At 47.9% G+C, this 278,285-nt stretch overlaps 3 protein-coding genes and 1 pseudogene across 7 annotated transcripts in view; 2 read left to right on the forward strand and 2 right to left on the reverse strand.

Annotated features, from left to right (window-relative positions):
* The first annotated feature begins 15,077 nt into the window (after positions 1-15,077).
* CUX2 (cut like homeobox 2) lies at positions 15,078-240,632 on the forward strand. Its single transcript, XM_039879446.1, has 22 exons — positions 15,078-15,282; positions 151,475-151,585; positions 155,066-155,113; positions 187,646-187,724; positions 204,311-204,445; positions 207,466-207,589; positions 209,410-209,486; positions 210,584-210,650; positions 211,856-211,904; positions 215,552-215,656; positions 218,743-218,934; positions 219,033-219,091; positions 219,573-219,621; positions 219,714-219,813; positions 220,953-221,627; positions 222,328-222,429; positions 226,731-227,509; positions 228,250-228,409; positions 233,063-233,332; positions 234,275-234,463; positions 235,848-236,121; positions 239,545-240,632. The coding sequence occupies exons 1-22, from the start codon at positions 15,220-15,222 to the stop codon at positions 240,344-240,346; spliced, it is 4,509 nt and encodes a 1,502-aa protein (XP_039735380.1). The 5' UTR covers positions 15,078-15,219; the 3' UTR covers positions 240,347-240,632.
* An 8,105-nt stretch (positions 240,633-248,737) lies between these two features.
* PHETA1 (PH domain containing endocytic trafficking adaptor 1) lies at positions 248,738-255,670 on the reverse strand. 4 transcript variants are annotated; one of them, XM_039879443.1, is made up of 3 exons: positions 255,589-255,670; positions 253,221-253,343; positions 248,738-251,388 (listed from the first exon to the last, which is right to left on the reverse strand). In XM_039879443.1, the coding sequence occupies exon 3, from the start codon at positions 251,352-251,354 to the stop codon at positions 250,686-250,688; it is 669 nt and encodes a 222-aa protein (XP_039735377.1). In that variant the 5' UTR covers positions 251,355-251,388; positions 253,221-253,343; positions 255,589-255,670; the 3' UTR covers positions 248,738-250,685. The 4 variants fall into 4 exon arrangements, with proteins under 4 accessions (XP_039735377.1, XP_039735375.1, XP_039735379.1 ...); XM_039879441.1 differs by having other exon boundaries at positions 253,202-253,343; XM_039879445.1 differs by lacking the exon at positions 255,589-255,670 and adding an exon at positions 253,581-255,548.
* A 6,026-nt stretch (positions 255,671-261,696) lies between these two features.
* On the reverse strand, positions 261,697-261,815 carry LOC120616186 (uncharacterized; annotated as a pseudogene).
* A 7,532-nt stretch (positions 261,816-269,347) lies between these two features.
* The window catches only part of SH2B3 (SH2B adaptor protein 3), a 42,298-nt gene continuing 33,360 nt past the window's right edge, over positions 269,348-278,285 (forward strand). The window contains exon 1 of one of the 2 annotated variants that reach the window (XM_039879466.1): positions 269,348-269,738. The gene's annotated coding sequence lies outside the window, so the exon portion shown is untranslated. The remainder of the gene's footprint in view (positions 269,739-278,285) is intronic. The other variant, XM_039879465.1, reaches the window with a different exon arrangement.

The following is a 278,285-nucleotide window of genomic DNA, read 5'->3' on the forward strand; positions in this document are numbered from 1 at the left end:
GTGGCTTTCTCTGCTATATCGTCAGGATAATTTTGGTTGCAGTGACAGAAACCTAATAACAGTTTAGAACATAAAAAGGAATTTATAGATTCAGGTAAATTCAGAGTATGGGAGTAGACGAATGTCCTTAAACTGGTGAACGGATAAACTGAGGTACCTTCAGTACAATATATTATTATTAGTCAGTAATAAAAAGGAAAAAATTACTAATAAACCATTAATGTGGATGAACCTCAAATGCAATATGCTAAGTGAAATAACTCGGACTTAAAAGGCCACATAACTGTGTGATTTCATTTATGACATCTGGAAAAGACAAAATTTTACAGAAAACAGATCAGTGATTGCCAGGGCTTGGCGGGCGATGTTGGGAGCAAGGGAGCAGACTACAAAGAAAAATGAGGGATTTGGGGGCTGGGGATAGAACTATTGTGAATCTTGGTTGTGATGCCGGTTATACGACTATATATATTTGTCAGAACTTAGAGAAGCACATAGCAAAAAGTGTGAATTTTACTGTATGTATATTATACTTAAAATTAAGAGTTCTGAGATTAAAAAAAAAAAAGTCCTGTGATATGATGGGGAGTAACTGCTTAATGGGTACAGAGTTCCCGTTTAGGGCGATGAAAATTTTTGGAAATGGTTAGTGATCATGGTTGCGCGACATTGTGAATGTAACTAATGCCACTGAATTGTACGTTTAGAAATGGTTAAAATGATATTTCATGTTAAGTATATTTTACCACAGTTTTTTAAGTGAAAAAAGAAATGAGTCTGGCGTAGATTTCAGGCATGGCTGGATCCAGGATTCTTTCTATTTCTCAGGAATCCTTTTTCCCACCTTGGCTTTATTCCCAGCAGGCTCTCCCCAGGTGGTGACAAAGATGGCCTTGGGCAGTTCCAGGTATACCCCTCCCAACTTAGCAACTTGAGCAGGAGAGAAGTGCTGCTTTCCCAATACTTCCTGAAAGTCCCATGGTTGAATCTCATTGGCTTGTTTTGAGAATGAGCTTGCCCTTCAGTCAGTCTCTGGAGTCAAGGGGTTGGAGTGATCAGATTAGGCAGCCCTGGGTCATATACCCAATCCCAGAGCTGTGGGGAGTAGCCCTACCCAAACTCCTTGGAGGCAACTGGGGAGGGATTGATCTCAAAGAAAACCAAGGATCTTTGTCAGCAGCCCCTACACCCAAGTTAAATGTTGAATGGCCCAGCCCCAATTCTCTGCCCGACATTTATGCAGGCTGTGCCATTCTGTCCTTACATTTTCTCCAGCAAAGCCCACGTAGGTACAACATACACTCATCATTCCATCCCTGGGTTTGCATAAAAACCCACGTCCACGAAGTAGCAACTGCAATGTTTTTCAATCACACAGCAAAGATATTTAAAAATATCACCCATATGTGTTTTAAATACAGGCAAATAGCTGGCAAAGCAGCCGGCTTCACACCCGCGTGCCATTCTGAGTTATAATCTTCTCGCTTCCAATTCTCAAAATCACACGTTGAAGGCCAGACAAGCCCAGAACACTGCTAAGACTGTGTGTCTACCCAAAATCTTCACAACCCTCACAGCCCAGCTTTCTTTTCTGGTAGAGGAAACATCTATGATCCTGGGAAGGAATTTAAGGGCTCCTGGGCTTGAGCTGAATCATTTGCCCTCAGCTGAGAATACAGAATTGAAACCATGAAGTTTTAGTGAAGTTTAAGGAAGTTTTTCAGCCTCCTTCATGATATTATCCTTACCAGTTCAGACATGCCAGCTCTCTCACTGCCCCATGCCTGCCTACTCATAGTGTCATTCTATCTGGTAGTAAAGTCTTTAAAATCCAAAATCCAACCTTGCTTATATGTGATCTTGTAACTTGAGACTCCCCGTTTTCTCACCTTCTAGATTTATGCTTTCCTTTAATATCCAAAATAGTACCCTTTTGCTATGAGTAACAAATAATTCCAACTCAAGTGGCTAAAATTATAACAGACTTTATTTTATACAAGAAGTACAGAGGTAGGTGAGTCTGAGTTTGGTGAGATCAGTGGCTATGTGACATTAGCTCTGTACTCTGTCATCTTCTGTGTGGCTTTTACCCTCAGCCAGCTTCCTCTAATGACCCCAAATGGCTGTCCCTGCACCAGGTATCACATCTAGGCACAGAAAAGTCCATAGAAGTACTTCAGCAGATCTTCCTTCACATCTCATCGGCTAGAACTTAGTCACATGTCCACCCCAAGGCCAGTTACCAGCAAGGGCAATGGGAGGAGGAGTACCAAGAAGAGAAGGAAGAAAAAGGAAGAGGAGAAGGAATAAGAAGAGGGGGTGAAAGGGTGGGGGCAGAGTCACAGGGGAGAAGATTTCTGAGAAATCTTGAGGAGCTTTTATAATATCCTTGTTATAATTTCTCTTGGGATTGATACACGTTTCATTCTTGCTGTCTCTAAACCCTTCCTCTCTGGCTCTGACTGCTCTCTGCTCCCTTTGTCCTGGTGATATATGGGCTTGACTAAGACACCTTGAGTCTCACTAGTCTTGTTCCAAAAACTCTGGAATACGGAAGTTTTTATTTTCAAGTTTATGGCAAACTCCTTTGGCTGCAAAATCTACCCAGGACTGGTGCAATGTATAGACTTAGAAAACAAAACAAAACAAACAATATGAACGGTAACACATTTTGCTGTAGAAATATCAACATGCTGGGCCACATGATGTTCCCCGACCTTGCACATAATATAAGGTATATGATATTTTAAAAACCTGAGAAATTCTAAATTCCAAAATACATCTGGCCCCACAGGGTTTGAATAAAATGGGTTATGAAATGTGATGGTTATTATAATCATCTCCATTTGACGGATGAGGAAAATGAGACCCAGGTAAATTCAGTACCTTGCCCAAGATAACAAAGAGAGTGTGGCCTAGATTTAAACTTGAGATATCTGTATCAAATCCAAGGCCATCATCCAACATATCCCTTTAATCCTTCCCATCTACAATGCACAATTTTTGCCATAGCTATGTAGCATATATTATTATTTACTTAATATTTTTCTATAACCTGGCTTACTTTTTACTTAAGTATATTTGTAAAAGGGAACTTCCTATCACCACTTTAAATGGAAAACTGGTACTACTTACATTGCCCACCAATAGTGCATGAGGGTTCCACTTGCTCCACATTCTTGCCAGCACTTGATATTATCAGGCTTTAAAATTTTGACCAATCTGATGAGTGTGAAATGTTATCACATTTTGGTTTTTATCTGAATTTTTTTTAACTACTAGTGAGATTGATTAGCTTTTCAGGTATTTATTGGTCATTTGACTGTCCTCTTCTGTGAAATGCCTGTCTGGGGCTGTCACATGGAGCTCTAATAGGGATCTTCTTAGTCAAGGCCTCTCTTGGGATATTTAAGTCTTTGTTTCTTTTGAAGTACCAGCTTGTCAAAGAAGCTGACATGCAAGGCCTTAACAAGGAGGAGAAACATGATAAGGGTTAGGGAGGCCAAGACAAAGGAAGTGGGAGTCTTCTCTTTTTCCCAGTGATACCCCTTAAAAGCAAGCATTGAATGATGGACCTCATGACAGCTCCTATTCTGGAGAACTCATAATTTTCAGAGTGTGGATCTTCATGCCACCAAATGTGGGTGAAAAAGGGAGCAGCACTCCTTTTATAGATGTAAAAAACAAGGCCTTGAGAGTGCTGTGTGACTTATTCAATGCCACATGGCACCATGACTCTGGTTGCTGGGGTATAAGACCTGCTGAGACCCTAGAACGAATGGTGGAGGCTACCAAGAAGACTGATTGGTGGTCCGAGGTAGGTCCCATCAGGGCAATTGGAGAGCCTAAGGGTGTCTCAGTGAAGACCAAGGTCTGATTTCAGGGAACTCACAGTCTAGGGTCAAGGGATCACATAGGTTGAGAGCAAAAAGCCCCTTGGAGTCCAGATTGGGTGACTGGGGATGGAAATCGAGGATGATGAAATCACAGGATGGACTCAGGAAGGGGTGCAGGATCCAGCCTGCCAGTGGGACAGCACTAGATCCATTTGCTGCAGTAACAAATAGGCCCTTAGTGCATAGTGGCTCTGTGTGAGAGATGTGTGTTTCATAGCCACAGGACAATCCTTCGTAGGTGTTCTGTGTGATGGAGGCTGTCCTCCAGGTGTGATCTAGGAAGCCAGGCTCCTCTCTATCCTCACATCTTACATTCTTCTCCTGGAACCAGTGGGGCTAGACCAGGCAAGTTTTCTTCATGGCAAAGGCAATAATGCAAGAAGACAAGTGGAAACACATGCCATATCTTGAGATGTAGGCTCAGAATTGGCACACCAACACTTTCACTTCATTCTTTTGGCCAAAGCAACCAAACTCAATGTCCAGTGTCCCACGCCCACAATGGGAATGTCACTACAAAATTACTGGCACTGGGCATGAATAGAAGGAAGGATGAAGAATTAGGGCCAATAACACCACTGACCACGGGCAGATATTATTCTTCCCATTTTCTAGAGGAGGAAGCTAATGTCCAGAGAGAATAAGCACCTGCATCTAAGCCACACAGCCAGGCAGCCGCAAATTCAAACCCAATAGCTATTGAAGCCCCAGGCTCTTGCACCACACTACATCAAAACCTGGCTCCCCTGTCACTGGCATCATTGGGCAGCCATTTATCAGTGACTGACTTTTAAGTAAAATGTGGCACACACAATTTCCTGTGCCTAATCTTCCTTTAACGTTTGTCTCTTGTGTGGGCCACCATCTGTCCCTCAGCTCTGCAGTGACACTTCAGCAGTGGGGTGAAGCCTCGCCAGCTAGGTTCCTTATACCTTTATGCCACTTAGCAGCCTCCAGCAGATGCAAGTTTTCTGACACAGGCTCCTATGATGAGCAGATACTCTTTGATTAGCCTTATTTTCATTATGTTTGTTGCCTCTCTGAGATCATCGTAATTCTGTAGCCCTCCGGGATACACATGACGCTTATGTGCCGTTTGCCTCTCTGGGGATTAGAAGGAAGAGTGGGACTATGGACTCCTGTGGTGGAGGGCTTGTCCTCTAAAATCCGACTTCACGCTGTAGGGAAGTTTCGAGACTTAGGAGAGACTGGGAGGTCAGAGCTGATAGGGCAGCTCAGTAGGAGTAGGGAGTGGGAGAAATCCAGAAGACTTTGGAATCAGTCTGTCTGGAATTTATTCCACTCTTTGGCTCTGTGACTCTGGGCAAGTTGCATCATCTCTGTGCCTCAATGCCCTCATCTGTAAAATGGGAATACTAATAGTGCCTACTTTGTGGGGTTGTTGTGGTGTTAAATGAGATAATTCTTGGTGTTTAGAGTAGTACCTGGCACATAGTGATTAAATTATAATTAATCATAATTATATAAGTATTATGTTGAGTTCCTGAGGGTCATCTATCACCCATCCCTCCAAGTATTGCTTGTTCCTCCCAAACAACAACATCGATAATGGCACTCTGCATTTATGGCGTGCTTACTGATGCCAGGCTCTTTGTGTGCATTATCTCATTTAATTCTCGCCCCAACACTAAGAGGTCCCCATTGTGCAGATGAGGAAACTTAGGTTCAGAGAGGTGGAGTAACTTGCCCAAGACCATATCTAAAAAGTGAAAAGAGCTACAATTTGAATCTGAATTTAAACTGAGGTCCTCTGACTCCAGCCCTGATTCTTGTTGCCCTCTAAACTATTCCTATATTTAGTTTGAGAGAAATGGAGATAGAGAGTAACTGAATTTGCTTCCATGATGTCGTTTGCTTCTTCCAACCACCCCATTGGGAGCCTTACTGCATTTTACAGTTGATGAAACAGGTTCAGGGTGGTGGAGTGACTTACCCAAGGACACACCGAGGAAAAGAGAGAGCCAAGATCTGCATCCTCATTTGAACCTGGCTCTGACTTCAGACTCGTTCTAGGCTGTCTGTTCCTGAGATACATAGCAGTTGATTTTGTGCTTCTTCCAAATACCTGTTTGGGAATTTTACCCCCATTTTACAGCTGAGCATTCTGAGGCATGAGAGAGAAGCCAGCAAGTGGCAGAGCCAGTGATTCAAACCCCTGCCTTTAGACTCAGTGCTCTTTTTCTTGTCTTTGGCCAAGGAAATTGTTACCCAGGGAGGGATAACAATTGTTACCCAGCGAGAGAATGGAGCTCTAATGGGGCAGGGGCTGCCCCAGAATCTAGCTTTAGGTTTGCTCACTACCGCCAGCCAGCCTGGGGGCTGTCCAGAGCCCACACTCTAGTCCAGGGGTGCTCAGGCTTGGAGGTAGGGCTAGCGTATACACCTTGTGTCCACCAGGTGGGGCTTTCGCCAAAGGCCGGGCTCTTGGAGATCCCAGGAGAGGCCTCGCTGCCCCACCCTAGGAAGGTAAAACCTAGCACACACACCGCGTGTATCTGCACAGTATGCTCACCCATGTGTATATATGAGCTGTGCAAACCTGTGTGTGAGCACAAAGGTGTGTCCTAGAGAATCTCTTCTTGACTTGTGTGCAAATGTGCATGAATAGATATCTGCACTGACATGAAGGAGTATGTGTGCATGTGCAAATGTGCAGAGGAGTATAGGCAAACAGTGTCTGAGTGCTGATGTGTATGCATGTGTGTGCATATATATGCAAGTGTGTGTGTGCGCGTGCAAAGAGTATGTGGCACAGGTAGTAGTAGGTTAGACCCTGGCCTGAGGTCCTGAGGATCATTTTAGTCTCTTTCCTAGGCTGTTTGGAAGCAGGGGCTGGTAGAGTTGACCTCTCAGAGTCTCTGATGCTTGGCACATTTGCCAAAGACCCTGATGGATGCCCAGGATTTGGAGCAAGAAGGGTCATGGTAGAAAGGCTCGATTTCCTTCCTGGGTCAGGGAGTGCTTGAACAGGGGTGGGGGGACTTTCCTCCCCAGACACTGAGTTCTTTAGAGATTTCTGTGCTTTGAGGAATGGGAACCCAACCTTTAAAGACCAGGATCTAGAACCTTCATCTAGACTCTCAGAGCTCTGGAAAGTGTTGCTGGAGGCTGTGGGCATAGGGAGTGCTGGCTCTGGATTCCACTCTGACCAAGCCCCTCACCAGCTGAGAAGTGAATTTAAAGCCCTACAGAGGAGTTAGAGGCAGTTGAGAAAGGGAAGGGGGTGGCATTCAGAGTTAAGAGCTTGAGCCCTGGCATCAAACAGAACAGGACATGAACAGCTATCTCTGTTGCTCACAGACTGGGTAACCTTGGGCAAGTCACTCATCCTCTCCGAGCCCCTATTTCCTCAGCTATTAAAGGGAGGAAATGGCATGCTTACCTCCTACTGCTGTTATGAGGAGGAAATTAGATAATGGGCAGAGCAAGCTCAGCTTGTGGAAAGCAGGCCATAAATGGCAGCATCATCATTATTTTCCTGCCCTGTGGGCCCAACTGGATCATCTTTTGGTTCTTGGAAACCAAGAGCTGAGGAATCAGAAGCTCCAGGAAGGCTGAGAGAGTGGAACTCAGGGACTGGCTGCCCGGGTGGAAGACACAGCTCCCATGGCTCTGATTTTTCCGAAATGCCTCTTTTAGAAGCACCTTCATTCCCTTCCATACTGCCCTGAGCATAGGCAGCAGGAAAAGCTAAAGCTGGGGTCAAGGGTTTTGTAGCAGGGCTACCAAATGGTACACATTTTTTCACATGCTCAGCCATTGTCCTGTTGAGTGAACTTGGGTGAGCTATTCTGTCTCTCTGAGCCTGAGTTTGCTTGTTGTAAAATGGACGCAGCCCTGATAGATGTGAGATTTGAGGAGAATGTTGATGAGGCCCCTGGTGCATTGTAGGCACCATTATGATGATGAGGATGACAATGACAACATCATGATTGGTCAAGGCCAAAAAGAAAAGTGTAAGCAGTCGCATCCCCGTCTTACTGAAGGAAGAAAATAATTCTTTTTTGTTTGTTTGGCCAGTGAGTAGTATTTTGCTGACTAGATGAAATGTGAGAACCTTAGATTTGAAGAAGTAGAAGAAATGGGAGGGGACGTGCAGAAATGGAGAAAGGGAGAAAATGCTGGGAAAAGGCAGAGAAACTGAGAATGAGCTATGAACGAGAAGATGGATGAGCAGTTTGAGAGGAGAGAGATTAAAAATAGAGACTGGAGTGGCTGCTTTAATGAAGGGAACTTTGGGGAAAGAAAGAAGCAAAAAGAGTTTTAAGGTATTAAGCTCTTCAAGCCCTGCCCCATAAGATAACCTGCAGTAAGAGTCTGCACTCTTTGTTGAGGCTTTAAGGGGTTCAGTTTGTGGAGTTTCATTTGGGTGGAGGGTGGGGCGGCGGGTGGTTGGGAGGCATGGAGGCCTCGGTTGTTCTTAGAGCACAGGAAAGATCTATAGCTGTCCTTGGGCTCCTAGTCCTGGGAGCTGATGGAGGGGTGCCCTACACATGAAGCCAGATGGGGCTGCTCGTGCCAGATATGTGGGATCTGGGAGAGATGGAGATCCAAATGGGTGCTCTGAATTCCTTGGTGATTGTTTTTGAGGACCTAGGTCACTGTCTGGTTTGCGCACTTAGCTGTGAAAATAAGGATGCAGAACTGAAAGGCAGGTTCTTGTCCTGGGGCTGATTTCTCAGGGGCTCAGCCAAGCTGTGTGCCTGATGAAGAAGCCTGTGCCAGTGTTGAAGAAGAGTCCTAGAAACTCTAATTAGCTAATATTTCTAAATCTCCTGGAAGCTATCAAGTGCCAAGTGGTGTTTCATACTGGGGATACTCAAAGAAAATTCAGTCCTGGTTCTGCCTATTAATCTAGTTCTGAAAGGGACCTGGGCTATGCATGACCAGAGCTATTAGGATGCTTTTTAAATAAACAGACATGTAAAGTCAGCTTAATAAGGATATAATTTCCAGTTCACATGTTCTGTGCTGTTAGAATAGAAAGGAACGTGTTGAGTTTCTTTCTTTAAATCTATGGTGTGCAGGCACCTCCACCTGGAGTTGATCATTACATATGGTGTGAGGGAAGGGATCTATTGTATTTTTCCCCATATAGGGAACTATTTGGCCCAGCACCAGATTGAAAATAAAGTCTATCCTTTCCCCCCTAGTTCATAATGCCAGCTGTGCCATCTATTTGTGTGAATCTGATTCTAGGCTTTTAATTTTGTTCCCTGGTTCTATCTGTCTTTCAGCCTCACTGTCTTTATTATTATAACTTTATATAATTTTATAATCTTCAAACTTGCCCTGGCTATTCTTAGCCCTTGCATCACCATGAAATTTTAAGATGCGCTTGTTAAGTTCTGTGAAAAACCTTATTGAGATTTTGATTGGAATGGTCTTACATTTATGGATTAATTTGGAGAAAAAGGACATCTTCACCATACTATATCTTCTAGCTCATGAACATAGACTCTTTCTATTTAGTTAGATCTTTTATAGAAATCTTAGATGGGTATGCTGTTCTATTGTATGTGATCAGTTTGGGGCCCAGAAGAAAACAGGTCCCCCACCCCAGCTGAATGAAAATTCCTGATGATAAAAGTAATTTGTGCTCATAAAAGAAATTAAGGTGATGATATGGAAATTAGAGGCCTCTAAGCCCATTAACCATTAGATATCTAGTTTTCCTTAACTTTTTCCTAAGTACCACATTTTAAGCAATGATGGGATTATTTCATAATATTGTTCTATAATCTGCTTATGTTTACTGTATCATATATTTTAGACATCTCTTCACCTCAACACATAGACATACCCCTCATCTTTCTTAATAATTGAATAGTATTCTGTGGTAGGTATATTGATTAGAGTCCCAAGAGGTACACTCAGCTGGGATTTTTAAATGGCACTATTTACAGAGGCATGGTCAGGAGAATGTTGAGGCACCCAGATGCTAGCAAGAGGAGGAAGCTCTTTCCACCCCAGATCGTAAGAGGTCAGGGAACAGAGCAGTTACTGGGGCCCAATGAGAGCAAGAGAAGGACAGCTTGACAGGGGCTATGGGTGTAGAAGGACCCAACCATGGCCAGAACAGCAGTGAAGTAGAGAGGTGGCTGGGGAATTAATATTCCAGCCTTTCCCTCCTCCCACCTTCTTATCTCCTACCAGGGCCTCCCATTGGCCAAACCCAACTGCAAGCCAGAGAGCCTGGGAGATGTATTACTGGGTGCACCGCGTTTGGGGCAGAGGGAGTAAATAGGGAAGGGGAACAAAAAGAGAACAATCAGTACAGTATGAATACATTGTTGTTTGTTTAACCAGTCTCTGACATTGGAAGGGAATCAGGCGAAGAGAACTTGTCCCTCTTGAGGCGAAGAGAACCTGTCCCTCTTGCGTTGTTCCTCTCATGTGGGATTGGTCCTTCAGTGTTGGCACGTGGTTAAAGCTGCAGCCCTCACTTTCTGGGCATCTGCTTTTCCACCCGTTCCTCCTCCCCATTAGAGGCAGGGCAGGCTCATGCTCAAGGAGCCCCATGCTTCTTGATGTGAATGAACCCAGGTATTAGTCTTGATGTGAATGAACCCAGGTATTAGTCTTGATTCTACTTTACAACCATGAGACCATGAGCCAGCCATTTCCTCTCTTAGGGCCTCAGTCTTTCCTTCTGTGATGTGGGAGTGCAGATCACTGTCCTATCCATTGTGAGCCCAGTAATAATGATAGCTACTAGATACAGCACATTTGCATATTGCTTTACATAGATTAACATTTAATCCTTGTTACTTTGTGCGGTTATTATCACCATTGTACATATGAGGAAAATAAGGCATAGAGAGGTAAAAATAACTTGTGCAAGGTCACAGAGCTTATAAGCGGCAGAGCTAGCATCTACATCTAAACAGTCTGGCTCCAGAGTCACACTCCTAACCACTATGTCAAGCTAACGATTTATTTATAAAGTATCCAACAGCCAGTAGGTGCTTAACAATGGTAATGGTTGACCGCATTGTGTCAGGTGTTTTGCAGATAAAGAACTGCTGGCTTGGTTCTTGTAGCCAGTCACTCCAGCCTGTGGATCTGGGACCTAACCGTGGGCCAGCCTCCAGGAGCACACCCCTGCAGGTGTCAGCCAGACATTCCCATATCCCTTACTCCTCTCCTAGGGCTGTTTAATACTTCCTGATGAATTTGGAGTCTCTAGTTGTCTTTCTCCCTGTCTGACAGCTGCAATGGGCAATGCAGAGCTACCGAAGGACATTTTCTTTTGTTTCAGCTTTGATGCTGGGAATTTCGCATATCATTATGTTCATGGCTAAGGACCTGCCATTATCTTCTCTGAGATTCTTGCAGTTTATGAATTTCCTAAAGGTTCCAGCTCTCTGTCTACTTCTGCTTTCAGGATAAGCTACCCCAAGCTGCCCTCTGCTTCCTCCTGGGGCAGTGGGGCGGATGTATTCTTTTTCATTGTAATTTTTTTAATACTCATGCTGATACATGAGTCTTTTAAGGATCCAGTATCAACCAGGAACCTGGTTAAGTTTTTGCATATCTACATATGTGCATGTATTTGTGGCAGGGTGAGCATGCTAAGAACATGGAAAATTGCTTTTCACAAAAATATTTAATATTTTAGTACTTTAGTTCCCAAATACAAGGCTGATTGTCTACTGGAAAAGTCTGAATTTCCTGGCTTACCATCTTTCATTAAGGACCACCCATAATAATATAATTTCTCCAGCTAACTCTGGTTAGGGGGTAAACATTTAACTGCTTAATTCATTATTGCTGAGCCTGAGATGGTAACAGATGCCTTTGGAATATAAGCCCCCACATCTAATAAGGCACCAGCTCATGTTGCTCTTGGAATATGGTGGGGAGAGACAGCTGAAATTTATTTTGTGAATAAAGCAATAAGCCACTAAGCAAAGCTAATATGTTTCAGCCCAGACAGAAAGACACGATCATTCAGTATTTATGTAGCAACCCGTTCCTCAGTGGGACTGCAAGTTCTACCATTAAAATTGTCAGAATTCTTCAGAGACTCACTGCATTAAGTCATTTAAAAATATCACAGACTTAAAACAATCTGAATTATTGGATTTTCTCGCTGCTCCTCGGTAAGCATGTTTGCTGTGGCAATTTCCTGCTCGGTCAAAGGTGCAGCCTATGTCAGTCAGGAAAGCAGAAAAGTTCCATGCAGAATTTTTATTCAGAAGCCCAATAGTCCCTAACAGCTGAAATGAAGTTGGACATAAATTTAATAAATTTTTTTCTTTTAACTTTTTTTTGACATAATTTGATATTACCAGAACTGTTGCAAGGAAAGTACAAAGAATTTCTGTGTACAGTTCATCTAGAGTCCTCAAATATTAACATCTTGCAACATTTGCTATATTATTCTCCCTATATAGATAGAAAGTTAGTTGTAGACATGATGAGTCAGTTGTAGACATGATGAGTTAGTTGTAGACATGATGCCTATCCCTTTACCTTTAGTACTTTAGTATGTTCTCTAAAAACAAGGATATTTTGTTACCTAACCACAGTACAGTGATCAAAACCAGGAAATTAACATTGATACAATACCATTATTTAATCTATTGACTTTATTCTAAGTGTGCTGTTGGCCGCAATTAATACATGTTATAGTGAAAGAAAACCATACATTTTAATCACTTGTCAAGTCTCTTTTGCTTCTTTTAATCTGGAATAGTTCTTTAGTCTTTTTCTTTGTTCCATGTAACATTGATGTTTTTAAAGAGAATACACTGTTTATTTTATAGAATTTCCCCTCCATTTGGGTTTGTCCAGTATTTCCTCACAATTCAAGTTATACACTTTTGGCAGGAATACCACAGAAGTGATGTTGTGTCCTTCTTGGTACATCATATCAGGAGGTACACGATGTCAGTTTGTTCCATGACTTCAAAGTTAGACATAAATTTAAAATAATCTTTCATCTGAACCTTGGTTTGTTAAAAATTGCTCACTCCAGATTTCCTGATACAGGTCTTTAAAAAACTCAAAGACAAGGAAGCTGCAAGCCTTACAGATGCTCAAGAGAAAATGTAGCCATTAAAAAAATTGCCATGCGAGAGTTATGAAATTTCCCTAAATTCATTTTGCAGAATGAGAGCTGTAATTTAAACGTGAAGTTATCGAGAGCTGAGATAAACCACACATCACGTGCAATTTAATCTGGCAAGGAAACAGGCCACTCGGAATTGCTAACTAGGCCTAATTCATTACATCTTGGAAAACGCTGTACTTTCGGTCTTACGAGTCTTTCAACTTGTGCATTAATATATTTACCCATGCCTCATGGAAAATGTATGGGGATGGATACAGAAATACTGTATCCTTGTTTAAATCACATTACATTTTTTAAACAGCTCCAGTGATTGCTCAGAAAGATCACACCTTCTTCTGAAGTATTTATGAAACAATTATTTACATTACATTAAAAACTTTAATTGCCTCGAAGCACGTGCTCCAAGATACAATATTGGAAAATCATCAGAAATATCCATCACGAGCCTCTCTCCTTTACAACTCTTCTAAACTTTATCTTTTTTATAACCCTCTGTATTGATCTATTGTCCCAGACCAAGAGTGATGTCAGAAGTCCAAGCTGGGTCATAAAAAGAGAATATAATTTCCATTTGCTGTTTACAAAAGCAAATCTTTTGACTAAAGAAAAAGAAGGAAAAATGCCCCCCACCTTTTTTTTGGTGGGGAGGTTAGAGGGGTGGGATTGGCAGGGGAACATGCCAGAGAGGGAGAGTTACCCCAGGGTGTGTGTGGGGAGGGGTAAGTGGGTTGGTGAAGGAGTAGGTTGGGAGTCTTAGTTCCTTCTGGAGCGGGGGATATTAGGAGGGGTCTTGGGGATCTGGCTTGCACAGGGGCAAAAAGGAGAAAGATGTAAAAGAAGAAATCTGCTCACCACTATTATCCAGCAGTCTGAAACTGCAAAAGATAAGAACCTCCCTCCAGCTGGGCTAAATAAAGCCCTCTCCCAAAAGACAATCATTATAAGGATCCCCATACTCAAAGGACTTGGGGTCCCCAGCTAGGCTAAGGAGCCCTGGAATAATAATAATAACAATAGCAGAAACCTCAGTAGTTTTGAAGGATCCAGAGCCCCCACGGCAGGGGTAGGGCCCCCTTCATAACAGTAAAAACCAATCCATCATACAAAAATAACAATAAAAGCCAACCCACTTGGGGGGAAAGCACTCCAGAGGTTTAAGAACCCCCTCCATTAATTATTTTAACAGTAAAAGGGCCTCGCATTCTAAAGTTGTGAGGAGCTCTCACAATTGGGCTGAAGACTCCCCCAAATAATAATAAGAATCCCTGTTGCAAAGGACTTGAGCTTTTCCCTTCCCCGACCCCGCCTCGCAAAGAGCCCTGCGCTCTGGCTAAAGCGTCGCCTCCCAATAATAATCATAATATAATGGCGTGGAAACTGCGTGCGGCAGTGGTGACATTTCCCACGACTCAGTGGCGCCCCCGGGCGGCTCCCACCCGCCCGCTGGTCTGGTCCCACAAGCCCGTCGGCCCGCGGGTCTACGGAGTCCGAGCTTAAGCTGCTACCCTCGGATCCGTAGCTTAGCTGGCGGAGGAACGGCAGCAGCCCGAGGCACGTGTTGTGTGTGCTCCGATTGCAAAAGAAAAAAAATGCATTTCAAACTATTAACTTTTTTTTTTTTTTGAGTATGCAATACAGGGCGTGGGGGCAGACAGGTGCGGGGAGGAGGGTAGGCGCCCTGCACGCTGGCCTCCCGCAGCCCCCCCTCCCAAACTTCCCTTTGCATTGATCAGCACGTTACGTCAGTATTGATAAGTTTGCAAAAAGCCAAAGTCAAGTGCAATCGCGCGGCACACCGACCCCGGACTTGGGGGGGAGATGCGGCGAGCGCTCCGCGGGCCCGGGAGCCGGCTGCAAGCAGGGCAGCTGCGGCGCCGGCGCCTCTCGGAGAGGCTGCCACCCCCCACCCCTCCCCTCCCACCCCATCCCCGTCCGCCTCCCCCGGGCGGGCGCCGAGCTCCCCGCCCGGCGCACTCCGCCCGCGCCCCCGGGGGTCGGGGGGGCGCACGGCTCCCGGACCCGGAGGCGTCGGCGGCGCGGCGGCGCCGAGGGGCAGCGGGTGGCAGGAGGCCGGGGGGCGCCCGAGGAGCTCCGGGCGGTGACGCGCAGAGCCCGGGCGGCCGGCGACGGCCCCGGGGCTGGGGGGAGTCCAGCCCGGATATTGAGTGCAGCCATTGAGAAAAGCCAAACTCTTGTGTGTGTGCGTCTCGAATAGCCCCCAAGATGGCCGCCAATGTGGGATCGATGTTTCAATATTGGAAGCGATTTGATCTACGGCGACTCCAGGTTAGTGCGGGCAGCGCCGGCCGCGCGGCCGTGGGGAGCCCTCGGGCGCGCCCTGGGCGCATTGGGGAGGTCCCCGGGAGGGAGGGCGGGCGCCCCAGGGCGGCGGGCGGCGGCTGCTGGGGCTCGCCTGGGCTCGGCTGCCCGCTGCCCATCGATAGGTATTAGGAATTGATCTCGCCGCTGCTCTTTGTTCGGTTCAATCATCGATTAGCCGCCGCGACCATGGAGAAGCGCTAGTGAGCTCTCGGCCCGGGAAGCGAACCGGCTGGCGAGCGGCCGAGCGAGGCGCGGGGAAGGCAGAGGCTGCGGTCCCGGGCAGGGGGCTGCGGGCGGGACCCTCGGAGGCCCCCTCACGACGCACTTTGCGCGCCTCCCAACTTCGCGGCGCTAGGGGAGGCCGCGGAGCGCGCCGCATGCCTGTCCGTGCCCGGCTGGGGCTGAGGCTGGGGCTGGGGAGGGAGGGAGGGAACTGGCGGGCAGGGAGGAGGAGGAGAGAGGAGGAGGCAGCTGGGGTTGGGGAGGAGGCGGCTTCGCGCCCTGCCGCCCGCGAGCACCTCCGCCGCCGCCGCCGCCCGCCAGGCTACGCAGCCCGGACGCGCCGCCACCCAGGGGCTGCTGCCCCAGTCGCCGCAGCCACCGTCGCCAGACTGGCCGCCTGCGCTGGCAGACCTCACCTCGGGCCGGGTTCTCGGGGTTCGTCTTTGCTTCTTGCCTTTTAACCCCTTTCTAAGTCTAGATGGGGTCGGGGGTGGAGCTGGGCCCGGGGCGCGCTTAAGTTTGCGCTCCTGCCTTGGGGGCCGTGGAGAGCAGGGAGCGCTGCAGAGCAGGTGACTCCCGGCTCTCGGGCCTTCGGGAACTTTTAAATGGGAGATTCCCTCGCTGTCTTCTGCCTACTGTTTTTCCTCCCCGTCGCTCCCCGCGTTTCTTCTCTCTCCAGTCTCTCCTTTTCTTCTTTTTCCTTTTCCCTTATCCTTCCCTAGGGTGACTCCCAAAGCCCAGCATTTTATCCCTATTCCGCTTTTCTCTGGGAATCTGCCCCTGATTTTGGGGTGTTGTCTTTTGACCCCCTAAGGAGGCAGGGCTGGGGTGAAATCTCAGAACTGCCAGCTGTAAACACAGCTCTAACCTCTGTTCTTTCCCGCGTGCCCAGGAGGTTCCTGACAAGCCCTCCCCCGCTCCCCCCTGGAGTCTGCAAAGTCTCCTCTGGCACAGTGAGAACAAGGGGCAGGGAAGTGGTGCAGATAACCGGGCTATTAGAGCATCCTGCCTTGGCCTTGACATTCTCTGAAGAAGGGAGAGCATCAGACTGGAGATAAAAAAAGGGACTCACTTAAAAAAAAATCCCCCTGCAAATCTCTTAACTTTCTTCTGATAAGTGGATCCAGTACTCCCCTCCTCCAGGCCCCTTCCCAGCTCCCCTCCTTCCTAACCCCTTTCTCCCCACTGGCCCCCCTCCCCCAAAGCCATTGAGCTGGAGAGAAAATCGGGGCACTCAGGCATGCAGTTAATAACTGCGAATGCCTTGCAATTCCAGGTCTTCACTTGAGTTGGGGCTACAGTTTGGTGGCCAGCTTAGCAGAGCAGGGCGGTGAGCTGTGCTTTCTGGTTTAAATGATGCTAAAGTGGCCTTTCTGGAAGGGCGGGGCAGGGGGGAGAGGGAGAGAAAGAGAGGAAAAGAGAGTGAGTGTGTGTGTGTGTGTATGTAGGTTTGTGGCGGGGAGAGAGAGAGAGTTTGGGCAGCCAAACTGAGCTTGGCACGAAGGCCAATGGTAATCGTATTCCCTGCTAATGTTTGTAAATGAGACCCGGGCATGGCTGGGGGACAGCGTCTTTATTTATGATTGATGTTCTGTAACATAAGGAATGACAAGAACGTGGCAGACAAGAGGAGAGGAACCAGAAGGGCTGGTGAAAGCCCTTTGCAAGGTCCTATTGTTATTCTGGGCTGGAGAAAATTTCTGCGGCGAGATTTACAGCGCTGGTATTTGCTCCCGGTTGGCCGGAATGTCAGTTAACACAATTTTCATTAGATAACTCGTTTTCAATCCCGGGAGCTTGGCCTGCAGTGGGGAGGGGAGGGGATGAGGTGGGTCGAGTGGGTTGGGTGGGCTGGGGCTGGGTGCTGAGGGGCGAGAGCAGCTCCCAGGGGCTGATTTCTGAGCTTCGGTGGTGGTGGGGAGGGGGGCAGTGGTGCGGTTTGAACCTCACTCTTCCCTCCAGCTCAGGGATATTTTGTGGAGCAGTTGAGGTCATCCAAATCTTGATCCCAGTTGGGCTCCCATTGATCTGGGAACCTTTGTTAGGGTTTTAGAAGATTCTGAGGTGGAAAAGCACATTCGAACTGGAAGGATGAAGGTGGCAGGGTAGATCTTATACAGGTGATGGGAAACCAGGGCCAAAACCTTTCCCCCAACAGAGTGTATACGTGAGGGCGGGGGTGTTTATTAAGACAATGGCTGGTGTGTCAGGCACAAAAGGAGAAGGCTCTAGGGAAGGGGGGTAAGCTCATTTACATGGATAATAAGTGGGGAGGGGTCCCTGTGGGAGTTTGAATGGCTGTACACTTTTAGAGAGCAGAGAAATAATTGTGGCAGCCCTGGCCGTGTGCAAACATTTAGGCCCTCACATCTGCCATGGTCCCCACCCTCATCCTGAAATATTCAGTTGTTCCCTTGCCCAACAGGCCTGCAGCTTCCCCTCCTATTCTCACTGATGGCATTTTTGTTGGAAACGGATTATGAGCCTAAGCACTTTCGCTCAGGATCATCTCTTGTGTGTAATGCTAATGACTCCTACGCCACACTTTTATTTTCATTTTTTTTCCTTCTCGCTTTCCTCTTATAGAGGAAATAACCAGGAAAGAATACTTCCACTGGCTTATTCTGAGATCTGGGTGGGAGAGATGGGCCCCCACCCCAGGCCCTGCACAAGCCAAAAGCTTTGGCCCCCTGGTCACGTGGCCCAGCCGCCTGTGAGTGTGAGGAGGTGTGTGGCTTCAATTCTTGGTTGTTCAGGTTGATTGGTTTCGCGCAGCCTGGTTGCTGAGTGTTAAAGTAGCCGAGGCAGCAAAGGCAACCCGTGTCCCCAGGCCAGACCGTGCTGCTGACGCCACGCCGATCCTGGCAAGAAAGGTGACCTTCTACCAACCTAGCGTACAGCCCTCTGGAAGTATATATTTTTCAAATATGGAAGCAGTCCAGTTATTCCTTCCAGTGCTGTCTCTGAACACAACAGGGCTGTTTTCCTAGGATGGAAGTCAGTCAGCAGTCTTAATGACTTGTGGGCTGATGATAAAGATGCTCTGACATGAGGTACCTTATTCCAGGACCCCTGGAACTGCTTTCCTCCTTTCTTTTCTTTTTTCTCTGCTGCTAGCAGTATAGGAAACGAGGAGAAATAAAATTCCATCCCAAAGATAATGCCGGACATATTTCATTTGGTTATAAGATTGCTTTATGGTGAACATTACTAATGCAGTATTTTTTTATGGCTTTTCTGTATATAATCGTCGTAACAGGATTCATACCTTTATGATTTTCTTTTTGTGCTCTACTTTGCCACTTTTTTTATGATGCTCTGGGTCCAGCCTTTTTTCCCTCGAAGAGATTTAATTAAGCTAACAAGAGTTGAGGGTGTCCAGTCTAAATGAGGGCGCCTAGTTCAAATGCATATCTGTGTTTCTTAGGAGGAAGGATGTTGGCTGGAGGGACCACATGGTGTGAGTTTTGGAGAAAGAGGCAAATTCTGCTTGAGGTGTGACCATTTAGGGAGGAAGAGTGACAGGATGAGCAAGAGAGGCTAGACTTTTGTAAGGGGTTTGGAGAAACTTCTGGGAAGGCTCAATTTTTCAGTGCACAGGAGATGGGGTTTGATGGAATGTTTTTACCTGCTCAAAGTTTAGAAAAGAGCATGGATGTGATTAAAATATTATAACCTTATGATATTCTGAAGTGCATAAATTTTACATATCAGCCACAGAGAGTTTAGACATCCATTAGAGCCTCTGACAGCTTGACTTATCTAAATGTGCTATCATTTAACAATGTGTCAAAATTCCTCTTTCTATAGATGACAGCAGTAAATAAGCTATCAGCCCTGTTGGCAGAATCCTAACTTTGGAAACTTTGCCATAATAGAATCACTGCTGGGTGGAGAGCATGAATAGACCAGGCTTAGCATAACCCAGGCCCATGGGATGGGTTGGCGTTAGGCGAGGGCTGTAGGAGGATCAGAGGGGGAGGACAAGGAGAAGTGGGGGACACGGGGTGAGAGGGGATTTCTAGGAGCAGCTTTGTGAATTAAAAAAAAACCAAACAATTGTCCAGTTCCCTTACAAGTCCAACCAGTAGGTGACCTCATTCTATCTGCCTCTCCAATACATCAGAGCCCACGCCCTGTGGGCCTTTTCTGCAGAAGGAGCTAGAAACAGGTGTTGAGAATTTATTTAAAGAACCCGGCAGTCTTTTCTGGGCATCCCAAAATTCTGGTTTCTCAACTTGGCAGAAATTCCTTCCCAAAGATGGGTTCTTTCTTTGAATGCTAGAAGAAAAATGAGCAGCGTCTCACCCCCGGCCACCTTTGCTGTTGGAGGTCTCAAAGTTTCTTTTATTAATACCTGAATTCACTGTAGAAAATTGAGAAACAACGGACTAGACTAAAGAAGCAGATAAGCGTTTTGGTGGGTTATTTCAGATGCTATTCTGACTAGAGGGAATAGTTTTTCTGACGGTGGTGGTGGTGGTTTTTCTTTTTTATTTCTTCCTTTTTCTTTCTTCCTTCCCCTCCTCCCCTCCTGCTGCTGCTGCTGCTTCTTTTCTAAATTCTCCTGTTAAGAAGATTCCATCTCTGAACTTGCCATTCTATTGTGGTAACCTTTCTTCTAGCAGATGGGATTTCAAATGTGAGCACCTTGGCTGGTGCTAAATTTGGTCCTGGATGATGGTAGATGCGGCCATCCAGAAAGTGTGGTTTTCTCTGCTGCTTCTGAAAGAGTTGAATTTCTGGCAGCTTTCCGGTTACCTGATTCAGAGCCCAAGCCTGGCAGAGGTTGGGAAGGGGACTGAGGTTGTTGCCTGCTTTTGTCTCTGGCTTTGGAATTCAGGGTTCAATCATCCTTTTGATTTTTCCCTCCGGGTGGTGCTCTTTATTTATGATATAGTGGCTTATAACGCAGGTATCACAGAAGGTGGAGGTAGTTGGCAGAGGGCAAGGGCCCCAAGACATCTAGTTTGTGTGCCTCTAGCACTCCTGGGTGAGTTACCCAACATCCCAAATCTCCTGTTTCTTAATTCATCACACAGGTCAACTGTGCCCATCTGGTGGTTGTAAAGGTACTGGCATACTTTGTGTTGGTTAAACTGTAGTGTCTTCTGATGACCTTGGGGCCTGTTGTGGTGGTGGTGGGCGCTGTTGACCTTTTAAGCAGATTTTTGAGATAAGAAATTGTGTCCAGGATGAAGTTATTTGATTTCTAAACCTTGATGAACCTTTTCACAAAAATGGGTTGTAGTGTTTTACAGGCAGTATATTCATATCATACTTAGATTAAAATCCAAAGTCCTTTCCCCTGATTGCAAGGCTCCACATGATCTGCCCCCCTTTATATCTCTCTGGCTCCATTGCCAGCCTCTGTCCCCCTACACTCTTCTCCAATCACAATGGCCTTCTTTTTGTCTCTCAAACATATTGAGCACATTCCTACCTAGGGCCTTTGCACTTGCAGTTCCCTCTCTCTCTGAGACTCTTTTCCTCCAGATCTTGCCAGGCTGGCTTCCTCATTTCAGTCTCAGTTTCAATATCTGGACTACTCAGCCTGAAGGAGGCTAAAGAAGCTTGCACAACGCAACAGCAAATGTGCTTCTACATCATTAAGGACAGTATTTCCCTGATGGTTTTGACCTTATAACCTTCTCAGGGTGTGGCATCTCTCTAGACACTCTAGGAAACCTTCCAGGTCTACCATTAGGGGTGGCAAACTTTTTCTGTAAAGAGTCATAATAATATACTTTAGGCTTTCTGAGCTATATGGTCTCTTTTGCAAGTGCTCCATTCTGCTACTATAGCATGAAAATAGCCATAGACAGGAAGAATGAATGGGCATGGCTGTATTCCAGTAAAACTTTTATTTAAAAAACAAGCAGAGGGCCCGATTTGGCCTGAGGGTCAAATTTTGCTGCCAGTGGTCTGTATGATGGCTGTCGTATAGGCTGTGGCATGGCTGAAGTTATTCGCTTTTCAGTTAAGAATATTAAGGTAGATCACACTTGGTTCCCGAAACTTGTTTTTTATAATCTTTCCATCACGAGGGAAGTACCAGGAGCCAGGATGGTGCGGAGCGGCTTCCTGGCTTCCATTGCTGGCTCTATCACCTATTAGCTGTGTGAATTTGGATTAGTCACTTTACTTCTCTGAGCCTTGTTCTCTTTGTCTTTAAATGGGACTAGTAATAGTCTCTACCTTTTAGGTTCTTGGAGATTAAAGCACTTTAAACATAAAAGTGCTTAGCACGGTGCCGGACATAGTTGCTGCTCTGTAAGCTCCTTGCTTCTTATTGTTGTGGTTGGTATTTTTAGAGTGAGAGAAGGCTGAAAAAAACAAACAAACATCAGCTCCTGGAACTTGCTGGCCTTCCAGGCTGTTCTAGAACTTTCTGGGCAAGTTTTCTCTTCTCTCTTACTCCATTGGGAGCTTTATTATTTATTACTAATATTATATGTAATGTCTTGTATTTTAGGATCTCTGACCACATAGGTTATAGACTGGGAGCTATATGTCTGGCCCATGGATGTATCTGTCCACATTAGTGCAATATTTTAGAACACTTATGTGTAAGTTGTCAGCATTTAAAACACAGGAGATGTTACCTATGACATCCAGATGTCCAGTGTCCTTTGCAAATTCAGAGCTGTGGCCACACTGGGCAGGGAGTGGAGACCTGGGAAGAGCTACTAAGCGGAGGGAACGGCCAGTACAAGGCCCTGGGTTGAAGGTACGCAGTGGGTCAGGCCAGCTGTAGAGGGTCATGAGGCAGATCTTGGGGAGGGTAGCTATCAAGGCCACTGGCTGCCTTCTTCCAAGTGCCTAATGTCAGATGGGGCTGCATTTCCAGAAAAAAAGGCCCTTGACCAGCTCCGTGAAGACATGAGTCGGAGGTCACAGAGCCTGCTGTCTCTGCTGCTCAGTGGCTTAGTCACCCTCAAAATGAGCCTGTGACTGTCCCTCTTTTTTTCCCAGTCTCTTCACTACCCCCTCCACCCCCAGCCTCTGCCGTCTTTTAGTTCAACCAAATGAAACAGCAATTCCAGGATACACATTTGTCATTAAAAAGAAAGAAAGAAAGATAAAAAAATCAATCCTTCAGCCTCTTTGGCCCAAGCTGGTCGTCTGCCTGAGACGCCCGGAGCCGAGCAGTGCTTAAGACTCTCCTAGCCGCCGTCGCTCAAACTGGACGGGGTAAATGGCTCCGCGGGAACCATTACGGTCGATTGACTTGTCCAGCCGGCTGTTGGAGCGTGGGTGCTATAGATGGGGAGACCACAGGGGTCACCAGGGCAGCTGGTTGGGCGCAGCTTCCTCCGAGCGGAAGTCAGAGGTTACTCTGCTAGGGCCACCTATTTGGGGTGCCTATTGTCCGTTATGCATGCTGGTGAGTACAGGTATTGGGGCCGGGCGGAATGTGATATGGGTTGTAGAATCAAGCTCTGTACCCTCCCACTCCCAAAGATATTAAGAGTGGACTCTGGAGCGAGGTGGTCTGTGTTCAAGTCCCAGCTCCGCCACTTACCAGCTGTGTGACTTTAGGCAAGTCACTTAACCTCTCTGAGCCTTGGTTTTCTCATATGTAAACTGGGGATAATAGTATCATTTCCTTAAGGATTGTTGGGAAGGTTAAGTGAGTTAATGCATGAGAAATGCTGAATGAAGTCTTTGCCTAGTGCATAAAATGCTGGGTAATGTTAATAATTGCTATTGTCCTTCCCTCTGGAAATGTATATTTGCCACTCACAGTATAATTGTTTATAACTGATAATTTTATGTTATTTAAAAATGTAACTAATGGTTATAAATAATAATAGCATAAATATTATAACTAATGATTATATACTATAGATATGGTGAATGAGGAAGGCAAAGTGCCAGTTTCCGCAGAGCCCACAGACAATGGGGGAGGTGGATGCATGGGACAGGTGTGTAGTGACATGCTGGGATTAGATTCTGAGATTCTTCCTGGAAGAAGTGACCCTTCAGCCGAGATCTCAAGGACAAGGTCAGGGTAAAGCATCCCATCAGAGGAAATAGCATGTGCTAAGACCCTGAGGTGGGTGGAAGAATAGTACATGCAAGGAACTGAGGGAAGGTTCTGAGTGGCTTCACTCTTACCATCTGTCAATCTGGAGTAAGGATGGAGCATGAAATAAGGTTGTTTAGCTGGTGCATGGCTTGGAGTGAATGCTCACTCAGTGGACACTTTGTAAACTGTCAAACACAGTAAAAGCCTTAGATATTACTTTTATTTTTCGACAAGATATTCAGCCCAATTCTTGATCTGTTGCAGAGTACCTTTGCCCCTTTTTCTGTTTCTATCTCATGATCATGTGCAAGGCAGCCAGGGTTCAAATCCCAGTTCTGCTCCTTCCTGGCTGCATATCCTTGGGCAAGTTATTTCCCCTTTCTGAGACTTGGTTTTCTTGTCTATAAGATGAGTATAGTAATGGTACCGCTAGCGGTGGCCATGGGAATATGCCTTCCAAATCTCTGGCTATAGGGAGTATGACTGGGCAGTGGCTCCAGATGCTGCTCTGGGAGATCCAGTCGCGACCAGAGACTGAGTGTAGGTCTAAAGCAGACCTGTTCCTGGAATATACGGGACTCCTCTGCTGGCTCTGGACTCCTCAGCAATCTGGGATGCTTCTGCCAATCTACCTACCTACTTACCTTCCATTCTTCCTTCCCTCTCTTCTTTATTCTGGCTCCCTTCCGTAGGCATAGGTATAAACTCCAATGTCTCTTTGCCTTTTAATCCTGCTTTTGTGTCTGCTTCTCATATGACGACAATCTCTTACAGAAGAGATGAATTGAGATTTGGATGTCTACCTAAGGCACCCAGTTCATAGGAAGCACTCAGTTTAAGTACCTGCTATGTCTTATTGGGAGCATGGGGAGCTGTCACTCCCAGCATTGCCTCTTCCTGGTTGCCTGTTCTTCCTTGGCTCATAGGCCCTGCACGCTGAGGTCCGTCCTTCCCTTTATCATCTCCCCATTATCTCTTGCTCTCATCTCCTGTCACTTTATTCAAGCCATTCTGGCCTCTTCACTGTTTCTTGAACATGCTAAGCATGTTTAAACCTCAGGGCCTTTGCATTTGCTCTTCCCTCTACCTGGGAAGCTCTTTCCCCGACATCTCTGTAGTTCTTTCTCTCTCATTCAGTCCTCTTCTTAAATATCACATCTGCAGAGAGGTCCTCTCTAACCTCTCTTTCCAAAACAGCCTGCCCCCATCTCTTTACCATACTTTCCCTGATATATAATGTATATTTATTTGTTCATTTGTTTACTATCTGCCTCCCTCCCTGAGAAGGGGAAGGACATAATAAGTTCTCAATAAACATTTGAATGGTGGAATGGATGAATGCCAGCGGAAGGGTGAGGTGGAAACGGCTGCCTTTGCTTCACTGTTGGGGAATAGGCCTGGGGAACTCAATTCCTCCCAGACCGCCAGCTGCTTCACTCATCTCTGGCTCTTCAAAGTCCCTCACTCCATACTCGGGAATTGGGCTCCAGCCTCAGGCCCGTGGCGGACGAGGATTTATCTTTAGCTCTATTAGTCCCGCTTTAGAAACTGGTGACCCCAATTCCAGCCTGGGAGGTGGCTCCCATCCTAATTAATAAATTCATTAATTAATTGCCGGCAGGCTTTGGGCCATTAGTGATGGCTTGGTGGCCTCAGTTATAGGCAGCTCAAATCAGGTCCCTGCAGCCTGTGAGATGACTGTCATGGGAGACACAAGATAGCCCGTTACGGTTTTTGGACCCAGATAACATTCTTCTCCTGAAGCCTGGTTCATGGGCCCACTTGATCAGCCCTGCAGGCATCAGAAAGGGACAAAGATCTCTGGACAGTTACCCCAGAGTTGAGGAGTTTTCCTTCTCAGCATCTCTTGGGAACAATAGTTTATAATAGGGTGAAACACCTGGATTGAAGTATCCCCTTTCATTTGTGACTGAGGGCCCCTGTCCAGGCCTCAGTTTTTCTGTCTCAAATGGAGTTTCCCTGGGTTGTGCTGACAGGTCATTCATTTGTTCATTTAATGACCATTATTTAGCACCTGCCATGTTCCAGGTGCTGCAATGAGGTGTTGAGGTGCAGCAGTGAGCAAAAACAAAGTCCACACCCTTATAAAGCTTCTGTTTTACAATCATTCAGAGACAGAAGGACTTTTCTTCAAGAGTGTGAGAAGTAAAGAATGACACCCCGATGTAGACACTTATCCTAGGGCTAGCACATTGTAAGCCTTCCTTAAATGGTGACTGTTATTATCAATAATAATCATCATGCCTTTATATCTTAATGATCTTAATAATAATAATAATAATAACAATAATAATAATTATTATTTATTATTAAAATGTGAGAGTATTTTCTGTTGAATTTCGGTTGCCCTGGGAGCAGCACCTGAAATGATTTTGAGCATGGACTTGGAGCAGTCAGACCTTACTGTGGAACCTGGTCTTGCTGTTTCTTAACTGGGAGGCTTTGGAGAGTGAGAAGGAAACTCTCTGCACAGGAAGACCTGGCAGTTCTTTAACAAATAGCTATTGAACCTTTATTGCACGCCAGACAGTGTTCAGAGCCCATAACAAATATTATCTCATTTAATTTTCATAATAACCCTAGACGGGGAAACCCACTAATATCCCATTTTGTTGCAGAGCAGACTGAGGCACAGAAGGTTGAGTCCAAGGCCACATTGCCAGCAGGCAGCAGAGCCCAGACTCAGACCCAGGACCCAGGTCTGTTGACCATCCATGTCCTTGCTCTTGACCTACTAGTGGCTAGAGGTGCCTCTCTCAGAGGTGCATATCCCCTCCCTCCTTACCCCGCCCAGGGGTTCCCCTATAGATAGTGACTATGCTTATATTTTTCCCTTTAATACATTTTTTAAACCTCTTAAAACACTTTGCCACTGTCAACTCATAGAAATGAATCCAGGCCCACAAGCCTGAGAGGCACGGGTGGTGGGGGGGTGGATTAATTAATATCACAAGAAAGATTCCTCTCTTCTGGTCTGGAAAATGAGTGCCACCCAGCCATCCATCCATCCCAGCCCATCCGCTGGAGTCTGGAGCCACGTGGCGCGCCCTGTCGTCAGGCCTTCGTTCCGCAAGATGGAATTCTCGGTCTGGGCTGATAATAAGCAGGTATTGATTGCTGCCTTGGTCATTATCAAGATTTATTTAGTCAATATGGCCTCCCTGGTCAATGAATCGTGTCGTTGATAAAGAAGGAAGGGGATAGACTTGTAGGGTTTATTAAAAAAGTTTTTCAGATTTTTTTTTAAATGGCTAAGTCCAGTCCCCCTTTCCCTGGCCTTATCAGCCCCACTCTACATTTCATATTTGGCTCCATAAGCTCTTTCCTTTCATGGAGGAACTTTCTTTTATTGTTCTGGCTTCTGGAAGCAAAAACTTGGAGTCAGAGCTGGGTCTGGAATGACTCCTGGGACTTGGCTGTCTCCTCACTTTTCTGGGCCTGGGGGTCTATTCCTTGGCTTATCCAGCCCAGTCTGGCCAGAGTCCTTGCTCTGAACCTGACCTGTATTCAGCAAATAGCAGATATTTACTGAACATGTGCTGTGGGTCCAGCACAGTGCCAGGTGCTGGGTAGAAAGGGGCATTCTAAACAAATAAATGTGTCATTACAGAAGTAGAAGGAATGGAAGAAAGAAATGACCAGATGCTAAAATTGAGATGAAGTGGATACCTGTTTATTCAGGAGGCCACACTGAGTAGGTGACATTTAGGCTGACACCTGAACAATAAGGAGCTAGTCAGGCAAAGTTTGGGCGATATAAACTTAACAGCCCTGTGCAAATGCCCTGAGTGGGGAATCAGTTTGGTATGTCTAGGAACTGAAGTAATGCCTGTGTGGCTAGGACAGGGTGGGCAAGGAGGGGAGGGGCGGGAAGGGGATGAGGGCAGAGTGGCGGTAGGGCAGTTCACACAGGTCCTTGTGGACCACAGTAGGGAGTTGTGCTGGAAGTCTAGCAGGTTCTAGGTGATTGCCCATCTCCCAGCCACCCAACATTCTTTCACCTATTCATTTTAAGTTTGCTTAGTCATCCAGCTGTCTACTTTCCCATTCCTACCGACTTCCTTCCATCCATCCATCCATCCATCCATCCATCCATCCATCCATCCATCCATTCATCCATTCACCCACTCACCCACTCATACACCCACCCATGCACATATCTTCATCCAACATCTATTCAGCCAACATCAGGAATGCAAAGATGAGGATGGAGCTGTTTCTGTTTTTAGAGATTTTATAGACTGGTGGAAAAGTCAGCTATATACAAATAATCCCAAAGCAGCGTGGCCAAAACGGTCATTAAAGGCTGTGTACAGCTGTGGGGGCTGAGAGGAGAGTCAGCCACTGGCCGCACAGGCCTGTGAGGTTGGCACAAGGCTGCTGGAGAGAGCTATCTGCCTGGGACATGTAGTCCACCCCACAGGCCTGTGGTTTTAGAGCTGTTCTCTAGCTTAGGCACTGGAACGGGAGGGGCGGTACGCTGCCAATGAGGAGACATCACAGGAATCATTGTCACCAAACCCTCTGACAGGCCAAGGAAGGATCAAGCTCTGTCCTGTAGCAGACCGAAGCTCAGCAAGGTCCTTGAGAGAGACTTTTTGGGTCGGGGGGTTTGTCTGACTGAGAGGGTAGGCAGGGCTGGTTGCCATGCCTACTACTGGGCCAGGGCTTCCTGGTGGTGCGGTTCAGTGCAGACGGATAGCTTGGTGCTCAGAGCCTGTCAGAGGTGATCTCGCCTGTGCTATTAGACTGCTCCTGTTCTGCAGAGGAGGAAACTGAGGCATAGGGTGCATGACGTAGACGAGATCTGCATTCCCTTTCTTATGAAGGCCAGGCAGAGGAACCTACACCCTCCACCTTCTTCCCCTTCACTGCCACATTTCTAGAGTGTCTGCCTCACACTCTATCTCTCTTTTTATATATCCTGTCCATACTCTAGCCAACTTCGTCCCCAATCCCAAAGGAACTTCGCCTGTTGGCTTCCCCTATTGGCTTCCCCTTTGTCCCTCTGATGCTACATTCTCCTTCATTGTCCTCCTACCTCTTGGCATTATTTCTCTGCTTCTTTCCAGGCCCATGCTCCTCTGCTGGCCTCTAAATATGTCAGTCCCTCTAAAGTTTGTGTCTTCTTTGTACCCTCACCCTGTGTGACCTCATCAGTGTTCACAGCACCACTGCCTCCCAGCTCTCCACTCTCCACCTCAGGGTTCCAGACCTATCAACTCAACAGTCTTCTTGCCATTTCTTGAAGGCCTGCCTTTAAGATGTGTCCTACTCATGATGTCCAAAGCCTTACTCTCCTAACACTTGGTCTTTATCTCAAGGATGGCTCCACCCAGGTCTATAGGTTAAAAACCTGGGAACTGCTCTGACCATCTCCTTCTCCCCTGTGCTGATGGGGATTTTACCTCCTAGATACTTCACACATCTCTTCCCCCACCTTCATCTTCACCATTGGCTTTTGGGCCCATGTCCCCCATCACTTCTCTCCTGGACTTTAGTTTCCCAGTGTGCTTCCCTGTACTGACTCTGGCCTCCCCCACTCTTTTTGATACATGGAAGGTAGTGAGATTATTAAAAACCTGTTAAGAACTGGTTTCGATGCTCCCTTTTGCCTCTGGGACACAGGCTCCAGTGTGGCCTTCTTGTCCTTCATTCTAGGTTTCTAGTGTTGCAAATCTTCTGTTTTCTTGTTAGCTTTCTGTCTAGTTGTTTTACTCACTATTAAAAGTAGGATACTGAAGTCTCCAACCATTGTTTTTGAATTATCTATTTTTCCCTTAATTTTTCTCAGTTTTGATTCATGTGTTTTGGTGCTCTGTTATTAGGTGCATATATGTTTTTAGTTATATCTTCCTGATGGGTTGACCCTTTTATCATTATAAAATATTCCTCTTTATTTTTAGTAACATTTTTTCCTTTTAAAGTTTATTTTGTCTGATATCTTTGTGGCCACTCCCGCTTTCTTATAGTGGCTGTTTGTATGATATACCTTTTTTCATTCTTTTATTTTCAATCTGTGTTTTTGAATTTAAAGCATGTCTCCTATAGGCAGTATATAATTGGATCTTGTTTTTTTTAATCCAGTCTGGAAGTTTCTGCCTTTTGATTGGATTGTTTAACCTATTCACATTTAATATTATTATTGATATAGTTGGATTTACATTTGCCATTTTGCTTTCTATATAGTTCATGTATTTTTTTGTTCCTGTTTTTCTTTATTGCTTTCTTTTGCATTGAGTAAATATTTTCTAATGTAGCCCTTTAATTTTATTGATTTTAAACTATATTTTTGAGGGTTTTTTTAGTAGTTACTCTAGGGTTTACCATATACATCTTAGCAGAGTCAGCTTCAGAGTTATACTAGCTTAATTCTAATATGTGCTCTGTTCTTGACCTTGATCTTGAGCCACTTTCCCTATGCTCTTCATGTTCCAGACATATGTCTTCCTTCATTTTCCTCTGCAACACACTGTCCTGTTGACCTACTCCTCCATGAGATGGTGAACCCATCTCTATTGCACTTACTGTAGTGGGTATCAGACATAGTTCTGTGGATTATTGATTAATGCATGCTTTCTTCTGTGAACTCTGAGCTCAGTGAGAGCACAGAGCAACTTGTCCCCAGAACCTAGCAGCAGAGGGCTGAGTACATAGTAGGCCCACAAAACGCCTCAGTCAAATGAACAAACAGGGGTTGATGTGAATGTCATGTGGCTGTATTTATGTGTGTATAACTGCATCTTTGTGTTTGCATATCTATGAGTATGTTTGTGGGTCTTTGCACATTTATGTGTGTGTCTGTCTTTATGTTTGTATCTTAGCGTGTTTCTGTACGTGTGATTATCTGAGTGTGTCTTTGTGTCCTTCTGAGTGCCTTTGAATGTGTGCCTGTGTGTCCGCATTCTCATATATGTGTCTGAATGTGCCGTGCATGTGTCAGTATGTGCCCTTGTCCATACATGCACCTTAGTGTGTATATCTATGTGATTGTGTGCTCACACTCCCAGGCAGCAGCTCTTTGTAACATCTCCTTATTTTTTGACTGGTTTGGTGTAGCATTTAAGCTAAGCATGGCCACCCAAATATTGATCACATGCAGTGGAGGTGACATGGGACCTCCTGTAGGGACAGCTGGCAGGCATTGCCTCCTCAGAATTGGCCACTGTACCTGCCCAATTCTCCCAGCCTCAACTTGATCCCTTAGAGGGAAAACTCCAGGTTGGTAGCTTGGCTCAGGGGCAGAATGGGGCTCCTGGCTCTCCTCTCACCTCTGTGTGATATAGCCAGGGGACTGCCCCTTTGGGTGCCTCAGTTTCTTTACCTGTGAAAGCGGGGTACCGATTATAGTTAGCTCATAGGGTCATACATAGTATGGAGAAAATGAAATAACCCATGCAAAGGGCCCAACATGGAGCCTAGTGCACACCAGGCACTCGATAAATGTTACTCTGTGACCCGCCCTCATGCTTGTCCTCTGTTACCTCTTGCTTTGGCAGTGGGAGAGATGATTTCAGGCCATGGCATGGAAGCAAATGATTAAGGAACCCTCTTTCTTCAAGGGGCTCTCTCCAAATGGTATCTCTGGGGCCATCCAAGGGATGCACAACTGTTCTAGGGTAAGCGACATGCTAACTCACAGATGCCCAGAGAAGTTCAAAGGTTTCCCATAGACACCCAGTGCTTTCCCAGCAGAGTTGGGATTTGCCCCAGAAGTTTGTGGCTTGTAGCAATCTACCAGCTGCTTCCATAGTTTCCAGCCTCAGCTCTGTGTCTTATTACCCAAACCTCTGTTTTACTCACCAAACCCCTACACATCCTCCTTATCTTCAAACTGTCACACTTCTCATACTTTCCAGCCTTTGCATTTGCTGGTTCCTCTGCCTGCAACACTGTTCCCCTTGTTCTTTGTTGGCCCCAGCCCACATTCCCTGACTCTGTGATGGGTTGGGTGCTATCCTCGATCTTCCGCTTGCACATCCCTGGCCTGGGCTGCTTTCCAGGCCACTGGGTGATTCCCTGGTTCGTTGATCTCCCCCATCACACAATGATCTCATTACTCTACATCACAGCTGCAGTAACTGGTATGGCACTTGGTGAATGCTGAAGGCCTGGTGACTTGATCAGAGGTCACATTTCAAAAGCTCAGATTCCTTGCTTCTCTTCACCTGGCATCCCTGGGCCAGTGTTTCAAGTAGGGCAGTAGTCAGCTGAGCTGGGTAATGGGGGTTGGGAGTGGAAGGTAGGTTTCCCATTTCATACAACCCCCCACTGAGCACACTTGTCCCATCGATGCCCCCTTTGTGGCTTCCACAGGCATGTGAGCAACCTCGCTCTAGGGACCAGCTGTGTCAAGTTTGACTGATATGGAGGTGATTCTACCTTCTCTGGCCTTAGTGTAGCCATTCCAGAAAATGGGCAGAATTTATATGACCTTTCAGGGATGAGAGGTGCTTTAAAGTTATGTTTTTTAATTTTAATTTTATTCATTTTTTATTTAACAAAACACTTATGAAAGGTGGCTGTATGCCAGGCACAACTCTGAAGAGCTTCCTAAATACCATCATTTAAATGATCTAATTACCATAACAATGCTGTGATGTAGACACTATTAATATCCCCCCCCCCCCCCCCCCCCGCCGCCCCGACTTTGCAGAAGAGGAAGCTGAAGTACAGAGAAGTTAAGTGACTTGCTCGAGGTCACTCAGCAGAGCCAGGCAGTCTGACTCCAGAGCCTGGTTCATAGGCTCTCCTGCCTCTTGTTATTTCTGTGACTATCCCAAGCACAGGCTGTGTATAGTTGGGAAGGGGTTACTGTATGTGCAGGTTTTCCTTGCAAAAGTCTTATGTGATAGTGTTTCGCCCTCAGTGGTCAGTGCTGGCTGGCAGGAGCGGGGACCTGGGCCGATTCCCTGAGTGGGCACTGACAAGCAGCTGGAATCTCAGGGTCCTGGGGCCAGGGTTGGAACTGGTGACCAGACTCTCGGAGGAGCCAGGCCTTTTCCTGCCCTTCACCTTCTGGTGTAGCTGGACCCTAGGCCCCTTGGGCCAGCATCCTGGAAGTCTTTCTGAACCAGCGCCATCCCTTGGAGGGCATTCTCCTCAGCCTCTGCAAACAAGGTGGTTGTCCCATGGCTCATGGCCTACTTTGTGAAATTCATCTCTGGAAAAAAAATTACTCTTTGAGCAGAGCATCTTGGCATCTTGTGGTAGGCGAGGCCTTCTGAGACTTTATTCCTCCCTGGAGCAAGGAGGAGAGAAACCCAGGCCTAGCTCCTGCTCCCACATGGCTGCCAAGGTTAGGGCATTCCAGGGAAGTCGGCTTCCCCAGCCCATCTCCCTGGCCTCCAGAGCTGGTCCAGTTGCCTCAGCTGCCTCATCAGTGCCTGCTCCCTGGCACCCTGCCCGGGATGCTCCTTTAGTGGGTTGGGGCTGGCCTGGCCACCAGCAGGTGGGTGGGCTTGGGTCATTGCGTCTGGGGTGCATCGATGGGCTGCCTTCATTAAGCACCTTGCTAATGAGAATCAAACCACTTCACTAGGAGTCGGGTGGATCTGAGCCTAGCTCTGCCGTGAACCAGCCGTGGGTTCTGAGTAGACCACTTAGCTATATGGGGGTCTCAGTTTTGTCTTCCATACTCTGGGGTGTCCTGTACTCTCTCCCCTCCATTGTAGACCCCACAGTGGTGGTTTGCTGTGCCCCTCCTGCCCCTGCACACAGCAGACATTTGGAGCACTCAGGGCTGTTGAGAGCTGACTAAAGAGGCATAAGGTGGAAACTGATTATGGCTTTCTTTGGGAGTTCTTGTCACTGGTGGTCAGATCCATCGACTGGTTTCTCATGCTGGGCCTCTTTGATGGATGGGTCTGTGAGGAATGGGGGGGATTGGGGATAGGACATTTCTTGAAATATGTGATTGTATATGTCTGCCAATGTAGCAGTAATTTATTGCTATGTAATAAAGCACCCCAAAACTTAGGTAAAGCAACTGTTTGTACTCACAGAATCTGTGAGGCAGGAATTAGGACAGAACCCAGCTGAATAAGTTTGTCTCTAGTCCATGATATCTGGGGCTTCAGCTGGGAAGATTCAAAGTTTGAGGGTAACTTGGCAACTCACACTTCTAGCTGTTGGTGTTGGCTGTTGCCTGGGACCTCAGCTACCAGCCAGAACACCAACATGTGGCCTCTCCATGTGGTCTTTCTGTTATGAGAGCCATTTTGGGCTTACTCATAGCATGGTGTCTGGGTCCCAGGGGCGAGAGTCCCAAGAGAGCAAGGTGGAAGGGAAGGCGTTTTCATGATCTAGTCTTGGAGGTTGCAGAGAGTCACTTCTATCTACTCTGCTGGTCAAGGCAGTTACAAAAGACCACCCATGTTCAAAAGGAGGGGCCAATAGGAGGGACTACTACTCCATGGGTCGAGTGTCAGGATCACATTGCAAGGAGGGCATGTATAATGAGAGATAGTGTGGTGGCCATTTTTGGAAAAAACTATTTGCTACAGTAAGAGTGGTGGTGGTGATTCAAGACCAAGTGTGACAAGCTGTTAAATAAGTGGGTGTGACACAAAGTAATTGAATAGGAGCAGGTATGACAGGGAGTAGCTGAGGAGGGGAATAGGTGTGCCAGGAGGTTGTACGAGAAGAGTAGGTGTGGCAGAAACCCCTGTGCGAGGGCAGTGGGTGTGACAGGAAGTGGCCAGACAGAGAGATCTGGGTTCGCCCAAGTCCGCCATGTTGGAAGTGGGCCTGGCAGTAACAGTGCTGAAGATGCTGGCACTCATCTCACTTTCCAAGCTGCTGCCTTGAAGGCCTCGGGGTGACTGGGCTGATTCCAGCATGGGGACCCAGACCCGGCCAACTCCCTCCTTTACTAGCTCTGTCCTGCTCTCTGTCCCAGCTTCTGCCATGTTTTACTCTTCCAGGAAGCCTGTATGCTCCTCACTCCCTCCATTGGCTTTCCCTTTTTCCAGAAAGAGCGACTCCCACCACAACAACCTGGAAGAGCTCCAACTACCATACTTTTCTTCAAATAAAAGCAGCTAATTAACATTATTCTTTAATTATTGCCTTTATCAACAAGGGGTCTGATTTGTACCAGCAGGATAGTTGCTTTCCCTTAAACTACCCAAGTGAATGCTTCAGTTCCTGGTGCTTTTGAAATGAATTTGATGTCATCTGCCCAGAGTCACTTAATGGGAACGCCTGGGTAATGACTGAACGCGCTAACTCCGTTAGCAGCCCTGGAAGCATGTAATTTGGCCCCTCAGGCAACAGCACTTTTGAAATCTCTGGATAGTTTTGAACTCTCTGTTCTTAATTAAATATGCAATTTTTCACGGTAACCAGGTTAATTCTTTTGTGTTGTGTTGTAATACTGTTAGGAATTTTCATAGTTCTTATTAAACATTATTCAGGCATTGTGAATTCCATAATTAAAAAAAATGAAAAGAACAAAGCTTGATTCACTCCTTTCTTTTCCCTGGCTAATTTATCAAATGAATTTTGCAAATTTTTCTTTCTGTCCCCAGACAGTGTGGCAAGTGTTTTAAAGGGGAAGGATTTAATTGCCCTGTAGGGATTGGCTGGTTATGAAGGATTTGGCTGTTTGATTAGTAAACCCATTTGGGAATGGTCTAATGCTCCATGATCTTAAAAATTGTCTGATTGTACCCTCTCCAAGGAGGGCTCTCTTTTCGTTATGTAGAGCATCAACTTCACACAAGTGTAGTTATTAGGTAGTGAAGAAGGAGAGAGAAAAGATCTGACTTTATTTTAAATTGGGGATCTTGGGAGATTCCCGCCCCACCTTGCATTTCCTTGGCTGGGGAGGAAGGAAGCACACAGGAGAGAAACTGAGAGACAGAGACAAAGCAATTCTCAAATCTCTGGTACAAGAGAAGGTGGGGGACCTCTGAGAGGATGGGGCTCAAGGGAATGGTTTACTGCATCCTTGCAGATAATGGCACTCACCACACTGGCCAGCTAAAGAGGTGGCTCATAAGCTGAGGAGGCCCATCCTTGCAGGGTTTCTGGGGCAGGAGGGTTTCTTTTCCATTTCTGGAATTGAGCCTGGTCTCTGAAAAAATGTGCAGACCCTACTGAGTGTGGTAGGTGGAGAGGACCATGTCCCCCACATGTCCTTATAAGACCAGGGCTGCCCTGTCAAGGCCTGCTAGGCTGAGATAGTCGAGCCCTTCTAGTGGGGGGAGTAGGATCACTGGCTAGTTCCTGGACCTTTTTATTTCCAGTGAGGACCTCATTAATGCCTCAATTTTCCCCATCTGCAGAATGGAGAGGATTACTTCTAGCCTCCTCTTGCTTTCCTGGGTTCTCCCAGCCTGTTTCCCAGAAATAGGGAGGTGGGAGTTAAGAGAGGAGGGCAGGGGCCAGATCTTGCAGGGCCTTGAAGGCTACAGCATGGAACTGGGATTTGTTTTTAAGGCCAAAGCTCCTTAGAGATCGGAGGAAGGGAGGGGTGACTTGGAAGTGATGCTACCAAGCAGAAGGCAGTTGGTGGTGGGGACTCAGGCCCGGCTGGGGACAAGCAGGAGGGGGTCTTTGTGCCAGAGCGTGGGCTCTACCACAGCCCCTCCCACCCCCACTTCCTTCTTCCCCATATTTAGCATCTTCAGCCCCGAGCCCTGGGAAACCCCCCACCTTGGGGTCACCCTCAGCTGGTCTGGGAAACCCCCCACCTTGGGGTCACCCTCAGCTGGTCTGACAGTTGGAGCTAGGGGTAGGAGATGTTGCTCACTTCTTCAGGGGTGCCTGAGGGGCAGCACCACAGTGGGTTTAAACAGGTGCTGCAGGTTTTCAAGCCAGAAACCAGGTTTTATGAACATTCTTTCAAGATGAAAATGTACGGAAGAAACTGAATAGAAGTAAATGCTGAGCACACAGATCAAACCTATGCATAAATGCCAAATTGAACCTGTGGCCCCTGGGTCTCCATGTCTATCCCAGTGCTTATGGGGTCTCTAAACTGGTCAAAAGAATCATCATCTCAATAGCGATTATTTGCTGAGTGCTTTCCCAGTTCTAAGAGCTGTGCTGAGCCCTTGACAGGTACGAACTCATTTAATACTCACAACTTTAGGAGGTAGGTGGAGTCTTATTCCATTTCTCAGATGGGCAGGACTGAAGGTCGAGAGATGACACCTGGATATGAATCCCTGGTCTTGATCCTGACTCACGTGGTCTTTTTGGCTGGTCACAGGACTCCATTGTGAAAGACATCCCTGGGAAATCATGGTAGGGAGGTGACAGTGACTTACATTAGGTCACATGGCAATGCCCTTGCTTGATTTTGAGGTTAAAACCAAGAGTCGAGGACCCTGAGCTCTGCCTTGAGTGATCTTTATTTAAAAAATGAAATCAGGTCATCACACCCTCTCCTCTACTCAGAAACATTCAGTTACTCCTTATCGCTCATGGGATAAAGTTCATACTTTAACCTTGGCTTTACAAGGTCTGTAGTGATCACCTCTTCCCACCCTCATCTGCCTCCACCATCTTATCTCTTACTAGACTTCCTTACCCCCAACTACCCCAGCCAGACTTAAACTATTATCTGGTCCCCAAGTGGCTTATGTTTTCTTACCTCCAGACCTTTGCACATGCTGTTTCCCCTGCCTGGAACTCCTTTGGCATCACCCTTCCTGACAAACTTCTCTTGTCCTTCATATTTCTAATCTGGGAGGTGTTTCTTAACCTTTGCACTGCATTAGTCCCCTCCCCTTAATTACATTACAGTTCATTGAAATTGCTTGCCTTGTCTTTTTTATTTTAAGATCTACAAGGGCAGCGTTTGTATTTGTCTTGTTGACTCTTGTCCCAAGTACAGAGCTTGGCACATATTGGATGCTCAGTAAATATCTTTTCGATGGTACCACACTTCTGCTGCTCCCAGGAAGTACAAAATCAGGGGTCTCATTCCTAAACTTTCTGGACCTCAGCAGGAAGCAGGGGTTCAGTTTGGTTTGAAGATGCTAAGAGGATTAAATTATACTTCCCTGAGGCTCAGCCTAGCCTGCAACTCTGGAAGGCTTTGTTGGAGCCGACGGCCTCCATGAAGTGTGGACAAGACAAGGGCACTTCTCTGAGGGCCAGGAAAAGAGGCTGCCATGCTGCCTTCAGAAGCAGAGAGAAGGAAGACTTGACACCTCCCCCGCCCTTCTCCCTATTATCAGCTTAATCCTCTGGATGGCCAGGTGCCAGTGATAAAGATGAAGGGAAATGACAGTTATCTTTCCTCCAAGAAGAGCTTGAGGTCTTAGAAAGAAAGCGAGCTGTGACACCTGCCACTTCTGAGCCTCGGGCCTCTGGCCTGCCACACTGCCCTCCTTTGCAGGGCAGTTTCAGGAAGTCCCCAGCCATGTGGAAGCCAGACTCTGTTTGGTGGACTGCAGGCCTATGGCATCGTCAGCTGTACACTCGCACATGCACACTCACACGCACAGAGGAAGGGGGAGTGCATCTTCCCAGTCCTGCATCCCTGCACACAATGGCCCATAGCTTTCTTTGCTCTGCCTTCTTCCTGTCTGTTTTCATTTCTGTTTGAGTTATTAGGGGACCTAGAGTTACCAAGGAAAGCTTGGGTTATGGGTGGGTGGGGAGGTGCAGGCCACGGAAGGATTATTGGAGAATCCCATAACTGAAAGGAAAAGAAGGGATTTAAAAATTAATTTTGTCGTATAAAAGCCATGTTACCATGTTACTAGAAGGTTTTGAAAAGAGAGGAAAGAGGTGGGTGGAGAGAATGATGCCAATAATACAACCCCTGTTAGTGCTCCAGTGTGCTTCCATGTACTTTTCTTCCTGGTTTGCTATCAGAAGAACATCCAGTTCTGTTTCATGGTGTTTTTACTTAATATCAGCATTAGCCTTTCCATATTCTGCTATCTTTAGAACAAGTGTGCATATTTATGTTGGGGACTCTTGTGTGGAAATACAGATGTGTATACACACACATACACACACACTCAGCTAAACCAAGTGAGAGCACAGGGCCATTTTAGTTGAGGGTCCTTAAGTATTTTATTGTGATTAAATATTAATCTGGTGCTTATGATGTGAATGTGGCACTTTGCAGTAGGTAAAACTGGACTATGTAGCAAAGGCTTGAAAAGCTACAGGGCCCAACTCAGCAAGGAAGCAACTGGCTGAGGAATTAGAGTGGGGCTGGGGTGAGGGGATTCATTCATTCATTCAGTCAGTCAGTCAGTCACACATCTGTTCAAGGAGTATTTATCCAGCACCTAGTCTGTACCAGGTCCCGGATCATGTGCTAGATATACCTCATTGATCAACACGGACATGCTGTCTGCCTTCATGGCACTTTTAGTCTTCATGGTATTTAGAAGGAAAATTCCTTAAGAGACTAACATTAATCAAATAATTATACATATTTGAAATTACAAACCCTGCTAAGGGCTGCGGAGGACATGAGCTAGGAATGATGAGATTGTGTAACATTTAACCCGGAAGTCAGGGAAGGACTCCTGAGTTAGTGAGGTGAAGAGGATCCATTATAGTCCAGGCAGAGGAAGGGAGCAGCACGTGCAAAAGTCCTGGGATGGGAGGTCACATCTCTGGTTCTAGAAAGTGAAAAACAGCCAGTGTTGCTGGAGCACAGGGTGAGAGGCAGAGAAGTGGGTGTGACTGGGCAGACAGAGCTGGCTCAAAAGGGGCTTATAAGGCCTGCTGGGGTCTTTATCCTGAACAGAAGGGAACTGGGGGGAGGGGCTTTGGATGAAAGAGGAGAACTGGAGAGGGTTGAGGGCCTGGAGCCTGGGGTGGGAGAAGTAGCTAGGCAAGGAGGCTCAGCTACTCCCACCATCATCCCTTGCCTCGAGACTGCATGCCCAGCCTCATCTAGTATTTTTACCAGTCTACAGGATGGAGCAGGCCAAGGTAGGGACAGGAATAAAGCAATTTCCCTCGGGGGTGAGGGGGCTTCATCACATTCAAATATATGCTTCCTTTCTTCCGTTTATTATTTACCTAGGGGCTATGAAAAGAGAAAGATCCAAAAAAAAAAAAAGGGAAAAAACCCCTCACCAAATCCATCATTGCTCCAGGCGTGCAGCCTGAGGGAACAAGTATTTTTTTCTCCAATATTTGTGTGTGTTTGAGTGTGTGAAATGTCATGTTAAAACTCTAAGCCCTGCCAGCATAGAGGGCTCTGGGGTCTTCGGAGCTGTCAGGTGTAGGGGCCACCATTGCCCTCCACATCCCGATGAGGGCTGGCAAAGCGGACCTGTCCTCTGCAGGATGGTGGGTTCCGTTTCTCATCTGCTTTGTGTTTCAACAACTCAAGCTTGGCCTGCCTTGAGGGCTGGTGGTTCTCAGGCAGGCTGTTTTCTGGAAGGGTGGAATTCCCAAATGAGAGGTTGGGAGGTGCAGGGAGTCCAGGGTGCTTGGCAGCTGCCCCTGTATAGTAATATTCTGTGCCTCACACATTCTTATTAGCATTGTAATCGCTCCAAAATACTGATTCATTATCGCACCCCGAGCTGCAGACTGAGGCAGTGGGGTTTAATAGTTCCATATGAGCCATTCTGGGCTGTTGAGTAAATATTGCTCATTCTGAAAAATTGAGTAAATGTGTGTTTATGCTGGCAATGAGAAGGCACCAGCCAAATAGGTTGTTGGTGTCTGGGCCAGCCACAGGTGAGTTGGTTGTGGACAGGGAAATGCTCACACTCCCGAGAAATATCCGAGTCATTCCTGGCTGGCCTTGGGAATAGTCTTCTGGACGTGGAGGTTGGAATTAGGAAAAAGGTTTTGCCCTGAAGTGAGGGCAAAAGGACCCTCATATTCCTCGTGCATGTGGAAATGGCTACAGGGTGGACAGGAAAGACCTAGGCCCTCCAAGCCTGTGTAGACAAAGGATAGGATTCAGAACTGGATGGCTGGAGTTAAGTGTGCAGGTGAGTGGGTTCCACTCTGGGGTCCCAGTTCTGCCACCTGATAATTGTGGGACCCCAGGCAAGTTACTTGACCTCTCTGTGGCCTCCAGTTTTCTCATCTGTAAAATGGGTGATAAAAGTACTTTCTCAGAGTTGTTGTGGGATTTCAACAAGCATGTACTTATAAGTTCAAAGGCGCCTGGTATCATGCATGAGAAATGTTAGTTATTAACATGATTCTGGTGTGGCATGGAGAGAAAGTTTCCATTTGGATCTATCTCAGTTTTGGCCCTTGCGAATTTCTCTTAATTTTTTTTTTTTTTTTAATCAGACTAACCTATAAGTTTAAAGGGATGTCAGTATATTTTATATAGCATCCTGGGTGTTTTGTAGTGGGAACATTTTCCAGTTATCTTGTCTCTCATGTTACTAGACTCAGAAGTTCTTTCAATGTAATGAAAAGTTGAGTTTCTCCTGTAGAATTCTTTAGAATGTCTGGCATCCCCCTGCTTTTCAGGTGACCTGACACTTGTCACTTGCCCTGGGGTTCAGGCCCACTTTGTCACTAGTAGGGACCAGAGGCCAAACATCTCATGGGGGTCTCTCCACCTTACCTTTGCCCAGGGCTCGAATCCAATTCAGCCAACATTTGTTGAGCACCCACTGGTACCAGGCCCCTGGGCAAGGGATGAAGGGGTTCAGCACTGTACTAATGACAAGTATCTGTGCTAGCAGATACCACCCCATGGTCATTATATCTGGGGACCTTCCTCTATCCCAGCATGTCAGTCCCCTTGTGCCATTCTAAGGGAAATTGACTCATTTAAGTGTTTTTCTCTAGGGTCAGAATGGGGTCAAGATTAAGAGCACTGGCTTTGAAGTCCACCTCTTACAAGCTGTGTGATGTTGAGTAAGCCCTTGCACTTCTTTGACCATCAGCTTCTCTGACTGTAAGATGAATGACAGAAGGTTGCTATAAGGATCCTATGAGATCATTTATGGAAGGCACTTGGCACCTGGTGAGTGCTCAATGGATATTCCTATTTGTGACCCAAATGACCATTGTGAGTCTGCCTCTCATGAAAACAGACTTAGAGAAGTCAGGCTGAAGAGGTGGCAAGGCCCTCTCGTGCTCATAGAATGGCAAAGTCAGGCAGCAGGGCAGACACCATTGCTTACAGCGTGTAGCAGATATACCTTGGAGTATCCGCCCTGCTCTCTGCCATTCCTGTAGTGGCCTTTTTCTTGCTTCCTACCTCCTCCCCTGAATCATGTGACTCAACCCAGGGAGAAGGGAGAGCTGCCAATCACAGTACTCTTATCTTCTTGGCTACAATGATTGGTCCAAGGGGAAGTTACATGTCTCCAGCTGGGCCAGTCAGAGAGCTTCCCTGGGATTTTCAACTGGGGCAGAGAGAGCAGTCTGTCTTCTCTCTGGCTGAGATGCCGGAAGGAAGGAACCTTGGAGAAGGGCTGGGCAGTGACTCGGTCACAGTCATGTCAGTAAACCACCATAGAAATAAGGTCTCACATGGAGCGTTAGTAGATGTGGAATGTTCCCATCCTCTGGATCTCAGATTCTCTTAAGAGAAGGCTATTGGTACCTCCTAACAGGAGTTACCTACCCTTTTCCCCAGTCACACTCAAGCCCAGCAGGTCTGACTCATTGGGAATAGATTTTGCCTACTTTGTAAACATAGCCCATAGACACCTGCAAAGTCCTACAGGTCTCCCGGAGCCCGGAGACCGGAGCCCACTGCACCTGCTGACATCCAGCACGGTTCTTCTCCCTTATCTTTCATCTCAAAGAAAGACCATCTTGAAAGATTGTTTGTGTGCAGTTTACCCAAACGCCACTTTTTCTCATTTTGCCAGTTGCTCTTTTTCCCTCCTTCCTTTGCTTTCTTTCTTGGATTCACTCTGGGGTTGGCTTCCTTGAACCAAAATAACTCACAATGCACGCAGAAAGCGTTTCCTGTGGGTGAATGACATTTGTATGAAAAGAAGGCAAAGCCGCCGATTTCTGTCCTTTGAAGACGCTTGTCAGCCAGTGCTGCGGTGGAGTGTCAGACGTCACCCGGGGTGACTGTTGAGATGCAGGCAACAGTAAGCTTTTTTGCAGAAAGCCTTCAGTCCAAACTTTGCGCTCTCCAGGGACCCAGGAGCAGCATCCATTTTCTGAAGAGATTAAAGACGATGCTGGTTGGAGCATCTGGTACTTTCTACCATGCTCCCACAGGGCCCTGCAGCAGTGCTTTGTAGCTCACCTGCTCTGCCTTCCCCGGTTCAACTCTCTTCCCTTCTTTGCTGACTTGAGCGCCTCCTGGGGGGTCTGGTAGCTCCAGGCAGACCCCCTGAGAGGAGAGGAGAAGAGGGGTTGGCAGCGCCACCATAGCTCTCCTGTGGGAGGGGAGAAAGAAATCTCATGGTTAAGAATGTGACTCTGGAGTCAAGCTCGGTCTGGGTTCAAATCCCAGCTCCACCATCCTCACTGAGCCAATCCTGTCACTTCTCTGAGCCTCAGTTTTCCCGTCTGAGCAATGGTGTCATTGGTTTTAGTAGAGCACTTCCTTGGCATGATACCTGGCACAAAGTAAGTGCTCAGTAAATTTTAGCTGCTGCTCCCCTCTCCAGAAGCACCCTGGCTAACCCTCCCTCATGGCCCGTATACCAGCCATATTGAAGTTAGTGCAGGTTCCAGAGGGCAGCAGCATTCCCATCTGCATGTTGTTATTCCATCCACAGTAGTTTTCTATACCTGGTCTATCCATTGGACTCTTATTCATCTGTCAGCATCTGGCTGTCATCACTTCTCTTTAAGTATTCATGGGTAGCAATCCCTCCACTCTAAGGTCAACGTCAAATAAAGCCCTGCTTCATTTATATAGTGGCATTTTGTCCATATGTGTTTGTGTTGCTATGAAGAGCAGTCTATAGTGCCTGGGCCTCCTCATCCCCATACAGTTTTGCTTCCTTTCTTTCTGTAATCCTTAGTCCATCTCTGTATCAGACTACAGTACTGATTGCAATATTTATTTCAGGGAATGGCAACTCCCATGAGCACAGGGGCAGGCAGGGAACATTAATGATGGATTCAGCCCTAGGTAAGCAGGAGGAAGTTTAGTGGGGGAGTGAGGGTGCTGGACAGGTGGGGAGACCTGGCCCTGCCCCAGAAGTCAAATTAAAACACTGGGCTGGACAGATAAAATACCTGACTGCTGGCTGGCCGTGTCCCAGACCCAGATTGTAGTTACATCCTCCCCACAACTCCCACCAACACTGTGAGCTCCTTGAGGGCAGGGGCCCTCACCCACTGCCCCCTCCCCCCACAGTGCCCAACACTGGACGTGATGCATCACGAGGGTCAGCAAATTTTTGATGAATGAATATAAATGCATTTGCTGTTGGCCTACTCATTCATTAAAGTAAGACATGTTCAGCATAGCAATTGTAGAAAGAACAAATAGGCAAAAGGAAGAAAATAAAAATCTGCTTCTGAGATAAATCTTTGTCAAAGTATAACGAACATACAGAAAAGGACAGAGATCATATGGCACAGATCGACAAATTGTCACAGCTGAACATGCCCATGGAACCATCACTCAGGTTAAGAAATAGAGCATCCCTTCCTCCCACCCCAGAAGCTCCATCATGCCCCCTCCAGACACTGCCACCCCACAAGTGTGACCCATCCTGACTTCTAACAACATGCATTAGTTTTGCTTGTTTGTGAACTTTATGCAAAGAGAATGTCCCAGCATGTGCTCTTGTTTGTCTGGCTTCTTTCGCCAGCATGTTCATGAGATTCATCCATGTTGTCGTGTGCAGTTGCAGTTCATTCATTGGAGTTGCCATTTTAGCATTCTGATGTGTGAGTAGATCGCAGTTTATTCGTCCAGTCTCCTGTTGGGTGTTTGGGGCTCCTGCAAATAGCACTGTTAGGAACATTGGTGCATGTCATTTGGTATATAGGTGCACATTTTTCTTGGGTATAAATCAGGATTTCTCAATCTTGGCATTGTTGACATTTGGGTGATTCTTTGTGGTGGGTGCTGTCCTGTGCATTGTAGTACGTTTAGCAGCATCCCTGGCCTCTGCCCACTAGATACCAGTAGCATCTCTCAAGTTGTGACAATCAGAAGAGTCTCCAGGAATTGCCCAGGGTCCCCTAGAGGATGGGCAAGACTGCCTCTGGTTGAGACCCATAGGTATAGATAGATTCCACAGGGTGGCTTGTGTATAGCTTTAGTATCGTGCATGCCAAGTGGTTTTTCCAAAGTGGTTGTACCAGTTTACACTTCTGCCAGCTGTGTGTGACCTTCTAATCATTTCTAATGCCTTCATATTTAATTCATATATACATTTTATGAAATGAAATCATGCTGTATTATTCCACCTCATGCTAGATTACATGGTCTAGTCTTTTATGTTTATTATTATTTATTCTTCCATTAGAGAGTGGTAAAGTGATTAAGTCTGTACTGAACTCTGGGATCTGATTTCCTTTAGTTTAATACCTGACTCTGCCACTTTCTAGCTGTGTAGCTTTGGCCAAGTGACTTTGCCTCTCTCTGCCTCAGTTTCTTCTTCTGTCAAACAGGGACAGTAATGCCTGCTTCTGTTATTTGGAGGATCATATGAGTTCATTAATATATGTGAAGCATGTGAAATGGGGCACATGACAAGTGCTGTGTTGACTGTTACTACCCATTTTAGTGGCTGTTTGTATTCTTTCATGTGGACAGGCTGCAGTTTATGACAGTAGTCCTTTGGTGTGGGATGGTAAATGGTTTTCAGTTTGGGCTGCTAGAATTTGCAAAACATAATATACGATGCCTAGTTAAATTTGAATATCAGATAAACAACAAATGACTTAATATAAGTATATCCCATGTAGTATTTGGGACATATGTATCCTAAAAAATATACATTGTTTATCTGAATTCAAATAAACTAGATGTCATAGATTTTATTTGGTTAGCCTCTTAATTCCAATTCTGTTCTCTTCTGAGCACCACAGTGATTAGCATCGTGGAAGCTGCATCTTTGCACACAAACTGTGTTTCCCAAATGTGACTTCTCATTTTGATCACCTACGGGGCTTGTTATAGTGCAGAATCCTGGCCCCACCCCAGATCTCTTGAAACCAAATCCCTAAGGCTGAGTTGAGAGTCTGGATTTTTAAACAAGGCCCCAGGTAATTTAGAGCCAAGACTTGAGGGTAAACTCCTACCTGCCCACCAGTTTGTGATGTGCTAAACGGGAGGTGGGGCAGAGAAGATGCTCCCTTTCTACTCCCTGCCTGGTCAGCTCCTTCCCCTGTGGGTGAGAATAAAAGGGCCGGGTCCTGCCTAGCTTTTCCTGGGATTTCTCTGCCCCAGGCCTCCAGCCTGAGGAGGGGGTGTCCTCACCCTGGCTGCCCCTCCACTCAGGGTCCGCTCCAGTTTCATAGGAAGCAGTGCTGAACTTTGGCAGTAGGAGGGAAAGGTGGAGGGTGTGGGCACCAGGACCAGCTGCATTGATTTCTGTCTGCAGTTCTTGGAAGGCCTGTCAAGAGGAAAACAGGCAGTGGGTAAACATTAGATGGCGGCCCCAGCAGCACAAAGGGCTTGGCTGGCCTGAGAGTCTGTCTCAGCCGAAGGTGGCCACCAGGTTCTGGCCATCGCTGTGGGAGATACAGTGCCCCTTGAGTCCAGGCGTGAGGCCTCCTGAGACTCCACCGTCTGGCCAGGTCATGTTGGGCCTGGCCATGGGGTGGGGCCTAGTCTTCCAGAACTGCTCCCTTCACCCCACCCCTGCCTTGCCAGAGGCTCAGAGACTCATGGTCCATTTATTTATTCCCTAAAGGCCTTCTCTGGTCTGGGTCAGGCCCAGCTGGGCCTGAGGGCAGTGGTGGATAGAGAAGATGTCCACTATCAGCTCTTGTCCCTACCCTAAGCCCTGCCCATAGGAGCAGCTGTTCTCCACAACTCGGAGAACAGATCTGATTTCTTTATTGTCCCAGCCACTGCCAGGTACCCCTGGAAGCACCAGGCTGCAGCCAGCTGAGCAGACCGACTCCGTCTGCTCAACTCAAAACCACGAAATTACAGCTTAGACGGATCAATGTGATCAGGTCCAGGGGCCTTCAGAGGATGACTTTGCTTTGAGGAGAGGTCAGAGGGTCCTCAGACTTATAAATAAATTATTATTTAAGAGAGGATTCCTGGTGGTCTGTAAGAATTTGTTGTTAGTTTCTCTCTGGCCTCCTGGATGCCATCTGTCCAGGTGGTTTAGGCCGGGATGGGCCAGGCACTTCCCCCAGCAAGGAGGTGGTCCTCAGGGTTTGGGTCTGCGGAGGGAGATGCCCACCTTCTTCCTGTGTCCATGTGCTGCTGACAGTTTGTACTGGGCACAGACATTTTCTGGGGAAGAACTCGTCAAATATGTTTAATTGTAGTGCTTTCTTTCTTTTCTTAAATGCTTATTACAGACCGCACATTGTTCTAGACTGAGGGGATAGTGTTGTGACTAAACCAGATGTGGGGGGCCTTGCCCTTCGGGGTTTATAGTTCTTACTCTCTACCCTTACTGGAAAGGAATCCAGGACTCAGAGAGGAGTGACTTGCCCAGGGTCGCTCAGCAAGAGCTGCCTCTGCCAGATTCAATTCTCACTAGTAAATGAGCAAAATAATTTTTACTTGATCAAGTGGGAAACCGAGTCTGAATAATAATGGTGATAATAATCACCAGCATTAACTGAGGGCTTACTATGTGTCAGGCACTGTGCTAAGTGAGTTCCCTGAGATTTATCCCTGTATTTTTTTAAAGTCGTGAAAACCGAGGCTCAGAGAAGTGAATTTGCTTTCCAAACCGAGTCATACAGTTAGCAAGTGGTAGAGCTGAGATTTGAACCTAGGACTTTGGCTTTGAAGCTCAAATGCATATGGTGTTGGTACTTTCTGGGGTTCTCACTATAAGCCTTGTGTTCTAGAAAGGAAGGTTGGAATCATCCTTTTTATGAAGGTCAAGCATTTGGGTTGAGAGTGTGCACTTGAGGATGCTAATTTGTGGCTGACTATGGAACACTCCTCTAAGGAGTGTAAAACACCTGAAGTAATAATAGCAATAATATTAACAACAGTGACAACAATTAAACATATTTGACGAGTTCTTCCCCAGGTGGCATTTGTTTAGCATTTGAGTAATTCCCATGTGCCTCCTACATAGAGATTTCCTTAAAATACATAGCTACTTTATCATTCCCATTTGATGGATGAGAAGACCAAGGCTAAGAGAGGTTGAGTCACTTGCCCAAGCTCACACAGCCAGAAAGTGGCAAAGCTGAGACTGGAACTCTATTTGCCTGCATATAGCTTACAGAGCCTTTTCCCAGCAGCTGCTCCGAGGAGCCCATGGTGGCATCTCCACTCCTCTGGGGTCTCCCAGAAGCTCAGAACAAGGAAGTGGCTCACCTCAGTCCCTTTCATCACTAAGCAGACAGTCCAGCTTCCTTCTTCCAGTTTCCTGTCTCCTTTCAACTGCCTGAGACTCTTAATTTTCCCCTCCTAAATCCTTCTTTCTAATCAGGTCAGCCATGGAATATGGGCCCCAAAATAATAATGCCAGTGCAGGCTTTGCTGCTGCTGGATTTCCTGCTTGCTTAGCAGGATGGAAAACTTTGGTGTGGGTATATGTGTGTCCTTTTAAAAAATGATTTGCTCTTGTTTTTATAAGATATGACTCTTAACGAGGCTTTAATTCAAGGGCAAAGGGTCTAGAATTTGGTGAGAAAGCCCATTGTCCCTCTGTACCCTCCCAGACACGTAAACAGCCAATGGCTGGCTTTTTTCATTTTCTCTTTTAAACAGTCCCATTTCAACAGAGCTGTTTCTTGCATGAGGGGGTAAAATATTTGAACTATATTTGACTATATTGCCTATCTCTGTTTGCTAAATGTAGCTGGGCCAGCGCTCTCATCTTTGTTTATTTTTTCCTTTTCTGCAGTTCAAGGAAAATAATTTATTAACTAGAGAATTAGGGATAATTTGGTTCCCCAGCCCCACAGCCCTCTGAGGCCCTGGGCCATACCGCCTGCCCTGCTCAGGGACTTGGGAGAGGCTATTCCGTCAAAGGCACAGCCCTGGCAAGGCCCAGGAGGACGGGGCTAATGTATTCACAGTCATGATATGAAGACCCCAAGTGTCTAGAACCCCAGCCTCCAGGGACCAGTGGGGCCATGCCATCGACCTGAAACCCCTGGACTGCGCCCCTGTCTAAATCCATCAGGCTTGCCAGCCCCAGTCTTGGACCACTGAATAATTTACGGTCCCGCGGAGCGGCGAGCAGCAGGTCACTGGAGTTCATGGGTTAATAACAGGTTTGGTTTTCGATGTCAGCAGCTCTCTTGATAACGTATGAAAGAATCCTATTCTGTTGATTAGATTTTGAAATGGATCAATTTTTAATCAGCCAAACACCTGACTCACTCAATAAGAGTTGCATTGTGGAGACAGTATGGAGGCCGGCTTTATTTACAAGAGTGTTTGTTTTTTGGAGGCCATACGCAAATTCCCACTCAGATCCCTCCTCCTGGAAGGAATTGACCGGATTATCTCCCACCTCAAATGGCAGCATTTGATTCACCTTCTGATTAGTTGGGAAATCCATGGGTCTGTTTAAGAGATAAGAACAGCAGCTAAAGGTTTGATTTAGTCATCTGTAGTTATTGATGGAAAAAGCATTTATTTGCCAATGGAGAAATTTTGCTTAATGTAACAGCAAGGAAGAAGGGAGGAGACAAAGGGAGTGTGGGCTGTAGCTGCTGGTGGCAAAGGCATTTAGCTCCAGGGGTAGCTGGGGTTTTCAGCCCTGTCCTCCGAGATTTTCAAAACAATGGTATGGAAGTGGGCCAACAAGCAAAGTGAATGCGTAGAAGGTTCACTGTGGAAGGGTGTTGCTTCTGGTCATTTTATGTATCCGTTCAACAAACAGTCGAGCCCACTCTGTGTGCCAGGCACAGTGTTGGGCTCCAGGGATGAAGCCATTATTGTGAGAGACAAGGTTCTTGCCTTCATAGAGCGTACAGTCTGGTGGGGAAGGCAGGGCAGACAGTACAGAAAAAACAAGGTGCATGATTACAAAACATGAGAAGTGTTGTTCAGGAAGATCTGAGAGAAAATAACAGCACCTGCTTCCAGTTGTGTCAAGGAAGTTCTCTGAGTGAAGAGACATGGAAAGAGAGCAGCAGGTAAGAGAGACAGCAGGGTGAAGGCCTGGAGGCCGGCATGCTAGAGGAGCCAGGTAAGGCCAGGTGGCAGGTGAGTGGGTGACCAGGGGGAGATGGAAGGGAATGCTGGAAGATAAACAGGGGCCGACTTGGGTAGAGGAAGGACTTGGAGTTACCTGCAGTGCCATGGGAAGCCATGGAAAGATTTTGAGCAACGGCCTGGCTTGTTCTAGTTTGCTTTAGAAAAGGTAACTCTCATGAGAGTGCATTGTAGGGCTAGGTGACTGCTGAGGGGTCTCTTACAGTCATCTCGGTAAGTGGTGATGGGGGCATGGACCAGGGACCCAGCATAGAGTGAGGACAAGGGGACAGAGTCAGCAGTTCTGGTTGGTTTCCAGGTGCTTGCGCCAGCTGGGGGCTCATCTTGGCCTGATGAGGCTGTAGCCCCAAGCTTGCAGTGGCCGTTCCCATGGGAGTGGAGGGATTCTTTGTGGGAGAACATGTCTGTGGACTAGGCCTCCGGACTTCTCTTCAAACTGGAAAAGCTGAGAACACAGTGGCACAGAGGTTGGAGACTTTGGCTATGAAGGCAGGTAGATATGGGGGCTTAGCACTTTTTACAAGCTGATGACCTCAGACAAATTGCTCTTTGCATGCACAAACAAACGAGAGTATAGAACTTTCCGGAAAGACTCTTAAGAAACTGCCAACAGGGGTTGCCCCTGGCAAGGGGGACATGGGGTGGGTGGGAGATTGACCTCCTGTCTGATAGCCTCTGATTTTATGCCACAGGCATGTGTTATCTAGTCAAAATTGGCCATACCATTTGTGACATGCTGTGACTTTCACCTGGGTATACCTGCAGTGGTGGTCAGAGCAAGGACTGGTTACCACCCCTGTTTTACAGATAAAGCTCAGAGAGGGGCAGTCGTTTTACCTGATAGGCTCCAGCCCCTCCTCGGGCCACGGCCTTTCTCTCTTCCTGGCTCAGCTTGTCTTCCTCATTGCTGTTGGTTGAGGTCATGAATTTGGTGGGACTTGGAGGAACTGGATTTTCCCAGCACAAGTAGAGATTTCTTGTTCCCTAGTGTTCTGCTCCAAGAAGCATTGATTGGGCGGCTTTATTTATTAGCTTAATCTTTGCACATCCCTCAGCGATGCTGTTCTGGCACCTGCTTTGTCAGGGGGCAGAAGGGCCTGCACGCTCACCTGTGTACATGTCCACAAGCCTGGGAGAGTCCATGTGGCTTTGGAACTGTGTTGGAGGATGCCTTCACAGCTCTCCTTGGTGACAAAAAGGCTTACTCAAGCATCTTAATTCAGATGTATGGCACACAGTAATTGCTCACTGAGAGATATCAGTGGAACCATTTGATTCCAATCTCTAGTCCTGGAACATCCACTTGTTTGCTGGGTGACCTAGAGCAAGTCACTTCTGTTCTCTGGTCCTCAGTTCCTCCTCTGTAAAATGATTCAGGGAACCTGCTCATTCAAAGTTGTTGTGGTGCAGGCTGGGTGACAAGCCATCCCTTGGCAGTGAGAGCAGACCAGACAACTGGGTGATTTTCTCAAGTACTGGGGTGGAAGGTAATCAGAGAAGGCTTCTTTGAGGAGGGGACATTTGAGCTGAGAATGAAAGACTGAATAGAAGTTTGCAGGGGGAAGTGTGAGAGAACAGTATATACAAAGTCGTGATGGCTGTGCTTGACAGAGACCAGGGTTAATGGGGCAGATAGAGTCTTGACTCATTTTAAAAATAAATCTGATTTCCCTCCTGGCCTCCAACAGTGAGGACCTATTTGGTGTGGTGGGGTGGTTGGTGGCATCTGGGGTGGTGGACATTCTCAGAACTTTGAGATGTAAAGGTTTTCTCCCCTTCCCATTCCAGCCCAGTCTCTGTTTCCAGGGAAGCAGATAGAGGGGCCCACAGTTGCCCCATGCCTGCCTCCCAGCTCCAACACCTTAGCAGTTGGCAACCTGTGGATATTTTCACAGTGTGATTTTTAGTTCCTTCAGTGTACCGCTGGAGAGAGCAAACTTAACTTTTTACTTTTTTTTCCTTAAGACCAATTTAAAAAAAAAATTTTTTTCTCCCACAGAACAGGCCATTGGCTATTACGGAAATAGTAAACAGGAGTCAGCGCCAGGGCATAAGTGGTTGGTTTTAATTAGAACATTAAAGTATTTTAACGCTTACACTTTATATTTTTGTGAACTTGATTATATAGCATTTTAAATACCCGTGAATGTTTTAAGGACTCTCGGCAATGAATTATTTGCAGTTTCACAGGAAACTTCTATTTTAAAAGCAAAATGGTATGAGAGTGGCTGTGAAGGCTTGGCAGAGTGACTACACTGTATAATGAGGAACCATGTGGTGGGTGGGTTGGCAGACGGCCCACTGGGCACGCCGGCACCTAGGCTCCCCTGCGACCCCCTTCTGAAGAGGTTCCTGCTGGGTGCAAGGGATTTGGGGAGGCCTCTGTGGTCCAGTGGGGGGTCTGTATGCTCTACCCCACCCCAAGGCCTGAGGATTCTTACCCTGGAATTCGTCTCAGGGGTGACCTTCCAGTCTCTTCCTCTCTCTACCACTTGGAACGATGGTAGAAGCATCTTTAGGGGGCTCCTCACTTCAGCTTTTGCTTCCTTAGGCTTCTCCTCACCCAGCATCCAGAGGGAACATCTTAAAACACAAATCAGCCTTGTAGTTCAGTTGCTTAGAAGCTTTCCAGGGGAAAGTCAAGCCCACATCACAGTCTGCAGGCCATGGGCGATTGGCTCTGCTAACTTCGCCTCATCTTCACCTGCTCTGCTTGTCAGTACAACCCAGCCACATAGGCCTTCTCATCATCCTGTTATGCTCTTAATGTTTATTGAGCATCCGCTATGTGCTAAGCATTGTTCTGGACATTAGTGATTTAGCAGTGAATGGGCCAGCAAAATTTCCTGTCTTCATAGAGTTGCCATGTTAGTCAAGGAAAGCATGTGATAAAGAAAAATAAATACCAGGTATGAGAGGATAGGGAAGAAAAGTAAAACAGGGCAGAAGAGGGGGTTGCTATTTTTTGTGGGGGGTGATGAGGTGACATTTAAAGTCCTGAATGAAAGGAGGGAGCAAGGCAGTAGTGTGCTGGAGTTGGCTTGTATAGGCTCACAAGAGCCAACTGTGCCCATCTCTTCTCAGCTCCTTGTTCATCTGTGACATCTGGTTGATGGCTTGAAATCAGCCATGTGGGAGTATTTACACCATGGAAATTGGCACATGCCACAAATTAGGGCTTTCTTCTCAGAGAGCTGGTTGTTAAGCATTTACCAGCACACATGGGGAGCAGGTCATGCAGAGAAAACTGCGGGAGGGTGTTCCAGGTATTTGCTGAAGGGGGCGTGTGTTTGCAAGCTTTGAGGAACATTATAGAAGATGGAATTCCTTAGGAGCTTTATTGTGCCCCAGGACTTTTGCACATGTTGTTTTCTCCACCCAGGATGCTCTTCTCCTGGCTGGTTCCTTTAGTTCCCATCTCCTCCCCAGAGAGGCCTTCTCTGATCATTTTTACTAAAGCACATTTTCCCTTTATTCTTAAATCAGCACCCTTTGGTTCCCTTCCCAGCATTTGTCTTAATTTGTAATTGGGCATTGGGTTGTTTATCGCGTTGGGGTCTGTCTCCTCCATTGAAGTATAAGCTCTGAGAAGTCTTCTTGCTCCCTGCTGCCTCCCATCTTCCAGTCAGGGTCTGCACAGAACAGATGCTCAGTGCGTTATTGTGAAATGAGTGAATATTGATGAAAAGCTTTCTCTGTGTCCAGCATTGGTTTGGGTGGGTGATGTCTTAATAGCATGAGATCAGAAATCAGGAATGGAAGCAGCCAACAGAGCATCCAGAGGTTCCTACCTTGTGCCCAGTCTGATTCTAGCAGCGTAATTCCTGGGTTCGTTTCTACTTAACCAGTCCAGCTACAAGTTGAGACCTCTCTGATAACAGGCACAGTAATCGTCCCCTGCCTGCCAACCCCTGTTAGTGAGAAGGAACAAGCTCTCTGCTTCTGCTGAAGGGGTCGATGACATTGGTGGTTAAATATTACTATTATATCATGGCTGGGATTTTTATTGTCATGAGAGCAATGGATGTCAGGAGTTCAAGACTGAAGATGAAATTTACTTCATGATGGAGGAAGTGCTTAGCCCATTGGCATTTAGGACCACATGGCCAAAGGTGCATTGAAGAGGGAAACATTTTGATCACAGAGAACAGGTTTGGCTGACCTGATTATTTCTTTTTATAATGTTGGGAGCTTAGAACATATTGATTGAAGTGATCGGCATTTAGGTCTTTCATAGTTAATGAGGAGCTGTCCAATTTATATTGGAAATGGTCTCTGGCCGGGGCCTTTAATGAGGTGTGCCCAGGAGAGGAAGACAGTTAACATCACAGAAGTGGGTGCTTTTTTTTAGGCCATCAAATCACCTTCCTCTGTCCTTGAGAGTTCAAATCCTGGCTGTGCCTCTCCTGGCCATATAACCCTTCAACAAGTTGCTTAGCCTCTTATAACCTCAGTTTCCTCTTCTGTAAAATGGGCTAATAGTGCAGTTACCTCCAGGAGTAGTTTATGGTTTATGAAGATTAAAAATGACGATGTGATGGTAAAGACAGTCAGCATTCAAGAAATGTTACCATTATTCGAGTTGTCAAGTGATGGTGTTGGTGCTTCCGAAAGCCTATCAAACGAGAACATTGTGGGCTCATTCCAGTGCAACAAGGAGCTTCCTAAAGTAAAACCCCTAACCCCTGAATGAACAGTCGCCATAGAGTGTTCTGGCCCTTCAAGCTGTCACTTTATCTTGAAACGATGCAGGTTTAACTAGAAGGTAATGCTTTTTTCTTGAGAAAATGCTCTCAAGTGCTTAGCACTTGACCTAGCTCGTGGGAGCAGCTACTAATTTTATCACTAATCAGAGAACTCTGTTCATTTTGTGTGTATTACTGTCGAGTGGACTTTGCTATAATTGTCTGCTCAGTTATTCAGTTTCGTATTACCTGAGAGAGCAGGGGTTTTCTTCTGCCTCATTTGCTGTTTTATCCTTGGTGCCCAGAACAGCACCTGCACATAGTAGGTGCTCAATAAATATTTGTCGGCTGATTGAGATTATCCCAGAGAAATGGAAACTTAAGTTCACACAACAATTTGAACATGAATGTTCACAGCAGCATTATTTATAATAGCCAAAAAAGTGGAAATGGCCCAGATGTTTTTCAGCAGGTCAGTAATTAAACGGTGGCACATCCATGGAACACTACTCAGCAATCAGAAGAAATGAACTGTTGATACACTAACAACTTAGATAAATATTGAAGGAATTATGCTGAGTGAAAAAAAAAGCTAGTCCCCAAAAGGATGACATATTTTATGATTCCATTTTTATAGCATTCTTTAAAAGACAGAGTGAGATGGAGAACAGATTCGTGGTCAGAGAAATGGAGAAGTGATCAAGGATGGAGACAGGGAGGGGTGTAGGTATGGTTATAAAAGGGCAACGTGAGGGACCCTCGTGGTGGTGGCGATGTTCTGTATTTTGGTTGTATCGGCGTCAACATCTGGTTGTAATTTCGTACCACAGTTTTGTAAGTTACTACTATTGAGGGAAAGCGGATTAAAGGTACAAGAGATCTCTCTGCATTCTTTGTTACCACTGCGTGGGGATCTATAATTATCTCACAATAAAAAGTTCAATTTTAAAAGAGCAAAGGACTGAAAGCGCTTCATTAAATATTAGAGACACGATAGACTGCATTCCTACTTTGCAGTATATTAAATCAAGTCTTCATAGCAGCCAGCATGAAGTAGGTGGATGTGATGTCACCATTTTACACAAAGGGAAACAGGCTCAGAGAGGTTAAAGGACTTATCTGAAGACACACAGCTGACAGGTGGTAGAGGTGGGACTCAAACCTAGCAATGTCTGGCCCCAAACTCTGAGTTCTTCTAGATGCGCAGGCCCTAGTCCTTATGGTTTGGATGCTAAGCAGAGCCACAAAGCTCACCTCCCTCATGCATGGTCATGTGATGTCTGGCCACATAGCTGGGCACTGTGGGTGACCTCTTTTCAGATGACTGTTAACTCTGTAGGGGAGAGAGGTGACCAAGAGTTGGCCTGGGCTTTCTACCTAGCTGTTCCTGAGTGACCTGCTGACCTCAGGAGTCATAACCCCCCTGTTTGTATTATGCGAGGACACTGGGCGTGCCGTGTTGGTGTTGTTATACCCGTTCTACATGTGGGGAGAAAGAACTCAGCAAGCGGCCAGATGAGGGAGCATCTTGGGTGAACTGGGTTTCTGACTTGAGTTCTAGTCTGGGCAACTTGGGGGAGCCTCTTTTAGTTCTCTTTACCACAGCCTCATCTGTTACATAGGGGTTATTTCCACCTCCCCCATGTCTTGGCATCCTTGGTTTTGATGAAAGTCAAGTGAAATATTCCCTGAGCTGGTGCCTTACAGTGAACAGCAAAAACCCCAGACTTCACCCAGAGCCCGTGACTATTCTCAGGGGGACAAGGCCCCTGGTGTTAAAGATACAACTCTCTTATTTTGTCCAGTGGTTTTTCAAAGGTGCCACAAGTCAATCAGCTTAACACAGATACCAACTATTGTTTTTCTTTCCTTCTAATTGTAATGACTAGTTGAGAACTCTTCTGCCTTCTCTGGCCATCACAGGAGAGGCTCTGAGAAACAGCGCCATCATAAAAGCGCAGGTTCCAAAGCAAGCACCAGCATTTACGGAGCTCCTACGGTGTGCCGAGGCCTTCCTGTGTGTGACCTTGGCTTCTTTATCTCCTGGGTTAAGGGCATGGGGGATGGAGTCCAACACACTGGGGTTTGTGTCCAACTGTGCCACGTCCTAGCTATCTTCAGCCACTCCCAGACTCAGTTTGTGCATCTGTGTAAGGGGTTACTCTTGACACTCACCTCAAAAGGTGGCTAAGGAGTCAGTGACTCCAGCCAGGGGCCAGGTGAGCAGGCACAGTGTCTGGTACAGAGAATGGCCCGATAAATAACCCTGGGAGGTTAGCCTTGGTATTACTATTCAGGGGAGGGAGTGAGATTTACAGCCTCAAAGCTGCCAAGGTAGGTTTCCTGACTCAGCCATGCCTTTTCCGTGAAGGACTGGAGAAGACTCAGATGGGGTCGCTGTTGGCCAAGGTCAGGTGTAACTGGATGGCCTGCACTCCTCTCTCTGTATCCCCCTGAGTACACTGGGGTCACTGAGGGATCCAGAATTGGGCCACCTCATCCTGGTTACCCAACTGATGGAGCCCATTTTGATTTTTCACCCCTGCCAACCTGGAACCTTCTAAAAGCTCTGACAATTGTTGCCTGCGGTTCTGTGCACTTTTTATAGAATAGCTTGGTATTAGTTTCCTTGGGCTACCATGACAAATTCCAACAACTAGGTGGCTTAAAACAGCAGGAATGTATTCTCTCATAGTTCTGGAGGCCAGAAGTCTGAAATCAGGGTGTTGGCAGGGCCAGGATCCCTCTGAAGGCTCTAGGGGAGGGTCCTTCCTTGCCCCTTCTTGCTTCTGGTGGTTACCGGCAATCCTTGGTGTTCCTTGGCTTTTAGCTGCATCACTCCCATCTCAGCCTCTGTTGTCACACAGCTGTATTCGGTCTCTGTGTGTCCTCTCCTCTTCTTATAAAGACACAATCATTGGATTTAGGGCTCCCCTTAATCCAGTGTGACCTCATCTTTACTAATTACTTCCTGAAAGAACCTGTTTCCCAATAAGGTCATAGTCTGAGGCTCTCGCAGGTGGGATGTGTGTGTGGGGGGGGGGGACACTATTCAGCCCAGTACAAAACCTCTTTAGAAAATGGTGAGAGCAAGAGTGTCCTTTCACTCTGAGCCTTGTTTGGAGTGCTGTGGGGAAGTGGGGAGGGGTGCGGGGATGACTCCCACAAGCACAGGCAGGAAGAAGGGCTCCAGTGTTAGTCCTAAATGTGACACTGATGGAAAGACTGAGACTTGAGGTCTTGACCGAGGTCCGGGGCCATTTTTGTTTCCTTGGTCTTTGACAACTTGCTTTTCTTTGAGCCTCAGTTTTTCTCTCTAAATTGTGGATAATAACAGTACCTTTCCTTCAAGGTGGTTGTGAAGACATCACATGTGGATTTTAATGGTAGAGACTGATGAGTCCAGGGTCTCATGGTTTGAATAGAGAATCTGGGACAGGGAGAACGGCTGTGACTCGAAGTGACCAGCCTAGAATCAGTGCTGGATGTGCTGCTCCAAGAACAGTGCTCCTCCCTCATCCAGCCCTGTTTCTGCCAGCAATCAGCGAGGAGAGTCTGAACCCTTTAATAGAAAAACTAACTAGTGTGAGTTTAGCAGCTAATCTTCCACAGTGGAGGCAGAGACTGCTGCAGTCCTTGTTTTACAGATCAGGAAATTGAGGTGCCAGGAGGTGTAGTTAACTGCTCAAGGTCATGCACCTGGGAGGTGAAGGAGCTGTGATTCAAATGTAGGTACATCCAGGTTCACTTCTCTGGTTCCATCTCCCTTGCTTAGGCTCCTCCATGCCTCAGTTTTCCCAGATGCAAAATGATGTCTACTCCAGGTACTCAGCTCCAGGGGGATTATGCTGACTGAGTATGAGGCCCAGAGTGTTACATAAACCCTGGTTTGCCCAGGAGGGTGTCTCAGCTTCCCCATCTCCTGTCCCTCACACCACTGCGACTTGAGATTTTTACACAGACGGGAACTGTGTGTGGGGTAGTGAGTGAGCGAGTGTATGTGTGTGTGTATGTTTGCAACAAATATTTTATAATAGACAAACCTCGTCTGCCACTTCTAAAAGTAGTGGGGGAAAAAACCCACTTTGAGAAAGTAAAAATAACTCAAAACCTGAGTCACTAAAGTCACCGAACTCAGCCACACCAGGTGCTCTGAGCTGTGGCTGCTTCGGCTTGCCCAGGGGCAGCGGGTCAAGGCCAGGATTTTGGGAGATGGACACCTGGGCTTTTAGGGGGAAAGTCCCAGTGTTTGGTTTGCAGGTGAAATGACTTTGTGACTGTCCATCCACCTTTTCTTTTCTTTTTTCTTTTTCGCCGCAGGAGGAAACGTCTCCTAGAAATGTTCCTTCTCTCTCTTTTAAAAGTGACTTGACAATTGATAATTTTGCCCTAGCGACGGGCACCTTAGAGCTTTTATTTCTTGGAGGCCAAACATTGATGTTGTGTGAAATAGGAGCTTGGCGGAGCCTTTGTGCGGATCTCAAGCTTCCTGAAAAATTTATTTACTGTGACTGGGATCCGCAGGAGTGAATTGATGTTTATCTATAGTCGTTTGCGCTGGCAAGGAGGGGAAAAATGCATAACTGCACTTCCCTTGGAAGCCTTGTGAGGCTGTTTAAATAAGTATCTAATAGTGAACTTTCAATAGCAGACAGGCAGCTTGATGGACAGGATACAGTGTATTATTAACCATAAGCAGGCTTAATCTTTCCCCCATGTTTTAGAAGAAGCTTTATAACCTTCTGGCCGAAGAATTCATGAGAACCAGGTATTTGAAGCTAAGCAAAATTATCTTGGTCGTTCCAGTGGCAGAATCGATAATTCTGAGAGCTGCGCGAAGGAGGGGAGGCAGGAATTGCTGCTGGGCCCCGTGTGAGCAGCCCCAGCCACCTCCTTGTGGCCAGAAGGTCAGGAGAAGTTTTACAGGGGTCTGGAGCTGGCAAGAAGAGGTGAGGGTCATGCCAGGAGCCAGGCTTCCCTGCCAGGTATGTAACTTCTGCTGTTGCCTCCAGCTTGAAGTGTCTCTGGGGACACGTAACAGGGTGTGTGTCTTCCTGCTGGAACTGGGTTACAATAGTGCCTGGCCCTTTGGTGGCACCCATCATTTTAAGCAATAGAAAAGATTTATGTGATTGTTCAATGTCTGTCTGGCCTCTTTGGACCAGAATTTTTGTGCGGCCTGGAAAGCATCTTGTTTGACCAGGAGAGCTCTCTTGATATCTGGGAGAAGGTAGACTCTCTTTGTTATAAAGTCCTCCCCTAGCCTCCTGCCTGGCCCTCATCACCCTTGGGAGTGATAGAGCCTTCAGGGTCTGTCTTTCGCCCATTAGCTGGTCAGCCGCAAGAGCACGCAGGCTCATCACGTTCACTGCGGTTTCCCCAGCCCCAAACACTCCCTGGAGTTTCTTACGGGCTTTGCCGCTGTTTGTTGAGTGACTGGTATGGTTTTTGCTGGGAAGGAAACAGCTGTGGTTAAGAACATGAAGGTCAGCTAACCTTGGAACCAGATTCTGGTCTCCTACTTGCTTGTGTGTCACAAACCCTCCTTGGCTCATTGTTTCCTGATCTGTAAAATGGGATAATGGGGAAAGTGACTTCACCATTTTAAATCTCAGTTTCCTCATTTATAAAATATAACAATATTCGTTTATAAAATGTAACAATGCCCCCGACCTTCCTGAAGGGCAGTGCTGAGGAGCAGGTGAGGGAATGTTGGTGGAAGACCCAGCATAAGTTATAGTTGTTGTTATTATTATTAACGTTTTATCATATTACTGTTATTATCATTACTTTTACTCTTTATAACCGAAGAGAACTCACAGCCTCTGTCTTGTCTGCTTTGAACACTTGTGCCCCCTTTCACGGTCTTGAAGCCATAATGGGGGACACACTATGACCTGTGCAGAGTCAGGAAATGCTGGTCAGAAGCTCTTGGAACTGGCTTAGAGTGAGCCCCCCTGGCCGCCTCTGCTCAGTGCTGGAGCTGTGAGCTGCCCCCTGGGGCTCAGGCCCTGAGTCCCCACTTCCACTCTTTCCTCCATCAAGGGCACAGGGACCAGGAAGTTTCATGTCCCCCAGAACTAAATAGAGCTGGCAGTGAATCCAGGGAGGCGCTGCAAGGGGCTTGGGCACACCTGACAAGGGTGGCTCATAGATGAGTGACAGCCCCTGTATTATCCGTGTCATTGAGGCCTCTGTCAGCGTGAAGAGCTGAGAGCTGCTACCATTCAGAGCATTATCATCGCCAGAGCCTATTTTACATGTCTGCAGTTGCCTGGCGGGTCCAAAGTAGAGCCTTTTTGGGTGGGTATAGGGTTGGGGAGGGGGCGGAATCATGGTCTCAAGTGCCCTAACTAACCAGGCCAAGGCTCTTTGTCCACCCCGGGCTGCTCTCTTCCCCTCTGCCCTTTCATCCTGCTCTCCAGAAGCCCACTGGGTTTGCCTAAATCATTGTCATAATGTCTCCCATGCATGGAGCGGAATGGGAGGCCAGGCCCCCGGCTGGATGCTCCCCGTGTGGGATTTCAGGAGCTTTTATTACTTACACTTATTTTCCAGATGAGGAAACTGAGGCTCAGAGAGGTGAAGTCACTTACCCAAGGTCACATAGCATTCCTTTTGCCTGTCCCTCTTCTGTGATGCTTTAATTCCCCACCTCCCAGCCCAGCTGAGTCTCCAGCCAACACTTTTCCTCCAGAAAGCAGGGCCAGCTCAGCCTCTGGGCAGGTTTGCAAGTGGGACTGGAATTGTCCAAGAGACCTAGCCAGAGGAAGTTGGGCAGCAAAGATCTTGGCTTCAGAGAGTGCATCTCTTTCTTCAAGATAAAATATTAAATCCTCAAAGTAGGGTCTTGCCAACCCATTGGGCAGAGCCCAGCACCTCTGAGGACCCTGCACTGGAGGTCTTTCCCATCCCTTTCTAAAGGTCCCCCTGTCTTTAAAGGCACATGGCCTGCTCCTTGTTAGCCTCATCCTGACTACTGACAGGAGCTCCAGGAAGGTGACATAGGGGCCTCATGTCAGTGTGTGTCCCCTGAGCCCTACAGAGTGGCCTTGGAATGAAGGCTCATGTTGTTCTGGGCTGAGCCTTAGGGTCTCAGATAATCAGGTGCCTGTCTTGGGGTGATGAACCCTGTCACCTCTTTGGAGGCTCTTTCCTGTGTCATTTCTGAGGGAGCCTTTTCCCCACTGCTCACATGCTGATTGCCAAGCCTTCTACCTCCAGACTAGATCATGGGGATTTGGGGAGGAAGCAGAAGCATCTGGATCTTTTCTTTTGTCTTGATTTTTTAGGAACAGACTAATATGAGAACTTAGAACAAGGCACCAGGCGCAGAGGGAACTTAAAAATTATATTCATCCCAGCAGTAATCACTAGTACATATTAATATGTCTACTCTGGACTAGGTCTGGGGAGCCCCTAGATAAATTAGATGAGACTCCTGCTCTCCAGGGGTCCTGAGGAGAGAAGACCACCAGTGACAGCACAAGATGGAGGTTTCCTACGGCACTGGGTACATGCTGTGCAGATGCTCAGAGCCAGTAGCTGGGAAGGAGCCACAAAGGGACTGCTTGCATCAAGTCTGGAAGGATGAGTTTGCCAGGCAGGGACTTGCCGGTGGCCATTTTACACCAAGGAACAGCATCAGACACAGGGAACAGCGTGGGCACTGGCACAGTAGATGAGAACCAGGGACGTTGGGGACTGATGAATCATTTAATTGGGGGTTGAGGTAAGCTTGGAGCAGGTGGTGGATGTCAAATCAGGCAAGGGCTCCTGGACTACTGTGTAAAGTTTGGACTTTTCCTGGAGGCTCAGGTTGAGGATTTGGGGGTTTAATCCTGAGAGCTACAGGAAGCCACGGAAGGGTTTGAGCTTGGAGTGGCAGTGACAGGATCCACTTAGCTTTTGCAAGGAGCTCTCAGGCCGCTGGGGAGAGGAGGGATTGTGAGGGTAAGATCAGAATCAGGGAGACGGGGAGGAGCTGCTGCAGTCGTCCAGGCCTCATTAGTGGGGTGTGGACACTGCCGTGGCACTGGTGCTGCCCAGGAGAGGACTGATGTAGAGATGTTTCAAAGGAAGATTCAAGAAGCCCCAGAGGTAGGCTGCTGAGGCTGCTGTGAGCCATCTGCTGACATTTCTTTCTCATCCAACATTTTTACTTTGGGGCTTATGAAGCTTCAGTTGGATACAGTGATGTATAAACAGTTGGGAATGGCCGGAGGGGTCTGCATCCTCCACCCCAGGGCAGAGCAGATAAGAGCCAGGAGCCGATGTCATGTCCTCTCTCTATCAGGGACTTACTTGGGTCTTCCTTTTCCTGGTTTCTCTGAAAATCCAGAGGAAGAAGACCATGAGCTTTTCCTCCCCATGTGAGCTGTTTGTTCATTTATTTACTTGGCAGCCAGTTATTGGGCTTACACTGTGCCAGGATCAGGGAGACCTGGGGAAACACTGAAGACTTCTTCCTGCCCTCAGGAAGCCCCTCATCATAGCCACCGGAGACCTACCAGAGACAGGCAGGTGGAACCAGCCTGGGAGGAGCTGTCCCTTAAGTGAGAAGCCCAGGAGGCTGTAGGAGCCAAAGAGAGGTGCTCCACAGTCTGGAAGACTGAGAAAGCTTCCAGAAAGAGGACATCTGCATTATGGCTCAATGAAGGCAGGAACTGGGCTGCCACACTCATCAAGGCATCCCCAGACCCTTGACAATATGGGATAAAGTGACTTGGAAACTGAGATCTGAAGGATGACCAGACAGCTCTGGCGAAGAGATAGGAAAGTGTGTCTTAGGAGGAGGAAGCAGCGTGGACAAAGGTTTAGAGGTGGGCTTCGCAGAAATCACCTGATCAGAGTGCCTGGGACCTCAAGGCTGAGCAGGGTGGAGTGAGAACTGAGGCTGTGGAGGCTCCTTTTTGGGGTCTAGGCTTCTGAGCTCATAAAAATAACTCAACTTTGCTTTCCCAGACTGGTGTGTGGTTTCTCTTCTCCCTTAAGCCCTTGCCTGGAAGGATCACTGCTGGGCGGTGTGAGGTGAGACCCAAGTTTGCAGGCAGGGTGAGTGGTGGGGTGGGGGTGGAGAACGGTGCTCCAGTTCACACGGAGGCCCCCATTTGTCAGGGGACTGACCCACCATTTGACAGCCACCTTCCTTGTGTATGGTGCTCATATTGGAGGGTAAGATTGGACCCATAGGGATCCTGGCTGGAGTGAGACAGAATCCTCATGGGGGAAGTTTGAGGGTATCTCTTTGCTTTATTAGATGTTAAAACTGGGGCTTGCAAGGATCATGTAAAATCAGACCCAGGTGGCCAGCAGGTCCCTAGGTCAGTACACACTGTGCAGGGTGACCTGCAGGGTCGGGGTGTGAGGCCTAGAACCCTGCGTCCCCTCACTGCCCAATGTGGCCGGTGGGCAGCCTAGCAGGCGAGGTACCGTCTGGCTGGATTGAGAGCCAAAGAGGTAATGCTAATGTCTTTTAAAATTAGAATGAAAATGTTTATTGCAGAGAGCAGAACCTGCGTCAGCGCAGAGTCCTGTGGGAAGGGGACTGCTTTATCGCATCCTTTCGGTTTTATTTTTGCACATTCGCTTTTTATTTGCTGGTGGTGCTGCTGAGGCCGTCAGAGTGCGCTCAGGCTGCTGGGCCCGGGCTGGAAGGACGGCGCCCCCCATGTCTGGACAGTTCTGCCCAGGGTGAGTGCCAGGACCTGCCTTCCATTGGGAGGACTTGGGGGTATGAGAGCAGAAGACTGACTTTGCGTGTGTGTGTCACTGTATCTGTGTGTGCATCCAGCGAGTGTCAGGGGCTCTCTGTGTCTGTGTGTGCATCATGGTTTTGAGGGTTGTTCACATTTGAGACTGGGTGTGGGTCTTTGTCAGTATATGTGTGTTCTTGAGTTGTGTGTGTCTTTCTGTGTCTGTTCATGTGTGTCATCAAGAGGTGGCCATGGGTGTGGCTGACTCTGTTTCTCTGGGGCCCTACGTGACTTTTTCTATCGCATGGGTGTGTGTGAGCATTTTGGAGAGGCACATGGGCATGTGAGTCTGTGTGGGTATTTACACCTGTGTGTGTGTGTGTGTGTGTGACAGTGTGTACATGTGAGAGGGTATAAGCGTATGCATTGGAACATGTGAGCTTGTATGGGGGAGTATGTCATGTAAGGAAGCATGTTGTGTGAAAATGCATTGCATCTATGAGCCATACTGTGTGTGAGTGTGTGTGTGTGAGAGAATGTATGAGAGAGCACACGTTGGGTGTGAGTGTGTGGCATGAGCATGTTGCATGTGAGAGTGTGTGGTGCTCTCGTCCTCTCACATTTGGAACCCCCAGCAGAGTCGTCCTTGGGTGACTCTGGATTCGAGAACACAACATGGCAGGCTCTATTCAAAGGCATCCAGGCTGCCACTCCCCAGCTCCAGCCAGAGTCTCGTAAGACCTCCAGATATGTCTAAGGGCTGCGAACCCTGCTGCAGCTGAGAGCGTTCAGTTGAGCTTTTCCTCTGTAGCTTGGGCCATATAAGCAATGGGTGTTTTGTTTCTGGAGGGGATGCTGCTTTCCAAATATAAATTTATTTTGATACAGAATGTGCTTTTTCAAGGCATTCCTGCCCCTGGTGATGGGAGCCCTCGGTTGACAGTTGCCGATTTGGCCCCGGAGGAGGCCAGCGCCCAGACTTGGTTCCCTACGTTGGATGTTCTGGTGGGGGTTCTGGCCACAGCACCAGAGATGGTCAGGGCTTCCCTAGATGGTACGCAACCACGGCCCTGAACCCCGCCATCCACAGGGCATGACCTGCCACAATAGCTTCTCTAGAATACAAAAGCCACACCCTGCAGGGAACCTGGTGGCCTCTGGGCTTCTCCACTTGGCCAGAGGTACATCTTTTTAATTCTTGTCCTCATCTAGCACACCTTTCTGTTGCTGAGGTTTGTCTTTTTTTTNTTTTTTTTTTTTTTCTTTCCATTATCACCTCTGCAGGATGGGGTGGCTGCAGTGGGGCAGTGAAAGTTTACAGAGTAGAAACCAGATACTGTGCAAAATTCAATACGATCAGGCACCAGTGCTGAATGCTGCTCAGCTTCTCTGAGCCTCGGTCTTCTCATATGTCAAATGGGAATCCTGACAGTGCCAGCCTCAGGGCTGTCTCTCCCTTGTTAACCTCAGGGCCTGTCTTGATAACAGCAGATTCGCATGGGCTGGACAGCCTAGGTTCAGTGTGTCCTACCTATGTGTGATTTTGGGAAAATCATTTCGTATGTTTCTTAATCTGTTAAATTGAGCTAATAATAGTACCTACTACATGGGATATTGTGAGGGTTAAATCCTTATTTTATATAAAAGGTCAGATAATGAGTGCTGTAGAAGTCAGCTGTTATTATTTCTGGAATGACTGAACCCAGATTAAAACATCCCATCAGCACACAATAGCATCTTTAAAAAAAAAATACAACTTGTAGCTCACTCTGCAGCCTTGCCTACTCTGTGCTGTCAGGCAGCTGCTGTGTGCCAGGCACTCGGCTGGGAGTGTCTGGGCATCGTGGCACCGTTATGGGGTGGGTGTTCTGCATGGGTGGGCTGGAGCAAATGCTGTGCTCATCTCTCCTCCAACAATTTGGCAAGGCAGCTACAGACTTGGGTTAAGTCACTCTGGGCAGCAGCCAAGGGCCGGAGCCAGCCAGCAAGAGAGCCACCTGGCAGTTCTCCCCTCCGGGGTGGATCCAGCAAGCTCAGGCTTGTGGTGGCTGCGGGCACTCAAAACTGTTTTTGTGCACTTGTCAATAGGTGACTGACATCTGAGCATCGGTGGCAGACTGCAGAGGAAAGAACTGAGTGCAGAGGGGTATTTCCCTCCGAGCCTGGCACCACATGGTGCCCTGAGCCCTCCCGCCCTAAACTCTGTCAGAGGCACATTGGTGATGAAATACTCGATGTAGCTGGGCGAAGCCCTTCTCATGGGCAAGGCTGTGTGCAAAAACACTTTACAGCATTATCTCATCTAGTAGTCTTCGTAGAAACCCCTTGAAGTGGGTGCTACTTATTTTTATTTTACAGAAGAGAAGGCTGAAGCTTGGAGCAGTTTGGGAATCTTCCATGGTAGAGATCCTGGTTCCTCCAGTTGCTAGGTGACTTTGGGTCAATAACTTAACTTCTCTGAGCCTCTAATTCCCTACTTCTTAGAGTCAGTAGCAAGGATTCAATGGAACAGTGTAGCTAAAACATTTAGCCTGGCATCTGGCATGAGAAATAATTTTTAAAAACTTTGTTGTTGTTGTTGTTACTTTATCTTTTTGCAAGTAAACATTCCTTGCCAGTTTAACAGAGATATTGACAGGATTCAAATCTGATGCCTTGGTGTCTATAGGGAAGGGTTATTTTTTAGAAGGAGAAAAACATTTTTTTTAATTATTATTATTGGCTACAGATAAGTTTACAAGTTTCCTTCTTAGTGTGGACAGTGCTTTTATTTTGAGGGTCTTATCAGCTTGTGGGGGCAGAGCCTCTTCCATTTCATGGAAGGGAAACTCTTTGGGGTTTTTGACCCAGTGCCCAGTCCTAGAACCAGACTTATTTGGATGCTTTGAACAAAGGCTCTGGTGTTTAGTAGTTACCCAACAAATGCTTGTTGGATGGGTGATTGATTGATCATACTCTCATGCTTACTGCAGCTAAGGGGGTGATTGGGTTCAGGCACAACCTGGCAGCTTTCCACAGAAGAGGGGGCCTTATCTGGACATCAGCGCCCTAGCACTGCACACTTTAAAGAGCTGTAGGGGCCAGGAATATCCCCTGGAGCTAATGACTTAACTGTGATTGTGATGGCGAGAGGTAAAGGAACTGGCAAAAAATTGAGATGCATAATATGAAAAGCACAATAGGTTCCTAATAAGTGCTTATCAATAGATTTGGGCTATCAAGAAGGATTTAATTTAGAAGCCAAATCCCAGGATGGCTCATGGGGGGTCATGGGTCAGCAGGATCCAAAGACAACCCCAGGAATGGTCTTGCTGAACCCCATTGTTTATAGTTGGTCCCAAAGGCTTGGACAGTCTCACACAGGCCAGTGGGAAGGTGGGAAAGTTTCAAGGGGCCCAATTCAGTAGCCAGGCCTTGCCAGGTTCAAATCCTAGCTCTCTGCCCTTCTTGCTGTGTGATGTGGGGCAGATGGTTTCACCTCTGTGTGCCACTGGTTGCTCGTCTGTCAAATAATTCACACAATGTATTTAAGGAAAGGGCCAGGCACACAACGAGCGCTCATTGATGGTTCACCACTATCATTGCCATGCTGTTTTCAGAGTTCCAGGTAGAGAGGCAGGTTATCAACTCCATTCCTACTTAATAGAGGAAATAGCAGCCCAGTGAGCTTCAGAGACACCCTCAAGATCATAGAGCACTAAATGTCAGAGTGGCACCCCGCCCCTTGACTCTCCTTGACTCCCACTTCAGCCTTTGCTATTCACCTTGGCTGTCATTTTTGGAACCATCTGGGCTTGCAGCCTCCTGTGGCCCTCAGTGACATTGATGCTTCTTTAGAAGGAAAGGGTGTGAAGAGGGAGTGATGCCATGTGGCTCACACAGAAGATAAATAGGACCTCAGCTTTGATGACTTTACCCCAAACACCATATTTCTCTGGCTGGGTTTCCACCTCTGTTTCTTATGACCTACTGTCCTCCAAATAGCTGCCCTTGGCCAATCTGCCTGGTGAGTGAGGGTCATCACTTCCCTCCAAATAGATCTGGGAGCCATGCTGAGGTCCCCACGGGGCTCAGGGCCCTGAGCTAGGAAGGCCTGCTGCCTTTATATGCCCTTCCATGTAAAGGTGCATCGTCTGGATTTCTCCCCGCCGCTCTTATTTCTGTCTGCCTTCTTAGAAATATTTGGGGGTGATTAAGAGGAAATGTTCGTTTAACTGTAATGAAATGGGGTTTGGGGATTTTGGAATGATCAGCTATGGCCTCGGGGGCTGATGCCAGTTGATTTGATAACTGAGTTGATAGGCAACGAGTATTGATTACTCTCCCCGCTCCTCCCAGAAAGGCGACTCAGCGAAGGGGAGATGTTTGGAAATTGAGGAGAGGGTTCCTGTGGGAAGCCAGCAAGCTCTGTGTGTGTGTGTGTGTGTGTGTGTGAACGTGCACGTGTGCATGCACGTGTACTGCACTACCTCCCCCTCTATGGCCTGAAACTCACAACCCACAGGGGATGGGGATGCACGTTCCACGTCTTCAGCTGCCTTTTCCAGCACTCATCAGGAGAAGAGTGAGGACTTTGGAGCCACACAGCCCCAACTGCAAAGCCTGCCTTTGTCACTTCTTGGCTAGGTGGCCTTGTACAAGTGGCTTCACCTCTCTGTGACTCAGTTTCCTTGTTCGTAAAGTAGTGAAAACAGTAATACTGGCTGTGTGGGGTTGTTCAGAGGATTAATTGAGAATTTTTCTTGATGGTAATTAATGGCAGCTATGATTGCAGTGATGATTTTAATAATTAATAACTTATATTACTTACTGATAGACATAGGAGCAAAGTGCCATGGGAGTGCCAGGGATTGGGTGATGGATTTTGCTGGAGGCAACCTTGGAAACCTTCCAAAGAAAAGGCCTTGAATGACAACACGTCTGATGTGACAGAAAGGGGACGGCATGGAAAACACATTTCTGTTTCAGGAATTCATAGACTCACGGGCAGAGAGGTATGGAAGCTTCCAGTGAGATGAGGGAGCACCTGGTGTCTAGTATGGCCAGGGGCGGGAGGGACAGAGAAGGGTAGGGGTGTGGCAGAGGGGGACTTGTTCTGGCAGCTCAGGTGAGATGGGTGATGGACGAGCTCTGTGCATCCCTTGGTTGAGCACTAGTTACGTGCCAGCCATTGTACTAAGTGTTGACTTACACCATCTCATTGAATCTGCGTCTTATCCCCATTTTACAGATGAGGAAACTGAGGTTCTTTCTAACATGTAACTGGTGTACCCAGATATCTAGTTTCCTGTGACATTCACTCATCCATCCCTTGAATCAAGCCTAGTGAGACCAGGCTATGTTTCAGTTCTGTGGCCAAGCCCACAGATCTTTCCCGTAGTCCACCCACCTGAAGTGGGTTGTACAAGACCTTGGGCCACATAAGTTTCTCCTTTGTGGGAACTTTTTTGACACTTGATTGGGGCACATACAGCCTTCCTCAGGATTCCCTGCCTAATTTAATCAAGTGAAGGTGTCGTGTAGGAGTCACTTACAATTCTGTTCTCCATGTTCCTAGCTAAGTTCTTTTGTTGCCTCAGGGAGTTCCTGGGAGCTGCCGGCTTCACCTGGGCAGGGCTTGATGTTGCAGCTGGCACCAAATTTACTATATCCTCCCTGGCTCAGGGGAGTTTGGAAGGTTGGGGCATCTGCCCTGACATGCAGAATGCTCGTTCTCTAGGGGGCCAGAGGATGAAGGGAAGGTCTGAGATGGGACCTGTAAGCCACAGCGAGAAAATACATGACTGAAATTGAAAATACATAAAGATGAAAAACAAATAAATTATATTTTACGCAGAATCCCTTTGGGCCAGGCACTGCCCAAGGCCAGGCAGTGACAATGCAAGGGTACCCAAGACAGCCAGATCCCTCCATTGGGGAGCTCACCTGGGCAGACATCCTGCACAGAGTCCACCCACTTCAAGGCTAACTTCAACTCCAGGAGTCTTTGTCAAGTACACCTCTGGGTGCACTCAATGTAATGGAGAAGACAAGTGATTCAAGAAAGTCCCAGAATGTGAGAAATGAGAGGCAGTTTAGGTGAGAGTAGTATCCACTGTCTATCAGATACTTGCTCTCTGAGCTGGACACTTTCTAGCCACATTCCCCAGTGATCCTCACAGTACTGACCCATCTTACATATGGGGGAAATGAGGCAGGGAGCGGACCCATACTTGCTCACGGTTTCTGAAGAGAGACTCCAAGCTGGGATCTGAAACCAGGGCTCTCTAAATTCAAATCACCCTCCTTCATGTACAAATGGGTAAACTGAGGCCCAGAGGGGTTGAGACTTGCTTGTCTTTCAGAGGTGGAACTTCCCCATAGGTTGACTGTAAACCTATGAAATGAAGAGAGGAAAATAGAAGATAGAATATAATTAAATGCCGGATGCCATGGCATAGCCGATGGGCAAGCTCTCCTTGATCCCTGTTTCAGGAGGTACCTGGATGTCAAAGCAGATTTAAGCTTTATGCAGATTCCTCAGCTTATGAGGCCACTTTCATGTAAGTTTCTTTGGTCTTCAAAACGTGGGAATAGTCACTCTGTTTTAGGAGAGTGTTTCTGTGCCTGGGTTGGAGTGAACCAGGATCAGGGATGTCCTGGAGGGTCCAGGAGGGAGGTCAGAGTGAGGTCTGATGAGGCCCAACAGTTGTCTAAAGCTTGGTAGCTGTTGTAGAAATGTCTCTTACCTCGTGGGACAGTGAGGCCTACAGAGGGCTAGATGTCAGGGGACTGAGTTCTATCAGTGCTCTGAGGTCAATGACTTCCTGCCTTTTGCCCCTCATTTCTTCATTTCTAAAACAGCTAACTAAAACTCCTTGCATGCATTTAGGCAAATGTATTGCATTCCTGTTTGGCCGGCTCAAGGGGAAAGAGTTTGGGATCAATTAGTAATGCCTGCCATAGGTGCTGGCATTTATCATTCAGTGAACATTTTTTGAATGCCAACTATGTGACAGGCACCGGAGACAGAACAGGAAACAAAGCAGGCGTGGGCTCTGCCCCCTGGAGATTTTGCTCTGATAATGGAGACAGAGAGCTGTGTGAGGGTAGAAGTTTTGTGTGTTTGGATCACTGCTGGGTTCTCAACATCTAGTATTTACCTGGCCACATCTGTGCCCTCATATTTATTGACTGGAAAGATGAATAAATGAGCCAAATGCAGATGAATATGTGATTACAAAGAGATATAATAACTGGGTAGGAAAAGAAAGGAATGGTGAAGAGAGAATAGCAGTTCTCTTGGATGGGAAAGCACCCTGTGCTCAGCAGGCTCACCAGCCACGAAGAGAATGCATTCGGAAAGAGGCCACAAGTGAACTTAAAATTCTGAGTGCTGTGAAATCAGAACTGTAAAATGTCTGGAAGGAACCTCTTGAGGTAGGTCAGTTGGGAAAGGCTTCACATTTAATTTATTTAAAATTTTTATTTTTCAACTTTATGTTTTGAAATAGCTTTTTAAAAGATCAACAGAAACCTTCAAAGAAGTATAAAGAATCCCTCATATTCCCTTCACCCAGATTCCCTAAATGTCAGCATTCAACATAACCACAGAAGGATTACAGAATCAAGAAATTACCATTGATACAACACTGTAATCTGGTGTACTGCTGTTACTCAAATTTTGCCAATTGCCCACTAACATCCTTTTCTGGCCCAGTGTCCAGTCCTGGATCATGCATTGCGTTAATTGTCATGTCCCTGTAGTCTCCTTTAATCTGGAACAGATTAAAGTGCATGAACCCAAGTTGGTCCAAGCAGAGTGAATTCTGGGACTTTTGCTACAGCTATTGGGTACTTTCTTCCTCTGAGAGTTGCCCAGCTTGTGAGAGAACTGCGAGGGGAGAACCTTGGCTGAGAATGAAGCCGCCCGCACAGAGGAAAGCTGAGCCTGGAGGTGGGCAGGATGAGGTAATATCATTTGAGCAGCTAGATACAGCCATATCTGAAGCCAGATGACCTAGAACTTCAAGGTCACATGAGCCAATAAAAATCCTTTTTTTGTTGTTCATTTGTTTAAGCTCGTTACTATTTACTGAATTAATCATTCAATGAATACTTTTGTACTCAATGCCAGGATGCAGGGAGATGCCCTCTTGGGCCAAATGCAGAATTGTTTGATACGTGAATTTATCTGAAATATACTTTTCAGGGACTGTTCCACAGTGAAGGAGAATCAGGGGCTGCTCTCTGCTATGATGGGCAGGACGTCTTGTGGTTGCATGAATTCGACACTTTAATGAGATTGGCCATTTATTTTGTAGAAGGCCCCTTGGTTTGAGAATGTAGGATGTTTACCCGTGATTAGCTTCAGGTTATGCATTTTTCCACAGAAACACTGCTGGAGTGATGTGTGTCCTTAGTGCATCGTATCAGGAAGCATATGACGTCCATCTGTCCCACTAATAGCAATGTTAACGTGGTCACTTAAGGGGATGTCTGCTGGTATTCGCCATTGTGAAGTTATTATCTTCCTCTTCGTAATTAATAAATATCTTGTGGGGAAACACTTTGAGACAATACCAAAACTCTGTTAATCATTCTTTTGCCCACTAATTTTAGCATCTGTTGATGCTTCTTGCCTGAAACAATCACTGCTTGCCAAATGGTGATTTTCTCTGCATCTTACTTCTCTAGTTATTAGTGGAAGAGCTTTGGCTTCTCCCCCGTTTATTTACCTAGTCAGTTAGTTATTTATGTCAGTATAGACTCATGGGTTCATATTTTATTGTTTCCCCTGTCTCTCTTCCCCCATCTGCTTGCTCCCTCTGATTCTCTCTGTCTCTCTGTCTTCTCTCTCTCTCTCTGTCTGTCCCCCCCCACCCCTTTATCTGCCTCACCCTTTTTCTTTTTTCTTACAATCTTTTCTTGCTGAAGAAGCCAGGCTATTTGTCCTATAGAATTTCCCTCCATTGGCTCTAGCTGAGCGTGTACCCATGGTGTCATTTAACACTGTCCTCCATCCTGGGTTTCCCGTGAACTGGCGGTAGACCCAGAGTCTTGATCAGGTGCTGGTGTGATATTTTTGACAAGACCAAATTATAAGTGGTAGTGTTTCCTCCTCCTCTCAAGAGGTAAACGAGGTCTCCCTTTCTGTGACATTGAGATTGATCTGTGGGTTCAGGCGCTGTCAGCTTGATCCATCCATTGTCAGCTTCCCCATCAGCTTTTCATCTGCTGGGTTTCATGCCCATTGATAATCATTGTCTGGGTTCACTAATTCATTAGGAGTTTCAAAATGTTGATATGTCGATTCTGTCCCTCCTTCTCTTTCTTAGTTGGAGATTCCTCTACAAAGAAACCACCCTTCATTAATTATTTGCTCACCCTGAAGGAAAGTGTGTCCAGGAAAGGGAAGAGAAATGCTTAATGCTTGCCCTTTATTTGCCAGTTTTCAAAATAAAGAGTTGGTTCCCTGGCATTCTCCAAAATTTGCCAGTGAGATTTTTTTTAAAAAAATATTATGAGAAACCCGTGGATGCAAGTGTAATTGAAGTGTCTTCATCCATTTCAGTCATTACCCTTATTCAGGCTCATTGTTCCATCTCTGGTGGGGAGGGGCCCTGCAAGTCAGCTTCTGGAATCCCTTGGACCCCTCCAGTGGTCTTGGACAGACTCCTTGCTTTCCAGGGAGATAAGATGTTTTAGACTCACTGTGTACATTTCCCACCCCAGCTGTGTCCTCAAACGTTGCTCCAGGGAACCCTGGATCCTTTCATTGGGAAATGATTTCTAGAGACCACAGTCTGGGTGCTGAATGAATGAATGTACATGACATCTTGAACAGAGCACCTAGGGGCATTTTCACTGTCCACAGTAGATGGGATGGTGGGGAAGGGGGCAAAGTAGGGCCTTTGAACTTAGATCTCATCTCTTTCCTAACCCTAGCCTAGGTTAACGATCCACTGGGAGCCATTTATTCACTTTTACTCCTTTGCCCCAACTTCTTCTTTTAGAAAACAGGGGTGGAACTCCCCCATCTCCAGCCTCATCTCCTTACTTGGGTTTGGCGTGTTCTTGGGGGAAGGTCTTTGATGTCATAGAACACCTAGAAGAGTAAGGCCACTTGCAGTCCATCAATCCCTGTTTGGGTCCTGCCATGCTTTGTTTAGTCACTTGATGTGATATGACTTAGCAGAGGGGGTTGTCATTGCTGTTTGCCTCTTAGCATCTTTGGGATGGGGAGGGAGCAGTAGGAAGGTCCACCAAGAGACTGTCAAATCCAGACCAGACAAACAACAGATAATAATATCCCTTCACCAAACAACTTAAAAATTCATACGGGCCTTCAAGTGTTACCCCCGCCTTTATCCGAGCAGCCTGCATGTCTGTGTCTGAGATTAAAACTCACATTTCATTTTTATATGCTGTGCTTAATCCAATAATGATTTCATGTTACAAACAGCAATAATATCTTTCAGCATAGTTAATCAGAATAGACTTAATGCTGTCACTATTTATTAACCTTTGTTGAAAAGCAAGAAGTTCTCTCTAATCTGTGATTGTTGGTCTTGTCAGGCTCTATCAAGTGAAAAAACAGTTTTGGCATTCATTAAAATGGTGCGAATCCTGAAATGACAATTGGAGCTGGATGATATTTGGTGCATGAAATTTTCGTCGGGTTCACCAAGATGAATGAGAAGGTTGGGGGAGGTGGGGAGCACAAAGTGGGAACCCACACATTCAAAAGACCATGTGTTTCATCCCAGAGTTCCTCTTGGGTAAAGAAACTGTTCATGTGAATCGGAAGAGTGAGGCAGAGGATGGGGTACAGGTGAGGGGAGGGGTCAGGCCAGTCGATTCCTCTCACCAAAGAAACTCTTCCTCACTTGAACGTAGTGGCTTTGGACTTGGATCTCAGATGCCTCATCGCTTTCTCAACCCTGTCCCAGGTTATTGACCCCATGGGAACCATTTACTTACTTTTACTCCTTTTTCCCAACTTCTTCATTTAGAGAACGAGGGTGGGTCTCCCTCATCAAAACAGCATGACTGATGAGCATCAGAAGTCAGCATGAGCTTCGGATTTCAACTTCCTTGGAATCTTTTTGGCAAGAAATCACAATCTGTAGTCCTCAAACTTTAGCATGCACAAGCCTCTCCTGGAGAGCTTCTGATTCCTGGGGACCCAGTAGGCCTGGGATGTCCGAGATTCTGCATTTCTAACAAGTTCCCAGGTGGTGCTGATGCTCTTAGTGTGGGACCACCTTTTGAGTAGCACTGAGGGCTTCACAGTTTTGGGTTTTCGGAACCATGCCAGGAGGGCATCATCACAGGGTCAGTGGCTCGATGATCTTGGCTGGAAGCCTTGTTGAAAGGTTTTGTCTGAGAGCTATAGTGGTTCTTGGGATAGTAGGGCTAGACATCGTAGCTTGAGTCAGGCAAGCAGAAGGCGTTCTTACTCCCTCAACAGATGTGTCGACAGTTTGTCCTCATTGTCACTTCTTTTAAACAGACCATCTGAGCCAGTGCTTCTCAAACTTGAATATGAACCATAGATCACCTCGAAATCTTATTTGAATGCAGATTCTGATTCACTAGTGCTTGGGTGGGGCCAAGATTCTGCATTTCTGACTGACTTCAGGTGATGCCCAGCTACCTTAGCGGACAACACTTTCCGTAGTAACGCTCTGTCAAATTATAAGAAAACCCAGCAGTACAGTAGGCCAAGTCTTGCACCTTCCTGGACTTGAATTACAGAGTTTGAGCCTTGCTAAATCCAGCACCTCCCCTGAAGAGAAATTTACCTTAAAAAAAAGGAAATAAAAAAAGTAAGGTTTCAGCTTGCACATGCCTCCTCCAAAGGAAAGCGCTCTCCTTAGGGACCTCTTTTTCTCTTTTTCGCCTCAGAGAACCCCCAGACCTCTTTCTCAGAAAGTCTCTGTTGGGTCTTTACCTTTCAGAGGTGATTCAGAGAAAAACCTAATCCAGTAAAAAGATCTGATGCTGTGAGGTGTGGAGGAATTTCCACTAAGCAACTACTGGTTGTTCAGGGCTGAATGCGGGCGGCCGAGATCAGTGACCAGTTTATTTCTCTTCTCATATGAAGAAGAATCCACTTGGGCATTGAGAGGCGTGGTGAGTTTTACCCATGTAAATGGGGAGGTGAGCAGGTGCTGTTAATTATTTAGGAAGAATTAAGCAGTCTGGTGGGTGGGTTCTCTGCTCTGTTTGTTAATAAAGGTTGCTGCAGAAAGGAATTTTAAAATTCAGTATTCTCATTTGCCTCATCTTGCAAAGAAGCTGAGCCTTGGTTTGACTGGTGGGAGCATCTGGAATTAATGAACCAGCCTCTTACAGTGCAGAAATCAATGTTTGCTGCATTAATTGCATCATACTGAAATCCCACTTTTTATTTCTGACTCGCAGAGCCATTGCCTAAGAAATATCTCTTAAGCAGCATTGTGGGGCTTCACCATCGCCTTCATCCATCTGGGTGCGGGGAAGGAACTGCTTCTTCACCAGGAACTTGTGAACATGGGGACATGGGGAAAACTTAAGCTGCTTACTTTGGAGGCCCCAAAAGGGGCAGGTCCTGGGTAGCCTGTAACAGAACTCAAGGATCCGTTCCATCTTGAGTAGCTGGACACCTTGTGGACTTCCGTCTCCTGAGAGTTTCCAGTTTATTGTGTTTCTTTAGGTTAAAATAAGCCTCATTAAGAAAGTCTATGTTTTTCAGCTGGACAGATGTCCTTTGCCTCTCCTGCTTTTCCCACTCGGTAACCCTTTTGGAATGTTGGCACCTTGACCCAAGATGTAGCTTGGCCACCGTCTCCTTAAGTACTGGGGCACTAGAGAGCATCGTTTTGCCTGCCCTGGCTGGGTGTAGCATTTCTGCAGACCATGCCTCCATGCCAGGTGCTTTGGATAGACTACCAAGGAGGTAACACTTGAGCCATGTTAGGTGGAACAAATAGGAGCTTGCCAGAGAGGGAGAGAATTAAGGGCATTCTGGGCGGAGGGAACAGCATTAACAAAGGCTCCGAGGCAAAGAGGTCCTGTCCTGGAGCCCTGAAGTTTCTGCTAGCTGGAGTGGTGGAGGGGGCTGGGAAGTGGGGATGAGTAGAGACTACTGGCTGGAGAGGAGCCTGGGAAGGTGTTTTGAAGCCCTGAACATCTGATTGAGAACTTTTGATTCTCTCCAGTAGGTGGTGGGGAACCTGGCAAAATGCTTAATAACCAGATGAGATGACTGGTGAAATTTATTTTTAATTTACATACAATAATTTTTTTTTGGTTTAGTTGTACAGTTCTGTGAGCTTTGACAACAGTCAGAATATGGAACAGTTCCCTCACCCCCTAAAATTTTCTTATGCTGCTCCCTTATTTCAAGCCCTTCCCCCACCCCATATACCTGGCAACCACTGCTCTGTTCTCTGTCTTATCTATAGCTTTGTCTTTTTCAGCATGTCATATAAATAGAACGATGCAGTTTATATTCATATATAGTTTTTAAAATCTCACTTCTTCATTTACAACAATGCCTTTGAGTTTTCCCCATGTTGTTGTATGTGTCAGTACTTTGTTCCTTTTTGTTGCTGAGTAGTACTCCATGGCATGGTCATATTACAATTTGCTTATTTACCTGTTGAAAGATGTTTCAGTTGTTTGCAGTTTCTGGCAGTTAAGAGTAAAGCTGCTATAAACATTTAAATATAGGTTAAGTGTGACTGTAGCTGTTATCTCTCTTAAGGTAAATAGCTAAGAGGAGGATTGCTGGGTCATTTCCTAAGTGTATGTTTAACTTTTTAAGAAACTACCAATCTTTTTTCTAAAGTGGCTGGACCATTTCACGTTTCTACAAGTAATTTATGAGTTCCAACTGTTTCATATATTTGCTAACATTTCATATTATCAATTTTTTTTTCTTTTTCAATTTTAGCACCACACACTATTCTAGTAGATGTGTGGTGGTATCTCATTGTGGTTTTAATTTGCATTTCCCTATTGACTAATAATGTGGAGCATCTTTTTGTGTGATTATTTGCTAACTGTATATCTGTTTTGGTCATGTGTCTGTTCAGATATTTTGCCCATTTTTTAATTGGGTTATTTGTTTTCTTATTGTTGATTTTTGAGAATTCTATTTCCTGGGGATGAGTCATTTGTCAGATATGTGATATACAATATTTTCTCCCGGTCTCAGGCTTGTCTTTTCATCTCTTGAAGTGCAGGTTTGTTATAAAGATCACTGCAGCAGTTGGTGTTTCTAACTCTGCCATTCTCTTCCTCACTTGACGCACCCCAGCCATGCTGGAGTTCCTTAAAAAAAAAAAATCAAAATTTTTCCTTCTCCAGGGTCTTTGCCCATATTGTGCCCTCTGTCTAGAATACTATTCTCCTGTGTCCTATCTAAGAAATCTTTGCCCACTCCCAAATTATGAATCTATTCTCATGTTTTCTTTTAGAAGCTTTATCGTTTTAGCATTTATGTTTAGGTCTCTGATCTGTCTCAAATTAATATGTTTGATATGATGTGAGGTAGGGAGTTGAGGCTCATATTTTTCCCATGTGGATATCCAGTTGTTCCAGCACTTTTGTTAAAGAGGTTTTCCTTTTCCCTTTCGATTACTTTGGTGCCTCTTTTCAAAAATCAAGTAAACATCTATATGTGGGTCTATTTCTGGGCTCTTTGTTCATTTCATTGATCAATATGTTGGTCCTTAGAGCAGTACCACAGTTTACTGATTACTATGTCTTCACAGTAAGTTTTGAAATTGGGTAGATTGTCCTTCAACCTTGTTTTTTGTTTTAAGATTTCTTTGGATATTCTCTGTCCTTTGAATTTCCATACAAATTTTCGAATTGGCTTGTCAGTTTTTACAAAAAAACAAAAACAATAATCTCCTGAGATTTTTATTGGGACCACATTGAATCTATACATCCACTTTAAGAGAATAGAATTTAACACTATTGAGTCTTCCAATCCATGAACATGGTATATCCCCATTTTCTTCCCCGCTCCTCTTCCTCTGGCTTATTGTTATTCCTCTTTCAGTTGCCAGCTTAAGTGCCATATGCTCAAGGAGGTCTTTGTTGCTTCCTGACTAGAGTATATAGCTCCTCTTATAGCCTGTGGTGCTCTTTCTCTTCCTTCTTGGCACTTATCAAAATGGTAATCATTATTCGTGTGATTATCTGTGTTGTGTCTTCTTCCCCACTAGACCTGTTCACAGACTGGCACACAGTAAGTTTTCAATAAAAATTTATAAATGAATGAATGAACAAATGCCCACCTGTTCTTTTGGCATAGATCTGCAGGTAACTGGCTGTTGTTGTGATTTATAATTCGATGCACACTTTTGATCTCTGTTTGCTAAGAGAAGAACCAAGACCTAATCCTCCCATCCCTTTCTTGGCCTTCTGCCTAACTCTTAGTTACTGCTGACATGCAGTATATGTTGAGAACTCCTATTCACTTGACAGGTAGATGTGTATAATTATGATGTTTTAAAAGTGAAATACATCTACAGAGCATTTCAAGGTAATGATTATAATACAGAGGTTTAATTTATTTTGAGGGGAAAGGTGTTGCTTTTATGACATCTCTTGGAGCATTTGAAAAACCAGTGGTGGAATCTTGATTGAATTAGACTGTGGTCATAATTAGGAAGTGTCAAGGCCTGCAAACTGTTGAGAAATGAAGACAAAGTGGTTAAATTAAGAGCCTCTCTTTCTTCTTTCTTTCTTTTTTTTTTTTTTTTTTTAAGTTTAAGAAGTTGGTCATTAAGGAGCATTGTGTTGTTAACTAATTGATTTGAGAACTTTACTTGGATATATAGATTTCATTCTGCATTTTGATCGTAAGTTGATACATAGGTCCCAGCATTAATTAAATCCCCAGGGTCAACATTTCTGAGGAAGACTTTAAAAAGTAATTTCTGAGGAATGAGATTTTTAGGACAAGTTGTCAAGGCACATTGTAGAGTGTTCGTGATTCAGAGTGAGATGAGAGAGAGAGGGAGAGAGAGAGAAGGTGCTCAAGAATGTAGAGTCTGTGCAGGAACCCTGAAGGAAGAGACCAAAAATATTATTTACTCTGAATTAGATCTAGAGATAGTTAATATACAAAACAAAGCATAAACTTGATTGGAGTTTCTTGGGAGTTTGATGAAGATCAGTGGAAATAATCTAATTTATCAGTACAAGAGATTGAAATTTCGTCCAATGATAATAGCTATGTTTTCTATAATGCACTATCTTATTATAGTTACACAACAGTCTGGTAAAACAAGAGCAAATATGATCATCATCATTATTCCCATATCACAGATCAGCAAACTGAGGCTCAGAGAACTAATACGATTGGCCTGAGATTGATGAATTGGCAAGTGGCAGATTCAGATGTAGGCCTTTGGACAGTTAACACCATGCTTTGTTCCCATACCTTGCCAATGAGTCAGTACTAGTTAAAGTTTTCCTGTTATAAATATATGATTTAGGTTGAAGATGGTGAAAGTGTGACATTTGTGGTTTTTTAAGACTGGAGATATTCTTAATAATAGTAATAATTATGCCATTTATTTAGTAATATATCAGTCGGTATAGGCTATATTATACTGTAGTAACAAAAGACCCCCCGAATTTCAGTGGCTTAACCTAACAAAGTCATATTTCTTGCTCCATTTGGTACACATTCATTGTGGGTGGGCAGTGGACTCTGCTCATCACAATTATTCAGGAACCCAGGCTAATAATGGAGCAGCTACCAGATCTAATGTATTCACTATGCTGGAAGGATAGACTGCTATAGAGAGTCTCGTGACAACAATAAAATGCTTCATCCTGGAATTGACACATCACTTCTGCTTTCAGCCCACTTGCCAAATCTATTCATATGTCCTCTCTCAACCACAAGTAGCCAAGAAGTGCATCCTACCTTGTACATGAAAGGGTAAGAGTCAGAAATATTTGGCAAATGGAATTAATGATTGCCATTGCCACCCTAAACAAGTAGTTTATATGATACTACAGCAAGCCTGTAAAATAATAATGAGAGCTAATGTTTATTGATTATTACTATATGCCATGTACTGTTTACCTGGAAGAGCACATTTGACCACCCCATCCAGATAGATAGTATAATTATCTCTGTTTTACGGATGAGGAAATTGAAGTTCACAGAGGTAAAGGTACTGCTCAAGGTCACACAGCTAGGAAGTTGTAGAGCCGGTATTTGAATCCAGGCTTTCTTGGCTGCAGAGTCCATAGTATAATAACCCCATTTAATAGATGAGAAATGGAGGCTTAGGGAGCGAACCACCGTGCCCAAGCTCATCCTTCTAGGAAGCAGCAAGCCTCAATTCCTATACCTTATTATATTTTCCATGTTAATTTTGTTAGTAACTACCAGCCATTTCTCCCCACATTACTTTCCTGTGTTGGCAACTCCACCAGAGGGTTTGATTTAATTGGTATGGTGTGTGGCCTGAGCATGAGGATTTTTAAAGCTTTTCAGCTATAGCCACAGTAGAGAGCTACAGCTCTAAGCAAACTCAGTGTGTGAAAAGCAAGCTACCAAAGAAGGCAGATTGGAGATTGGTGACTTAATTCACAGAAAACATTCTTAGTCTCTTTAACAATAATCTATAAAGAACACTATAGGGCACAGGATGGCAAATTTTTTCTTTAGAGGGCCAGATAGTAAATATTTTTTACTTCATAGGCTATACAGTCTGTGTCCCAGTACTCAACTCTGCTGTAGTGTGGAGGCAGCCGTAGATAAGACGTTAAAGAATAAGCATGCTTGTGTTCCAGTAAAACTTTATTTACAAATAGGGTGAGCCAAGTTTGGCCAGTTTGCCAAGCCCCATCTGTGGTGTTCCTTTAAATGGGGCCATGTCTGTCCAGAGATTGTTCTTAAAATCTATGTACACAATCACCTTAAATGTTCCCACTGAGCTGACAGGTTGTGTTGGTCTTTTGCATGCCCCTCGAATTCCCCCAGATTTTTTAAACAGTTTCGACTGTTCTCATTCACCTGATAGGCAAAAATCTACCATTGCCAGACTGAGTTCTTTGAAGGCAAGGAGCCCACTGGCATAGTGCCTGACTCTTGGGCCTCATTTAACAAATACTTGTTGGATGAACAAATTAATAAAATAAATAGCATTTACTATTTAAAAAAACAAAGCAAAACAAAACACTATATTATGGAGAATTTCAAATGTCCACAAGAAGAGAGAGTAGTGTGGAGAATCTCCACATACTCATCACCGAGCTCCAACACTTGAAGCTGCTTGGTTGTGCTTCTGGGACTCTCTCCACTGTGCTGTGTGTTGCCATAAGCCCTGGTGCTGTGAACAGGGTCAGGCACATGGTAGGTGCTCCATAAACATGTTTTGGATAATTGAAAGAATAAATGAATGGCAGGCTCGTGCATTAAGACTTCTAGCAGGATAAACACAAGCTATTACATAGACTTGGAAATTTTATGGGTTAAATTATGACTTCTTCCACTTAAAACCACAAATAGCCATGGTTTGGTATCTGTAGGGGACATCAAAATCCCTGAAGACCTTCTTATCCCTCTTGGTTCCCAGATCCCACTACTAGGAGTTGGGTTATTAAAAAGACTGGTGTTTGGGGAAACCTGGTAGAATCTTGCAGGTGAAAGAAAATCTGGCTCCTGCCCATCCCAGCACTGCCCAGGGTTATAAAGGATACCCCCTGTCCCAGAATCCTTTGACACCTTCTCTCTAGCATCCTGTAAGGAAGTGAAGTGACCACCAAAAAAAAAAAAAAAATCTGGTCTAATTTAAACCCCTTTAAAGTTACCAGGCTACTGGAGATCGGTTAAGAGAAAATATGTTGGGGTCTACTTTGATTTGCAGTTTGAGATAGATGTGGAAAACGTGTTTTTGCTTCCTAGGAGAGGATTATGTTGCTTTGCGAGTTGGGTCTTTGTCACTGTCGATTTTAGAATACTTACTCGTGCTTCCAGTATTGAACAAAAACCCAACCACACTAAAACCAGCCCAGGAGGTCCTGCTGTCTCAGAAACCCAAAGTATTCTTGTTCCTCTGAACTCCTGTGCCTGGATTCCTGCCTGTTGCTCACCAGACTTTTAAGAGTTCTGCTTTTGGGCTGCATCAACACTACTCTCTTATTTCAAACATTAAAAAAACGTTGTTAGAGTTGTTTAAATAAAAAAACAAAAAACCCCACCTAACTTGGTATCTTATGTTTTGGGGCAAATCGTTCTTTACCATTTGATTTAATGTGTAATGTAGACTGTGCTCAAATAACCTTTATAAATCACCCAGGAGTCTTCATCCAGGTAGCAATGAACTCAGTCAAATTCAGATTTAGTAAACGTGATCATGGTGCTTAAACTGGGAGGCAGAGTGAAATAAATGTATTTCCTATAAATAATTCCTTCTTTACTTTATCCACTAACTGATCTGTTAAGAGAGGCAGGGTGTTAAGATAATTTTTCCAATGGAAAAACATCTGTATAAGTTATAACTCACGGACACTTACGTCAGAGATGTCATTACAGGCGTGACTCTGATAACCCTTGAATGGAGGAGCGTTTGGGATAAAGTCAAGCCTTCCCAAATTCTTAGGTTTACTCTTGGCATGACTCTGGCCGTGAACCTCTTTCACTGATATTTAAAATATATGTGCTGTTTTTAGGTACTATATGTTCTTCAAAAACAAGTCACTCCTAGGTGGTTAAATCCTGTTTCCGCAGCTAATATCAAAACACCATCCTCCATCCTGCATGCAATCCCCTGCTGGAAGTTTCTGGTTTGGCTGCCTGAGTGCTCTGTGGTCTAAATATAGCCATTTGAAAGAAGATTACGGCCTGTCCACTTGGGACTGCTAAAAAGCCTTTCACGATAACTCTTGAAAGCCTGATGCCTTTAATCCTTAACTTTAATTTAAAGTAAAGAAATCTTCTCAACTCATATTCCATTTTCCACGTTCTCTCCCCCCACCCTTGTCTTCCCCTGCAAATCTTTTAATTCCCCCCACCCCCTTCCATTATTGAGGAATAAGACTCTTTACAAGTAGCTTCTGGAGCAAGTATGGGCTAAGCTGTTTTAATTTCTTACGAGGATGTTTTTATAGAAGAAAATCAAGTCAACACTCAAGAGTATAGACACAGCCCTTTGCGGAGAAGGGGAGAATTAATCAGGCCAGAAATTTCGGAATATAAAAAGGGAGAGGAGAGGGAGGGGAATGGGAAGGTTGTTTCATCAAACTGAACTGCTCTGGGAGATGCAGAGATAAAAGGATTTCCCTCTCTGAGTGCCTTAAATATTGGCAGGCAGTGGGGTCAAGATTTTTTCTTTTGTTGTTATGGAAAGCCATACAGATAATTAATGCTGTTGAAAGAAGATTGTTCTGTTGGCGTCTGTGAGGCTGGCCCCCCAGTCTGGGATCTTCTGGAAAGAAACAAGTCAGGGAAAAAGTTATGTACTGGGGGGAGAGCCTGCCAGTTTACACCAGCAATAAATAACGTCCGGAGAGCAAACAGCCACTGGCTAGTTCCCTGTGGCTGCAGATATTTGATATGGGGACAGAAGTCAGTACGTGCAGTGAACTTTAAATGGAGTGGAAGACCCATCTACCTGCCCCCACCCCACCCCGCCGTCCCAGACTTCTTTAAACAATAATTATTAAAGAAGGAAGTTGCCACAGAAGCCCAGGAAGGTTATTCATCGTCTTTGATATTTACAGTTTTTCTTTCTTCCTAGATGAACGACCTCTGCTTTAATTTAATGGGCAGGAAATGTTTGATCTCTTCCTTGGTTGTCAGATGCAGCCAAAGGGACTGGGAGTCCTGGCCAGCCCTGCTGGGCCCCCAGGAGCCTTCTGAGCCTCTGGCTGACCCAGTCTGAAGGAACAAGGAAACTCAACAACCCCAGAGTGATGACAGGAATAGTTAGCGTTTGCCACTTAGAACGTGCCAGATCTTGTGTACTTTGTATACATTAGCTCACTTAATCCATATAAACCCCATAGAGAGTGGTGGTATTTTGGGACCCATTATACAGATAAGGAAACTGAGGCTCAGAGGCGGTGAAGCTCACGCAGTTAGCAAATACTGGAACTGGGATTTGAGCTTGGGCAATCTGGCTCCAGCTAACACTTTTTTTTTTTATTTCAATCAAGGTGAAATTCACATAACATAAAATTAACCATTTTCAAATGAACAGTTCAGTGGCATTTAGTACATTCACAGTGTTATACAACTATCATCTCTGTCTGGTTCCAAAACATTTTTATTATCCCGAAAGGAAACCCCATACTCATTAGCAGTCATTCTCCATTTTCCCTCCTGTGAGCCCCTGGCAACCACCAATCTACCTTCTGTCTCTGTGGGTTTGCTTACTCTAGACATTTTCTGTATGTGGAATCATATAATATGTGGCCTTCCGTGTCTGACTTCTTTCATTTGGCGTAATGTTTTCAAGGTTCAGCTATGTTATAGCACGTGTCAGGGCTTCATTTCTTTTTATAGCTGAATTATATTCCATTGTATGACTAGACCACATTTTGTTTTTCCAATTTGTTTCCTTCTTTTGGCTATGGTGACTAGTGCTGCTGTGCACATTTATGTGCATGTATTTGTTTGGACATCTGTTTTCGATTCTTTGAGGTGTTTGCATAGGAGTGGAATTGCTGGGTCATATGGGAATTCTATGTTTAACTTTTTGGGGAACCACCAGACCAGAGTTGACATTGTTAACCACACACTCTCACTCTACCAGAGCTGGATCCCCCAATACCTCTCAAGTTGTACTGAGTAGTTTTGAAAGGGAGAAAGTGTTGCTGTGTCTTGGCGGTACTTATAGCTCTTATTTCTGGATGCAGGGAACATCCATCCATCCATCCATCCATCCATCCATCCATCCATCCATCCATCCAGCAACCATATTTGTGGTGCTAGCTTTTTGGCAGACACTGTGCCAGATGTTAGGAGTGCATTGGTAAACACACTCATGGTCTCTGCATTTAGGCTTAGTAGTCTAGAGGGAATGGGTAATGTGCAGTGAGAACTGCAAACTCAAATTCCTACAGGTACCCAGTGGGTAGGATTAATGAGGGACGTGCAGCAGATGAAAGGCCAGAGTGAGTGGTGGAAACTGCAGCTGACTCTAGAGTGGATGCCCAAGCTAACAGCTCTAAAGGATGGTTGCCAGGCAGGAGTGCAAACACGGTGTAGTCCAATATTTCTGTTTTGCTTTTTTTTAAAAACAAAACAAACAAACAAAAAATACTGGAATTTTGGATATTTATATAAAACCTCTGATATTTAAGATATCAGAAGCTAAACAAAACATACCTAAAGGGCAGATGAGCCATCAGGTTATGCATTGTATCAGTCAAGGTTCTCCAGAGAAGCAGAAGGCCCAGAAAGGCCATTGGTGTCATTCCAGTCCAAGTCCAAAGATAAGAGAACCAGGAGAGCCAGTGGTTTAAGTTCCAGTCTGAAAGCTGGCAGGCTCAAGACCCAAGAGGAGCCAGTGTTTCTGTTCAGATATAAAGGCAGAGAAAAAGAAAAACAAAACAACAATGTCCTAGCTCAACATTCCTAGCTTGTAGGAGAGTCAGTCTTTGGTTCTGTCCAAGCCTTCAACTGCTCGGACGAGGCCCACCCACATTGGGGAGGGCAATCTGCCTCTGTCCAATTCAAATGTTAATCTCATCCAAAAAGACCCTCACAGACACTCCCAGAACAATATTGACCTAATATCCAGGCACCCTATGGCCCAATCAAGTTAACATGTAATATTAACCATTATAAGTCCAGCCCACATCAACTTCGTACCCGTATGCATCTCCTTAAACCATACTTAATCTCCAAATAAAGACAATAACAAGGTAGTAAGTCCACCTAACACAGTACAGCCATGGTGCAAACAACCAAAACCATACTAACTCCTTCCCCATAAGAGGAGGTAAAGTCCTTGAATGATGTTTACTCTTCTCTTGTTCTGGGCCCCACTCAAAACAAGCATTTTTTCAGTATCAGCTGGTAAATAGGCTGAGTAACATGACCAAATGAGGAATATGTTGACTTCAAAATTTAAAGAGGTCCGCTAGGAACTGTGCCCTTTTTGAGGGGTGGGGTGGTGGGTTGTAATAGAGACTAAATAGAACAACTTATTCTTCACCTTGGAAGGGATATCTCAGCATGCCCCACACCACTGGACCTCTGAAATTTCACTGAGGTAGAAGACCCCTAATTTTTTGTCAGATTTATTTCCCACCCTCTGACACACAAGTCTTACCAATACGTCTAGAGTAGGTGCTACTTCTTGCTCCCTAGGTCCTGTCAGCATAATGTTATCACTGTAATGGAGCAGTGTTCTCTCTTGTGGAAGGGAAAGGAGATCAAATCCCTGTGAACTACATCGTGACATAGGGCTGGAGGGTTGACATACTCGAGGTAGGACAGTGAAGGTGTATTGCTGGCCTTTCCAGCTGAAAGCAAACTGCTTCCACTAGGCCTTATTGATAGATATGGAAAGAAAGCCTTTGCCAAATCAATTGTTGCATACTAGGGGATATGTTGATTTGTTCAAACAATGAAGCCACATCTGGTACAGCAGCTCCAATTGGAGTCACCACCTGGCTAAGCTTATGATAGTCCACTAGCTTTCTCCAGGATCCATGTACGTTCTGTACAGGCCACGTGGGCAAATGGCATGGGAACACAGTGAGAATCATTGCTCTATGCCTTTCACGTCCTCGATGATGACACTAATCTCTGTCATCCCTCCAGGAAGCAGTATTGCTTTCGATTTACTGTTTTCCCAGGTAGAGGCAGTTCTAGTGGCCTCCGCTTGGCCTTTCCCACTGTAATTGCCCTCACTCCACAGGTCAGGGAACCAATGTGGGAATTCTGCCAGCTGCTGATTATATTTATCCCAATTATGTGCTCTGGAACTGGGGAAATAACCACAAGATGGGTTCCGGGACCCCCTGGGCTCACTGTGAGACAAATCTAAGCTGAAACTCCATTGGTCCCAGATCTTCATAAGCCCCTACTCTGACTGATGGACCATAATGACATATTGGGTCTGGAATTAATGCCAGTTCAGAGGCAGTGTCCAGTAGTTCCCAGAAGGTCTGATTTTTCTTTTCCCCAGTGCACAGTCACCCTGGTAAAAGGCCAAATGTCCCTTTGGGGAGGGCTGGGAGAAAGATGTCACAGTGTAAGTTTTCAGTAGTGTACCAGGGCCCTTTCTCAAGAGGATTGGGCCTCCTCTTCATACAAGGGGTTCTGGATCTGTAAACTGGCTCACATCTGGGAATTAATTGAGGGACCATGACACTTTTTATAATTCAAGTTAGATTTGTTCACTTGACCTAGAATTTTCTGCTTATATAGACCAAGTAAAAATTTAGTAGATTTTCCATCTATTTCACTTCTAGGAACACCTTGATCAGCCAGCCAACGCCGTAGGTCTGGGTGAGTCAGACTGTTTGATTACTGCTTTGATTCTGCTGTCCATTTTGGTCACAATGCCCACTTTGCCTTTGGCAGTTGAGTGCTACCACTTGGCTTCTGTCAGTCTGGGATGCAGTTACTCCTGTTGCATTTGGGATTCCCAGTTCAGTGACTGCGGTTCCCATCATGAGGTCTGGCCTACAGAACAGTGCTCACAGAGTTCTTTCAAGACTGCCAGGGCTACCCTGACAAATTTATTTCTCACAGTTGTCGTGAAGGATGTGTCTTGTGGACACTCCCAGGCGGGTGTGTAGGTTTTAAACAACAACTCCACTCTAATGTTCCAGTCTTCCTGAGCCTTCGAATCCCTTCCTCTGCGTTAAACTAAGGTGAGTCCTCATTTCCAGTTTGCTCACTGTGGGCCACTTTTTGGTCCATGTTTCAGCCAACCAACCAGCTAAACTGTTAGAGTCCTTTAGACTCTCCGAGCTCCCACATTAAATGCAGTATCTCTGCTTAGTGAGCCCATATCCGTAAATTGGGCCTGATCCAATTTCATGTCCCTTCTGCCATTATCTCCCATTATCCCATATTCTTAATATCCATTCCCACATTATCCCCAAGGTTTCTGGCTGTATAAATTAGAAAACTCAAGTAGTTCTCTTGGAATGTAGCACACCTCATGGGTTATACTTCGTGTCTCACCTTTAAGGGCCTGCTGGGACTTGAGTCTAGTCATAGGTCTAGAAGCAAAGAGGGGTGGGCCCTGAGGAGAATCAGGTTTGTCCAGAGGAGAATGGCAGCTGCCTCAGAGGAGGCCATTACAGTCTCCTCAGACAATGCAGGGTTGATCCCCCAGAAAGGGGTTGGAGAAGCCATTCCCTCTGTGGGTGAGGAGGCCTCTTTCATTGGCACAGAACACAGACTGGTGGTTGCTGCCTGCTGAGGGAAGAGAGAATGGGGAAGTGAGTGCTTACGAGGTTTTGGGATGATGAAAATGATCTGAAACTAGATAATGGTTATGGTTGTATAACATTAAGAAGGTGGTAAATGACACTGAGTTAAATACTTTAAAATGTTTAAAATGTTAAATTTTATGTTATGTGTATGATGGAAGGAAGGGTGAGGAGGCTGGTATGCATAGGGCCCAGGTGATGACTCTGGCCTTCACTCTGAATAAGCTGAGAACCTTGGAAGGTTTGGAGCAGAAGAGTGAGTTCATGGACTTGGGCAGCAGCTCTGTCTGCCATATTGGGAATAGATTCAAGGGTTTGTGGACAGGAGCCAAGAAACCTACAGGGAGGCTTCTGGAGCATACAGCGAGGGCATGAGAAGGCAGTGGAGCTCCGGAGTGGGAAGGGACGTGATTCCAGCTATAGTTTAAAGGTCAAGCCAGTAGGACTTGCTGATGAGTTGCATGTGAGATGGGAGAAAGAGGCATCCAGAATAACTTCGAGGTTTTTGGCCTGAGCTACAGGAAGGATGGAGCTGGCCTTTCCTAGGACAGGGGTGCCTGGGAGAGGAGCAGGTGTATGAAGGAGACCAGCAGCTTAGCTTTGGGGCCATGGACTCATAGGTGAGTGAGGCTGCCACACAGACCTTGCCAGAGCTAATGGAAGGCAAAGCTTGGAGGTGAGGGGATTAGGCTGCATTCGAGCAGCCCTAGGAAAAGCTGCACATGCAGCCGGGCTGGGAGATTTGTGTCCAAAAATAAAATAATGGGAATGTTTATGAAGCCCTCGTTGCATGCGGAGCACTTTGCTTGTATTATCTCATTTAATTGACGCAGCAACCCTTTGAGGTTGCTACAGTCGTTAACCCATTTTACAAGTAGGTGTAGAAGGCTCAGAGAAGTTAAAAGGCTTGCCCAAAGTCACCTAGCAAGTAAGTGGCCAGCCAGGATTTGACCTCCAGGAACCTTGCTTCAGGACCCAACACTTACTTGTCTGAAGTTCTTGTCTCCCAGGACAAGAGCCAGTGCCTTCTAAGTCATTGCAGGAATTTACAGGGTCTCACTCTAAAAAGTCCCAGGTGGGAGGGGAGAAGTCAAGGTTTGTTCTAAGAATCTCCTATTTAAAGGGCAGTGGGGTAGCTCAGAAATGGAGGTGAGAGATATTGGTCAAAAGATGTCCCATTGCTGTCCTCCCTACTCTGCTGACATGATTATCATCACCATCACCATCATCATCATTGTCATCATTGGTCACTTTGGAGAAGGGAAAGGTCTGGAAGAGAAGATGCCAAAACACAACTAGAGATTGTCCCTGGGTGATGAGATTTTTAAAAAACATTTTATCATGGAAAATTTCAAGCATCCACAGGAATAGAAAAATGCAGTGAACCCCCTTGTCCTGATCACCCCGCACCAACTATTGTCAGCATCTTGCTGTTCTGCTCTCACTCATGCAATTATTTCCCTCCACTTTTTTTTTCTAGAATATTCTGAAAAGAGAGGTTGTTACAGTCATCGATGGTGGTAGGATTTTGAGTGGTCATTGTGACTCACCTGAATTTCCTAGTTTGTGTACAGAAAGTTGTATTTTTTGCTTGACTTTAAAAATTGCTGCACTTTCAAGGTGCTCAACCTCTAAGCACCTCTGTTTTCTGATCTACAAAATGGGGCTGCTAGCAGAAGTCAGTGACCTCAAATTTGTAACATGCTGATGTCAGCGCTGCCACAGTATAGGTGTTGCTGTTTGTGTTATTATTGTTGAGGCGCAGGTTCCGCCTTCCGGCTCCTGCCCATAATTTGAGCTGCTTTGCTCAGACCTGCCATTCTTCTGCCCTTTGGGCTGACACCATGCTGCATTTGGCAAGTATATGGACATTGTACAGTAAGAGCCCAGGCTCTGTGCTACGGACTGGGAGACCCTGCGCCAGCAACTGGCTTCTCAGTTTCCCCTCTGTACATTGAGATTATCATGGCACCCACTCCATAGGGCTGTTTTGCACAAATGGAATGAAGTAATGTGAATAAAGGTATAGTACAGTGCCCCATAATTGTTGATTGTTGATTGGCATCCTCTCTCCAGGATTTGCTTAGGGTTGAGTATGGAGCCAGCACAGGAATGTGGTATAAGGCCACCTTCCTTTTGCTGACAGTGGCCACTGGCCAGTGGAGCAGTTTAGTCAGGTCATTTGCTCTGCGTTGGGGCTTTGGACAAGTATCTTAACCTTTCTGGGTTCCCATGTGAAAGGCTGTAGTCTGGGCTGTCGAAATCTGCAGAGGTTGAGGCTCCAGCTGTCGGGACTCCTGCCACCCCCTCCTTCCACCCTTCCCCCAGAGCAGCAGCCACTGCCAGGCAGGCCAGCCCACGGGAGGGGCTTGGTGTGAGGACCAGCAGATGCCAGTCTCGCTCTGTGCACAGATGTATCTGCCAGTTTCTGATGGGGAGAAGCGATCTGGGAGTCACTCACTTCATTGATAATTAAATTCAAATTAAGAGAGATTTGCATTTATCAAAAGCCTGTTTGACAAGGTGTCACTGTTTCCATCCAGCACCCGGGCACTGGAGAGCCAGCAAGGGGAGGTGCAGCTACGTGGGGGTGGGGAAAGGGTGTGGGTGGAGGCATGGGGGAGGGGAGAAAACAGCAAAAAGGCTGCCTGTCTACTCTTCATTATTACAGAGGGTCATGGCTCAGTGATACATGGGGTGAAATGCTGTGTGGCCTCAGTCAGACTGCTTAACCTTTCTGAACCTCAGTTTCCCCACATCAGCCCTCCAAGGAGACAGACTAATACTCTGTTCGGCTTTCCGTTAGGCAAGGAATCCCCAACCCTGCCACTCTTTTCTGCTGAATTCTAAAAAGAGAGAGGGCCACAGATCTATGTGGGATGCTTTTGGTGCCCCCGACCCCATCCCTTTATCTGCCAATGCTGCCACCTGCTGTGTGTTGGCTGATAGTAGCTCCCCGCTGCCCTCTTTTTCAGGGAATTTGTAACCTCCAGGAGCTGCATGCCCAGAGATATTAGATATTCTATCCTACCTCACTCTGGGGCAGCCCCCAGCCATTGACCGACTGATTTAGGGGACCAATAGCCTGATCGATCCCCTTTCTTCAGTGCAGGACCACCTGTGGTACCATTCACCACGCCTCCCACCCGCCGCCGCCAAGAGCTGCCCCTGGGCTCAGGCAAAGGCTAGACTCTTGCCGGGCCACCTCTCTGCCCAGCTCTTGCCCTTGCTCCCACCTGCTTCCTCACTCCCTCCAGCTTCCTCCTGAGCACCTTCCATGAATCACCCGCACAAGAATCCCCTTTTCAGGTTCTGCTTGTTGACACTCAATCCAAGACAGAATCTAACCTGGACTCAAGTCCCGTCTTTGATGCCGGGTGAACTCTAACAGGTTATGAGCCTCCTTAAGCCGCAGGGTCCTTAGGGGGCACATGGGGATAAGTTAGGCCCCACTCTGTTGGTTTGTTTATGAGAATCAGGGAAGATCGTGGAGGTGACATTTCTTCTTGGAGGCTCTCTTCAAAGACGAGAAGGATCCTGCTGATCTGAGTGGTCCAAGTGTGCTTGGTAGAAGAAGAACGGAGAGGATTTGGGGAGCAGAAACAAGAGGAGTGTGTGCTAGGGACATTTTCTGCCTCCCTGGCCTGGGATAGGCTAAATACAGGGCCAGTGAAGAGAAATAACCAGTGGCATTTGTGGCCAAGAGAACTAACTGTATGGCAGAGCCCAAAGAAGGTGTGTGGGGCTGGAGCATTGAGTCAGGATGGGGGCCCAGTGGGAGAGGAAGGTTGCAGGGTCTTAAGATCATGGCAAGGGGCCAGACTTTATCTCAAGTTCAGTAGAGGCCATGGGCAGGCTTTGAGCAGGGAGTCCTGTGTAGATTTTAGAAAGGTACAGTAGTTCCCCGTTATCCTTGCAGGGTAAGTTCCAAGACCCCTGTGGACGCCTGAAATCATGGATGGTACCAAGCCCTTGCTATACAGGATTTATATATATGTATATATACACACACACCTATGATAAAGTTTAATTTACAAATTAGGCACAGTAAGAGATTAATAACAATAACTAATAATAAAATAGAACAATTATAACAGTATACTGTAATTAAAGGGGAATGTGCTGTCTCTCTTAAAATGTTGTTGTACTCACCTTTCTTGTGATGATATGAAATGATAAAATGCCTATGTGATGAGATGAAGTGAGGCGAATGAGACTTATTAAGTAAAATAAGGGAGACTTGAACACAAGCACCGCGATACCATGATAGTAGATCTGGTAACTGAGATGGCTACTAAGTGACTAATGTGCGAGGAGCGTATGTAAGCCTGGGGACACTGGACAAAGGGATGATTTCAGATTCCAGGAGGAGTGGAGCAAAACAACACGAGATTTCATTACACTACTCAGAATGGCACATAATTTAAAACTCATGAATGTTTATTTCTGGAAATTTCCATTTAATATTTTCAGGCCACAGTTTACTGTATGAAACTGAAACTGTGGAAAGCGAAACCGCAGATGGAGTGGGGGTCACTACTGTGTTTAGATTTTAGACACCTTGGTAGAGACGTCTCTCCCTCCACTCTTCGAAGGAGATGTGATTAAGTGAGCAGGCTCTGGACACGGACACCTGTGTCTGCCACTTGCTTGTTCGATAACCCAGGTAAAGTATTTCCCTTCTCCAAGCCTCAGTTTCTCCATCTATAAAATGGTCACGTTGCCGTCTTCTTGGGGCAAACAAGATGATGATACAAATAACTAACATTTGTTGAGCTGCTTCATGGAGGAGAGGGGCCTAGCATGGAGGTAGGAACTCAAGGAGAAGCTGGGCCCATGATTCAGGTGAGAAAATGTGAAGGGCCCAGTGAGCATGGCTGTGGGGGTAATAGGGACAGAAGGTCAAGATTCAAGAGATATCTAGGAAGCAGAATGTGGGCGATTTGGTGATAGATTGTATGGAGGACAGAGGGATGGTCAAGCACGATTCCTAGAGTTGAAGGCCTAGGTGGGGGATGGAGAATCTCCTTCTACCCCTTGGAGCCCTCCCGGTGAAGAGGCGGGTGCTCATGTTGGGGAAAAGTGTAACCCTCACTTGCTGTGTGACTCTGGGCAAGTTACTCCCCATGTCTGGTCCTTAGTTTGCTCATCCGAAAAAAATCACAGGAGTCCTTTCTGCCACTGACAGTCAAAGAGTGGGCTAGATGAAGTAGAGAAGTTTCTCTAAGGCTACAGCAAGAAACACCAAAGTCAGATTCTGTAAGGAACAGTCTGTATCGTGGGTCTCTGGGCAGCTGTGAAATTCCCCCTCCCTGGGAGACCCAGTGATCCAAGGAAGGAGCCCCTGAACAGCTGGTCAGGAAATGGGCTTACATGTTCAGAAATACTGGCTGCTGAGGTCGTGGTTACCAAGATTGTTATTCTAGCTCTGCATTGGGGCAAAGCTTCCTGGATCCTCAGAGGTGCTCTTCTAATGTGGTGAGAGCTCCTGGCTTTATCTGATCCATTTCTCCACTTCATCTTAGAGCCAGCCAATTGCTTCCCCATCCTTGGGAGGCTTTTGTACTGTGGCAAAGAAAATCTGATATAAGAAAATCTGTTATACAGAAGGATGAACAAAGGGATGGTTATATGCATTGCACAGGCTCTTCCATTCCTTCCACAAGGCTGAGCTTCCCAAGATCATTTCAGATAGGATAAGATTTCAAAAGAGCATTTTTCCCTGAGAAACTGCCTGTTGTGTCAAAAATATGAGCCCACCTTCATTCTGCTAAAGGGTTGTTCATACTTACAGGTCTTAGGTGTTAAAATCAGATAGACCTGGGTTCAAATTCCAGCTCTACCCTGAACCAGCTGTGTGACCTCGGGTAAGTCACTTAACTTCTCTGAGACTCCATTTTCTCATTTGTAAAATGGGGATATGAACAGAGTGGTTGGGAGATGCAGTGAGGTGATCACAAGGCCTAACCCAAAGTAAATGTCAATAGTTGGCATTTCTAGTAACTTCTCTGTTCTTTTTCATCCCATTTCGGGTTCAGCTCCCCATCCCATGCCTTGCTCCTACAGAAATGTTTTCCAGTGTTGAGACTTTCCGTGTCAACTATGCTTGCAAAGACAGCAGAATTGTTGGGATGAGATGGAAACCCATTTAACAACTTTCTGAACACCTGTGTAGGGCTCACAGGGGCTGGTTTCCTGGGTGGGGGAGAGAGAACTGCAGGTCCAGGAGTCTGTTGATGAGGGACAGTTGGCATGGAGACAGGTCTCACTTTTAATCAGTACCATAGATTAAGCTGGCGGCAAAGAGATTTTTGGAGTTTTACCTTTTTTTTTTTCTTTTCATGAGTTACAGTCCCATAACCTGTCAAATTAAGAACTCCCTCTTAGTACAGAAAAAATGTGTACGAAGGGTAATTTTATTTTTCTGACTGGTGAAGGCAGGTCTTCAAAAGCAGTCAGCTTCCAGCTTCGTGGCTGGGTACGTCGTCCTCTTTTATATTAATAGGTTTCATCCAGTTGATGTTCTCCATTTATATACACAACTGGAAAAAAATGCCACAGCTAAATATAGCCCCTGCACAAGCAGGCTGAGGTGGTCTAAAGTTAGGGAAACAAGAAGGGTGGGTTTGGGTTCTTTTTGCATAGTCAGAGTTGGGCTGGTGTTCCAGGGCTGCACAAGTCCCCGAGGTGACCTCAAGCTGTGTGACCTTGGGCAGGTCATAGCACCTCTCTGAACTTGATTATTCTCCCCAAAAAAGTGGCGTTATTTCTCTTTATGAAGTTTCAGGTTTGACTTTTTCGTGGCTCAGTTTTCCCACCTCGGGACAATGCCTGAGAAGTGAGTGGGAAGCCTTAGGTGACACCATGAAAATCATTTCTCTAGTTTCATTTATTTAGTGTCATCTCAAGGGATGAGAGGAGATGGCACATGAAGGGAGATATCCTTCATTGACTACCAAGCCTTGATTTCTTAGACTCTTAGAATTAAGACTAGAATTTAAATCCATATTTTAGGTACAAGTTTAGGGCTCAGGAGCTTAGCTCAACATCCCCCTCACACACATGCTTCTTGGTAGAGGTGTGCATCCTCTTCCCTTTAAAGGACAGTCTTTTGTGGTTGTTAAATGTGCCTATCACTTACTTGTTCAGTAATCTAGGTAAAGTGCATCTCTTCTTCGAGCCTCAGTTTCCCCATCTGGAAACTACGCATGATACCATCTCCTTGGGCTAGATGAAATAATACAAATGACTGACATTTATTGAGTACTTGCTCTCTGCCCAGTCCCACCCTAAGCATCATATAAGTATCTAGGCATCTAAGAACAGCCCCGTCAGGTTACAGGAGGGGAGAACTGAGGCTCAGAGAGGTAAAGTGGCCTTCTTCAGGTCACACAGCAAGCAAGTAGAAGAGCTGGTACTTAAATTCAACTCTGGGCAATTTCAGAGTCTAAGTTATGTGACCTCTCAATGATGTCAAGGTCTCAGTTCCATGCCTGGTACTTAGTAAGCACCCAGTAAATGTCCACTACGGTGACCATGACAACAGTGGTGATGACAACAGTGGGTGACCTTTGCTTGGGGGGAGGGGGACAGAATGCAGGATGGATTTCCTGGTGAGTTCTATCATGGAATCATAAATTCCCATCAGATTTCCAAAAGGGAAGGTTCATGCTGAGATGAACCACATGCCATGTACAGCCTTCCCATCCGAAATAAAAGGGATATATTTATATATACACACGCTCACACTTTGGTATCTCAGAAGCCAGGCAGAATATTGTAAAGCAATGTACAATGGCATAAAATATCGCCCCAATTTAATCCATCTATCTAGTGTTCCATCTAATTACTATATTAGAAAAGTCTTCAGACCATGTATTGAACATTATAAATGGGAATAAAATGATTCTGGTAATGGCTTAATAAAACAGGTGAGGTAGTTCCGTCTGTCTGCCTGTATCCTTGGACCATGGCCAGATTGATTTGTCAGGGAAGGGGAAAAAAAAGAAAGAAATGGGCTTGTGTTGTTGCACTTTGGAGATTGTCTCCATTAGGGGCCTTTGATTTTATTCTTGTTTTTTCCTTATGAGAAGTGGTTATTGGTTCCTTTTGTTAACAGCAAAATATGTAGAACTGATGGAAAAACTGACAGCAGATGTTTCATATTTTATAAAGCCGCTTCCCGGCTTGTAATTTGCCGGTTAGGATGAATCAAGGAACCCTGAAACTCCTGGTGAATTTGCAGCCGATGGCTGCAGTCATGTCTGAGGGCATGTTTAACCACTGAGATTTAGCTGCTCTGAGAAGCTGCAGCTGGAGGAGGTAGAAGGAGGGTCAAGAAATTATATTTCAATTCTTTGGGGCTGGAGTTGACCAGTCCGAAGGAATCTGTGCCCTTTGTGCATCAAATCATCTTTCTTCCGTGTGCCTACATAGGTGTTTGCTTTTTTGGCATCTCTGAGGCTTTCCGGGTGGATCAAAAAATGACTTGTCCCCTTCCCTCTTGTGCCCAGAGTCCCCACCCCCTTTCCATAAAAACTGCCATTGCTACTGAGACTTGAGAAATCCCTGCCTGAATTTGCTCCTGTCCTTGGAGCTGGTATCCAGCAACCTGCGACAAGCAGACCATACTATCTGTAGGTGTGTATCGCTCCCCGCTTCCGAGGCTCTGTGTGTTACAGAGAAAAAGAACTCCTTCCCAGGTGCCATATGTTTCTCCAGCCCCAAAATCTAATTTCTTGCTCCGAGTAGACTAATATGCGGGTGTCGGAGGTTAAATTCCAGTGCACCAAGGAGGTGCCCATCCTTCACAGAGCCCTAGCATTCTCACCAGGCGTCATCCACGTTGTCATGGCTACGTGGGTCCAGGACCCCAGAGATGGAGCGCAGAATTAATGGCAGTCCCGAGTAAAGGATTCCTGTCTTGGCAAGGTTGATGGATTACATTGATGTACCATTTGTCATACTGTAATTGTTCTGGCAAATGTAATACCCACTAGTATAAACATTGTACTGCTTTGCTAATAAAACCCAAAATAGGAAGAGAAAGGATGATACAGTGTTATGCTCACTTAAAGAGACAATGCCTCCTTTCCAAGTTGGAGCCTACTTCTTCCTGAGGCCTCAGCGCCCGACGACTCCATCGATGTGCATGTGAGTGCTAATTAGCTGGCCATCACCCACCTTCCTAGCATAGGTGGCATGGGATGTGTGTGCAGATAGATTCTCTGATGGTCTTGGGACTCAGTTTCTCTCTCCATCAGCAGCGCCCATGATTCCTCTTGAGGATTTCATCCAGTCGGGCTGGGGATGAGTAGCCAAAATGTCTTTGCATTTTCTTGGCACCTGTTTGGTGTCTCTGATGGAACTGTTTGTCTAAACTGACTTAGTATTTAAGGCTCTGCTGTAGCATGGACACTGCCTCCAAGGAGGCTTCCCTGACCAGTCCTGCATTCTCTGAACGCTTACATCTCTCAGGCCTGTGTGACTCAGAGTGAATATACCACATCACTACCTTGTGCCTATGCTGCTTTGTGATCCTGCCCCTCTTAGATCATGAGGTCCTTGAATGCCAGGACTGCACCCTAAAAGTCTCCCCACTCTTGGCCTTGGTTATGCCTGAAATGGTATTTGGGACACAGAAGGTGCTTAATGAATACTCCATGAATCGCTGACTTATTAGTCCCCCGCGGGCATGAGAGACTTACCTGAGCAGCCTTATCTGCCCTGCCCCAGCGCTCCAGGGCCTCCGACGTCCATCCTGCCTCTCGAGCCCTACTCGAGCTGCTCGCTGCAGAAGCACAGCAGTCAAAAAGGAGAGACCGTGTGTTCTTCTCTCTGTGCATTTCTCTGAGAACACCTTAGGCCACATCCCCGTCCTGTTCATGTCCGGAGTCCCAGCACCCAACTTGAGATCTCTGAATGTTTGAAGATGAATGAGTGAATGAATAAATGAGCGAATGCCCTAACTTCCCACCACCCCCATGGGTTGAGCCATGCTTGAATCTCCTTTTTCAGGGTGGAGCTGTTTGTGAAGTTCTTGGGCCTGTCTAAACACCTTTGTCTAACCACCTGAGTGTGGGGAAAACGTGGGCCAGGGAAGCAGCTCTCTCTTGTCACTGATTCAGGTTGTGAGTAAGCTGGGTACAGGACTCTCTGGGTACACACCTTCTCCCTGTGGAAGGATCCTGTGCCCCTGGGATAAGCAGGGCACAGTCTCCTGTTGGAATTCTGGGGCAGGATGATGTCGAGGGGAAGGTCCAGGGCAGCTTGGCCTTCGTCTTCCTTAATTGCATCTCCCAGCCTCAGGTGTGTGTTCCAGCTCTCCCAAGAGATCTTCTGAGCCATAAACATTTATCTTTTTGACCACTCCAGGGTGATCAGGCATGAGGGCAGAAGGGGCCCCTCAGGACCTGTGGCCTCATATACTATTTGGCCAGGCTTCGCTGGCTTTCATGTCAACATACGGTTCCCTTTAGTTTGTCTGGACCCCCTGTCTTCCCTTGTGGGGTCCAGCCAGTGACCCCAGTGCCCTCTGAGGGTCTGGTCCTATAAGGAATGCACTCAGCTGCAAGTAATTGGAAATGGTGCCTTAATCTAATTAGGTTTACACAGTTATTTATTTTTAAATAGATTTCATTTTTCGAGCACTTATAGATTCACAGCAGAAAGTACAGAGAGCAGAAAGTACAGAGAGTTTATTTATGCCCTCTTACCCCACAAAATTCATGTGTTGGAGTCCTAACCTTTATCTTTAAAGGTAATTAAGTTAAAATAAGGTCATTAGGGTGAACCCTAATCCAATTTGACTGTTGTCCTTATTAGAAGATGAGATTAGGACAGAGACACATCCAGAGGGAAGACCACATGAAGACCCAGGGAAAGATGTTCCTCTACAAGCCTAGGAGAATGGCCTCAGAAATGAACTCTGCCAGTACCTCCGTCTGTAACCTCTAGCCTCCAGAAGTGTGAGAAAAACCATTTCTGTTGTTTAAGCTGCCCAGTCTGTGGTACTTTGTTATGGCAGCCCTAGCAAACAAATGCAGATGGTAGGGGAGCGGTGGCTCGGATAGTTTTGAGTGGCCAATCTGTAGTGTTTGCTTCAGGTGGATCCTCTTGTTATCCCATTTTGCAGAAGACTCATTAGAGTCAGAGAAGGTCAGTAACAGGTCTGGTGCTACGTGGCAGTCTAGTGTGATGGTCAGAGTTTTTATCGCAGTCAAATCTCCAGGTGCCCATTGATGAGTGAGTGGATAAACAAAATGTGGTCTGTCCATACAAAGGAATACTAATCGGCCTTCAAAAGGAAGGAAATCCTGTCACATGCTGCAACATGGATGACCTTGAGGACATTATGCTACATGAAATAAGTGGTCACAAAAGGACAAATACTGTATGGTTCCTCTGTATCATACTGTATGATTGACACCTAGAGGAGTTAAATTCATGAAAACAAAATAAAATGATGGTTACTAGAGGCTGGGCCCTTAGTGTTCAGTGCATTATTGAGTTTCAGTTTTGCAAGAAGAACAAGTCTGGAGATGGATGGTGGTAATGCCACTGGACACTACTACTACTAGTAATAGTAATCAGTGCTGCGCTGCATACTTGACACACATTATCTCATGTAATCCCCTAGTCGAGACTGTTAATAAGGAGGTAAAGACACTAACAGGATTAAGGTTCAGAGAAGTTAAATCATTTGTCCAAGGTCACAAAGCTAGCAAGTGACTGAACTAGGCCTTGAACATGTCTGTCTAACACCCAGTATCTCAGCCATACAACCCTAAACTGCCTCAGACTTTGATCAATAGTGGCAAGGTCGAACTTGACACTATTGACATTTTGTGCTGGATAACCCTTTCTAGTGGGGGTCCATCCTATGCATTGTGAAGCATTTTGTAGCATCCCTTGTCTCCATTAGATGCCAGTAATACACACTCTGCCCCCTGCCCCTGCAAAGTAAGATAACCAAAAATGTTTCTAGACATTACCAAATGTTCTCCAGGAGGCAGAATCACCCCAATTAGACCCACTGGTGTAACCAGGGGCCTCCTGACAGCACAGAGGAAATGGGGCAGTTGCTGTCATTCTCACCAAGGTGGATTCACCAGCCTGCAAATAGCAGATGTTCATGCTACTGCTGCTCGTAAGCTTGAGAGTGCTCACATTTTAAAGCCACATCAATCCATGGAAATGAGCTTGTGTGTAAAAGATCATTTGAGGGAAGGGTGGGAGGCACAAATGCTTTCTTTGCCTATCGAAAGGGTTTTTTTCACAGGAGTGCCTCCACTCCCCTCACCTCTCACCTTTAAAATGCCCAGACGGGCATTTTAAAATGAACATCCATTTTGGCATAAGGCTAGGCACACCCTGACTCGTAGCTTGAATAATGGTTATTTGTAAGATGGTTCATATTAGCAGAAAAATGTCCGTGCAGGTTTGGGTAGGTACTTAGTCCACACACACAGTAGAATTGTAGCCTTTCAGCTAAAGATGCCTAGGACACTTTGTTGAGAAAATAAAGCAAGTAGTAGAATGGGATCCCATTTTTGAGAAAAATGCTACTTCTGAATGCACATATTAGTTGACACATAGAGAAAAGCCCAGAAGGGTGGACCCCAGAGTGTTCCAGTGGTTTTGTTCACAGCCATAGCCCCAGTGTCTTGGCACACAGTAGGTGCTTAATCATTATTTGTTGATAGCTGAATGCAAAGTGGAAAGGCAGGGCTGTCAGATCTTCTTCTTTGTGTGCTTCTCCATCAGTTGAATTTTTTATAATGAGCATATATTAACTTTGTGGTTAAAGGGAAAAAAAACATTTCCCTCAAAGAAAATTTTTTTAAAAATGCCTTGAACTTGCTTAGCTCTTCCTTCTATAGAGCTCAAAACTCATGTTCCCATCTTGCCAGAGCCACGAAAAGAAACAAGGCTGGTGTTTTATGATCCTTGCTCAATCATGCATTGATAACATTGGACTCTTGAAGAAAGCTGCTGCTTTATTTCTCTATTTCTCTCATTTTGGTTTTTCCCTTGGGCTTTCGGAGGGGAAAAAAACCAATAGACAATGGCAGTGAACAGGAAGGCAGTTTAGGGAAGGCAGTAGGGGCCTGGAAGATTCAGTCTTGCTGTTGCCCCAGAGAGGAGGCAGAGGCCTGGACCAAATGTCCTCTTGGTGGGAAGGGAGCTCCCCTTCCTGTGACTTCCTCCTCCGGTGGCTTCGAGATCCTTCCAGAGCTTTCTGGGCTCTGGGAAAACCCTGGGAACATATGCAGGTCAGAGAGCAAAACTACAGACTAGGTTATTTGGGGGAGCAAGTTTCAAGACCACAAGGATACGGCGATGGAGGAGGGAGAATAAAGCACCCCAACACCAGCCTTCTGATTTCTAAGTATTCCAAAGGCCTTTGAGTTTATACAATTACATCTCAAATGTTTTTTAAAGTTTAGAACTGACCTGATTCATAGAAAAAGATAAACACCCTTCTTGTGTTTGGAGTCATATGTAATTTTTATCTCTTGACCTTTAAATGTAAGCAGCAGTAAAATGAAGAACTATTGCAGTCATTTAACACTCTGGCTGTACTAACTGGTTCCTGCCTGAGAACCGTGGTTTTAAATTGGCTAATGCAGAATACTTGCAGAGCTAATAATAATTCAGATTACTCCTGTCAGCTATTCCGGTTTCATGGGTAATTTAGTAGTTGAATAAATTTTTAAAAAAATTCATTCGTTACCATGCACTGTTATGAATCAGTAGATGGTTTACCATTGGCAGCAGTAACTGTAAGAAGATTTAAATTGCTACTGAAAAGGATTTGAGTGAAGGTAATGTTTTATAATGTTCTAAGCCATATGCACTACTTTCAGGCCTCATCAGTTTTACATTGATTCCTAGTGAAGTGTTTAATTGCATCATGAATGCAATATAATTCAGTTCTTTCTGCTAATATGGTATATATCTCAAAGTGATATACAGCACTGACAGGGAGAATTCACAGTTTCGTCCAGATTTGGGAGGGCAGTGAGAATTGGGCGCCTACTGGATGCATGGGGGGCAGGTGGCAGAAGGGGTAAAGCTGTAGCTTGGTGTCATCTTGTTGAGACTGGTGGTCAAGGGGTGTTATGAGTGTGTGTGAGGAGAAGTGGACTGTGTCTGTCACCAGCTCTGAATGCTGACGGCCAGGTCTGGTGCTATGGGCCTCCCCGAGGCGGGCAGATCACCTCGCTGGCTGAGCCGATGCAGAGGCCCGGCAAGGCCCGCTACCACCATCAAATGCTCATGGACTGAGTTTGGCCATCGCATTGGCTGTTGCCAAGTGGTTATCAAGAATTAGACTTTCTGTTGCCATTCGTTTAGTCCATTAAATATCCTTAATGGATATTTATTGAGCACCAAAGAAAATGGTGTTGAAGGGGGCAACTGTTTCTCTTTTGCTTTTTCTTTTCTGCATCTCGCAAAGCAACCCAAGGTTCAGGGATATCCTTGCTGGGGTAGGCCACTGGATTCTGTTTTAAGAGGCATCTCTGGCTACCATCCTTCTAGGTAGAAGGATTTATCTTTCCACATTGTAGTGTGTGAAAACAAAACTCATTCTTGCTAGCATTCATTCATTTATTCACTTACTCATTCAACAAATATATTATGAGTCAGGCACTGTTCTAGCTCCTGGCAATATGGGCAAATGGTGGTGGACAAATAAGCCTGCCCTTGTGGAGGGTCTATTCTAGTGTGGACAGACAGACCATAAACAGATATGTAATTAAGAATACAAATTAGCTTCAGATACTACTGATGGCCACATTCCAATAGGATCCACTTGATAGCTTGTTTCCAGATTTTTTAAAAGTATATCTCAGTATATTAATTTGTTCAGGCTGCCATAACAAAATGCCATGGACTAGGGGGTCAATCATCAGAAGTTTGTTTTCTCATAATTCTGGAGGCTGCAAGTCCAAGAATGGGGTGTCAGCGGGAATGGTTTCTTCTGAGGCCTCTCTCCTGGGCTAGGAGAAGGCTGTCTTGACGTTTATAAGGCATTTTCCTTCTGTGCCAGTCTGTGTCCATATTTCCACTTTTTGTAAGGACACCAGTCACATTGGATTAGGGCCCAACATAGTGACCTCATTTCATCTAATGACATCCGTAAGGACCTTATCTCCAAATCAGGTCACATTCTGAGGTCCTGGGGGTTAAGACTCCAGCATATGAATTTAGGGGACACAATTCAGCCTATAACACCCTGTGTAGAGAGAGTGTGTGTGTGCATGTGTGTGTGCGTGTATGTGATTGTGGCGGGTGGATGGATGCTCTCAGTGAAGGGAACAAGAAAACAGTGTTAAATGCACTCTAATCAGAGGGCTCGTTCTGTCAACCGCCACGACTGATGTGAAAGTCAGACCTGCTTGTCACATCAATCCCTTCTCCAGCAGGACCTTAAAAATCAGAGTTCATGCATTTTCAGATATCTGATTGTCATGCAGCCACAAAGCAGAAGCCCGGGCTTAGGGTCTCCCCCCTCAGTCTGGCGCCTTGATGTAATCAGAGACTCCTTTTTATCCCTACTCTTGAGGAAGGCCAGTCGGGCCACCTTTTTGATCATCGTAACCTTGATGCAGAAGAATAATTTATTGTGCCCCCGGATGAAGAAATTGCAAAATATTATTTATGAAGGCGAACTGACACGTCATAATTCTGGCCCTGCGTTTCTGGATGCAGCTGGCCGGGATGGGGAGATGTTTGATGATAAAATGGGACATGTACCCATGAGATGGAAGTGTTGGGGGAACAGAGAGTCAGGGGTCACACTAGAGAGATTCTAGGGAATGCGAGTTGTTCTAGAAGCTCACCCACACTGCCTTTCATGGACTCTCAGGTCAGAAGCAGGAGGAGAAAAGTCTCCAGGAAAATACAGAGAGACTGGTTGAGAGGGCCTGTTGAACAGTGACTTGGGGAAGGGAAAGGTATGGGGACCTTTGTTTGAGGATTGCAGCCTTGGTTTGGGGGATTGGGAGATTGTATGGTACGGTATTTATGTGCCCTGGCTTTGGAGCCGACCAGCCTTGAGTTTGAGTCCTGACTTAATCGCGTTCTATGTAGTATATGACATTGAGCAAGTTAAGTCACTTTTTTGAACCTCAGTTTGTTCATGTGTACAATGGGAATAGTAACAAATCTACCTGAGATTGAGACTAACATGAGCTAATGCAGGTAAAGTCTAGTTGTTTGGTCAATAGGCCCAACTCCTTACCTAGGTAGCAATGAAGTTGAGTGATAAGGATGCAGCTCTGGATCCAAATAGCTTGGCCTAGCATTTCAGCTCTGTTCCTCACTGGCCATGTGACCTTGAATGTGTCATTTCACTTCTCTGAGCCTCCATTTTCTTCATCTGTCATGTGGGCATAAAAAAGGTTCCTACTTCATGGGGTCCTCTTGAGGGAAGAATGGAGAATGAATGGAGGGAAGAAAAGTGTTGACTAGTAAACGTTGGTCATTAAATTAACTTTCTAGGACAGTTCTGAATGATCTTCCTTCCAAGAAGGTGTTTCCAACCTTGACTTGGGTGTAGAGGCACCTGTCTCCCATCTGCCAACACTGTCCTGTGGAACAACATACTTAATTTAAAAATCCAAATGAATTCATATTCCTTCTGACTTGAAAGTCTTCTGAGCATCCAGAAGCTCTTCCAAAGGGACAGGATGTCTGTTCCCAGGGAGAAACCACCTTAGTATCTGTCTGCCACAAGGGAGATGGCAGAGCTCAACATCTCTTCACCAAACCAAATACACCAACTCCTGGAAAAACCACTGCACTCTCTCAGGCCGCCACCGGAAAGTTCAGCACAGTCAGTGTTTTGCAGCCTCTCAGCAATTTGGGGTTCTACCGAATTAGTGTTTGGTATTGAATTAGTATTCATTTTCTCTAATATGATATAAAAGTATAATCACATTAGTGACTTTTATAGCACATTAGATTATACATTTGGAACACGTGGCTGCCTAAAGCATCTTAAAACAAAGCGGGGAAAAAAACAGCCAGCGACAGTAACAAGTGAACCGTCATCCACTCTGGTTCACAAGCCCTGGCTTTTCCAGTCAGGCTGCAGCAACCTGGATAGAAAATTCTCTGCTCTCTGCCTCCTGGTCCCTACAGGGAAAAAATTTTCATTCCACCGACCTGATTTGTGAAGCATTGAATTTAAGACCTTAATAGTCGTTCCAAATGAATGTTTCTTTAATCCCGGGGCAGAAACATAGGCTGTGGTTGAGATGTAATTAATAGTACTAATTACTCTTCTTTCTCCATCTCATTTTCCTCCTTCCATAATCCCTGTTCTCTAAGAAACCTTACGGAAGGACCAGAAATGCTCACTTTTTGCTCCAAGATGTCCCTGGACAGGGAAACCAGTATTGAGCCCAGAACCAACCCACCTCTGGGCACCCTGTTTGGAAATATTTTCCTTCTACCTTCCAGTGGTTCCTCCAGTTCTGGGACTCCTGGGCTTTCCAGAAGTTTAGATTTTCTAGAAGCTGTTTCCAGCCATCTTGGTGACGCATCCAGTTGTGAAGAGTGACATCCTAAGGAAGCAGTACCGCATGGCCTGATTTTCCTGAGGTTCTTTCTCTGCAGTGTAGACTCACTGATGCATTGGTCCAAACATGGATGAAGTTCCTCACAGGCTCCCCAGGGTCCTTGCCACCAGAAGCTCAACACTGAAGGACTCTATCAGCTGCCCTGTTGGGCTCAAAGCTCAGCACCACCAAACCATTTTCCTCTAGAAGGACTAAAAAAGTTTTCTGCATATAGTGAAAAGAAATCAGCTGGTCAGGAGGACTAAAAGGATTTATTGTGCATTGTCTCATTCCCAAGTAATTAGAGATGGGTAGACCTGCCCAGATAGGCTTTGAAAGTAGGTTGCATCTTGCATGCCAACTCTGAAATTTCAGTGGTGGCTTCCTGGGCTACCACATTGAGGAGGATTCTTAGGTCATATTTTGGATCAGCAAAAGAGAGTCTCATTCAGTCTATAAACATTTGATGTGTCAGGCACCGCTCTAGGCTCTGGGGCCACTGACTTGAAGTGGACATCCAGAATCTTTCCCCTAAAGTAATTCACATTCTAGTTGGGAGAGGCCGACAATACATAACCAACAAGACCAGCTCATGTAGGACTTAGGCACAGGATAGAGTAGGCATCTTATGCTAATTGCAATGGAAAGCCATTGGAGGATTTTCCATAGGAAAGTGCTAGGATCTAGTTTATGTTTAACAGATCAAAGCTTTAAAAAAGGAATCACTCTGGGGAAGGAAACAGAAGCTGGAAGATTGGGTTCAATGTTATTTTAGGTATCTGAGCAAAGAATTGTAGAGAATGGAAGATGAATAAGAATTGATTTGATTTGAGCTCTAGTGTAGAGGTCTAACTGACCTAATTTATCATTGGGTTGGATTGTAGGGTAGGAGTGGGCGATCCATTAGTAATGTCTGCCACAGGTGTGAAAGATGGCGGTGGCCACATTAATGCTTTATATTAGCCATCTCTGCCATGTAAGTCATTTTTAGGCTGAGGGAGGAATTTAGGGAGGATAAAGAGTTACTCAGGGATAGTAATTTATGGCTTTAGCCACAGCTACGGATATTCCAGGAGGTGCATTTGAAGAGGAATATTCAGTGGCTATTTATGGCGACATGATGGGGAGAGAGGGTAAGATGCCACGTTTTCTCAACCTGACATTGTCCAGGGATCAGTTAGGCTAATGGGACCCTCAGAAGACGTAGAAATTAGAACAGATCCCTATAGAGATGTGCAAAGGACCAACATGATTCCGTAGAGACATAATCAGGAAGGTTCAAAGAAAAGGGGCAAAGTGGACGGCCATTGATGGAAGAGGGTAATAGAAAAACAATTTTCAATTATGGCAGGAGAAAACAGAGTATCCAGACAATCCCCGCTCTTTCTGTGGGAAGGACCGAGCAGGGTTGGGAGTGGAGGGTGGAGTTTAATAGCAGATGACCAACTGGAAGTGCCTTTGAGTTTTTTTTCTATAAACCCCTATCTTCTCTAAGAAGATTGGCTGTGTTGAGACACTTGGAGAAAGTACATCTTCTTGTGATTGTGCAGGGTTGAAAGACAGCCTGGACTTTGGGAGATAAGAGCCATTTTAAAAGCCAGGAGTACCCACAGGAGGATGTGGCAAGACTGCAATCTGGGTGACCCATGGATGTTGTTACCAATTCTTTTCAAGGGAAATTTTGTGATATTATGATATTGAACAGGGCAGTATTTATATGTAATATACAACTTTCTATTAAAAAAAAAGCGTGAGGACAGACTGATTATAGGCCAGTCTGCTCAGCTTCTATTCCTGCGAAGAATCTAGAAAAAATTGTCAAACTGTGAACTGCAATCTCTGCCCTTACACCCTTGGTTCTCACAGCTAGCTGTGTGGCTTTAGGAACTTCCAGCCCTGGACAAACATAATTTCCTTTATTCACAGACAGGCTGACCACAAGGATAGAGAGCACAGGAAATGAGGCCCATGTGAGGCTTCCACCCAAGCCCCCTTCCCCTCACACCTTGAGGGGGGTGCCATATGGACCCTTGGCTCTCAAACCCATCTTGTGTTCAGACCCATCCCCCTACCCAGCACCCAGCTGTTGACAGCACCCACCTGGGAGCCCAACCTGGCATCTTCTGCCAGGATGCTGGCCTGACTTGGAGAACTGCTGGGGTAGCCCATTTAAAAATATTAATTTTCAAAGATATGGTATTCTATAAGCAATATATGTGTAGTTTTTAAAAACTGAGATAGCAGAGATGAGTGTCGGAAAAACAATAAGCCAGTCTCCTGAACTTACAGCCCCCTCCTGGCTGTTCCACATTTCTTTGTTTCTCCAGTACATTTTGATCCATCAACAAGCATGCAGATGCAGCTTACCTTTTCCTTTTCAGCCTCCTTTTCAAAATAGAAAAAGGTTAGGGATTATTCCTTCCTTCAGTACTGTTGAGCTTGAGCACCTACTGTATGCTGGGTGCTGAAAATACAGTGATGAACAAAAGAAAAATGTCCCAGACCTCCTGGCCTGGACAGCCTAGGAAGGGGCTGGAGAAACATATGCGAAGCATGTAAACAGACAGAATAAAAGAATCACAAATTGTGACCCTACAAAGAAAATCAGAAGCATGCCGTGGTGGAGCACTGGGGGAGGGGATCATTAAACGGACCCTGAAGGCTGAGGAGTCATCCATGGAAAGGTGTATTTAGGTGTGAGCTGTGTGTTGATGTCTGCTTGTGTATGAGCATGTGGGTGTCTGGTTGTGTCTGTGTAGTACGGGATGTGTCTGGGCGCGTTTGTCTTTATCTCTGTGTGTCAGGGTGCATGCTTCTTTACCTCTGTGGGTGTCTGTGTGTCTGAGCTTGGGCTTGTGTGTGTATGGTATGTGGCGGGATGGTTGCTCTGGGTCTGAGAGCTCACGTGACTGGAGTATTGGCGGGGCGGGGAGACGGCGGTGGAGAGCAGGGTAGCACCCAGCTGTGTAGGCCTCATTGGCCACACGAAGGGTTTTTGACTCACTTCCCTGGGAGTTAATGGAGGGATATGCAGAGGAGTGATGTTCTACAGCAGTGTCAGAGTCCCTGTGAGATAGCGTTATAGGGGCAAATGGGTGGCCCAGAGGAGGCTGGGTGGTAACAGAGGGACAGCTCCACATCTAGGCCTCCCTAGATGTGGAGCTAGTGGGGCTCGCTGGTGGATGACTTAATGTGGTGGAACAAAATGAATGGAAATGCCTCCCAGGCTCCTGGTCTGAGCATCACGGGCGGATGTGGAGCTGCTTCCTGAGATGGGATGGATGCTGGGAGACGGAGTAGGGAGCAGACGGGAGCTCCCCGGGTTTCCTTTTGGCCACAGGAAATCTGAGGTGCCCATCACCTCCCAGAGGGAACATCAGGCCTGCAGTGGGAATGTGCGTGGAGCTCGGAGAGTCCTTTGGACTGGAGGCAAGACAGGGCAAGACCCTCGTAGGACCAGGCCATGTCGGCGAACCGGGCAGACAACCTTTCCTTGGCTCTGAGGCCCCAAGCCAGAGCACTAAAATCTCCCCATCTGTTATCCTGGCACAGCCTCATGGGCACTAATATTGGAAGCCCATTAACAGAGTATCCCCTCTGAGGACCCATCCCAAAACCACAGCAGCAGGGCATTGCATGGTGTTAGGGTGTTTGCGGGGCTGGCTCTCCCAGTATCAGGAGCCTGAAACACTGGGTCACCTCACCAGAGGCTGGAACAGGCTTATGAGAGGCCAGTTCATGTCACCTTTAGCTCAGAAAATAAGGGTACACTGCATTGCTGAGATAATCATCTCTTGCGTGCCTTGGTAGATGGTAATCTTAAAAGTTAAAATTGTTGAGCATCTTATTGTGTTGGCCCTGACCACCCATCAGCTCTGTTAATCCTCACAGCAACCCTAATAGGCCAGTTTTACAACAATTTCCATTGTGTAGATGAGGAGAAACTGAGACTCAGCAAAGTAGCAGTTGCACAGCAGTGTAGTGTAGACAGGATTTGAAGCCAGGCCAGTCTGTCTGCAAAGCCCATTCTCTTTGCTTTCCTGTTTGGCACATTCTATGCCAAACGCTTGCAGTATGTTGTTTCTTAAAGTCACAACTACCCTTCAACAGGGGTGTTACCATTACACTCAGCTTACAGACAGGGAAACCGAGGCTCAGAGAGAGGAAATGCCTTGCTCAAGGTCACACGGCTGGTAAGTTGCAGCACCAGTATTTGAACCCAGGTCTGTGGGAAGCCCTGAACTCTCTTTCAGACATGGGGCATACTCATGACCACCAGCCCCTGCCTCCCTCTACTGGCAGTAAAAGTCTCTGTCCCCACCCAGTGACCCCACCAAGGGCAGGAGATAGGAATCTCTCCTTGGATGTGTCCCAGCAACTACCTAGGCAAGGCTTTAACGAATTAGCAAGAAACATCAGAGGTCTGTAGGCTTCTCAGAGCTCTGTGGCCAGACCTGGCGAGAGCCTGTTGTGAGATAGGTGGTTTATCACTGGAGTCTGTGCCTGGAACCCCTGGTGGGCAGGAGCTGGTGCTTATGTTGGACTCCCATGGTGTTAAGGCCCCCTACTTCCGGGATGTTCAGCCTTGGTTAGTTCACTGGGATTCGGGACACCCTGTCCTCTGGGAGATCCTGATGACACCCTGGGACAGCTCTGTCCATCTGATGGACAGCGCTGAACAACTCAAGTGCAGAGGGAGCTGTGTGGGATTCACTACTTGCTTCAGCAAACATATGTACGTGGGGGAGGGGTGTGTGTGTGTGTATTTGTGTGTGTATTTGTGTGTGTGTGTGTATTTCTTGAACCAGTAGTTGGAAAACCACTCCCTGATTTAGAAACCTACCTACTGAAGCTTCCTGAAGACTCCTGTTTGGTTAGCAGAGCTGTTATGAGTGTGGGATTTGGGGTCCGGCTGCAAAATTTGGGTCCCATCTGTGCTGTTGGTTGCCTGACCTTGAACTTGACCTCTTAATCTCTTCCCACCTCAGGTTTCCCACCTCATAGCATTGTTGTAAGAAGCAAAACAAGTGCCTAGAACTATCTGGCGTACAGTGTGTACTCAGTATATGTTAGCTAAGTGTTATTACTATTGTTATTGCTGTCTAAAATAGGTTTTTCTGGAAATGGCCAGATAGGAAACATTTTATGCTTGATAGGCCACACGGTCTCTGTTGCAACTGCTCAATTTCTGCTGTTTTAACAGGAAAGCAACCATGGACAATATATACATGAGTGAATGTGGCTGTATTCCAATAAAACTTCCTTGTGTCTTATATATGAACATGAGAGGATAAAAGTCCTTTCTCCTCTGGGAGAGTATGACTCTGGGACTGCAAGCAGCCATTTTCCCAGATTACTGGGGGAGCCAGCCATGGTGAATGAGAAGGAGGACAACTCAGAGAGAAACAGAGCCAAAAGAGAGAAATCAAACTGATATTAATGTTTGAGCTGCTGGATCCAGCCATGCCTGAAGCTACCCTACACCATTAAAATATATGAGCAATGGTTTCCCTTTTATGTTCAAGTCGCTTTGAATTGGGATTCTGCTGCTTACAACCAAGAATGCTGAATAATATAAACCTTCTCCCTGTTCATGCCCCTCTGCTCTACGTAGGTATAGCCATTTGCCTACTTAATCTGCTCATACCCACTCCTGTCTGCTGGCGGTCAAGTTCATGTTACCACCTAAGAGCATCCCTTATTCCCCAACATATAAACACATGCCACACCTTCTTTTCCTGTGGGGATTCAAATAGTTTCTCTTTCCTTTTCAAGGTTATATGACCTTGAGCAGGTAGGTGACTTTATTTCCATGAACCTTAGTTCTCTCTTCTGTAAAATGGAGTTAATCAGACCTGCCGCATAGAGCAGGTTAAAAGAGTTAATATTTATAAAGCTCTTAGAATAGCCGCTGGCATATAGTAAGTACTACCTAAGTGTCTGCTGTTATTATTACTACCTGGAAACAGCTCACAGACTCTAGGCATTTTCTTGCCAGATGAAAGGAGACCGTCAGCTAGCTACCTGAGGCAGGGGCTGGATCTTTCCTTATTCCCAGCACCAGTCCAGGCCTGGTACTGAATGGGCCCTTGATGTTTGTTAAACAAGAGCTAGAATAAGCCAAGGACAATCACAGAAAGTAACTGAGGGAGCCATACAGATCGGGGCAAGCACCAAGATGTTTGTGATTAGCAGTCAGGCTATCATTGCTTCAGGGATTTATAGAACCTTGAGACACAGAGGAATAGTAGGGGTTCCACAAGCAATTTGGTGATTAAAGGTTTGGGATTTAGACCTTCGCTACTTAAAGTGTGGTCTGTCTGCCTCGTACTGTTAGCATCAGTACCACCTGAATGCCTATTGCAATGCTGGGACACAGCCCCACACTGGACCTCCAGAATCAGAATCCATGCTTCTGCAAGACCGCAGGTGATTCTTGTGCACATTAGAGTTTGAGAAGCTGCGGGGGTATTGGGAGGGATGTGTAGATGCTGCCAGCAGGGCCCCTGTCATGATGGGCTGTTTGTGGAGGTGCGGACATGGGGGGATGTGGGCCTGTTGGCTGTTTTATTAGGAAAACATGTGGTTCCAGCTGTCTAGGGTAGGAGGAGGAGGTGTGTTCCTCACCGTCTGGGAGAGAGAAGTGAGAAGGTCACGGAGGCCACGGCAGATGGGATGGTCAGAGGGTCTGCAGAACCAAACCAGAGTGACCTCACCAGGAAAGTGGCCTCCAAACAATAATTGAACAGAGGTGGGCACAAAAAATCCAAAAGTTTGGGAAGGGGGACACACACTCACTGTCACTTATCTCTACCAAGAAAGTCAGTATTATTGTGCTAATAGGGAGAATTTGGACCAAGTGCAGAGGATATGAGCTTTGAAATCTGCACAGACCTGGTTTCAAATCACAGAGCTGTTGCAGCTTGCTTACTGTATAACCTTGGGCAAGGGAACATGTATCTCTGAGCGTCACCATCCTTGTCTAGAAAATGGGGCTAAAATAGCACTGACATTATAGGGACATGGGGAAGGTTAATGCATTGGTGACCAAAGCTGACAGCCTTGCTTCTCAGCTCCAGTTGTGGTGACATCACAGTGGGAGCTTCAAATTGACTATGGTGGAAGGATTTACACTGTGGAAATGGTACATATCAGAACTTGGCCTTTTTCTCCAGAGAGCCGGTGGTTAAGCATTTACCAACATGCCACTGGTTAAATGACAAAATGTAGTTTGAATTGTCATGTCCAATCCTTGGTGGTGGTGGTTACTAATCACTGTATCACTTTTATATTGTAGGATGGTTTTCATGATCAGGCTTCCCCTGTGTTGACTCTGACATTTATTTTAACTGCTTGGAGGCCTTTTCCGCTAATCCTCTGGTCCCTAGCCCCATTCTAGATAGCTGATACTGTGTCAGCTAGCCGAGTTCTGGGTAAATGAAGCATCTCATGATACCTGAAACAAACCTTTATTGAGCGTGGACTAAACTCCAGGTGCTGGGAAAGTCCTTCTTGTGTGTGATCTCATTCAATCCCCCTAACAACTCTATGAAGTAGAAACTGTCGTGAACCCCGTTGTGTGGGACACAGGCAGGGCCCAGAGTGGTCAATTGACTTGCCCCAGGTTATGCAGCTGCTCAGTGGAGGGGCTGGGCTTAGAACCTGTGCATTTTGACTCCAGAGGCCATGCTCTCAGCAGGTGAATCCATGGAGGTTAAACGTGGAGGGGGCAGGTGTTTGGATCCTTGTGTTGTGGTCCCTCCTCCTTGCTGCGAGACTTTGGGGAGGGGGCGGACTGTGAGAAGTGTTGAGACGTCCTGACAGTGTCATCTGCTTGGCTGATGTCAAACAGTCTCATTTTCCAGGTCGTGCGCCGGTCGCGTTCTGATTGGCAAGAGGATATCTCTTTTGGAAGGAAATCTTGGCCACTTGCCTCTTGGCAGCAGGCTCTCGGCTGTCATGCGGAGCGCCGTTTGGAGGCAGTGGGAATTATTCGGCAACCTTGCCTAGGATAGCTTCAAATGGGCTGGGGGCTCTGCCAGTCTCTCAGACAGGCTGGCAGAGAAAGCAAGAGAGCTGACGCTGTCACTGAGAAGCCCATACTCAGCTGCTTCACTGTTCTCCTTGCCTCTGTCTGTCTCTTACTGTTCCTCAAGCCTCTCTTTTTGCCAAAAGAACCAGTAAGATGACAGGTGATTTGGCAGTGAGAGAAGCAACATCTCCTGTCCCCCCAGGCCTCCATTCCCTCAACTCTACTAAAACTTGGGGGCTTTTGCTTCCACAGCTCCCAGTTTCTCTCAAGATAAAGTTCAGACTTCTTGGTTTAGCTTGAAGATCTCTTATGATATGGCCCCTCCGTCTTGGCTCTGCATCAAAGAGGGACTGTATCATACTCAACTTTGTATTTTTGTACAATGCCTAACATAGAGCTCACTCAGAACATTTAGGAGAACTTGATTCACTTTGGGATTTGCAGCCCCCGCCATTATTACTGTGTCTTAAGGCTGATTTACCACATACCAAGTGCTGTGCAAACTTCTAAGTTTTTTCTGTTCCTATTTCATTTACTCCTCATAACAATTCTATAGGTAGGCTGTTTTCTCATTTCACAGAGGAGGAAACTGAGGCACAGAGAGATGAAATTACATGGCCAAGATCACCTAGTTAGGCCATGGCAATGATAGATTTGAACCCAAGCCAATCCAAAGCCTAAGCTCGCTTAAGATGAGTTTTTCTTTTTTTTCAGAGCCTGTCACCAGCTCAGTGTCGTCTCTTCCACCCCACCCTCACCCCCGTCTTGTCAGCATAACAACCCAGTTTGCTGGCTCTACATATCGCCCTAGCTCAGCTGTGTCCACACATCCTTGATGAATTAACTTTGGCAACGTTGGCCTTGCCTTGTCATTTCATTAAAGTTAGTGCTGCCAAGAACTGGGTTGCGGAAGGTCTAATGGACCCCTCTCCCGCCTCGTCTCCTTTTTCCTGCATATTCTAGGGTTGCTCCGATGCTTAGAAGAGTTGGAATGTTCCTTATGGGGACAAAGGGTGTTTGGAAACCAAAGAGACCCTAAATTGGTCCCTTCCAAAGGAGACCTCCCTCTACACCCAAGCCTCATCCAGTCTGTCCAGGGTATCCCATGTGGCTTTGCTCACAGGGGTTTGATTGTCTCAACTATGTCCCTGCTTGGCCCAACAACAGACCAACATTTCTGTACTGAGGTAGAGGACAGTCAGATTGTGTTAGCAATTCTCCATCAGACTGTGTCATATTTGGATGGTATTATATTAACAGTTGTTTTCACTAACGTGATGAGAAAGTTGCTAATCTGAGAAGACTCTTGCATTGTATTAGGGAAAACAAATATTAATATGATTCGATGGGAAGTGGCTAATAAGAAACTTAAGTTGCTAATACAACGTGATGGATTGGTGGGAGGAATTTGGGTCGAGTGCTTGAACTTTTCTGGAATGTTCAGTGGTGGGTGGTTGAGGGGGATGGCAAGGTGGCACCTCCGTGTTACAGTCCCTCAGAGCTAGGCCTCCACATCTATGTTGAATCATGTCCCCCAAAAGTTCGCATCCACCCAGAACCTCAGAACATGACCTTATTTAGAAATAGAGTCTTTGCAGTTGGAATTAGTTAAGATAAGGTCATACTGGATTAGAGTGTGCCCTAAATCTGATTACTAGTGTCCTTATAAGAGGGCCATGTGAAGAAACAGATACAATAGAGAAAAGGTTCTGTGACAGTGGAGGCAGAGATTGAAGTGATGCAGCAACAAGCTACAAACTGCAACCCAAGCAATGCCAAGGACTGCTGGCCACCACCAGAAGCTGGATGAGGCAAAGAAGGACCCTCCCCTGGAGGCTTCAGAGAGAGCCTGCTGACGCCTTGGTTTTGGATTTCTAGCCCCCAGAACTTTGAGAGAATGCATTTCTGTTGTTTTAAGTGTCCTAGTTGGTGGTACTTTCTTATGGCAGCTCCAGGACACTAATCCACCTCCTTTCCCATCACACCCTTGAAAAGGTGACGCAGGTTCAGCAACATCCATCTAACTCAAAGATAGCAGATCAGCTTTGGGGTGTTCCTCCAGCCTCAGGGTTGGCCCAGTTGACCAGACCCAAGGATGCAGGCTTGCTTTCTCTCCCCACCACTCCACTTTGTTCTTTGTTTAAAAGGAAGAAGCCTCCTCATTCCTAGGGCAGTTGGCATATGGGCTCCGCAGCCTGCTTTGCAGCATGTTAATATGTGATTAAAGGGTCTTAAAACACTCATTAGTCCCCCTCTGGTATCTAATAGTGCTTTTGGATTTAGAACAGAATATTATTTACTCATTAGCTGATAAGAGACCCTGAGTACATGCCGTATGTATTGGGACAATTATTAGAGTGTGAGTTTTGCACAGAAACATGGTTGCACTCCACCGGTGTGGCTGGTGGCAGGACAGTGTGGTTCACAGGGCACAGGGGCACAAAATGACCCATGCACCTTAGAAGGAAAGCAGGGGGTTCTGCTAGAAACTGCCATTTGAATGCCCTGATGGAAGGGGTATTGAGGGGATGGAATTTGAGGTGACCACCTCCAAGAATCAGGGTGCCAATAGTAATGGCCCCACAGTGGTGAGAAGTTGCACCTGAGCATTGTCCTGAGCATCCCAGGATGAGATAATTCATCAGTAACGTGACGGCCACCACCAGGATCACAAGGGTGGGGTGACTTGCCCTGGATACAGCTAGCAGGTGGCCAAAGCCAAATACAGACCCAGCTATTCTGTTGACAAAACCTTGGTTCTTTTCAATACTCTTCTGTATCCACTACAGAAACCGCTTGATGATTCTGAGTTTTTCTTTCTCCAATGGAAAAAGGAACTTTTACATCCTTTCCTCTTGTGTTTATTTAGTGTGTTGGAAAGATGAAAACAGCAGTCGTTCCCACTCCATGTCTGGGTCCTTGACCTCCAGCCCCATGTGCTAGGAAGGCCAGGGTGGAGGGGACAGGAGTGGAAAGGAGTATAGATCCCAGGGGAGTAATTTGGGCATCTCCCAGGAGGCAGGAGGAAGCCCTGGGAGGGAATGATCAAGGAGTAACGAATTCAGGCCTGTGTCTGGGATAAGTGCCTCCAGTGGAGGTCTGGGCATCAGAGTGGAGAAGAGGAAGAGACAGCGAGAGGGCTGAACCGGCAGATAGCTTTGGCATCAGGAGGAGGGAATGGATGCCGGTGATACCCCACGTCAACCTCACAGGTATCAATGGCTGATTCAGCATGGAGGTGGAGACAATGGAGAAGGTGAGGCAGCCCCAAGTTGATTGACAAAATGCAGGGCGTGGGAAGAAAGTCTTTAGTTCAACCTTGCACATGACTTGACCTTGGCAGGCTTGATTTTCAGGTCAATGGTTTGCAGTGATTTTGCAAGCAAAAGCATGAACCTCTTAGTATGATGAGTGGCACATCATAAGTATGTAATACTGGGGAGCTTAAAAAAGAACACGCACCAAAAACCTGACCTTTATACTCAGAAACTCCTCTACTTCTCTGAGACATAATAGAAAGGAAGACAAGAAGGGCTTCTTGTATGAGGGATGCCACTGAGGGCATTTTGCTTTCTGGTTTCCATGGTGTGTGGGGAAATCTCGGCCCGTGTCACTGTTGTACACAGGTGGCCAGGCAGTTTGTGGTTCTCCAGAGCACGGGCACCTGTTTATTATGAACACATATAGGAAAGGCACAGGGTGCCCTCTCTGGCGAGTCATTCCAACATTTGGTCACAGTGACCCTGAAGAAGCCAGAGCTGTTTGTCGAGGCACAGGCCATGATTAGAGGCTAGACATCCCCTTTGTCTATTGCTGGAGTGAAGAACAGGACTACTTGGTGAAGGATTAGCAGGGTCCCTCTCCACGTCCCTGGAAAGGAGCCAGTGGAGAAAGCAGAGCTTGGCAGATTTGCCCTTCTGTCCATCTCTCACTGTGGGTACATGGGTCTGCTCAGCCAGGCCAGATAAATAAACCGCTTCCCAATGGGCATGCAGCATATGGGTGAGTGTACGTGTGTGTGTGTGTGTGTGTGTGTGTGTGTGTGTGTGTGTGTGTTTTAATAAAGCTCACCATGAGCCAGATATCAATTTCTGTCAGAGAGACGCAGAGCATCTGAACCAGAACTAAATAAAAATAAACATTAAACAATTATTGAATTTAGGTTTATTTAAAAAATCAGCAGGGTTGAGGGAACAAGCCACCCATTAGCGAGGCAGAACTATCGGGCCTTTTAACAACCCGCTGGTTCTTGGCTGCCAGGGAGATTTGGGCCGTACACACCGTGGAAACTCCGGATCCCATTGATTAAAGATGATGTGGTAACAGGCCAATTATATCGTCGTGGCTGCTTGCGGCACTGGCCTATGCCAGCTACCATTTGTCTTTATGGAAACGGCTTCGTTTGGGGAGCTTCAGGAGGGCAACTCAGTGTCCCCATCCTGGGGAAAATGTGCCGCCCCATCCCTCTGCTCTCTGCAGTCAGTGAAGGCCTGCGCTGTCCCGGAGTCTTGCGTTTTTCTCCTCCCTATCTCTTCCACAGACATTCGTAGTTCATAAGGAACCTGTGTCTTGTCAACCAAATCATTGCAAATAATCAGTGAGCGTTTCTCGACTTTTCAGTAATAATTGATCTTCCCAGAACTGATCTAGTTTGGAAAACGTAAGTAAGGAGAGCAGTAGCGAGCCAGATGTCTGCGTTAAGAGAATATAATTGTTCTGACTTATAGGAAAGGAAATGATTTCCTTCCAGCTTTTTAGCTCTAAGAGCAGAGTAAACTGCCATGGAGCATCGAGAAGCTTCCGATAAACTCTGGCTTAGTACAGACTCAGTCTCTCAGCCGGAAGGTTTGGATGACTGTGGGGCTGGGATCTTCTGAGCTGACTGGCAGATCTCCTGCTTGCAGTGTTGTTGGTCTGTGGGTTTTTATCTGCACAGCCAGTGGCTGTTGGGGAAGGAGAGAGAGGTTTGCTGTTCTTCTCCGAGGGTGTTCAGGCTTAGCCACTGAGCTGTTCATCCCCTGGACAGGAATCTCCTCTGCTGGTTTGTCTTTTTTTTTTCCTTTCCAATTTGACAGTTATTTCCATGCAGTGCTGTGATTGGCTCCTGACTCGACCAGGGTAATACTTAGAAAATAAGATGGGGATGGGAACAGGGATGCTCTATGGATTGGTGGGTGAAGAATAGGATTTCTGGGGGCACTTGCTTTATGAACATCTGCCATTCTTCCAGGACTCACTCATTTGTTCCTTCTTGTATTCATTCATTTGCTTATCCAACAGTCCAGCACATAGTTCCCTGGTACCTACTTTCTGCGAGGCACAGTTAGGTACTTGGAGCGGGGGCACATTGGTACCTGCCTCATGGAGCTTCAGTCTAGCCAAAAGAGACACAGACATGAAACAATTGATCATTACATCACAGTTGCAGTAGTGCTTTGTAGAATTGAGGAGAGGGGAGTGGAAGCCCGAGACAGTAAGAACCTGACCTTGTCTTGGGGTGCTGGTCTTACAGAAGCAATTTCTAAGCTGAAATTTGACAGAGAGATGGGACTGATCTAGGCCAGTTGTTCTCCGACTTGAGTGTGCACTAGAATTACTTGAAAGACTCATTAAAAATATTGCTGGGTGCCACCCCCAGAGTTTCTAATTCAGCAGGTCTAGAGCATGTCCAAGAATTTGCATTTCTAACAAGTTCACAGGGACACTGATGCTGCTAGTCCAAGGACCACACTTTGGGAACCACAGAATTGGGCAAAGGACTGGAAGGAGAGGGCATCTGGGTGCATGTGCAAAGGCCTTGGGGCTAGTAGTTTCCCAGCACAGAATAAAGGGGCAGAATGGCAGGAGCAAAGTGAGACTGTGGGGGAAGATTCATTGGAGTGGAGGGCACGGTCCTGACTACACAAGGCTTTCAGGCTGACCTGGAAAGTTCAGATTTTATTTGAAATTAGATGGGGAGCCTGGGAGGTTTTAAGCAGGAAAGTGTCAGCATCCAGTTTGTATCTTGAAACACTTCCTCTGGCTACACTGGGGGAAATGGGATGGTGGAAGAATGGCAGGCATGGAGCCAGGGAACCCCACAAGGAGATTACTGCAGGCATCCAGGCAGGTGTCAGTGGCGGCTGGACTGGGCTGGTGGCAATGGGCATGGAGAGGCATGGACAAGTCTGAGAGGATGTTTGAGTCCAGGCACCCACTTTCTAGAAAGCCTGCCTAATCAATTTAGGTCCTCCCTTCAACCCCTGAAATCTGAAATCCAATTTCTTACCTGAAGAAGTCATATGTTTATAGTAACATTATCAGTTCCTTGAGGGTAGGGTTACGTGTGACCTGTCCTGTCCACCTCGTGTAGCCCACCTGCAGCCCTCTGGTTGGCTGCACAACAAATACCTTATAACATCACCTTGTCCTGAATACTTGACAGTTCACCAGCTACCTCCTTCAATTTTCCAAATACCCAGAGGAGAAGGTGGAGTTGTACCCATTTCAAAGATGGGAAAAAACAGGTTCAGAAAAGGCAGGAAATAATCCCAGACTCACCCAGCCGGGCTGAGGAAAGGCAGGATTCTCACCCAGGCCTGGAGTGCCCTCCGGTTAGCAGGCAGAATGATCTGTGATGCCTCCACTTGGAACCTTAGACAGTGAACAAATTTTCCTTTAAATGGTATCAGTGGCCTTCCCCAAGATGACAGGGCCAGTCCACCAGAAATATTAAGTAGGTACAGAAGAAATAGCCATTTTGAGGGAGAATCAAAAATGGTTAAATATCAGCAGTTCCTTATGGTTCAACCTAAAACAAAATATGGGGGGGAATATGTTGCATTTCTAGAAAATTCTGCCATGGCACGAGGAAGAAGAGTTGCGACGTAGTCTAAATTGTCTCTGAAAGCAGCTTCCCACATACACGGAAGCTGATGAGGGGGCCGTACAGGGATGCAGCATCTTAGAATCAGTCTATAATGCAATCAATTTTGTATATCCCTGGTGAAACAGCAACATTTATTTAACGTCTTTTATAGAGCAGCTGAGTTTTATCACAAATCACATTCCATTTCTATTCAGCTGGGACTCCTTGAAGGCTAAAATGCACTTACTTTTCTCGGAGGAAATTTACCAATTCCTCAATAAAGACCCATTTGCCTCTGTATGTAAAATTGACACATTTATTAAATATTAAACATTTAAGGTTTTTTTCCCCCAGCTTCCCCACATCCCCTGCCCACACCTTTTCCCACTTTTCCACAAATCTTCGCAGTCATTAGGGAGATTTTCTCAAAGTTGCAGGAAATGTGTATTTTTGTACAGAAACAGCCACATTTAAATTTGGTTCTTTCTTATCACTGGGAAATGGTCAAGCTACGTCATAAATTTATAGAGCAAAATCCAGTGCCTCCGAGCCAACTCTTTAAACCTCATACTTTTCTCAAGCTCGGCTGTCTTGGTGTCACTCAGCGATGTTGTGTTGGGTTCATGACAAAAGTTATTTTGTCTACATCTGTAACATTTGCAGAAGGCAGGGGCGGCCTCTTCGACAACAAATTGTACTAATTAGCATGAGGGCCTATTAATAAAGTGAGTGTTCTTTCATCCATGTTCCTGAGTGTCGGGAATATCAATTAAAGTATGTGCTGGGACAATGTCTTTTCACTGCCTGCTGCAGTGTTTTTGTTTAAAAAAATAATTGGGGGGCGGTGTGGGGGCAGTGTTGGGCAACTTATGGAACATGTTTTTATGTCCCTGACATGAGAGAGGACTGAACTGTTGACTTAGGTCTCAAACGTTGGTTGGGTCCAGGTCCCTTAACCGATTCTAAAGCAAAGCAGTGACGATGGGCATGGGAGCTGAGCTTTATCTTAAGGAGAATTGTTGAGTTTGAAGGGTATCTTCCTAATGAGCTTTGCAATTGGAGAGACTCTGGTTCGAATCCTCACTTTCCCCCTTACCAGCTTTGTGACCTCAGACAAGTGATTTTACCTCTTTGAGTCTCAAGCAGGGTTAAATGGGATAATCCATGGATCCTCAAACTTTATTGCTGTTCTCCTGGGGACTTTATCCATTGTCAGGTTTGGACAGGAAAAGAAGGTCATTGCGTCCAGCCCCTTGTTTCCAGCTTTATTTCCCTTCCACAGAGCCTAGCAGTTGGACAGTTTATGCTTGGACGCTTTTGGGGATGGGGAAGTCACTTCTGACCCTTATGTTGATCTGAAACCTATTTATATGTAACTTGCTTTGCTCACACAGATCTGAGCTCCTCTCCTGTTCTTCAAGTGTGTAAAGATTCTCCCCTCCTGAGTCTTCTGTACTTCAGGGTAAATGTCCCCAGCTCTTTGCAGAACTAGGTTTCTCAACTGTGCATGCTATTGACATTATGGACTGGATAATTCATTGTTGTGTATAGGACAGTCCTATACATTTTAAGATGTTTAGCATCATAATATTTCTGGCCTCTACCCACTAAATGTCAGTAGCAACTCCTCCCCCAGTTGTGACAATTCAGAAGTGTCTCTAGACATTGCCAAAATGTCCCCCAGAGAGCAAAATCACCCCTCAATTGAGAACCACTTTTCTGGAGTTTTGGGTCCTCCCCAGCCTGGTTCCTTCAACCGCAAGTGATACCTCACCTGAAAGGTTTCGCATCCTTTCCTTTCTGTCCCCTCTGACGTGCCAGCATCTCTGCAACTTATGCCTCTGAAATGTTCTTGGAGCCTGCTGGGAGCAGGGCCCACATTTACCTGGCACAAGCTGAACCTGCCAAGATCCTGAGAACCCAAAAGCAATCATCGTGAGAAATCAAAATTGCCCATTTTTCTTTCTGCAGCTGTCATTACAAAAGGCAGACGCCACCAGGACTGGGAGGTGGCTGGGGCTTCCTTGCTGGAATCTCCATTTTGAGAACAGGAATGACGAGGTCTCAGTTTATCCTGTAGCTTTCGTCTGAACAGGTAGAGCTACCTTTTCAGAGCAGTAGGTCAGTGAAGTTTGCTGACCAGGCCTGGCTCCAGTTCTGGGTCTGGGTCTGGGTCTGGGTTACCGTTCTGGCTTTGCCACAGAGTGTCCGAGTGACTATACTTCTCTGAGCCTCAGTTTCCTCATCTCTATAATGAGGATAAAAATAGCACCAGTCTCAGAGAGTTGTTGCCATGCTTCAAAGAACTGACCCGTGCAAATTGTCTAGCATATAATAATCAACCAATAAATTATAGCTATTTTGTGTTACTATTATTGTTGTTGTTTGCAAATGAGAAATACGCATCCAAGGAATGAGAGTAATTCACCCAAGGTCAGCCAGCAGGTCAATGTGAAAACACCAGGTCGAGCATCCTATTCTCCGGAAACCCCAGGGTTTTGCAAAGGTCTGTCTGTGCGTACAAGGGAAGAGATTCAAAGATGATCCATTTTATGTGATTCTCATCCCATTAACAGCCTGTGGTTTTGCCAGAATATCCTCTTTTCACTTTCATTTTAAAAACCAGCCAGTGTAATAAATCTTGCTCTGAAATCTAGGCAGCACATCTTGGCTGGAGTGTATGATAAATCTAATATACTGTGGCCTCTCTGTATGAGAGACCCATGCACAAATCTGTATTTTTGGTGGACAGCCCCATGGTCTGGCAGGGTTGTAATTTGCTCTCAGTTTGACAAGTCCAGTCCCCTGACTGGCTTGTCTTTGTTCCACAACTTCCTTGGCTTGAGGGTAGACTGATGACTCTGTCCCCTTCCTTAATCTTTATCTTTTCTTTTCTTTTTTTTTTTGCCCTCACAAAACCATAGACTTAGCCTCCCCCTCCTCACATTTAAAACAGGAACAGACTTAGAACTAGGACTAAATTGATGGGGACACAGCTAGCAGGGAGAGGAGGATGGGGGAAGGGCACTGGAAACTCAGCACGTACCTAGGTTCTTTTTATGGGGAATCTAGTGCCCTATGGTTCTGCCACATGTGGACTGTGTCTCTTGGAGGACCCGGGCGGGCCGGGGTCCCCACTTTGATCATTCAACAGATATTTTCTTAAGTACCTACTTATGTGGCTAGGTGCACAGAGGTGAACAAGATAGAATCTGGGTTCAGTAGGAGAGGTAGGCATTTATAAGATGGTCACTTGAAATGAAGTTAGATTATTTATGCCTGTGCTGAGGGCTTTGATGGGGAAATGCAGGGGCTGTGGGATCCCAGGGAACATTCCTGAAGAAGTGGCATGTTAGAGCTTACTGGGGCATGGTGGGCACTTACAAGACTTAGGGAAGAGCCCAGACAGCAGGGAGGTCGGTGGTCCACGCAGGGCCAAGGGAAACTGAGAGGGTGGGTGAAGACCCATCAGAGGACAGACTGAACAGGACGATAGTGGAACCTGGGAGCCTCGTGAGGGGCCATGGACTCCCCTCCTCATCACAGAGCTGCACAGGGAGCCTAGCAAGGCCCCTGGGAAACCAGAAAACAGCCCCTAATGGTGTCAAGGACTTTGGAGGGGGTTCTTGGCTCAGCTCTACCCCTACTGACCTGCTTAAATCACTTCTCTCTGAGCCTCAGTTTCCTCATCTATAAAATCAAGATAATAACAATGCCTGCCTATTGTTATAAATTAAGAGAATGAATGTAAGGTACACAGAACAGGGAACAGTTTTTGGCACTCGGTAAGCACCCGAGAAACATTAATGATTAATTCTGCTTTCTAGCTGTATGGCCAGGAAACACTAACTTTACTTCTTTCGGCCTTAGTTTCCTAATCTGCAAATTATAATTATACTATCAGATTAAACAAGTTAGAACAGTGGCTGGCTCAGAGTTTGGGCTGATAGGCATTGGCTGTTACTACTGTTACTGTTGTTGATTGTTGTTACTGCTCTCTTTCCTGTGGTTCCACATAGCGTGTGGTCGTCAGGGGGCCTGTGGTTTTTATCCTGGTTCTGAGTCCCTGCGTGTGAGATGTGGTTAATCCTCACCATCCATTCCCCTCCACCTTTCAGACCCTCCCACGTATCCCACTGCATTCCAGGTAGAATTCGGGCCCCCACAGTTCCCTAGCCCAGGCACAAGCCTGCCACCCACTTGCCCAGCTGTCTTGACCCTCCGATTCAGTGTCCTTCCTTCTCCTGGACAGCAAGTGCATCCTAATGAGGGTCCTTGGGGGCCCTCGTCACCACTCTCTGAACAGAGCCTTTTCTGTGCCCAGCATCATTGCTCTCCCTCACAGCAGACCCTGGAGGTGGATATCATTAGCCCCATTTGGAAGATGGAGAAACTGAGGCACAGAGGGGAACCATAGTGCCCTTAATTTTTCTGGTATGCATAGGGTGCTCTTCACTGCAGAAGCGTTCACTCAGCCTCTTTCCCTTCACCTGCTTTCACGGAGGCCAAGATGCCATCTCCCACTACACCTGGCACTCGTCCAGCTCATGACGTGAATGGACCTTTTTAAAGGAAGGGAAACAAATCTTGCAGACCTTTGACAATTGCTTTTCTCCGCCCCAGAGTCGCAGACCTCAGCCAAAGAAGCCTTAACACATGACATTCTCATCCTGGACACATGACATTCACATCCTGGGCTATGAAATGATCTATCAGCTGCCTACTGTCCCTGAGAAAGAAAATTTGGGCCTTCACAACGGGCCAAGGAATAATTTCTTTGGATTAATGTCAACATAGAAATGCAAAAGGAAGAGACCAAGGGATCCCTAGTTTGGAAAATGCTGCCTTTGGCTGGCGTGTCCCCAGCTGGCATATTCTCGAACTTTTTTTCTCCCTGTCTTACAGGATCCAGAACAAAGGGCCTGCGAGAGTCTGATGGGATTGAGGCCTCCTGGTCCTCTCCTCCCCTGGACCTCTCAGCCCTGTAGCTGAGGTGGCCCCATGCCTGGGTCCTGGGGAAAACTGGGTCCACAGCCGAGACCCCAGGGCTGCCCCCTCTCCTTGAAGTGAGAAGGCCAATAGGTGAGGCTCCTGCATGTTATTCAGGGGAGAAATAGGTCCTAGAACGCTTTCTGTAAAAATAACCTCCCCGGCTCCTCCTTTATGGGTGAGGGAAAGTGCTTAAAATGCTTAGAGGGAATAAACAGCTTTTAATGAAGTTACATTGCCACATAATGGGTATCATAAAATTGCCTTCATACTACAGGGTCCCAGGATGGCATTTATTATCGACTGCGCCGGAATAGTCTTTGCAGAGCTCCGGCAGCTGCAGAGAGAAGAATGCAAAAGTCTCCTTAAATTACCTGATTGAAATAACCAGCGGAATATTCCGCGGGGCCGCCGCGTGCCAGGGAAGCCGCCTTTGGGGTGGTCTGTCAGAGGCGGTTTGCGCAGTCTGAAGAACACAGGAGTTTCATTGCAGCAAAACAGATGTTCATCTTGTTTCTCCATCGGCTGTTTGATGAGAAATTTATTGCTCTTCCGCTGGGCAGGAGCCCCTCTCGGCTGTGGAGTCTATTAGGCAGGCCAGCAGCTGGCGGGAAGCCAAGGTGAGGCTGTTTTGATGAAACCCATGAAAAGCCTTGGCTTGGAGGCGCCGGTAATAATGCACTGGCTAGACTCTCCTGATTGGGCGATTGATTGGCCTGATTTGATTTATTGATCAATACCCTCAAATTTGGCGTCTGAGAAGCTGCACTAATCTTTAACTGTTGTGAACATCTCTACCTGCTGGAGAATTAGACCCTGATAAGGAAAGTATGAAAGGAATCGGGGCTTATCTTAATCACACACTGGGCCCCAGCACTGCCCGCGCCAGCGAGGGCCCCAGTGCACCGCGCCCCATCGCCATGCAGGCCGGCTCAGATCTATAAATTGATGGAATTCAAAGCCTCCAGCATCGATTACCGTTATAACAAACAGCGGTGCACAGAATGTCTGATTATTTTTAGACAAAGATTCTGTTCTCTCAGCAGCAATTTTGCTGAGGCTGTCACTGTGTCAGATGTCTACTGTTGATTGCAATTAGATGCAATACAAAAAAAAATTAAACTATCTGTATCCTTAGTCTTATTTCCAGTTATTAAATCTCTCTCTTTGTTTGCCGTTTCCTCATGATATCTACAGCTGGGTGAAATATTTGGTTAGCAGGAGAAATCCTTGTAATTCAGCGGGGGTGCCATGGCCCACCAGCTCATTGGATTAACTCTGATAGGGCGCGCAGAGTCTTGGGGGGAGGGGAGTTGAACGGGGGCGTCTGTTTAAAAGTGTGCAGGGCGAAGGCTTCGTGCAAAAATATTTCAGGGCAGGGTGAGGGGATAAAAACCGATCTTCAGAGCCCTCTTGAATGCCTGCTTTCAGTTTTCTTGTTTCCTTCCACCTCTGGCAGTACCTAACCAGGGTTGTGCCGGGAGGTTATCCAAGCAACTGAGTACAAAGGTGGGCGCCACTTGGAATAATTAATTCCTCCAACCAGAGACCACACTTGGGACCCCTTCTGCACTCCATCATACCTGCAGAACAGGCTCCAGGTGATTGTGGCTCTGAACAAATTAGGCATTCCCTTTTACACGTGGCCTGGCAGCCAGCATCCTGGTGTTGGGCGTGTGCATCCATCATCTTGGCGCTCTCCAGTTGATCTCTCATCTCAGAGCCATTAGCCTCAGCGTCCTTGATGGTAGAACAGCTGTAAACTCGACACCATTATTGGGGTGGCTGAGACCGACCATTCATTACTTGATGGAACAGAAACGAAGGCTCAGGTGACAAAGCCAAGGCCTCCAGGTTCCCAGAAGCCAACTCGACTTGGAATCAACAACCACCGACTAATTTTAGAACGTTCATAGTGGAGGGTGGAGAAGGAGGAGGTGGCAGCTTTGACATTGGGGTCAGCCGAGGGAATCCTGCAGGAATCGATAGGCAGGCATTGATCTCCATAGCAGAAGTGGGCAAGGGACGTGCCCCCTGAGCCCGCTCAGAAACAGACTGTCAAATGCCCCTGCGAGGCTGCTCCAGGGGAGCTGGTAAGGGTGACTCTCAGCTCCCTGAAGGCAGGGAGTGGCTCAGTCTTGTTCAGTAATAATCAGACTAACACCTGCCACTTATTCACCATCAGTTGCCCGACATCCTGTGCTGAGCTCTTCCAAGCACAACTTCCTCCCTCAAGCTGGCCATTTGGAAGGTTGGTAATAATTCTACCTGTTTGATAGATGGAGAAACCAAAGCTCACAGGCGTTGAGTGGCTTGCCAAGGTCACACAGCTAAGAAGTGATGAGGTTGGAAGTCAAGTACAGATTGGTTTCTGGAGTCTGGGCTCTTAACCTCAATGAAGAATGCTCAGTAAATATCTGCTGAATGAATGAATGAATGAATGAATATAACATGTGCCTCAGCTGGGCTCCTAGATAGCCAAGGATGACAGAGTCAGCCCATCTCTGAAGAAACCAGAAATATAAAAATTTCAATGACTCCCATGGATAGGCCTGGTGTTGAGGCCTCTAGGACTTCAGCCTCATGGGCATAGAGCTGTGCCAGGCTCCAGCCCCCCCAGTTAGAAGAACCAGTCTGAGGTCACTAGGAAGCTTCCATGCAAAGAAATCTCAGGGTTGAGGGGTCTGGCAGTAGAGAAGAGCAATAATGGGGGTCTCAGGAGACAGGGTGAGCTCATTGGTCACCTCACTGGAAGCCAGACACCCTTGGACCGTGGTAGTGTGATTGTTAAGAGATGGAACCCTGAAGTTAGGTCGGCCGTGGTTCGAATCCCAGAGTCATATTCTTAGCTCTATGTGACCTTGGGCAAGCAATCGAACCTCTTGGCCTCACTTCTCCAATCTGCAAATAGGGCTGATAATATTACCTCCGTCTTGAGGTGACTGTGAGGATGAAGTGAGGAGATATGTGACAGCCAGCCCATACACAGTGCCTAGCACATGCTCTTTGGCGGCGTTGATCCCTGACATAGTCGACATCTTCCTGTCACCCGTCGTCACCCTTTTCTGGACACACTCCAATTGTGCATGTCCCTCCTCCTTTTCCCTTTCACACCCCTGCTTTCCTGACCCTCTGGTAAACGTGGCTGGTAGACAAGGCATGGCTTTGGGGAGAGGCAGTCCCTCGTGTGGTTGGTGGGATCGACAATTAATGCAGTCCCCTTGGATGGCAAGCAGGCAGCACCTATCACACTATAAATGTGCTTGGCCTGTGATCTGGCCTTTCTTCATCTAAGAACTTACCCTTTAGATACATCCATACAGGGGCACCAAAATTAATATCTCCGTACGTTGGTGCAGCATTGGTAGTAATTGCAAAGACTCGAAGTAACCTAAGTGTCTATTTGTTAGGGATTGGACACAAGCAAGAGATCAGATACATAAAATAAGGTACCTCCACACAGAATACTCTGAGGCTATAAAAAGAAGACAGATGTGCTGATAAAAGGAGCAGGGAAGATAAATGCAGTGAAAATGGCAAGTTGCAGAACATGGTATGTAGCCTGCTATATCTGAGTAAAACAAAAAGGAAAGATTATGCTTACACGTTTGCCTGCATATGAATGGAATATCTTTGAAAGAATACAAAATAATGGTGGGTACCTCTGGAGAAAGACATTTTAATGTCAAATCTTTCTGTGCTGTTGCAGTTTTTAGCATATGCATATATTACTTCAGCAGTATAAAATTTTACTATTTAAAAAACATATAATGAAAGAGTCTGGATTCTTGGAATCAGATTTGGGAGCAAATATTGTCTCTGTTACTTACTCGCTGCTGACCTTAGTTAAACAATAGCAACTCGCTATGCCTCAGTTTTCTCATCTGTAAAATGATGATGCTTTGAGGTGACGACAGGTGTCAGTGAGATTGCGCATGTAAACCAATAATCTGGTCTGTGTGCCATCCATGGTTGTTAGCGGTTATTGTTACCAGCTCTGAAGCTGAAAGAAGGTGCTGTTTATGGCAGTGCTGTGCCCAGAGTCCTGCGTGGGAGTGCCCAGCTTGATTCTTTCCTTTTTTTTTTTTAATCAGATTTCAAAGCATTGAATTGGTTCCCCCAGCACCCTCCAAAGTGACAGATTAAAGGGTTTGGGTTTTTTGGCATTGTTATGAACTCCTGGATTTAAACCTCTTTGATGGATTTCAGTCCATCACAATTGCTTTCCTTTTTGATACTCAAATCATCCCATCTCTTGCCCCTGGGAGCCCCTTCAAATTAGCCCCTGGGGTCTGGACAGTTTCCTCACCTGCCATAAGGAGTCACAGTCTGTTTTCCCAGAGTTTCCTTGAGGCGAAGGACAGAACAGGTGTTGGCAGTGTGGAGCCAGGTATGCACAGACCTAGGTTCAATATCTGATTCTGCCCATTCCTGTCACTATGCCGAAACTCCCTATGCCTCAGTTTATGCATCCATAAAATGGGGTTAATAACAGTGACAGCCTGCAGTTTATGTTGGTAAATGACATGATATACCTAAAGCATTTAGCACAGGGTTTTGCACACAATAAGTAGTTAATGCGATGACCTGTGGGAACACCTTGCACAGTGCCTACCTAGTTTGTAGAAAGAGCTCAACAAATTCATGTTCCTTTCTTCCCTTTTCAATGGAAAGTTTCAAGGGGTCTCCAGAGTAGTGGCAGGGTTTCTCAAAAGACGTATTCAGAGATCTCACCCATGTCACACTTTCTGATGAATCTTTTAATACCGAAAACAACAGCCAGAGAAAAAGAAAAAATTATTTATAGAGGTTGTGGTCCCATCCTCTAGGACAGCCTACCATTTCCAGAGCTGAGCCCTCAGGGGAGGCTAGGGCCTCTGAAAGCCACTTCAGTCCATCTCAGGAGGCCCAGGTGACCCCCCAAGTCCTTAACTGAATCCCCCCTTGGCCACATCACTCCCACTTCCCATAGCGAAGCTGCCCCGGCTCAGGTCAGCCGAGAGACCCAGGTCCCACAGAGCACTGGGCGGCATAGCTGCCAGTCACCCCACCACCTAAAAACCATCGATCAGATATTTTCACTGAGTCACTCTGTTTTTAAACTTGGCCTTTCTGTCTCATTTTCTTACATCCCTCAAGGACATATTTTCAAAACCTTAAGTGGGCCAGCCAGACTGTGGTACGGTCATTAAAATCAATGACAACTGAGCATCAGGAAGTGCTCAGGAGTACTTTGCAAATATGGCTTTGAGCCCTTGAACCCACCTCTTGCATTGTTCCTTTAACAGATGTTTATTGAGCACCTACTGTGTGTACTTTTTGAATGGATAGTCTACCTCAATTAATAGATTACTAACATGAAGCATTCACATCAGGAATAAAGAACAGGTGAGAGAGAGTTATAACATACTTGGAGAGAAGCAGTGGGAGGAAGGACCAGCTCTTTTCCTTCAGCCCAAGGAGTCAGGCATTGTGTGTACCAGGTGCTGTCACAGGCCAAGGACACAACAGTGAACAAGACAGACACATCCTGCCATCAGTGCTGAGCAGGGGAGAAAACAAGAAGAAAGCAAACAGGTATATAAGGGTGCTCTGAGGGAAGTCACCAGTGGCCAAGAGAGAATAACAAGGTACCCTTTAGGGCTGATGGTCAGAGAAGGCCTAAAGGAACATTGATAGGAAAATCTAGTGAAAGAGAGGTCCAGGCAAAGGGAACAGCAAATGCAAAGGCCCTGAGATAGTCACATGCTTGACCAAGGAAAGCTAGAGTACCTGGAACACACCAGAAGGCATGATCACCAGCAGAGAGGTGGCAAGGCCGGGTCACACCCAGCTTGCTGGCCCTGGGCAGAATCGGGGATATCAGCCTCAAGAGTAGTCACCAAAAGAGTTTTTGGCCTAGGAGTGATGGGATCTGGTTCATGTTAGTGAATGCACCCTGGGGTGCTGTGGTGGAACTCATTGTTGGGAGGTAGGAGTAACAGGAAGATGCATGACTGGTTTCTGCACCAGTCCTGGTGAGCAACGATGGGGACTTGGTGACAGTGGAGATGGCAAGGTAAGGGCAGATTCCAGAGTATTTTGGCCAGAGGAAAAGAGCTCGTTCTTTCTCCCCTAGCTCTCCCACTCTCCCACCCCCAGAACAGCCATTTAGAGAAGCACACAAATCATAAGGGTACAGCTTGCAGAATTGGCACAACTGAACACACCCATGAATCAGTACTGAGATCAAGAAACAGACCATTCCCAAGCTACCCAGAAGCTCCCTTGTAACCCTCCTAATGCTGCCCCTCCCCGCCCCCCCATCCCTAGTTATAACCAGTCTCCTGACTTCTAACCACACAGATTCGTTTTCTGTTTTTGTACTTTATACAAATGAAATCATCAAGTCTGTACTCTTTTGCATCTGGCTTTTGCTTAACATTACATTGGTGAGATTTATCAATACTTGTTGTTTGTAGTTCATTCATGCTTGTAGCTGTACTATAGTATTCCACTGGGTAAATATATCACAAATTTATTCATTCTCCTGTTAATGAGTGTTTGGGTTGTTTCCAGTTTGAAGCTATTATGAATGGTGTTTCTATGACCATTCCAGACCAGTGCTGCTCAAACTTTAATGTACTCATCCATCACCTGGAGATCTTGTTATAATACAGACCCCAATAGAGTAGATCTGGGGTGGGCCCTGAGTTCTTGCACTTCTCACACTTTCTCAGGTGAAGCTGATGCTACTAGCCTACAACCAAAGTTTGAATAGCAAGGCTCTGTTTTGGTGAACATAGTTCTCTGGGGTGTGTATCCAGGAGTGGAATCGTTGGGGTCATAGGGCGGCATGTGTTTTGCTTTAGTAGACACTGCTGAGTAGTTTTCACAGGTATTGGTTGACACCCCTACTAGTGGTGTATGAGAGTTCCGGTTGCTCCATGTCCTCATCAACACTCGTTATCTTTCATTTTAGCCATTCTCATGGGTATGTAGAGGTATCTTGTTGTAGTTTAAATTTGTATGTTCCTAACAATGGTGAGTTTGAGCGTCTTCTCTTTTATTAGGATATCCTCTTTGGGGAGGTGCTGGTTCAAGTCTCTTGCCCATTTTTCTGTTAGACAGTCTCTTTTTTTTAAATTAAGTTTTAGGCATTCTTGATTCTGGACACAGTCCCTTATTAGGTAAACTGCATGTACCGTCTCCCACTCTGTGGCTTTGCCTTTGTACTCTTGTTTCGCCTGTTCTTTTTAATTCAACAGTCAGTGCTCAGGACTTTCAGGGGACGAGGACAGTCTCATTTTGCCTGTCTTAACCACCTCGGAGGCTGTCATCAGAAGGATTATCCCTCAGCTCCTTGCTCACTTACACACTCACACTTTTGTCACCTTCCAAAGAGGGTCCTCTCCCCACGTTCATGGTGGACATGCCTCCAGCTACCCATACCCTTCCTCATGGTCCACGCTGCTCAAACCAGGGCTTTCCTTAACCCTGATATTCTTTTGATATCCTTCCACTTCTGATGTTTTCTGACCACTTGATTAGTTCATCTTTCCTGGACATCCAGAGAAATGCCTGACATTATTAGATCCACAGATGCCTTGTGTCTCCCAGAGGCTCCCCTCTGAAGGCTCTGAGAGGCAGGTGGACTGCCTATGTTCACATGCACCTGACTTAATTCTCCATCCTCTTAAGAGCCTCTACCTTTGCACTTGCTGCATCCCCATAGAACAATGACCTGGCTTTTAATCTGGTGTGTGTGTGGTAAGAGAAAGCCTAGTGGAATTTTTCAAAAGCTACACAACATGGGATGATGTCATCACTCTGACGGCTAATGGAGTGTGTGTTTGTGTAGTCTTGGGCTTGAAGATTTTCTGTTTTAATTTTGAACACAGTAAATAGCGATCGATAAAATCTATGTAGACAAAGCTCTTTGGGTTCCGCGATCATTTTTAAGTGTATAAAAAGGTTCTGAGACAACAGAAGTATGTGCTGTGTTAAATGAAAAAAGTGAGTGAGGGAAAGGATGAGTAAATGAGTCGGCGAGTGAGTGAGTGAATGAATGAAGTTTGTGCTAAGGAGTTTAGACCTGGCTTGTCTTTAATGGGTGGCAGTTGGTGAACAGCATTTTGGCGGTGTCATGGAGAAAGGATTGGAGGGAGGAAGGAGGGCAGAAGGCGCTGGAGGGTGGTGTGGGATTATTGCCTTCAAATAGGCTTTGACCAGCTCAAGAGTCCCAGACACAGCCAAGGACTGACTGTTCCAAGGTGTTTTTTTACAGTGGAACAATTTGAAATAATTAGAACTTTACAAAATGTCTTTAAACATGCTGGTAATGGGCATAAGAAAACACTTGTGAAGTATAATCAGTTATTAGCATCTGATCAATTATCTTCATGGATAGCTGTTGGGGGTAGGGGAAGAGAAGCAATAATAAGCCCCTTGATTAACTAATTTGAATATCTTTGGAGAACAAATTCTGAAATTTCTTTCTATTTTCTCCCCTGCTATTGTAATGGCCGCACATCTGCTGGAAAAAGGAGGGATGGAAATGGTAATGAGCGTTCTGCTGTGAACAGACTCCTTGTTTAGGATCCTGGGAGGAAGGAACTGGAGGTGTGGGGGTAGCCAGCCAGCCAGCCTGGGGACCTCCTGCTGGCTGGAAGGGAGTCAGCTCTGGCCCTCCCCCATAGGATGTTTGGGTCAGTGGGGGAAGCTGACTTCAGTGGACGTTGAGCACAGGCAGGGGCAGGGAGGTAGCTGGGAGCAGAACAGATCCACCCATAGACCCTCTAGAGCCAGCTGGGCCTGTGGCAATGCCAGGAAGGAGTGGACAGTAAGGAAACCTACATTCTGGACGTTGTCCTCAGCCTTGGGCTCCTCCCCAACGTCTCTGGGAGCCAGGTTTATAAAAGGTGGGGGTGATGAATCCGGAATGTTAAGGACTTCCTCACGTCCAGGGGTCTCTGATCCCATAGGGCAGTGTGAACCCATTGCACCAGCGGCCACCTAGCTTGCAGTCACATTGTCGTTAAAGAGGCTCTGGAGCTGGACTCCTGGCTTGAATCCAGCCCTGCCATATTAACTCTGTGACCTTGGGCAAGTGATTTAACCTTTCTGTGCCTCATTGTGCTCCTCTGTAAAAAGGAATTATAACTGTGCCCGCCTCCAAGGGTTGTTAGCTTGGGGCCAGGTACACCATAAGTACACTGTAAACGGAAGCCTCTGTTGTTATTTCCTCCCATGTAATTAACAGGCTAGACTAGAGTTTGCAAACTGGCAGCGCAGGGTCCAGCCCCCCAGTAAATCTGTTTTGTTTGGCACAGACTGCATTGTTAATTTTTTTTCTGAATTTGTTGCCAACAGTTAAAAATTGGGAGATTTTCAAATTAAAAATCTGGATTTGGACTTTTCTGTAAAATTAGACCCTCCGACCCCACTGGGCCCACAATCTTCTGTGGCACCAATCAGCCAGAACTGAATATCGCTGACCCCTTTCAAGAGGACACTTGTCTCCCATTTTTCATGCCCCACCCTTGATATCACCAGCCAAGCCCCAGCCCTCACCTGTAAGCCCCATGAGGTTTGCTGGGAACAGGTCAGCCTAGTTCCCTTATGTAGGTGTTTAAAGCACATTTGAATGAATGTGCATTCAAATGAGAGTCTGACTTAATGGGGCAGGTCACCCTCTGCACCTAATGGTCTTGCCTGAGAGAGAGCAACAAACTCCAGCCTTGTTTGTGTCTGCCCTTGGGGTCCCCCCAGCTCCTAAGGAAAGTCCTGTGCTCTTCTTGTCCTCCCTCTGTCCTCTCCTCCCTATCCTTCACATGAGATGTGCTGGAAACCCACAACGCAGGGGTGCTGAAACTCCCACCCCGAGCAACCGGCCTGAGGCCCATGTGCCAGAGGGAGCCAAGACATCTTTCATATTTAGTTTGAAGCCGTTCAAAAAAAACTGTCTGAAACCACCACCTTAAAATCCCTCCCTCCTTCTCCCACCCAACAACTTTTTTCCCCTCCCTTGACTGTTTCATCGCTTAAAAATGGCTTAACCAATTTCGGTTATTTTTAGAAAAATGCCTAGCATGTTGGCTGACAACCTGTATTCTAAGTTTCAACCTGATACAGGAAAGACGGAGTTTATAAACCCTTAGGGAAAAAGAAAGAAAGAAAGAAAAAACAAAAACAAAAACAAAACAAAACAAAATACTGCTTTAGAATAGAAATGATCTGAAACTGACCCCATGGGTCCCAGCCAGTAGGGCATCAGATGACATAAGGGATGGGTACCAGCCACCAGCTGTAGGTTTCAAGGGCACAGAATGAAATTTGTTCATCCAAGCTTTCACCAGCATCTCTGGAAAACCTGGATACAGAATCCTGTGGCCTGTGAGAGGCGAGACCGGTAGGCGTGTGTCCTCGAGCCAGGAAGTACCTTCTCTGAGCCCCAGTTTTGCCATCTGTGACATGGGGATACAAGTCACCATTTCAGGTAAAATGCTGCCCACAGAGCCTGATGCCCAGGGACTTGTCTATAAGTGTTCATTAGTGTTGTGATGGTCCAGTGCAAAGACAAAGAAGACTGAGAAGAGAGCTAGCACAAGCTTTATGGATTATGAGTGGCAGCTGAGCATACCCCCGATTTCTTTTGAGATTTTTAAAACAACTTTATTGAGATATAATTTACATGGTAAAATCCACCTGTTGTACATGTACAAGTCACTGTTTTTTAGTATTTACAGAGTTGTGCAACCATCACCACAATCCTATTTTAGAACATTTTCATCACTCCAAAAAGATTTTTTGTGCCCATTTAGAGTTACTTTCTGATTCCCCAAGATACCGCAAATCTTTCCATGTCTGTAGATTTGCCTTTTCTGGTTGTTTAATGGGATCGTACAATATGTGGTCTTTTGTGTCGGCTTCTCTCACTTGGTATTATGTTTCCAAGGTTCATCCATGTTTTAATAAGTCTGAGTATTTTTGTTTTGTTTTTTATTGCTACATAAAATTACATTATACATGTTTTTTTTCATCAGTCGATGGGCATTTGGTATGTTTCACTTTATGGCTATTGTGATAGTGCTGCTATGAACATGTACATTCAAGTCTTTTTGTGAACATGTATTTTCAATTATCTTGGATAGAGGGGTGGAATTGCTGGGTTGTAAGACAAATACATGTTTAACTTTTTAAGAAACCGCCAAACTGTCTTTCAGAGTGGCTGTAGCAGTTAGCATTTCCGCCATCAGTATGTGGGTGCTCCACTTGCCCCACGTGCTCACCAGTGTATAGTCATGTCTTCTCGAGATTTGAACATGCATTTGTGGCCCCTGATTTCAATCAGGGTTTGGTCCGCAGATTCTGGGAGCCGTTGGAACTTGAAGCAATGAATGGCAGGCAGGGGGTATGGGATGCATGGGACAAGACCACACATGTGTCTTTATTGTTCTAAAGCAGCACAGACCAAAAGCACTTTCTGTGGTAACATAAATGATGTCTATCTGAACTGTCTGCAGTGGTAGCCACTGGCACCTGAGGTTATTAAGCTCTTAGGAGGTTTGTGAGACTGAGGAACTGTATTTATAATTGTATTTTATTTAAATTAATTTAGATGTACTAAGTTTAAATAATCACATAAGGCAAGTGATTACCTTATTGGATGGTATAGTACTTGAAGTTTGAGATCACTGCTCAGTATGTTCTAGGTCCTCGAAGAATCTTTCTGAGGATTCATCAGAGTTCAGCTTTTTTGATCACCGATAGCAGGAGTAAGCGTGGGGCTCCGGGATTACAGGCCTGCATGTATCCTGGACTGTCACATCTGGATAGTACACAGTGCCTCAGGATGGAGAGAGAAGGCGCTCTGGGAATTCAGGTCATGGTGTCCTGTAGGGTCAGGAAAAGAGCATGGATGAGCTCTGGAGCCAGGAGACCAAGGTTGAAGTCCCAGCCCTGTCATTTACCAAGTCTGTGACCTGGGACAGGTAACCTGTCCTCTCTGAGCCTTGGTTTCCTCATATGGAAAAAAACATGGAGTGACAACATCATTCTTGAAGGACTGTTGTAAGGCTCAGAGAAGAATGACTATAAATTCGTTAGCATGGTGTCTGTCACTTAGTACATGCAGAAAAGTATCAGCTTCTGTTACTGTTATGTTTTTTGTTGTTACTCTGCCTGGTCCCAGGGCTGTATGAATGCCCTCATCTGTGAAAACTAAGATGCTAGGCTGTCAACACTACACAGGCAATGACCTTGTCTGTTGCACCACTGCTGGATCCCCAGCACCTGGAATAGCACCTGACACAGAATAGGCACTCAAATGCTTGTTTGACGAGTGAATGAATGAATGAATGAATGAATGCCACTGGCTTGTCGATAAACAGGCTATAAGCAGCACTGGGGTTCCTTGAAAGATCAACAGACAATGTCCTTAGAAAGATGTGGTTTGAAAACAACACCAGATTCAGTACCAACAATGGCCTGTTTTATGTGAGGGCAGAGATGGCTTCTCCCTTCTTGAACAAGTGTTTCATCTCAGCAGGGCCTTGACTACAGTGCACAGGCACCCAGGGCAGATGTGGAATGGATAAGCTTTGGCTGGGTCAGCCAGGCCAGACCCACCTGCCACTACCCGCCCCAACCAGATCTGCTTGAAGGGACCCCGCAGCTAAGGTTTACACAGTGAGAGATATGGCCCTAAAATGCGAATGGATTTGCATCCAAGTAATTCTCCCAGGCCTTAAAATATTAGAAAGCGCTAACATCTCAGGCAGCAGTGTGCCCCGCCCAGGCCTGTTTGTCTTAGGGAACATACTAGTTCCATATCATTAATCTTCCCCCACCCTTGCTTTTCTCTTCCTTTTTCCTCTTGTTCTTCTCACTCTTTCTTTACCACCTCTAGGCCCCAAAGTAAGATATTTCCATTCTTACAGAATTATTTTTGTTTTATTTGTGTGAAACAGTTTGTAGCTATCAAAGTCTTTTCATATTCATTATATTTATTCGATGTGCAAAGAAACTCTGTGAGGTGAATACTCATTTAAAAAATATCTGTTAAGCTTTGACTACATGCCAGGTACACCTAGGTGCTGGGAACACAGAACAAGACCCAAGTCCTGCCATTCTGGAGCTTTTAGTCTTGGAGTGGAAGCCAACAATTAAACATGCAAATAAGTTTAGCTTTGCAGATGATGATGAATGCTCTGTAAAAAAGGAACAAGGAGGAGGTGGATCTACTTTAGAGTTTGGGGGTGTGGGGGACAGGGAGGATCCCACTAGGAAGGTGCCAGAGTTGAAGTGAAGGGAAGGGATTGCAGGCAAAGGGAACTACCTATGCAAATGCCCCAAGGTGGGAAAGAGGCTGGTGTATTGAGGGACTAAAAGCTGTGCATAGTGTTGGGGAGAGATGCCCCCCACCCCAAAAGCTGAAGCCTTCAGCAGTGGCTGGATGCTGTAGGCCCTAGTGAGAAGTCTGGATTTTAATCCAAGACCATGGCAAATATATTATGGAAAAGTTTCAGGCCAGGGAGAGATAAGAACTAATTGACATTTTGAACAGCTCACTCCAGCTGCCGTATGAGAATTCGACTATTGTAGGTTAAGGGTAGAAGCCAGGAGAGAAAGGAGGAGGCCCTAGAAGTATCACTGGTAGGGAATGATTTCAGCTTAGACAAGGTAGCCATGGGGCGGTTATTATTTCTGGACAATGAGAGATACTTGAGTGAGACATGACTGGGATTCACTTAGTAGTAGTATTCTCATAGTACAGGTAAGGACACAGGCTCAGAGAGGTTCGATGACTTTCCTGGGTCAAACTGGCAAGTGCAGCAGGCAAAATTTGAGCCCAGGCCTGCATGGACACTAGAATTCCAGCACTTCTGCCCCACTCCTCAGTACTGCTTCTAGGTAGCTCAGCTTGATGTCCAACCCCCAATGATGCTCACAAAGCATTATCCCCACTTTACAGATCAGGATATTGAGGCTTAGGTATTAGGATCTCCCAGCTGGAGAGTGGCAGAGGCAGGATTCAAAACCAGCCGACACTCTTAAGCTTTCATCTAGGTCTAGTGTTAGGAAAATGAGCGTCCTCTGTCCTGGGCCTTTTTGGGCTCTGGAGAAAGAAAGGAGATGGAGGTGGGCAGGGAGAAGGGAACAGAGTCCACTGTCCCTGGTCTAGAATAGGCCAGTCTGTCGTTCTTGGGTTTTCTCTTAGTCAGTTAATACAGTAAAAACCCAATTCTGTACCGACTGTGCGTCTGTAGGTAGGGGGAAATTCTGTTACGCCTCCAAAGTACACAGGTAAAAATCTCCTCAGATCTGGGAGAGAGAGGTCTTATCTGTGTTGTTTTGGAAATCGCCTTTTGTGGTTTGGGGAGAGGAGAGGTCACCCCTCATGCAGTCAGGATCCTAGTCTCGTCTTTGAACTTTCCCAGTCGGGTCAGTGCCTGGCCCATCCCTGTCCATCACTTTACCTACAAGAAGGCCATCTAGGGTCCAGTTTCAGTAAAATCAGCCCAGTAGGAATTTTACATTAATGTTGATGATAAGCATTATAATAAAATATAGATAAATAAAAAGGGATAGTGTTCAAAATAGTTGTTTTTCCTCTTTCTCTCTCAGCTCCCCCTTTTGTTCTTTATTTTCTGGAAGTGGAAGGATTGTATATTAGGACCCAACTCAGCTTAGTGTGAAATAAGATCTGCACCTTGGACAGGATGCAGCCGGTTAGACTGTTAATTGAGGTTTTGGGCTCCCAGTTGCTTCTTGCCTTGGTCTCATGGCTTTCTGACCCAACCCCCACGGAGTCCCCAGTATGCATGCGGGTGGTCAGCCACTCCCCAGCACAGCCTGGGTTTTCCACCCTCCACGATTTTCCCAAGGGTCCTTCCTCCTCGTATGCCTTCGCCCAGAAGCCCAAGCCGCATTCTGTTAGCTGCAGCTCTCCCAGTGTTTCCCTCAGGACAATGCCTGCATATTTGTGTGGCTGTCATCTCCACCACTGAGCTGCATGAGGCTCCTAGAGCCCCACCTGGCACATAGCGGATGCTCAATAAATGCTTCCTTCCTCACCTAGACTGCACATCTGTCACCCTCTTGGCTCTGTACCCCAATGCATTTTTCCAGAGCTTTTTGGGGTTCCCACAGACCTTCCTCCCACTCCCAGTACCCTCCGGCTCAAAAGGAGGCTGCTCAGATAAATGGATTTAAGATGATGAAAATGGCACAAATTGGAGATGGTGCAGTGGTTTGGAGAAGAGTGGACCCAACTCTAATTTTGTCTGACTGATCATGGATAAGTGACATCATCTCTTTGAGACTTGTTTTCCACATCTGCAAAAGAGGTTAGGAGATGAGATGGTCCCAGGCATGGAAAGTGACGTCATAGTAAACACTTAGATCCTATGATGTAATGAGTAATCACCACTATGGCCCCTAGCAAGTGCCTGGTACAGAAGAGGTGCTCAATAAACACTTGAATGAATGAATGAATGATTATTTGATATGCCTCCCCCCAACACACACTTTTTAACAGAGAAGGGTGAAGGACATAGAGAGTCATTGCCCGTCCACTCACCCGGCTGGACCAGATGTGTTAGCCCTAAGAGGGGCATGAGGGATCCTTGATCTCTTACCTAACACCCACTAGATTGGGGGCTACTTTGTTTTCTTGGTGCCATGAGGTTTTACATTCTGAGAACTGCAGAATATAAGCAGCAATCAGGGACAAGAGGGAGTGGTCGGATGTGGCTCCTGGTTTGCGGCAAGATAATTAGGTGTTTGACTGGCATCCTCTCTCAAGGACAGCCACCTCCAGGTCCCTCGTGCAGCAGGAGTTGGGTTATTGTCCTGCCTGATGCTTGGGGGTGGGAGTGGGGCCCTGGAGATATGGGGCAAAGCACTGAGTGGGGAGCAACTTCAGGTTTGGGGGTATGGGGCATGGAGTCGGCCAGCCCATCTTTCACTTGTTCATTTATTTGAACTTTCATTCATTCGACAAGTATTGAGCACCTGCCATGTTGTGAACATCAGAGATAGATACATCAGTGACCCAACAGACAAAGTCTATGTCCTTCTATAGCTGACATTGGAAGGGGTTGGGCAGTGGAACCTACAATAAATAGAGAAGTAACTACATAAACATGTTGATTATAAGTGCCATGGAGAGAAATAATCAGTGAGAGGGACAGGTGTGGTAGGGAGAAGGTGCTTGCTGTTATAAATAGGATGGTGGGACAGGCTTCTGTGAGGTGATACATGAGCCAAGACCCAGAGGAGGCAGAGGGCAAACCCACATGAAATTCAGGGGGCGGGGGGCATTTTAGGCAGAGAGAGTAGCCATTGCAAAGGCCCTGTGGCAAGAATATGTTCAGTGTGCTCAGGAGCCAGCAAGGACCCCACATGACTAGAGGAGAGTGAGCAAAAGGGGAAATAGAAGGAAGTGAGGCTAGAGGTAAGTCACTTGGGGCTTTGATGTCATGGTGAACTCTTTGGCCTTGATGCTGAATCAGATGGGAACCATTGAAGGGTTTTGAGCAGAGAGGACAGGATATAACTTAACATTTAACAAGATCCCTGTGGCTGCTGGGTGGAGAAGAGACTGTAGGAGGGTGAGGGTGGCAATGAGAAGGTTCCTGTGGTCACCCAGGCAAGCAATGACGGTGGTCTGGCCTAGAGTGGCACCAGTAGAGAGGATGAGAAATGTTTGGGTCAAGCTGACAGAATGTGCTGATAAGAGTAATGTCCCTACCACACAGCCCTGGGTCTCAGAGCACCCTGCCCATCCAGGCACCTCCTGCAGCCTCAACCCCCTGCTGGCCACAGGCCTCTCATCCTGCCCAAACTGCCGAGAGAGAGGGGATGCCATGACTCCATTTAAAAATGATGAGTCCTAGCTACAGAGGCCAAGGGTCTGCCCAGGCTCATAGAACCAGTAAACAAGAGCATCAAAGTTCGAACCTGCTCAGCCTGCCAAACACTGGCTCTTGGGCTGCCTCCAACTAAAAGCACATTGCCGCCTAGATTTTCAGGAAGACAGAGCTATGGGAGCTGCTAGGTGGGCCTGATGGACTGTAGCTTTAATTATCTTTGCTCCCTGTGCAACAGAACGCTCCATGTGGAGAAGAACTGAGTATAGCTTGTTCTGGCAACATCGTAGGCATTTCAGTAATAGTTGAATGAATGAGTGAATTGGTGGGTGGGTGGATAGATGGTTGGACAAACCAGGCCCAGCCATGCTCCCGGTCTTCAGGCCACATGAGCCCTTGTTGAGAACAGACACATCATGGGAAGGTTGCCCCTCAGTATCTGGAGGAAAGGAACCCAGAAAGACATAGGTTCAAGGTCACACTTTTCAGCTGTGTGACCTTGGCAAGTGGCTTTGTCTCTGCAGGTACCATGTGTAAAATGGCATCTGCATCATAGGGTTTGCTCCCTCAATAGATGTTTCTAGAGAATCCACTGTATACCAGACATTGTTGGAAGAATTAAATGAACTTTTGTGTGTCAGTTAGCGTGAACCAAGTATATATAATAAGCCCTCTGTGGGACAGTTATTTTATGAAGTTTGTTAAGAGTTATTGGCAGCCTCACCAACACCCATACTCAAACCTCAAGATTGGGCTCTTTGACCCCAGTGTGAACTGCCTATCACCCTGGCCCAGCTGATGGAATGCAGTAAAGCTAGCTTGGCGGGGAACTGTTTCTTGTAGGCACTGCCCCTTGCCCCAGCCTCTGATAATTGGCCCAATATATCTTGGCATCTGAAATTTACATACGGTGCAGCGAGTGATGGATGGCCCTGGTAACCCAGGCTGTCTCTCAGTGCAACTCGTTATCCATCTCAGTGAGCTGTGGAACCATCCATCTTATCTCGTCTCCTGGCTTGTGGCAGGCCAGCACGTGCCCTCCATCCCAGGTCATCCCCCAGCCTCCTCCAGAGCCAGCCTTTGAGGGCCTTCTGAAGGCAACACTCTCACCTTGCCCCATGGCATCCCCTGAAACCCTCCTCCTTCGTGTTTGCCTGGGATTCTGATGGCAAAGCTCCTAATGGCTCCATTGACTTGAGATGCAAAATGGGACATATGGTGCCCACAAAGGGGGCCCCACCTTGCTCTTGACACAGTGGACTTCTCATGCTTATATCTACTGTCACTCATTCATAAATGTTTATTGAGTGCCTACTATGCACCTGGCATTGAGTCAGAACAGCTACAGCTGTGAACAGTATAGGCACAGTCCTCCCCCTAAAGGTCTGACATTTCACTCGTGAGTGTGAGCACTAAAGATCCTAGACCCTGTGCCAAGTCCTTTACCTACTCACAATCTGGTTCTCAAGGGATCCCTTAATAAACCTAAATTTTTATCCCCATTTTACAGACACAGAAACTGAGGTCATGCTTCTAGTGTGGTGTCAAAGCCAGAATTTAGATTCAGGTCTGTAGTCTCTGAACCATGTCATTGTTCCCCAGGCAGATGAGGTTCTTTTCAGGGCTTCTGGCACTTAGCATTTATTTATCCAATTATTTGACCAGCAAACATGTCTAGAGCGCCTGCTATGTATCAGGAACTATTCTAGGCACTGAGTATATAATAAGGAAGAAAGGACCAAAATCTCTGCCTTACGGTCATGGAGTTTGTGTTCTAGTATACAAAATAAGTGAAATTAATAGTGTGTTTGATAGAGGTACATGCTAAGGAGAAGAAAACTAAAGACAGGAACAAGAAGACCAGTTAAAGGCAATTATCCCATTCCCTCTGCCTGAGGTGCCTGGCTTTTTTACCTGTCACACTCATCTTTCTGGACCCAGGTCAAATGTTCCCACCTCAGTGGCCCTTTCCCCTAGTTACAGTAAATCACCTTGCTTTCTATGTTCCTTTCATACTTTATTTATACTTTTCATATTGTACTTAGGCACACAGTGTTTGAATTGACCTGTCTGCCTTCTCTACTGCACCCTGAATTCCTCAAGGACAAGGACTATGTTGGTTGGTTTCTATAAACCAGTACCTAGCACCGTCCTGGCACAGAATTGGGACTCAGTAATTAGCTGTGTGGATGTTTGATTGGAGGTGACAGGTAAATATCAGAAAGGGTTAACGGGCACAAATGAGGTGTCCCTTTTTTGGAGGGGAGGGTCCAGAAAGCCTTCCTGGAAGAGGAGACATTTAAGCCAAGACAAAAGGATGACTGGGATCAATTGCAAAGACAGAAGATCATCTGGGCTGAGGGATGAAGTCTGTAGAGCCATGGAATTGGGGGACCGTGGAGCATTTGGATTCCTAAAAGGAATGCACTCTGATGGGAAAGGAAACAAGGAGAGGGGAGGGTGGAAGAGGCTAGCAGGAATGCAGTGACACTTAAATTGGAAGCGTGGAGGTGTTCCTAGGGCAGTGGAGAGCCATATGAGGATTTTGAGCACAGGCAGGACATGGAGGAAGAGTTTGTTTCCCTTCATGAAATCTCTTCAAAGCATGAAAACACCTGAATTCCTCGCTTCCACAACCCCAATCCCCAGCAATCACTGCATTCTTTTTAGAAGGTCTCTTCTCAGAGTTGGTATTAGGGAGACATGTCTGAGTGTGGGGTGTCTTCAGAGCTGAGAAGAGTGTGGGCATATGTTGAGGGAACTGACATTCATATGCACAGCTCATACTGTATCTTATGTGTGTCTCCCCTATAAAAACACAGCGTCCGGCTCGAAGCTTTGTACATAGTTGACACTTTGGGATCAGGTATTAAATTTCTTGCAAAACTAAGTATTCTTGTAAGATTCCCAGTCCCTTCTGATTGGGGATACACAGTTGAACTAAGAACATTTAACTTGCCTCCCCATAGATAACCAACAGTTTTCCTTCCCCACCCAAGGCCCACCCTCCCCTCTGAGGAAATCCAACCCCTTAACCAGCTGTGTGGCTTGGGCGGGTAGCCTAACTTGTCTGTGCCTTTTTCCTTATCTTTAAAATGGGAGAATCTGATTCAGTTAGTATTTGCTAAAGTGTGGGGCATACACCCACTGAAGGGACGTGAGATGATGATTAGCAGTAACTAGACCTGACTTTAGAAAGGATTGACTCATGTTAGGAGGAGCAGTTATACCTTCTCAGTGCTCTTCTGTTCCTCCGTATTCCAACAGGAGGAAAATCTCTGTTTGGTACTATAGCACCTTAACTGCTCTCCAGCAGTTGCTTACCAACCTCCTTTTATAACAAAGACAGACATCAGTGCTTCGTTTTCATTGTACTTTTATTTTAACAGCTACTATCTGTTTATGGCACAGGATTCTCTAGTCATAAAAAAAGTTTCCTTTTCAAATGCACTTATTTAGGTTTAAAGAAGAGGAGTTTGTTATGTAAAGATCAAGAACAAGCAAAATTTATCTTCTATGCTAGGGTCAGAATAGTGGGGGAAACAACGGAGACTTCTGAGGTGCTAGGAATGTGAACACTTTATACCTCAATCTGAGCAGTGTAAAAATTCTATCTAAAAATAGAATTTTGAACTTAAAGCTATGGGTGTCTCAATCAGAAAGAAAGAAATAGAAGTCAATTTGAAGTTAAATATTAAATAAAAATTTATCTAAATAGTAATATGGCAAAACACATGCAGAGGGGTATGTGTAGTTGAAATTTGGTCAGTGATAGACTGGACAACTCAAAGGTTCCTTCTGGCTCATACATTCTGTGACTCTGAGTGTCTTGGAGGTCTAAGTTCCAAGGTTGCCCAGCACGCTGATGATGATGGCAGACCCTAGAGAGTGAGGGGCATTCTCCGGGCAGTGGGCACTTATGGTGGATGAGCAGCACACAGCTTCTTCCCGCTCCTCTTGGTCCTGGGTGCAGCTCAATCCCAGCTTCCTTTCTCTCTGTGCTTTGGCCCGAGCCTCAGCTGCATCTATCATCTGCTTCAAGCTCATTAAAATTATTTCTTTTTAGTTGCAAATGGGCTGTTTATGATGATCATTATTTGAATGGTCTTCGCTGGGCTCCGGGCTGTCTGTCTGCTGCTGATGGCCTGTTAATCAGATGAGTCTCCACCCCGACTGGGCCTGGCCCAAAGTCTGGGGCTCTGTTAATCATGGCTCCCTAGGGCTGGGGGCTGGGGGCTGGGGGCAGGGGTGGGAGAGGATCCCAAGTTCTGCTTGATCATCAAAGGAGAGGCCCTGCTAGCTGTTCTGTGCCTGGTGGTTCAGACTCTCGTTTCTAAAACTCCACTGCAGATTAGTTTTGGTTTATGTTGATGAGAGTTTTTTCCGTTTCTTCGAAATAAATATAGGGCCGTGAGCTTTTTTATTTTAAATATGTTTATTTTTAAAGGCTTGTTGATTCTGTCATTGGCCCACTTGCCTTCATTGATGTTCAGATATCTGTGTTTTAGAGAGAGAGTGGTTTTTTAATGCTTTTGCTTGATACAATAAAACTTGGCAATACTCTGTCAGTCCTCTTATTTTTCTTTGTCTTTTTTGGTGAGAGTTTCACTGACCTGTGAAATCTAAACTCTTACAATCACTGATCCTAGTGGGGTGTTTTCTGAGTTCTGTTTATCTAAATATAAGATTAATATCAGCCAACATTTATTGAACACTTGGTACTGCACTTGATGCTTTTCACATTAATAGCATTTAAAACAAGCTCCTTGAATAATGTCCCCCCAGCTAGTGGGGAAATGAAGCAGAAGCCCTATGAAGAGAAGGGCATTACAATTTTGCTTTTATAATCCACCAAGGACATAATCCACATCTGAATTATTAGAATTAACTAATTTATTTCTTAGTCCCTGCTTGAATCACCTAACAAATACATTGTTTGTTACATGAGATGATGTATGCAAGGAGCTTAGCATGGTGCCTGGTACATATAATCACCCAATAAATGGTAGTTGCGATCATTATTGTTGTCGTTGTTGTTTGTGAGCTTACCATAGAAATGTGGCAAGAATTTAGGGTTGAAAGATGAGCATATTTAGGCAAAGTTGAGAAGATCAGTCATATCGTCTGCTCGTCTAGGGCTGAACAGGAAAGATACCAAGAGCTGGGCTTGCGTGAGGCCAAGGCTGGGGCCCTGCTGACATTCCCTGGCCTGATCTCACCTCTGCTCTGTAGTGTGGACACAGCAGACAGATTTGCACCCACCAGCAGCCTGGGAGGTTTGGGTAGAGGGAGCCAGTGTAGCTGCATGGTGTAATTGTCTGGTACCACACATCAGGCGGTTGGACTTGTCCTGCTCTGAGATTTCTTTCAGAGCCTCGGGTGGATGTTTTAAGTGAGGAGTCCGAGGCCAGCTCACACCAAGTATATCGGTTGCTATGGTGCAACAGAGATAAGAACATAGTGTCAGGTACATGATAATCCAAAACCAAATGATGTCAGCTCAAGTCTCAGTTCTAATTGTCCTGCAGCAATGTAAAATCACATCTTTGACTTTAAGATAGACAAGAAAACTAAGAACAACTGTGAGCACTCTGCCACAGCTCATACTGACCACGACACTCCAGTTTCTTCTCTCCTGCCAAGTGAGGTTCTATCCACTTGGCTGTACCACCTGGTTGGTGTTTGTCTACCTTCGATTAGTCCTGTTGCTGCAAATACAGATCTCTCCCCAGTCACTTGATTTTTTTGGTTGTGGTTGCTTGTGGTTTATTTTATTGGAAACTGTGATTATTTTTAAATGATGATAAACCAGAAGTCTCCCTTTTTTCTTCTGTCATCTTAGCAGGCTGTTAGAAACTGTTTATGTTTCTCTCACGACACCTTGTTTTTCACCTGCCTCAAAATTCCACAGGGCATTTGGATCCTAAGCCCCCAAGCCTTGAAGTTGGTGTACCCCCTGCTGTGGCATAGAAATGATTTCAGCACCTTGGAGAGCACCACAGTCCTTGTCTCATTCCGTCCTGTTTTAATCACTACCTTTGTGCCTCGACCTTATCCCTTCTAGTCTGATGATTCTGCAAAGAGGTTAGACATTTCTCCAGAAACAGAAATTTCCTACCCAATTCTCCCAAACACTCCATAGGCAGGGAAACGTATCCCCAGTTTGGGGTAGGCTTTCCAGCCTCTGATGGGTATGAGGTTTGTGGTGCTGTGGTGAACTGCTATTGAGCAGACTTACCGACTCTCAGACATGATATAAGACAATTACCATGCATTTCGTCTCTTAGAGGGAAAAGGATTTGCAGTGGGTTAATAGTACTTTTATTTCATTATCTAATGGTAAAAGTGTTTCATTGTGTGTGCAAGATGAATGCGTATTAGCAATGACAAATGGGGTCTTTCAGCACGGTGCTGGGCCTCATTATACATATGTTAGATTAAAGAGTTCACCCTAGAAATACACTCTCGCATCTGCGTGTGTGTTTTTAATAAATCTGATTGCAGAAATTTATTGCATCACCGGATTTAGGAAATTATAGGGCTTGATTGCTGCAGATATAATCGAGTGATAAATACAGAAATGCTCCTCGAGTTATGGTCCAGAAAAAAAGCCCATCTCGGGATGGTGCAAGAAGGCAGCAGACCACATAAACATAGCATTTCTTGAATTATGCAAATGAAATCCATGACAACTCATGGTGAATTGTACTCCCCTTGTGAAACTACCACCATTAAAGTGAAGAAAGCTACAAGAGGGGTGATCAAATATACATGTACGACCAGCAAATATTGTCTGTGACGTGTGTGAGCAGGAGCATCCTCCCCCGCTTCCAAATCCCTTACTCTTTTTTCCCCTCAATGGTATGTCCTATGAAAACCTGGTCTGACACCTTCATTGCACATAAGCAGGCAAGGCACCTTCTAATCCATTTCTTCTGAATCCAAGAGTCTTCAGTGAAATATTTCTTATACTTGAAGTGAACCTTAAATGATTTACTGCAGGATACACAAAAGGTCAGCTTGCTTCTTATTGGCACCTTCATTTTTCCAAAATCTACTGAAATTAAAAAGCCATCTATATCTTAAAAGGCGTATTTATGAACCTTTAAGTGTAAGTAAGTCATAGTTGGAACAGTTCCCACCTCTGATATATGAAAGCTGTCGACAGCACTTTCTTACACTATAATATGCCCATACAATATGCCACACTTTACTATTTTGACACGGTTTGGAGATGTTTTCTACAGTTACTGACAAGCTTATGCCATCACTCCTTTGGAAATTTAAGAGGTGGGGCAGGGGGTGGGGAAGAGATGAAGAAAACAACTCCACCCAACTTTATGGGAGATTATTGATCTGACCTGACTTCCAACCAGCAAAAAAAAATAAAAAGCTGTCCTGGATTTTTTTTGGTTGCATCCCCAGTTTCGTAAATTATTCATTTGTGCCAGAAGTCAATATTCTGTCTTTTCTCAGCTTTGTAAGTTAAGAAAACTTGTTCGGAATACTGTTTTGTACAATGATTAAAAAAGAAAAGGAGGGGAAAAAATCTTTCTCTCTCTCTTTTTTTTTTTTATTGTTCCAGAAGGAGCTTAATTCCGTCGCTTCTGAGCTGTCTGCACGGCAGGAGGAGAGTGAACATTCTCATAAACATTTAATTGAACTCCGCCGGGAATTTAAGAAAAATGTACCTGAGGTACAGTATATTTGCTGTTATAGAATTAACTCAGTAGGAATGCAGATTTTTCTCTGTTCAAACTATATTTTGAAAACTGTAGACATAAGTGACTAACAAGAAAAGAAGCTAATTAGCCCTAAAGAAAAATTACAGCTTCCAACTTTTCGGGGTTTTTGGTATAGTAGTGCTCAGCTCAGCCCTGCTGTCTAAAGTGAAGGCAGGACGCCTCTCCACCGAAGTCAACTGTAAGACATCTGTTTACTCCCTGCATTCATATCTAAGTCAGATGTTTGGCCTTTATGGCAAAAGTAATTTGTCTAGAGTTCTTGATTTTATTTTACTTTTTCATTGGCGTCTGGGAGATGACAGCTATAGCCACCCCGTTAGGTCCTTTCCTCTATCTCTGAAACTGCCTCATCGCCCCCACACACACACACACCCCCACCCTTACAACTCCAGCCACCAGCTTTGTCTTTCCCAGCTGCCATGAGGGTGGTCCAGATAATGACCAGCCCTAAGCAATGTAAAGGCCCCCCAGGGTAAGAGACTAGAAAGGACTTGTTTCTGTTCTTTACAGTGGTGAATGTGTGAATTCCTTTCTCTCCTCTGAGTCAGTCTGCTGCTCCTTATTCTTTTTTTAATGATAAAGTAAACACAAATAGGAAAAATAAAGCCTTCTGACTCCATATAATGTTGGCAGGAATGTGATACATCAGAGCTGTTGTGGGAAAGAGACCTAGACCATACCCAAAGCCAACTGGTCAGCTTCTCCGGTCAGCAGAGGTTACTTGAGCGCTCTATCCAAACCTGCTGGGGTTGCTTAGATCTTGGAGGAGGGCTGGAGCAGGATCCAGCATTCTGGAGGTATCAGACCTGGAGATGGTGATTCCATTCTGCCTGTCGGAATCATCCAAGGGTCCTGTTGGCATCTTGCTGTTGGAGGAGGAATCCATGGAAAGATGGAGAAGAGGCAGGCCCACCCAGGAATTGGGCCACATGAGCAGAGAAGTTGGTCCCTGAGCTGTGAAATCCTCCTCGCGCAAGTCGTAAATATCTTTGGTTCTTCAAGGCAAGAAAGGGAAGTGAGATCTAGCTAGAACTTGTCCATGGAATAAGCCTGGAAGAAATCTTAGGTTAGGGAGCTGAGGGAGGATGTGCTTAGAGAGGAGGCGAGAATCTCAGCTCTGAGTGTGCTTCACATGTTGCAGCTTCAGAATGGCCAAATCAAGCCTTTGGTTTGACTCCAGGAGCTGAGAATGGTGACACTGAGCAACCTTCCCTTCCCTCCTAGAACAGAGAACAGCTTGGTCTTTAAACTGATTTTTCTGCCCAGAATGAGTACCAGAGCAGAGATGAAAGCACCCTGGATCTTCACAGCCCTCCATCTTGTCCTTCCCCCAGGTCACATGGGAGTCCCCAGGTGAGGAGGGAAATCCAGGCCAGGTTTTAAGCCTCAAATTTGGCTTACATAATTTTAATACTGCATAATTATGCAATTATGTAATTAGGAGGAATAAGTTTCCATTCCTATTATAGTCGTGCCTCTGAAAATTTTCATTTCTGGAACTAGTCTCTCCTGATGGGGCGAGTCATGCCAAGGCTTTATTTAAAAACATCATCTGGCTGGTGCCCAGCTCATGTCCTGCTGATGCCTTCGCTCATCTTTCCCCAAGGGTTAAGCAGACAGGACATTGGCCCAGAGTCCCACCAACCCCCTCCCAGGGAGCCTCAGTTTGAATCCCTGAAACTCACTTGAGTGTGGGGTTGTGAGAAGAGCTCGTCTGGGGAGTCTGGGGAGTCTGTCAACCTTCCAGGCTTATTCTGTGGACAAGATCCCAGCTCTGCCTCTCCGCGCTGCAGGACCTTGAGCAAGTGAGCCCCACTCGGGGCCTGGTCTCCCTTTCGGTACATTCTGGGGACTGGAGGGTCGGTTCTTGAGCCCCTTCTGACACGGATATTTCCTGAACCTGAACCGGAAGTTTCATGCCCAAATATTTTATTTAGTCTGTAAAGTCTTGTAAATTTTACAGGAAGTTGCCACTGTTTAGCATCTCAGAAGATTTTACCCCCAAACCTGGATTTCTGGTATCTTTGAACTATTTGGTAGATCTGACCACATGGGACCTCCATGCCCGCGTGACAGTCACCAGAAAGAGCAGAGCAGCTGCCACCTAGTTAGACTTATGTTCCCCCGAAAGATCTGCCACAGGACCTCCCAGCCTGCCTCCCTTGTGCACTTGCCTTGGCCTCTACCAGCATTTGTTTACAACCTATGACCTAGGTTTTCATGTTTCCTTTTCCACTGCTCAGCCTGCGTGCCTGTGGTTCCTTGTGACTCGATCCACTAGGTTCACTTGCACTCCCTATGTCCCTCCTGAAGATCCCCAGCATATATGTCAGTGGCTCTGAGAAGCCCTGGGAGACACGGTCAGTGAGGAGGGGAACCCAGGATCCAGAAGAGGGATCTTTTCCAGAGCAAAAGCAACACAACCTTATTTTTCTTTTTATCTGAACATATGTATTCTGCCCATCTCTTCCTTTCCTGCTTCTCTCTGCTGCCCCCATACTCTGGAGCCCCCCTCTAGCACTTCCTTTTACAGGGGTTTCTTGTAGGCCATGGCTGACACCAGTTGGGGGAGTCACCAGTGGGTCTCAGAGGAAACTGGAGCATTTAGAATTGGAATCTTGAGACACTTGGTTCTAAAAGCCTCTCTCTTGCATGCTAGGGAGAACTCACGGGAGTCCACCAGGGGAGCCCTTGGGGCTGGGAACCTCAAGGTCACTTGTGAAAGGCAGGAAATTAGGGTCCAGAAATAGGAGGCTCCCTTCTGAAGACAGCCCAGTGCCATAGAGTTCATCAAACATTTACAGAGCTCTTCCTCTGAGATCGGTGCTGAGAGGAGTGACCCAGGCAAGTCCCCAGCAACTGCATATTCTAATACGGAAGGAGAGATGAGTACGGAGTGATGTTAAAATTTTGGGTGGGGAAACAGAGATGGCCATCTGAAGGAGACAGCCCCTAAACCATGCCTAAAGGACAGAAGGTTTTCATGAAGGGACTTTGATAACATGACCCTGGGTGTGGAGAAATAAGGTCACCTCTCCAGTGTCTGCTCCAAAGAGTATCCCCATGATGGACCACCAGTCCCACAGCTACTTTGCATCGAAGGGCATTCCATAATCAAATCCATTTGGGAAATGCTACTTTTTCTGTACCTCTTCCGGAAATCCCCAGTGTGCATTATATTAAATGCTCCAAAAAGTCCTTGATGTTGGGCTTGATATGTCCCCTTGTGGGGGTGTGTGTGGATGTATGTGAATGAGTGTCTGTCTGTGTGTAGACATATACATGAGGAACCCTTACAAAATTCCATTGAGTGCAGGTCCCATGGGACACGTTTGGGAAATGCTGACCTGGGGAACAACAATGAGCTGCACGCGGGGCCATGGGTGTCCTACCTGGCACTGTGGTGAACTCTTCGTTGATCTCTTTTTCAGGAAATCAGAGAGATGGTGGCTCCTGTATTAAAAAGCTTCCAAGCTGAGGTAAGACCCAAAGCCCATGGCACATCCCAAACCCAATTCCCTCTCCTGTCCCACTAGAGCTTCCAGAGGAGGCCAGCAGACTCTGGAGTTTGGGAGAGACATCCCTGCCCCATTCTCTCCAAATCAGCCAGTGTTGTGAGAAGTGTGGGTTCTCTGTTGTGTTGGATGGGATGCCAGCGTCTGAGCCCCAGAAATCTCTCTCCACGTTACCCAGCCTTACACTGGCTCTGTTACATATAATATCTATGACCTTGAACAAACCACCTCACCTTCCAGGCTGGTTTCTCATTTTTGGAGGTTTGTACTCAGTGACATTTGCTCTCCCGTGGCATTCTACTCTGATCATCTAAGGCAGCCTTGCAGATAAGTCCAGACACTTACCAGCCTGTCCTGAAATCTCTACCAACCAAACCTCTGAGTATAAAGTCAACATTGTTCACATTCTTTTCTGCCCACCCATCGGGCCCTACCTAGTTCCTTTGGTAGCAGCAGCGCTGTCCTCAGCCAGTCATTTCTCTTGCCTCCCTGGAGCCTGGGATAGGGATAGACCCCCCTCTTTTTTCTTCTTGGCTTAGCTTTGTGACCAGGACTCTGAGAATATCCACTTGTCTGGTTGTTACAGAAGGTAGGCTAGCAAAAGAATGGAATTCCACCGAGGCAGGGGAGTGGAAGGGAAGCCATTTCTCAAATGTTCCATCTTCAGGGGGCTCTTCCTTCGCAGCCTTCCTCTGGATTCAGGCAGGACCCTGGAAGGATTGGCCCTTCTCAGAGCTTGCTGGCAGAGATACATTTTAAGTCTGTCATCCGCCAAGCGCCACATTACTTTAAATCTGTCTCTTTGGAATCGCATAAGTGCATAAGGCAATATTAAAGTAAACAATAACTGGATTTACACAAATGTCGCTGATTTCCATATTTTTCATCCCTTCATTTTATTACTGAGTTGACTGATGTGCTTATTTATTTATAGGGCCATTCAATATTGATTCATTTGGTTGTGAGGTGCCTGAGCTAAAAGGAAAAGAAAAAAAAGAAAGACCAATAATGTTGGAAATGTGTTGTCATAACTGTGTTTTTTTAAAAAAGAGGTCCCCATCTGCCAAGTCCTGGTCCTGTGAGGGGCACCCAGCACACAAGCCCTCTCAAGCAGCTGGTCCTTCTGCCCAACCCAGAGACAGACATTGAGCTTTTTGTACAGAGTGTCACTTTCTCCGCTGTTCCATTGCTTGGTTTGCGTGGTAGAGCTTTTCTTAACCACTCAGAGCCTCTGTTTCCCTATCTGTTAGATGGGAATAAAGACACTACAGATCTCTTCATGTTGTTTTAAGGGTGAACTGAGATGTAATGCAGAGAAGGGGTTAAATGTAATGCCTGGCACAGAGAGCGCTTCTAGGGAGTGAAGAGCAGACTCAAGTCCACCTGGGTTTGCATCCTGCCTCTGCCAGTTACGAGCTCTTTGACCTTAGGGAATTTACTTGACCTATCTGTGCCTCTGTTTCAAAATCTGTAAAATTGGATAATAATTACACCTGTGCCATAAGGTTGTGATTGAGGAAGTGCTTAGAACGTTGCGTTGCCTGTAAGGAGTCTTGGTTATTTTGTTATTCCTATTATCATGACTTCCAGTATAGGTTTATTTGGCCTTTACTGTGTCAGAATTGGAATCTGCCTCTTTCTTAGATCTTCAGGGCTTTTTATCCAAAAGAAGGAGCCTTTCTGTCACTATAGGAAAAAGGCATGACGCATGTCATCTTTTCAGTAGGAGAAAGAGTTAAACATAAGATTTGGGTGATGATCCAGAGAAGACTCAAGTGCGGGGTGGTGGGAAGCACACGCAGACAGGTCTGCCCTGAGTCTCAGCCCTGCTGCTTACACCAGCTGTGTGGCCTGGGGAAGTGCCTTAACCTGTCAGAGCTACAGCTTTCCTCCTCTGACAAATGTGGCCAACAGTAAGGATTTAAAGAAGTAAGTCGTGTGGAGACAGTTGACAGGGTGTCCGGCACACAGTTGGTGCTCAGTAAGTGTAGCGGGTGAGAAAGTCTAAGGGGGCCAGAAGGAGAGACAAAGCTGAACTCTCGTTACCAAACTCATGCAGCATGTTAAATAGACACTGTTTAAAAAGCCGGGGATCTTCAAAGAACTTCGTTAATTTTCGTAAGAGGGCTCTCCATTGTCCCTTTAATGTACCAAAAAGACTACATTTGTCTGGAGTTTTATTCCCGAAACTCCTGCTTTCGTCATGATCTATCGACTAATCCATTGCAGCAGCCATGTCCCTCCCCGCGCCTCGGGGGAGACACGCCGCCAGAGAAAGGTGTTAATAAAAAGCATCTTCTTCACCCAGAGCAAACTGCACACACACAGGCCGTTCATAATCCAAATTTGATTTTCATTTTAATTTTTTTAATGAGTGTTCATCCTTTATGCTGCTTCCCTCTCACGATCTACTAGGCTCTGGGCTCAGGGCTGAGGATTCCCCAGTGGGCATTAATCACCTCCCAGGAATATTCCCTGAGGCAAACACCTTCCTGAGTCACATAAACTAGCCCATAAAACGCCAGGGCTGAATATCATACCGTCTTTCCTTCTTCCCCAGGGCGGGCCTCTTGTTGAAATATAACATGTTCAGGTTCGTCCCTTAATTTCACTCTGCCAGCCGCGGTGTATACAGAATCTAGGCATCCTTTTTATCTTTTCATACTATATATGAGAGTGGGTCTTTTCTTTCTATTCTTTTCTTTCCTTTTGTGTGTGTGTGTGTGTGTGTGTGTGTGTGTGTGTGCGCGCGCGCGCGCGCCTACCCGTGCTGGTGGGAGGGGGGCAGAGAGGAAGTGAATTTGCCCTGCTGTGAATCAAGGAAGCTTTTCCTCTCCGCCTTGATTGCTTAAAGGACAGCCTTGATTCCCCCTGCTCAGGGAAACAAAGAAGCCAGTGAAGGTGGCTTAATGGAGACAGCTTGAAATGGCCAAAGTTTGAATATCCTTGCTCGCAGAGAAAAGAGCAAGACGAAAGCCCCGCTAATTACAAAAGTTGCTTTATGAAAGATAATTCAAAGCAATAATTTAGCAAACATAATCAAGTCGCACAGATGGGGTTGTTGATGGATGGATTGCAACATGCAATTAGCAGTTCTCGCAGTTACATATCATTAACCCTCCGAGCACAAAAATTATTTTCTCATTATTAGTTGAAAAGGTAAAATTAAGCTGACTAGACAGTAAAGGAACAAACTACAATTAATTACCTTCATTTATTACAGTCATTATTTTAAACTTATTTTTACTTGGAGAGAGAGATGAAAACATCTAAATTAAAAGTTTTGTTATGCTAAACCAGAGGTGAAACTTTTCTGAGGATTGTGTGCACTGGCCCAGGCAGGAAGAAGGCAGGGCCACTGCTGGGTATTTTTCTGTGCTTCCTTCTCTCACCGTGAAGGGAGTGTGGCCTGCAGATGGCAAGCCCTTTTGGTTGAATTGAAACAGATGCATTCACCTGGGCCTGATAGAAACACAGCAGTTTGGGAACATAGGGGACTGACGTGGCCTCTGACGCCCAGGGAAGGCAGGAGAGTGTGATGGTCAGAGAACCAGGGTCTGAGACCCACCTTAACACTGCTTATGTGACTTTGGCAAGTGACTTCATATCTCTGAGCCACTGTTCATGTCTGTAAATTGTGACAGCTTATAGGATAGCATGAGGGTCAGTGAAATCCTCTTCCAAGTCACCGGCAAGTCATTTGTTCTCATCGTCGTGGGTGCGTTCTGTCACATGAGTCTGAGATGTTCTCTCCATGCCCTCTCAGGGTCAGAAGGATCTTTGTGGCATGACCACCTTCTTAGAGCTTAGAGAGGAGACCAAGATGCCTACTTACCAAGAGATGTGTTCATCATCAGTTGAGTCCCTGCAATCATTTATTCATTCAGCAAACGTTTATGGAGACCCTACTGCATACCACGTGGTGTTCTAAGTGCTAGGCCTAGTGAAAGTCACAATCTGTTGCCAAATTGACCCCTCTTTGTGTAGGAGAGGGCAAGCCTTCGTACTACACCCAGAAGGACCACCCTTCTACTTGGCACCTTGCAAGTCCACTCAGCAAATACTTGTGGAGCACCTGCTGTGTGCTAGGCTCCAGGTTGAAGGCTGTGACAGGTCAGAAGGTAGTAAGACACCGCTCCTGCCCTTCAGGAGTATCCCTGGAGGCCAGTCCCAGTGACTGAAACTACTTCCAGGAGTCATGTGGAGAGCTTCCTCCCAGAGGTTCAATTCACACCCATCCCCATGGTGGCTGCACAACACCCCACCCCATGGAGCTTCAGTTCACACCCACCCCCATGGTGGCTGCACAACACCCCACCCCATGCACGTCTGCATTGAGTCCTGACATGCCCCTATCGAGAGAGATGGAGCCTGTGTCTCTATCTTTTGAATCTGGCCTGAGTCTGCTTTGACCAATAGAATGGGATGGAAACAACCCCATGCCAGTACCAAGTAGAGGCCCTAGCTGCCTGGCAGTCATGCTGCCGCCCTGTGGGTAGCAAAGCATGACGTGCCCACCGGCTTAACAGCTCCCAGCCTTGGTGGATGTCTGTTGGATGAGCGAATGACTCAGTCAGTCAATCAGCAAATAGATATGTATAACTCTAGTCAGTCACTTACCCTCTACTATGCCATCTGTAAAGTGGGGTGAAGAAACCTAGCCAGTCTGATTCACATGGGTTTTAAGGGTACCACCCTTGTTGAAGCTGTAAGGCATCATGGCCTGCTGTGATCTGGGGTACCCCAGACCCTTCCCTGCAGACCTCACCGGCCAAAGGTGCTGAACTCAGCCTACCCTGAGTCCCTCTCACTTGCCATGGGCAGAGAGCTGTACATTCCCTTCTTTTGACCCATCCGCCTGCCAGCATCCTGGTGGTTGATCAGATCCTGGCCAGACCAACACGAAAGAAGAAGAGAGAGCAAAGGCCAGGGCACCCACATTCCACCTCCTGATTTGAGCATCACAGGACCCAGTCGTTTTTTGTTGTCAGTTAATAAGTAGTCGGGCTTGGCACTGGAGGCGGGCCCTGCCTCTGGGAGAGAAGTCTCCTGAAGTGATTTTTATTGCGTGCCTACTTTGTGCTACATACTTTCTACTGGTAATTTCATGTGTTCTCATGATATTTCTATCAGAGAGTAGTTCTATGATTATCCACTTTCTACAGATGAAGAAACTGAGGCTCAAGGAGATAACCGACATCTACCCATTGTCCAAGTCTGTACCTGAGGCAGGGCAGGAACTAAGGGGGCATAAGAATTCAGGCAGGAGTTGGGGGGTGGCGTTGGATGGAGAAAGCCCTAAGGCTGGTAGGTCCCTCCGTCATCTGGCCCCTGCCTGCCTCTACCCTTGGCCAGATGGCCCAGCTCATTCACACCTCAGCGTGTTTGCACTTGCTGTTCTCTCTGCCTGGAATGCCCTCCCTACACCATCTCTTTTGCCCAATTAACGCTTTTCAAAGGTCAGATACTCAGGGAGTAAGGAAGCTCCTCCCTGAAAGACCCAACCCCCTGGTCAGGCTTTGAGCTCTCCCTGCCCCCTACCACCGCATGGCCCCTATGTTTATCCAGTGTGGCACTTAGCATTAGTCATCTTTATGCACTAGATCTTTCAGGGCATTGGGGCCACTTTAAGGGCTTTGGCTGTGACTCTGAATGAGGTGGGAGCCATGGGAGACTTCAAAATAGAGGAGGAACCAGCTCTGATTCCGGTTTTAGCAGGATCCCTCTAGCTGCTAATCAGATGGCATGGTGAAGTACAGGGAGCAAAGATGACTGAAAGGAGGAGACTGTACCCCTGTACCTCCTCCTTGACCCCCACACCCCCACCCGAGCCCCTGCTCACTGCCCACATCCAGGACCTAGAGCCTGAAGTCATCTTCTTTCCCCCACCGTCTGTCCCATCTCCAGACACTAAAGACTCCCTGCTTTTCCTTCTCAGGCAGTTGCGGGTGGGAAAGGGATCCTAACCCGGACAAGATCTCCAAGGGGTCAGTTCATGTTCCTGCAGCTGAGCTGCCTCAGAAGGGCACGGAGGTTGTCCTCACAGTCCAGATCACTGGAGACGGGCATGTCCCTTCTGGCCTGGGCCCCAAGTCCCTCACCGAGCCCTGCATGCCATGTCCTGATTTGGTCCCTGTGTTCCTCTCCTACCCTATATCTGCCTGCAGGATTCCTGTACTTCCCTATGAGCTGCAGTTTAATTATAGCCGTTTTTGTTTTTGTTTCTGTTTTTGTTTTTTGCCTTTTATCATTATTTGCTCTTCGATGTCATAATTCTCTCGTTCCCCAAACTACCTTTTTTTTTTGTCGCTGCCAGCACTGGCATGACCATTCTTTTGTAAGTGGGGTCCCCTTGGGGCCACAACAGACATTAGATATGTGTAGTCCTACCACCTGGCAAGGCTGGGGAGAAGTGGCCTCGCTGCCCAGTGGGACCCACCAAGGAAGATGAGCAGTGAGGGTAAGAGTGGGCTCCAGAGCCGACTGGCAGAGGCTTGCATCCTAGCTCATCCAGTTCCTGTTTGTTCGACCCTGAGCAAGTCATTCAACCTCTCTGGGCCTCGGTTTCCTTGACCTTTTTAATTAACATACAACGTTTAATTAACATACAACGTTATATTAGTTTTTGGTGTACAACATAACGATTCAATACTTGTATATGTTGCAGAGTGATCATCACAGTAAGTTTAGTTAACATCCTCCTTGGCTTTTAAATGGAGAAATGGAGATAATAATAGTATCCATCTCATAGACTCGATGTGAAAGTTAAATGGGTCAGTACTTGAAAAGCCCCCAGAACAAAGCTGAGCATGTAGAGAGCACTCCTTGAACTTCAGGTAGCATGCTAGCAGACGAACTGAGACTTGCCTCGTCACATTGGTTCCTCACAAAAGCCCCATGAGGAGGCTTCTGCTCTCCCCCATTTCTCAGGTGAGGTAACCGAGGCTCAGCACCCAGCAGACGATGGCGAGTGGTAACGCGGGCTGGGTCACCAGCCAGCAACATTTGTGGAGCATTCAGCATTGCCTCTCATGTATCACCACCTTTCAGCAACACAGCGAGGGAGGTGCTGCTGGTATCATCTTTTACAGGTGAGAAACCAGGTGCTCAGAGAGGCAAAGTCGCTTACTCAAGCACACACAGCTCTTCACCAGCAGAGGAGATGATGAAAGAGGCAAACTTCAGCTTGGAGGGCTGAACAGAGCCTCTCAAAGGGCCTGGGGGATACGAGAGGAGCTGAGGATGTATATCCTAGATTCAGGGCCTGAATCGGACACTTGCAGGTGGTTAGAGCTGGGGAGGATCTCATTGCTCAGCCAAACCTGTGCCTTTCAGATGTATCGTTGCCGAGCTTTTTCAAGCAGAACCTGCCAGGGAAGCCTACCCCTTACAGGGAGCTGGGATTCAAACGCAGGTCTGTGCACCCAGCCCAGGACTTGGCCTATAGTAAGTGCTCAATAAACAGGGAGTCACTTGCAGCTTAAGTCAGATACAGTGAGGACTTCTGCCCTCCTTACTTCCTCCGGCTCGCACATGTACACACACACTCTCTACACCCTCCCTTCTGATGACTTAATAACATCAAGGGTGCAGGTCTCCTTGGCTCTCATAACCGAGTCTTGCCCCTCTGGCTTTACCTTGCCCAGCTTGGGGTAAAACTTCTAATGAGCTGAACATCCTTCTGAATTTAATATTAAAGAACCCACCAAAGCATCATTGAAACTGTCACACCATATTACAACCAAATTAAGAACCAGCAGCAATCCTCTTTCATTCCATATCATATGCCTTATAAAGTAAATTATTAATGCTTTTTCCCCCCAGTTAAGCAGTTATTTGCAGTTGTTCCGGGTATTTCTCATTAGAAATAACATCATCTAAAGAACGATATTGATTGATTTTTTTAATCTTGGAATCATGGACGTGAACCACATATTTATATGACATTCCCTTTAACTAGAATTCTCATGCTTTATTTTTATATTATTGATCTTTTTGACACGAATTGCTTTTTGGCCTTGTGCGAACGTTGTAAGCTTTCCGCCTGCAGAGGAATGGGCCAGCGTCTGGGCCGAGCTGGGAAGAGTGATCACTCCAGCGTCGTGGCGGTAACATTCCCGCACATTTAACAACAATTAGTCTATGCTGACGCCATGGCCGGCTTTCGCGTATGAAAATTTACAAGCCTTTTAATGGACTGCATTGTGGAAGGCCATGTGGGGCCAGTCGGTGAGGAGATGAGGCCGCAGGGAGCGCATCCATCTCGTGGTGCTGTCGGCCGAGCGTCTCAGTACTCATGTCTGCCTGGGGGCTGGGCGAGCAGAGCAGAAGCTAGTGCAGCAGCCATGCCAGTGTCATGGGACATGTGGCCATTCACACAGTCACTCATGCATTCATTCATCGATGTTTATTGAGCGCCTATGTGCCAGGCGTGGTGCTAGGTGCTGGAGCTGAGGTGGTAAATATTTACTTGTGTTTGAGAAATAGTTGAGCACCTACTGTGTGCCAAGAACTGTGCTAAATGTTGAGAAAGTAAGAAGGTGAACACAATTATTCATTCGGCACTTGCAGTGGAGCAGAAATTACAAAAGCCTTCATTCGCACAGACCAGGGTTCATATCCCGGCTCTGTCCTTTGCCGGGGTTCTCAGTGAACCTCGTCTCCCTGGGTATAAAATGGGGACGTTAACAGTCCCTACCACCTAGGTGGCTGGAGAATTCACACAGGTAAAGAGCTTGATGCAACGTAAGCCTCCCAGAGACAGAGCCATAGGATCATGATTATTTAACGTTGTCACCCCTTCCCCTTCAACCAGTTCCCCTGGAACACATGTGCACACCCCTGCTTCCCTTCTCAGTTCCACTGAGACCTTCACTCTGCAGCAGACATTTATTTGGTACTTGCTGAATACCAGAGTAAGTACCAGCCTCCAGGGATGTGGCAGTGAGCAGCCCCAGATCCTGTTCCTGTCCTCCTGGTACTCAGAGCCTAGGGGACACACTCCTGTCAGTGACAATGCCAATCATGGTTATGATTAAGATTCATGTGGCCAGGATATGGGATGGGAGGGATAAAACCAGCCCACATTCCTTCATTTAGAAACTATTTATTGAGCCTCTACTACGCAGACCCTGTGCAGGGCCCTGGGGACATAATAGGGAACAGGTCAGACATGACCCTGTCCCTGGGGAGCTAACCATACAATGAGGGATGTGCACATGTGCATCATGCCTATAAATTATTTGAAAGGCAGTATCGTTCAGTAGTCAGGAACACAATTTTGGAATCAAACTGCCTGAGTTCAAATCCTGGCTTTGCTACTGAGACAAGTTGTTTTTCTGCTCTGTGCCTTGAGTTCTTAATTTGTAAAATTGGAATCGTAATAGCTCCTACCTTATAATGTGAATATGAGGATTAAATGAGGTAATAGAGGTAAAGGCTTAAAAATGACGTCTGACGCAAAGAGAGCTTAGATCAGTGTCAGAGGCTACAATTATCCTGATTATTATGATGATTATGGTTAGGAAGTCATCCCACGGTATATTAACTAATCATGGTTGTGCCGAATGCTGCCAACGCGAAATGCAGTTGCACCCAGAAAGACTCCACACTTGCCTTCTCTTGACCTAACTCAGAGGCAGAGGACTGGACTGCGTGATCCCCTCAGGTCATTGCCAGGGTGGGAGCCCTGGAGTGCCGTCCCCAAGTTTAGGTAATGGAGAAGGAACCTTCCTGGATGTGGGTGTCCTCTGTGAGGTGGCCCCTGCAAGAGGCCCTCGGCCATCCAGTATCACAGTCAAACCCTCCCCATGACCTGAGCAGCAGGAATGAGGCCCAGAGAGGGTGAGAAACCTACCTAGGGTCACACAGACAGGAGAAGGAAGGGCCCAGATGCTGTTTCAGGTCCACATAATCCCCAAACCCAGAGTGGCCCCAGTCAGGCAGCAAAGGAACTGGATTTGTAGTCTTGGAAAACCAGGTCCAAACCCCACCATCACTCCCTAGCTGTGTGACCTTAGGCAAGTCACCTCACCTCTACCCTCCGCCTCCTTTCCTGTAAAATGGGTTCTTATAACATCCACTTTATTTATCTCAGGGGCCAGGGAGCCCATGTGATTACCTGGCTGAAAGGAATTTGCAAACTAAAGTAGGACTCAAAGGTGAATTCCAAAATATGGCCCACGGGCCAGCAGCATCCGTATCATAGTTCAGTAAAAATGCAATTTTGCCTCCTACCCCCATCCTGCAGATCTCCTGAATCAGAATCTGCAGTTTAACAGAGTCCCCTCATTTAGGTCCCCCAGTGATTGGGTTATTCATGTGCCTATCGAGGTTTTAGACTCTCTACTTTAGAAAAGCCTGCTGGCTCTCCATCCCGGCCACTCATTGGAATCTACTGAGGACTTTACAAACAATACTGAGTCCTGGTCCCACCCCAGAATGGCTGACCTTCTTAGCCTGGTGTGGGGCATCAGGATTTTATAAGCTTGTGCTGGTGACTCTGATGTTTGAGACTCTCTGCCCTAGAAGCTCGCCATGTAGTAGAGGAGACAGATACACAGAAATAACCAGTGTGGCACTGGTAAATGTTGAACATCTGGCTGGGGAAGCCCTGATTTGTAGCATCTGCCATTTTCCATGGTGTAAATACTTCCACCATGGCCAAGTCAAGCTGCCAACATGGAGTTAAGAAGAACTGTGCGGTAGTAGCATCTCATATTTAGTATTTCCGTCATACTGATACGATAGATGTAAATATTCTCAAAGCGCAGACAATAGTAAAATGTAATCCAGTAGTTAGGAAGTGATGAGTACTGAGTATGTATTTCTCTTTTTTTTTTTTTCAATTTTTGTGGTAAAATACACAACCTAAAATTCACCATTTGACCATTTGTAAGTGTACGTTTCAGTGGCATTAAGTACATTCGTATTGTTGTGCAGCTGTCACCACCATCCATCTCCAGAACTTTTTTCATCTTCCCAAACTCAAACTCTGTGCCCATTAAACGCTAATTTACCATCCCTGGCAACCACTATTCTACTTTCTGTCTCTATGATTTTGACTACTCTAAGTACTTCATATAAGTGGAATCATACAGTAGTTGTCTTTTTGTGACTGGCTAATTTCACTCAGCATAACGTCCTCTAGATTCATCCATGTTGTAGGTACCATTATTTTTTAATATAATTTATTTATTATAATTATAGGTTTATATAACTTAATGTTTAATATTGGTCATGTTTAACAACCAGCTGCAAAATTCCTGAAAATGTGGCAGTCAGCTTTTGCAGGCTGCTTAAGGCCAGCCCCCAGCATACCACTGGAAGTAATCCTTGCACTAGGTGAGAACAAAGCTGCAAATGGCAGACTTTAGGACAGGAGTCAGCAAACTGTGATCCTCGGGCCAAAGTCTGTTTTTATAAATAAAGTTTTATTGGAATACAGCTATGCTCATTCATTTATGTGTTGCTTATGGCTGCTTTCCCATCGCAGCAGCAGAGCTGAGAAGTTGCAACAGAACCTTTATGGCCTGCAAAATAATACCTAGCCCTTTATAGGAAAGGTTTGCTGACTCCTGCTTTTAGGTGCGCAGGCAGAGATTGAATTGACTTAGGCATTCATTTATTCATTCATTCATTTACTCAACAAATACAGAGCACCTTCTGTGTGCCAGGCACTGTTCTAGGCACAGGCGCAAATAAAGCCTGTTCCCTTCTTGAACTGACCTTTTAGGGGAAGACAGATATAATTCAGACACTCGCATAAGTACATATATAATTACCATCTATAGCAAGAGCTGTGACAGGGAGCTGCATGAGGCTATGAGAGCATCCTGGATGTCAGAGAAGGCTTCCAGGAGGAAGTGACCTGTGACCTGATGCAAGAATAGGAACATTTTAGCCACAGGAAGGGCAGAATGGCATGCCAGGTGAAACAGCATGTGCAAATGGCCTAAGGCAGGAGGGAAGATGGGAATTGCAGCTGCTGAAAGCCAAGGAAAGGTAGCTGGAATCCCCTGACCTTCATCTGTACCCCAGTCTCTAGCCCCCCAAGATCTATTCTGCCAAACACAGCATCACCTTGAGCCAGGCTCAACCTGGCAAACTGGCCCCCATTGCCTCCCACTCTCAAAGGCCACCTCCTAGATTCCTTCCACCCTCCCCCTGGCCCTGGAGCCCACGCTGCAACAAAGGTCTCTTATTTATTTCCTCTCTGAGATTTGTAAATTCCAGCCCTGTAATAAAATTATTCCCAGCACAAGCACAAAATAATAACACTTAATTAAAATACATAAAACCAAGTATTAGTGGGGACAAGTAAAGATTAAGATCAGCCAAGTCCTGTGTCCCAGAACCACGCGCAGGCCCTGCTCTGAGATCCAGAGACTGAAACAGGAGGCGGGGCCAGGGTACAAGGGTGAGTTTCCATATCTTGAGCACCTACTGGGTGCCACACTCAGGGCTGGTTATCTGACATTGGGAATGTTGGGGAACGTTCTAGAGAATTTTAAGACGTGCTTGTGTTTCTTTTATAAAGAAGAAACAGACTCAGGTTGAGACATCAAGATCACATAACTAAGAAGTAGAAGAGCTTCGAAGGGATTCGAACAGCGTGCGTGTGCATTAGTCATAGCAGCTTGTTTCTGTAGCAACAACACTGAACACAACTGGAGATTATTTCTTACTCTCATCACAGTCTAGTGCTGGTTGATGGGGAGAGGAGGGCTGTGTTCCACACAATCATTCAGGGATCCAGGCGTCTCCTGTCTTCTGGCTGTGCTCTTCACTGCATCCCAGAGTCCCCTCATTTAGTCGGTATGTAGGGAAAGAGAAAATCGTAAACATGGTGGATCTCATGGGAGTTTCTCAAGAGCCAGACTGGAAATGGCCACATCGTTTCTGCCCATGTTCTCGTGGCCAAAACTCAGTTACAAGGCCATGTTCAATTTCAAAGGAGGCTGAGAATATAGCCTAACATCGTGTACCCAAGAGGGGAGTAATAATCAGGGTTATCTGCTGCACTGTGGTCTCCAACGGATGAAGCACCTACCTCATTAGCTATAAGGGACTAGGACGGAGCTGGCTCATAGAGCCTTTCACACAGTAGCATCAGTACATTTTGGACAGGTGAACAGAGAGTGGAATTCAAGGGTCCTTCCAAGTCCAGGGGGCAGCAAAGCAAGGATTTTTAACAATAAAGCAAGTGTTCTAAAGTTCCTACTGTGCACTCTGCTTTGCACTGTACTGGCTAAGAGAAAAGATTACCTCTGTCCAACAGGAAGGCCAAGCCACTCACTGGGAGCCCACACCCACTGTCCGCTAAGAAGAAAAAGCAAATGTGAAATAGGAGCAAAATGTCCCAGGTGTGCTAAGAAGAAAATGATTACTCTGTAAGCAGGCAATCAGGGAAGACTTCCCAGTGGAGATGAAGTCCCAGCTCAGATTAGGAAGACTTGGGTGGGAGGGAACATGGAGAATGAGGTGTGGTGATAGGAGCACAGGCCTTGGTGTCAAGCAAACCCGGGTTCAAGCCCTAGTTTGACCAATGGGTGAGTGATTTTGAGCTTCAGTTTCCTCATCCATAAAGTGGTACCTAGTGTACAGGTTTGCCACGAGGATTAAATGAAGTAGGCGTGTGTATAGAGTGCTCAACACAATGCAGAGCACACAGAAAGCTTAAATGAAAAATAATTCTTCAATGGTTTTATGAGTGGTGCCACTAAGCCTATCTGGAGCTATACTCTGTGGGGGGAGTTAGGAGAAGACAAGGCCAGGAAACACATCTGGGCAGCACAGAGGGGTCCTGAACGCCGAGTTAAGTCTGTGCTTTATCTTGTGGGCAGAGGAGTCTTTCGATGTGTGAGGACAGCATGACCAGGAGCCTGTTCTGGAAAGACCCCTCTGGAGGTGTGTGGGATGGAAAGGGGGTTGACTCAGCATTTGGAACACTTGAGATTTGCAGCCGTGGTGTCCTGGCCTGAGGCAGGGGCAGAGGAGTGGCAAAGAGGGAGCATTTTGTAGACTGTTATGTTCCTGGGTCGTACACGATGCCTGACACACAATGGGTGCTGAATAAATATTTATTAAATGAATGTCGAGATGGTAATCTCGGCAAACTTTTCTATGACTCTTGCTGTGTTCTATTCTGAGCACTTTACAGATACCAGGTCATTATGCCCCATGACCCTCCTGTAAGGTAGATATTGTTATTATCAACATTTTATAAATAAGAAGAATGAGACACAGAGAGGTTAGGTAACTTGCCCAAAGTCACACAACTAGTAAGTGGCAGAGACAAGATTTAAACCCAGGCAGCCTGGCTCCATATTCCTTGCCCTTAACCATTACTTATTGAGTGCCCTAGGTTTCATGACAGGAATGTGACAGGAATCCCACTCAGTTCCAGAGAGGTAGCTGTTTACAGGTACAGACACGCAAGCTCAGAGATGCCCAGATGCTGAGCAAGGTCACACAGCCATTTGGCAGTGGAACACCTCTGCATTCCAGGCTTTCATGCTTCCTGCTACACTGTCCATGGGGTAGGGACACTCTGACAATTTAACCAGTCAATTATAATAATATTTTTCTCTAGGAATGTTTAAAAGAAAAAAAAGTTGGCTTGCTAAGGTATAATCATGGCTCAGAGGCCAACCTGACATTAGTTATTAATTAGACCATTATGCATTCCACAGTGATAATTGCTTTGCTGCAAAGTCACCAAGCATGAAACGGGCCCAGCACAGAAACGCAATCTATCAATCTGAGAAGTCGCAGCCCAGTTGCGTTCTCTCACCTTGAGTTGGGTGTACGCTGGAGCGGGAAACAAAAAGAAATTAACAATACGTCAATAGGCAATAGCAAGGAGGACCCTTCCTAGTCCCGCCCCAGAACAATCATGTGCCTGGGCGCAGGGATGGTGATTAAGCAGAGTTTATTGGTGAAAATGGCCATTTCTCTTTGATCTCCTAGCCGGTGGAAATCTGTTCATTTCCTTTCCTTTTTTTTTTTTTTTTTCCATCTTGTTATTTAGGGGGAGAGGGAAAAAGCCATTTCTCTGCCATCTGTTTGCCTCGCCTGTTGCTTTTTGCAGTGAGTGGGTGGGGAACGGGACTGCAGGGGCTGCCCGGACTGTCAGGAGCCATGCAGCACCCCTGTGTGCATTCTCTCTCTGTCAAGGTGCTGTCTCTAGCCTTGGCGGGAGGAGAAAGGAGACCCCCAGCCCACCCTGAGCCTCCCAAATGGAAGGTGCCAGTGCCAAGGGCAGCTAGAGGTCCATCTTTAAGAAAAAATCTTGAGTACGAAGAACAAAAATCCACCCAAGCTAGCCTACATGAGAATTTATTATAATGTTAGCTATGATGATATTCGCGAGGCATCTACTGTATGCCTGGTGCACAGTTGTGTCATTTAATCCTCATAGCAGTCCTGCGAGGGCAGTATTGGTATTTCTTAATTTTACAGATGAAGAAACCGAGGCCCATCAAGGTGAGGTGAGTTGCCCAAGGTCCCACAGCTAGTAGTGGAGCTTGGATTTGAACCCAAGCTCATGAGCACAGCACTTTTCCTGAGACTATCGAATGAGAGGCCAGAGAAAGTACAGCTGGGCTTCCTAGAGGTTGGTCAAGGAACCAGAACAGCCCAGAAGCAAGGAGGTCACTTCCGTTGCAAAGAGAGAAGCCTCTTGTCCTGCCCTCTCTGTAGGCCAGCTTTCTCACACACAGTAGATAGAAGGCGCCCCTCCTGTAATGGCCATCTCAGCCCCTGGTTCACCCTACAGTAACTGAAACTAATAACCTGGACAGATCAAAATCAACCATTCTCAAATTTGAACTGCTGGGATAACATTGGCCTAGCTCAAGACCAGTGTCAGCCCCTGGTGCAATCAGCCATTGACAGAAAGATGCCTCAGTACAAACATCAGCCATTGTGGCCGATCTTAGGGAGATCACAGAGGACGAGTCTGGCCATCAGCCTCATCCAGTTTCTTATCTTCTGTTCATTCATTCTCCCTCTCATCTGACCCCTTCAGTTGGCCACTTCACATACTGGAGTTACTGCTGGGTTCCTCTAGACATTTGTGGTTTTGCTCCTGGAGGAGTGGTTGATAAATTATCAGCAAACAGGTAGACAGCCATGTACCTCTGGGTCTAGAAAGTCCTGAAGGTGTGCAGATCTAAACTAGCTATATCAATCATCTATATTTTGCCCAGAATCAAGAGGAAGAAATAAATTCATACTGCTGAAAATGAGTTGCTTCCAGTTCTTGCCCATTCAAGCCAGGCTCTAAGTCATCTTTTTTTCATTCTTACACATGATTTGAGTACACCAAGACCTTACGTACCCCCCTCAGGTTCTCTATGAAAGGAAACTCAAAACCAATGAGTCCTGCCCCAGTGGTCAACAATTTATTTCCAATCCATCAAGATGGCAGCCAAGACCAGATGAAGATTTCCCATGTTGGGTCAACATGGCACCTCCAACCCATGTTCCAGTCTCTGGCCAGGCTCTTGAGGGGGCAGGTGGAACAGTTTGCTTCCATGACTTATGTCCAGAGTTTGGGATGGTCAGCTTCCCTGCACCACCCCTTAGAGTTAAGCTGTCACCTTGAAAGTTTTCCGATGCTTTAGCAAACTCAGCTGCACAATCTCTTAGGAAGTGCTCCTTAGGAGCTGACTCCTTATAGTATAAAAAGAAGACAAGTAGGGCTAAGATGTCTCTGTTCTAAATGTTCCTTCTTCAAGGTACAAGGCGAGGAGACCCTGACATTTTGAAAAGTAGTAAGAAGACCATTCTTTCTTCACTTGATGGGGGCAGACAATCATTCATCATTTCAGCATATATTTGTTGGGCTTCCACTACATGCCAGATGCTATTGTAAGTGAACAAACATTCTAGCAGGTGTGACACATCAATGACAGTCTGCTGTTTGTTGAGGACCTGCTCACTTTGACATGGACCCAGCTCCTCCGTTCATTCGTCGCCTTGCTATTTCTGGATGTAGTTCCTAGTATTATCCTCAGTTCACAGAGAAGAAAACAGACTCAGAAAGGTTAGGTGACTCTCCTAAGGTCACAACAGCGAGTAAGTGGTGGAGGTGAATCCAGTTGGTACCCTTCTAGACCAGGCATTGGCTGGCAAATTACAGCCCATGGGCCCAATCCAGCTCCCTGCCTGTTTTTGTAAATAAAGTTTTATTGGCACGTGGCCATGCCCATTCATTTACGTATTATCTATGGCTGCTTTCACACTACGAGGGCAGTATTGAGTAATCGTGACAAGAGACCATAAGGCCTTCAACACCAAAAATCTTTACTCTTGGCCCTTTACAGAAAAGTTTGCTAACTCATGTTTTAGATCAGATTTAAATTTTGAGAGGTCAGATTTAATTCATAAAATGTATATTTTCCTGGAATTAATCCTCCTTCCTTCCTTCCTTTCTTCCTCTCCCGCCTCCCGCTTTCTCTAACATTCTCTAATATTCCTTCTCTCTCCCTGCCTTCCTGCCTTTCTTCTTTCTTTCCTTCCTTCTCATTTTTTTATTTTTTTTTTTTTTACTCTTGGACCCAGTTTCAACAACTGTTTACTCATAGCCACTTCTCTCTTGCACCCCTGGATTACTTCGAAGCAAACCTAAGTCATTGTATTCTTTCACCTGTAAATAGTTTAGTTCATAGCTCTAAAAAATAAAATATCTTTTTAAACATAACCACAATGTCATCTTATCTAAAATTTTTTAACAGTAGTTTCTTTTTCTAAATTGAGATATAATTGACATTATATTAGTTTCAGGTGTACAACACAGCGATTCAGTATTTGTATATATTGTGAATTGATCGCCACAGTAAGTCTAGTTAACATCCATACCACACATAGTTACATTTTTTCCCTTAAGAAGTAGTTTCTTAATATCATCAAATATTCTGGCAGTGCTTCACTGTCCTCGATTGTCTCCTCAGTTTCTTTAATTGTTTTTTGATCTAATGTGTGGTTGTGTCCACACGTTGGAATTGGTTGATGTGCACCTTATTAAGTAGGGCAACCAACTGTTCTGTTTTGGCCCTGGACTGAGGGTACCTGGGAGGGAGAACTTTTGGTTTTAAAGCTGGAAAGGCCTTAAAGTGCAATACTTCCTGGGCTAAAGCCCAAGCAGGTGGGGACAAATTGGTCATGCTACTTTTGCTATGCCTTCTAATCTGTAAGCTCCCTCTCTGAACTCATTTTTTTCTGAAGATTTTCCCCTAATCTAAGCTGATTCCACCAGGGGCCAACACTGGTCTCAAGCTAAGCCAGTGATATTCATTATTCCAGATATTTGAATTTAGGACTGGTTAAGGAAGTACCAAGAAAGCCATCCTGGAGAGAGGGCAGGACGAGGGGCTTCTCCCCTTGTGGTAGAAGTGACCTCCTTGCCTCTGGACTGTTCTGGGTCCTTGACCACCCTCTGGGAAGCCCAGCAGTACTTTGTCTAGCCTCTCATGCAGTCCAAGGAGAGTGCTGTGCTCGTGAGCTTGGATTCAAATCCCAACTCCACCACTGGCTGTGAGACCTTGGGCAAGTCATCTCACCTCGAGCTGAGATTTTTGCTGATCACATTTCTGTGGCGTGGTTTAACTTGTTCCTCTGTTTGTTGTATTTGCTATGCATAGGCAGTTGGATCTAGAGGCTTGGTCATATTCAGGTTCAGTGTTTTTTTGACAAATCTACTCTTAGGTGGTTCTGGGTGCTTCCATCATGAGGTACCTCCCATTCTAAGATGTGCAGGGGGATCAGCTGAGGAAGCAGGAACCAGCCTGATCAGTGAGAAGCCAGGCATGGCCCTTTGGGGACACCTAAACCCTCCTCCTACAGCGTGTCAGGAAACCTTAGCTGATGTCCTCTGATAGTTAACATTCATCATTAATAATGGAAGCGGAAACCAAGAGATTTCATAGCTGTGCAAGGTAATTACATGAATCTGCTCACACTTGATTATTTACACGTTTCTCACCAAATGTATGCCTCTCGCTCGTTTGCTGCCATCCTAGGCTCTCAGCTGGGAGGATGAGGGTTACGGGGGTTTCACAAGGGCTGTCTTTCTCAGAAACAACAAAGAAAATGGGGTTCCCCACCCGAGACCCCTCCCCTGATCAGTGGAAGTGCATTCCTCCAACAGAGCTTAGGGGATGCAGCAACATTTCCATTTCCAACCGAAGGTGAACTGGGTTTGATCCTTTCCCCCTATAAATCATGTTATTTCCAAGTTTTATCATTTGGGGTGGCAGGAGGGGAAGAGCGGAACAGAAAAAAATTGCTTTCATTAAATTGATGCTTGTTAGTGCTCCTGGCAAAGAGAATGGAGAAGAAAAGTGGGGAGCGTTTGAGCCAAACGGTTTGCTCTGACATTTTGTGTCAGGTGCAGAGGGATGGGGTTGGGATAGAGGAAAAGCTGGTTCTCTGCCGCCCTGGGTACCTTCTGTTTGTGTCCAGTACCTGGTGGGGTTCCCAGAAGTAGGGGGAGAAGCTGTGGGTGGAGTGACATTTCATACCCCAGTGTAGGGGTGCAAGCTCAGTTGCCCACATGGGCCCTGCAGGTAAGCTGAATGAGCAACACAGGCACTGGCGAGGTGACAGGGAGGAATGGGGACTGAGGCAGGCAGGGACTCAGTGTGCCCCCCCTGGGGAGCAGCCCCTGCACAGGGGGAGCAGACTGTGGCAGTCTGGTCTGGCAGCTCGTTGCCGGGCACTGTTCTAAGTGCTTTACACACACTCGGTCTGAAAATCCTCATGAAAGCTCTATGAGGTGGGTGTGGTGAAGTGATGGCTCCAAATGAACATGGGACAATGAGGCCCTTTCTCATACCTCGGCGCACGCCGCCCCCTTTTCCTCTTCTGCTAATCAACAGTCTGCTCGTCCTTTCCAAGCCAGTGCCACCACCGCCTCAGAGCCCTCCTCTCGCCTGCGCCCTGCACAAACCTGTCCCTTCTTCACTCTCCCTCCTCAGAATGCTGCTTGCCTTCTGCCCTTTTCTTAGTCTCTTTCTTACTCTAGAACTATTGAGCTGGGCCATGGTTTATTCATCTCAGCATAGTGCTTTGCACATTGAAGATCATAATAAGTAATAGTAAAATCAACATCTCTTAAGTATTGTCTGTTTTCCAGGCTGTATACTAAGCAATTTTTATGCGCATCACCTTTAATCTTTATCATAATTCTCAGATGTGGAAACAAAGGCTCAGAGAAGGCCAGTGGCTACCCAAGGACATGAAGAAGTGTGGGGGGCTGGGTATGGGACCCAGGTCCCTCGATACTGGAACCCACTTCAGGAGATTGAGCCCACAACTGAAACTGCAGCTGGGAAGTCAGAGGCAGAATGGCGCCCTGAGTGTCCTGCTGAGGCTCTCACGGGGCTGTCACGAGCCACACTCCATAGAGACATAAGGAAAGGACGCTGCTATATTTAAAAGCCTGGGCAGGGTGGCGCTTGCGTGGCATTAGGGCGGCCACCTCTCCATAAAGGGCACATGTGCTCTTTTAACTCCACTGTCCGGGCTAGCATTTTGGAGAACTTCGGGGTTGCCTCAAGAAGAGAGACCGCGGCCACCCGGGACACTGTAGCCTTCCCTCCAGGAGCAAGGACACCGTGGCACGTGGTTAATAGAGCATGGAACAGTGAGAGCTCAGAGGCCAGCCAGATCAAGGTCACTGAGCCAGCTCAGGGTCATTTGGGCCTGGCGCACAGACCCGGTGACCGCCCTGCGTTTCAGAGGGCACTGTTCCTGGGGCAGGATGGCGTAGTTCTTGGCATCACTGACTTTCTGCCCACACTCCACTCTCTGGCGATCTGACTCCAGCCCGCGTGGTCCAGCGGCTTCCACCTCTCACATGTCGTAACCCTGCAGAGGCCTTTGCCCAGAAAGCCCCGGAAGCTTTCATGGCTTGCCCAACCTCACCCCATATTTAATAGTGAACAAAGCATGTTTTGTAAGTGCTGGTGTCTCACACCCAAGCTGGGTCTTAGTGCCCCTACTCTCTAGGTGGAGAAACAAGCACAGAGAGGTCAAGGAAGTGTGCTCATTCATCAGCCCCACACACGTTGCGTGCCGGCCGGGTGGGTGCTCTGCCAGCTGCTTCGTCTGCCTGATTTGACCCTCTCGGCAGCTCTTCGCATTGTGGAACCTCTTTTACAGTTGAAAAAGCCGAGGCGGTGAAGGCGCAGCAACTTGCCCAAAGTAACACAGCCAGGGAGGCAGGTTTCGGGCCTTGGTCACTCAGACCTGACTCCAGAGCCCACGTGCCTCCCCACCCTTCCTGAATCCCCAGCTGCTTGTCTTCTTGTCTCCACTCTCCCTCGCCCACTCACCTCTTTATCCCGGGGCCCACCATGCTCCACCACTCCCATGAGAACGCACAGAATGCCGAGCCCTGCTGGGGCTTTCTCAACTTTGCCTGTGAGTTTCTCATCACCCAGGAAGGTAGAGAATCATCCATATGCTCTAAATGGCCCCTTTCTCCAGGCCCAGGCGGACTTGAGTTGGGAGGGCCTAAGGGTTCTATATTCGGGGTAGACCGCTCACACGGTGATCTCATTGCAGTTTGGAAAGGCAGTTTGCCGGCCACGTGAAGCGAGAAGTAGGACCACCCTACTCATCACTTCTGTTTTTCATCCCACCTGCAAAATCATTGATTGAAGGAAGAAAAGTGGTAGGGGGCTGATAGATCTTAAGAAGACAAAGCAAGGGGAAAAGAGTGTTGGTCTAGGCCAGAGAGAAACACTGATGCTTATTATGGGGTCTGGACAGGCCCAACCTGTACTGCAGGTGCAGAGAGGCCGGGGCTGAACTGCCAGCTCCTGGGCTATCTCAGCAGCAGGCCGCGACTGGGCTCCACGCAGGTGTCAGTGGAAACGTGGTCCCAGGGTGGCCAGATCCTCTGATTTTACAAAAGAAACCAGCAATTTGGATCTTTTCTGGTTTTTAAATATTGGCTCAGTATATATGCACATATTTTCATATTCACAGTGCTTTATGGAGGTAAAATTTACATATGACAAAATGCGCAAATCTTAAGCATGGAACTTGATGAATTTTGATGGCTCAAATATTTTTAAAACACTGGGGAGACCATGAAAATATGTCCATGGTGCACAGCTGGCCCTGGACCCATCCTTCATGACCCATAGTCTGATGTGCTGTGTGACACCCGTGAGCAAGGTGGGACGCTCACATACACAAGAACCCACGGAGAAAGGTTCAGGCTTTTGGCGACAACCCATTATTCTCACCGCCAAGGACACAGGCTCTGGAGCCCAGGGTGTGAATTCCATCTCAGCCACCGGCTGTGTGACTTTGAGCAAATAATTTCACTTCTCTGATGTCTCGTTTTTTCAACCACTAAAGTGAGGAAGATAATGATACAGACCTCACAGGGCTGTTGTATGGATTAAATGAGTTAATGTGATAAACGCTTACTTAGAGCGGTGCCTGACACATAGTATCTGCTTTATACATGTTCATTTTTTTGTTTTAATTAATAGACTATTTTTAGAGGAATTTTAGATTTAGAGAGAATTTTAGCTGAAAGTAGAGAGCTCACATATGCTCCCCTCCACCCGTTTCCCTTGTTAATAACATCTTGCACTGTTAGTGTAGTACACTTGTTACAGTTGCTGCATCTGTATACATCATTATTCACTAAAGCCCTTTTACATTAGGGATAACTCTCCGTGTTGTACATTCTGTGGGTTTTGATAAATGTATATTTATAATATGTATCCACCATCACAGCATCGTACAGAATAGTTGCACTGTTTTAAATCAAGAATCCTTGTGAGTCCTCACGGCTACTACAGAGAAAGAACCGGCTGGGGCTTATGAATAACTTCTGGTGGGCTGGCGGGAGCCCCGTTCCTTACTCTCCCATTCAGTAAAGCACAGTGGTGCTTTCAAGGATGAGAAGGGGACATTTTAGAACCTGAGTCTGTTCTAATTTACCTAAAATGGAAGCTACTCTCCCACGTCAGGTGGCGAGTTGCACAAATTCCAGCCCCAAATTTCCTGCTACCCTGCTGACTCTGAGACCAAAGACCCCATTTACACCCCACCTCGGCTTCTCCCGTGTGACTTGGAACTGCTATATCATCCTCTCTGGGCCTCTCAAACAACCAGGACTGCCCCATGGGAGTGTGTAGAGAGTCAGATGCTCTAAGTCCTATGAAAGGTCTTTGTAAGTTAGAAAAAGCTCTAGATTAAAATCGGAAGCCATTATGATTATAATCAGTTATGCAGGAAGACTGAGCTGTTGTCAAAGTGGGCCTGGCCTTCAGAGGCCGAGCTGCAGGAGGTCGATGCATGCAGGGGCTCTGTGGCAGTTGTTCGTGATTTGTCCATCTGGGGTGAGGTAGCCAGAAAGTCAGACATATAACTGGAACCCACATTTGGCTAGAACAGCAAGGTCCAAGCTAGGGCACCCATTCCTGGGTCATTTCTGCGCTCACAGCCTGCCCGCCAAATACTATTCAGCACAGAGCTGTTATCAGCAGCTCCCAAAAAGAGGAAATGGGACACAGATGCTTTCGGCGCCCATGAGAATGAATCTCAATCATCCAGCTTCGTGCACTGGCCACACCTTGGGCAGGACAGGAAACATAACTCTGTCCTCCCCTCATATATATATACAGCCTCGATAGCTTTTTCGGCTCATTATATGAGCATATAGTTTATTTTTTAATACCCCAAAGCAAAATTTATTTGTAAGGCACTAAAGAAAGCCTCCTGTCCCTTTTATGCCGGGAGCCCTCAGAAGAGAAGTGAAATTGTGTATTTGCTGCTAAAAAAAGCCTTGGCTTATACAATTTTAACAATAGAAAAATGATCTTTGTGCTTCAGTGCATGGATGCTTAAAGGAAAACAGGCAGTCTGTTCAGGTGGCTGGTGAATTACAAATGAGTGGTTCGCCTTTGTTTTGAGTGACAAGCAATTTAAATGCAGTCTTACATGGAGGCCTGGAAATTCCTTTTCCCAGAAGAGAGAGAGAGAGCAAACGAGAGGAAAAGGAAAATAAAGAAAAAAGGAAAAAAGCTTCCTTTTTGAACTGAGAGATTATATTAGTTGCCGCTGAGCGGAGGTGAGAAGTTAGAACTTCATTTGATAATTATAAAATCAGTAGTTTGTGATTGGACATAATTGATGATTATACTGTTGCTAATAGCAGGCCTGCCAACCTGCACTTGCGGGACGTTTCATGTTTGCGCCGCTTCCAAGCCGTGAAAGCCAGCCAGCCCGGTGCGGGGTGCCGCACACGAGATCTCAGGGAGCCTGACATAAATGCAGTTGGGGGGCCTGCATAATGTTGGATAAAACGTGTTCATTAATGCCGACATTTGAAAACACTTTGCTCTGTGCCTTATTTTTAGCCTGGGAATAATTACAAATATTAGAATAAAATTGCACGGTGTTTTTCTCCCCTGCCTCATGCTCTCTCGGCAGACCCGCCCTTGGTCTGAGCCTGGGTAGGTTTCCTAGGCCTTGCATGGCCTTTGATGAAAACCCCAGTGGGGTAGGGATTGATGTACGGGGAAGAGAGTCTGTCTGTCTGTCTGTCTCCTTCGGAAAATTAGAATCATTGCACAACTGAATTGGAAGGGAACTCAAGCCCAGCACCTTCACTTTATAAATGGGAAACCGAGGCTCAGAAAGGGGGCGTGACTTGCCCAAAGGTAAACAGGGATGCAAGGCCCCAGCTGAAACCGGAATACAGGTCTGCTCGCTCCCAGGTCCAGCTTTTCCTGTTTCCTACCCTCCTATCGGTGTCCCCCAGTGCCAGGGACCTCCAAGCCAGATCCCTCCGCACCATGGATTACAAAGTTATTCTGCCAGAAAGTTTGCACGAGATCTCCATGGAACCTACAAAATTGCAGCTTAGTTTGGGCTGCTTGGAGGGTGTCATTCTCCGTCATCCTTCTTGACGTGAGGTTTTATTTAAGTTTGTAGTTCAGAAGGATTAGCTCACATAACCTCTTAAATTCCTTCCTTACCTCATTCCTGCACGTTTGTTCATCCAGTCAATGTTGACTTAGTGCCCACTCCTGACTTGTCCTGTCCTGGACTCTGAAGGAGGGAAAAACCAGCTGTTCAGGACCATCTGGTTGTTGTTCTTGCCCCAAGCCCTGGCATTGCTTTGACTCCCCTCTTCCCCTCACTGCCCCACGTCCACTCTGTGTTCCCCAGGAGGAAATCCTGTGCTCGAATTCAGAACCTGAACACTTCTCCCTCCTCCACTGCCACCACCCTGCTCCGAGCTGCCATCCTTGATCACCTTGACTGTTGCAGTAACCACTTCTCTGTGTCCCAGCTTCCACTCCAGCCCGCCTTGGTCCATTCCCCACACAGCAGCCAGAGGGACCTGGTTAAAACTAGTGTCAGATCATGTCCTTCCTCTGCTCAAAACCTTCCCATGGCTACTCATTCCCCTCAGGGAAAAAAAGTCCACATCTTCACAATGGCCTACAAAGTTCGACACCTGCCCTTCACCTCCCTGACTTCCTCTCTTCCCCTTTGCTCACCTCCTACTCCACTGGCCCCTTTGCCGTACTCGGACAAGCCAAACACACTCCTGGCCCCCAGGACCTTTGCACCTGCTGTTCTCTCTGCCTGGAATACTCTTCCCCCAGATGTCTGCATGACTCACTCCCTCCCCTTCCACAAGTCTGCTCAACTTCCACAAGTCTCCTCTTCTCCCGAGGGCTTCTCTGGCCCCTCTGGGCAGCACACACCCTGCCCCAAACTCCTATCCCCCTCCCTGATTTTATTTTCCTTTCTTGTACTTGGTCACTTTTTTACATTCTCTACCATGATTTATTTTATTGCTTGCCTCTCCCTTTAGAGGGTCAGCTCCATGAGGGTCGCGGTTTGGGTCAGTCTTGCTAGGTGCTGAATGCCCAGTGCCTAGAACAGCCCCCTGTCTTTAAGAGATGCTCAATAGATAATTGCCAAGAAAATGAATTTATTGGACATCTGTGATGTATCAGGTACAGTGTTAACACTTTACACGTATTATTTTATTTCATTTTTTAAAATGCCCTCTGGATGCTCACAGTCTCCTTGGGGAAATGGAGCAACATCTAGATAAAAAGTTTGCATCAGCATAGACCTGTCGTCATCAGATGCTGATTGATGGGTGAGGAGGACGGGATGCTTGCCACGTGGACAGAGCATAGACTCTCTCTTAAACAGGACACAGCACCGATCTAGGCACCTGGTGCCTTTCCATACCTCTCTAAGGAGGGACCCCCTACCTCCACCAGTTCCTCTCCAGTCTTAGAATTACTTCCCTAGGATGACATATAGACAGTGATGCTCCCTTTTCAGCAGACGTCTGTCGAGCACCCACTGTGCGTGAGGCTGCATGAAGAGGACACAGCAATGAACAGACAGATCCACTCTCCCCTGGTGGGGCTCAGATCTAAGAGCTGACAAACCCCGGGTTAAGAAGGTGGCTTCTGGAGCTGGACAAGCGTGGAAAAAGGGTGCCTGCATGGCTCCCCAGTGCATTCGGTGGAAACTGGTGGGGGTAAAAGCGTAGCCTGCTGGAAGGAAGCCGGTTTCTCAAATCACAAACCTCTGCTATCAAATAGCTGCTTTCCCACTTTGGCGTGTGTCACATGGTCCACATTTATGCAACCAATTGTCCATCCTCTTAGTAAAAGTATCCCCAATCTGCTGACCTCTCCCTGCCTTCTTATCAAAGCAATATTTTAGTCCCCAAAAGGGCAAACCCTGTGTGTCATTAGATAGCTGCTATATCTTTTGTTGCTTTTTAATCTCTTCGTGCTTAAGTTTCCTCATCTATAAAATGGGAATAACCATAGAGCCTACCTGTCTTAGTGTGGGCTGCCGTGACAGAATACCACAGACTGGGTGGCTTAAACAATAGAATTTTTTTTTCTCACCATTCTGGAGGCAGGAAATCGAAGATCAGGGTGACGGCAGAGTTGGTTTCTGGTGAGATCTCTCTCCTTGGCTTGTAGATAGCCACATTCTCGCTGTACTCCTCTGGGCTCCTGCATCCCTGGTGTCTCTTCCTCTTCCTCTTCCATCCGGGCAGGAGCCATGATAGCCCAAATCAACAACAACGAAACAAGAGTCAAACTCTTATTTCTTATTTAAGCGCCCCGATTTTAAATTGTAATTTTTGTTTGCTCAGCCACGTCAATGACTTTCAGCAGAGAGAACATCAACACTCACCTCAACAACACACTGTGTGAGGCAGGGGGTGTGGGGTCCTGCTGAAGACCAGGACCCAGTGGTAAAGGGAAGCCATTCTCAGAGTGTGTTCCACGAGACCCAAGTTTCCAGGTTTATTTTCCAAAGAAAAAAGTTCTGTGGCCAAATGCATTTGAGGAAACACTGGGCTAAGCCGAGGTGAAGGGCACTATTTTTCCTGCAGCTCTTGTCTGAGCATCCAGCGTGTTGATACACTGTGTGCACATCCGCTCAGAAAGCGTGTGCAGGCTTGATCCCAGATCCACCTTTTCACACCCGGGGGGCTCTGCAGCCCACTTTGAGAAGCACTGTTTCTCATTGCAAGTCTAGGTCCTGGAATGAGAGGATCCTGGGCTCTGATTACCACCTTTGCCACTAACTAGTTCTCTCATCCTGGCTAAGAGACTTGGCTTACCTCAACCTTAGTTTCTTCCTCTGTAGAATGGGCGCTCATGTCTTAGAGTCGTCAGGGAGTTTCCAAAGATACAGCACTGAGCACAGAATAAAGATTCAGTTTCAGAAGCTCTGAGCATTCCTTGTAAAGAGCTCAGCATGGAGCAGTTCTCAATAGCCAGTGGATGTTGTCACTGCTATCAGACAGCTCGAGGAAGCTCAGCCTCGGGGGGGTTCCCCAAATTTGCGGGTTTACCCACCTGACAGATAAGAGCTAGGCAGCTAGAATTGGCTTTTGCCTCTCCTCTGGCTTAACCAGTTCTGCACCTGTTATTTTCATACTCAGGGGACTAGACACATTTTCACCCCTTATATCGTAGCAGGTGGTGTAAATGCCACATGCTCCATCAGACGCTAAGCTATTTCTGATGGTGACCTTCTTGGTGTCTGTAGCTGGCCGCCACCTCTTCCTCCTCCACCTCCTCCTCCTCCTCCCCCAGATGGCCTTCAAAGATCTGCCTGTCACAAACCAAATCTGTCATTCTGGACATCCCTCCCGCCCTTCTGCGTGGTAAGACCCAGACATGAGGCAGAAGCACGTGGCCTTTTATTTATGCCGAGCTCACCTGTTCTGGGCACATGAGTGAAATGCTTTAGAGCTGCAGACCTTGGAAAAGACATCCTTTATGGTTAAAAGAAGAATTATCTGATTTATTAGCGAGCTTTTTTTTTTTGCCAGCTCCCATGGGACTCCGCCACGTGTTAGCTCATTCCTCTCCAATAGCTTCTTAGGCGGGCAGAAATTTTTCTTCCCGCTTGATAGATGAACAAACTGAGGCCAAGAGATGCTTGATACCTAGGCCCAGCACTCCCATTTTACAGATCGGGCTCCAAGCCATCAGAACTGGCCTTCTAGGAATAGACAGAGTCATTGCTCCAAAACAAGGTTGAATGAGGCAGTACATCCAAATGGTTACTGTCTTCAAGAGTCATATTTACTATAGGAAACCTTAAACTTGAACCAATTCAAACTGAATGTCAGCCCTGGATGTTATTTGATCTTTGCTTTTGAAAATATTGTCCAGCCATTTAGAATGCCTCTAAAGCAGGAATCAGCAAACATCTTCTGTAAAGGCCTAGACAGTAAATATTTTTGACTTTACAGCCAGGGTCTCTGTCATAGCTATTGATTTCAGCTATTGTAGCATGAAAGCAGCCATAGACAATACATAAAAGAATGGCCGTAGCTGTGTTCCAATAAAACTTTATTTATACAAACAGATGAAGGGCCAAATTTGGTCCAAGGGCCATAGTTTGCCAACCCTTGATCTAGACTAGCACTGTCCAGTGGAAAATAAGGCAAGCCACATATGTAATTAAAATTTTTCTAATAGATACAGTTTTAAAAAGTAAAGAGAAACAATTTAATTCTAATAATATTTTATTTAACCCAGTGTGTCCACAGTATTATCATTTCAATGTAAAATCAATGCAAAAAGGTTTGAGATATTTTACAATCCTTTTTATATCCTAAAACTTAGAAATCCTGTATTTTATACTTACAGCCCATCTGATTTTAAAATAGTCACATTTCAAGTGCTCAGTGGCCTCATGTGCTAGTGACTACTGTATTGGACAGTGCAGCTCTAGTGTGAAGACCAAATTATAAGGAGACAGTCACACGTAAATATCATTATAAACTGATAAGCACCATGCATGGGAAGTAGAGGGTGCTGTAGGCAGGGGCAGGGAAATATTAAAGGAATATTCTGGCACTTGCCTCCATTTCTGTCCAGAATTCCTTTTTGAAAGTCCATAGGACATGCCTTTCCTCAAACCCAGCCACCACAGGTGCTCAGCATGGCTGACTGTAAAACGAAGCTTTCAGATTTTCTGCTGGCTCATTTTGGATAATTTTCCATCCAGGGATTGGGAGATTAATCGCTTTCACTTCTCATGGCTTTTCTTGGGCTGCAAGCGGGCAGCACAGCAGCCCTTGACCTGGTACAGCCATAGATGACATCTCAAGACAGCAGCGTCCACATGGATCCTGAGCAGCTGTCCCCACTGGCTAGGAGGGTTTTTCTATCCAGGAGAAAGAGACCAGCATCTGGATTCACAATAGTAACTTGAACCCTCAGACCTAGCATGAATCATGCTGTACAATTTAGTAACTGGTGACCTCAGGCAAGTTACTTAACCTCGTTGTGCCTCGGTTTCCTCATCTGCGCAATGGGGATAAGGACAGCAGCTACCTTCAGTGATTGCTATGTCCACAGAGAGAGAGATCATCACATATTGTAAGAACATCTGGCACATGGTAAACTCTGAATATTACATTTATTGTTCCTATTAATCCATCAGGGACGCCCCACACCCAGCCTCTGAACTGCTCGCCCCCTCCTTACGTTACTCTGGAGTCCCCAGTGTTTGCATCACCTCCTCCCATGTTGCAGTTTCTCCTGGGCGTAGCTGTGTCTCCCACTCCCCTGTGAGTCCCCAAAGCAGGAACTGTGTCTTGTCCATCTCAGCAAGAATAAAAATCTGCCCACATCTGGTGATTTTCCCTTTGCCTAGATTCTAAAACATTCTTTCTGCCACCATCAACTCCTTCTTGGGGAGACAGTTCCTTATTTTCCACCCACCAAACTGGGTCAGGCTCTCCTACTTATACACTCTCAAGGCCCCTTTGAAGCATTTAGCACTTGTAATTAATTATCTGGGGAATCTGCTTTAATGTCAGTCTCCCCAGTGGGAGTCCCATAAGGTTGGGCTTGAGACTGTATTATTCATCACTGAGTCCTCAGCCTATTGTGCTTAGCACATAGCAGTGCCTCAGGAAATATTTGTTGAATGAATGAGAGACTCTGGAAGTGAGAAAGATCAGAGACTGTTCTTGGAATAACGAGAGCTCAAGGAGCTTTTGTAACTGACTTTTTAAAAATCACTTGCTCAACATCCGCCATACATTTATCTCTACCCCTCCTAAATAACAAACACACCATGGACCTTTTAAAGCCTTCAGGCTGTGCTGTCCAATAGAAATGCAGTGTGACCCATGGGTATATTTTTACATTTTATCATACCTACATGAAAAAAAAGTAAAAGAAAACAGGTGAAATGAACAATAATAATAGATTTTATTTAGCCGTGATATCTAAAATGTTATCACTTCAACATATAATCAATATAAAAAATGCTGATGAGCTATTGTACATTCTTTTCTTTGAACTAACTTTTTAAAATCTGGTGTAAATTTTGTACTCACGGCACATCTCGATTTGGACTTGTCACATTTCAAGTGCTCAGTATCCACATGAGCCTCATGGCTGCCCTATTGGAAGCCTTAGAGGAACTGCTGTGATTTTTGAATTTTCTTCCCAAAGTACACTGCTGCAGGTGGAGGTGCGGCCTTTCTCAGGTAGTCTCTGTAGGAGACCAGAGATGAGCACAGCTGAGGTTTACCATCCAGCACTGGGTAGAGCCTGTACCCATAACAGGAAAGAAGGGGTCAGACATACATGTATAGGGGTTTTGCAAGGACTTTCTTTACATGTATTAAATCGTTTGATCCTCTCTCAACCCTTTGAGAGAGGTTGACATATTATTATCCCCAGTTTACAGCTGGAGAAGTAGAGGCACAGGAATTAAAGTTGACCTACCTACCCAAGGACACACAGATAGTAAATGGTGGAGCTGGGATTTGAACCCAGGTGGCCTGTCTCTAGGGTCTGTGCCTCGGTTGACTGCTTATGAACAGACTGTCTCAGAATTGGCCCCTGCCATTTCTCCAGGATGATGTCAGATGGGACCTAGAGTTGGTGCAGCCCACTTGGATTTGACATTCCCAGAGCTTACTTCAGGGGGAGGAATTGAGGAGCAGACACCCCCTGTTAGCATCATTGGGATTCATAAGAATAACCCAACTCCAAAAGAGGCTGATTGACAAGTACATGCTCTGATAGAAGGAAGTTGGCACCAGGGGCAGAGGTATGTCAGTGCCAGAGAGAATAAAGCCATTCCATCCATCTCAGAGTGTCCTCAAGGAGGTAGGGGTAGCCTGTGGGTGCCAGGAGCCCACTCCAGCCATGTGCCAGCAAGGCCCAGGACTAAGCCAAGGGCACTGGCCACCAAGAGCCAGTATCAAGGCAGCTGTCAGGCCAGAGCTTGGAATTCAGAGCCAGAAATGTCTCGCCCGAATGCATCTTGCAGAGTCTCACTGGCAGAACAAAAAATGTCCAAGAGCAAAAGAATGAGTGCGTGAATGTAGCTCTTCACCACTGGGTAATTCCATCACCTATGTATTCATCTGTGAGAATGCATTTATTCAACACCTTTGGTATACCAGGAACTATTTTACAACAGTCTTTTATCCTTGATGTATGTCGAAGCTCTTTGATATCCTACTAGAGACTTAACAATTTCTCTTTAATTTTCAGTGGCAAGAAATATTCCCCAGATGTGTTTGTTCCCCATTTCCTCAAAACATGTGCCACGTTTGAACCTCTAGCATTGCCATTTAATAACAAGAATAATAATAGTAGCTACTAATAACCTACTGTGTGCCAGGCCCTGTGCCAAGCACTTCTATGCAGCTTCATTTAATTGTCACAATGAGCCTAGGAAGTAGGTCTATTATTTACTCCCATTTTACAGAGGAAGAAACTAAGGATCAGAGAGAGGCAGGGACTTGCTCAAGGTCACAACTGGAATACAGTAGAGCTGGGATGTGAACCCAGACTTTTCTAACTCCATACTTTTAACCTGCATTTCCCCCCATGTTTGCACAAATAGAAAATGATCAAATTTGCTTATAGACTGAGATGCCATGGTTACAGATGACGTTTTCTCTTTTTTTCAAAGGTGGTGGCCCTTAGTAAAAGAAGTCAGGAGGCTGAGGCTGCTTTCTTGAGTGTTTACAAGCAATTAATTGAAGCACCAGGTAAGACATGCTTGGACTCCATAGTTGAATAATTGACAAGAAATGACCACTAGGACCGTTGCACAGGGGCTTCATCACTACAGATCTGGGGATAGGCCAAGACTCCTGGGTGAGGCCAGGCCCTCCACGGGTGGGATTGTGGGGGTGGGTGAGGGGTTCTGCACCCAGTCTGCTGTGACACATCCCCACATGGCTCCTCCATCTTACCCCACCGCCTTCCAGTGTCAGCCAGGGAGCTGGGTGAGAGCTCCTCGTGAGGTCTTCCACCTGGACCTTCGTAGGGGACCGTGAAGTCCATCTTGTCCGCCAGAACTCCCCTACCATTACCACAAAGGACAAATGGCACCCAGTGCTTCCTGCCAGCAGAGGGCACTGGAGGAAAGGCCTCAAAAGTGTCCTTCAGTGTGGTGCAGCCAACCTCAAAAACCAAACCCAGAAGAACATGTGCTATATGACTCTTCCCACACAATATGAAGACATGCAAAGTTTAACCTGTCAGCCCTATTCACTATGGCCAAATGGAGGAAACGACCCAACTGTCTGTCAGTGGATAAACAGATAAATGAAATGTGGTCTATCTATACAATGGAATATGATTCAGCCATAAAAAAAAAGTGGAGCACTAACACGTGCTACGATGTGGGTGAACCTCAAAAAACATTATGCTAAATGAAAGAAGCCAGACACAAAAGGCTGCATAGTGTGGGATTCCATCTATATGAAGTGTCCAAAATAGGCAATAGAGACAGAAATCAGATAGGTGGTTGGTTGCTGGGGGCTGGGACAGAAGGGAGGGGAGTTAGTGCTTAAACGGGTTAGTGCTTAAAATATTCTGGGACTAGATGGAGTTGGTGTTTGCACAACATCATGATTGTACTAAATGCCACTGAACTATACAGTTTAAAATGGTAAATTTTATGTTACAGGAATTTCAGTTATTTTAAAAAACATTAACTTGTGCTGAGGGCTGTTTCTTGATCTGGGTGTGGATTACAGAGGTGTGATCAGTTCGAGAACATTCAACTGTATACTTAAAATAGATAGATATATTTCTGTAAAAAGTTTCCCTTTTTTTAAAATGGCCCCATCCTTTGCCACCTTCTCATTTATTGACTCAGAAAGGGAGTCATAGTGATTTAACTATGGCGGAGCTGGGCGGAGACCCTGCTGTGCTAACTCCCTCTACCCGGACAGCCTCTAATCCTTCCCTGTGTCCTTCCGTGCAGCTGCAGGAGTCAGTGCTGTGCGGGGGTGACTGGGGCTGGGGATTTATAAAGAGGAAAATGAGACCCCACTCTAAGCCAAGCCATGGATAAGGCAGAGTCATTTATATTTTAAATAAAGGTCACTAGTGGGATCTTTCCATTTAGGATGGGAAAGTCCCTTGTTCCATCTGTCTTGGGCAGCTGTAGAGGGCTGAATCGTGTCCTCACAACGTTCATGTCCACCCAGAACCTCAGAATGTCACCTTATTTGGAAACGATCTTTACAGATATAAATAGTGAAGGATCTTGAGATGAGATATCCTGTATTTAGGGTGGGTTTGTGGCCACGTCACTCCAATCTCTGCCTCTATGTTCACATGGCCGTCTTCTCTCTTTGTCTCTGTGTCCCAACTCTCCCCCTCCTTTCTCTTCTAAGGACACTGGCCATTGGATTTAGGGCCCACCCAGATATTCCAGGACAATCTCATCTCGAGATCTTTAACTTAGTTATATTTGCAAAGACTCTTTTTTCCAAATAGGTCACATTCCCAGGTTCCAGGGATGAGGACGTGGACACATGTTTTGGGACCAGCGTCCAGCCCACTGCAGAGGCGTCTGCAGTCTCCACCCGCCCTTCCCCAGTCCTGCGCTCTGCCCTGACTGGGAAAGCGGCATGGCCACATGGGTTTCCTAGTGAGAATGCTTGGGCCGGGAGAATGGCCAGAGCTAGACAGCACGGCCCTCAGGGTTCTGTGCCCCGCCCCCATCCCCACCAGAGGAGGACAAGGCTGCGTAGCATGAGACTGAGATGGCCATGTGTCTGTAGCTCAGGTCATTATCACCCTGAGGACTACACCACGCACATGGCCAAGAGAATGAGAGGCCGCATTTCTTGCAGCTTTTTTGTTTATAATGTCCCCACCCCCATCACAGTTATCTGGAAAACTTTTTGGAAAAATATACCCTTATTTCCCACCCTTTTCAACTCTTTGGGACCCACAGTCTCGGCAACAAATGACATTGGAGGATGACTCAGTACAGACCCCAAAGGTGCCTCCTTGGAGTCCCCTCGCCAGGCTCCTTCGTTGGCCCCGTAGTACCTCACCTGCAGCACCAGGGAGCAGCACTGAGAGGGGCTTGTGTTTCTAGGCCCCAGGCCAGACCTGAGTTGGAATCCTCCTATACCGCTTACTCGTTGGGTGACTGTGGATGAATTAAATCGCATCCCTGAGCTTCAGTCTCCTCTTCTATAAATTGAGAATAATATCAGAACCTGCCTCACGTGGTTGTAGGAGGCATCAGTGTGCACAGGACAGAGCAGCACTCACTAAATATCAGCCTCTCTGATCATCATGTGTTTCTGGCTTTCCTAGAAGTGAAATTCTTCTAGCTGAGACTAAGTCACACTAAATTTGTATACCCAGAACCCGATATACAGTAGGCACCTAATAATTGTTCATCGAATGTATTAGAACTAAGACTCAGATACAGAAAGGGGAGGAGGGGTTATTTGAATGAAAAGGAACTTTTTCACCTCAAGCCCTCTGCTTGTCACATACTTATTTCCTTGTGTGATATTTACTGAGTGCATGCTGTGTGATACTGGGAACATAACCATGAGCCCACCAGTGCAGACACGGGCCCAGCCCTCAGGGAGCGTGCATTCTGGTGGCAGAGGGAACCAGATTGTTGCTCAAATAACCAACCTGTTGTCGCAAACCCAGCGATTATAGTGCTTGGGGATGAGGAGGGGCTTACAGCCCTCACTTGGAAAAGAGGCATTTTTTTCTGGGGTTCATTCTGGGACCCTTATCTTTCTGGAGACACATCTGTTAACACAATCACAGGGCCAGGACCACGGTACCAGCCAGGGGCCGCCACGAGCGCTCCCAAGATAGGCAGAAGCTTTCCAAGTCCTCGTGCTCTCTTGCCCCTCTCCCCAAAGGGTCATTCTAAGCCTGGTGCTGACTCCACGCATCTGATTTCCCAACTCGACTCCTCAGAAATGGAGGGACAGGGAAACGTACGTCCCCAGCTGTCACCGCATTAGAGAATGAGGAGCCTTAACTGATGGAGACGTGCCATACGAACAGCCCCTTTAGGGCTCTAATTCATTTTCGAGACATTTAAGAAAAACAAAATGTTTTAATGATTTCTTAGGGGAATTAGGAAGACATATTTTTGTTCTCATTAAATTTTATCCTCAGACACAAGAACCAAATGTCAGAAGTGTTTTTGGTGCTCAGAGCGAGGCTCGCTGTCTTCCCGACACACACGGCCCCAACCTCCTCTATAAAAATAACACTCCTGGAAAATTTGCCAGGATGAACACTCTCCTGTTTTTATATTTCTTGACAGGCAAATTATTTGTCGAAATACTTCTCCCCTCCTCTGAAGCTACACAAATCCTGATTCAACATTTTTGTTTTGAATGACTGCTGCCAACACAAATCTTTGGCGGAGAATGCAATATAGCATGATTGCTCAGCAAGTATTTTGATAAGTGTGCAGCCTGTATGTCTGTAATTACGAAAGAAAACCGTAAATCTTTTGGATATTGTTCACACAGATGTGGCGTGAAGTGAGAAAAAAAGCAGTAAAACGTGTTAAAAGCATAATTAATGTCATTGTTGTGGAGGATGATTTGATTTAAACCTTTTTGACTTCTGTATCGGGGACGGCTGATTTCTTTCTCGTGCTCATAGCATCACTAGGTACCGACCCAAGCTTTAGAAAGCTAACTTGTTAACCAAGTGATTAGTTAAAAGCAAAAAAGCAAAAACAAAAAAACGAAAAACAAGAAAAGCACAAGTAAGAGGGCGGGCCAAGGAACATTGCCGAAGAGATGAAAGAGAGGTGAGTGCCCCAGAATGGTTTTTCTGCTTTACTTTGGTTTTTAAAAATCAGATGCAGGAGATGGCAACTCCTGACAGGCGTTTCTCTCCCCGCTCCTTTCAGGAGGCAGAAGGCTAGTCAGCTTAGGCATTCGAGCTACAGTGTCAGACACAGCTGGTGGGACTGTCAGCTTGCTGTTTTTGAGCTGTGTGACCTTGGACAGGGGCCCGAACCTCTCTGAGCTCTGGTTTCTGTGTCTTTAGCAGAAGGATAATAATAGAACCTGCTCATAAGTCAACATGAGGATTTGATGTGCTATGCATGAAAGCATTTGGAGGGTTTAATAATCAGTAGCCCACGGCAAAGCTGACATCAGGGTATAAGTTACAGAGTCACAAGCATTTACTGTTGATTTCACAAAGTTCTGTCAATTGTTAAGGATGTGAGGTGAGCGGTTTAAGCAACAAGGTTACTAAGTCTGTAGAATATGAAAATGCTTTATGCTATTTAAGGTTTTTAAAATTTTCTCCCCAATTGTAAAAGTCATGTATGCACGCTGTCAAATTCAGAAAATACAGAAAAGTAGAAAGAAGGGAAAACTACCTACTAGAAAAGCAGTGGGAACATTTTGTTGTTTTTCTTTCTGATCTTCTTCCCATGTACTTTTTCAAAATAGTCATTCATCCTACATGTACCATTTTGCATCCTGCTTCTTTCATGAAGCACAAGCACCCGTATTTCCCTGTGGTTAAAAATCCTGAGTAACTTTGGTTCACTGTGTGTAACACTCCCTTGTGTGGCTGTGTTATGATTTACTGAACTCCCTCTCCGACACTGGGCATTTAGGGTACTCAGGAACGCACAGCGTACTGGTGCTGTGCTAAAATTCTCAGGACGAGGAAGGAAATTTGGGAAGGAAAATATGTTGGATTGCCTGCAAACTCAGGATCAGTGGTCAGAAGGAATGTGAATTTTTTCTCTTTGTTGATTTATTTTGCATTCCTTCATTTATTAGTTATACTAAATATCTCTTTGTATGTTGTGAACCACTTATATTTAATCTCTTGTGAATCACTGGTTCATATACCCTTAGCCCGTTTTTCTATCAGATTTCATTGATTTGCAGATGCTCTTTGTATATTGGGAATATTAACCTTTGTCCTGGGAAATGTGTTTCATATCTTCTCCCCTGGTTTGCCTTTTGTTTCCTAACTTTGTTTACAATGTCTCTTCTATATAGTACATAGCAGGCCAAACGTTTGCAGAAAGTAGGGAGTTTCGCTAAACCTTTGCTTTATGGCTTCTGGATTTCATGTCATATTTTAAAAATCTCCTCTCACCTCAAAGTTATAGTTTTTTAGTACTTTTGTGATCTTAATTTTTTAACATTTGGAACTGTGAACCATCTGAAATGTATAATAGTGGAAGTAGTGAGAGGTTAAGAATTTAACTTGGGTGTTTGTCCCAAATGACTAGTTCTACCGCCATCTAGTGGTTAAGCCACCTTCACAGATACAGGAAATATGGATTTTAGTATAATGAGTAACTGTTGTTTCCGCCTGTCCTCACCTCCTTCCCTTCCTCCCTACATATGCCTCTGCTCAGTTGGTCCTGTAGAGGTCAGGGGATCACCAAAGGGTAACATAAAAGAGTATTTAACCCGTAAAAAAAGTTTAGTGATGGCAGATTTTCTCAAAGATGGTAGATAACTTTAGAAGGCATTGTCCCACCATTTCCTGCCACAATTTTGCCCATGCCATTTCCTCTGCCAGGAACAACCTTTCCCCATGGCCGCCTGTCTAAATTTTACTACTCTTGGTAGACAAGTGTTGGAAGAGTATTAAATCAAAGCGTCTGGTATACTGGTACCCAGTAGGCACTCAGTAAGCTGCCATTCCCTTTCAGAAGGGAGGATAGGCATTTCGCCTGTGGCTTTCCATCAGCTCATTCTCTGAGTGCCTACTGTGTGCATGAGCCCCGTGAACAATCAGAACACAAGCAGAAAAAGGGCTTCAAGGAAGGACAGCTAGAGGAAGAGTCTCAGAAAGGACTGCCTTTGAATTGGCTTTTAAAGCATGAAATCATGAGCTCCCATCCTGTGGGACTGTTTCCAGGGTGTTTCCTTTATGTTGGGCAGTGTGCTCAGTCCCTTCCAGAAACAAGTTCACTGATACCCACAGCCCCCTTGGAGGCGAGTGCTGCCATCCTCCCCCACTGTGCAGCTGAGGAAATGCAGGCTCAGAGAGGTCAAGCCACTTGTCCAAGGTCACACAGTGGAGTAGTGTAGCCTGAATCTAGACCCCTGGCTCCTAACCCAGGTGCAAGACTAGTTTAAAAATTAAAAGGGTTTGGGCAAAACCAGTGCATATTTGAGCTGTAAAGAGTGAAAACCAGCTAAGGGTCTTTGCTGCCAGTGGGTTGAGAGGACGAGCCCTTTGCGGAAATGCAGATGTACTACCCAGAGGAGGAACAGGTTTACCCTCACTAGCCAAGAACTCCTGGTCCTCCTGGCCCAGGGCTTCAGAGCCTGGACTTCCAGATGGGGAATTTCATTGAGAGCAGACAGAACTCCATAGGCAGGGGGTGGAGAGAAGCCAGGAGGAGCTGTAGCAGGACTCCGGGCCGAAGGGCCCTGCAACAGAGTGGAGCCATTGCCTGTTTTGCCGTTTTGCCTTCCATAATACACCTGACTTTTCTGAGCCTCAGTTTCCCCTCTTGTAAAATATGGGTAATGATCTCACCTAATTATAGGGCTCTTGGGTGGGTTCAGTGAGAATGGAGAACACTTAGCATGGTGCCTGGCCCAGAGTAGTAGCCCCATGCAATTCATTCAACAGATATGAGTACCTGCTGTTTGCCAGGCACTCTCTCCAGCACCAGGGGCACAATGCTGAGCAAAGCAGACGCCGTTCCCACCCACCTGGAACTCTGTGCAGCTCCATCTGTGGGAACTTTACTTTTATTATAATAGACATAGATTTGAGTCCTGTTCTGCTGCTTCCTGGCTGAGTGTCCTCAAGTAACTGTCTCTACCTCTCTGAGCCTCTGCTTCCCTTTCTGGAAAAGCACACTTACCTCCTGGTACCTCCGTGAGGATTAAACAAGGTGAACGGTGTAACGTCCTTAGCTGACTGTCTGGCACATAGTAAATGCTCAGTAGACAGTGGCCACCATTGTTAATTGTTGGTAGTATTGTTATCACCATCACCATCCAGAGCCGAGAAGAAAGACCCTCTCCAGCCCCTCCATCCAAGCTTAAGCCAGGAGACCCCCACTACCCCGACCCGAAGCAGCCCGCCCTGGCAATGGAGGGAAGAAAGGGTGGACAGACGTATAGCTCACAGCTGTGTATAAGGGCCCCGCACCCCATCTGCTATCAAAAATTAAAGGATCAAAGTTATTCTCACTGCCGCCGTCGATAGCCTGAGCCTCCCACCCACACAGGCACCCGGAGCCAGGGCCCAGATGGGAGAAGGCTTCTGTCTCGAAGTATTTTGGAGGGGCGTATGCATACTTCTGCATATATGTGTTTCTAAACAGCTTCTCGGACAGCCTTTGCAGCTCCAGCTTTCCTAAAAAAGCTCCGAATGCCACTTTCCCTCAGATGGACACAGTGGGAGGAATGAGACAGCTTCTTCTAGATTGCGGGCTCTCCCCACCTAACCCCCTTAGACACTTTTTTAAAAAACACCAACAGCATCAGCTAGTGGTGGAAGATGGAATAGACGATGTTTTATCCCTGTAGTCCGACAGTGCCTTTGGAAAGCCTGGTGTAGTATTAAAAGTCCGTTCGCAGTATTCCCTAGGGGTGTAGATCCAATGTAACCAAAATGAATTAGTCATTTTATTAAGCAATTTATGCATAAAGAGCAGGTTGATGGCTGTAAGACAGAGGCTCTCTGCTTCCTAATGATGCTCCCCCTCCTGCACGCCCGTCAGGACGTGCCACCTCAGATGGTTCATATTTGATCTTCCGTGTCTGCCAACGTGCTCAATTAATCCAAGGGATTTGTTGTAGTCGAACGCTTTTGATTTGGGGTCCCCTGTTTTTGGCACTTTTATTCAGGCTGTATCTCAGGCCGTTTGATTCCCGCTGCCACTGCCCTCATCTATATATCGACTGTCTGTACATTGTGGAAGTGAAGTAGGGGAAATTTAAGTCTCGCTCATGGCTCTGGGCAGCTATGGGTCGCAACTGAAAGGTTTCCGGTGGAAATGCTGAACCCGGCAAAAACCCGGGCCCCCTGGCTCCAGACGCGGAGTTGCCGGGATGTTCTGTCACTTTTGACACTGCAATGTGAGGCTTGCCAGACACCGCAGGGGATTCAGTGGGACCCAGCACCCTCCCAAGTGGTGGGGTCACCTGACATAGGGAGCAGCCTCGATGTACCTGGCGCAACACTGAAACTTTGGACACATCGCGTGCCAGGTATCACCTTTCTGTTTCCTTCTGATGTCTCAGTCAGGTGCTAGAGCGTCTCAGACATCTACAGGACACCTGTGCGTCTCCCCTTGTAACCAAGGGAGGGCTGGCCTTAGGCTCACGGTCTTGGGCAGACAATGAGATCTAACTAGAGTTTAATAATATTGGTTTTCTTATTGGGTTGGTTTTTTCTTTGTGTTTATTTTTATGGTTAAAGCACCTTCTATTAATGACACAGGATCCCAATTATCTATTTATAATAGTGAAACAAAATACTCCTTTAAAATATATTTAAGTTAAAAAACATCAAATTACATAAGGACAGATATCAATTTGGTAATCTTTGGGGGGCAGGTGAATGCAGCAGAAGTTGCAATGTGAGTATACCAGTGTTTGGCATTTGGGCCACACTGGGTTCGAATCCAGCTCTGCCTTTTTCTAGCTTGGTGACCTTGAGCAAGCAGCTTCCCTTTGCTAGGCCTGTTTTCTCATCTGGAAAACGGAGATGATAGCTATCTCTCATGTGGTTGTTTTAACGATTAAATGAGATATAAATACATGCAAAGTGCCTGGCATATGTGGTGGTGGGAGGGTGGTAAAGAAATGTCAGGTATCTGGGACTTTTGGCTCAAGATATGGGGTGGGGGTCTCGTCTACCCCACACCCCAGCTCTGTGGGTCTGGTTGCCCCATCTACTCCAGGATGGATGGGTGCTGGTGTTTGGGGGATGAAAGCCAGAAACTAGTGTTTGGAGGGCCAAGCCTGCTGAAAAACCCAACCACTACCCATGGCAGCTGTGCCCAGACCAGCCTGCAGGGAGGGGAGGTGAAGCTGGCCCCGAGAGTCACCCAGGCTCATCAGCAAAATGGGTCAGTTGCTGTGATCGAGCTAAGTTGTGTTTTTGAGACAGTCACTCAGGAGAGTCTGCTGTTTCTCCTGGTGTTTCCTGTGTCTAGATTATTCTCTTTTACCTCATTGCTCTGCTGGTTCCCTCTTCTCCTGCAGGGCTCTGCTCAAATGTCCCCTCCTTCACAAGACCTTCCCCTGCCAGGCCACCTCAATTAGCACCATTGTCCCAGAAAACACACACACCTCAGACCACTATCTGCCCTGACCCTGCTTTATTTTTTTCTCAGCTCCCTTACTGCTATTGGTTTCTTTGTCTTTTGTCCATCTCTCTTTAGATTGTCAGCCCCAAGAAGGTAGGAATTCTTATTCTGCTATATCTCCGGGGCCCAGAAACTTCCCTGCTACACAGTAGGTGCTCAGAAAAATATTTGGCAACTGAAGAAATGATGTCCAACACATAGTAGGTGTTCAGTAAAAATGTACTGATGAATAGATGGCTGCTTTAGAGACTGTGTTAGTTTCCTATTGCTGCTGTAACAAATTACTGTAAACTTAGTAGCTTAAAACAACAGACATTTATTATCTTACAGTTCTGGAGACCAGATGTCTAAAATAGATCTCACTGGGTTATTAAAGTGTCAGCAGGTCTGTGTTTGTTCCTTCTAGAGGCTCTAGGGGAGAATCCATTCCCTTTCCTTGTCCAGTTGCTAGAGGCCACCCACATTCCTTAGCTCCTGGCTCCTTCCTGCATCTTCAAAGCCAGCAACATAGTATCTTCAATCTCTGCCTCTAACTGCCTTCCGTCTGCAACCTTAATTTTCTAACTATGTAACATAACGTATTCACAGGTTCTGAATGAGGACGTGGGCATCTTTGGGCCGGGGCATTATTCTGCCCCCAACAGAGACACCCCAAGGGAGAGCTGAGGAATGAAAGCAAGATGCCCCTAGACCCCCATGATCATCAGATTCTCTGAGAAACCGCTCTCAAACACTTTAAAGATCTTTGTCATTTCTCTCTCTTCCAATTTGTGTTTGTAAGAGCAGCCAGTGACATTTAGCTGATGCATCAAATAATACCATTAGACAAAGTAAGTGTGAAACCCTTGGATTTGCCAGCTGCCACAGCTGAGCATTTTACCTACATGTAATTTGGCAGAATCTTTCAGTTCTCTGGATGCTAGTAATTTTTTTTTCCTTTCTGATCAAATTCCCAATGGTGTAGCTCAGGGCTCCATGAATTTCTGGGAAGAAATGAGTTTACCAGTACCCCACAAAATCTAGGAATTCCACACTCTGCGCTAGGGTGAAGAAGTAAAGAGTGGGAAATACTGGGAAGTAAGTGATCGTCGTTGCCGTGTACTTCTCAGAGCAGGCACCCTGCTCAGCCCACAGCCTAATTCCTCAGTAGTTGGAGGGGATGAAAATGCAGGAGGACCAGCGCCCAGGACCTGCTGCTTCCTCTTATGGAATGGGCTTGTCTCTGCGGACAACAGGTGAAATCGGCGCAGCAGGAGGGAAGTAGGCTAGACCTGAGTGAGGACTTCCTTCCTGTGAGACCTGAGGGTCTTGGTAGCTACTTTTCTCATAGTTTGTACCCAGTTGCCATATGTTATAGGTTGAATTGTGTTCCCACTGGTGCCTGTGAATGTGACCTTATGTGAAAATAGGGTCTTGCAAATGTAGCAAGTTAATCCAGTATGACTGGAGTCCTTAGAAGAAGAGGAGAAAGAGACACACGGAGAGAATGCCATGTGACAATGGAGGCAGAGAATGAGGCGATGCTGCTACAAGCCAAGGAATGCCAAGGATGCCAGCACGACCAGAAGCTGAGAGAGAGGCATGGAACAGATGGAGAGAGCATGGCTCTGCCAACACCTTCACTTTGGACGTCTAGCTTCCAGAGCACAGTGTATTAGTCTTCTGGGGCTGCCATACCAAATTACCACAAACTGGATGGTTTAAAACAATGGAAATCGAGGCTGGTGGTTCTGGAGGCCAGAAGCCCAATATCAGAGTATCAGCAGGGCTGGTTCCTTCTGAAAGTACGGAGGGAGAATCTGTTTCAATCTGGTGCTCCAAGAGGCAAAAGAATAGTCACATGTTCCTTTGGGTCCTCTGGAAGCAGAACAATACCGAGATAGCATGAGATGTGCAAGAGGTGTATTCAGGGGATGCCTGGGAAGGTTGAAGGAGAGGGAGAGGAGGAGGCAGGGAGAACCTTCAGATGGCGATGCTGGTCTGACACCTGGGAAGGGAGAGAGGAAGGAGGGACCTCAGGCAGCAGCGCAGCCCTGAGAAAGTCTTGGCCAAGCTGACAGGGCTTGCCAAAGCAGGATGCAGTCATCTCGTCAGGCCTCTATAGGAAATGCCACAGACCGGGAAGGGCGGGGAGCTTAAACAACAGGAATGTATTTCTCCATTCTGGAGGCTGGAAGTCCAAATTAGGGTACCAGCAGGGTTGGTTTCTGGTAAGAGCGCTCTTCTGGAAAGCGCTGGTTTCTGGAAAGGCTCACAGGTGGCCTTTCTTGTCCTCACATGGCCTTTCCTCTGTGCATGGAGAGAGAGCGAGCTCTGGTGTCTCTTCCTCTTCTTATAAGGACCCACCCTTAGGACCTCATTTAACCCTATTTACCTCCTAAAGGCCATCTCCAAACATGGTCAGATTGGGGGTCACATATGGATTTGAGGGGAACACAGTTCAGTCCATACAACAAGGGTCGCCCGTTCCGCATTGGCAGGAGTGGCCGCCCTGCCCCTGTCGTGCTCAGGTGTTGGCTGGGAGCACCCCAGGCAAGTGTGGCCTCTGGGCGGACACTGCAGTGGACTGGAACGTGCAGCCCCTGGAGACGGTTGCCATCTCCTTGCAGGAGGTTCTCTCTGGAAGGGAGAGCTGGTGGCACGTTCTGTGGCTGCCACACATTGTTAACAGTAAGAATAGAAGCAACACTCACTCCGAACCTGCTGGTGCCGGGCACTGTCGCTGGGACTCGGCATGCTCGTGGAACCCCTGCACAGCCGGCACACTGGCCCTCTTGTCATCTCCGTTTTCCTGATGAGGAAATTGAGGCTCAGGGGGCCTAAGTGACTTCCCCCGAAGGCGTCATAGGGTCCCCACCACTTTTATCTGAGGGTGGCTTTCGGAATTTGGAGGATTCACAATGTTTGCACTACTTGTGTCAAATTCAGCTGTGAAGGCGTTTAATAATCACCCTCCCCGAGCATCCTGGCTCAAAGACCCAAGGCCAGAAGCACTCACTTCAGCAGGTCCCCACCCTTACCTGATGGCATCCAGCATTGCGTGTGCACCTGGGATATGCTCGTTACAGGAATTTATATAGGGAGCCCGGAGAGGGCTGGCGCTTTGTCCAAGGTAACAGCAGCTGGTGGCAAGGCCAAGAACAGAGCCCTCGGTCTTGTGCTCAAGGCAGCTTGGCCCATGGCAAGAGTCGCTTGGCACCCTAGATTCAAATCCCACCTCTGCCACTTCTGAGCTCAGTGACCTTGGGCACCTGACATCTCCTCTCTGGGCCTTCATTTCCTTGTCTGGAAAATGGAGATAGCCACATCTACCTTATCTTACCAGGCCTCACCTTGGGGAAGTGACTTAACCCCCCGTGCCTCAGTTTGCCCATCTATAAAATGGGACACAACAGTACCTACCTCACAGTGCTGAGGTAAAGAGCAAACGAATTCTAAAACACTTAAAGTACTTTGACTGTTAGGACTCATCATAGCCTGACTTTGGCTGAGTCATCTGAACGCGCCCCCGCACCTTCTCCTTCAAACTGAGGACCCAGGAGGCAGTAGATTGTGGGAAGAAGAAGCCCAAGGGCCCTCTTGGCCCAGCCACCAACTCACCGGCAGACTTCAGGAACATCACTAGAATACACTTTTCCCTATCTGTGCACTGGGATGGGGGATGCTGCACAAATTACCTTTATAGGTCCCTACCCAGTGTGACTTTCTAACCTGGAGTCTTTGGATCCTAGAGTGGTGTTCAAAGCAGGATTATTAGATTCTGGATCTCTTAGGGTCTGATGAGAATACATGAGGCCGTATCTTATCTCGAGACTCCACAGAGGTCACCATGCACAATCAGTGCCCAGAAAGCCGCAAGACCAGGAGTGCCACCTCCAGTCAACACTTTGCAAGCCCTACTGTGCGCCTAGCACTGTGCATATCTCTGTACACGGTCTCTCACTGAGTACTTGCAACCATACTCTACACATGTTGCCCCATTTAACACATGAGAAAATTGGGGTTCCGAGAGGTTAACTGTCCAAAGGCCTTTAAATCACACTGCCTCTCAGTATCTTTTTTAATCTTCGAATAGTAGTTTCTGGGAAGTAGGAACTGTTATATTTTTCTCACTTTGTAAGTGAGGAAACTGAGGCTCAAGGCCCCAAGGTATTTGGATCCAGAGCTGACTTCAGATTCTGTGACGGTAACTGCCATGTGTTACCCCATACCAGAAAACGAAGGTGAAAAGGCAGAGCCTTGTAACCTGCTGAACCTGTGGTGAGTGTCTGCCCAACCCCACTCCTGCAGCCTCCCCAGGGGCCAGCTGAGGTCAGCTTCCCCTGGATAGAGCGCACAAGGTGGCACGGAGTGACCTGCAGGACCTCCAAGCAGAACAGAACCGTAATCCATGACCGCGGGAATGGGGTCAGTGACATCATTTATCACCTGAGTATAATCTTTTGGCTTGGACCAGCTCGTGGCCAGCTAGTCCGGGAGCCACAAGCTGGGTCTTTTCCACCTCCTTGGAACCGGAGCCAGCCCTGCGTGGCCCTCCGTGGCCCGCTTGGTGGAGCTGCACCCTCCCGTGTTTATCTAACTTCCCTGACCCCGGCAAGTGCTCATCGCCTTTTTCTCCCTTTCTCAGAAACCAGGACACAATAGGAAGCGTTTCTTTGAACTTATTAAAAAATCCAGACTTGTAAATTAATTTGTCCGTGTTGTACAAAGGCAGTGCAGATGGACTCATTAGCATGCACACAACAAATAATTATAGATGAATTTTTAGCTGGCCTGCCTAATGCGCTTGCTGGGTTAATTATGTCAATGTATAATTACATCAGCCCGGGGAGACATAATGGCATACCCCGCTGAGCAGGCCCCGCAAATGATGGACCGTGGGGGGAGTGCTGACAGAGGAAAGACGGCGGCCTCCCCGCGCACCTGCTTACCTCGGCACAAACACCCACTGTCCGCGCCTACCACCGCCTAAAGCAGGCAGGAGGAGAGAGAAAATGCAGAATCAACCTTGTTCCAGCCAGACCTGAAGGCCCTGCGTACAGGCCCTGCTCCACTTCTTCCATCGGCAGATATTTACTGGGTCAGACTGGGTCAGGTTTCATTCATCCACAAGGGGTCCAGGGAGGGAGCAGAAACAGATGCAGTCCCGGCTTTGGTGGTGGAGTTTCAGTCCAGTGTGTTAATTAGTTGGACTTGCAAATGAATGAAAATTGTAAGTACAATGAGCGCTGAGAAGGAAAGGTGCAGGTGGCTGGGAGAGCTCGTATCGGAGGACTGACTGGTCAAGGTGGGCTCCCGGAAGAAGCGGCATTTGAGTTGCAAAGACGAATAAGCATCAACTAGCTGAAAGGGGTAGGGGAGGGCGGGGTGTTCCTGGCAGATGCGCCTGCTTGTACAAAGGCTCTGGGGTGGGAAGGTGCATTCGAGGGACTGAGAGAAGGCAGTGTGACTGGAGCTAAGAAAGGCAGGACTAGCCAGGGCTTCCGTTTGTTCTCAGCTGACCAAGTGCCAGGCGCCATGTTGAGCACTTTGCATGGATCCTTATTACAACCCCATGAGGTAGGTACTTTTACGGTGAGGCACAGAGAGTTATTAGTGTCTTTTTGCCAAGGTCACACAGCAGTCCCAAGAAGCAAGTATGAGTTAGACCAGGACCCAGGGATCCAACTCCAGGGTCCATGCTCTTAATCTTTCTGCTCCCCAGCAGAGAGCAGTGGCCAAGTGTTTGCTGGCAGACCCTGGTGGAGGAAGCAGGAAGAGTGAGGGCTCTTGTGCATTCAAAAGGACTGCGGACCAGACCCAGTCCCCTTGGTCTGGAATGAGGGGGACTTGGCTTTCTGGGACCCGCATGAACACCTGCTTGCAGCTACTGGGGTTAAAATGTTTACACCACTGCAACGGGAAGCCTTTGTGGCATCAGAGAAAGATCCAGACTTAAATCTCACCTCCACTCTTCAGCAAGTCACCTGGCTTCACTGAGCCTCAGTTTCCTCATCTGTGAAAATGAGTTGACCAGGGGATGCTGGGAGCATCATGGGAACCTGTTCCCGTAGATGGGCTTTGTAACCTGGATGATGCCAGACCAATCTCTGGCATCATCCAGGTGTTCCTAGTACCTGCCCTAGGTGGGGAGTTGGCCAAAGCCACCTGGAAGAATAGGTGCTGGATTCTAGATCTGAAGAAAGAGGAAGTGCTCGTTAGGTGACGGCAGAAGAGGCAACAGAATTTCAGGCAGAAGGACCTGCACATTCCTCCTTTTAGCTATTGGGAAATGAGGAAGCATCTAACATCCAGGTGTGCATTTTCAGAAAAGCCATTATTTTATCAGCCCGGCATGTCCCAAATGATATGTTGGTCCAGGTCCACTGAGAAGCACCCCCAAGGATTATGTGTGCAAGGATGCTTTGGCGGGGAAACAGGTGAATGAAAATTTGGAGGGAGCTGAGAGAGGTGGGGAACTGGGTGGAAGCATCCAGACCATGTACAGCCAGCCTACAGAAGCCCTGGACAAGGCCATGGAGGAGTTCTCTACCCTCAGAGCAATCCCACGTCCCCAGGATCAGGTCTGTCTCTACGTTTGCTGTCTGCAGGCATTGTCTAGAAAGACCTGTGGGAAGGCTGGCCTCAGAGTGATGGATTTCAGAGCAGAGTCCTTGCTCAGTGATGTTCCCTGTGGCTGGAGGCATGTAAGACACAATCTCATGGCTGCCACAGATGGAATTGTAGACTCAGGAAAATGCAGTTGTTGTGACAGTTGTTACTATTTCCAGTTGGATGGGGCCCCCACGTCCATGGGAATGGCACGTACTCCTCTGGGCAGGTGCCTGGAGAAAGCTGCTTCCTCATAATTCAGAAAGTTCACGTTGCTCCCCTGAGCCATCAGAGTGACTCCAGGTGGCTCTCATGAATGGTCCCCCCACCCTTGCTCCCTGTGGAAGGACCCACCAGGCCCCACAGCCTCAGCCTGGGCGTCCTCCAGCCCCCACCACCACTCCTGGCCTCTTCTCTCTGCAGACCCCGGGCCTGTGTTTGAGGCAGCGCGCAACCTAGACGACAGACTGCAGCCCCCCAGCTTCGACCCCAGCGGGCAGCCACGGCAAGACTTCCACGCCTTGTGGAAGAGGCACCCTGAGCTCCTCAGCTCCAAAGGTACTGAAAAGGCCTTCACAGGATGAACATAATAAACTGATCTTTGGGTGTTTGGCAGCCAAACTCAGCCACCCTGGGGACACAGGGAGCTTCACTTTATGATTTTAGATGCGAGATGGCACCCTTCTGTGAAACAGATCAACCCCAAATCCCAGAGGCTTAATACATTTGAAGGGCGGGGAATTGCAGGGGATGTTCCATGCAGTCACTCAGGGACCCACACTGTGATGGTCCTATCATTTTCAGCTTGAGACATCCAGAGTCAGAGTGAAAGCTGACAACCAGCCAACAGGCAGAGAAAGTGTGTAGAGGGTCACACAAAGGTTTATGCACTCCAGGCATGAAAGTGGCGCACATATCACTTCTGACCTCATCCCATTGTCCAGAATTCAGTCCTATGGCCACACTCCGCTGCAGAAGAAGCTGGGAAATGCAGTCTGGCTGTGTGCCCCGGAGAAGGGAGAAACAGGATATAGTGAACACAGCACTGTCTCAACCCCAGATGAAACAAGTCAAGAACTAGCAGAGCTAAAAATATTTAGGTATACATCTATTGTGATAAAAATGTTTGAAAGCCAGAGAATGATGACCAAAATTCAGCGTGGTGGTTACCTGTGTATGGTAAAGTTGGAGGTCACCATGGGCAAGGGAGGGAACAGGCGTGTGAAAGCCATTGATGATCATCTGATTCTTCTGTATTTATTGAGCTGCGAGCCAAGCACTACCATGGCACTGAGGACACAGCCAGGAACGAAACTGACCTTCTAGAGAGAGAGGCTGATTTTCAACCAGTAAATTAGTAAAATATTTCAGATTTTAGGTGGTGAGAAAGACTGGGAAGGAACGAAACAGTGAAGAAGGGAAGCATCAAGTAAAGGGTCGCTCGTCTAAGGGTTGAATGAGTAGGGTTCACCTCAGAGACCTGCAAGGTTACCTTTTTCTATAAAAGGCCAGAGAATAAATATCTCAGGATTTTCAGGCCATACAATTTCTGTAGCAACCGCTCAACTTTATGAAAGCAGCCATAGAAATATGTATGTGAGTGGGTGTGGCCGGGTTCCAATAAAACTTTATTTACAAGACGGGTAGTGGACCAGGTTTGGTCTGTCAGGAATAAAATGTGCTGAGGCCTGTCAGATGAAAGCTTGACACAAAGTTGCTTCTCAGGAAATGCCCACCCTCACACACACCCCATTTCACAGCCCCCACTCCCCTGCCATGTAACTAGTGAACACCTACCGTGTGCCCGGCCCTGGGCAGAGACTGATGGCGATTAAAATACAGCACTTGGCCAGCTCTGTTTCTGTACCTGAAATACCTGCCCAGCCATCCTGCCTGACAAGCCAGGAATGAGCAGTTCTTCACCCCCAGCTCCTATGTAGACACCTCTGAGGTCCCCCAGCAGAATTGTCACTCCTTCCTCTGAGGTTCCTCTGGAGTTCGAACTTCCTTCTGTATGGTGGTTGTGGGAACTGTCTCGTGAGAGCATTTGTTCTGCATCATGTGCTGTTCACACAGCATCTCACTGTCTTCTGGATCAACCTCCTGAGGAGGCCCCATTTTGCAAATGGGGAAACCAAGTCTCAGAGACAGCAGGTGGCCAAGTGGGGATTCAGACCAAGGGCTCTTGACCTCAGCCCTGCGCTGCATCTCTCCCTGAGGACTTGTCACTCTGCACCATGATTGTCAAACTTTGTCTTTTTGTTCACTGCCGTGGCCCCAGTATCTAGAAAATTCCCAGTGCGTGTATGTGTGCGTGTTTGCACACGCGCGTGTGTGTGAACGAGCCAGGCCCTGACCACTCTCAGCCCCTCAAGGGGCTCGCGCTGCAAACCGCCAGCTTTGCACTAACCCTTCTGTGCCAGGCTCACAGTAGAAGTTTAATAACCAGGACAGAACTTAACTGAGTCCCTGGGTTCTAAGGTCAGGAGCCCAGGTTTTGGAATTCTTGAGCCCCCACCCTCAACAGCTGTCCCTGAGCACCCTCTCCCCCACAGCGAATTCAGCACCAAAGGCACACACTAGGATGAGCCACCACAGGGCCTGCAAAGGTGGGCCTGACTTGGGCCCTGCCCCGGGCCACCTGCAGTGAGGCGAGCGATGACTGAGCTTCTGAGTCATCACCAGTGGGGAGGGGAGAACAGTGTGGTGGCTCCTCAGTAAGTTAAACCTGGAGTTACCCTGTGACCCAGCGATTCTGCTCCTAGGCATATACCCCAAAGAGCTGAAAGCAGGCGCTCCAACAAAAACGTGTACGCCAGTGTGTGCTAGCAGCACTGTTTACAATGTCCAAGTGGTGCAAACAATCCAAACGTCCATCAACGAGTGAATGGAAAAAGAAATTGTAGTATATGCATAAAATAGAATATTACTCAGCCGTAAAAAAGAATGGAGGCCCAATAATGCTATAACCTAGATGGACCTTGAAAACATAGTGAAAGAAACCAATCATAAAACGACATACATTGTGATTGCGTTTATATGAAATGTCCAGAATACGCAAATCCAAAGACAGAGAGCAGATTGGTGGCTACCGAGGCTGGGGGAGGGGAGAATGGGACTGACTGTTTAATAGGGACAGGTTTCCTTTTGAAGTGGTGACGGTATTCTGGAATTACTGGTAATGGTTGCACAATATTGTGAATATACTAAATGTCACTGAATTATATACTTTATAATGGTTAAAATAGCGAATTTTATGTTATGTATATTTTATCACGACTTTTTAAAAAAATAAGGCCAAGGAAGCAGGAACAGGTCTGAGCGGGCAAAGGAAGCCTCTGGGTGTGCCGTGTGAGGCTGGCACGGTGGGAACTTGACTTTCACGCACACACCTGCCGTGGCTGCAACCCGGCAGACCTCGGTGACGGCCGATCCCAACAGCTGTGCTCTCTCCAACACCGAGTCTGGGAAATTGATTCTTCTCACAGTGCTTTTGATAGATCTGTTTTGCAGAAAGCAGCTCTGGCTGTCACACCGCTCTCAGCAATGGGTGTTTTCCCTCATTTTCCTTCCTCCAGAGCAGAGAGAGGGGACGTCTCCGGCCGGGCCCACGCTGACCGAGGGGAGCCGCCTCCCAGGCACTCCCGGCAAAGCCCTCCTGACAGAAACTTTGCTGCATAGAAATGAGACAGAGAAACAAAAGTGAGTGGAGGAGGAACGGGAGGACTCCTCCTGCTTACCTCACCTGGCTGGGATGTGGGACCGGGAAAGTCACCCCTGCCCAGAACACCTGGGGAATCCAGATGCAGGTTGAAGATGGAGACATAGACCTAGGTTCAAGCCCCACCTGAGCAGCTCAGTGACCAACCCTGGGCAGGTCAACTCTGAGCCTCAGTTTCCCCATCTAGAAGATGGGGCTAATGTTGGTTTATTAGTCAGGGTTCTCCAGAGAAAACGAACCAGTAGAATTTTTTTAATTAATTAAGAGATGTATTTCAAGAACTTAAATCACACGATTGGCAAGTCTGAATTGGTAGAGCTATCCAGTAGGCTGGAAACCGTCAGGAGCAGTTAGTGCTGCAATCTCAAGGCAGAATTTCTTCTTCCTCAGTTTTGTTCTTATGACCTTCAACTGATTAGATGAGACCGACCCACATGATTGAGAATATCCTCCTTTACTTAAAATCAATTGATTGTAGGTGTTAACTACATCTATAGAATACTTCACAGCAACACCTAAATTAGTGTGTAATTGGGTAGCTGGGTACTGTAGCCTATCCAAGTGGACACGTAACACTGACCATCACAGGTGGTGTCAACTCCTAGTCTTCTATGAGAATGAAACGAGATAATGCTGTACATGTTAGCCCAGCACTCACACGGAGCGGTGCTTGTCAGCAAATGGTTGCCCTTATGGTTGGTGCCGTGGTAATACCTGGATTCTCGGGGCATTTCTAGGATAGTTTTATGGTGGTCATTAGATTTATCCTTTCATTTATTTACTTATTCCTTCTTTTGTTCATTCCACATATTTATGGACCCATCTGCTGTGGCAGGCACTGTTTTAGGGACACAGCAGTGAATCAGATGGACAAAACTCTCTGTCCTCCTGGAGTTTACTTTCTAGTAAGGGAGACACAAATGAATCAGATGAAGTAGATGCTGTGTTAGATGATGATAAGGGCTGTGAGGAAAAACAAAGCAGGGGAGGGGGAGAACGGGACGGAGGGCTGAAGTTTTAAAGAGAATGTTGGGGGAAGCCTCACTGAGAAGGCGAGAAAGGCCCCAAAGAGGTGAGAGAGTGAGGCTGGCAGGTGTATAGGGAGAAGGCATTACAGGCAGAGGAACAGCTAGTGCAGAGGCCCCAAGATAGGAACATGGCTGGTGCAGCTGGACAGCAGGAGGTGAGTGTGGCTAGAGTGGAGTGAGCGAGGAGGAGGCTGCAGGATGTGCATTCAGAGATAAAGCGGGGAGTCTCTGAGCCAGGCAGTGTAAGGCCCAGGCTTTGCCGAAACCCTCCCGCAGTCCAGCAAGGGCCCCTCTTTCTCTGCTCAGCTAGGCCCCAATGGGCCGGCTGGGCATCCCGAATTCTTGCCACAGGGAGGGGGAAAAATGCCTCCCCGGGACAGTAGTAGTAACTAACAATACTGAGGGGACACGAGGTGCTGTGTAACATACTGAGCATGCCTCACAGCACCCACGGAGACAGACCCCATCAGAAGCCCCATTTTACAGATGAGGAAACTGAGGCCCAGATAGGCAAGGTCACTGGCTACTGTAGCCCTCCCCCGAAAATGCTGCCAGAAACTTAACTGCCAGCCATAATGGGGGTCACACGTCAGCAAACAGCAGGGCAGCCAAATGCCTGAATGTCACGTTTAAGGACATGTGTTGTGGTTCAGATAGAGGTGCAGATAACAGGGAGTGGTCAAGGGGAATAGGAAGCCGGCATGGGGCCCAGGCAAGGCTCATCCACATAGATGTGAGCAGAGCTGGCATGAGCAGGGCCGATCTCTCCACAGGGGCCTTCAAGAAGTACAGATCACTTTGGCAGCCAGACTGGGGGAGGCAGAGGAGAAGATCAGAGTCCTACATTCAGGTACGTATCTAGCACGCGGCACCGGCCCTCACACAGCGCCCCAGCCCTGTCAGTCAAGGTGGAGGAGTGGGACAGGGCCACTACGTTCAGTGACACTGTGAACACAGGTTCAGGTATTCTAGAATGAGGAGGGAAAGAACGAGTTTGGAAAGGCAGAGGAAAGACCCATATTACCCAACGGGGGTCTGAGCTGCAGTCCCTGGAGGCCGTGCTACTGAAGAGAGAGGGTTTGAGATAGAATTAAATTGGGGTGGTAGATGGAGGACCCTCAGCAGCCCGGCACACAGTCAAGCCAGTCGGGTTCAGGAAGCAGTAGGGAAGGGTGGGGCCTTGTCTAAAAGAGGTAGCTGCTGCTGAGCACTGGACAGGCACTGCCTTATGGCCCGACATGGCCAATCCCTTCAGTTTCTCTAGAGAAATCAGAAATCTGGAATTTAATGAGAAATCCCTCATTATAATATACATTTATTTGTTGACCTGGTTGCTCCTCCCTCTCCCCTCCCCAACCAGGTCCAGACCTCAGGGTGCGCGAGCTCATGGATGGATGGCCCCACCCAGGTCCTGGAGTGACCTGAGGATGTTGGGGGCCTCCTACCCCAGGTCATTGGACAAACAGCCCCTCCTCTTGTCTGGGTCTCCTGAGATTCAAATACTAAAAGAGGGTCATCTCATCTGCCCTCCCCACCCTGGTCACTGCACGTGCCTCCCGCCAGCTTGAAGCCCTCTAGTGCATTGGCCAGAGACCAATGCTGCTGTGAGAATCTAATGCCTGATGATCTGAGGTGGAGCTGAGGCGGTGATGCTAGTGCTGGGGAGCGGCTGCAAAACGCAGATGAAGCTTTGCTCACTCGCCTGCCGCTCACCTCCTGCTGTGCGGCCCAGTTCCTAGCAGGCTTTGGACCGGTACCAGTCCACGGCCCGGGGAGTTGGGAATCCCTGCGCTGGGAGCAGGAAACTTGCTACCTGTTGCCACTTCTAGGCAAGAGAAAGTTCTTCCCTCACTCCCCTAGGCCTCATTCTGCCTTTCCAGCCCTGAAGCAGTAGGTTCGCCTCCCTGGGGGTAGGTGACCTCACCCTGGCTCTTTATTTCCTTCCAGCGCTAAAGGCCACACAGACAGAGCTGCTGGAGCTGCGACGGAAATACGATGAGGAGGCGGCATCCAAGTAAGTGAACGCCGTGCTGAGGTACGCCGCCTCCCCGCGACCTCTGCCTTAGGCACCCGTTTCATTAAGCACCCTCTGCTCCCCAACCCCATGGACGCAGCTGTTCAGTGGTTATTTGCTGCGCCATTCATGCAGCACAGACTACGTGTGACATTCCGTGCCACAGGCCAAGCAGCTTCTACTGGTCAGAGGCCTCTGTTTCACCCCAGCCTCCTGGGGTGTCCCCACTCCCCAGCTCCACAGTCCAACCCTCGGGGCCAAGTGTCATTCGCGGAAACGATTCTAGACTCAGTGTTCCCTCAGGATTTAAGACATCACTTATTCCACAAATACTTACTTAGCACCTGCCGCGTACCCAGTGCTGTTCCGGGTCCCTATAGGAAACACTAGAACGTGGTCCCGACAGACGCCGGCCGATGTGCAGTGATCATTCTTTCACAGACACGTTGAGCCCAGGACTGTTCTGGGCACGTGGTAATGCCGTGAAGGGAAGGACCTAGAGCAGTGAGAGAATAACAGGAAGGGATGGGTCCTGTTACCGAGGGTCATCAGGGAGGACTGCCTTGAGGAGACGCGCTTCAGAATGAAAGATGAGAAGGAGATGGCCATGTGAAGAACACTAGGAAGGATACTCTGGGTGGCTGGAAGAGTTCGTGCAAAAGAGGGCCCTGACCTGCGTGAAGCACACGTGTGGCTTTGAGTCACCAAATGCTCCCCACAGACCTCCTCTGGCCCCCACCCCACACCAGGCAGAGGGCAACCAAGGTGGAGGGGGCCTGTCCTGACCCCTTCAGTGCTGGAGGGAGGGAGACAGCAAAATAAATGAATGAGCGCCACAGGGGTTGAGAGAGGCCTCCTGGGAGGGCACTTTGGAGCTGGGTTTTAAACCTCAGGGCCTGTTTGAAGAAAGCATTTGAGGTGGAAGGCACAGCAGGGACGAAGGCTGAGATGGGCAGCTTCAGAGAGTGGGCCCCTGGTGGAGACGAGAAGCTAGGCTGCAATACTGAGGCCCCATTCCCATTTCCCCGTAGCCTGGGTTCTTTTCCGTGCAGCCTGGGTTCTCCCCAGTAGAAAGGATGGAAGGCAGCCTCCTCACCCCTCCATTGGGAGACCCTTGGGTTCAAGCAGGGCCTGTAGTATCAGGATGGGTGGGGGCCCTGGCAATGGCCAGAGCCCCTCCTCAGGGCCTCATCTTTCTGTCTTAGGGCAGATGAAGTCGGCCTGATCATGACCAACCTGGAGAAAGCGAATCAGGTGAGGAGACGTGTGCTGAGGGCTCATTCAGCCCATGTCGGGGATCTCGGGCCAGGTCGGGAGGACAGGGCTAAACTCAATCAGTATTTATGGAACTACATGCCACACAAAGTTCTGGGGTCAGATGTCTGGGACCCAGTCCCTGAGCTCCTGGAGAAGAGCGTGCGAGAGAACAGACAGAACAATCAGAACTAGGGCGACCCAGGCAGCAACAGTCAGGGAAGGGGTACCTGACCTGTAGTCAGGGATCGGGAAGACATCCCAAAGGAAGGGCCATGGAGCTGAGACCTGACGAATAAATCGACACTGTGGAGGGAAGGCACTGCAGGACAGGGAAGAGCCTGGGCCAAGGCCAGGAGGCAGCCTGCGCAGCAGGCAGGAGGCTTCTCCAGGTGTCTTTGGACAGCGAGAGGACAGAAGCAGAGCAGTAATCAGTGATCCCCGCCCTTAAGTGGCTATCCCAGGCCAAGCTGGGACCTGGGTCTCTCGCAACCATAGTGAGTAAGAAGCCAAGGGTGGTGATGCAGGACAAGCCCGGGTCTGCTTCTCTCCCTCCCTTCCCACCTGGGGTCCCCTCCAGCCTCCTTACTTGATCCCAGCCATGCCAGCCAAGCACTGGGTGGACCGTCTTTCCTGAGGACCCATCTTCTAGTCCCAGCCAGGGTCCATGCAAGCCCTTTAGCCTCTCTGAGTCTCAGTTTTTACGTTTATAAATGGGGTTCCTTAGCCTGCCTTCCTCCAGCTTCACATGTGTTGCCGTCATAGTGGGAAAAGCTTCACAGTGGGAAAAGCTGGGCAGGAATTAAAAAGTCAATAAGACATGGCCACGCAGGTCCAGTATGGGGTCCCATCAGCCCACAGTATCTCTGTCCCACTCACTGCAATGCTACCAGTCAGGGACATGGCCAGGAAGGGCCAGCAATGTGACAGGGCAAGTGGTCATTTCCCTGTGGTAGTTGAGGAAGGCTTCCTAGAGGAAGACACCACAGCTGTGTTCTAAAGCCTGGGTGCTGTTCTCTTGAGGAAGGCATTATGAGCAGGAGGCGCAGCAGAGGCAAAGGCCTGGAGGTACGGCAGTGTGGGTGTAAGGGCAGGTGTCCTTGGAAAAGAATGACATTTTTTGGTTAATTTTCAAATAAGTGATCCACTTACATAGTTCGAAATTGAAAAAGCTCATACAGGCATACCAGGGAAACTGTCTCCCCTCCCCACTGGCAGCCTATCTTACCAGTTTCCCAGGTCTCCTTCCAGGAGTCCATTCACAAGCTCATGAATATATCTATTTTTATTCCTTTTTAAAACAAAAACAATAGTATACTGTACACACCCCTCCTGAACCTTACTTTCTCCACAACTTAGAGCCCGTTCCGTGTTTGTATATAAAGCAATTCCTTCGGTGCTACAGCAGCTTGGTATTGCACCACATGACTGACGCACCATCACCTGGCCCAGGGGACGGCAGACTTTCTGTACAAGATCAGAGAGTAGATCATTTCAGCTTCGCAGGGCTCTGTCACAGCTGTTCAGTTTTGCCCTCGTAGAGTGAAAGCATAGGTAGTATGGAGACGAATGAGCGTGGCTGTGTGCCAGCAAAACTACTTGAAAAAAACAAGCAGTGGACTGCAGTTTGCCCCGCAAATCCTGTCTAACCAGTACCCTATTGATGCACATTTATGGTATTTTCAATCTTTTACCATCATCATCAATATTGTGGGGAATAAAAGAGTACAGATACCATCTCATAGATGCCCAAGCCACTGTATCGGGTAAATTCTCAGAAGTGGGATTGCTGGCAAAGGGTCTGTGCATTTATAATTTGGCAGATGTGGGCAAACTGCCCTCTGCAGGACTGTACCAATTTACACTCCCTTCAGCAAGATAGGAGAGGGCCTGTATCCCTGTAGCCTCGCCAGTCCTGTGTGTCATCAAATTTTTGGATCTCTGCAATCAAATAGCCTTAACTAAGAAAGATCTTAAGAGCAGTTTGAATAAGAAGCATTTTTTGAATGTTTATTTTTTTCAGAATATAAAACTAAAACCTGCTCATTATGGAGAGTATGGAGAAAAAAAATAAATGTCATCAAATTAGGTGTTTAATATCCTGAACATGAACCAAGAGGATTCTGGAACAGAGCAGATCAATATTATTACTTACATAGTAATAACCATGCCAATTCGCCCCAGTTCTTACCCTGGGGTGATGAGATGAGAACCAGATGTCAACCTACATGCACCAGAGTTTGCGCTGTAGATGAGGAACCCCCCCAAACATGAATCTGTAATTTCATAGGGGAGGGACCTTCTAAGAGAGGGATAGAAATTTATCCCTCGAGTGTCATGGTGAACAGAAGGGCAAGGATCCTGGGTTTTTAGCATTTGGAATGCAAATTCTTCTCTCCAGGGGAAGATAAGACTAGTAGCTGTAAACCCAGCTTTACAACACAGGGGATATCTCCATGGTCTGGGTCTCATCCCTGCCTTGAAATGTAAGCACACACCTCCAGGGAGATAGATCTCTGGAGTTCTCACCAGCTCATCAGTCATAAATTGACTTCCAGGGCTCGTTTTTTAGCCCAGATCCCAAGTTTCAGTCATATTTGCTTAGAAAGCCCTAACTGCAGAAATATAAAAATAATTTTCTCTATGATCCCGCACACTCAAAACCTTTCCCAAAACAAAACTGACTTGAACCATTTCTGGAACAAGGCAGGATACCAAAAATAAATAATAAAATCCATTAAGTAAATAAATTAACAAATGTGCCCATGAAGTATGTGGGTCTCTGTGTATATATGCTGGGCACAGCATCCTACTTGTCAAGGTCAGTGTGTAAGTTAAACATAATCACTATGACTGTGTCACTAGCTGAGGGTGAAAATAAAGCCACAGCTCTTTTAATTTTCCAAGTAATGGCTCAAGATCCCACATATCCTGTTGACGTTTATAAAGTTAACCAGTTATTGACACATTTCTATGTGTCAGGCACCAAGCTAAGATGCCTAATGGGTTGTGTTTTACCAAATCACTTAATTAAAAAATAGCTCTATGAGTTGCTTTTATAATCCCCATTTCACAGATAGAGAAACTGAAGCTGGGGAGATGAAGTCTCTTGTCTGAGGGAAGCTGTTCACATTTAGATGCTTCCTCCCAGGCTTTTTTCCTCAGAAATGTTTGAAGAGTTAAGATCTACCATAGACCCAATTCAGTAAACTGCTTCATTCTAATTTAATAGTATTTCAACATGCCTCTGCAGTAGATGTGTTTCATTTCTCCCGTTTCACAAAAGAAAAACTGAGACCCAGAGAGAAGAAGTGACTTGCCCAGGGGCCTACAACAGCTTAAGGGCTGGGAAGCCACCTCAGCAGATGCCCCAACCAGGATTTACTCCACAGCTGGGGACAAACGTTGGCAGACAGAAGCAGCCTCGAAGTGTGTAAAAACTTGCCAGTCCTATCAAGGCAGCATCTTCCTTTCTGCCCTGGCGGGTAGGGAATGTTCTAGCTCCTCTTGGGATCCGAAGGACCCTAGGGAACACAGAGCCAAACAAGGGACCCAAAAAGTAGGACCCTCGGAGCCCTGCCTGCCCACCCTGCGCCCGAGATGATCCAGCGCGCCTCTTAACCATGCTCTCCGGTTCTGCTCCCCAGCGAGCCGAGGCTGCCCAGCGGGAGGTGGAAAGTCTTCGGGAACAACTCGCCTCTGTCAACAGCTCCATCCGCTTGGCCTGCTGCTCCCCTCAGGGACCCAGTGGGGTAAGGATGGTTGGGGAGCCAGAGGGAAAGGTTGGGAAAGGCCATGTTTGTGGGTGTGACTATTTGGGTTGATCGTGTACGTCTTTGTGAAATTGTGCAGATGGATGCATGTGGATCTCTGTGTGCTTACAGTAAGTATAGCATCTTAATTGCCAAGGTCATTGTGTAGTTAAATATAATTACTGTGACTTACTGCCACAACCAAGGGTGAGAATACAGCTACAGCTCTTTTAATTTGTCAGGCTCACGCTTCTGTATATCCTGATTAACCGGAAATCCGCTATCTTCCTTTGGAGGCCCCCATACCCCCCAATTGTCCCAAGAATGCCAGGAACCTATTCAGGCCAAAGAGGGTCATCTCTATTACCAGATGCCCTGCAAGAGCGGGTAGAAGGATGAGTTTGATCAATAGAACAGCAGTACAGTTTTGGTGGCTGCCACCAGGTGTCACTGGTGACTGCTGGTCTCCCACTGGTACAGGCTCTATGGGGACAACCCGCTGATTCTCAGTTCCCTACCAGATCCTGACCAAAGCGAGGCCTCATACCAAGATCTGAGGTTAACGCTCATACTCAGTCATTGGTTCCCAAAACATGCTGGGGTGATTCCAGCGTGGTTTCCGAGGAGCCACGTGCTTCTGTCGTCGACCTTGAGGTTCCTGTGTCTGGCCTCGTTAGTCAGTGCGTCTTTCTCTTTCCTCGTGATTGGTGTCCCTTTGGGGTCCTGGAGTCGTTTCCTACCAAAGGATTTTAGTCAGAGCCATCCCAACCTACCCGTCTGCCATGTTAGGTGTCTCTGTCCCTCTTCCAGAAAGCCTTGGGTTCCATGTATAAATTGGTCCATCTACTTTCCAGATCTCTAAATACAAAAGACATTAGATTCATGATTCCTTACGTAACAACAAGTCTGTGCCAGGGTCATTTGCTGTCTCTGCGCATGGACTTGAAGTGGCCAGCATAATTTTCAACTCAGCTGACACCCTGATGCACAGGCCCATGTGTCTATGTCTGTCTTTTTGTTTGAATATCATCATGTGTCTCTGCGACGTGTTACCGTGTGCATGTGTGCCTATTCGTGACCTTTGGCAAATGACTACAACTTTAATCTAACTGTGCCTCAGTTCCTTCACTTGTACAAGCAGGATCTACATTATAGGGTTATTGAGAGGACTGCATGTGAAGTACCTAAAATGGTACTTGGCTCAGTCTATGCTCAGTAAATATTTGATGCTGCTGCTGCTCCTGCTACTACTATTAGTGTTTGATGTGTCTGGTTTTACACACAAGAGCATGCAGCCTTTTTGAGCCACATACCTGTCTGTGTGTGTCTGGTGATGTGTCCATATGAGTGTGTCTCCTTGATGCCTCTGTGTGTGTGTGTGTGCGTGTCAGCATGAGTATTTAGGCAGGTATGCCTGTCGGTGTGTGCTGTGTCTGTAGGTGTGTCCACCTGCGTGTGTCCCAGGAGGCAGTGTGTGTGTGTCAGCGTGCCTGGATATCTGCATGACACGGAGAGTGAACACGAGAGAGACTGAGTGCGAGAGAGCTCGTGAGGAGGCCGCAGAGAGAATTTGCCAGCGGCTCTTAATTAAGCCCCGTGGAACCCGGCAAATGCCTGTGCTAATCAGCCACAGGGAATTTTGCTGGTTTGGGGGCGAGCTTTTCTGAGCGCAGCAGTGGCGCTCGATGCTAATTAATTTAATGTGTTAATGGCATCCGCTTCCTGTTTTAATTGGCATTTATCTCCATGGAAGAATAGCCGGGGTTGGTAGTGGTGGGGTTTTTTTGTTTTGCTTAGTTTTTATAACACTTCTTAGGTTCCTTTGTAACTGCCTGACTTCAGGTTCCCTCAAACAGCAACCTCTCCATCTTTATTCGGGACAGAGGGACCATTTTCTAGAACCTAGAGAAGCTGTGGATCTTGGGGCTGGTGGCAAATTAGGAGGAGGAAGGAACCACTGCTAACGTGGCCTGTGGCTGGGCCGCAAGGTCTCAGGTCTAACTCTGTGGGTCTCTCATTGCTTAGAATGGGAACACCCTGCTGGGGTGGGACCCACACCCATGTTAAAAACCCAAGCCTTTGTCTCCGCCGTTCCCTCTGCCGGGAACAGCCTGTCCCCTCCACTTCCTCACCCAGCTATCTACTTCCTTTTTTGTTGTTCTCTTTTAACAAATATTTTATTGAAGTATAATATACATAAGGAAAAATGTACATATGAGTGTACAGCACATTGAATTTTTCAGAATGAACACGCACCGTAAGCAGCATCTAGATCAGTAGCACGTTCCCAGGCCCCGAGAAGCCCCCCGTGTGCCCCCTTCAGGTACCACTCTCCAGGGAGAGCCACCCCCTGACCTCTAACAGCACAGATGGGTTTGTATCTGATGTTGATTGAAACACACACACACACACACACACACACACACACACACACACACACACACTTTGGTGTCTGGCTTCTTTTGTTCCAAATCTGGGAGAGTCATCCATACTGTGTTGGAGTAATTGTAGATTATTCATTTTCATGGCTGTGTAGTATTCCATTGTGTGACTGTTCCACAGTGTGTCCACATCCTCTTGCTGGTGGACACTGGAGGGTTTCCAGTTTGGGACTTACAGAGTGGGCTGCTGTGAACATTTTGTCTTGGTGTCCATGTGTCTCGGTGCACAGGCGCCTGCATTTCTCCTGCATATATACCAACGAGTGGAAACCAATGTTTACCTTTAATGGATTCTACCAAGAAATTTTCCAAATTATGAACATTTTCTTGAACTTCATCATGGTTTAGACACATTTTCCTCCATAAAACCTTCCCTGCTCACTGCCCTCCCCCCCCCCCCCCAGTTTAGTTTCAAGAATAGAAGGAAAGGCATCCAGGCTGATAGGACCAGTCTGAGCAAAGGCCCATCCTATGAGGAAAGCTACGGGCCTATCAGAAGCGGCTGAGTCACACTGGGGAGCACAGCACCAGAGTCCTACCACAAATACGGATCTCCCATTATGTTTGGGACTCGAGTGGGGAGGCCAGCCCTGCAGCCTCCTGCCCCATACCTCTCAGCTCCTTCAAGTCCCACTTTGTCCTCAGGATAAGGTGAACTTCGCGCTGTGCTCAGGCTCACGGCTTGAGGCTGCCCTGGCCTCCAAGGATCGGGAGATCCTGCGGCTGCTGAAGGATGTGCAGCGTCTCCAGAACTCCCTGCAGGAGCTGGAGGAGGCCTCTGCCAACCAGATTGCCGACCTGGAGCGGCAGCTCACGGCCAAGTCTGAGGCCATCGAGGCAGGTCTTGGGGGGAGGAAGTGGGCAGACGGGAGATGGGCAGGGCATCCCTGGCAGAAGGACAGTCCCAGCTTCACTGTCTTTGTTTGTTCCTCTAGAAGCTGGAAGAGAAGCTCCAGGCACAGTCTGACTATGAAGAAATTAAAACAGAGCTGAGGTACTCTGCAGAGTGGGGCTCCGCTGACCCCTGCCCTCTTCCCTGGCTGGCAGAGTTCTTCATCTTCCTTCCCCCCACCAGACCCCACTTCATGGTGCCCTTGTCTCCTCTCCACTGGCACCTTGGGTGTCATGCTTGGTCCTTTGCCATCAATAGCTGCCCATAGGAAGACATACAAGACAGCCTCATTGTGGGAGCTATAATAGGGTGGGGGTAGTGGGGGGTAGTGATGTGTTGTTCAGATAAGCTCAAACTGGCCTTTGTGGAGTCGGTTAGTGCAGCACCCCTCCAGGTAACACGGGAACCAGTTCACAAGCCTGGTCCTTAGAGCTGTAGTTAAAATGAGTCCAGGGTTGTGCAGGGTTGGGGGGTGAGGGCAGTTCTTCTCCATCAGGGAAGATGAGCTGGAAGTGCCGCTCCCCAGGCCCCTTCCCAAGCCAGAGAGCATAGCTGGCCTCATACCCTCCGCTTTCTCCGGCAGCATCCTGAAAGCCATGAAACTGGCCTCCAGCACCTGCAGCCTCCCCCAGGTGAGTGTCCCCTCCCCTCTCCCTGCAGGGCCAGCTGACTTGAGAGCCTCCTAGCAACCACGCCCTCTCAGCCCGGCTTCTTCTCTCCTCAGAGCATGGCCAAGCACGAGGACTCGCTGCTCATGGCAAAGGAGGCCTTTTTCCCTGCGCAGAAATTCCTGCTGGAGAAGCCCTGTCTCTTGGGCAGCCCTGGTAGGGAAGGGGATGTTCTCGGGGCTGAGGGGCTGGGTGGGGGCTGCCGCGCATCTCTGGCCTTCTCCATGCCCACAGACCACTGCCTTGCACACAGGCAGGAGAGCGATGGAGGAAAGGGGTGCATGCTGATGAAGCGCCTGGCACCAAGCTGGGCACCATGCATGGCTAAGCCGGCTGGCCTGCAGGTGTCCACACAAGCCCACTCCCACATTCAAGGATACACGGCTCACTCAGGCCCCGTTAAGGCCCCCAAAGGCTCCACTCACCCCACCCTTCATGAACAGTAGGATGAGGTCACGGGGCAAGGAGAGCGTTCACACTGCACCCCACAGCAGACTGCTGGGAGTAGCTTCCAGACGTTGTTCTCCTAAATCGCCTTCTCGGCCTCTTGTGCCTTCTCCCCACACAGTGGGTCCACGACCTTTCAGCTGTGTAGGCCCATCAGATTCGCTGCTGCCTCTGTTTCCTTGTCTGTAAAATGGGGACAGTGACAGGGCCTAAATGCGTAGGCCGGGCAGGTATGAGGCAGGCAGGCCCCTGGGAGCGGGCCCTCCTGCTGGGGGAAGGGGGATCAGGCTGAAATCCCTGCCCCAGGTGAGGTGCTGGGCCCGTAACAAGTGTTTGGTTAGTGTTCTTGATGGTGGGGGGGGAGGGCTCCCTGGAACCGGCGTTTATTCCGAGACTCGAAGGATGAGGATTTGGGAATGGGGAAGGGGGTTGCTGGCCCAAATGTCCATTGTTGGCACTTAGTACTGCTGGGCGCCTATAGCACTTCTCTTCCCCACCCCTCTTCCCCCAACTTCCTCTCTCTCCCTCTCAATTTCTCTCGTGTATGTCTCTCTCCGTCTTGTACTGTCTCCCTTTTCTCTCTCTCTCTCTCTCCCTCTCTGTCTTTCGCTCTGTCTCTGCCTGTCTCCCTCTGTCTGATGCTCACTGTCTCTGTCTCTCACGCGTGCGTGGTTTCTCTCTCATGTTATCATTTCTCTCTGCCTCTCTTTTCCTGTCTGTCTCTCTCGTGTCTGTTTTTCTGTATCTTGTTATTTCTCTCCTTGTCACTCTCTCTCCCCCACTGTCTGCTTCTCTGTCTTACTCCCTCTCCCTGTCTCTCCTCTCTCCCTCTGTCTGTCTCTCTCTAGAGGAAGACCCTTCAGAGGACGATTCCATCAAGGACTCGCTGGGCACGGAGCAGTCCTACCCGTCCCCTTCGCAGCTTCCGCCACCTCCAGGGCCGGAAGACCCCCTGTCCCCAGGCCCCGGGCAGCCCCTCCTGGGCCCTGGTCTGGGCCCTGATGGCCCACGGACTTTCTCGCTGTCCCCCTTCCCCGGCCTGGCTTCAGGAGAGAGACTGACAGGGGACGCACTGCTGTCCAAGCACATGATGCCCCCCGCCACCTTCAAGGGAGAGGCAGGTGGCCTACTAGTGTTCCCCCCGGCCTTCTACGGCTCCAAGCCCCCCACAGCCCCTGCCACTCCAGCCCCTGGCCCTGAGCCGCCCGGGGTCCCCGAGCCGGCCGACGGTGGCGTGGGCAGCACAGCCGGGGCGGGGACCGGAACAGAGGAGGAGCAGCTGGACACAGCGGAGATCGCGTTCCAGGTGAAGGAGCAGCTGCTCAAACACAACATTGGGCAGCGAGTATTTGGCCACTATGTGTTGGGGCTGTCACAAGGCTCCGTCAGTGAGATCCTGGCCCGGCCCAAGCCCTGGCGCAAGCTCACGGTGAAGGGCAAGGAGCCTTTCATCAAGATGAAGCAGTTCCTGTCAGACGAGCAGAATGTGCTGGCTCTGAGGACCATCCAGGTGCGGCAGCGAGGTGAGTGCCGGCCACGGGCCTGTCCCACAGCCAAGCCCGGGGCACAGGGCTGGCTTTGCCGCTTCCATCTGTTTGGTCTGTGGCAAGAGGCTTCGCCTCTCTAAGCCTTAGTTTCTCCCTCTATAAAATAAGGAAATATATCCTCCCCTCCTTCCTGGGGCCTGTGACTTCCCTCTCCTCCCCACCTGGCTCTCATGGGGCAGCTCAGGCTGATAATGGTGGGAAAAGGCTGGGCCCCAGGGACCCCACAGTACGTCCAAGCCTCGGCTTACCCATCCATCAAGTAGCCTGGGTACACAGCCTTGCCAGACTTGATTTTGGGGGTAATCCAGGTGAAGGGCCCAAGCTCTGACCTCACAGACACCTGAATTTGAGTCCCAACTTTGCCCTCCACCCACAGGGTGACTTCAGGCAGCTCACTTTGTGTCTCTGTTTCCCTGTCATTCTCCAAAGGTGGGTTAAATGAATATAAAGCTTGACAACTGTTAGCTATATTGATGATTGTTGTTTTTATTATTATTATTTCAAGCCAGAATCACGTGCAGGTCCACAGTTTGCCATACAGACTAGCTCAGTGGTCACTCTGCCACACACTCATGGTCTGGCCTTGGCCCTGCTCCTGGGACTGACCACACCCAGCTCCTAGGACTGGCCCCTAACATGCAAGTCCCCACAACAGATGCCTCCTTGCCTCCCCCAGGCAGTATCACCCCGAGAATCCGCACACCAGAGACAGGCTCGGACGACGCCATCAAGAGCATTCTGGAGCAGGCCAAGAAGGAAATTGAGTCACAGAAGGGGGGTGAGTATGGTAGGTGAGGTATCTAGGCCTGGAAAGTGCTGGATCTTTGCTATCCAATATGGAGCCATTAGCTACACATGTCTGTCTCCATTCAGATTAATTCAAATTAAATAAAATTACAGCTTCGGTTCTTCAGCCTCACTAGCCACATTGCACCGGTGACAAGTGGCAACCGTATCGGAGAGCACATCTCAGAACATGTCCCTCGTCACACAGTTCAGTTGGCGGCGCCGGTCTGGATCATCCGATGTCCTCAGCTTTCAGGAGGTGCAGTAATGAGGAATCACACGGGACCTTCCACACAGACACACAGAGGCCTGAGCCTCAGCCCTGACCATGGACGTCCCCCTTCTTACACCTCTACATTTTAGTCCTCAAGGAGACATTGCTTCCTCCTGCCTCTCAGACCACGCCATCCCCACCTTCTCCTGGGGCACCGGATTCCTCTCCTAGTGCTGCTGTTAGCCACAGACTGTGTGGCTGAAAACCAAACAAATTTATTATCTTACGGCGCTGAAGGTCGGAAGTCTGATCAGCCTCAGGGGACCAGTTGAGGTGTTGACAGGGCCGCGTCCCTTCTGGAGGCTCTAGGGGAGAATCCGTTCCCCTGCCTTTCCAGCTTCTAGAGGCCTTCTACATTCCTTGCCTTGTGGCCCCTTCCTCCGTCCGTCAAGTCCAGCATCATAACCTCTTTAGTTTCCCTCATTGTCTTGCCTCCCCTTAAAAGTACACTTGGGATTAAGTAGGGCCCACCCAAATAATCCAGGGTAATCCCCTCATTTCATGATTCTTAACTTCCATCACATCTGAAAAGTCCCCTTTGCCATGGAAGGTAACTGGTATTCACCAGTCCCAGGGATGGGGCTGTGGATCCACAATGCACTTTTCCTTTAGCCCTTCAAGTGCAGGATTCCCCCAGGCTCCATCCCAGACCCTCTGACTTTCCTATTCTTTCTAGATGAGTTAATCCACTCCAGGAAGTTCCAACCAAGAGCAGCACCCAAATTGTTCCCTGTCCAGGCCAGACTCCTCTCAAAAGTTCCAGAGCCACAAGCCAACTGCCCTCTGGGCATGCCCACCAAGGTCCTCACTGGCATCTCAAACTTAACATGTCTGAGGTGGAACTCACTCCCTCCCCAAACCCTTACTGAGGAATAGGAACCCGTCACAGATGGTGCTAGAAACCCAGGGTGAAATGAGGGGCTATCCTTGACCCCTTACCCCTGGAAGCCAGTCAGCCACCCCAGGGGTCACTCACCCTCTTAAGTGTTTTTTCAAGCTTATCCATCCCCCACCCCAGTTGCCACCAGCTTAGTGAACCACCATCATCACTTGCTGGGACTTTTGCAATAGCCTTTTCACCAGTCTTGCCAATGACATTCTAGGCCCTACTCCACCCTACTTTCCACCTAGAGGCAGAGGTATCTTTCTAGAGCACACATAGTCATGTCACTAAGAATCCTTCCATGGCTCCCCGTTGCCCTCAGGATAAAATCCCAACTCCTCGGCAAGGCCTGCAGTCTTCAGACTCCTCCTGATCCCACCATGTCTCTCACGTGATCTGTTTACAGTCATGCTCGTTTATCCTCATCCCAGACACCTCTCTCGTGACCAACACCTACTCATACTTTATGACTCAACTCGGAAGTCATCTCTCCAGGAAGCCTCCCACCGTGTACAGAGAGATTGGATACTGCCCCTCCTTGGATCTCCCAGAATTACCTGTGTGCTTGGTGCAGTGGAGCCAGACTGGACTAGCTGCAAATTCTGGCCCTGCTGTTTATTATAGGTTGTATGATCTTGGGCAAGTTTGCTTAGCCTCTCTGTGCCTCCATTTCCTCATCTTTAAAATGAAGACAGTGTTAATACTCTTTTCTTAAGGTTGTGTGAGGATCCATCAAGTGAGACCACACCTAGCCAGCACTCAGCCTGGGACCTGGCATGTGAAAGGTGCCCCTGAAGCTTAGCTGTTGTCGCAGCCAACATTATCATTATCGTAGCTCTGTTGTTGCATTTGTTCATGTTACAAATGACTCTGCTGATGTGACTGTCCCTCCCATTGGTCTGGGGGCTTCCTGCAGCCAGGGACCAATTCGCATCCTTCCACTCAACACGGTGATACAGTTCCTGACTTTAGAACAGGTTTCAGTGCTCCCGCTCCATTTTGCAGTGTTCTCTGCCCCCTGGCGGCGACTCAGAGCAAGTGTCTCGATTCTCAATCCTCTACTTGCTGGGAGCCAAGTTTCCCAAGGGCCCTTCCTCCTGCCTGGTTCTTGCGGGGAGTGAAGGCGGGCTTACCCTGCTAGGAGCCTACATAATCCACCGAAACCCTACTGTGTATACACTAATTTCTTTGTCAGCTCCTATAACAACAGAGAGGCAGTCATTCAGTAAGCACTACTGTGCGCTAGACATAGATTACAGACGTGGATGAAACATGATATTGGGTGAAAAGAACCAGAAGAACGATCTAATCTCATGTTTAGATTAGATCGTTTAGTCTCCCACTAAACAGACAGGACAACTACGGCCAAAGCAGGGGAGACGTGCTGTTACACAGAGCCCAAAGGAGAACCCAAGTCTCCTGACTCCCTGTACCGTGCTCTCGCAACTGGAGGGTCAGAAACAAGGCAACGGGGAAATTAAAAAGGCAGCATCACAGCAGAGGGAAACATTTGCACGAGTAGGCCAGCCAGAGGGTTTCCACTCAGGGTCTGGGAAGAGTTCAGCAGGAGGAAATGAGCCATGGTTATCCCCATACACACACACACCCCTGACAGGAGTGGATGCCAAGCAGAGGGCAACTGGCTGTCCCCAGGGGAGGACATGACTGTGGCTGACTGCCAACTCAGGAGCTCTGCTTCTGGGAACCAAAGACAATGTCCAGACTGGGGACAGCTATACACAGCTATTCCTTTATCGTTGTTCACAACAGTGACAAACTGGGAACAACCTAAGTGTCCCTCAGTGGAGGATCGAGTAAGTAAAGCAGAGACTGACTATCCCTTCAGTGACGTATGCAGCCATGAAAGGTAGAACTTTTAACCATAGGGAGAAATAGGTTGATATGAAGTGAAGCAAGTCAGGCTACACTCCCATACCAAGTATGACCATCCCTTGCATGGAACTGGAGAACAGATCGGAAGAAAATACATGCAAGCATTTTCTGCGTTACCTCTGGGAGAGAGAAGAGGGGATTTTTATTTTCATCTTAAGTTTTTGTGCTTTCTTAGCTCTCCACGATAGGCATGTATTACTTTTTTTTCTAATTGAAGTGAAATTCACATAACATAAAATTAACCATTTTAAAGTGAACGATTCAGTGGCATTTGGTATATTCACAATGTTGTGAAATCTAGTTCCAAAACATTTTCATCTCCTGAAAAGGAATCGCCATACCTATTTGGCAGGCACTCCCCCTTCTCCCCTCCCCTCAGCCCCTGGCAAACCGTCGGTCTACTCTCTGTCTCTGTGAATGTGCCTATTCCAGATATTTCATATGGCTGAATAATATTCCGTTGTTGTATTACTTTTTAATTGGAAAAGCAACAGCAACTATTTTGAATGGGGCCGTGGGAGCCACTGGGGAGAAGACTGCACCGCAGTATAATGGAGGAAGGGCTGTGTTGATCTGTCTTGGTACAGGAGTGAGGAGACCCCAGCACTGGAGAGGCCACTCAGAGGGCAGAGGGAAGCACTGTCCTACTGTTTCTTTCTGTTTACCACTTACAAAAAAGGTCTTTTACTAAATAATAGACTGTTTATTTTGCTCGTTTTGGAGCTCTATAGAAAGAAGTTATACTGTGTATCATTTTCTGGGACTTGCTGTTTTCGCTCATGATTGTTCCGCACGGTGACTTCCTTTTTGCCTGCGTTGCATTGTGTGACCATGCCACTACTTACCCGTTCTCTCCTCCCTGGGCATTTGAGCTCCTGCCAGTATTTTGTTGTTAGAATAGATGAAGCAGCCTCTTTTATGTGCTACAGGGTTTTCCTTGTCTTTGAACATTTGCATAGCTGGTTCATAGCATGTGTAAAAGACAAGTCTTTTTTAACATTGCATTATCCTCATTGAGTACTTTCTCCACATGTGCTGAAATCTCACAATCACCTGATTTTTAATGGCTACGTAATATTCTGCGCACAGATGGACCATAATTTACTTAAGCAATCCCTAGTTGGTAGACACAGAGATTGCCTCCAACATTTTGCTGGTATAAATACTGATGCTGTGAACATCTTTGCCCTCCACGTCGTGCCCTGACAACGGGCCTCTGGCCACCCTGTCATCCTCCCCGCAGGTGAGCCCAAGAACTCGACAGCCCCATTGAGCATCACCAATGGCACAGCTTCTGCCAGCACCTCAGAAGACGCCATCAAGAACATTCTGGAGCAGGCGCGTCGCGAGATGCAAGCGCAGCAGCAGGCCCTGCTAGAGATGGAGGCAGGCGCCCGGGGCCGCTCGGTGCCTTCCTCGCCCCCGGAGCGGCCCTCGCTGGCAGCCGCGAGCCAGAACGGGGCCCCAGCCTACGTCAAGCAGGAGGAAAGCAGTGGTGGCGGGGGGACCAGCAGCAGCGCCACACAGACGCCCCTCACCGTCCTGTCCCCAGCCGCCTTCGTGCAGAGCATCATCCGGAAGGTCAAGTCAGAGATCGGCGATGCTGGCTACTTCGATCACCACTGGGCCTCCGACCGCGGCCTGCTCAGCCGCCCCTACGCCTCCGTCTCGCCCTCACTGTCGTCCTCCTCCAGCTACTCCAGCCAGCCCAACGGACGGGCCTGGCCCCGTGGGGACGAGGCCCCCTCAGCCCCCGAGGACGAAGTCGTCGGGGGTGAGGACGAGCCCCCCAGGGTGGGCGAGCTCAAGGCCGAGGGGGGCGTCCCTGACGCGGGCAGTGGCGGGCGGCTGGCCTACTACCCAGCATATGTGCCCCGAACGCTGAAGCCCACCGTGCCACCCCTGACCCCCGAGCAGTACGAACTCTACATGTACCGTGAGGTGGACACGCTGGAGCTGACTCGCCAGGTCAAGGAGAAGCTAGCCAAGAACGGAATCTGCCAGAGGATCTTTGGAGAGAAGGTGAAGACAGTGGGGGTGCCACCCCAGGATGCTCAAGGCCATGGGCCCCCGGGAGGGGGGCCCCTGAGGACCAGCCTCCTGTGCCTGTGGTCCGGGAGGAAGCATGCATGAGCAAGAACAGCACAAGCAGCATTCAGACCCAGGGCCCATGACCCCAAAAGCCCTTTCCCTGTATCCAGCTGTTCCTGGGTCCTGTGGGAAGGGGGCCGTGGGCAAGGCTGGCGCTCAGTTCTGTGGTTGTTGACGCAATGAAACACTTCCGTCTGGTTAGGAACAACCACTTACCTCTCCTCCTCCAGGCTCCTCCATCCTTCCCAAGGTCCAGCCTCACAAGGGTTAAGGCTCAGCCCATTCAGGGATCTCTGATTGGTTGGTGCCCCCACGGTACCAGTGGTTGGGCAGTTTTTAATATCACCTCTCCCCATAGCAGAGGAGCAGGCAGAGGGTCAGATAAGCCCAAAGGAGGGAGAAATGTCCTAAGTGGGAGACAGAGGAAGGTTTCTGGAGGAGGGAGCACTTGAGGGGTCCGAAAGTCTAGGTAGGATGTCTCCGTGTAGGCACATGGGGAGGGCAGTGCAGCGGGGTGCAGTGCAGGCACTCAACAGGCACCTGGAAACGGCACGCGGACGGCCTCGGGAAGTGAACAGTAGTCCTTAAGGGTCTCAAGGAGAAGGAAGGGATGGAGTGGCCTGTGTCCCAGGGGCCCGCTGAGCCACCCTTCCTGCCCTGCCCGTCCCCAGGTGCTGGGTCTGTCACAAGGCAGTGTGAGTGACATGCTGTCCAGGCCGAAGCCGTGGAGCAAGCTGACACAGAAGGGCCGGGAGCCCTTCATACGCATGCAGCTGTGGCTCTCGGACCAGCTCGGCCAGGCCGTCGGCCAGCAGCCCAGCGCTTCCCAGGGTGAGTGCCCCTGGGGCCCTTTCGAGGGGGGCTGCCGGCGCCCCCAGAATGCAGAGAGCCCTCACTCTTCCCGTCTGTGCAGTGGCATGTGCGTCTGCTTTACTGTCCACATTCTCCTAGCTGATGTCCTTACTTCCCTTTCGTCCTTCCTTCAACCAGAGGGATGCGTCTGTCACTGACTTTAAATGTCTAGGCACCAGAGCAAGTGGAGAATACAGTTTACATGCAGAGCCCCACCATCTGGTCCCCCATCAGGTGTCGCTGACTGATACCTCCTTCCCAAGGATCCAGCATGTAGCCTCAGAATCCTTAGCACAGGGCCTTGGGCCGCTGTTATCCTTTCATTAATGATGCACGGGCAGGGTGGAATTTGGACTCTGCCTAGGTAAGGAAACAGGCCCCAAGAGCTGCCCAAAGTCACAGAGCCTTCAAGTGGAGAGATGGGTGAGGGGAGACTCCAGGGAGCCCAAGCTCTCCCCACCCCGTGACTACCAGTGGACGGGTCTGTTGGGGCCCAGGTGAGGTGCCCACTCCGGCCATAGGTGGGCATGGCATGAGGACAGGACATCTGACCTGCCAACTGAGACCAAAGAAAGACAGACAATGAGAGGCCGGACTCTGAGTCCCGGGACCTCAGCACGGCCAGCTTGCCCATCTGTAAAGTGGGGATCGGTCCCTAGGACGAAACCACATCTCAGGTTCACAGAAACGAACCAGATTAGTAACTGTCAGCAGAAATACTACCTGACACGCATAATGTCATGCAACATATGTCCCAATGATATTGTTTATTTTAGACATTAATGGCCACACACAAGACTACACATTATAGTATTAAGGCTACAAGCTTATGCATTAAAAGGAAAAAAAGCCACCAGCCTCCTGCCTGGGGATGAGGCTGCCTGGGGGGGCGGGGGGGGCGAGAAGTCGGAGAGGTGAGGCTCTGGCTGACTCTTTTTTTCTTTAAAACAAATGAGATTTAAGGTCATGGGCTTGGAGAAGCGAGGGAGGACATATTTTTCTGTGTATCTCTATAGCTTTGAAATACTTTATATTAAAATTTTTCACTGAGAAACTTCTCCAACGGGCTCTTGTGGGGACCAATGCAACCATTCTAATGGTGGTGACCATTCGTCACACATGGGTGCTGAGCACATGCAACGCTTTCTTTTTCAATCCTCATGTCGGTCTCTACCAGAGGGATTATTTGTCTTCCCTGTTTTACAAAAGAAGAAGCTGAGGGTCTGAGTAGTGCAGTGACTTGCCCAAGGTCACCGGCCAGTTAATAGCAGAGCCAAGATTGGAATACAGGACTGTTAGCCATTAGGCTCCCCTGCCTCCTAGGGTACCCACCAAAGAGCCCATATCTGTAAAAGGGTCCCCCATCTTTTCTGTTGTTGTCGTGTTATATTTTAATTAATTGATTTTTTTTTATTGAGGTGCAATTCATATACCATGAAATTTACCACCTTGGCCATTTTTTAAGGTGTACAATTCAGTGGCATTTAGTACACAGTGTTATGTAACCACCACCTCTGTCTCATTCCAGGACATTTTCATCACCCCAAAAGGAAACCCCAGACCCATTAAACAGCCACTCTCACTTTCCCTTCTCCTCCCTGCCCCTGGCAGCCACCCGTCTGCTTTCCATCTCTGTGGATTTACCTGTTCTCAGCATTCTGTATCAATGGAATCATACAATATATGGATTTCTGCGTCTGGCTGCTTTTACTTAGCATGTTTTCAAGATTCTTCTGTGTCATAGCATGTGTCAGAATTTCATTCTTTTTTATGGCTGAATAATATTCTACTGTATGGATAAACTTTCTTTTGGCTGTTATGACGAATTCCGGTTTGAACATTAGTGTACGTGTTTTTTGAACATCTGTTTTCAATTCCTTTGGATCTATATCTAGGAGTGGAATTGCTGGGTCATTTGGTACTTCTGTGTTTAACTTACTGAGGAATTTCCAAACTGTTTTCCTTAATTGTTGCAGCATTTTACATTCCCAGCAGCAATATGAGGGTTTCTATTTTTCCATATCTTCATCAATACTTGCTATTCTCTGTTTTTTTTACTGTAGCCATCCTAGCAAATGTAAAGTGGTATCTCATTGTAGTATTGATTTGTACTTCTCTGATGTCTGACTGTTTCGTTTTGTTTTGTTTTTAATTTCTTTGCTGTGGAAGGATTTGAGGGAGGATAGAGTTAGATCAAGAATGATGTTCCTGGTGGAAGAAACAGCACAAGCCAAGGCTGGGAGGCAGGATCATACACGGTTTGGCAAGGGAAGTGAGTGCAGGTGAGGGTGGGCACCTTGTGTCCTGCTCACCCAAAGACCAGGAAGCCAGGGCCTCAGGTTTACAGAAGCAGAGATGTGAGTGGTAGCTGCTGGCCCCAGGGGGCAGGTGGTGGCTGATCCAACCAAGGGCCCCATCACCACCACATGTCCAGAACCTAGAGGCAGGAGAGTGATCCATTGCCCACAAGGTCCCACATTGTGTGGCCTCAGGGATGGGTCTGGACCTTGCCCAGCCACCCTTTTGTCCACAACCCCTTCACACCAGCCACTAGGCAGGGATTGGTGCTGGAGGCCCTGACATCTGCGGAGTTGGGGGTGAGCCGGATGCCGGGGGAGGGTTATAAGCATGCCCTCACCTTGCCATGCCAGCTGCCTGCCACAGGCCCCAGTTAATTAACCAGCCTGCTTAGCGATGCCCACAGCGGCTGACATCAGTATTCCAGGCACTTCTGTCTGAAGCTTCGCAGAATTCTCAAGCAGTTAAGGAAGGCTTGCTCCACGCACAATCCGTCTCTCTCCCCAGCATTGTCTCCCCAGCCCTCGTCTTTCTCACAGCGTCTCTTTGTCTCATCTCTCTCTCCTCTCCACCTCCCTCTTCCCTGTCCCTCTCGCTCACGCTGTGCCTCCCTCACCATCATCTTCTACCTCTGCTCGCTCTCTCCCTATCACTCCCTCTCTCCTTCCATCTCTCCTTCCCTGTCTGTCTATCATGACCATCCAGCCTGTTTGCCCAGGACCTGGGACTTCCTGTACTAAAATCTGGAAAGTCCCAGGCAGACCAAGACCAGCTGGTCACCTTGCTCTCTCAGCTCTGCCTCCTCCCACACCCCTGCCCAGCGGTGCCCACTCACTCAAGCCCCAGGTCTCAGTGGGACCCAGCCCCAGCCAACCTGACTGTTCACATTCGACCTCCCAGCACTTTATGATTATTAGTGCATTCCTCTAGAGAGTGTTGGTTTCTGAATCTTTCAGTAATTTTGTCAGAAGCAGTCCTAGAGTAGTAGTCAGAAGAAGCCAATATTCTGCTGGGGGGTAGGGTCGGGGGTTGATTTCAGGCTCCTATCTGGTTGTATCTCTATCTTTTCATCCTGTTCCCTCTCTGGCTGGAAACCTGGCCCGTTACATGGGAATGCAGTGCAGATAGTTTTCTAAGAGGCACATGCCTTCATAGACCTTCCCTTCTCCTCCAGCTGAGCCCAGCCCCCCACCCCACCAGCATCTGGTAGACACTTGAAACAGCCTCTTGTTTTCCCAGGCTGGCCCTTCCCCGCCAGCTTTGTGTCTGTGCTGGTAACAGTGACGGGACGTGTGCACGTCAGCTCCAGCATCACAGAGATGCCACCTAGATATCCAGGATCAGCCAGTTTGGGGGCAGGTGGGACCATAGAGTCCTCAAAACCCCAGACATGGGCCGGCAGCCACACGTGACTGCGACGCACTACTCAGAACTTTGAGGCTTCACTTCGCCCCTTTCAGGGGAATCGGGTCCTGGCCGAAATGCGTTCACTTGACAGATGCCGGCCCATCACCTCCTGCCTCCCCAGGCCCTGAGGACTCACCAATGACTAATGTGTGGTCTCTGCCTTATAGGGGCTCGTAATCGGTGGATGACCGGGCAGTGTTGGGTGTAAGCAGACCTGAACTCTAGTCCTGATTTTGTCACTAGTCACTGTGTGACCATGGGCACATATTTTGAACCTCTCTGAGCTTCAGTTGTCTCATCTGTAAAATGGGATGACCTAGTACCTTCCTCCTAGACATGTTTTTTGGTGACTTAAGATCGTAGGTGTAAACACTAACACTATACTGGTCACGTAGTAGATGCTCAATAAAAGGAAGCTTTATTAATGATGATCATCATCATCATCTCTCGTAAGGAAGCGGTCTGGCACAAACAAATTATAGTAAAGCCAGTCATTTCATAAACTGGCTCAGTTTGACTGATGCTTTGCTCGTGACTAGATTCAGGCCGTGAACTTTGGGCAGAAATATCACAGAAGCAATGCTGCATTCTTCTCAGTACGTTGTATCAGGAGGCACCAGTTGTTGATTTGTCCCATGATTGGTGATATAAACTTTGCTCACTTGGTTAAGGTGATATCTGCCAGTTATCTCTACTGTAAAGTTACTATTTTTTCCTTTCTAATAAGTATCTCGTGAGGAGATGCTCTGTGACTATGTAAACTTTCATCTACTGATTTTGCCACCAGGATGATCCCTGCCTGACATACTATGGTGCTTGCAAAATGGGTTTTTACCAGCTCTTGGCTCTAACACACAAGCCTGCCCAAGCCTTATGTGGCTATGCCAGATTTGGTAACCAGCTTCTCTGTCTCTCTGTGGCCCACAGCCAGTCCCACGGAACCGAGGTCCTCTCCATCCCCACCCCCTAGCCCCACGGAGCCTGAGAAGAGCTCCCAGGAGCCGTTGAGCTTGGCACTGGAGAGCAGCAAGGAGAACCAGCAGCCAGATGGACGCTCCAGCTCTTCACTGAGTGGGAAGATATACTTGGGCAGCCAAGCCACAGGGGGCATCCAGGAGATTGTGGCCATGTCCCCTGAACTGGACACATACTCTATCACCAAGAGGGTCAAAGAGGTCCTCACAGACAATAACCTAGGTACAGGGCGCTGGGAATTGGGAGTGCTGCCGCCCACCCTGGTTGGCTCCTACTCACCTTGAGAAAAGCGCCCACAGGGAGATCCCAGGGGTCTAGCCTGAAGGTGCCAGTCAGCCCTGGAGCACTCAGGACCCTCTAGGAGGCATCTAACTCTGACTTGGGGCCCAGAGAGTTAAAATAAGTTAAAAAGGGAATAAATAACCGCCCCCCAAACCTAATCACAATCTACAGTTTTATGTTTCTTTGACACTTTCTGAACACGTACAAGAATATACAGTAGTTTCTTTTCTATGTAGATGAAATTGCACACATATACATAGTGTCCTACAACTTGCTCTTTAAAAATTAACACTTTTTCTGGACACCCACATTAAAATAATTAGGCCACCTGCATTCTTTTTCACTGTTGCAAAGTGTTTCTGAATCTTTCATGGATTATGAAATGGATGCCCTACATTTTTTTACCCAACTGATGGGCATTTTGGTCGTTTCCAATTTCCTGCCGCCTCAGAAAATGTGTCTGGATGCGTCTTCGTGCCCTTGGGCAAGTACAACTGGAGGGCAAATCCCAGTGGAATTGCTGAATAAGAGAATATGCACAGTGAAATTTTGATAGAATCTGTCAAATTACTATCTAATGAGGTGATACTAATTTGTGCACATGAAGTTTGCTGACAATTTCAGAGATCACATAGGAGGAAGAACATCTAAATAGTGAAAGCATTTTTCTTGGTAGCTGTCTGGCCTCCCCCAACCCCTATCTCCTATTTTGCAGAAAGGCCCCTTCTAGATCCACGCTGGGTGTGGGTTCCCCCAGCCCCCGTGTCTGAATTAGTGGAGACATCCTAAGTTCTCCCCTTCCACTTCCCCCATTTCTTGTCTCTCCTGAGAGCACCTCTGCCCAGCTGTGGGTAACAGGTGGCCTTCCTCCTCTGTCCCCAGGGCAGCGGCTGTTTGGGGAGAGCATCCTGGGCCTGACACAGGGCTCCGTTTCCGACCTGCTGTCCCGGCCCAAACCCTGGCACAAGCTGAGCCTGAAGGGGCGGGAGCCCTTTGTGCGCATGCAGCTCTGGCTCAGTGACCCCCATAACGTGGAGAAGCTGAGGGACATGAAGAAGCTGGAGAAGAAAGGTGAGCACTGGGTCCTCCAGGTCTGGCCTCGGGTTTTCCCAGGGAACCATACCTAGTTGTAACCCAGATAAACCCAGGGCCCAGTAGTCCAGTCTCAGCCTGGTGTGGAGCTGCAAGAAATAGTCATCCCACAGAATATAATCGAAAGCAATTAGAATATTTACTATTTCTCCCATCTCTCTCAGCATCCTTCAACACACTCATAGCTACTTTATTAAAGTCTTTTACCAACCCATTACATGCTCCCCTCTTTGATACTTCCATCCTCCGTTATCAGCTCCCTGATATATAATATAGATATCAATAAGTAGATGTAGATATATAATACATCTATATCTTTTCCCCATTACCCAGATTCTACACAACAAAGCACAGAATTGACCCAGCAGACAAGACTCCCGGGGTAGTGGGGATAAGGAGATTGCCAATTCTTACATTGTCCAATATTATCTTTTGCCCCTGAAAAAGTGAGCTGACACTGAGCCCCAGCTGTGTGCCCACACAATCTCATGCTGTGCATCAGGGGTTCCTTGACCTCAGAAAGCTCAGGGTCAAGTCGTAAAATGAGATACAAGGAGTTGAAAAGTTCTCATCCAGAGCACCCAGGCAGTTCATGAGGAGAGCCCAGAGTCAGGCCAGGCTGAGGGGCACATGGAGCAGGGCCACGGCTGGGCTCTTGGCATCAGACAGCCTTGCAGTTGAGAACTTGGCCTGCCACTTCCCAGGCATGTGACCTTTAATAAGTTACTTCCCCTTTCTGCCTCATTCTGCTTCATCCGAAATTAACAATTGGTAGCATCTAAGGGTGTTGCCGTGAGGATTAAATGAGACCCTAATACCTTACATCCTCACTTCTGATATAGGCTTTTTTTTTCCTTCACATTTTGATAATTTGAGGTTGACATGCATCATGCAATGACTGAATTTGTTTAATGTCCTGCCCCTGCCCCCAACAAGACTAGTGAATTTCAGAGACACTTCTGTCAATCAAGAGAATGCCTCATAGCGCCCTTCTCTGATTACTTACTACCTTTGAGGTGCGCTGCTAAGCCACCTCCATGTTAACACTTTGGGTGCTAGAGACCAGATTTCAGAGGCCGGCACGGACTCTCAGGTGTGGGCAGGTGAGCATCTCAGTGGAGGGATTGAGAGGATGTGGAAGGAGAGCGAGGAGAGAGAAAAGGATGAGACTGGGAGCAGGCTCCCGAGTTTGGGGCGCAGAGAGCTCCGAGGCGGGGTTACTGATGTCAGGTTCAGCTCCTTGAGCGTGCCCAGCTCATGCCCCTGCCACCCCTGCTGCCCCTGGGGCACGGGGTGGAGGCAGCAATGGGCCCCTGGTCGGGCCCCTCTCAGCCCTCCCTCCCTCCTCCCCTGCACGCCCCAGCCTACCTGAAGCGCAGGTATGGCCTCATCAGCACTGGCTCGGACAGCGAGTCTCCAGCCACCCGCTCCGAGTGCCCCAGCCCTTGCCTGCAGCCCCAGGACCTGAGCCTCCTGCAAATCAAGAAGCCTCGCGTGGTGCTGGCGCCCGAGGAGAAGGAGGCGCTGAGGAAGGCCTACCAGCTGGAGCCCTACCCCTCCCAGCAGACCATCGAGCTCCTCTCCTTCCAGCTCAACCTCAAGACCAACACCGTCATCAACTGGTTCCACAACTACAGGTGGGCCTACTGGGGATGGCCACTGGGAGTGGGCAGGGTCTTGGCTGGTGCCCCTTCCCCATCCTAGGGCCTGGAGGGAGCCCAGACTGGCTTCTGGGAGATGGAGAGACCGTATTGCATGGGTGTTTAGATTTACAATATAGGCAAGCCATGATGTCAATCCACGCTCCACCCTTTCCAGCCATGAGACCCTGAGCAAGTCACTTCACCTCCCTGCGCCTCAGTCTTCTAACCTATAAAATAGCAGTCATGGGATCCACTTCACAGAGTTGTCCTGAGGATCTGATGGGCTAACATGTTTACATAAAATACCTGGCACGTAGTATGTGGTGGGTGTTGATGTTACTGTTGTCACTATCTTTATTACGACTTCCCCAGCTTGCTCTGCATCTGCCTCTGTGAGGGGCGGGAAATGGTGCTTGGGGCACAGGCCTGAGGAACCCTAATGTCCCACTGAGCCTCATGTCAGAGCCCTGATCCTGAGCTCTTGGCCTCTCCCACTCCCAAGGCCAGAGGAAAGCCTTCTGGCAGCCCCTTGGGGAGCGGTGTTTCCTGTTTCTCTGGCTGCTGCTTCCCACTCATCAGGCCCCAGTCTTGGTCACTGGCTTGCACTGGGCTGGGCTTCCTGGGAGTGTGCTAGCGTCATTGGCTGGGTCCTACAGGACCCACGGAGACTGCAGAGATGCTTCCTGAGGCCGGCCAAGAGCTCTGTGGAGAAGGTTGGATGGGATTCCAGGGACCGTCGCTGAGGTGTCCCCACCAAGCTTCCTGAGCACAAATATCTCTGGTGTCTGTGTGGTAGTGGAGAGGAGAGTCCGTCCATGTACTCCAGAGACAGAGACGAGGTCTCTTAATCCCCAGGAGAGAAGAGAGGGAGGAGCCTGGAAGGGTGGAAGGCTTGAAATCTCCTTTCTCCACAGCCCAGGCATGGGCATCACACAGACCTGAGTTCAAGTCCCACCTTGGCTGTGTGTTCTTGAGCTAGTCACTGTACCTCTCTGAGTCTCAGCCCTATTTTACAGATAAAGAACCTAATCCCCAACGATGCTGAATGGATAGAATGAAAAACTTGAGGCATAAACGCATTTTAAAATATTGCTTATTACCTGGCTCAGACCCAGAGCCTGCCAAACATCAAATGACATAAGTCCCTAAAGCCTCATGTCCTCCTTCCCTCCGGGAGGATATAGTGATTTCCTCTCCCCTCTTGTTCCCCACAGGAACTGAGCACTCCATTATTATCCAGCATATTTATTCAACAAATATTTGCCATGTATGTCCAGTGAGCCAGGGTCTAGAGATACAGGGGTTCGGAGCCAACATCCCTGCCCTTAGGGAATATAAAATCACGAACCAGATAATGTCACTACAACCTAATAAATGCTGTAAAACAGGAAGGACTAGGGACTGAGGGAAAGAGAGTTCTGCCTAGAGAAGACTTCACAGAAGAGGGGGTGTTTGAGCTGAGTTTGGAAGGATGAATAGGAGTTTGCACCGAGGAGCAAAGAGAGCTGCACTCCCAAAAGAAACCACTCTCAAAGAGTTATAACTATAAAAGAATACATTATTTCATTTGATGATTATTTATTGAGCACCTACTCTGTACCAGGCACCAAAGCGAACAAGACAAAGTTCTCGCCCTTAGCATCTCTTACAGACCAGCAGGGAGGGTCACTATTAGACACCTACTCATGTTAATGTATCATTAGAAACTACAGTGAGCTCTGGGAAAGGTGAACAGGAGGATGTTTGGAGAAAAAATTACCAGGGTGGCTCTGCTATAAATTTGAGAATCAAGAATTGCAAGGACTGATTTGTACTATGGTGTGAATGACTATTAGCCTATATTTATACTTGATCTACAGTTTGGAAGTTCTGATGATGGAATTTCAGGCATTGTGCCATCCTAAACCCCCTCAAATCTCACCTCAGGGAAACATTAAGGCTGCCCTTCTGGAGGGGACTAAGGGAGACAGCAGAGTTCCCAGAAGGTGAGCAAGGCCACTTTTGGTGGGACTGGGGACTGAGAGAGAGGAGTGAACTAGATGACCCCTCGCAATCCCTCTAGGCTCGGGGTCCTGGGATGGATCCCTATCTCCTACCTGGGCAGAAGAGCATAGCCAGACTACTAGGTTCAGAGCCTAGCCGTACTACTTTCTAGCTCTGTGACGTCTCTAAGCCTTGTCTCGTTTATTAATGCGAATGAGACTAGTATCTCCTTCATAAGGTTCTTATAAAAAATAAATGAAATAATCTGCAAAAAAGTAATTGCTCCGGTGCCGGGTACATGATCAGCATCCATTACTGTGATGTTTATAGTTATCATTATTAGTATTATATATCATAACAGGTACTCTATTAATATAAATGGGTAGAGGGCTACAGCACTGGAGATGCTGAGGAAGCTCTGTCACTCTGTGACCGTGGATGAGTCATTTGACCTCTCTGGACCTCATTTGCTATTAGGAAAGTAATTGGTGGGCCGAGACCCATTCCTGGCCCTTCCTGCTCCAAAACAACGTGTGTGAGTAAGTTGTCCTCCAAAAGCAGGGTAGCTGTTGAAGAGAAGAGAGAATGGGTTCTGGACTTGAATTCGGGGTACCCAGGCCTGAGTCCCAGCTTTGCCCCTGTGTGCTGTGGTGACCTGGACAAGTCATTCTCTGTGCCTCGGTTTCCCCTCTGGGCCAGTGTCCCTCCAGGAAAGAAGCAGGGAGTTGTTGCAACAAACTAGATTTGGGTTTGACTTTGACAAATGCTCTAGGATGGTGCTGTCCAACAGAAATATAATGCAAGGCACATATGTGATTTTAAATTTTCTAGTAGCCACGTTAAAAAAGATAAACAGATTAAGTTCATTGTAGTAGTATATTTTATTTAGCCCATATACATAGCCCATATATAGTATGTACATATATAACAATTTCAACATATAATCAAAATTAAAACTTTATTAATGAGAACTTTTACATATTTTTTGTATTAAGCCTTCAAAATCTGATGTGGATTTTTCCTTATATCACATCTCAATTCGAACTAGCCACATTTCAAATGCTCAAGAGCCACATGTGGCCAGTGGCTCTTGTGCAGGAGCTGTACTGGACAGTTCAGGTCTGGATCAGGAGCTTTGGAGTCCTGCAGTCTTGAGTTTAAGTCCTGGCTCTGCCACTTAACTGGCGGTGTGACCTTAGACAAGTGACTTAGTATCTCTGAGACTTGTTTCTTCCTCTATGAAATGGGCACAAGAATAGCACCCACCTCGTGGGGTTGTTGAGAGGACTTACCAAAATGCTGCATGTGAAGAAGCTTAGCGCCTAGGGAGCCCCTAGGGAAGTGGGCGGGGTCAAAATGCCGCCCATGTGGATTGAGTCCAGGGTTAGCCGGGGCCCCTGTCCAGCCCCTTGCTCACCGCCGTCTCTGCCCCAGGTCCCGGATGCGCCGGGAGATGTTGGTGGAGGGGACCCAAGACGAACCAGACCTCGACCCCAGTGGGGGTCCTGGCATGCTACCGCCAGGCCACTCCCACCCAGACCCCATCCCACAGAGCCCCGACTCCGAGGCTGAGGACCAGAAGCCTACCGTGAAGGAACTGGAGATTCAAGAGGGGCCAGAGGAGAGCACCACACCCCTGGCTGCCCAGGACAAGGCCCAAGTGAGGATTAAGCAGGAACAGACCGAAGAGGATGCTGAGGAAGAGGCAGACAGCCAGCCCCAGGACTCGGGGGAGCTGGACAAAGACCAAGGTTGCCCCAAGGAGATGCACCCCAACCCTCCGGGTAGCGATGAACTCCCAAAAGCGGCCCCAGGACCCCTTCTCCCAGGCGGAACCACCCCAGACTGCCCGTCATTACAGCCTCCGCAGGAGAGCCGCGGTAGAGAGAGGCGACACCCGGACCCCCTAAGTTTTAAGTCAGCCTCGGAGTCCTCGCGCTGCAGCCTGGAGGTGTCCCTGAACTCACCCTCGGCCGCCTCTTCGCCGGGCCTCATGATGTCTGTGTCACCTGTACCGTCTTCCTCAGCTCCCATCTCCCCATCCCCACCTGGCACCCTCCCTGCCAGAGTGCCGAGCGCCAGCCCCACTGCCGACACGGCCGGGGCCTTGCACCCCAGCGCCAAGGTGAACCCCAACTTGCAGCGGCGGCACGAGAAGATGGCCAACCTGAACAGCATCATCTACCGGCTAGAGAGGGCTGCCAGCCGGGAGGAGGCCCTGGAGTGGGAGTTCTGAAGGCGGCGCGGGGCACAGGGGCGGGGGGCCTGCCTGGGCAGCTACCCTCTTCCACTCACTCCCGGGAGGGAGGAGCTCAGCCGTCAGACTGGACAGCAGCGTTATGCCGCTTACGTCTCTTGCTGTGATGCTAGTTCTATAAGTCGTGAGTGAGCCGTGGGGCAGACACCCCTGCCTCCTCTTTTTGGCACCCCCTGCCCCACGAAGCCCCCTCTTTTCCATCCTGGCCTCTCTACAAGAGGCAGAAGCAAAGAGGCGCCGCATTTTCACCTGGAATGTCCAAACTCTTTTAGAAAAATAAATAAATATTTATAGACCTCTTTTAGATATTTTAATAAAGGATCCTTTGGAATTTATCCCAGCCGATGCTGTTTTGATATTACAGAGAGTTATAATATCAGGATGCTGTCACAACTGTTGCGAAGTATACACTGAAGTTGTGTCGTTTTTGCCACTAGATGAGATTAAAAGAAGACAATTGTTCAAAGCCATCACAAAAACACTATAAAACTGACCAAAATTTAGATAACCTTTGAACCGCGGTTTTTTTCCACGTCTGTCTCTGAGACACAGTGCACTGCTACTGCCCTTCCAGAAACCGTGCTGAAAAGAGAAAGTCCAGAAGACTCTAAATGAAAACCTCGATGCTGATGCCCTGATGCCGTTGCAGATGTTTCATTCTGGCGGTCTGTTCTGCAACCTCGACAGCAGGGAATGTCCTGTGCCCTTGTAAGTGTTGCAGAGATGCGGGCTGTGGCCAGTCTGAGATGGAACATGGTACAGAGCAAACTGCCTACACTCCCTCCCGTCAGAAACCTGTGGGCTGCGGAGGCTAGACATCTGTCTCATCTGTCCGTAGACAAGATGTGTTTCCAGGTCCTTTGGAAAGCCAGGCATGGGGGCAGGTGATTGGAGCCAGAGTGACCCCATTCTCCAACCTGAGTCGTGGCCACAGTGCAGGAAGTTTCCCCACTGGTTTTCCAGAGCGGGACTGTGGCCACCATCTTTTCCCCTCCTTATGTGTTAAGGAAATAACAGCACTGGTCACCCCATAAGTTCCCAGCTCAGCACCCAGCACCAAAAAGTAGATTCATCCCACGAGAGACCCTGACTCCCCTTATCATCTCTCTTGAGTGGACCCTGGTGCCGCTTCTGGAAGGCATCTGTGACTTCAAGTCAGTGCAGAACAGTCGCGAAGGTTGAGTTCATCACAGCATGAGCACCAGACCCCAGTCTCCAGGTCCACGCTCCTGCCTTCCAACACATGACCTTTTGGGGAGCAAAGACTCAACCCCCCAACTCAGAGAAGCCCTTCCTGCAGCATCTTCATTGTCATGGCTGATGGGGGAGAGTTCCCAACTTGGATGGAATGACCACCATATCGGTTGTTGAATCTCTCCTGTTTTGTTTTGTTTTCCTTTTTCAAATTCTCTGTGGGGAGGCTGGATTGGGTGACTCCCCAGCTGCATCCAGAATGAAAATGAAAGGGTGCCCATCCTTGGTGCCAGTCTAGTACCAGGGAGAGAAATGGCTGATGGAGGTTTCGAGGATGCAGCAAGCATTTTGAAACCAGGCTGGTGAAACCAGTGACCAGAAGGAGATAGTTGAGGGCCGTTCCAGAAATCTCAACTCTCATGCACCCAGCCCAGGCTGCAGTCTCCACACCAGTCAATGAAGAACAGTGCAAACCCTGCAGGAAAACCTCCTTTTCCATACACCCAGGCTATGCATTGAAGAGTTTTCCACTGTATACATTTTTATCCAGAGGAAGGTATTTTTATATTTTGACAATAGGAAACAGTGACCAATTTTCAGAGTCATCAAATCTGGAACAAACAGAACATCTCCTTTTAGCCACCACCGCCCTGTCGCAATTAAGACAACCGTGGGGAAACACACCACTTTTTACTGTTGAAACCCACACTCCATTGAAATCCAGGCTTACGCGCAGACTACGATCCTTACAGAACTAAATCTGGCTTTTGCGTGACGGGATTTGATTCAGCACTTAGTATAGTCTTTGGAACACAGAAATCCTGTTGTACGTAAAGCTAGCGGACCCATGAGCAACTTGGTCAGGGTCACGTCCTATAACGGTAAAAACAAAAACCCAGAAAACTGTTTCTATGAGAGATTGTTGAACTTTGTTTAAAATTTAAAAAAAAGAACACGTTCTGTAAACGCGTCGCTCAATACAGAATTGTATAATAATGTTTGCGTGTCCTGCTTGCTTTGTTTTGGAGCTGACGTGCAAATTGGGGGTCACATCTGGCCCTGAGAGGTGTTTTACAAAATGGTGTTTTTAAAAACTGGTTTTTGAATTAGTTTGCCACTGTTAAAATATGGAGGTTGTCACCTAAAAATAACCCGCTTCTCTGGAAAAACCGTAAGATCTGTCCACACCCAGCCCACCTTCCAAGGTGACAACAGCCAGCCGAGAGTGGCTGCCCCCTTTGGACAAGATACATGTCAGAAACATGCCTGCGATTTGCCTCGGGCCTCGCCTGTGCCACCTGCCCGGGTTCTGTGGACATCTCAGTTGGCGACTGTGCTGTGGGCTCCAGCGAAGGAAGATGGACGGGTTGGAACCAGTGTTCCCACTGAGTACGGCGGGGCGGAGGCGGCTTAGCCGCCAGGGCCTGGTACTAAGAATCCAGGATCGCGCCCAGCGCCCAGATCCCTGGCCACAGACTGTGTCCCTAAGACCAACCAGTATGCAAGCTCTGCCCACCTCCGTGGAATGTGTGGGTGTCGGGGGGCCCCTGGCCTCCTGCTCAGAAAGTGCCCAGAGGTGGTGGCCAACACAGCAGCGCCCCTCTCACGGCTGTATAACTAGAGCCTCAGTTTTCCCATCAGTAAAATGCGGGTGTTTCGGCGGCCAGGTCATCGTGAGGGCTAGTCATGCATGTAAGACGCAGAAGACTGTGTGGCACATCATGGCTTGGTTTTACTGTTACTATGAGCAGGGTTTGGGCTCTTTCAACCCATGGTGGTGAGTCTCTCTGTGCGTCAAGCTGCAGGTTTGTTTTTCTTTAATGTCCAAAAATTCCCCGAAGCAGCATTAAACATTACTCACCCATGAGCTATGGCATCCCGAGACAGACCTTCCTCTTTATCTGGAAACCTTCCAATTTCCCCAGTTTTTCCACACGTCTTTGCAGTGGGAATTAAATGATTAATTACCTCCTCCCTTGGTTAGGAAAACTAATTGCTCTAAACCCAGCAGGACAGTCCCCTGGGATGCCTGAGCATCCCATCAAGCAGGGGAGAGTAGTGGCAGGTAGGGGCCAAGGCCCCATCCATCCTGGAGGTCCCAAGCCAGCCATGCAGGGTGACATTTCAGGCAGGCCCAGCCTTTGCTCAGAGTGGGGGAGGAGAAGGGTGGGAGTCAGGAGCTCAGGGCCTGAAACAAGCTGCCTGGTTTCCACCCCAGGTCTGCCTGTTGGAGCCGTGTGACTGTGAGCAAATGCCTAAGCTTTTCCTGTGCCTCAGTTTTCCAAGCCATCAAGTAAGGAATGATAGTAATGGCACCTTCCTTATAAGGTGGTTGTGACAATTCAAATTAAGTAAAGCCAGGGACTGGCCCTTAGGACCCTCAGCTCAAAGCTCTGGAGACGATCAACAGTCAGAAATCCCCAGGATGTGGCCCCATGGTGTAGGTAGAATAGAGAACTGAGTTGGGGGCAATTTGGCAACTGTTCATCTAGGTGGTAAGTGTATAGAGTACATCCTGTGTGCTCAGTGCTTCGAGAGCAGAAACACGGGGGACCATGAAGTCCAACAGAAGGTAGAATTTGAGGTGGGGGTAGAGGGAGAAAGAGGAACAAGGGCCGGATCCTGAACCCCCTTGGGACATGGTAGGAAATACAGCTTTCTCCTGAGGGCACTGGGGAGCCATGGAGGGTGCAGGCAGGGGGTTGCTGTGGTCATACTTGCTCTTTTAGGAGGTTAGGAGATTCTGTCTACCAGAGGAGAGTGGCAGGGCCCATTCCCACCATAGGCTCTGGCCCCTCAGGCCTCTGTGGTCCTTGCTTCCCATCCCTGCCCTCCTTTTTCTCCCATTTAGGCTTGGATTGGGCCAGCAGCCCCACCTCTCATCACCTCCTGGTGAATGGAAAAGCAGACCTCACTTGGTTAATTGGCCCATGTTAATATAAGAAACCTATACAGAATTTTTGTAAGAGTTTATCTGAGCCAAGCTGAAGACATGTGCCAGGGGTATTACTTCTGGTATTTCAAAGGTGTGTTAGCCTAGATGCACGAAAACAATGGACAGGGCTGGCTTTAAAAGTTTCACTAAAGAAGTTAGAGGCCTGGGTCTTGGCTACCACCATGACCTGCCCAGTGAAGAATTGATGATCAGATCACCCTGTGAGGTTACTTTCAATAGAACCCCCCATTTTTTGGTCCACACCCATGATCACTGGGGCAGCTATTCTAGAGATCATTCTGAAAGCCAGGCTCCCAAGACCCAAAGCACGAGGTGTGTGTTGCTCTAGAAACTGGGCTGCCTTTGCAGGCACCCGGAGGCTGAAGCCACCCCTCCTAACCCAAGGGCAGTGCTGGCCAAGGTGACTCCTCACGCAGGTCTGTTTCCTTATCTGCCACAATGAGGGATAAAACAGTTGATCTCTTTAATGGTCTGTGATCTTCTCTAGCCTCCTAGGGTGCAGTTGTTAAAAGCACTGGCTTTGAACTCAGCCAGGCCTGGGTTTGATTCTCTACCATCAGGTAAATCTAAGGCCCTTCAATGAGACTTAGTTTCCTTATCTGTAAAATGGACAGGATCATAATAGTATCTACCTGTATTTGGTGTCTATTACTGCATAGCAAAGCCAAAAATGCCAAAACGTAGTGGCTTCAAGCACGAACACTTTATCTCTCAACAGTCTCTGTGGGTCCGGAATCTGGGAGTGGTTTGACTGTTTCTGACTCCAAGGTCTCTTGTGAGGTTGAGCTGTTAGCTAAGGCGGAGGGCGGTTCTGCAGCTGGAGAACCTGCTTCCAGGATGGCACGCTCACGTGGCTGGCTGTTGGCGTGGCACCTCAGCGTCTCTGCAAGCGGCCCTCTCCACGGGGCTGCTTGAGTGTCCTCACAATGTGGCAGAGGCTGCAGTGTCTTCTGTGACCTAGATTTGGAAGCTCTACTGTTGCCTCCACAGTACCCTGGTGTCCACACAGGCCTGCCCTGACTCAGTGTGAGAAGGGACTACAGTGTGGGACACCAGGGCCGGGATCGCCTGAGGCCATCTTGGAAGCTGGCAACCACACTGCCTTATAACGTTTTTTGAACATTAAGGGAGCATTTCTTAATTCGTGGTCCTCAAGTCCCTTGTTTCCTACTCAAAATGCAGCTTCTGGGCCCTAACCTACCAACCCGTAATTTCCTGGAGCAGGGCCCGGGGATCTGCATGTTTAAGAAGTATCCCAGAAGACTAGACATCATCGTTCCCAGTAAATGGGAGGCAATTCTAATTCCTTTGTTTGGCCCCACCCGATGTGCCAGGCCCGGGAGAGGATGCTGTGAAAACGAGAATGGAGGTATAAGACAGATACTCACTGGGTGGTTTGGCGTAGTCAGGAACTGTCGGGTTAAAAGAAATCGTGACCCACTTAAAGATGTGTGAACGGCTTACTGAGGGTCCAGGAACACCTGGCGAAGTTTGAAGGCAGGATGTGCAGCCAGGCTTTGGGAAACGGCGCACCCTGTCTTGACCTGTTCCTTCTCTAAGGCCACCTCAGACCTAACTTAGTCTGTTTCCCCCAGATTCAAAATTCCCAGGACCCTGATTGCTCAGCTTGTGTCTTGGGACCAACTCCTGCCCAAGCAGCTGTAGACAAGGAGGGATCACGTGAGCTGAGGGGCAGAGGAAGCGGTGATTACCGTCTCTGTGCCAGGTACTGTGCCAGGCCCTGCGGGGCACAGGGGAGGCCGACCTGGTCCCCGCTCTCCAGGAGCTGCAGTCTTAGAGGGCCTGGGTGCGCTGCTCCAGGAGTTCTGAGCCCACAGCTAGAGACACAATGACAACTGGACAGTGAAGAGAGAGCAGTGGCAGCCGCGGCCCCAAGTGTGGGCAGACCGAGCTTGACCCATCTGTCAGGAGCGGGCGACTGTTTTGAAACCCTGAGACAAAAACAGTTCATGGGCCCACCTTTTAAAAAGTCTCCATCAGAAAATGCAAAATCTGTAGCTGGGCTCGAGCACTTAGTTTACCACACAGAAGAGTTTCCTTTTGGATACCCCGATTTTAGAAATTGGGACAAGTAGCTGGGCCTTTTGCATAACAAAGTTTGTGTAAGGTGATGTAAGGTGATCTGGGGAGTGGACCATTGGCCCCAGATCTAGCCCCAGAGTAGGGACAAAACAGTCCTGTTTAGGAACACACGGTGCAGGCGCAGAAGTGGGCAGGGGGAAGTGCTGCTCTTCGAATATCTGTTCAGTCTTTTGAAACAGGAGAGGTAGAAGGCCTCCATGGAAAGGATGAGAAGTAGTGGCCCGTTTACTGTCCTAGCCCTAACCTTCACCCTACTGAGCTGATGACAGCCCTGCAGTTGGTCACCCAGAGCCATGCTACTTAGAGGGAGCAGCTACATTCACTCAAGCTTATCCATTAGGAAGACTCTGGCTGTAAATAACAAAAAAGTCTCTCTTAAAGCTTTAAACAAGGTCATTTATTACCTCAAATAACAAGACGTTGTTAGGGCAGGTTCCTGGGTCCATTCAGCGGTTCAAGGATATTTTCAAGTGTGTGCTAAACTCAGCAGGGGATACTTTCCTTAGAGCAGCCTATTTCATGATCACCAGATGGCTGCCATAGCTCCAGGCATCAGATATAACTTCACTCAAGAGCTCTTCATCATGTCTCTTTTTAGAAGCAAAAAGAGCTTCCACTAACATCATATTGGCCAAAATTGGGTTACACAGCTACTGAGCAGCTAAGTTTATTTAGCAAATCCCTACAAGTCAGATGGGAACAGCACGACTGGTATAATTTGACCAGCCTTTTAGGGCGGATAGACGTCGGGCAGCCAGCAACATAACTTCTCGCCTGATTGCCCCTCTTGAGGTTCTCATACCCTATCTCAAGTAGCTTCTTAGAATGTTCCTTCTGAACACACACAGTATCCCCCAAAGACCGTTTGGGTGAAAACAATTTTCTCCACTTTGTCATGCTGCTGGGATGTTTTAGTCATCCTTAGACACGTGCCCTGAACAGCTCTTGATGGTCAAGAAGAAACACGACACGTTCGCAGGGGAAGGCACAACACTTCCTTACCGACCAGCTTGTCTCCCCTCCCCGTCTTAGTTGAAATCATGGAAGCGTTTCAGCCCCAAGAAGCCTGGCAGCTGAGGGCATACCTGTGACTCTCCCTCTTGGGGCTGTCTCTGTTGTTTCCCTCATTCTATGCCCTGCGGTGGCTGTGGTCACGAATGCCAGAGGCAGTGCTCTCAGCCTGTGTGGGGAGCCACTTCCCCAGCCCCCATGTGTCAGCTGTGGTCCCAGGAGAGGTGGAGGGAATTACTCAGCATGCACTGGGTGCTCACGAGTGGTATGATTCCCTGACCTTAATATTTTTCGTTTCTCGTTCTTGAACTTGTTCTGCAGACCAAGGACCATAGGTTGCTCATTCTAAGCCACATTTTCCGAAATGTGCATAATTTTTCCAGGCTGGCAAGGGAGACATGTGACCCAAGCTCTGAATCCACATTAGGAGGACCTAGGGGCCTCGTCCATCATGCTAGGCACTGTTGGCCCAGTCCCTTCCATCCAAATCCCCCCATTAGCCCAGTGGACTCGATGAGTCTGAGGTTTCAGACACATAGCACGAGCACTGCCCCGTCCACCCTGTGAGCACAGCAGACATTAGTAATCAAATCCCAGCGTCTCTCCCTCTGAACCAGCATCGGTGGCTCAGATCCTCCTCGCTCCAGGCCCCCGCAACCCCACGAACCCAAGGGCTGGTTTTAATTAACTCTTCCATTTGCCGTCCCTGATGTCTCTTCCCAACTGTCAGGCCTTCAGCCCACAGTTGACTCTTCAAATCCTCACTTTTCCCTCTGCTTTCTCTCCCTTCTGAAAAGGAACTTTGCAACTCCATTTCCCCAGATCCCTCTGGAACTCTGCCCTTCTTCCACAGGATTCCAGAAGTTTCTGTCCCTGCTGATATTTTTCAGCTGTGTGAACGTGGCAGATTTCTTAACCTCTCTGAGCCTGTTTCCTCATTTGTAAAATAGGGCCAGTATCTGCCACGAGAGATTGTGAGAATGTGCCAGGCAAAGCATCAGCTTTTGGGCACGTAGCACACATCGGTCACTTCTGTTGAGCCTGTTCCTGGCTCTGCCTGGCAAATCAATCCAGGATACTGATGGGGTAAATGACACAACCAGCCATTGCTTGACAAACTTTTATTTTATTTTAGACTTTACATCCCCCCAGGCTGCCTGACCCCATCTTGTGCTTTTGGGGTGGGGAGTCGGGGGAGACCAGGGCATTGTACCTTTAGAGCTTGTAAACCTGCACCGAGGGTGGGGGGGCGGGGGACCAACACCTCACCCTACCAGCTGGGTCTGGGCAGCTCCTAACACCCCCGAAGACCCAGCACCTGTAGACAAGAGCCACCATATCCATCCCCACTGCTCAAGAACTGGGAAGGAGGGGACAGGAAGCGCACCAAGACCCCAGAGCAGCTGCTACAGAGCAGGGCATCCAGCAGAAGGCAAGGAACCAGGTGAGACCCTTGAGGTGCCTGTGTCTCCAGACAAGGCTCGTGGCCCTCTCCCTGGGGGCAGTGCCAGCTGCCCTCTCTCCACCCCCACCCCAGCCAAGCCAAGAGCCAGGCACCCCGTCCCTTACCACCAGCCAACAAGAAACTAAAGTAGTGAAAACACCAAGCTTTGTTTCTAGAGAAAAAACACCTATGTATTAAAAATTAAATTAAAACAGAGAGGCCCCAGTCAACTGAACCAGCAGTGAGCTAGTAATTGCAGACACAGAGACAGCCCCCCAATCTTCCCCAAGCCCTGGAGTCTCTAAAGACAGCAGGAAGGGCCTCAGGGCCAAGTCTGTCTGTCACCAAGAGGGACCCTCTGGGGAATAAAGCTTGAAAGGAGGTATCTTCAGAGGGTCCCCAGGGTGGGGCACTGAGGACTGTAAACATGACCCAGCTTAAGGACTAGGAGTATCCCAGCCCCCCGAGAGTCTCCCTGGAAGAACAGCCACTGTGGTGAGTGAGAACAATGAAAGAGCAGTCAGCCTCCCCTTGGGAATACTAGGGGTATGGGGGGCTGGGCTGAGATGGAGGGAGGGGGTTCCAGGAGCCAAACAGCTTCGCAGCTGCTGTTTTGCCCCTGTCGGATCAACACCTAGACCCTTTCTGTGTGTCGAGTTAGCTCATGGCTACCCCTCCCTAGTGGAACCTACTGGAAAGTCAGCTCAGGCCGCAGCTGCCCAGCCGGACTGTACCAGGTCAGGCCAGTTCCCAAGAGGCCCCGCCCGGATCCCCGGCGGAAGAGCTGGTTCTGGGAGAAGGAGACTGGTGGACGTGGCTAAGGACTGTCAGGAGAGGAGCGAGAGCGGTGGCAGGAACACACACGCCAAGGCCAGAGGGCCGCCTCCACGCCAGGGGCGCCATCAAGGCCTGGCTGAGGCCCAGGGCCGAATTCTGCCTGGCCCCACTCCAGGCTCGGAGCCCCGGGGACCAGGCAATCTCACCATACCGGTTACGCTTTAAACCCAGCGCGCCTTCTGCACCTGCTGCTTCGGGAGGCAGGCAGGGAGCCTGGAGCCAGGCCAGCTTCTCTGGAGGGCCCCAGAGCAAAGGAAGTCAGGCCCAGGTGTGGTGTTGCACAGCCGAGCCTGCTCTCTGTCCATGTCGAGGCCCAGTTAGGAACCACCGGGACCAGGGCTGACTGGGCACTTGCCTTCCGGCCGCAGATCCTCGTCAGGTCCCTGTCACCGCAGCCAGGACCTGTTGCCAGCAACGGGCCTGTGCTGGGTGATTTGGGCTGAGCGTGGAGCTAGAGTTCCTTTGAAACCAACCCTCAGGCTTCTCAAATCTCAGCCAGGCCCAGGATTCTCAAAATCTGGCATGACGGCCTCCTCTGAGTCACACAAGTCCCAAAGCACCACTCAGAGCCCAGCATCTCCTCAGAGCTGAGTCCCCCAAAAGAAGGCCACACAGAGACCTCGATTTCCCTTAAGACTTGACCACGATTCCCCTCAGAATCAGGCCCCCAGGTCTCTCAGGTTGGGCCTGGGACTAGAGTCTCTCTAGAACCAAGACCCCTGGTGACCTCAGGGCTGGCTTTGAACTCAGGACGGGCCCTCGCCCCTGTCACTTCAGGGCTGGGCCCGGTTCCCGAGCCACTGCCTCCTCAGTTCCCTGACCTCCTGCCCGTACCATTCGTGCAGCTGGGCGAAGGAGGCTGAGTCGAGAGGCCCATTGGGCGCCGAGGCCCGCCGGCGGGGCGGCAGTGGCGGGGGCTCAGGCCCAGGCCGGGCGCCAGTGGAGGTGCTCGTGGGGGCGGCAGCTGGCTCAGCGCTCCAGACGGCACAGCCGTTCTCCTTGGGTGGGAGGGCGCGGGGCCGGCGTGGCGGGGGTGGGCAGCCCCCTGCCCGCATGGCAGCCAGCTGCTGCTCCAGCTCGCGCACCACCAGCCGCAGGTAGTCGAAGCTGGCTCGTGACAGCGCCTTCACCCAGCCCTCCATGGCAGCCTGGCTCTCCGCGGCCAGCACGTAGGTTCGGGCCCGGGCCCCCGCGAAGCGCACGGCGAAGGCAAACTCCTCGGCCGCCTCCACCAGCTCCACAGTGCCGCCCTCCAGGATGATGACACCCACGGGCTCGCGGCTGGCCGGGTCCTCGAAGTAGAAGAGCATGTTGCCGCGCAGCACGAACCAGCGCCGGTGGTAGGCCGCGTGCCGGCCGCCCTTCTTGTGCAGGAAGCCCGCATTGTCCACCGGCGCGTCACAGGTGGCGTAGAAGGCCAGGCTGCGTTCGTTCAGCTTCATGGCGGCGAGGCCGGGGCCTGCGGGGGCTCAGGGCCTGTCCCCCCGCCAAGGACAGTCGTCACCCACGGCCTCGCCCTGCCCTCACAGCCACCCTTAGCCGCCACAGAACTCAGCACTCCTCTTTCACAAATAAGGAAACTGAAGCTCAAAGAGCGTGGACGACCTGCCCGCACCCACACGACTCCAGGAGCAGAGCCGGGACTCGGCCCGGTGAGACGCAAACCCTGGCTCCAGAAGCCAGGCTCGCGACCCTCCTGGCGCCCTCCCCCAAAACAACGTCAAGGATTCCGTCTGCCTGCCAAGCATTTTATATGTCTTAGCTCATCTCCCAGCACACCTTAGTTGGCAGGGACTAGCCTGACCCCCGTTTGACAGATGAGGAAACTAAGCAGAGGTTAGTCACTCGCCCAAGGTCACAAAGCAAGTTGGGTAGAGCTGAAATTCAAACTCAGGTCTCATTTCAGGCCCTGCTGATTCTGTCACCCCTGGGGACCGGACTGGCTGACCTTTTGTAGTCCCTTTCAGGTCCCGGCTCTTGATTTCATAAATCATCTTTGATTTGCCTGTCCGCGAAATAAGAGTATGAACAGAACCTATTTAAGAGGGTTGTAGGGCCTTCGTTCAAACATGTATTGAGCACCCACTGTGTGCCAGGCACTGTTCTAGACACCAAGATGGAGAGGACCGATGCTCTTGTGGTACTGGCATGCTCGTGGCAGGTGGAGGGGGCAAAGGACAGATAAAATGAGTCTCCCTGATGGTCTTCAGTGCTATAGAAAATCTCATACAGGGAAGGGGCTCAGGCGTGTTGCGGACAAGAGGAACGACTTTAACAGAGGTCAGGAAAGACTGTAATGAGAAGGTAACGTTTGAGCAGAGACCTGAAGGAGGAGAGGGAGGGAGCCCCTGAGACAAGCCAGGCAGAGGGAACAGCAAGTGCAAAGGCCCTGAGGTAGGAATGTGCTCGTGTGCTTGAGGAACAGCCAGGAGGTCAGTAAAGCCAGAGCAGAGAGAAGGGGAGAGGCGGCAGATGCAGTCAGACAGGCCGAAAAAACTGTGGTGAAATAATCCAGAAAAAGGGCCCAGGGTATGGCTGACACTTGGAGGGAGGGGATGGGGAGAGGGCACTGTATACTGAAAGTAGAGGATTCTGACTCTGTGCAGTTGACTCAGTGATTTTATCTACCTTCCCCAAGAAGCATACGATGATGCAACACTGGCCAGGTAGGGCTTACTGGGAGGTGGCACACAGGCCCCCAGTGTGGCCATACGTTCCCTTGGGGTTTTCCATGGCCACTGTGAAGACCCGCCTTGTGCTCCTGCTTCACAGCCTCACTCTACATAGGACAGTAGCCACATTTTTCAAGAGACAAAGTATGTGAAGTCCCTGGAACACAGTAGGTGCTCGATTAATGTTGATTCTCCAGCCTGGGTGGAGACCTGGAGGAATGAGGTATGGGTGGTGGCTCTCCTGGGAGCAGCTGGCCACAGCGGGGCCCAGCCAAGCAACCTGACCCAGGGTGGAGAGGGCGATTGCTCCCGACCGAATCCACCTTATCTCACCTGTCTGAGCAGTCGAGGAAGAAGCAACACAAGCTACGTTTTCGTAGTTAAGGCCAGCTTGTCCTGACCTAGCAGCCAGGCCAAGGCCAGAGCCTTGCTCAATCCCTGCTCTGCCTCCCTGAGCTGTGTGACTTCAGACCCAGCCTGCCCTTCTCTGAGCCTCAGTTCTCCCCTATGCAAAATAAGACTCACGCATCCTCCCTCAGCACCCAGCAACCCCATGCAGACCCCAGCCCCATTTCTCCCAGGAACCAGCCACCCTACTTGTCCCATTTCCCTCCTACCTCTAAGGCCACCGCTCACCTCCTTGCCCTCTGCCCAGTCGTCTCTCGGCTTGCTTTTCTCTGGGCAAATGACAGCTCTGTAGTGTCCAAGCTGTGTGACCTCAAGCAAGCTTTAAGCCTCTCTGGGCCTCTCTTTCCACATCTGTAAAATGGAATCATAACAGCAGTAAGTCAGAGCCGCTGTGACAGTGACAGTGATAGACGGCGCTGGGCACACGGTGCTGGGCACACGGTACGCGCTCAGCTGCGGTAAGCTGTTGACGTTCCTCTCGGTGCTCTCTCAGCAAATGGCCTTTGGCTTCTCCCCTCATCCCCACCATGACCACCCATCAAGTCCAGCTGATTCCCCCTCCAGCCTCTCCCAAATCACTGGCCTAACCTCTGCCCACTGCCACCTCCGCATTCCAGGTCCCGATCATTGCTCACATGGACGACTCCAGCCATAACCTCTTCGTCAGTCTCCCTGCCTCCACCCTTGCCCCTTCCCTGTCCATGTTCTTCAGGGTAAGAGCCAAACTCTCCTAGGCCCCTCCACTGAAATCCATTCCCCAGAGAGATGCTGTTAAAACTAAATCCAGCCACACCCCTCCTCCACTGTCAAGGCTCCCATAGCTCCCGACTCCTCTCTCTATACAATTCAGCCCTCCCTGTGGCCTCCAGGTTCCCTTCCCCTCTCTTCCTCCCGCCCTCACTGAGCTCCCCAGCCTCCCTGCTGTTCCTCGTGTTCCCACCTCAGGTCTTTGCCCTGGCGGTTCCCTCTGCCCAGAATGCCCTTCCCACATCTTCACACGGCCAATTCCTCATCCTTCAGTTTCAGTTCGACTGTCACCTCCTCAGGGAGGCAGTCCCTGACCACCCTATAAAGAGGCTCCCCAGTCACTCTCTGATACCCCAACCTGCATACTCTAGGAGAGCAGGGGTTTTTGTCTGAATTCCAGTGTCTGGCATTCAGTTGGTGCTCAAATACCAATAAAATAAGCCAAATAGTCATCTTAAAACTCAACAGCACCGTGAGGAGGGGTCTGTTCCCATCCCACATTGTACCTTGCCCAGAGATACAGTGCTGTGCCCAGAACCCCATGCTCTAGGCACTGGCCCGAAGGGGCTGATCTTGGGGTCTCCCCACCCATTAAGGCCAAAGGAAGAATAGTTTCCCCCATGCTCAGCAGCCCTTTTCCCCCCGCTGCCCGCATGGGACTAGCCGGGCCCAAGGTCACCGGTGACACAGGACCCTGCTCTACCCACGGCCCCTCCTTCCTCCAGCCCCAACAAAAATGGGGCGAGGGGAGGGAGGTTGTTGAGAGAGGAAGCAGCCAGGGGCAGAGGCTCCCGCCTCTAGGAAGGCCTAGTCCCTGGCCTATCTCCCTACACTCATGTTGTTTTCCAAGAAGTTCAGAGTCCACTTTGGCACTGCTACTGACTCAACAGTCCGTTGCCAGGCAGAGAGCTGAAGAGGGCCCGGCTCCTCTCTGGTCCCAAGGCCAAGTTCTCACCTCCACTACTGCAGGCTAGAGAGCCTTAAAAAAGTCACTTCACCTTTCCAAGCCTGTTTCCTCATCTGTGGAGAGGATTCGATGAACTAAAGTGAGAAAAGCCTGCTGGCAAACTGGGAAAGGCACCAAAAATATTGCTAAAATGGGAACATTAACGTCCATCCCTCAGGGAAGGGTCGAATAATCCTGAAGAGCCATTTTGCAAATTGCTTAACAGGTAGTGAGCACTCAGGAAAGCTGTCCAAAAGGTAAATAATTAGTTCAAGCTCTCCAGGGACACAGCTGACCTAGAATCCCAGACACTGGGGAAAATAAGGCATGGCAGGACCTAGGGTCGAAGCCAGCTGCCACCGTGTCCCCTAGCAGTGGGCATGTGGGAAAGGGTGCGGCAGGTAGGGCAGAAAAACATTTTCTGGGCACCCTGAAGCGGGGGCCACAGCGACGCCAGGCCGCCAGCCCCGGGCTACGGGCAGCCCCGCTGCCCATTGCACGGGCTGGATCTCCAAGTCCGGCCCTGCTACTAGCGGCCCACTGTCCCTTTCTTTGTGTGTTGTGTGGGAGCTCTCCTGAGTTTCCTAAAGGACAGCCAGAGCCCCAGGTGGGGTGGTCAGCGGCAGAATGTGGGCGCCAAGTGGAGGGCTTGTCCCCAGAGTTCCCCCAGCGGCAGAAGTCCCTTATGGGGCTGGGAAGGAGGGGTCATCGGCCAAGTGGGCCCCCTGGCAGCTGGGGTCCCTAATGGGGAAAATACCACTGTCGTGCAATCGCAAATGATCAGATCCCAGCAGAGATCTCTCCAACTGGCCGCGGGACCCCGAGGCCCACGGAGGCCCGAGCCGCGTCCCGCGACCCCTCGCAGGTCTGCCCACAGGCCCCCCCCCGCCGGGCCGGCCTTACCTCGCGGCGCGGCCTAGGGCGGCGGCGGCGGCGGCGGCGGGACGGGAGGCGCGGGGCCGGGGGGCGACCCGGCCATGGCCCGGGCCCCGCTCGGTGGCGGCGGCGGCGGCGGCGGCGGCGCTTTGTCTCCCGGGCGGCGGGACAGGCGCAGCCGCGGGAGAGCGCGGATCGGCCGCAAGGAGGCGGGGGGGTGGCTGGCCGGTCCGCAAGCCGCGGGCGCACCCCTTTAACCCTTCCCAAGCCGCCCGCCCCCGCGTTTGCCCCGCCCCCTGGCGGGCGGGGCCCGGTGGGTCCGCCCCCGAAACCGCTCTTAAAGGAGCCGCGACGGGTTCACGAATCGTCAGTGCCTTATCAACGCGCTTGCACGGGTAAGTCCAGGCGGCAGACTCGCCCGGGAAAAAAACCTCCGGGGTCCTGAGCGGGCCCACTCCCTGAAGCCCGAGGCCCGGAGTCCCAGCTCCTCCCTGGCGAGGACTGCCAGAGTGAGTCAATTGAAAGCCCAGCTAAATTGAAAAATAACTCTAAATGCTGAAAATGGTTGATTTATTGAAAAAAGCTGAATACAGGCGATTTGGGGCGTGCTGACGAAGTCGATAGAGGACTGTAACTGTATGTACAGGATGCCTGACAACCCTACCCTTGTCCCATGGGAAGAGGGAAAGTTTTGGAGGGCCTTCACTTCTCTAGGCCTCAGTTTCCTCATCTGTAAAATTAAGACAGTCATCATATGTAGAGTTCGAGGCACACATCAGGCGCTCTCAGCAAATATGAACTGCTGTTCTTTTTGTTCTCCCTAAAATAACACAGTTCTGCCTCCCTGGACCTGTCTTTACTTCCTGCCCTTGCTGCCTCCTCCCTGCCACCCTCAGGGACTGACTTGATCATGTCCAGTCCTGGCCTGAGAGCAGGAGAGAAACAGCACAGACCAGGATCCTATATTCCTTCTGCAGCCTCTCACTAAGCACCTACTGTGTGCCAGGTGCTGTTCCTGAATCAATCAGATAAGATGAATTCTCGAATTGATTCCTGCTAGGAAGACTATTAGCCATGGCAGAGGAGTAGAAAGACTAGGAGTGTGATGTAGGAAGGATGGTCAGGGAAAGCTTCTCTGAGGAGCAGAGACCTGAAGGAAGTGAGAGAGGGAGCCATGTGGATACCTGGGGGAAGGGTGTCCCAGGCAGAGGGAACAGTGAGTACAAAGGTCCTGAAATGGGACCGTCCTGAGCATGTTCAAATGGGGAACAGGCGGGTGGGGCTGGCATCGAGTGAGCAAGTGGAAAAATAGTAGGAAACAAGGTCGGAGAATATTAGCAAAGCCAGGTTGCTTAGGGCCTGTGGATCAGGGGAAAGACTTTGCTTTCAAGATGTGGCGAAAGGCAGATACCTGATGACATCTGATATCAGCTGAGCCCCTGCATACAACCGTATCTGATGCTACCTTAATTCCTCCAGCAGGCAAAGCAAGGTAGAATTTCCCCAAATCTAGATGCTTGCCACATAACGAAAATGCTAGGCTTATGGGCATTTGGGACTTGGCATGGGGGAAATTTCCCAGAAGTCTATGAGTCCCGGCTCTCAGATCCCTGTACACGGGAGTCAAGGGTTGACATGGGTGAAAGAGGCAAAAGTTGGAGAGCATGAGCCTAGCATCCTTTTTTTTTTGAGTCATTTTTTCAATTGAGGTGAAATTCACATAAAAATTTAACCATTTTAAAGTGAACATAATGTAAAACATGGTGACTATAGTTGGTAACCCTGTTGAATAATTGAAATTTGCCGAGAGTAGAATTTAATGTTCTCTGACACACACGTACAAATTTACATGCACTATAAATATATGAGTTGATGAATGTGTTAATTCACTAGATAGAGGACTCTTCACAATGTATACATATTTCAAATCATCACGATGTGCACTTTAAGTATCTTACAATTTTATTTGTCAATTTTACCTCAATAAAGCTGACAATAAATAAAAGAAAAAAAGATACAGCTACCACATTTAAGAAGTCACCAGCCAAAAACAATTCAGGATGGTCAGTAATACATTTACTAAGTTGTGAAACGAGCCCCTCTATCTAGTTCCAAAACATTTCTATCACTCTAAAGTAAAACCCATTGGCGATCACTCCCCATTGTCCCCTCCCTCAGCCCCCAGCAACTACTAATCTACTTCCCGTCCGTGGATTTACCTATTCTGGACACTTCATACAGTATGTGGCCTTTCATGACTGCCTTCTCTCACTCAGCAGCATGTCTCTGGGGTTCATCCACGTAACAACACGTATGGCTGAGCAATGTTCCATCGTGTGGATAGGCCACGTTTTACATCTTGCCTCTCCTTTCATCCACCGATGAAAATTAGGTTGTTTCCACCTTTAAGTGACTGTGAATAGCCAGGCATCTTTGTGGCTAGAAGAGGGACAGCGATTCAGAAGGACTGGAAAGGGGAATTTAAGAACCAGAAGTGGGTGTGGCTGCCATTACCAGGTCTTGATGATCTTACCTCCAAACCCTGTCTCGAGTTTGTCACTTCTCCATCTCTGCCACTTCTCCTTCCCAGGCCACTGTCCTCCCCAGCCAGGTGGGCTGCAGGAACCCTCTCTCAGGTCTTCGTTCTGCCCCTCTGGCCCCTGAATCCATTCTCTACTGAGGGATCCTAGTAAAACTTAAGTCAAGTCAAGTCAAGTCAAGGCATTCTCTTGCTCAAAGCCTTTCCGTGGCTCCCCACTGCCTCAGGAGCAAGTCCAGACTCCTCCCTATGAGTGACAAGGCCTTATGGGTCCTGGCTCCTGCCCACCCCTCCAGCCTCTTCACACAGTTTCCTACCCCTCACTCTCTCAGCTCCAGCCACCTGACTTCCCTCTGTTGCTAGAATAAACCAGGCTCTGAACCTTTGCATGTGCTGGTTCCTTCCAGGACTCATCCTTCAAGCTCTCACTCAGCGGTCACCTCATCCAGGAAGGCATATGACCCCCAGCCCTACCCTGCTGAGTCTAATGCTTTGTTTCCTCCAATCAGTCACTCTTTCAACCAATATTTAGTGAGCACTACTGTGTCCCAGACACCAGGATACAAGTTTAAAAGACTGGTAAGTACATGCGTGTTCATAGCAACACTATTTACCATAGCCAAAAGGTAGAAACCACCCAGATCTCCGTCAATGAGATAAATGGGCACATTCAATATGGTCCATCATATAATGGACTATTTATTACTCAGTCATAAAAAGGAGTGAAGTACTGATACCTGCTACAATGTAGATAAATCTCAAAAAAACATGCTAAGTGAGAGAAGCCAGGCACAAAGGGCCACACGTTGTCCAGAAGAGAGAAATCCATAGAGACGGAAAGCAGAGGATCGTGGTGGCCCGGCGCTGGGGGGAGGGGAGAATGGGGAGTGACTGCTGAATGGGTGGGGGGGCTTTACTTTTGGGTGATGAGAATGTTTTGGCACTAGACAGAGGCGGTGGTTGCACAGCACTGTGAATTCACTTTAAAATGCTCGGTTCTGTGTCATGTGAATTTCGCCTCAATAAGTCATTATTTTTTTTAAATGATAGACAAGTGTTCCTGCCCTCCCTGACCAGAGGGAAACAATGAGGAAGCGACATTCATGCCGTACATGAGAGGCCGTTAGGAGCCAAGGAAAAAAATAAAGCAGGGGAAGAGCATAGCGACTGTGAACGAGGATGGCGGAGTCGCCATTTTCCTAGGAGGGAGCTTTTGAATAAAGAACCGAAGAGAATAAGGGTACAGATACCCAGAAGGAAGGGCATTCCTGGCAGAGAGAAGACAAATGCAGAGGCTCAGAGACAAGAACCGAGTCCAGGAAGCCAGTGCGGCTGGAGCGGAGAGAGTGAAAGGGGAAGAGAGGTGGGATCAGGGAGGCCCGTGGGCTTTTCTCAGAAGGTTGGTGGGATGCTGACGAGCCCACGAAGGAGGCGAGAAGGTATGGACAATGAGGGAGGAGAAAAAGCAGGACAGGCCAGTTGCGGGTAGCGTCCCTGGCACTGTGCCCCTCACGTAGTAGGTGCTGGGTGACTGGGACATGATTCAGGGGCCTGAGCCAGTTCCTCCCAGGAAGGTGCCCACAAGACCTGCCATCTTGCATCCAGATCTCGGCCTCCCAACCCTTTCTACCGATCCCCTACTTTGCTCAGGCACCAGCAGAGGAAGACAGTGGTCCAAGCCATAGTCTGACGCAGACTTTCCTTCCACAGTGGCTGCCCCACCCCAGAAGTGGCCAGGACCAGCCAGCCCCAAGAGGGAACTGAAACTGTCCTCCACCACAAACCCCTGGCCCAAGCCACAGGCAGGGAGGGATATAGGGCTGGGGAAGTGATAGGAGAGGCCAGAGTCCCCCAATTCCAAGGGCCCCCCTCTTCGGGTATATGTGGGAGAACCGGGACCTGTGCACCACCAGCCTGCGGCCTGGGGCCTGTGTATGAGCAGATTTTGCTGAAGGCGTGCAGACCAGGAAGGTCCTGCCAACTCATTCTGTAGCGCCCAGCAGAGGGTTTGCGAGCTCTGCCTTAAAAGATTGCATTGCCGACTCCTCTCCTCATTCCCTCTATTATTTAGGGGGCCACTCGTCCCCTGTCCCCAAACCCTCTTCTCTCTTCTGCTGCAGACCACTGAATTCAGGAATACTTCCTCCCAAGGAGCAATTTAAGCCTCCTCCGAGTTTCACTTGCTCTTTATTAATAATGTATTTATTCATACATCTTTATTAAGATGTATTGCACATCAGCCAAGTTCCTTTTACGCAGATCCTTATATCAAATCTTCAAACCAAGGCTCAGAGAGGGTGAGTAACGTGTCCATGGTCACACAGGAAGGGGCAGAGCTGAGGCTACAACCCAGAAAGCCAGAATGGCCATCTTTGGTATGGATATTAAGTGGGATATGCTTTTCCTCCTGCTATGTCAGGTCAGAATCTGAAGGGAGGTGGGGCTGGCAGGCCTGAGCCACACCCAGGATTGCAGATGGCTGGGGGAGATCTTGCACTTATTCACCTACGAAGCCCCAGACTCTAAAGCAACTTGCAACCATTATTTGAACTTGAAATTAATGGATTTAACATGCACATGTGGGGTCCAATCCCCACTCTGCTATTTTCAAGCTGTGTGACCTCCTTCGAGTCACTTCACCTCTCTGTGCCTTGATTCCTCATCTGTAAAACTGAAGAAATGACAGGCCCCATCGCATAAGATTTTATGAAGGATTTCAAGAATAATAGCTAACATTTACTGAGCACTTGCTGCGTCGATTCACTTCTCCTGCCAACACTGAGAAGTAGGAACAATTTCACCACCTTCATTTTACAGGTAAAGAAAACGAGATGACATGGCTTTCCTGACCTCATGCAGCGAGCAAGTGGATTTGAATCCAGGCAGTCCAGAGTGTGAGTCTATACTTGCCGCCCCTCTGGGTAATACTATAAAGCCCTCAGAACAGCACCGGCGCATAGTGAGTGTTCAGTAACTGTTAGGTGTTCTTACCTTGTCCTGCTCACAAGTTTTGGTTGGCAGTTCAAACATCTTTGAGTAATAGAAAAATTTAAAAACAACAAAGTCAGTATCTGGGAAATGTGGTGTTTAGGGGTTAAGAAAATCAAACTATAGGCTCCTTGGGGAAAATTTATAATTTAATTTTTTAATTAAAAACTAAAAAGTTTGAGTGCTCGACCTGGGTTCAAAACCTGACTTGGAATCTGTGACCTCGGGCATGTCATTTCACCTCTCTGAGCCTCAGTTTCTTCATCTGGAAAATGGAGATAAAGGCCGTTGGAAGGAGTCACTGAGCTCCGAGGCTCTTGCTAACTTTGTTACTGTCTGTTTAAGACCAGCCCGAGGGGAACCGGAAGAATAGAGAGAGCACATCCCAAACCCCCTCCAAATCCTTGCTCCTTTAGCTAACATGTTCTTTTGTTAACTTTTTTTCTTTCTTTCTTTTTTTTTTTTTTTAGGCGAGACAACCCTTGGTTGATCTCACAGATTGCAAGGACCTCGTCAGTTTACAATCCTTTATTTATTTATTTATTTATTTATTTATTTATTTATTTATTTATCTATCTATCTATCTATTTATTTATTTATATTTTTTACACCTACAGCACCTGGTCTTCCTAGGTAGTCCCCCATCCACGTACTAACCAGGCCGGACCCTGCTTAGCTTCCGAGATCAGACAGGATCGGGCTTGCTCAGGGTAGCATGGCCATAGACCTTTTTTTTTTTTTGAGGTGAAATTCACATAACATAAAATTAACTATTTTGAAGTACAGTTCAGTGGCACTTAGTGCATTCGCAATGTTGTGCAGCCATCACCGCTATCTAGTTCCAAAACATTTCATCAACACAGAAGGATTAGCAGTCACTCCCCATTCCCCTCTACTCCCAGCCCAGGCAACTACCAATCTGCTTCCTGTTTATGGATTTACCTACTCTGGATAGTTCATGTCAGTGGATTCATACAACACATGACCTTTTGTGTCTGGCTTCTTTCACTCAGCATAACGTTTTGAGGTGTGTTATAGTATGTACTATTCTTTTCTGTGTATCATTCCTTTTTACGTAGCATGTTCATTAGTTTTTATGGCTAAGGATAGACCACATTCTGTTTATCCATCACCCATTAATGGACATTTGAGTCGTTTCCACCTTTCGCCTATTCTGAACACTGCCAGTACGGACATTTGTGTGTGAGTATCTGTTTGAGTACCCCTTTTCAATTCTTTTCGGTCTCTAGCTGACATTTTGATGCTTCCTTGAATGCAGATAAGGGAGGGGAGTATTGAGCTGTCTCCGCCACCTACTCCTCAGGGTAAAGGAAGGACCTGAGAACAGGTTTAGCTAATAATAATCAGCATCATTGATTGAGGGGCCTGTGCTAAGTGCTTTACACACAATTTCATTTAATCTTCACAAATACTTTGTGAGGTTGGTACGATTCTCGTCCCCATTTTGCAGATGAGGAAATTGAGGCGTAGAGAGGCCCAATGGCAGGAAGGTGACAGAATCCAGGCTCCCATCACAAGCCCGTGCTTCAGAATCACCATCCACCAATAATCACTAAAACCTTACCATTTCATTTCGTCTCGAAACAATCTTTTGAGCAACCTAATGTGTGCCAGGTTTGCACTGTGTACAAGGGGTTCAACGCCAGCCCCGCCCTCCAGGAGCTGGGAGTCTGGTGTGGGGGTGCGAACAGACAAATGAAGGAGTAATTGCACCGTAAGAGACAATCCCTTTCTCTCTTAGAGGCCTGACACAGAGGAGGCAACCTCGCCAGGAAACCGGGGTTGACTTCAGGCAGAGGTCACGTTTCAGGTGGTTTTGAAGGATGTATAGGAGTTTGCCAAGCTGAAGAAAGGTAGAGGGAATATCAGGCAATGAGAATAGTACAGGTGAAGATCTGGAAACATGAAACGGGACGGAAAGAAGTCTAGGGTGGCTGGAGTGTAGGGTAGATAGTGTCGTCAGACGAGGTCGTTAGAATTGAGATTGTGAAGGCTTGGAACGTCAGGCTGAGGTGTCTGAATTTTATTCATAAGGTAATGGCTGTGGAGGGTTTACAGCAGGGGAGAGACATAGTACATAATCAGATTTGTGTCTTGGAAATTAATAATAATAATAGAATCTATTGAGCATTACATGAATCATTTTACTTAATTTTCACTACAGTCTGTGAAGTAAGTTCATCCCTTACTCTCATTTTATAGATGAGGAAACTGAGGCTTAGAGACCCCAAGTCACTTGCCCTTGGTGACACAATCAGCACCAAAGAAAGCAGGCAGGCATTAAACCGTGACCCAAGACGGTGTTCTCGGTCTTGGTAGCCATTTGTCGATGGACTGGAGGTCGGACCTGGAGCCTGGGAGACTTCTGGAAGCTGGGGGCGGGGGGCGGGGGGCGATCCAGGAGCGAGGGTTCCAGCGAGAGGACGGCGGCGCGGATGCGGGGCTTACGGCTGCCCAGGAAGCCGCTCCCCAGCCCGCCACCTTCGGGGGCCACCAGGGGGCGCCAGAGCTCCGCGCAAGCCGGCTGCCGCGCGCAAGGCCGCGGCCTGGGACTCCGGCCAACTCCGCGCCCGGGGAAACCCGAGCGCCCCACGCGGATCCCAGGCGGGGGTGGAGACCGCCGGAGAAACTAGGTTGTCCGTCCTCTGCGGAGCTATTAGGGCCTTTAATTACCGGAATTGGAAGTGAATAATTATCCGCAGGTCCTCAAGCCACTGAGTCACTTCACCTCAGAACCAGATTCCCCTGGGTGGGTGTGGGGTGGGTGTGGGGTGTGCGGCCTCTGGGCCCAAGGTCAGAATTCCGAAGCCTGAGTGTAAATCGCTGCCAGACTGCGTACCAGCCTTGTGACTTGCACGCGTCCCTTCCTCTCTCTGTGCCTCAGTTTCCTCCTCTGTCAAATGGAGGGAAAGAACATTCTCTCCATAAATTGTTGGGGAGATTAAATCGTTAATCCTTGTCAAGCCCACTAGTGCCTGGCACACTATGCTCTGATAAGGATGAAGTCTGTTATCACCATTATTATTGTTATTATTTGGGCACAGTGGGCAATTAAGAACTGGGGTTTTACAATCACATAGGCCTTGGGGTCCAGACCAGCCTCTTCAGCCACTTACCAGCTGCGAAACTTTGGACACAGCATTTCACTGCCTTGTGCCTCAGAATCCTCCTATGAAAATTGGGAAAACTCATGGCAAACTCCTCCTGGTGGGGAGGGGGTGGGAGGGTGTAATATTGCCTGTGATGGTCTCAGCTGGGTGCACACTTCCGTAAATGGAGCGCAGATCATAAAGACTGTTCATTCTTTTCTTAAACAAGGACTTGGGAAAATGTTCGAGTCAAAGACACTGACAGAGGACAGAAAAGGGAAGCAGAGCTGCGGGAGAGAAGCAGCAGGCTTAGAGGGCATCGGGCAGGAACCTGCGCTCAGCAGGAATCCAGCGGGGGAGGGGGGGGCAGTTCTGACGGCCCAGGAAGAAGGGGGAAGGGCCCAGTGACAGAATTCTTTCCCCGATGCCCTTTCCTGAACCTCCCGGCCTCAGTTGGACCCCGATAGGTGGAAGAAGGGTGGGTTGGGCGCCCCCAGGGCCGTCTTGTTCTCCATGTTAGTTATGTGCAATGTAATTAAAGTAACTTTGTGGCTTAAAAGTCCAAAGTCTCATCTAAATCAGGAGACTCAAGGTACAACCATTCATTCTGAGGCAAATCCCTCTTGTGCTGTGAAATCAAACATGTTATGTGCCTCCAAAACACAATGGTGGGGCAGGCAGAGGACAGACATTCCCATTCCAAAAGGGAGGAACGAAAGAAGGAGTAACAAGTCCTGAGAAGTCCAAATCCTTAAGGATCTAGAATAATCCTCTTTGGCCAAATGTTCCGCCCACCAGGCACCCTGGGGCTATGGTCAGGCCTTCTGTGCTCACTAGGCTGTGGGGGTCCTGCCTGTGGCCACGCCCACATGATGTTCCCCTGTGGCTTTACTGGGTGCAGCCCTGGCCGCAGGGCTCCTGGGCTGGAATTGCTGGAACTCCTGGAATCATAAGCAGGTTGTTCTACGAGCCGGGAGTCACGATGGCAGCCCGCACCCGTGACTCTGCTGGTGGGGGCTGTCCGAGGTGGCCCCGCCCTCGAGGTGGCCCTCTGCCTGGGTTGTGCTGCTGGCAGTGCCTCAGAAATCTAGGTGCAGGCAGCCACACTCCACGGCTCTGCTGAGCGCGGCACAGGCCCGTGAGGACCGGTCTCCAGAAGTGCCTTTTACAGATGTGGACACCAGGGCCTCCATTCACTGGCTGGGTGACCTGGAGCAAACAGTCTTTAGTCTCAAGCCTCAGTGTTCTCATCTGTAAAATGAGTGTGAGGGTCTGTCACCCACAGAGCTGGTCTCTGTGGTCACCACTGTCACACCCAATGATCTGAGCATGTGTTATGTGGCAGTGCCACCCAAACTCCTAAGCTCTTCATGTAAGTTTTCTCATCAAATTCTCCCCCACTACCCAATGAGGTCAGCCTTATGATTGTCTCCATTTTACAGATGAGGACACTGAGGCTCAGAGAGTCCAAGTGACCACGCTGCTAAGAGGATTCTGAACACAGAATTCTAAGCCTGTCTTGGTGACCCCAGAGCCTTCGTTCTTAATTATGGGCTCCCTCAGACAATGGTATCCTGTCTTTGAAGTGGAGAGAGACTCTAATGACTTAACTTTTCAGTGCCTCAGTTTCTTCATCATGAAAAGGGGACAATAATAACAATAACAGTACCTGCCCTAGGGCTGTCGTGAGAATTAAATGACAACATATGTAAAACGCCCAGAGCTGTGCAGTCCAGGACAGTAGCCAATAGCCACATGTGGCTGTTTCAGTTTTAATTCACAAACATTAAAGTCGCAAAGTCAGTTCCTCAGAGACACTAGCCACCTTTCCAGTGCTCAGAAGCCTCATGTAGCCAGTGGTGACTACACTGGACAGCCCAGAGAGAACATTTCCATCATCACAGAAAGTTCTGTTTTTCAGGAATGGTGTAGAGGAATGCCTGGCATCGAGCAAGCCTCAAAAACTATTAATCATATTATTATTAACCCTAGATCTTTTAACTATTATAATTATAGTGTGTGATCACATTTGTTACTGTTAATCCTGTCCAGCCTACTGTTATTTTTATATTTATTATTAATCCTGTAACTATTAAATGCAGTTATGGTTAGTCCTAGAACTGTTAACTATGAGGATATTATTATATTACATTTATTGTTAATATTTTTCCTAACATTTCGTTATTTTATATTTATGATTATTTTTCCTGTAAGCTTTAGGTTCTATTATTATTAATCCTAGACCTGTTAACTGTTATTATCCTATTTATTATTACTGCTAATACCCTATTGTTATTTTAAATTTGCTATTAATCCTGTAATAGTTCATTGCAACTATTATTATTAATTAGATATATTAACTATTGTTACATGGTATTTATTATCAACCCATTCGTTATGAATCCTGTACTACTTAACTTTCATTTTGTTGCTGTTATTAATGTTCATTGTTAATATTACTGTTAATGGCATTAATAACTACTTATTAACACTGTTACTAACTGTCGTTTTGTTATTATTAATCCTGAGAGTTTCCCGCCCTGGAACTTGTCAGGCAGCAGGTGCTTTCACCCATTGGAAGGAAGGGCGATGGGATCTGCCCGGCTCAGACCATCTTGCTCGGTTCCGCGGGGAATTCGAATAAACCTCTTTCAGATCTTTTTGGGCCCCAGTGACCTGTGGAGGGGGAGGAGCCACAGCCAGTAAGCCTCCCCGTGGAGAAGCCGAAATCGGGCTCTGAGCCGTGATGCCTTCAAAATCTAGGGCAAAGCAAGGCGACGGAAGGGTTATTCATTGTAAACTCTTTTGCTTTTCTAAGGAAAAACAAAAGGTGAAAAGTCTCGATCACAGAGAACATTAAAACAAGAAACTGGACTTTAGAGGGGATGCTGGTGAGAAGAAATTAAGTGAGAAAAAAACCACTTTGGGCTTCAGAGAAATCTGGTGCGCGAGAAGGCTTGCACGGTGATTAAAAAGGAGAAGAACCACAAGTCTCCATTTAAGTCAGCAGAACTGCAGTCTGGGCAGTGAGAGGGAAAGTGCTTGTGGCTGGCAGATTTCAGCAACCATTTGACAACTGCTGTGTACCTGGCTGTTCTCTTGGCACTACCTGGCAGCTGTTTGACTGCAGGCAAGTAACTCCTCTCTTTGGGCCTCAGTCTCCCCAAGTGTCATAGATAATATAGAGTGATCAGTTTAGGTATCCCCTGATACCTTCCTCCACTATTGTCCCACATCCTCGGATGGGGTGTAAACATCACTGGGGTACCTCCTAATGGGTTGCTAACTGTAGACTTTTCAGCTCAGATCCAAAGCTCAACAGGTCCTTCTGCTCAGAATTCTCTGTGGCTCCCTCTTGCCCTCAAGAGATTTCCTAAACTTGTCATCAGGACCTTCCAGTCTCCATGCAATGGGCCTACCTTTCCAACTTCATCTCTTCCCATCTATCAGTCTAGGTATCATCACTGCCTTCTTGACTGTCCTCAAAACACCAAGTTTATTCTCACCTCAGGACCTTTGTACTAGCTGTTCCTTTGGCCTGGAATGCCCTTTCCTCAGACCTTATCATGCCTGGATCCTTCTTGTGTGAGGTGGGGCAGCAGAATGGTCTCAGCTCCAACGTTAGCTCCTCAGAGAGGTCTTCTCTGAGCCTCCGGTCTAAGACAGCCTCTTCTCACTCTCCATCCTGTAGTTGTTTTGTCATCTTCATAATACATTATCCCATTTATTCGTTTATGCTCTCTGTTCCTCACCAGAATGTCAGCTCCATGAAGGTAAGGTGTCTTGTTTACTGCTGTGTCCATGGCACCTATAACAGTGTCTGGCACACAGTAGATATTTAATACATATTTATGGAAAGCATGTGTTTGTGGCCAGTTCCTTTAAGGTTATGGGACTCCAAGAACCCTACGGCAGACTGGCCTCCTTTCCCCCATCTGGGTGGAGTCTGGAAATCCCCACCTTCTGGGGGAACCCCTCTCTGGAGCTCCAAGAGCAGAACTAGGCTTTATTGTTTCACACTCACTTAGCAGTGTTTTCCCTCGGGCAAAGTCCCATGCTGTTTTAATGCATCAACTCATTTAATCCTTGCAGGAACCCAGTGGAGTGAGCACTCTTATTATTTCCATTTCACAGATGAGGAAATTGTGGTATGAAGTCTAGTCATTTGCCCAACGCTAGTAAGTGGGGGAGGCAGTGGAGTGGAGGAGTATGCTGTCTGGGAAGGGGTGATGTGGCCTCTGAAAGCTGGGGGCGTGAGCAACTTGTTTCAGGTGTGGGAGGGAGCGGGGAGTAGGCATTCCTCTTCCCTCTCCCTCCCATGCGTTGGGGGAAGGGATGTCTGAGCGTATGCGCCACCTCAGATTCGGGGGGACCCCACTGTCAACCTCACCCCACGTGAGACCCTTAGAGAAAATGAAAGTAGTCCGGGGGAGAGCAGACAGGGAGGCCCAGAGGGTTTGGGAGCCAGCGGTCCAGGAGAACGTACTGGATAAAGATGCACTCCTGGAGTGGGGTGACAGATGGTCGGATAGAGGCCGGTTTATATGGGCACAGGCTGAGGCAAGAGCAGAGCTGAGTGTGGGAGACGGAATCTGAATGGGGGTACTGGGGTCGGGGCGGGACGGCTCCGCAGAGTCGCGGATAGTCGGGGCTGGGTAGGGTTGGGATCCTTCCCAGGCTGATGATGAAAGTGGCGGTCGCTATTGCACCCACCCGCCGGGCGCGTGCAGATAAGGCCCAGCAGGAGGGAGTCGGCGGGGGCGCGCCCCCTGGAGGCCAGGCGGCTCGGCCCCGCCCCCGTCCCAGGCCCCGCCTTTCCAACATCTGGCCCCGCCCCCGCGGCGCTGCGGCTTTCGGTGGTCTGCGGGAACTAGGTGGGTGGGGCCAAAGTTATCCCGCCCCTCCGGCCATTCGTCCTCTTCTTTAGCTTGCGCGATGCAAAATCGGGTGGGCGAGATGTGGGCGTGGCTTAGCAAAGGCCCCGCCTCTCGTCAGGCCCGCGTTTGAGACCCCAGGACCTGGTCAGCAGAAGAGCGGGGCTGGTGGGTGGGGCCAGTTCCAGCCCCGCCCCCTCGGGCTAAGCCCGGCTCGCGGTCGCACAGGGGGTGGGGCCTAGCGTGGCCCCGCCCCGCCCTGGCCGCCCTCCCCCCCCGCCGGGCTCGCCTCGCACAGCCGGTTCCTCTTTACATAACGGCGCGGGGCGGCATGGGCTCGGGCCACCGCCTCCGCCCGGCCGCCCGCCCGGACTATCGCGGCCCGCGGTGGCGACGGCGGCGGCAGCAGCAAAGTTTCCCCGGCGGCGACTCGGGGGCGCATCCTCCCGCAACTGTCAAGCGCTGGCGGCGGAAATGATGAGACGCTGGCCATTTTCCGAGCCCGGGTTTCCTGCCTGAGCCCCGCTCGAGCGAGCCGCGAGCCAGGAGCCGGAGCGCGGGAGAGAACGCGCCCGGGGCGGGGGCCCGCCCGCCCCCTCGGGATTTCGGGCGGCCGGGGGCGCGCGACGCCATGGGCCGGCCGGGCCCGGATCCCCTCTGTCTCAGGTAAGTCCGCCTTTCCCGGCGCTCCCCTCCTCCGAGACAGAGAGGGCTTTAATGGGGAAAGAAGAGGCCCGTGTCCAGTTCTGCCCAGTGTCTGCGCATTCCCACAGCAGCCTGAAACGTCCAGCAGCTAACTCAGATGGAGGTGTTCCGGGTGACCCTTCCCCAGCTCCTGCGATGCCCTCCCGGCGACACCCCCACCCACACACGTGGTGGGGATGTAATGGGGGTAGCTGAGGTAGTGGGGGAGGCGCCGAGAGACGGTAGGGCTGACACCCCCAGTTCGGCTCTTAAAGTGACCCGGCCCATCCGGGGCAGCGGTCTCCCTCAACTTGCGCCTGCCGAGGAAGGGTCAGGGATCACGCTTGGAACCTTGAAAGTGAAAGCGGTCAAACTGAGGCTGTGAGAATGGAAGGGCTCTGCAGTCACCGCTCCCTGCCCACTCTCCCAAGTCAGGCCATGTGGCTGAGAGGGTAACACCTCGATTTGGGAAGCCTCTCTCCCCACCCCCCGCGTCGTGGGAGTAGGCAGGGTCAGGTGCCCCATGCCACTGAATTTGGGGGTTCACAACAGTTAAGGCAGTTCCAGAGCCCAGGTCTCTATGGGCTAGTACCCTCACAGCTAGGATCCGGGGCTCCAGGGGAGCCCTCCCACCAGAAAAGGGGCGCGAGATGCGGTGCGCTGGACTTACAGGTCCGCAAGCTGGGAGGGTATTTCAGAGGCCTTAAATGCCTGGTGAAGAAATCCCCTCCCTCCCTTTCCTCTTTGGCCATCGGGGCTTTTGGAATGACCGGGACTGCATTTGAGGAACTGGGGAGGAGGGGCCTGCCGGCCGGCCGGCCTGCCCCGCTTCTTGATTCCTTTAGTTTCCTCATTCTCCTGTTTCTCTTCCCCATTCCCGGGCCGCGATGATGTAGGTGAGGAGGTCATTGCCTGCAGCTGGGGGCCTCCAGGGAGGGGCACGGCCAGGCAGGACTGAGTGGGAGGAAGTGAAATTGGGCTTGGGGCGGGGGGCTTCAGAGCAGAGGGCCTGGCAGCTTTGGAGGCAGGGGATACTGAGATCTGACTCGTACCCTCCTGGCCTGGGAGGTGAGCATCCCCTGACACCGCCAGCTGCCAGGCTCAGCTGGGGCTGCTAGCTGGTCCTGCCTCCCCATTCACAGCCCAGCCTCCGCGCGCCTGCCAGGGCGGTGGGCACGTGGGTCTCCAGGGTTGTGGGCGAGAGTCGTGTCTGGATTTCCCATCATTGACCTGGCTGCCAGAGTGGAAACAGCTCCGGAGGCTCCCGGGGGCCTGCGGGGGCTGGAGACACAGCCCTGACTGTGGGGAGAGCAGGCAGAGGCCCGCCTGGGCGGGCCGGGGTCAGCGGGTGAGAGGCCAAGGCCCACTGGGGAAGTTGGAAGGGTTTTTAATACACTTTTTTCTGAGCCTTTTCCCACAACCCCCCTCTGGGAGGGAAAATCCTTCCGAGCCAAAGGGTGAACATTCCTCGAACTTGCCGAGTCCCTGTGGGCCACAGAGATGTCGCCTGGGAAGGGGCTGGACTGAAGTATCAGCTGCTGGAATCTGGGGACCGTCAGGGGCTCAGCAGCAGTGGCAGAGGAGTGTCCTGGAGGCTTAGGTTCAGTTCTCCCACTGCCTCTTTCTAGCTGAGGGTGGGGGCAAGTGACTCGTAAACCTCAGTTTTCCATTTTGTTAAATGGGGTAATAGCAGGTTTGTGGTAAACTTAATGAGCCAGTGTGTGAGAAGCACCTGCTGCCTGGCAGAGAAAGGGTTCGGTGACAGGTGGAGGTGGTTTATCACCAGAGTCTCTGTTACCGGCTGTGGAATGTTCATTAATTGACACATTGAGCTCTTGCCGCTGGTCAGCTCTAGGGCTTCCTGAGTCTTGGGGAGAAGAATTCTGAAGACCTGGGCAGGATGAGCTCATGGTGCTTCCTGGCTGTAAAGCTTTGCTTAACCATCCAGCCTCAGTTTCCTCATATGTCAAATGGGTTTGATAATAGAACCTACTTCATAGGGTCTTTGGAAGAATAAATGAGGGAATTCACCAAGTGTTTAGAACAAGGTGTTCAGGAGCAGGAGCAGTACTAACGGGGAGATTCGTATTATCCTGTTTGTCATGGATGTTAGCTCTGCTTGTTTTCCTACTGGGTCTCCCCACCCCACCTCCATTTTTCTGAACCCTGATCCTTCTCTCATAGAACTTTCTAATACAAATCAGATTCTGGGGAACTACTCCAGATATGGTGGTAGCCTGGGCCCATCAGGCGCTGGGTAGCCCTCAAGTAGTTCAGCCCATGGGGCTACTTAGATGTCGGTTCAGCTGTGCTACCCCAGGACACTCTCTACCTCCTGGAACCTTTTCAAGGGCAGCAAAGGGTCTGGGCTTAAGGCACTTGGAGGGACCTCCTGCTGCCTGTTCTAGGGCCCATCCCACACATTTTGAGTGGTGGAGACAGGGCACATAAGGCACTTAGTGCTGGGCCTGGCACCTGATGAGAGTAATAATTGGCACTATTAAATGAGAGGCCTTTCTTATTAAGTTCTCACTTGTCCCTGAGAGCAAATGGCTCCGCCAGCTTCTCGCTGTGAGGCCTTGGGCAAGTTACTTGACTATTCTGGGTCTAACCTGCCCATTGGGGGCCAAGAATCCCATTCTCTCCAGGGTATAGGAGCCGAATGTAAGCTCATATTCGAAGTGTATGATCCTGGCACAGAATGTTGGGTATAATTGCTATAGCTGTGTTACATACCTTGGGTTTGTCCCTTAACCTCTCTGAGTCACAGGTCTCATTTATGATATGGGAGTACAAATGACTACAGATAAGGTTGTTTTGAGAAGAGGCATGCACAGTGCCTGGCATACAGTCAGTGCTCAATAAGCGTGAGTGCTACTCCTATTTAATGCCCCAGAGGGGCCTGGCACTTAATTGCCAGGTTTCCTGGGAAAACCGTCCTTGGGGACCCCCTAGTGTCCAGCACTTTGGCTGGGCGGGGCAGGAAGCTGCTTCCATCCTGCCGACCTCAGAAGCCTGCCTCAAAGAGTCTGGAGGTGTAATGCAAGTTCCTCTTTCCCAGGCAGACCCAGTTCCCAGCTCCTGTCCTCCCTGAGGAAACTGAGGCGGGCAGGCCGCCCAGGGGAAGTGACTCAGCTGGGGTCACTCGCTGAGTCAGGCCTAATTGGACCCAGGAGCCCTGCGCCCCAGCTTCCTGGCTTCCGGGGGCCTGAGGTCCCTAGGGGACTAGGCAGGTCCAAAGGCCACAGCTGGCCACCCACTTGCTTGGGCCCTGGTGCCTGGGTGACCATTATTCCTTGGTCTAGGCTCTAGAGTCCCACTGGCCATCACTGGGCTGAGCAGCCCAGTGTCTTTCCTCCCAGCAGGGGCAAGGGGCACTTCCCCAGGAGAGCAGGTCCTTCTGGCATCCCCCAGCCCCTCCCAGGCCGGAAACCCGGCATCGGAGCAGATGGCTGGAAGATTTTTTCCTCCCACGCCACCCCGTCAGGGGTCGGTGATGGGGGATGGGCTGCAGGCTTCCTCAGGAGCCAGGCCTGGAGCCCCTGGGGGCCTGCCCGGATGTGGGCCCCCACCCTGGCTGGCCAGGGGGAGCCTGCTGCTGCCCCATGTGTCCCCAGGGAGGCCTGGGAGGGAGGAAGTCTGTGCCCTGCTCACCGGGAGCTGACTCACAGGGCGCCTAAGGCGGGGTGGGGGGAGGGCTGGCTTTTGGCGGCTGTGGGGGGTGGGGACTGAAAATGCGATCAGGGGAAGTGGACACCAGCGGGTCTTTGGCACGGAATTTGTCCTTCGAGAGCTGGCACTCTGGTGTCATCTCACAGGAGGAGTCCAGAGAGGATGATGAGTGTGGGCAGAGGCACAGGAGTGGGTGGGCTTGAGCACACCCCTCCTGAAGCCCCCAAAGCAGCACCACTGAGGGCGGGGTGGGAGCTCACTGGAGTGGTTCTCCTTGTTGGGTCTCACTCTTCTCTCTCAACCCAGGGGCAGTTAAATGCAGTCACATGCTCGGAGGGAAGGGGGTGGGGTTTGGAGTGTGCTGCCTATTCTTGGGAATGGTTCCTGGCTTTCCCTACCTTCCCAAGCCTAGCTGGGGCCGGGGTGTCAAGCTGGGGGTGGGGACGGAGGACGCTAGAGGACATTTCCTGTCTGGCAGACTGTGCTGGCCTGATAAATGTCCCCAAGCACTAGGTGACCCAAGAGGGGGTGCATCAGGGCACTGCTTGCTGCCCAAGGGTCTAGGGCAGACCACACCTCTCAGTCTCCCTTTTGCTCCTTACTTCCTAGGGGCTTTTCCAGTTTTGCCAGCTTGAATGATATGAAATGGCAGCGGGCCATCTTCCAGTGTGTGTTGGAATCCCCCCAACTCTCTGGGCCTCCTTGGGCAGGGGGTCTGGGTTCCTAGAGAAGCTGGTACTGTGGGTGGGAAAGACATGCTCCCTGTGGCTGAGAGTCAACCCAGAGGCCTCCTTGGAGGAGGTGTCTCTGAAGGTGTGAGTCTTCCTGCCAGAACATCTGTGATCTGGAGGCAGGGGTGCTGTGGACCTGGGGGAGGGTGGAGGTTCTTGACTGGCTCATTTTAACTTCATTTACAACAGTTTAAAATATGCTCCTGAAGCCTTGGCAGGTCGAATTCCCACAGGTGGGTAAAAGTTTTCCCTGCACCTGGGCCTGATAATTAAAAGGGAAATATTAGCTTCCCGAGATGACATTACCCAGGATGATTGGGTGGAGGAAAGTCTGAGAGTCCCTGTCTCTGGGGTCATGGGTTAGAGTGGGCCCCACAGCTGTGAGCCGGGAGTCTCAGCTGTTTAATGAATATGTTTGAACGAGGGACCCCTAGGGCATGGGCTAAGGCTTCAGGGCCTTCTCCAGGTCCCCCTTAGCACGCACTCTGGTTGACATAGTTCTGAACTCGGGGTCCTAGGAAACAGATCCCCCCACCCTGGTGCTAGGATGGGCATGGAGGTAGCTGCCTCCATCTCCACGTGTTCGCTTTGGGGATTTGGGAGTGGGGCGCCAGGATGAAGTCTTCCTGCTCCACATCTAACCTCTTTGTCTCTCGCCCTGCTGTGGGATTTGGGGGTATCTTGGAGCCCTCCCCCACAACTAGTAACTTCCTGCCCAGAAGGCCAGGCTGAACAGGTAGAGGGGACCCTTGGATTTGCAGCCTCCTCTGTGTAGAGGGCTGTTTATCCCTCTGGCAGCCCAGGCTCCCAGATGCTCCAGTGGGAGTACAGAAGTGCCCCAAAGATCCCCCTACTCCTGCCAGCCTCAGCCTGGGGGCTTCCGGGAACCCCCATGTGATTTATAATTATTAAATGCCAAGAGCTTTTCAGCCCTGATCCCAAGGTTGGTCAATTGCTCTTTTTTGTGTGTGCCTGACACATAGTTAAGTGCTCAATAAACTGCTACCACCTGGCCCAAGGCAGGGACCACCTTCCTGTGGCCTGGCTGCCCACATGGCCAGGAAACCTCCCGGCATGTCCCCTCCCCAGTGCGGGCCACGGCGGAGTGCGCAGACTGGCCATTTCCTGCTCGGCTGCCTGATCAGCCCCTCTCCCCTGAGGCCTTTTGTTTGGGTTCCCATGGTGCCCCTGGCCGGGCCCACTAGGCCAGGCTCCTGCCGTGGCAGACCTGACCTTCTCTGGAGCTGGCAGTCCTCTTTTCTAATAATAATAGTAATAAAATGGCAACAGCTACTCATTTCTTGAGCCCGAGCCAAGCACCTCATAGACATTAGTTCTTAGAAGGCTCCTAATTTATTACTATTAACGCCAAAAGAACATCAGCCTATTTTACAGATGGGGACACTGAGGCTTAGGGAGGCACGCTCCTCTTCATCACCCAGCGAGAAGCAGCCTCAGGTTTGGTTGGTAGCTCCTCTGTGGAGAGGTCATTGGGGAGGGGCTCGGGTTTCTTGCGGCTCCACTGCCTTCTGTCTGCGGGTGTCAGGAGCGTGACTCCCTGGGTGTGCCGCTGGGCAGCCTGTCTAAGCCCCAGGAGTTCACTGATATATCCAACTATTTCTGGAGCGCCTGCTCTGCCAGGCCTTGGGGAGCTGGCAGGAATGAGGGGGCCTCTCAGCCTGCTGGGCCACGCATCTGGGTGGAGGAGGGTGGACAGAGGTGGATGGTGGGCGGCATCGCTCACGTTTATTGAGCACTTGCCAGCAGAGCAAGCTGGGTTCTAATCCCAGCTCCGCCCTCACTGGCCCTTTGACCCCAGGCAGGCCACTCCTCCCACACCTCATCTATAAAATGATCATAGTGCTGCCGCCCCCCACCGCCACCCAGTGGGGAATAAACAAGCGAATAAATGCAGAGCATTTGCCGCTGAATAGGGCACATAGCATGAGCTAGTGGCACTGTTATTTCTGTTTTTTTCATTTTCACCCTGTGGCCGGTTTCCTGACCACCTGGTGGGTTTGGGGCGGGGACCCAAATGAGACTTTTACACTCATTCCTTCACTGAACACTCACTGGGAAGCGAGCCTTCCTCGCACTGTGCATTCAGGCGCCGGTCCGGCATTTTGGGGCATCTCCTGCGTGGGGACTTCGTTTCATTGCCAGCTCTGGGACCTGTCAGTGCTTCAGCTTCTCCATCAGTAGAATGGGAGCAGTACTGGCCCTACGTCCGAGTGCCGTCATGAAGCTTGGGGTAGTTAATGTTTTGCAAAAGTAGTTAAAAAATGTCGTGTATAGCAAGTGCTCAGTACATGTCAGTCTTCGTATAGAGAAGTTGGAGTGGGGGCCATGGTGAGGGTGGCTGCCGGCCGTTGCCTTGGCAGTGAGGGCGCTTCAAGTGGGCACGGCTGTTCCAAAAGGCTCCAGCCAGGGTTTGGCCCAGCAGCTGGACTTCAATTCAAGACTGACATGCAGGGGTGGACAGGGACAGGTGTTCCAGGCAAAGGGACAGGCCTGGACAGAGGCCCACGGAGGTGGGTTGGCTTGTTAGTGGGTGCTGGCCACCACGTATCTGCCACAGGAGCCAGAGGTTGCAAATGCAGCTGACCTCTTGCATTCATTCAATCATTCATTCAACAGGCATTTATTGAGCTCCCGCTGTATGCTAGGAACTGAGGATGGAGCAGGGAGCTGCTGGCCTTGTGTTACATACCTGTCTGGTGGAGAGATAGGCACTAACTAATCATAGCTATTGAATGCTAGCATGTGACCAGTGTGCTGAAGGATAAGTTTAGGAAGCACCTTGGTTCGTGAGCTCAGGGAAGGTTTCTCTCATGTGAGGTTGGAAGCTGACAGAGTAGGCGGGGCAGAGGGAACACGAATGCAGTCACCCAGAGGCAGCTGGCACGAGTGGGGGCAGATCACACGGGTTCTCGTAGGTGGGGCAGGAGCTTGGGCCTGGAATCTGCGTTCTCTGGTTCCCCCAGCCTGTGAACACGGTGCCTGCCTCTCCTGTGTCAAGGCATGGGTGTGGGGTGGCTGTGGGGTTGACCAAGGACAAGGTCACCCACACATGCAGGTAACTCCCCTCCCCGCTTCAGCAACAGAGTTTGTATTCTTGGCTGAGTGTGGTGGTCAAGGGCACATGAGGCCCTTCTCCCTTCCTTCTGCCCAGCAGCTTTAATTGACTACCTACTATGTGCAAAGTGCCTATTATGTGTAGGTGCCAAGGAACCTATGATGTACACAAGTGTCGACTGTGTGCACAGCACCCTCCCATGTGCTGCAAGAGCATCTACCTGTGCTGTCTGGGGTGTCCTGCTTCGATCCGCTGCGGGGTCACCACTGTGGCTTAGAGGTGGTAGGGGCAGCCCTCACTGCCCTTGCTGCTTCCTTGCAGGTCTGCCCAGCAGGACAGGTCTCATGAAAAGAAGGTGCCCATGAAGTGGGGGGTGGCAGAAAGAACTCCAATTTCTAGGTTAAGATCCTTACAACCATCTTACGAGGGAGATAACATGCTGCACCCTGTTTGACGGACGAGGAAACTGGGGTTCAGAGGGTCCAGTCAAGTGTCAGAGGTCAGTGTGTGTGTGCGCGTGTGTGTGTGCGTGTGCGTGCGCATGTAAGTATAATGTAGTCCCAGGAGAGCAGAGATTTCTGTCTCGTTTACCGTCGTATTCCTCGGGCCTAGCACATTGCCGGGCACACAGTAGGCCCTCAGTAACATTGACGGGGAGGTGAATGAGCAGCCATGATTATTTGTCCCTGTGGGCGGGTGGGGCGGTCAGGCCCAGCCAGGCTTAGTTGGAAGGACGGACAGTACTGGTGGTAGCTAGAGAGCTCCACGGTTCAGCACCGTGGACAGCAGAGGGTGGGGGGCTTCTGCCCTTTGGCTGGTGTGGTGCCTGAGGAAGGACCTGCAGAGGCCACAGAGAAGGGAGCCTGAACTGAGGTGGTGGGCTAGGGCCTGCCTGTCCTGACGCTCCCCCATCAGGGCAGGAAATATCTTTGTGCCTCTTGTGAGTCTTGTTAATTTATCCCTTTTTATTTGTTGTTTTATATTTATTTTTACTGACACCAACAAGACACTCTCATTGTAACATTTAAATAATAACAGCAGCCAACCATT

This window comes from Pteropus medius, unplaced genomic scaffold (assembly GCF_902729225.1).
Source record: "Pteropus medius unplaced genomic scaffold, Ma_sr-lr_union100, whole genome shotgun sequence".
NCBI classification, from domain to species: Eukaryota; Metazoa; Chordata; class Mammalia; order Chiroptera; family Pteropodidae; genus Pteropus; species Pteropus medius.

Excerpts from the sequence above, each read along its gene's own strand:
- CUX2 (XM_039879446.1), top strand. The coding sequence starts at position 15,220 with ATGGCCGCCAATGTGGGATCGATGTTTCAATATTGGAAGCGATTTGAT. Across the intron at positions 209,487-210,583 it reads GATCAGAGTCCTACATTCAG|CGCTAAAGGCCACACAGACA; the intron begins GTACGTATCTAG and ends ATTTCCTTCCAG. Across the intron at positions 236,122-239,544 it reads AACTGGTTCCACAACTACAG|GTCCCGGATGCGCCGGGAGA; the intron begins GTGGGCCTACTG and ends TCTCTGCCCCAG.
- PHETA1 (XM_039879443.1), bottom strand. The coding sequence starts at position 251,354 with ATGAAGCTGAACGAACGCAGCCTGGCCTTCTACGCCACCTGTGACGCG.